General features: G+C 40.3%; 5 protein-coding genes, 1 long non-coding RNA gene and 1 pseudogene across 9 annotated transcripts in view; 1 reads left to right on the top strand and 6 right to left on the bottom strand.

The window, feature by feature from the left end:
* Positions 1-5,956: 5,956 nt before the first annotated feature.
* On the bottom strand, positions 5,957-70,822 carry LOC148048123 (cytochrome P450 2C20-like). The gene is made up of 9 exons (XM_087709808.1): positions 70,629-70,822; positions 29,480-29,642; positions 27,963-28,112; positions 26,479-26,639; positions 25,593-25,769; positions 11,578-11,719; positions 6,740-6,927; positions 6,327-6,468; positions 5,957-6,216 (listed from the first exon to the last, which is right to left on the bottom strand). Exons 1-9 carry the CDS (start codon positions 70,800-70,802, stop codon positions 6,017-6,019), a joined length of 1,497 nt encoding a protein of 498 aa, XP_087565934.1. The 5' UTR covers positions 70,803-70,822; the 3' UTR covers positions 5,957-6,016.
* A 12,178-nt stretch (positions 70,823-83,000) lies between these two features.
* On the bottom strand, positions 83,001-84,800 carry LOC148048122 (uncharacterized). Its single transcript, XR_015695990.1, has 3 exons — positions 84,556-84,800; positions 84,396-84,457; positions 83,001-84,288 (listed from the first exon to the last, which is right to left on the bottom strand). It is a non-coding gene; the product is annotated as an uncharacterized LOC148048122 (long non-coding RNA).
* Positions 84,801-86,749: 1,949 nt separating this feature from the next.
* Positions 86,750-88,452, bottom strand: LOC148048121 (E3 SUMO-protein ligase KIAA1586-like; annotated as a pseudogene).
* A 7,319-nt stretch (positions 88,453-95,771) lies between these two features.
* LOC148048119 (cytochrome P450 2C14-like) lies at positions 95,772-121,517 on the bottom strand. The gene is made up of 9 exons (XM_087709803.1): positions 120,862-121,517; positions 110,788-110,950; positions 104,074-104,223; positions 102,420-102,580; positions 101,534-101,710; positions 99,801-99,942; positions 97,101-97,288; positions 96,689-96,830; positions 95,772-96,561 (listed from the first exon to the last, which is right to left on the bottom strand). The coding sequence occupies exons 1-9, from the start codon at positions 121,033-121,035 to the stop codon at positions 96,362-96,364; spliced, it is 1,497 nt and encodes a 498-aa protein (XP_087565929.1). The 5' UTR covers positions 121,036-121,517; the 3' UTR covers positions 95,772-96,361.
* On the top strand, positions 111,952-114,855 carry LOC148048120 (mRNA decay activator protein ZFP36-like). Its single transcript, XM_087711155.1, is given in 4 exon segments — positions 111,952-112,224; positions 112,226-112,479; positions 112,481-112,766; positions 114,706-114,855. Coding segments are annotated over 4 exon segments (963 nt in total).
* Positions 121,518-136,470: 14,953 nt separating the features above from the next.
* Positions 136,471-168,868, bottom strand: LOC148048118 (cytochrome P450 2C20-like). The gene is made up of 9 exons (XM_087709797.1): positions 168,603-168,868; positions 155,219-155,381; positions 149,161-149,310; positions 147,675-147,835; positions 144,430-144,606; positions 140,278-140,419; positions 137,907-138,094; positions 137,495-137,636; positions 136,471-137,367 (listed from the first exon to the last, which is right to left on the bottom strand). The coding sequence occupies exons 1-9, from the start codon at positions 168,774-168,776 to the stop codon at positions 137,189-137,191; spliced, it is 1,476 nt and encodes a 491-aa protein (XP_087565923.1). The 5' UTR covers positions 168,777-168,868; the 3' UTR covers positions 136,471-137,188.
* Positions 168,869-216,120: 47,252 nt separating this feature from the next.
* Positions 216,121-243,793, bottom strand: part of LOC106540565 (cytochrome P450 2C5) — a 38,266-nt gene continuing 10,593 nt past the window's right edge. Inside the window, exons 1-12 of one of the 4 annotated variants that reach the window (XM_087709802.1) lie at positions 238,899-239,058; positions 238,621-238,708; positions 237,542-237,679; positions 235,277-235,484; positions 232,369-232,531; positions 231,167-231,316; positions 227,283-227,443; positions 224,818-224,994; positions 219,748-219,889; positions 218,229-218,416; positions 217,847-217,988; positions 216,121-217,712 (exon numbers count right to left, since the gene is read on the bottom strand). In XM_087709802.1, coding sequence (XP_087565928.1) covers positions 217,534-217,712; positions 217,847-217,988; positions 218,229-218,416; positions 219,748-219,889; positions 224,818-224,994; positions 227,283-227,443; positions 231,167-231,316; positions 232,369-232,531; positions 235,277-235,450 — 1,476 coding nt within the window. In that variant the 5' untranslated portion in view covers positions 235,451-235,484; positions 237,542-237,679; positions 238,621-238,708; positions 238,899-239,058 and the 3' untranslated portion in view covers positions 216,121-217,533. Of the gene's footprint in view, positions 217,989-218,228; positions 218,417-219,747; positions 219,890-224,817; positions 224,995-227,282; positions 227,444-231,166; positions 231,317-232,368; positions 232,532-235,276; positions 235,485-237,541; positions 237,680-238,620; positions 238,709-238,898; positions 239,059-239,142; positions 239,346-240,583; positions 240,766-243,793 lie in introns of those variants that run through there. The other 3 variants (XM_087709801.1, XM_087709800.1, XM_087709799.1) reach the window with 3 other exon arrangements.

Here is a 243,793-nt window from a genome sequence, read left to right as displayed (position 1 = left end):
AGCCAAATACTGATACTGGATAGAAAAGAGGGAGAAAAAGCTCAAAAGCTTCATTTGTGTACTTTTCCTTTTGCTTCTGAACAATATTGCAAAAACAAAAGAAAGAGGGGCACTCACTCCCTATCTAAGTTTTTCTTTATTTTGTGCACTTAAGTGTAGATGATTTGTCACATGACACACATACATTGCCACACCTACCCAGCCAGTCATTAGGGCACAGAACCGGTTGTTAAATTATTTGAATTTTACCACTGGAGCAGGGGGAGGAACCCCAAGATTCTGTTTTAGGCCCAGTACTCTTCAACATTTTCAAAAACAGTTAAATGCTTCTTCCCATTTGCTTTCTGCCTTGGCTGCTTTTCCTTGCTGAACCATTTTGACGGTTTCACCTTAAAATTATTTGTACTTTTTCTCTGACTTCTTATAAGTTATGGGTAAGACATGTCCGGGCATGTCCCACACATGTCTCTTGCGCATGCCTGGAATCACAGAGGAGTGGGGTGGGTGGGCGAGTGAGGCATGTCAGGGCATATCCCAGGCATGAATGAACAGGCATATCCACTGCATGCAACCTGGCGGGGTTGCCTATTGTGAACATTTTAATTCCTGTTAATATTCCTTGTCTTTTCCTGTTGGTGGGCTTCAATCTACCTAGAAATAAATACCTTTTAGAGAAAAAATGGTTAAATGCAGACCCCATGTCTCAACAAAAATTAAAACCAACATTGCCTAGAAATAAATTCCTTCTAGGGAAAAAAGTGGGTTTAAATGCAGCCCTTAGGAGATTGATTACAAATAAAAAAACATTTTTTTTATTTCACAACCCCACTCCCACCACCCTTGAATGTCCATAGAATTAATCTAGGGTTAAACTAATCATGTACACAGAGTCTTGGCATCTTTCTTGATGGGGTAAATTTCAACACGTCTTATCTGAAAAAATAGGGTTAGGATATTGCACAACAACTTATCTGTTAGGGTTACTCATCATAATAGACTTAGGCCATTACACATATCCGGCTAGGGTTATGATCTTGTGAAACCTGCACCACGTGGGGTCAATTATGCACACCCCAGCCGGGGAGGAGGGGTATGCACGTCACATCCGGAAGGTGGGGGCTGTGTACGTCACTTCCGCTTAGGGGGCATGATCTGGTGATGTAATCAGCACGTGGGTTTGTTTACTTTGATGACATCACTGATCAAAAGTACTGATAATTTTCATTTAAAAAAGGTATGAACTATATCTACTGCTGCTCACGTATTGCAAAGAAAGTATAAAAATAACATGCTGAAACCAATCATATTCACATACGCAAACACAGATTCACACATACACAATTCAAGTAGCAGAAGAGCAGCCTCAAAAAGTGACCAGTCCTTTCACGACAAAACCAGGTGTTGAGGGATTTCTGGAAAATAAGGAGGGATAGAGCTGAGCTGACTAAGCTGATGGAGGAGAATGTTCCATAAGGAGAAAGCCTGCTTCCTTGGGTCACCATGTGCAGTTCCTGAGAGATGGAAAACCTCCCCTGCACCTCCAGCACCCTTCTCTTGCCTGATCTGATGAATGAGCAGATCAGTGGTGGGATTCAATTTGTTTTTACTACTGGTTCTGTTAGCGTGGCTTAAGGGGTGTGGCATGGCTTGGCATGTCTTGGTGGGTGTGGCTGGAAGGATACTGTAAAATCTCCATTCTGTCCCCACTCCAGGAGAAGGTTACTGCAAAATCCCCATTTCCTCCCGATCAGCTGGGACTCGGGAGGCAGAGAATAGATGGGGGTGGGGCCAGTCAGAGGTGATACTTATTGGTTCTCCAAACTACTCAAAATTTCTGCTACTGGTTCTCCAGAACTTATCAGAACCTGCTGAATACCAACTCTAGTGAAGATGTAACTGGGAAGAGGCAGTCCTTCAGATAACCCAAATAACTTTTGAATTCTGTGAGTCTTAAGATTTTTCCTGTCATCAGCTTGTTAAGGTATTGAATTCAGTACTGTGAACCTTTTACCGGTGGGTAGGCCTGCTTTTATCTATTTTAGCAGGAGAAAAAAAAACCTCAGCCCAATTATCCACAGCACCTATAATTCAGCAAGAAGGATTTCCTTAGAATTTAAGATCTTAGCATCACATATGCATTTTTGGAAAAATATATCTAAAATAATTGCTTCATCTAATTCTTCAAATAATGTGCATACCTCCAGCTACTTTCTTGATTAGTCCATGTCCTGAATTCTAGACAATCTGCAAATTAAAATGTTTCTTGCATTTGCCTTGTTCTACTCTTTATGAAGATTGAATTGTGTTTCACTGTCACTAGTGGGGTCATCAGGAAAAGATAGTTCATGCAGGAAGAATTCCCCTGAAATGTGACTGGGTGGACTTTGGAAATCCCTTCAAGGTTAGTTAAATTTTAACGTTTATCAAACAGAAGAACCCAACATGAACTGAGTCTTTTACTTTGAAACATATTCTGTGCTGTCTCCATAATTTTTATATTTGTTTAACACCCATTTCAAAAACTGTATTTTCCTGGCTTTATGTAGCTTATTCTTAAGCTACTCTCTATTTAGTGCCTACTTTGGTCCAGCCAATTCAAATACTCCAATTCTCCATCATGGTCATTATGAGGAAGAAATTGACCTTCCTTTAGAAATCAGAGATGATCTTTCTGCTTGTTTTATGAATAATTTTCTCTTGTGGATGTTATGAGTCGTATGCCAAGAGTTACATAATTAGATCAGTAAAAGTATTTGGCCCTTAGGAAGATGCCTAATTGTATTAGGAGGAGGAATTGTACCTCCAATAGTCACATTCATTGTTTGGATATGGCCGGCTTTAGTGATGGTAAAAAAAGACTTGCTTATGCAATAACTCATTTAGCAGAACAGCACATTCCCTAATTTATTTCAGAAGGATCAGATCAACAAATGTAACAGGGCTTGGTAGTTTCAGTCAGTTCAAAATATTGAAAGAATATTCTGAAAGGTCTAAGACTTCAAAACTGGCTGATATTTATGGTACTTATTGAAATTTGATAGCAGACAAACTCAGCAGAAAATTTGCTGTTCAGTACTACAAGACACTCTGGATCAATGAAGTAAAGCTCTTTTCTTTGATTATTCTCATTTGTTGCACTGTAATCTGAATGCTTCCAGAGAAAATGAGGTAGAAATCAGGATAAGGAGACATGACATAATCTGATGTCTTTCTATTTTTCTCCAATTCTCACTTGTGGAGTGTTGTGCCATTTTCCTATTTGAATCGATTTCTCTCAGAATCTGGAATGATAGTTCTGCATTGCATTTCTTTTTCTACAAGAATTTTGGTTAGCAGCTCTGTTTTCCCTTCTAGATTTTTATTGAGTTTATTTAATCAATATCTTTTTCATTTTGGAATGATGATTCTTCAAGATTCCCAACAGAAACTTCTTTTTCCATTTCCTGGATATTGAATTTACTTCTGAAAAATGCAGATCAAATTTTTCACATATTTATAATCAGACATATTTTTAAAATCATCCTTCCAGATTTTGCTGTAGTTTTGCAAAATGTGAGAAGAACACCAGAAGATTAGGTTTAACAGATTAACAGAGTTGGAAGGGACCTAGTAGGTCATCTAATCCAACGACCCCCCCTCCCAAGCCCAAGCAGGAGACCCTACGCCATTTCTCACAAATGGCAGTCCAATCTCTTCTTGAAAGCCTCCAGTGATGAAGCTCCCACAACTTCCAAAGGCAAGCTGTTTCATTGGTTGATTGTTCTCATGGTCATTGTTCTATTCGCTCATCGTTTATGAAGATATTGAAGAGTACTGGTCATAAGACGGAATCTTATGCTACCCCACTACTTACTTCCCTCCGTGTAAACGTAGACCCATGAAGGACTACTAGTTGAGTACAGTTTGTCAGTCAGTTACGAATCCATCTGGTGGTGATGCTATCTATCCCACTTTTTTCTAGCTTACCAAGAAGTAGGTTGTGGTCTACTTTGTTGAATGCCTTGCTGAAGTCTATTATGTCCACAATATTTCACTGGGTCTACTAATTTAGTCACTATGTTGAATAATGAAATAAGATTGGTCTGGCATGATCTGTTTTGTTTTGTTGCAGTGCTATGAGCAGACAAAGCAACACAAATTATGTTTCTATGGTTCAATTTCAATTTTTCATTGGGACTTATATCTGCAGTGTTCAGCCTAATCATTTGATTTATCTAGAAAAAAGCCAGGCACATTGATCTTTTCTTATTTGCATTTCGCTGGATTTTTCCTGCCATGTAGAAAAAGACCTACATGTACACCATATGAATGTTAATTGCTAACAAAATGCATATATGTTGTAAAATGGATATTTGTTCAGGATGAACATGGCAAAAGATTCTGTTATGGAATATTCATCTTTTTTATCTATTTTTAAACATAAATTGGGATTTCTGTTAAATTGTTTTTAATTTATATTTTCTTATATTGATCACACACACACACACACCACAAAGGAATACTGGGAATCCAAATGCTGAATAAGGAACAGATCTGGAGTCAGATAGTTGTTTTCCAACAGAAGTTCAAAGACCGGGAAACAGCAGTTCAATACCCACTGATGCTGGGGTGGCTAAATTAGGGGCATTAGTTGCTTTTTCTTTTTGAGCAGGCATGCTGATCATCTTTGCTCTGTCCTGAGTCGCTGTTGGCATGGTTCTTGAGCTATGTGCCCACCATAATCTGCCCCCTCATGATCTGAGTTAGAACACACATATACAAACACACACACAAACACACCACATTGTTCTGCTCATTGTCATCTAGAAAAATCTCAAATGTTTAATTGCTGACCATCTCCTCAGATCAACAGGACATTTCATCTGCCTCTTCTGTTTCTGTCTCAGAGAATTTAGAGAGGATCACAACAGACCGGGGGGGGGGGGGTCATCGCTTAACAAGTGCCTACACCAAAGTAGATGTGAGATGGTACAGTGAGTAAACTGAGGCTTCTGGGAGAAGAACTGGAGACCCTCAAACATTTAATATATGGACTTGAGGCAGTTGGTCTCTGATTTGAGAACAACCTGGTTTAATTCAAATAATTTAAAATTTAAAAAAAGCTAGCAGAAAAGAATAAAAAAAGATCAAAAATTAATTTGATCAAGGCATCAAATTGAATTGGAAATATTTTTGAAGGGTATTTGTTTTATTTTGGTCAGGTTTTGACCATCATCAAATACTATAAACACAACAAGGATATCCTTGAGGGCATTCTGCATAATATATCTATTTAAGATTCATGTAATTGGGTTGCTGATTAATTCCATTTTGTAGGCAGAATCTCCTTGAGTCAATTTATTTGCTTTTTTACAGGATATTTTATCAGTAGTGGACAAAAAAAGAATACGAGCCCTTTGAGTTTAATCCAGTTAAAAATGAAACAAAATTTTCTTAGGAATGGCTTCCATTTTGAAATCCTAAAATGTATTTTTTGCATTTTGTACTTCTGGAACCATTGATTTTCTGAAATTATATGTTCTTTATTATCCACAATAATAAAGTTATTTATCAGAAATTACATAGAGTAAATATTATAGTTCAATCAGATACAATAGTCACTCTGTCAGTCTTTAAAAAAACCATTAACTGTCAACAGAAAATGACTCAATCTTGCATTTAGCCAAATTGTACTAATACAAGATCTTCCTTGTTACTTTCAAATATAGATTAGTCCACAACATCAATTTGTGATAATACTTCTAACTGAGACCCTTGCATAGTTAAATCTACAGTATAGATTAGATATTGAAAGCCTCGTGAATACCACTTGAGGGGGGGGGGAGAGCTATTAAGTATTTCCGAAGTATTGTTAATTGTGCTAAAATATGTCATCAGATAAGAGGTCAGAATAGCTACCTTTGCTATAAAAAGTATTACATTTGTATTCCACATCATTTTTAAGATTGCCTTTAAATGTAATAACCATCCCACATGCTTTATTTGAGTATCTATTAATGTGGGTGCTTTCTCCTAATTATTGACCACAAGTGCCCACTGAACGTTTAACAGCTCGTATAAGGGGATATTGATTATTTCTGAAGTCCATAAACAAAGACATTACATCCATATCTTTGGTGTCCCCAACCAGAGAGAAGGTGAAATTCTGGAGCAGAGTGCTGAAGAACAGGAAGAGCTCCATCCTAGCCAGGGCCTCCCCTGGACAGGCTCTCTTCCCTACAATAGCAATGAAGAAAACAGAGGTTATTTAGGAAGTACTTGCTGCAACTGTATCTGATAAAAGACTAAGGTGGATCAGGTAAGCATATGAATCCAGAGGCTTGTACCTGCTGAGAATGGCATGAAAGCATCCTTTTTCTTGAACTGCCCGTTTTCATCCAGAAAATGATTGGGATTAAATTTCTCTGGAGTCTCCCAATGAAGAGGGTCAAAATGTACAGAGGTGAAGACTGGCACAATAGCCGTGCACTATAAGGAGAGGAAGAAACAGATGCCATTAAATGATACTATTTCTTATGGAGAAGAAAGTGCCTTTGCTTTCCACTTGCCTAAAATAAAAACAGGCAGTGACTAGCTATCTTCTGAACCTTGAAGAATGAAGAGGGAAGGAATATATATTTCTTTCAGTACATATTTCTCTAAATTGCTATTTTATTCAAATTACCTCTCTTCTCAAATATCTTAGTCATTCTTTCCTTTCTTCCCTAGAGAACCTTCTTAAATACTTGTATCACCATACCTTGGGAATAGTGTAACCATGGAACTTTGTGTCACAAGTTGTTGCTCGTGGGAAGGTTTCAAGGGTCCCTTTCTGATTTCGCAGAACCTCATGAACAAAGGAATTTGTGAAAGGCATTTTCAGTCGGTCTTCCATGCTTGGAGTGCGATTTCTACCAACAACTTCATCAATCTCCTGTTGCACTTTAGCTGTGAGAAGAATAGATTGAGATGATATTGGCAGATTTTGTCATGTGAGCACATGCAGTCATTTGAATAGAAATATATGTTCCAAAGCACATTGAGGGAAAACGGTAGCCAGGACAATAGCTTCTCCTCAAAGTCATTTCTCAGTAGATACTATTTCAACTTTTCTAGTGCAAGATGAGATTCATATTATTTGAATCTCTCTGTTGTGGTTCTCTGGTAGCCTGCGGAGCTGGCAGCAGAGTTGGACAGTGAGGAAGTATGAGAGGAACATGGGTGAGTCTTGGAGTCTGGGGAAGGCTCAGATGAGGGCTCCTCGTTGGAGGCAGGGAAGGGGGCCAGGACCATCTGGTAGTTACGAGCTGCCTTCGGAGCCTGACATCAGCGAGTCAGAAGAACAGTGTGAGTCGTATAATTGGTTCAAGCTCTGATAAGTCCTGTTTGACTCTGTAATACGTTTGGTGTTGCAAAACTAATTGGCAATTAGATCTCTGGCAGTGTTTCAAGGGAGATAAAGGTGGGTGCTTATCAATTTATCCTGAAAGACTGCGGCAACTCGAGCAGACATCTGTCAGACTCTTTAGACTGTTTTTGAATCATTATGGGCTATGAATGACTATAATTCACAGCCATTTAAATAAAAGAGGGATTTGGGGACTAAGATTGTGATTTATGCTTTCTCAGGAAGCCTAGGTCAGAACACTCTGTGCCTTACTAGATATCTTGAGAGGCAGTAAACATAAAGCATTTCTGTGTGGGTTTTCTGAAGTTTAGAGTCTTCACCCAAAAAGAGGATAAATAGTAGTCAGGAGAAAAGATACAGTTCTTAAATTAATTTCCTAAACTGCTATTATATATACATTAATATTTACACCAGCAGCAAACATTCATTCCTCCAAAAACCATGAGCCCATTTTCAAAAAGCTAGTAGTTTCATCTATAATTAATCAAGCAATTTTGGGTGGTATCATGAATTAAGATTAATTATATTCTGTAACAATATTTATTATTTTTCATCTATGTCATATTTATACATTCCTGTTACCATTGTCTGAAACAGTGTATTTCAAAATGTTGGAGATGATGACCTTGATTTAAAAGGAATGTTCATTTATATTATTGCAAAAATGATCCTCAAGAAAACCTATATTAATTTCAGTCATGCATACTAAGATTTCATACAGCAAGTATTAAACTATTGCAATTGGTTGAATGGTCTATGGCAGTATGGCAGAAGTGGTATTCAGCCAGTTTCATTTCATTTTCATTTCATTTATTTGACATTTATAGGCCGCCCTTTTCCCTGAGGGGACTCAGGGCGGCTTACAATTTGTAGGAAGGGAGTGCAAGACAAAACACAAAAAGAAAATGTGGAATATAATGAAATAAAACAATAAAACACAACATTCATTCAACATTTGGGTGGGGCGAGATTAGGGTCTTATCCCCAGGCCTGACGGGATAGCCAGATCTTGAGGGCTGTGCGGAAGGTCTGGACGGTGGTGAAGGTATGAATCTCCACGGAGAGATCGTTCCAAAGCGTCGGAGCTGCTACTGAGAAGGCTCTCCTCCGCGTAGTCGCCAGTCGGCACTGACTGGCGGATGGAATTCGGAGGAGGCCTACTCTATGCAATCTGATGGGACGAAGGGAGGTAATCGGCAGAAGGCGGTCTCTCAAATAGTCAGATCCACTACCATGGAGGGCTTTATGAATGGTAAGTAGCACCTTGAAGTGCACCCGGAGATCAACAGGTAGCCAGCGCAGCTCACAGAGGATCGGTGTTATGTGGGCGAACCGAGGTGCGCCCACGATCACTCGCGCAGCCGCATTCTGGACTAGCTGAAGTCGCCGGATGCTCTTCAAGGGCAGCCCCATGTAGAGCATATTGCAGTATTCCAGCCTAGAGATCACAAGGGCTCGAGTGACTGTTGTGAGGGCCTCCCGATTCAGGTAGGGCCGCAACTGGCGTACAAGGCGAACCTGGGCAAATGCCCCCCTGGTCACAGCTGACAAATGATGGTCAAAAGTCAGCTGTGGGTCCAGGAGGACTCCCAAGTTGCGGACCCTATCTGAGGGGTGTAAATTTTGACCCCCCAGCCTGAGTGATGGAACGCTGGCCAAATTGTTCGGAGGGAAACACAACAGCCACTCGGTCTTGTCTGGGTTGAGTACCAGTTTGTTAGCTCTCATCCAGTTCTTAACGGCCTCAAGACCCCGGTTCATCACGTCCACCGCTTCATTGAGTTGGCACGGGGCGGACAGATACAACTGTGGATCGTCCGCGTATTGATGGTATTTTATCCCGTGCCTCCGAATGATCTCGCCCAGCGGTTTCATGTATATGTTAAATAGTAGGGGGGATAAGACCGAGCCCTGCGGCACCCCATAAGTGAGGGGCCTCGGGGACGATCTCTGCCCCCCCACCAACACCGACTGTGACCTGTCCGAGAGGTAGGAGGAGAACCACTGCAAAACAGTGCCTCCCACTCCCACCTCCCGCAGTCGTCGCAGAAGGATACCATGGTCGATGGTATCGAAAGCCGCTGAGAGGTCAAGGAGAACCAGGATGGACGCATGGCCTCCATCTCTGGCTCTCCAGAGATCATCGGTCAATGCGACCAAAGCGGTTTCTGTGCTGTAACCGGGCCTGAAGCTGGACTGGAAGGGGTCAAGGTAACTAGCTTCCTCCAAGGTACGCTGGAGCTGGAAGGCCACCACCTTCGCAACAACCTTCCCAACGAAGGGAAGGTTGGAGACTGGACGGTAGTTATTAAGAACGGCTGGATCCAAGGATGGTTTCTTCAGGAGGGGTCTCACCACCGCCGCTTTAAGTGCGGCGGGGAAGTGCCCCTCCCGAAGGGAGGCGGTAACGACCGCCTGGATCCAGCCTCGTGTCACCTCACTGCTGTTGGCAACCAGCCAGGAGGGACACGGGTCCAGTATACAGGTTGAGGCACTCACAGCTCGCATAGCCTTGTCCACATCCCCAGAGGCAACATCCTGAAACTCAACCCAGAGATGGTCTGCCAAGTTATCCCCCTGTGTCTCGGCTGGATCTGCAGGGGTGGAGTCCAAGTCCGACCGAAACCGAGCAACTTTGTCCGCCAAGAACTGGACGTACTCCTCAGCTTTACCCTGTAGGGGGTCCCCTGCCTCCCTCCTATTTAGGAGGGAGCGGGTTATCCTAAACAGGGCGGCTGGGCGGGACTCGGCGGATGCAACCAAGGTGGCAATATGTGTTCTTTTAGTTGTCCTTAATGCCCTGATATATTCCTTGGTGCATGCTGTCAAAAGTGCTCGGTTCGATTCGGACCTATCGGACCTCCACAAGTGCTCTAGGCGTCTCCTCTGGCGCTTCATCTCCCGGAGCTCTTCGGTGAACCAAGGAGGCCTCCGGGATCCGCCGACCCGGAGGGGCCGTAGTGGCGCAATCCGGTCAAGAGACTCTGATGCTGCCGAGTGCCAGGCAGCAACCAGAGTCTCCGCCGAACTGTGGGCGAGAGTATCAGGAATAACCCCAAGCTCCGTCTGGAACCTCAACGGGTCCATAAGTCGCTTGGGGCGGAACCACCTGGTCGGTTCTCTCCGGTTCGGGGGAACCGGTAGTGGCAGCAGCAGGAGGCTCTGCCCACCCACCCCAATGTAATATGCGAGAATTGCACATGTGCAGTGGGATTGCGCAGATGGGGCACATGCACTCACATTTGTGAGGGAAGGTAAGTGAATCCCACTGTTGCTGTATGGACGGAAAATTTTTGTTACAGCATTCAATCACTTGTCCTAAAGATGCTTTTTTCAGGAGGCAATTGGACTGTCTTGCTTTTTCTGTGAAAACATTTTTCTTCTCATTTAAGAAGCTTCTTCAGCTCTGGTGAGTAATGGAAGAATTTATTTTCCTTGCAGACAGCTAGTCATTTGTATCCTTTTGGAGAGTCATTGAGCTACTTGGAGATTGTCTGTGTCCTCAGGGTCACCTAAATCGTGCAAATGGTTCCTGTAGTTTGCATTTTTTTCTGGATGAATGGATTTTCAGAAAAACTGCAGATTACAGGAACCATTTGCACTAGTCAGGTGACCCTGAGAACACACAGATAAATCTCCAAGTGGCCTCAATGATTCTCTAAAAGAATGCAAATGACCAGCTGTCTGCAAGGAATATAAATCCTTCCATTCCCCACCATCCAGTCAGAGCTGAAGAAGCTTCTTGGATGAGTCTTGAATGAAAAAACAAGAAAGTCCAGTTGCCTCCTGAAAAAGCACTTTTGGGACAACCATGACCTGGATGACTTAGAATCTCCATAGACATTCAATCACTCCTGCCTCTTTTTGATCTAATCATTACCAATTGACTAGAATTGTTTTCATAAAATCTCAAGATTTGATGGGAAACCCATTTATTTCAATGGCATGTTAGCTAGATTGGGAAATCTTTGAAAAAATCTATAAGAAGACAGTGGAAAACACTGCCTAAATATTCCTAGGAAAATTCAGAAATCCAGCTGCAATGAGTTTACTTTACTCAACTCCATCTTTACTTTCTTTTTTCTTTAAAAATATGTTTTCTTTAAACACCATCATTTCTTTCTTAGCATTAATAGTGGCAACCCTAGGAGTACCAACACAATATTATATATTTGTGGGTATTTTTATACCTTGAAGATGTGGCAATTTAGCTATTGCTAGAAGGCTGCAAAGCAAAGTTTGGATTGTGGTTGTGGTCCCAGCCATAAAAAGTCCAAACACAACAAACACAAGATCTTCAAGAGTGTAGACACTCTCCGTTGAGTTCTGCTCCTAAAAAAAAAATGGAAAGAGAAACAGAAGAATAAAAAATTCTACTTGGAATTGAAAGGAGGTAAAGCTACAGGTGTGCTTCAACTCCACTGTTTGGAATATTTTTGAAGATACCACTGCAGACCTAGATCCTGTAACATTATATGTCTGTTTCTGTGAAGACCTATGTGTACCAACAAGGAACTTGCAAATATACAGTAACAATAAACCTTGGTTCAAAGCTAAACTCCTGGACCCACAGCTGACTTTCGAACACCATTTGTCAGCTGTGACCAGGGGAGCATTTGCCCAGGTTCGCCTGGTGCACCAGTTGCGCCCCTACCTGAACCGGGAGGCTCTCACAACAGTCACTCGTGCCCTTGTGACCTCTAGGCTGGAGTACTGCAATGTGCTCTACATGGGGCTGCCCTTGAAGAGCATTCGGTGACTTCAGCTAATCCAGAATGCAGCCGCGCGAGCGATTGTGGGTGCACCTCGCTTCACCCACATAACACCTATCCTCCGCGAGCTGCACTGGCTACCTGTCGATCTCCGGATACGCTTCAAGGTGCTACTTGCCACCTATAAAGCCCTTCATGGTAGTGGATCTGGGTACTTGAGAGACCGCCTACTGCCGATCACCTCCACACGACCCATTAGATCTCATCGTTTAGGCCTCCTCCGAGTTCCATCCGCTGGCCAATGCCGACTGGCCACCACGCGGAGGAGAGCCTTCTTGGTGGTAGCCCCGACCCAATGGAACGATCTCCGCGTGGAGCTTCGTACCCTCACCACCCTCCAGACCTTCCGCACAGCCCTTAGAATCTGGCTATCCCGTCAGGCCTGGGGCTAAAGATTGTAACCCGCCCGAATGGTACGAATGTTGCGTTTTAATCATGTACTGTCTTATATGTAAAAGTCTGTTTTCCCCCCCTTCCTTTGGATTGTGACCCGCCCTTAATCCCCCCAGGGAAAAGGGCGGCATACAAATAAACAATCTAATCTAAACTTAAGCAGCTACGTCATCGTTCCAAAGAAGAAACCTACAGAAAAAGTGATAGAATGCTGTAAATCAGACCAGAAACATATTAACAAGGGAGATCAAAGAAGTAAAAAGAAGCTACTTTGAAAACCTAAGGAATCAGTTCTCAACAAATGAACCAGCAAACATGTGGAAAACTTAAAAATATCACCGGTTGCGGCAAACCTCCTTCCAAGGCTGAAGAAAATCAACAACTGGCAGATGACCTGAGTGTATTTTACTGCAGATTTGAAAGGAAACTACAGTCACCTATCTCCACAACCACATCACAGAAAAACACCCAAACCTCCTACAACTGACCCCATCCCATTGGGTTCACAAGCCCTGGTGATCACAGAAAAGGAAGTGCAAGATCTATTTCACAGACAGAAGCCAGAAAAAGCACCAAGCCCAGACAAGATAACTCCCTCTTGCTTAAAAGTCTGTGCTGAACAATTGGCCCCCATCTTCAACCAAATCTTCAATAAATTACTAGAGATGTGCCTTGTTTCTTCTTGCTTCAAATGCTCCACTATCATTCCAGTGCCGAAGAAGCTTTCCATCAAGGAACTGAATGACTACAGACCAGTTGCTCTAACATCTGTAGTTATGAAAACCTTTGAAAGGCTATTGATGTCCCACTTGAAAACCATCATGGATTTGCTGTTAGACCCCCTGCAATTTGCATGCAGATTGACAGATGATGCTGTAAATATGGCTCTACATTTCATCCTATAATACGTTGAATCTCCAAAGACCTACACAAGGATCCTCTTTATAGACCTTAGTTCAACATTCAATACCATCATACCGGACATTCTTCTAACTAAACTAAATCAGCTAGCAGTACCTGAACACACTTGTAAGTGAATCACAAGCTTCCTAACAGATAGGAAGCAGCAGGTGAAGCTAGGCAAAATCACATCACATACCTGTATACTTAGCACAGGAGTCCCCCATGGCTGTGTGCTCTCTCTCCACTTCTCTATACCAATGTCTGCATCTCAAATGATCCATCCGTTAAACTACTGAGGTTTGCAGATAATACAACAGTGATTGGTCTCATTGGGTATGTTGAACAACTAGCCAGCTAGTGGTGTGACAGGAACAATCTGGAACTCAAAATTGTAGAAATACTAGGCTTCCGGTTTGAGGTTGCTTGCTGACGGGAGCTGATTGTTTTGGCTCCAGAATCCTGGTCACGTTTAACTGTCAGATGAGCCATCCATCAGCCATCTGACAGCTTGTTTACCTTATTCTTCAGGCCAAGGAGATAAGGTGAGCTTTGTGCCGGGCAACATGCCAACCAATTCTCGCAGATTGTCTCTGGGAGGGGGGGGGGAGGCCAGCCGACAGCAGAATTGTCTCCGTGCCAGGAATTCCTGCTGCATTAGCAGCACAAAGCAACACTCAAATCCTCAGAACAAAACTTGATTAGAGTCCAACACAAGCGGACCCTGTACATGTGGACTTTTAATTGTTTGTATTAATCTTTAGCTTCATTTTTTTGTTTTTACAAGAATTCCTTCTGATATCTTACTTGCTAAAGAGATATTCAAAATGGCGCCGAGCAGCTTTGTAACACTGTTTGAGCTTTCAATTTCTACAGAGTTTAAAACCTCAAAGGGAGGGAGTGATTTAATATTAAATTAATCAGGACTTCCGGGGGGAGGGGTCTGCCATCGCCGGTGGCTCAACGGAGCTGCCCTCAGAGTTCTGGTTCGTATATCTACAAGATCTATAGATATCTCTTCTTTCAGGCAAGAAAGAAGCAGGGAGGAACTCAGTCATTAGAATCCTCTTTGTAGTTCACAGCTTTTTTTTTTTTTTTGGCTGTGAACGGAGAAGAGGTTCAACAAAAGCTGAGTTTTTTTTTTTACTCCGGCCAGATCTTCTCAGCTGTTTTTTTTCAGCTCAAGGCAGGTCGCCCCCCCCCTCAGGACAAAACTAAGCTATTTAAAATCAATCCGAGCAGCGACCATTCCTGAGAACCCTTTTTTATTATTATTCAAAATACCAGTTTCAATTTTATAAAAAAACTCCTTTGTTTAACTGCTTTTCAAAATGGCGATTTTATAGCTTCCGCATTTGATATATGATATATTTAATCAGCCCTGTTTTCTTGAAGACTTCTCTTTACTAATTGCCAAAAGTTTATTGAAAGTATTTTATCTTAAATCAAGGTGAGCAGAGACTTTGTTTGTTTCCTTTTTATAATGGCTCCCAAATCAAAGCAGTCTAAATGTTTTTTTAACAATACATCCCAAGCAATTGCTATAAAGCCGCAGCTTTTGCCTTCTACGCCCTCTACTGGAGATTTGTTAACGAAAGAATTTCTTTTTGAAACTCTTAAAGAATTTAGGGAGGAAATGAAGCAACTTATTTTGGACTTATGTGACAAGCTTGATGCCAAGATTGCTCAAACAAAGGAGGATATGATCGGGGTCATAACTGTAATGACAGATTATATTGCAGGAATGGAAGATAAACTGGAGCTTTTGGAGGAAGCTAATTCTAATCTGACATCTAAAATTGAAATGTTGCAACAGGAAATTGAAAATGCAGAAAAACAACTTGTTATGACAAATTATAAAAAGACGGCGTTTGCAATAAGAGTTAGGGGATTGCGTGAAAATGAACAGGAGAATTTGAAACAGACCTTTTTTGAGGCTTTCAGTCGTTTGGTGGGAAGTCCGGGACTCAACTTTGATTGGCAGATCCAAAAAATTTACCGCCATAATTCGTGGGCAGCAAAACAGAGACAGCTTCCGAGAGATATAATTATATATTTTGCTACAAGAGAATCCAGAAATGCGATACTACAAGAGTTTTACAATAACAGGCTGCGAATTGATGGACAGGACTTGATTGTTTTCAAAGAAATACCACCCCAAATGTTAAGAGCCAGGAGAGACTATGCTTTTCTAACTAAAGAACTCAGAAATAATCAGATACAGTACAGATGGGAGGTGCCATTTGGTATTACAGTTACATTTGATGACCAAAAACATCGCCTCAACTCTGTTTGGGAAGCCCGAGACTTTTACTATAAGATCCTAAAGGCGGGACTTCCTGAATTACCCGGACTTGGAGAAAGACAAGGAGAAGTAGAAGAGAAACAACAAAACACACAACTACAAGGCGGGAGGTATCGCTTTCCCCCTCCGGAAGGGCAGAAGATCAAAGAACAAGGATTTAGTTATGCTTCTAAAACATTTGCTTAATTTTAATTTGAATAATACTTTGTGACTTCTGTCTTGTATAAAATGGTATAGTTGTATACCGATGAAGAGACATTAAGGCTGAAAGAAGTGATGCTGATTTCCTCGGAAAATATATTGTATGGGACTTAAAAAAGACTTGATGGATAACTCTGAACTTTTATATAAATTGTTTATGATTTATTTTTTAGGGTGAGGAGGGTGGAGATCGGGATGTTCCTGGATTGTGGTTTAGGTTGAATAGAGTTGGGACGCCTGGTGTAGACGGGAGGGTAGTGAAGGTTCAATTAGAGCTTATTTTGAGCCAGAAAGTAAGTTGATTTTTATATAAACTGTTATTGGAATATAATGTTTGGAAGGATATACCCAGGGAGTGTGCAGGAAGGCGGAGCAAATATGAGAGGAGTACGGATGAAAATAATATATATATATATGGACACGGGTGAGGTAGGATGAGAAGAGTTGGAAAAGGAAACCGAGAGAAGTATTTGAGATGTGTTTAAACTGCTTTTTAGAGAAGGAGGTAAAAGGGACAAATTAAAGGTTTGGAAATGGACAGATATTTAGACAAAGAGATAAGGCCCCTAGCTAGAGTAGAATTCCATCTGATTAACTTATTTGGTTTCAATATAGTTTGAAATCCTGCAAGTAATAAATTAATTAAGATTAGGAATGATGTACATTGTTTAAGTTTTAATAATGATGGGAAGCTGAGCTCAATGTAGAGAGTTTATTGACTTTTCCCTTTTTTTATTCCTTTCTTTTTTTCCTTTATCTTTTATCTTTTAATTTTTAATCTATTTGGTTTTAATATACTCCAGACTGTGTTTGATAAAAAGCTATGCCGGGTATGGGATCTGGGAAGTCGGAAGGGGGTTAGGGAGGGGGGATTACTGGGGGGAGGGGGGAGGGGGGAAATATAGTTTTAATTTTTAAAATAACAAGAATGCACCTGTATACTGTTGCTCTCTTTTCTTTTTTTTCTCTTTTCTTTTTATTTTCCTTTTTTTCCCTCTTTTCTTTCAATTTTAGTGTAAAATACAAATCGAATAGGTTAATGAATAGTAGAAATACACCGAAGTCAGGAGTAGAGGGAAAGAAGAGGGAGGAGTAGAGAGGGAGTGAGAGGGGAATGTAAGGAGGGTGAGATGGAGGGAAGGGGAGAAAGGAATGTCTGAGGGGGAGGGGAAGTAGAAGAGGGGAATGCTGGAGGGGAGAAATGAAAGTTGGAGGGGGAGAAGAAAGGGTGTATGGAGGATTGAAGTGTTATATTGGTTTTCCATGGTGGAATACAAGATGAGTTGTGTTTATTGTTTTTTTAATTGCACAGTATATAAGTGATTGTATAAAATGAAAATGAAATAAAACAGTTAATAATAGACAATATTAAATTAATCAGTAACAGCTGCACAATTGACCAGCACAGACTTATTAATTGGTTGAAGAAGGTTAAAACTCGGAATGACTTCTAAGCAAAATCCTATTCAAAAGCTCCCCCACCCCCCCGGCTTCAAAATTTCGCCTGCCCCTGGCACGAAACCACAGTCTTTACTTCCTCCCTCCACAGGGGAGCCACTGACTAAACAATTTTTTCAGAAGGAATTGGCTGAAGCATTTAAAAATCATGTAGCTATGATGGAAACAAAACTTAAGGAGGAGATATTCGTTGCGCATAAAGAACTGTCTGATAAACTTGAGACTCGGGTTCAGAAGATCAGGGATGATATGTTGGGGGTTGTTAATTTGTTAACAGAATATGTTTCAGAAATTGAAGACAGGTTAGAAGATCTTAATAATGCTAATACTAATTTGGTATCAAAAGTCGATGTGGTGCGACTTCCTGGGAGGAGCCTACTGGTGAAGGCAGCAAAAAATCAGCTGCCTCCGAATTCCTGGCTACGTACCTGTTTAGAGGATCTTCCATCTGACGTCTTATCAGGTTTTCTTATCCTTCAGGCAAGAGGGAAAGAAGAAACTGTTTTGCTGGCAAATGCTCTTCGATTTTTGCAGCTTTTGTGCTTGCAAGGAAAGGGGGGCGAGCCCAAGGCAGAACGGCTGTCCGTGCTGGGAATTTCAAACTGCCTTGTGCAGGACAAAGTAGGTCTCTCCCACTCTGCTCTAAGTTTTGTTTGATTTAATCTTATCACGAGCTGAATCCGTTTACTGCGAGGACAATAATTGCTTATCAACATTTTAGTTTCTTCTCTTTTTCTCCTCCGAAAAATTATTTACTCAGAGGCTTTTAAAATGGCGCCGAGCAGGCTGGTTTCTCCGGTAATAACGAACACTTTTTGCTAATCCTCAAAAGACTTCAAAAGAATTCAAAACAAAAGAGATAGCTTATCAAATGTTTTGGTTTCACAATAGAAGAATTTTACTCCTTCATTAACTTTGTTATTTGGAAGTTAAATGGTGATGAATCTGTTGAACGGTCTTGTTACAATGTTTACTCACTGAAAGTTTTGCCAAGCCTAAAACTTCAAAATAAAAGCCTCTTTACTTAAAGCTGCATATTTAGGCGATACAGCTTTATTAACTGCAGGCAGACAAATTTTGAAATGGCCTCAAAACCAAATATTAACTTGAAGTCTTCACCCTCTACTTCCAGGGGTACACCCTCAGTGCCTGGCACAAAGCTGCAGCCTCCGCTTCCTACGCCCCCTGCTGGGGATGTATTAACGAAAGAATTTTTTCTGAGTAATCTAAACGAGGCTCTTAATGCACAGACAATTAAAATGGAAGATAAATTTAGAGATAATAGAGAGGAGAGAAAAGAGGAAATAAAAGAAATGAAAGAAGAAATTAAAAGTGAAATTAAAAGTGAAATAAAAGGACTTAAACAGGAGTTGTATGAGAAATTTGAGGCTAAGGTTGATAAAATTAGAGACGACATGCTGAGTCTTGTAACTGTATTAACAGAACATATTTCTGGAGTGGAAGATACTCTAGAGGTTCTTAATGATGCCAATGCTAACTTGACATTGAAAACAGAGGTGGTGGAACAAAAAGTGGAAAATGCTGAAAAAGAAATTATTATGATACAGTACCGACAAATGGAGCTTGCATTAAGAGTAAGGGGGCTGCGTGAGGAGAAACAGGAGAACCTGAAACAGATCCTATCGGAAGCTTTTGACCGCCTGATGGGAAGACCAGGGACCAACCAAGGCTGGCAAATTGACAAAGCTTACCGCGTTAACTCCTGGCTGGCAAAGCAGAAGCAGCTTCCTCGAGACATCGTTATATATTTTACTACAAGAGAGTTCAGAAATATGGTACTGCAAGCGTCTTATAACACTAAGCTTCAAATTGGCGGTCAAGACCTGGCTGTTTTGAAAGAGATACCACCTCAAATGTTAAGAGCCAGAAGAGACTACGCTTTTTTGGTCGAAGAACTCAGAAACCGTCAGATACAGTATAGATGGGATGCACCATTCGGCATCATATTTACATTTGATAAGCAAAGGTACCGCCTCAACTCTGTATGGAAAGCCCGAGATTTTTATTATAATATATTGAAGGCTGGACACCCTGCACCATATGGACCTAGAGAAAGACCACAAGAAGGACAGGATAGACAGCAAACTACACAACCACCAGACAAGATGGAGCATCTCTCTTCTCTAGAAGTGCAAGGTGCTATGGAACCAAGACCTAGCCGCATGACTACTAGACGTATGGAGAAACAAGCTAAGAAGCAACAGTATCAACAATTATCGGCCATCGATCAAGGAACTACAACAACAAATCTGGAAGCAGTGGGAGGAGCTAAACCTAAGGTTAAACAGGCCGTGCAGGAAGCTCTAAAAATGCTTCAACCAACCAAAGATGACAACTAAGATTTTAACATGGAATGTCAACGGACTGAACTCTCCACAGAAGAGGAAGAAAATATTTCATTATCTTAAACAGTTTAAGAACGATGTAATTTGTTTGCAAGAAACTCATATCAAGTCAACTGATCAAAAATATCTGATCAACTCAAAACTTGGTCAACATTTTGCAGCTTCTGCTATGGAAAAGAAGAATGGTATAGTTGTATACTTAAGAAAAGATATGAAAGCTGAATTAATAGAAGCAGATCCCTTCGGAAGATATATTGCTTTAGACTTGATCTTAGAAGGGAAAAAGACATTACTTTTGGGAATTTATGCACCCAATCAACAGCAAGATAGATTCTATAGAAATCTTCATGCTAAATTAGTACAGTGGGACTATAGTTCCTGTATACTATTGGGTGACTGGAATGGAGTGATAGACACTAAGAGAGATAAGAAGATTTCCCGCCTAAATACCAAGATGCGAGCAAAGTTACCCAAATCCTTCTTTGACATTATGGATGATTTTGAATTGAGAGATATCTGGCGAGAAAGAAATGCAGAGGAATATGACTTCACTTTCTTCTCGGACAGGCATCAATCCCTTTCAAGGATTGATTTTATTCTAACTACTAATGATTTGCTTTCTAGGGTCAAGAAAACAAAGATTGCAGCTAGAGTCCTTTCGGACCATAACCCAGTTTGGATGGAGTTGGGAAGGGTAGTGCAGGCAAGAAGGTTTTGGAGACTGAATGAAAATTTATTTAGATATGAAAACTATATTAATGATTGTAAAAAATTACTATCTGAATATTTTGTTTTGAATATGAATAAGGGTACATCTATGGAATTTGTATGGGATGCAAGCAAAGCGTATATGAGAGGAGTTTTGATGAATATAAATAAAACACATAGAAATAAGCAAGGGTTAAAACGAACAGAACTGGAAGAGGAAATTAAGAGAAAAGAGCTGGAGTTAACAAGGAAACCAGACGATACAAAGGTTAAGGAAACTATTAACATATTAAAATCTCAATTTGACATGTTGATCTCTGACCAGGTAGCTACTAATTTATTATATGCAAAACACAATACTTTTTGTAATGCAAACAAACCTGGCAGATGGTTAGCTTATCAGATTAGGAAAAAAAGGAAAACTCGAAATATATCTAAAATGATTTACAGAGGGAAGGAGGTGTTCCAACAGGAAGAGATTCAAAAGGCTTTCTGGGAATTTTTTACAGAACTGTATAAAGGGGATAAAATTAATGGTTTAGACATAGACAAATATTTAGACAAGGAGAAAATACCTTCAGTTAGAGAAGAACACAGGCAAAAATTGAATCAACCAATAACCTCGGGGGAAATCCTGCAGGTAATTAAGCAATTAAAGCCAGGGAAAGCACCAGGTACAGATGGCTTGACAGCGGTTTACTATAAAAACTTACAGTTAGAAATGGTAGAACCTCTTAGAGAATTATTTAATATGATTCAAACGGAAGGTAAAGTCCCTCCATCTTGGAAGACAGCGTTTATATCTTTGATACCCAAAGAAGATCAAGATACTACTCAACCCAAAAATTATAGACCCATTTCATTACTGAATGTAGATTATAAAATTTTTACTAAAATATTAGCAAATAGGTTAATGTTGGTCATTCAACAATTGATACATACGGACCAAACAGGTTTTATACAAGGGAGACAGATGAAAAGTAATGTCAGATTAATTATTAATGCATTAGAATATTTGGGAAAGAACAACCAGATCCCTGCTGCGTTTATATTTTTGGATGCTGAGAAGGCCTTTGATCGAGTTAACTGGCAATTTCTGTTGAAGATATTGCAAAAAATGCAGATAGGAGATAATTTTTTACAGTCAATTAAAGCAATATACCAACAGCAAACAGCACAAATCATAGTCAATGGAAGTTTAACAGACTCTATTCAAATTGGAAAAGGTACAAGACAGGGTTGTCCTTTGTCCCCATTATTGTTTATTATAACTTTGGAAGTATTGTTGAATAAAATACGGGGCTTGGATGGTTTAAAAGGGATCAAGATTAGGCAGCAAGAATATAGAGTCCGCGCTTTTGCGGATGATTTGGTCATAATATTGGAACAACCGCAGGAATCCAGTAGGGTTTTAATGAATACGATTAATCAATATGGTCAAGTGTCTGGCTTTAAAATAAACTTAGGAAAAACCAAAACATTAGCTATAAATATGAATATTAAACAAAAGGAAGAATTAGGAGTGATGCTAGGATGTGAGGTAGTTAAAAAAGTCAAATATCTTGGAGTTAACATTTTAACTTCAAATGGGAAGTTATATAAGCATAATTATGAACCACTTTGGCATAGCATACAGACAGAGATGAAAAAATGGGAGAAATTGCACTTATCTTTGCTGGGCAGGATAGCGGCAGTGAAAATGAACATTTTACCAAAATTTTTATTTCTTTTCCAAATGTTACCTATACTTAAAAAAGATGCGAACCTTTTAGAATGGCAGAAGGGTATCAACAAATTTGTGTGGGCAGGAAAGAAGCCGAGGGTAAAGATGAAAATAATGCAAGATGTACGTGAGAGAGGAGGACTGAAACTACCTAATTTAAAACTATATTATGATGCAGTGGTATTATCTGTAATTAGTGATTGGATTCATTTAACCAATGATAGAATATTGAACATTGAGGGACACGATCTGGTATTTGGTTGGCACGCTTACCTGTTATTCAACAAAAAATTGGATAAGAACTTTAAAAGTCATATTTTAAGAAATGCTTTATTGCGGGTTTGGAAGAAATACCAATATAAATTAAATGACAAGATACCCATGTGGGCAATTCCTAGACATGCAATTGAAAATATGAATACAGCACAAAAACAGGACAGATTTACTTACAGACAGCTTCTTACCTCGGAAAGGGGGGTATTACAATTAAAATCTTTAGAGGTATTAAAAGAGGAGAAGGTAATTCAAACATGGTTCCAGTATGGGCAATTACAGGCTAGGTGGAAAATAGATCAAAAAATTGGTTTTATTCAAGTTGAGGATAATCTGTTTAAACAAATAAGAGATCAAAGCTTAATGCATATAAAGAGGATATATAATGTATTAATACAGATGGATTCGGAAACAGAATTAGTTAAAGATTGTATGATAAAATGGGCTCAAAATATTGAGGAACCAATAATGTTGGATACATGGGAAAGAATCTGGGTAAGAAATGTGAAATTTACACAAGCTCAAAATCTGAGAGAAAATTTTTACAAGATGTTCTATAGATGGCATTTAGATCCTAAAAAGTTGGCTTCTATGTATCCGAATGTACAGCCTAAATGTTGGAGATGTGGTTCTCTCGATGCTACATATTATCATATATGGTGGACCTGCCAAAAGGTTAAAGCATTTTGGATAAAAATATGGTGGGTCATGCAAAATGTTTTTAAAAGAAGGATAAAGTTTAGTCCTCAGTTATTTTTACTAGGTATATGTACTGACTTTACAGTGGTAGAGACCAATTTGACTCTGCACCTGATAACTGCAGCAAGACTGTTGGTGGCGCAATATTGGAAGAAGGAAGACTTGCCTACAATTCAAGAATGGACATTGAAAGTAACAAACTTAGCTGAAATGGCTAAAATATCGGCATATCTCAAAGATCATTCAAATGAGAGATATAAACGAGACTGGAAAAAATGGATTGACTATATACAAAATAAATACGGGACTAAGAAATTCCAGTTAGCCTATGCTTAAGATCAGAAATGATTTAAATTGTTTAAAGTTAGTTCAGTAAGAAGAAGCTAAGGTCAATCTAGAATGTTATTAATTTCTTTATTTCTTTTTTCTCAATAGATTTTAGACTGTGTTAGTTAAAATTCTATACCGTGTACGGGTTCTGGGAAGTCGGGGGGGGGGAAGGAGGAGGGGAGGTGGGGGGGTGGAGGGAGGGAGGGGTATACACACAAAAAAAAATTGTACTTCAATGTTTTAATGATTGACAAATGATGACATATTTGTGTTACACATAAAAAAAAAAAAAGTCGATGTGGTGCAACAAAAAGTTGGAAATGCTGAAAAAGAAATTATTATGTTACAGTATAGACAAATGGAGTTTGCACTAAGAATAAGAGGTTTGCGTGAAAACAATCAGGAGAACTTGAAACAGGTTCTTTTAGAAGCTTTCGATAGTCTGTTGGGAAGGCCAGGGGGGAATTTTGATTGGCAAATTGATAAAGTTTATCATGCTAATTCCTGGCTGGCGAAACAGAAGCAGCTCCCACGGGACATTGTGTTATACTTTACTACAAGAGACATGAGGAATATGATATTGCAAGAGTCCTATAGAACCAAGCTTCAAACTGGGGGTCAAGAAGTGACTGTTCTGAAAGAGATACCACCTCAAATGCTAAGATCCAGGAAAGACTATGCTTTTTTAGTCGAAGAGCTTAAAAATCGTCAGTTACAGTTCAGAAGGGAGGCACCAGTTGGGCTATCATTCATCTTTGAAGGGCAAAGATACTGTATTAAATCAGTATGGAAAGCTCAAGATTTTTACCATAATATCTTGAAGGCCGGACATCCTGCCCCACCTAGACCTAGAGAAAGAGATCAAGAAGGACAAGATAGTCAGCAAACTGCACAACTATCAACAAGAATGGATCACCCTTCTCCCTCAGAAGTACAAGGAGCCAAGGAACAAAGTCAAAACCGTGTGATTACCAGACAAATGGATCAACAATTAAAAAAACAACAATCAACTAATTACCAATGATTTGTCTTCTAGGGTGAAGAAGATAAAGATATGTGCCAGAGTTTTATCAAATCATAATCCAGTTTGGATGGAGTTGGAAGGGGTGACGCAAGCAAGAAGGTCTTGGAGATTGAATGTAAATTTATTTAGACATGAGAAATATACTAATGAATGTAAAAAAATTGTTAGCAGAATATTTTGTTTTTAATATGAATAAGGGTATATCTATGGAAATTGTATGGGATGCAAGTAAAGTGTATATGAGTGGAGCTTTGATAAACCTAAATAGATTACATAGGCGTAAACAAGGGGGAGAGTGAATAGAACTGGAAGATGAAATTAGGATTATAAAAAATGTTTTTTTTAAAAAAGGGGGGGATAAAGTTTACTCCTCAGTTATTTTTGTAAGGTATAATTACTGAATGTACAGCTGTAGAGATTAATTTGACTTTGCACTTAATAACTGTAGTTAGATTGTCGGTGGTGCAATACTGGAAGAAGGAAGACTTGCCTGTAATTCAAGAATGGACACTGAAAGTCACAAACTTAGCCGAGATGGCTAAAATACCTGCATATCTTAAGCACCACTTAAACGAGAGATATAAATGAGACTGGGCAAAATGGATTGATTATATACAAAATAAATATGGATAAACGAGATGGGGAAAAATGGATTGATTATATTCAAAATAAATACGGGACTAAGAAATTCCAGATAGCTTATGATCAAGATCAGGACTGATATAAATTGTTTAAAGTTAGTTTAGCAAGGAGGAGCTAAGCTCAATTCTGTTAATATGGCTCTACATTTTTTGAAGGAAAATTCTGCTCTCTTAAAGTTAACAGAGTTCATTTCTATTGTTTGACCTAACTTTCAGAATTGAATGGATACCTTTAGCAACAGTTATGCCTGGAGTAGTAATATGTGCCAACAAATGGCAATGAAAGGATTGTCCAAAAGCAAATAAAAAAGTGGAGGGGAGAATAAATATTTCCACACTTCATCATATAGGACGAATTAGTTCCATCTTAGATGCATTTAAACAATTATTCAGATATGGCGTCTATACATACCTTCTCCACTCTAAGAAGAAAGCAATCAATATAGTCACGCAGATTTTGGGGATCCAATGTCTTTTTGTGCAAATCCACATTCTCACGGACATAATCACAGAGCTTTTCAATGTTAGCAAAAATGCTTTGGTGTGGCCCAGGAAAGAATGTCACTGTTTTTGGAAATGTATTGAATACCTGTAATAGAGTTCACATGAAATACTATAACTTATTAGACCATTATGGTGGAGGATTAATGCCCCAAATATTCAGAGAGTAGCCTTTACTTTGATATTGCTAATTGTCAATTCTCAGATGGCCCCAAAGCCAAGAAAAGAAGAACCACAAGGATTTTAGTATGCTATCTTTAATTCTATTCTCAGATAAATGCAATGTCTTGGAAACTATAATGGGAATTAATATTTATAATAGATTAATTAAAGACGAGAGTCTTTGAAAGGCCTTCCCTCAGATCTCTCCTCACCTGGGCTGAGTTCCTGGTAGGAGGTACTTTGTCAAGGGATTCTCCCACTGCTCCCCTAGCCTCACCCATCTCTTCCACAAATGCTGAAAATGACCAAAGTCCTCCAAGAGGCAAAAACACAAACTGGCTGTGTGCATAAAGATAGGGGAGCTGTCTAAAAATTCCATGTTACATCTGTCCAGAATCTGACATGGCCCAAAGGAGTTATGGAAGAAGGAAATGTTTCCCTAGGAAATAAGACCAACCAGAAGAGATTTTTCTGAGAATCAATTTATACTTGGATGTCTAGATTTGCCTTCCCCCGCTTATTAGCTCATCAGATCTAATGTTTAGATTTCTGACTTGGATATTTATACTCACAAATATGCCTGCTAGTTAAAATAGGGGTTCATGACAAGAAGGGGATCAAGTAGATTAACATACCAGTCCTAAGATACTAATAGAGTATCTTAAATGAGTCTCCACAATCTTCTGGTTCTCTATGAAGGTTTTATCTTTGTAATCAAATCGATTGCCAAAAATAACAGCACATATCACATTAGAAACAGCACTTGCAATAACTCTCCTTAGATCGAATGGCTGCCCTGAAAAAAAAAAAAAAGAATAGAAGGACCACAAATGTTTATGAGTGGGACCAATGAATGTGGATCTTCCCTTTCTCAAATCTCATCTCAAAACTGCAATAAAAAGTGTTTGAGGCCAGAGAAATTGGAATTTTAATTCTTTCCCTCTTTTCTAAGAATAGAATATAAACACAATATTAAAATCCAATCACCACTTTAATCAAGATACAACATAGTGTTTTCATGTTCCACTTTGAAAATGACTAAACATATATTCAAGGATTGACCTTGTTACGGCTAGAGTTTCTTCACAAACTTATTGCTGTCTCCTTCAGTCAAGAAGTGTTTTCTCACTCCTTCCTCTGACTTTTTCTGTTGTATTTCCTACCTTGTCCCTTCCCTTCTTCATATCTTCAAAGGTTTTGCCTCTAAGCTCTCCTGTCTCTCCCTCCTTCCTCCTTCTAAACTCTTTCTTTTCCTCTTTTCTTTTTATGTTTCTTTAAATAATATCATTTATAAGTCATTCCATTATTTCTCCCTCCCCATTTCAGAGGTTTGTCCATTAAACATTATATTCAAAGGCGCCAAGGTCACTAAGGGAATACTATTTATGACTGCTTAATTCAGATCCACAGTGCCTTTCAGTTCTCCACCCTCATGCAAACTCTCCATAAATGCAAATCATTATCCATGGCTTCATTTCTCCCTCTAAATTATCTACTCCTTTTGTTGACTGGTGATTTTTCCTGCTGTTTAATATGGCATTATGTTTAAGTGATTTTTTAAAGAAACATTTTGCTACTTTTTCCAGTTGTAACCAAGCACTCTGTTATCTCCATCCTTCTCTCCTGCTAACCTACCCAATTTCTTTTTAATTAATCCAATACACTTTTTTCCTATTTATTTTTTATCTCCTTCCAGAAAAGATGTAGCCACAAGAATGGCTTTCAAAGCTGATTCAACTCCCTGAATATATTCTATTTGTGGCCCTTTAATCATATCCATGTTGCCTTATGGATCTCTGTCCTTCATGGAGCCTATTCTTATGTCTGTGTTCCTTACCTTCCTTAGTTTCCCTGTCTCCTTTATCCATAAAGTTTTTTGCTGGTTTCTGAATGTGCTTGATGTGTGTTACTGCATCCAGCCTAACATTTCACTAGTTTTCGGCAAAGTTGCAATTTTATAAAGCCATAATTGCTCCATTAAGTGACCTCCTAGACCTCCCCTGATCTTTTTCTTTATTTTGTGCAATTAAGTGCAGAGGATTAGAGATTTAGTGTATAATCCAGTTTTTTTGCAACTTCATATAATACAACAAATCCTTTCCAGATTCTTTTTTTAAACCTTTTGTGGTAGCCATTTCATCCACCAGACAAAGGGCTTCCTCCTGCACCCTCTCAGACATTCTTTTCTTCCCCATCCCAAAATCTCGAAAGGTGGACAGTGTGAACCGCCGCAGCTCCTTCCATTTCTTTTCATCAGAGGTGGTCAGACCTGAAACCAAGGACACAGGAAACAGATCGTGTGATATCAGTTCTCAAATTTTGCAAAATGGGAAAAAGTTATACATTACAATTTTCCCACCCCACTTTTATAGTAAAGAAGCCTTCGTGCTTGAATTACTAAGTAGATCAACTGCAGTTTTCATCTAGTCATTCTTGAGTGCTCTCACATTAGGAGAAGAATGAATGAGGTTGTGAAAATCATGTCACACCTTACTATAAATGTGAAATGGGTAGGGATCAGAGGTGGATTCTTACCGGTTCGTACCACTTCAGGCAAACCAGAAGTGGAAATTAGGCCTGGGTTGCTAAACCTTCTCCTGAAGCCACGGTGGTGATGGGGACAGGGCAGCTCAGGAAGCTTCGCAGCCATGTAACTATGAAGATTGCCGGGCCGGGTGGCCCCCTCCCCATCAGGACAAAGCTACCGCCATTGCAGCTGGAGAGCCACTCTCTTGGCAATCTGGAGGGTAGTGGGAGCAGGCTGCTGCCTCCTAGCTCAGGAACCACCTAGTGGCAACCCAGGCAGGGCCATTTCAATGGTGGAGTCTGGCGCTCGGGGAGGGCGAGGTTTGCATGTTCCCAGCCATGCCCTGCGGTGTCTCTGTCCCCTGGCTCAGGCCAGCAGGCTCAGCTGCAGCTCAGACGAGCTGAGGAACTGTGGGGAGCATCCCATGTATTGCACCTACTCCCACAATTTGGCCACACCTCTGTGTCATTTACAGGCACTCAGCTTGCCAGGCTGCCCCCATCCCCGCTGCAGCTGTAATGGCCACCTAGCCACACCCACCAAACCAGTAGCAAAAAAATTTGAAACCCACCACTGATAGGGACAGGTCTTTAGGCCAGTCATGGACAGATTTCTGTACTAAAATGCAATTTTCAGTAAATAGAAAAAATGGGAATTCAGTTATTTTTGTATAGTAATGGTTTTGTTCACAGAAAATAAGTACCTTCCAATTGCTCTCTTATTTGGTTGCTTCATTATGTACCACAATGTCACTGTAAATTATAAGCAACCACATAGATTTTGTCCATTACAACCTCGCTCCAACCTAGTTCTTGAGGACTTTGATATGCTTATCATTCCTACCTAATTCCATCAACTCTACTTCCTACCACACTTCCCACGATTACAACTCTCTCTAGAGAGCTAAGCCTTTGGACAATCTTTCTGAAATACGATCATTTGAGTCTAGTCATTTGTGCTTTGAGTGAAAATTCTGGAGAGATTTGTTCAATGACAAGACATTTCAAGTGAATCTTTCACAACTATCAATATTATTAATGGCATTCAGACAATTTTTACAGAAAATTAAAGAAAAACAGTAACTAATGAGGAAATGAAAAGGGATCAACCTTTATTTTGGAACAATTGCTTATGAGCAGGCGTTTCAGTTCTCCCACCAAATTCTTCTGAATGATCTACCAAAGCATCTTTTACCACGGCATACCCACAAAGAACAACCATTGGTGTTGATCCATGCCAGACAGTAAATATAGGTCCATATTTCTCAGCAAGCTAAGGACAAAATTAGATGAAAATTCAGTTAATTAGGTGACAAAGTATGGTTGGTGAAATTATTATCAAGTATTGTAGGAAGTTAAAAAACCCCAACAAAATAATGAAATATTTTAGGAAATATTAAAAGAGCAGAATATTTCCTTTAAAAGGGAGTCAGAAACTCAGCTTCCCCCCACCTTTGTCAATGGGCCATTAAGGCCTGAGCCAGTCTATTCTATATAACAAAGATCTACCCCCTTTAGGCATACCCATCTAGCAACCAGAAACTCACTACAAGGCACCCGGGAAAATTACATCAGCCAGCAATGCAAACAAGCTTGGTTCTCAGGACAGCCTACAAAGTTAGCTTAGACCCCACTCCTACCCCAACCCTTGACCACCAATCAGAATGCATTTCTTACACAGGAATGGGAAGCTTTGGGGTGGGACCCAGATAGGACATAAAACCAGGGCACTCTCAGCATCTCCTCCCTTTTCTGTTCAGGAGCTCAAGCCATGTGATCCTGTCCACCATTAAACCATCTTTCCAAGCAGCCTCCATGTTTTCCAGTGTCTTTTTCCCTACTTGGAACTGAACCCAGAAGGACATTTCTTCCAACAGTATTTTTGAAATACTTCTTAAATTTGCCAGAGCTTCAATAACTGTTAATACCTATAAAATACTTCAATATAATTATGATCCAGTACATGATATATATCTCCTACCGGGTAAGTGATAGGCCATGTTATGTTGGCCTTTGTGGGTATCTGTGGATTATAGAACCTAGCTTGCAGAGAATAGCTTTTGGCTGCTCCAAATAAAACTCTGCTTTGGTTATACTTCTAACATACTAGCACAAAAGGACCAAAATGCAGAAGTTTTATTTTTACCATTATCAAAAAAAGTTATCTGTTACAAAGGTAAAACTAAGCTTGAAAACTATTTTGGTGAGAGCTTCTTAAAGTTGGTCAAGTGATTATTTGTTGTGTTAAGGACAGGCCTTGGGACTTCTGGTGAAAATGACCAACTGACAACACACCCAGGGAGAGATCATTGGGGCTCCCTGAGAAGGATTTTTCTCTAGATTGTCGCTCAACTTACAAACAGAAGAAACCAGCATTACTTTAGTTTATATGACTCTCCTGGGTTAGGGAGAGTTCTAGAATCATCGATCCTCCATACAGCAACAGTCAGCAAGTTAGCTTCAGGAGATGAGCTTCAGAACATGGTAGGGGGAATACTAAAATCACTTTATTTGAAAAGCAGCAATTTTTGGAATTTATTTTTCAAATAGTTGTGTCTTTGATTTCTTAATCACTTTTAAGGATTATTCATCTTTATTAATCTAGAAAAGATTTTATTTAGCCATAGCCTGTTATTCCTTTGAAGATCTGTGCCATTTTGAGGAATTTTTTTTAAATTGTTAAACAAGTAAGAAAGATACTGAGATCGCTACACACTCTGCCAAGGACCATGTCATTGCCCAGGTGCTCAACTGGGTGTGGAGGGAGTGGCCAAAGGGGCCAATTAGCACAAAGTTCCTTCCCTTCCACATCCCAGCAACATGAGCTGTCCGCTCAATGGAGCTGCCTACTCTGGAGGAGTTGTGTGTTGGTACCCCAGAGGCAGCAGCAGCCAGTTTTGGAAGCTCTTCATATAGGCCACCTAAGAATGGCGTGGATGAAGGCGCTCACCCGCATTTATGTCTGGTGGCCCAACTGAGACAAGGCCATTGCTGATTGGATTTCATATATTGTCAGCCTTGCCAAGCGTCAAAACCAGCTACCCCATTCACTTCAGCAGACGAGTGAGAAGCACCCAAGACATCTTGAACGAGGATGCATAATAACTTTTCAGGACCTTTCCATGGACAGACTTTTATCGTGGTTGTGGATGCTTATTCAAAATGGCTTGAGGTGGTACTCATGACATCTATGATCTCAGACTCCATGATCAAGACCCTTAAAAGGCTGTTTGTGACCAATGGACTACTAGACGTCCTTGTTTTGGACAATGGACCATAGCTCATGTCAAGCAAGTTCAAGCTGTCATGGCATTCGTCATTTCCTGATTGCACTAGTGGTGGGTTCCAGGTGGTACAGCCCAGTATGGCCGTACTGCTAGTAGCTGGGAGCAGCAGCCATCATACCTGTATGGTGGCTCATTTGACCTACCCTATATATAGTGTTTATAACGTGACCAGCCAAATAAGCACACATGCACATCATGTGGAGCCTGAGCCTTCTCCGCCGAGCAGCTGGGTGTTGCAGAGTGGTGGCTTGCACATGCATGTGCAGCACATGTGGCGGACTAGGATGCCTGGTCCCATGTGCAGGGTACTGGTTGTGACAGGATCCAAAACCCACCACTGGATTGCACCATTGCTAGCAATGGGCAAGTTGAGCAGATGGTCTGATCAGCAAAGGAAGCACTGGCAAGGATGGGCCCAGGGGACTGGCAAACACAGATAGCTGAGTACCTCCTGGTCCAGCATGTTACACCAAGCTCCACCACCAACATTGCCTGTGCACCAACTTAAACTGGCTGCACCGAGACTACTCCTCCGAAGTCCCTGCAGACTCGATCAGCCAGGTCTAGTCATTCTCACTGGGTGACCTTGTCTATGCCCTCAACCACACTGGGAGCTCTTGCTGGATTCCTGCCTGGGTAGTGGACGTTACTGGGTTGGATTCTTACAAGGTGGCACTCAAAGATGGCAGGTCGTGGTGCTGCTACATCAACGGTTTGACCACCTCGGAACCTCTGTCTGCAACCAGCCAGAATGGACGCCAACAGAGACAACCCCAGCTAAAGACATTCCAGCTCAGCCACCACAAAGAACTGTATTAACAAAGGACTGTGGTGAGTCACAGATGCCTACATTGCCCAGACCTTTTTTTTGCAATAAATTTTTATTTTTATTAAACAATCAACACACACAAAAAATCATCATCTTACATTACATCTTGTAGAAAGTGTGTCAATTGGTTACAATTAGCTTTTGTGCATCTCTTCCATAGTCATTACTTATATTCATATCAAATGTCAAAGATTCTTAATGGGTCTAACTATCAACATAGCATAGTTCTCATTTAGGTTAGCTTAGGTTAGGTTTATTGGTTTTGTATGCCGCCCACTTCCGAAGGACTCCGGGAGGCTCACAATAAACAGGGGAGGGAATAAATAAGGCAATACAAACAATTTTAAAATCCACAACAGTCACAGTTAAAACGGGGCTGGGTGCTTTAACAGCCCCCAGCCTGCCAGAGCAGCCAGAACTTAGTAGCTTTACGGAAGACCAGGAGGGTAGTAAGGGTCCGGATCTCCACGGGGATCTCGTTCCTGAGTGCCGGAGCCCCCTAACCCTAACCCTAACCCTAGCCCTTGCCCTAACCCTAACCCTAACCCCAACCCCAACCCCAACCCTACCCCCAACCCTAACGCTAACCCTAACTCTAACCTCTATCAGTCCTTCCCACAGGCTGAGTGCACCATCAAATGGACATTGCCCAAGTATCTATACCTATCTATAAACCTATCTATACCTATCTATACCTATACCTATCTATACCTAACTATACCTAACTATCTAAGGGCAGTGGCGGGTAGCAGGCGGTCAGACGAGGACGGTTGTTACAGGCCAAAGCAGATGGTCGCAGGCCAAGGTGGTGGAGAGTCAGTGCTGGGTAGGGAGATGGTAAAGGCTCCAAGGCAACAAGGGGGGGAGCAGAAGGGGCAATGTACAGCATGCAGGCAGAATGAAAAGACAAGGCTGCGGTGGCAAGGAGGCAAGCAAGATGAAAAAAAAAGTGGGGGGCATCCAGGCCTCTCCCCTCTCCTATTCCCTGGGCTCCGAGACGCCAAACGTTGTAAATGCTGCTACCGGCAGCGGGGCGCTGCCATCTTCCTCTCTGCATTGAAGTTTAGTCCGGCCAGGCAAGTAAACATCAATACTGGGCAGGAAGAATGTTACACGCCCAGATCCGCAGAAGGTCGAGGAGGAGAGGCTGTGACCATAGGCAAAGCGAGCAGAATGGAGGGGTGGGGGGGGCATCCAAGGAAGGCTCCGGTGATGGCAAACACAGCCAGCCGCCTGATCCACCAATCTTGAAAAGTTCCCCGATAAACCCCCACGTTTCTGGGGCGATGATAAATAGTAGGGTTCCCAGGCTCACCGCTCAGTTAGAATCAAGTCAAAATAAGGTCAACAGACGCCAGAAGTTAAAATAGAGTGCTGCCATCAGCAGCGCAGCACCGCCATCTTCTCCGTGCAGTGTGGATAGTTTCAAGCTGCCAAGGTTCCGCTGCTTGAAAAACGACCGGAGGTGGCTGTTCTTTGAAATCCCAATCCTCTTACGCTTCCTGGATTCATGTCCTTCCAAGGGAACTTTATTGAAAAATTGTGGCAGACTCTGGAGGTTCTCCAAGATCTTTTTTCTTCCCGGCTTCTATCGAGCAAAAAGCCAGGCGACCATCCGCAGTTTCGCACATTCGCATGTATTTGACTGAAATTGTTTTAGTGTCCTTTTGTCTAAAATAATCCATAGTTAAAAACACAACCACCTGATGGCATTTCATTAATTATTACAAAATCATCCAATAACCATAAACCTGTATAACATATTCTAAATAAAGATTAGTTGACAAAGTTTCTAAACCTTCCCCCCCCCCAAGTCGCTGTTTACAATTGGTGTCCAGGTTCCTTTTGTTATGGTAGTGTGTGTGTGTGTGTGTGTGTGTGTGTGTAGCTGATGAGAGCTAAATAGCTTGAAATAGATCTATACTAGTCTCCCTTTATTTATTTATCAGCACAAATACAACAAATGTAACAAAAAGCCAACAGTAAAAATATTGGGTTTTTCCCTGGATGGTCTCTTGTGATGAGCCGAAGGACAGAGAATGGAAGTAGTGATCTTCCTCCCATATTTGGGCATACCGGGGGTTGTAAAAAAAAAACTTATATACGTATATACTCGAGTATAGGCCGACCCGAATATAAGCCGAGGCACCTAATTTTACCACAAAAAACTGGAAAAGTTATTGACTCGAGTATAAGCCTAGGGTGGGAAATGCAGCAGCTACCGGTAAATTTCAAAAATAAAAATAGATACCAATAATGCCATTGCCCATTGAATAACATATACAGCCTGCATGAGCCCATTAAATATACAGTAGCCATTGTAAAAATTTGCTCTGGATAACAAATTATTATCACACAATACCGGTGTATTCAATGAAATACTTCACTCACCTCATGATGCTGATGTCCCGCTGTAATGATGATGTCCCGTGCAGCCGCGGGAGCGATGTCTCGCCTCCTATGACACACGGCACAGTGATTCCTATCATTGGATCACTGTACCAGAGGAGGTGGGACATCGCTATGTGGCTGCTTGCCATAACAAGGAGGAGGTGGGACATCGTTGCAGAGCGGCAGGAGGGGGAGGAAGGGGAATCGTAACACAGCCCTGCATTACATTAGAACATGAGGAGGGGGGATGGTGTGGTGCGCGCTGCGTGGCAAACTGACACAGAGGGAGGGGAAACTCACAGGGGCGCCGGGCCATTCACGAGCATCACCCAGCGGCATGACCCCGCCCCTTTTCCCCCTCCATTTCGGGCAAATTTTTCACTGACTCGAGTATAAGCCGAGGCGCCTTTTTTCAGCACCAAAATATACATTCCATTATTAGTTGTTATAATTAATATTGGTTAACAAAAAATCCTTTACTGTTTATATCCATTTTTTTCTCATCAAACCAACACATACATCTACCTTTTTGCCCTTGTCAATTATTTATTTAACATAACAATCTTTTTTCCCAAATCACTTTTTGCGATTTATAGTACACACACACACACACACACACACACACACACACACACATTGTATTTGTGCTGATAATTAAATAAATAAAAATCTAATATATATATGTATACATACATAGATACATACATAGATACATACATAGATACATACATAGATACATACATAGATACATACATAGATACATAGATAGATAGATAGATAGATAGATACATACATACATACATACATACATACATACATACATACATACATATATATATATATATATATATATATATATATATATATATATATATAATAACTACATCTCTTATTATTTCATTATTATTTTGTCGTCAATATTTGTTAACAAAAACGTGGTTTCAGTATGGCCAATTACAGGCTAGGTGGAAAATAGATAAAAAAACTGGCTTTGTAAAAGCTGAGGATAATTTGTTTAAACAAATAAGAGACCAAAGCTTAATGCATATAAAGAGGATATATAATGTACTAATACAGATGGATTCTGAAACGGAACTGATTAAAGATTGTATGATGAAATGGGCTCAGAATATTGAGGAACCAATAATGCTGGACACATGGGAAAGAATATGGGTAAGAAATGTGAAATTTACACAAGCACAAAATCTGAGAGAAAATTTTTATAAGATGTTTTATAGATGGCATTTAGATCCCAAAAAGCTTGCTTCTATGTATCCGAATGTACAGCCTAAATGCTGGAGATGTGGTTCTCTTGACGCTACATATTATCATATATGGTGGACATGTCGTAAGGTTAAGGCATTTTGGATAAAAATATGGTGGATCCTGCAAAATATCTTCAAAAGAAGGATAAAATTCACCCCTCAGTTGTTTTTATTAGGTATATGTACTGACTTTACAGCGGTAGAGATTAACTTGGTTCTGTATTTAATAACGGCAGCAAGACTGTTAGTGGCGCAATACTGGAAGAAGGAAGACGTGCCTACAACTCAAGAATGGACTTTGAAAGTTATAAACTTAGCCAAAATGGCAAAAATTTCAGCATATCTTAAGGAACATTCAAACGAGAGATATAAACTGGAGACTGGAAAAAATGGATTGATTATACACAAAGCAAATATGGGACTAAGAAACTCCAGATAGCCTATGCTTAAGATTAGCAATAACTTAAACTGTTTAAAGTTTGGGTAACAGTAAGAAGCCAAGTTCAACATAGAGATCTTATCGATCTTTCTTTTTTTTTTTCTGCTTTGTTTTAAGACATTTTAGATTGTGTTTGCTAAAAAGTTATACTGTGTACGGGCTCTGGGAAGTTGGGGGAGGGAAGGGAGTTGGGGTTCTAGGGGGAGGGGGGAGGGAGGAAATATAATATGTGTTAGATCTTAAAGCATATGATTGCACTTGCATACTGTGGCTTTTCAATGTTAGTGTAAAAATAGGACAAGCTGAATATATTGGAAGACAATAGAGGTACACCGAAAGGAGGAGTAGAGTGAAAGAAGAAGGAGGGGTGAAGAGGTGGGAGAGAGGATTGGAGGTAGGAGGAGAAGGCAGGGAGGGAATGTATTGGGAAAGAGGAGTGATAGAGGGGGAGGGGAAGTAGGAAGTAGAGGGGTATGTTGGAAGGAAGAATGAAAGTTGGAGGGGGGTGAAAGAGGGTGTATGGTGGGTCAAGGTGGTATATTGGGTTTGTATTATGGGGAGTATTGTCTATAAAGGCGAGGGCTGTGTTTATTATTCAATGTTATATGCCCTGGTTATGCACAGTATACATGTGGATGTATGGAATGAAATGGAAATAAACGTATTTTCAACAATATTTGTTAACAAAAATCCTTTACGAAAATCCTTTACTGTTTATATCCACTTTCTTCTCATCAAGCCAACACATGTGTGTATCTTATTGTCATTATCAATTATTTATTTAACATAACAATCTAAAAGTTACTAAATTACTACTTACTAATTATAAGATTTAGTTAATTTTTTGTTATCGACTTTCATATACCCAATAACATTACACCTTTATAAGATATTCAGAATAAGAATTAATTAACAACATTTCTAAGCCTTTTTTTCCAAGTCACTCTTTATATCCAAATTCCTTATATTAAACCAGTACATATATATGTCGTTAAAAATATCTCTTATCATTTCATTATTATACATACACTATTATTATATTAGAAGAGCCAAGGTGGCGCAGTGGTTAAATGCAGCACTGCAGGCTACTGCTAGATCAGCAGGTCAGCGGTTCAAATCTCACCGGCTCAGGGTTGACTCAGCCTTCCATCCTTCCGAGGTGGGTAAAATGAGGACCCAGATTGTTGGGGGCAATATGCTGACTCTCTGTAAACCGCTTAGAGAGGCCTGAAAGGCCTATGAAGCGGTATATAAGTCTACTGCTATTGCTATTGCTATTTCATTATTATACAATTGTATCACAGCGGCCAGTTGTTTCGCCGGATTTGGCATTGGTTACTAGTCGGGCCCCCCAGGGGCCTAAGACGTCATAATGTATTTTTGTAATATCCGTGCAGATCAGGGGTGGGTTTCTCGCCCCGTTCCAACTGGTTCACTGGTTCGCATGTGTACTAGCATCTGTGCGATGCTCCAGCTGCTCCTGGATGATCGCGCAGGTGCTGTATGCGTCCTGCGCATGCATGGAAGCGCAGAACTCATCAAAACCGGGTAAGGACCGCGGGCGGGCATGCCCTTCGCCGTTCCCGGAAGTTACTTACTTCCGGGTTCGGCGACCAACCGGTTCGCAGGGACCGCCGCAAACTGGTTGAAACCACCCCTGGTGCAGATCCAAGCAGTGCGGCTTTTTGCATTTGACTGATGGTGATTTTGTCTTTTTTAAACTGTTTTAAATGTAATTCCAGTGCATTTGGAATAGAACCCAGTGTGCCAATTACCACTGGAATTATCACTGCTGGATTGTGCCATAGTCGTTGAATTTCGATTTTTAAGTCCTGGTATTTTGCAATTTTTTCATGTTCCTTCTTGGCGACCCTGCTATCACCTGGTATTGCGATGTCTATGATTGTGACCTTATTTTTCTCAACCAGTGTGATGTCTGGTGTATTATGCGCCAGTATTTTGTCCGTTTGTATATGGAAATCCCACAAGATCTTGGCCATCTGATTTTCGGTGACTTTTTCAGGCTGATGTTCCCACCAATATGTTGCTGTTTTAATATTATAATTTTTGCACAAATTCCAATGGATCATTTGTGCTACTGAATTGTGTCGCATTTATAATCAGTCTGCGTGATTTTTTTTACAGCAGCTGAGTATGTGATCAACAGTTTCATCAACTTCTTTGCAAAGTCTGCATTTGGCATCATCAGAGGATTTTTCGATTTTGGCCTTAATGGCATTTGTACGTATAGCTTGTTCTTGCGCAGCCAGGATTAGTGACTCTGTTTCTTTCTTTAATGTACCTGTTGTTAACCATAACCAAGTTTGTTCACTGTCCACTTTATCTTTTATTTTTTCCAGAAATTGGCCATGCAGTGCTTTGTTCTGCCAACTCTCCATTCTTGATTTTATCACATCTTTTCTGTATACTTGTTTCGTCTGTTGGGCCTTCAGTAGATTTTAGTTCTTTACTTCGAGTAATAGATGTTCTTGACTTTCTTTTAAATAATCAGCCAGGGCATGTTTTTCTTCTTCAACTGTTTGCTTCACTTGTAATAATCCTCTGCCACCTGATTTTCGGGGAAGGTATAATCTATCAGTATCACCATGTAAATGTAAACTGTAGGGCATTGTCATTAGTTTCCTGGGTTTTCGGTCCAAAATGTCCAAATCAGCTTGTGTTAACTATACCAGCTGTGTATCTTATAACTGGTATTGCCCAGGTATTTATGGCCTTGATTGTATTTCCACCATTCAATTTAGATTTCAAAATTTTCCTAACTCTGTTGGTGTACTCTCGCCTGACAATAGTTTTTACTTCTCTATGCTTGATGTTATCCAACTGCAGAATGCCTAAGTATTTGTAGGCTTCATTTTCATTGCATTTAATTAGTTGGCCATTGGGCATTTCAATTCCCTCACATGCAGTGATTTTGCCCCTTTTTATGGATACAGTGGCGCATTTTTCCATGCCAAACTGCATTGAAATATCGGTGCTGAATACTCGGACTGTGTTTGTCAATGATTGGATTTCTATTTCTGACTATCCATAGACTTTCAAATCATCCATATATAGTAAATGCGAAATTTTTTCAGCTTCTTTGGCTGTTTGGTAGCCTAATTTCATTTTTTTTAAGATTACTGATAGTGGGATCATTGCGATGATGAAGAGAAGAGGTGAAAGTGAGTCACCCTGGAAAATTCCTTGCTTGATATTAACCATTCCGTAGATCTCATTCCCTACTGCCAACTCAGTTCTCCATTGTTTCATCGCCTTTTCAGTAAAGGATGTAATATTATTGCTAATGCCAGTTGTTTGTAAGCATTTTATGATCCAACTATGTGGCAGTGAGTCAAATGCCTTTTTGTAATCAATCCAGACCATATTCAAGTTTGTTTTTGTGTTCTTACAATTTTTTAATATCATTTTATCAATTAGGAGCTGATCTTTTGTGCCCCTGCTCCTTCTTTTGTTGCCTTTTTGCTCTACTGGCAAGATGTTGTTTGTTTCCAAATAATCCATCATGTTATCTGCAATAATGCCTGTGAGTAATTTGAAGGTTGTTGGCAAGCATGTTATTGGTCTGTAGTTTTCAGGTGTTGTTCCTTTAGTTGCAGCTTTCTGAATCAAGTATGTTTTTCCAGTTGTCAACCATTTATCAATTTGGCCTTTTTGTAAAATTTCATCAGTTGCCTGGCCAATATTGCATGTAAACTGGTCAGATATTTGAACCAGAAACCATGTAATTGGTCCTTTCCAGGTGATGTCCAATTCTTTACCTTTTTTACTCGATTTTTGACCATCTCAGTTGTCATTTCTAATACTTGCATTTGTTTGTTGCCAATGCTTTTCTCAAAGTCATGTATCCACTTTGCTTCCTTATTGTAGTCCTTTGCATTTTCCCACAATTCTTTCCAGAATTCAACTGTGGCCTGTTTTTCTGGTTTTTCACTTTTGGTGTCACCATTCACATTAAGACTTTGATAAAAACGCCGTTGGTCTGTTCGAAATTGCTGATTTTGTTTATATTGGATGATTCGAGCCTCATATCTTTCAATTTTTCTAGCTGTTGCTGTTATCTGCTGTTTTACAATCTCTACAGCTTCATTGATGTTTCTTGTATCCAATCTATATCTTCTGATTAGCCGATCTATGATTTTGTTGTTTTTAAGCCATTGCTCATGCATGTTCTTTAAGTTACTAGCATCTGCCCTTAATTTTTTGACTTTTTGTTCTAATCGGATTTTCCACTTTGGCTTTGATGCTTTTTCTGTTGTGTGATGCCTAGTTCATTAGCGACTATTACAGCTGCACTGTACATTAACTGGTTCATTTCCAAGATGGATCCCGATTCAATTGTTGAAAACACTGCATTAACCATTTTAATGATAGGGGCCAAAATTTTCTTAGGCACAGTTTTTAGTGATGGTAAACGTTGCCTTTCCTCATTAAGCAGAAAATGCTCCATGATCTTATCCTTCAATTCTTTTTGCTTTTGAGTTAGTTCATCAGTTGGTTCAGTGATAACTGGTTCTAGTGGTGGTAGTGTTATTTCCTCTCCGAGAGCTTCTTCTGGGAGTTCTACTATGTCTTTAGTTGTGTCTATTTCCGCTTGTGATATTGTTTTTTTGGTTTTGCAATTTGCCTGAATTTCCTCATGTTCAACTTCACTAAACACTTTATTCCGTATAATAAATCGCCTTTGATCTGCTAGTCGTTGTTCACTAACATTTGAATCTGGATATTGTTGTTTCCATAATTCATACATTTGCTTTAAATAGCCTCTTTTTTCTGGCTCTGAGTTGTAGTAACAGGCCATTATGGCACGGTTTTCATCTGCACTATATTTTTGTCATTTTGTTGGCTGGTCCACTTGTAGCCCACTTGTCGACGGATGTCCAGGGACCCCAACATCCACCGTGGCCCTTGTTAACCCGCGCGACAACCGATGCGGTATGGATTTCTTATTCTTTTTTTCACCATATTGTATGGGTTGGCGGGTTTTTTTAATGGGACCAGATGCCAACCTGACCCCAACCCTCCTCCTTTCTCATCCGGGTTTGAGACCGGCAATGGCGGAGTTGTTGTTGTTGTTGTTGTTGTTGTTGTTGTTGTTGTTATTATTAGTTTTTTTAACTGAACATTTTTTAAAAATACAAACTTTTACAAATGTTTGGTTCCCACCCGCCACCCTCCCCCCAAACCTTCCCCCTCCCCCCAACTTCCCAGAACCAATACAAGGTATCAATCTTTAACAAAGAGAATCTAAGGTACAGTTAGGAAAAAAACCCAAAAAAGATAGCTAATAACATATTTCCATTGAACTCTAGCTCCTCCTTGCTGGACTAACTCTAGATAATTTATAATTCCTGATCTCTAATCCTAAGGTATCTGGAATTTCTTAGTCCCATATTTATTTTGAGTATAGTCAATCCACATTTTCCACTCCAGTTTATATCTCTCGTTTGAATGGTCCTTAAGATATGCAGATATTTTAGCCATCTCGGCTAGGTTTGTTACTTTCAATGTTCATTCTTGAATAGTAGGCAAATCTTCCTTCTTCCAGTATTGCGCCACCAATAATCTAGCTGCAGTTATTAAATGCAATATCAGATTAGTCTCTACAATTGTACAATCAGTAATTATGCCTAACAAAAATAACTGAGGGGTAAACTTTATCGTTTTTTTAGGAACATTTTGCATAATCCACCATATTTTTATCAACAATGCTTTAATCTTTTTGCAAGTCCACTATATATGAAAATATGCAGCGTCCACACAATCACATTTCCAGCATTTAGGTTGTAAGTTCAAATACATAGAAGCCATTTTTTTAGGATCTAAATGCCATCTATAAAACATCTTATAAAAGTTCTGTTTCCGAGTCAATTTCTATTAATACATTATATAATCTCTTTATATGCATTGGACTTTGATCTCTAATTTGTTTAAGTAAATTATCCTCGACTTGCATAAAGCCAATTTTTAAAATCTATTTTCCATCTAGCCTGTAACTGCCCGTATTGAAACCATGTTTGAATTACCTTTTCCTCTTTTAGTACATCCAAGGGTTTCAGTTGTAGTACACCTCTTTCTGCGATAAGAAGCTGTCTGTAAGTAGTTACATCCTGTTTTTGTACTATGTTCATATTTTCTATTGCATGTCTGGGAATAGCCCACATGGGTATCTTATCGTTTAGTTTGTATTGATATTTTTTCCAAACCCACAGTAGAGCGTACCTTAAAATATGTCTTTTGAAAATCTTATCCACCTTTTTGTTGTATAGCAGATAAGCATGCCAACCATATACCAAATCATGCCCTTCAATATTAAGTATTCTATCATCTGTTAAATTAATCCAGTCACTAATTACAGATAAGACTACTGCTTCATAATATAGTTTTAAATTGGGTAATTTCAAACCTCCTCTTTCACGCACATCTTGCATTATTTTTAGTTTTACTCTTGACTTCTTCCCTCCCCATACAAATTTATTAATACCCTTTTGCCATTCTAACAGGCTTGCATCTTTTTTAAGTATTGGTAACATTTGAAAAAGAAATAAAAATTTAGGTAGAATATTCATTTTCACTGCTGCTATTCTTCCCAGCAAAGATAACTGTAATTTCTCCCATTTTTTCATCTCTGTCTGTATGCTATGCCATTATACTTATACTTATATAACTTCCCGTTTGAGATTGAGATATAAACTCCTAAATATTTGACCTTTTTAACTATTTCACATCCTGTCATTCCTTCTAGTTCTTCCCTTTGTTTAGTATTCATATTTATAGCTAGTATCTTTGTTTTCCCTAAGTTTATTTTAAATCCTGACACTTGACCATATTCATTAATCATATTCATTAAAACCTTACTAGATTCCTGTGGTTGGGTTAATGTTATAACCAAATCACCCGCAAAAGCACGTACTCTATATTCTTGCTGCCTGATCCTGATTCCCTGTAAGTCCCCTGACCCCCGTATTTTATTCAACAATAGTTCCAAAGTTATAATAAACAATAATGGGGATAAGGGACAACCTTGCCTTGTACCTTTCTCAATTTTAAATGAATATGTTAGACTCCCATTAATTATAATTTGAGCTGTTTGTTCCTGATATATTGCTTTAATTGATTGTAAAAAGTGGTCTTCTATTTGCATTTTTTGCAATATTTTCAACATGTTAAATTGCTCTTTTAGTAATGTGATTGTTTCTTTCATTTTTTTGTCTCCTGGTTTTAAGAGTAGCTCCTGCTCTCTCTTCCTAATTTCATTTTCAAGTTCAATTCTCTTTTCCCCCTGTTTGTGTCTATGTAATCTATTCATATTTATCAGAATTCCTCTCATATACGCTTTACTTGCATCCCATACCATTTCCATAGATGTACCTTATTCATGTTAAAAACAAAATATTCTTTTAACAACTTTTTACATTTATTAATGTTTTTCTCATATCTAAATAAGTTTTCATTCAGTCTCCAAGACCTTCTTGCTGGAATCCCAACTCCCAACTCCATCCAAACTGGATTATGATCTGATAAGGCTGTGGAGCATATCTTCATCTTCTTTACCCTAGAAAGCAAATCATTGGTTGTTAATATGAAGTCAATCCTGGAAAGGGATTGATGTCTATCAGAAAAAAGGTAAAATCATATTCTTCTGCATTCCTTTCTTGCCAGATATCTCTCAATTCAAAATCCTCTATCATATCGAAGAAGGACTTAGGTAGTTTTTCTCGTGTTTGAGTATTTTGGCGGAGAGCCTTCTTATCTTTCTTGGTATCCATAACTCCATTCCAATCACCCAGTAATATGCAGGATCTATAGTCCCAATGTACTAACTTAGCGTGAAGCATTTTATAAAATTTGTCTTGTTGTTGATTGGGAACATATATTCCCAATAGCAGTGTCTTTTTCCCTTCTAATACCAAATCTATTGCAATATATCTTCCATGGGAATCTGCTTCAGTTAATTCAGCTTCCAAATCCTTCCTTAAGTAAATAACTATATCATTTTTCTTCTCTGTGGCAGAAGCTATAAAGTGTTGTCCAAGTCTTGTATTAATCAGGTATTTTTGATCAGTTGATCTAATATGAGTTTCTTGCAAGCAAATTATATCATTCTTGAATTGTTTAAGATAATGATTTATTTTCTTCCTTTTCTGTGGGGAATTTAAGCCATTGACGTTCCAAGTTAGGAACTTAGTTGCCATCTTCAGTTCCCTGAAGCTTTTTAAGAGCCATCTGAACATCTTGGAATTTAATCTTTGGCCTGGTTCCTCCCACTGCTTCTAGAGTAACACCTATAGGTACTTGAACGGTGGCATGTGTTTGTTGCTTTTTTAGTTCCTGTCCCATTCACCTGGTAATCATGTGGGTTTGTCTTTGTTCCTTAGCTTCTTGTACCTCTGAGAGGGGAAGTTGATCCACCCTTGTCGATGCTTGAGTGATTTGCTGCCTATCATGTCCTTCTTGTTCTCTTTCTCTGGGTCTAGGGGGGGAGGGGATGTCCAGCCTTCAATATGTTACTGTAGAAATCTTGGGCCTTCCATACTGAATTAAGACGGTATCTTTGTCCAAGGTAAGTGAGTGCAAGGCCAACTGCCGCGTCCCATCTAAACTGTATCTGGCAATTTTTAAGCTCTTCGACTAAAAATCATAGTCTTTCCTTGATCTCAACATTTTAGTTGTTATCTCCTTCAATACAGTCACCTCCTGACCCATAATTTGAAGCTTAGTTTTGTAAGACTCCTGTAGTATCATATTCCTCATATCTCTAGTAGCAAAATACACCACAATATCTCTTGGTAGTTGCTTTTGTCTCGCAAGCCAGGAGTTGACGCGATAAACCTTTTCAATTTGGACTTCCTGGGAGAGGCTTACTGATGGTAGCAGCTTAACATATCTGCTCCCGAATTCCTGGTCGCGTTATCTGTCAGACGATCATCTATCAGACGGTTGACAGGTTGTTTACCTTACTCTTCGGGCAAAGAAGGGAAGGAGAGGGGTTCTGTCGAGCAAGTCCCTTCTGATCTTTGCAGCTTGTCTGTCTGCGAGGAGAGGGGGGGCCAGCTAAGGGCAGAACTGTCTGTGCACCGTGGATCTCCAGCTGCTTTTGCAGCACAAAGTAAGCTGTCTCCTACTCAGAACAAGGCTTGATTTTTTTTATTTTAACATGAGCAGGATGCGAGAACTTTAATTGCTTATTCAAATCTTAGCTTCATTTTTACAAGATCTTCTTCCATTAATCTAACTACTTAAAGAGGCACTTAAAATGGCGATGAGCTTGCTGAATTGCTCCGTAACAGTGTTTACTTTCTGAATCTCCTCGTAAAGCTCTGTGGAGTTTCAAACTTCAAAGGAAGGGAGTGATTTATTACTTTGCCTCACAGCCAGCCAGCAGAGTTTTACTAATTAGCTTCATTTTTACAAGACTTTCTTCTGTTAACCTAGCTAATAAAGAGACACTTAAAATGGTGACGAGCACGCTGAACTGTCTCGTTACAATCTTTATCTTTTGAAATTTTTTGCAAAGCCCTACGGAGCCTTAAAAATTTCAAAAGAAAGGGGTGATTTATTGCCTCTTTCCACAGCTGTATAGCTGTATAGCTGGCCAGTAGATTTTTACTAATTGCTTGAAGATAAAACTCGGAATGGCCTCAAAACCAAATCTCAATTTGAAGATGCCCCCCCAGCCCCCAGAAGTCTTGGCACATCGCCAACACTTGGCACAACGCTGCAGCATCTGCTCTCTATGCCCCCTACTGGTGATCTAATAACGAAAGAATTCTTCCTGAAGGAATTGAATGAGGCTTTTAACAATCAGACAATTTAGGCGGAAGACAAACTTAAAGATTTTAAAGAGGAGATAAAAGAGGAGATAAAAGAACTTAAAGAGGAGTTGTATGATAAAATTGATACCAGGGTTGCTAAAATCAAAGATGATATGCTGGGACTTGTAAATGTACTGACAGAACATGTTTCTGGAATTGAAGATAGTCTAGAGGATCTTAATGAAGCCAATATTAATTGACATCGAAAACAGAGGTGGTGCAACAAAAAGTTGAAAATGCTGAAAAAGAAATTATTATGATACAGTACAGACAAATGGAGCTGGCATTAAGAGTAAGGGGGTGCGTGAAGATAAGCAGGAAAACCTGAAACAGATTTTTTCAGAAGCCTTTGATAGTCTGTTGGGAAGACCGGGGGCTAAGTTTGACTGGCAAATTGATAAAGTTTATCACGTTAATTCTTGGGTGGCAAAGCAGAAGCAGCTCCCTTGAGACATCATTATATATTTTACCACAAGAGAGCTCAGAAACACGATACTACAAGAGTCTTATAAAACTAAGAGCCAAGGTGGCGCAGTGGTTAAAAGCAGCACTGCAGGCTACTGCTAGATCAGCAGGTCAGCGGTTCAAATCTCACCGGCTCAGGGTTGACTCAGCCTTCCATCCTTCCGAGGTGGGTAAAATGAGGACCCGGATTGTTGGGGGCAATATGCTGACTCTCTGTAAACCGCTTAGAGAGGCCTGAAAGGCCTATGAAGCGGTATATAAGTCTACTGCTATTGCTATTGCTATTGCTAAGCTCCAAATTGGGGGTCAAGACCTGACTGTTTTGAAAGAGATACCACCTCAAATGTTAAGAGCCAGGAGAGATTATGCTTTCTTAGTTGAAGAGCTTAGAAATCATCAGATACAGTACAGATGGGACGCACCATTCGGCATTATACTCACATTTGATAGGCAAAGATACCGTCTCAACTCAGTATGGAAATCTCGAGATTTTTACCACAATATTTTGAAGGCTGGACATCCTGCACCATCTGGACCAGAGAAAGATCACAAGAAGGACAAGATAGACAGCAAATCACACAATTACCAGATAAGATGGATCATCGCTCTCTCCTAGAAGGGCAAGGTGTTATGGAACAAAGACCAAGCCGTATGATTACCAGACAAATGGAGCAACAAGCCAAAACGCAACAACTCCAACTGTTGTAATATAGTTCCTTGTGCAGTTGTGTATCCTCCATGGTCTAATTCATACTAGGGCTTGCAGAGTCACGCTGAATCACACAGGAGAAAACAAACTCCTAGAAAGCCATAACATCCTGATAGTGAATAACATAACATTCTGATATGTGCCCTACCATTGACGTCCAGGATTTGACCATATATAGAAAGAACTTTCCTGAAGCAGTAGATTAGAAATTGTACTTGTACCGGCTGTTTTTACTCACATGCTATTGCTCCACCTGCCTTTGTCCTATCTCAATAAAAGGGGCTCTCAGACCTCAATCTGGGTCGCTCCATCTCGAGAAAGTTCGTGTCCTGTCTTTTCTCAACATTGGCCTCATGGACGACCCAAGGGAACATCATATTTGGTAGCAGAGGATGGTTACGTTACATTTGGTGACCCCAACGTGATAGATGTGATGTGATAACCTGTGTCACCAGCCTTTCACTCACCCCCGACTGGACAAAGTCTCGCAACCAGGGCCAGCCGTCAGCGAACGGAGAACCCTCCCAAATCGTGAGTATGGGCTCGGGCTTCTCGAAGGCTCAGACTGCACACCTGCAGGAGCTTTGGGATATCCCCAAATTCTCCATTGCAATCTCAGAAGGAGCAGTTCGCTTGCTTCCCCTTCCCCCGAAAAAACATTTCCTCTCTCTATTGGCTTACATCTATAAGAATTGTCCCATTTACCCAGAGAGGGGCTCTCTTAAAGTCTCCTTATGGCTCCAATTGGGTATTTATTTCCATGAGGAACCTCGAGCCCCGCCGGAAGTTCTCACTACTTGGAGACTTCTTGTAAGATGCCTTCAAATTCATGAGGAAGATATGCAGGGGGCTGCTTTTAAGCCCTCGGCAACATCTCCCCCACGCTATGAGATCACCCCTCCTGCTAGCCAGGCGATGGCCCTCTCCGAGACCCCTCCACCTCCCCCGGCCCCTCCGGAAGAGAAGGTTTCCCCTCTCCCTTCCGCCCCTTCCCCCGCCCCGCAAGTGTGGCGTAGCGCTCTCCAAGACGCTCTGTGCGATGCTTACAATCAAGGGGACATGGAATTGGCACAGGATTGTCTCCCCATTTCCTTTCAAACCAACGCGGCTGGGGGGGTTGTGCCCACTCATAACTCAATCCCCTATAGATCCTAAGCAAGCAGTTTCCACCTATGGGGTGCAATCCCCATACTGCAAGGGACTGTTCCAAAACCTTTTGTCAGGCATGCTTCTTACCCCCTCTCAGTATGCCATTTGGGCCTCCGAATACCTTAAAGAGATTAACAAGGCAATTGCCAAGGGTCTGTCCAACAATGTTACCGCCCCTCAGCTAAGGGGAGGGGATGGGTTTGATACGGGGCCTCTGCAGGCCACGGCCCCCCTGGAAGCCCTTGGAATTCTTTTCACAGATGTTTCACAGAGCAATTGATTTATAGGATCTGAATTGGAATAGAGAAAAATGGTTTTGTGCATGTGTAAGTTTCTGTGTGCGTGTGTTTGAGTGAGCGTGGGATCCAGTAAGGGAACTGCGCCTATTTAGTAGGTAAATTATGGGGACAGGTTGGGCAGTAGAGAGTAAAGAGAAAGTGATGAAAGAGTTGGAGAGAGGAAGAAAGAAAAAGAGTGAAAGAGACAGAAAGACAAAGAGGAGAGAGAAGGGAGAAGGAGAAAGTGACAGAAGAATGGAAAAGAGGGAAAGAGAATGTGAAAAGAGGGAAGGAGAAAGTGAAAAGAGGGAAAAAGAGAGACAAAGAGAAAGAGGAAAGAGATATCCCACAGACCTTATAACACCCCTGTGTTTGTTATAGAAAAGAAATCTGGTAAATGGCATTTTTTGCATGATTTGTGGGCTGTTAATAAAATTCTCCAATCCATGGGAGCGCTGCAGTGCGGCCTCCCCAATCCAAATTTGATTCCCCAAGAATGTGATCTCATGACACTTGTCCACTATTTCTCAGAAACCCGCCCTTTTTGCAGCCCTAATTACAAAAGCCCTTCCACTCCAGTGGAAGCCTCCTTCAACAACTTTTTCCTATCAAAGACGCTATAACTGTCTTTGCCGATGGGAGCAAACATTGAGGAGCATGTGCCTGGCAGGAGGATGGTACATAGCACACCCAGCTCACAGAGCCACAAAAATCCTCTCAAACAAATGAATTGGCCGCTTCCATCTTGGCCTTTCAGTTATTTGACAAACAACCTTTAACTTAATTCTTGCTAGTCTTTATGTGACTCCGATTATAACCTCTTTGTATGAGTCTTATCTCTCTTCTTCTATTGATTCACAACTTTTGTCTCTGTTTCTCACTTTACAAGGTCTTGTCTCCTCTCGCTGTTATTTTTTCCATGTCTCCCATGTCAGCCTTTCCCTGGGCCTCTCCAGGAGGGCAATGATGTTGCTGACGCTGCGGCATCAGCCCCCCCACCCCATGTCAATGTTTGTTCTGCTATCACACCTTGGGATAGCCACTCTTACTTTCACCAGAATAAAAAAGCGCTCATAAAACAATTTGGCCTTACGTCGGCGGAGGCATCAGCAATCATTCAACAATGCCCCACCTGTAGCCAGCAGGCAAACCCTCTCCCTATGGGGGTAAACCCCAGGGGGACAGAGTGTTGCCAAATTTGGCAAATTGATGTGACTCAATATCCTCCATTTGCTCCTTGGAAATATTTACATGTTTCCATTGATACGTATTCAGGCTACATTATGGCATCCCCACAAAGGGGTGAAGCCACCAAACATGTTATTAATCATTGTATTCGGACCTTTGCATCGCTGGGACGCTCAAAAGAATTAAAAACAGACAATGGCCCCGCTTACACAGGTGCAGCCTTTGCTGCCTTTTGTAACCAATGGGGCATTGTGCATAAATTTGGCATTCCTTATAACAGCCAAGGTCAGGCGTTGGCTGAGCCCGCCAACCAGACATTAAACCATGCCCTGGACAGATATATTGGCAATAGGGGGAAATGCCCCCTGGCCTCCCAGCAGTGCAACACACCGGCAGCCCACCATCCTCGGCAGCGACTCGTCATTTTGCAGCTCCACCTACTGCAGACACCTCCTGTCCACCTGTCTACTATCGCTGCTTGCCTGACTTGACGTGGCGAGGACCTGCTGACCTGATTACCTGGGGAAAGGGCTATGCTGCAATCCAACTAAAGGACAAAGTTCTTTGGATTCCAGGATGGCACGTAAGACCATATTTGCCAAAACCACCTATACAACCACCTACACAAACACAGAAGCAGCCTGACCATGACCAACCAACAGGAACCACAGCTTGAGGCTGTCTCTGTCTCTGACCTGGAAAACAGAGCAGACCACCCTCCACCCTACACTCCCCCGACCGGCTGCCCCGTCTTTCGCCGCAGATCCCCCTACTATGTGTTTGGTTGAATGCTACCTGTTGTCATTATTTGAACCAGTTTGGAGAAATTGAAACCAGTGTGGACAAATTACATGATACCGTTCAAGCAGTTAGACAAACATATAAGGCCTCGGACTCCTGGTGGGATTAGATGACCTCTTGGTTACCTAATTTTAGCTGGTTGGGAAATACTGCCAAGACCGTTATAACCCTTGTTGCTTTGCTGATACTGTTGTGCTGCTGTATTCAATGTGTACCCTCTTTATTAACTATGTGTAAGAATATACTCTCTACCTTGGCTCCACAGAAGAATATTCACATTGTCAACCACATGGAGTTACATGAACAGTCAACCCCTTGCATGGGGAAAGCTCCCTTCTGCATGCCCAGTGATGAAGGAGATGCTGCCTTTTAAAAAACAAAAACATTCCAGGTGTGTGTGTGCAGGGCAGTTTCTGCTGTCTGAAACACACATACACAGGGATGCAAAAACATCGCACCAGAAACATCTTTCCAGCCTAAATGGCCAGGACTCACTATGCAGCCTCATGTAACATGAATTATGTGAGCCAGCTACTCCCACACATGCCCTTTCTCCCCCCTATGCAGCTTGTAACTTTCTATTCCCCCTTTGCCCACCCTTTGCCATGATGTGATTTTCTACTGGTTTATGTGTAGAATGCTGTGATCAGCCCTGGTAGATGAATAGGGAAAGTCTTTTTGACAAAAAGAAAATAAAAAAGTAGGAGATGTTGTAATATAGTTCCTTGTGCAGGTGTGTATCCTCCATGGCCTAGTTCATACTTGGGCTTGCAGAGTGACGCTGAATCACACAGGAGAAAACAAACTCCTAGAAAGCCATAACATCCTGATAGTGAATAACATAACATTCTGATATGTACCCTACCATTGACGTCCAGGATTTGACCATATATAGAAAGAACTTTCCTGAAGCAGTAGATTAGAAATTGTACTTGTACAGGCTGTTTTTACTCACATGCTATTGCTCCACCTGCCTTTGTCCTATCTCAATAAAAGGGGCTCTCAGACCCCAATCTTGGTCGCTCCATCTCGAGAAAGTTTGTGTCCTGTCTTTTCTCAACATTGGCCTCATGGACGACCCACGGGAACATCACATTTGGTAGCAGAGGATGGTAACGTTACATCCAACAATTGCCTGCCATCGGTCAAGAAGCTACAGCAACCAGTCCAGAAGTAGTGGGAGGAGCCAGGCCAAAGTTTAAACAGGCTATGCAGGTGGCTCTAAAAAAGCTTCACGTAACCAAAGATGACATTTAAGATTCTAACATGGAATGTCAATGGATTGAACTCTCCACAGAAGAGAAAGAAAATATTTCACTATCTTAAACAGTTCAAGAATGATATAATTTGTTTGCAAGAAACTCATATTAAATCAACCGATCAAAAATATTTGATTAACCCAAGATTTGGTCAACATTTTGTAGCTTCTGCTATGGAAAAGAAAAATGGTATAGTTATATACTTAAGAAAAGATATGAAAGCTGAATTAATTGAAGCAGACCCCTATGGAAGATACATCGCGTTAGATTTGATCCTAGAAGGGAAAAAGACATTGATTTTGGGAATTTATGCTCCTAATCAAAAAGATGGATTCTATAGAAATCTTCACGCTAAATTAGTACAGTGGGATTATAGATCTTGCATACTATTGGGTGACTGGAATGGTGTTATAGATACTAAGAGAGATAAGAAAGTTTCTCGCCCAAATACTCAGATGCGAGCAAAGTTACCTAAATCTTTTTTTGATATGATGGATGACTTTGAACTGAAAGATATCTGGCGAGAAAGAAATGCAGAAGAATATGACTTTACCTTCTTTTCTGATAGGCATCAATCCTTTTCTAGGATTGATTTTATATTAATCACTAATGATTTGCTTTCCAGGGTGAAGAAGACAAAGATTGCGGCTAGAGTTCTTTCGGATCATAATCCAGTTTGGATGGTGTTGGGAGGGGTGGTACAGGCAAGAAGGTCTTGGAGATTGAATGAAAACCTATTTAGATATGAAAAGTATATCAATGATTGTAAAATATTGCTAACAGAATACTTTGTTTTTAATATGAACAAGGGTACATCTATGGAATTCGTATGGGATGCAAGCAAAGCATATATGAGAGGAGTGTTGATAAATATAAATAAATCACATAGGGGTAAAACGAACAGAATTGGAAGAGGAAATTAGGAGGAAAGAGCTGGAGTTAACATTGAACCCAAGTGATAGAAAGGTTAAGGAAGCAATTACTATATTAAAGGTTCAATTTGATATGTTGATTTCTGATCAGGTAGCTACTAGTTTGTATACGCAAAACACAATACTTTCTGCAATGCAAATAAACCTGGCAGATGGTTAGCTTATCAGATTAGGAAAAAAAGGAACTCTCGAAACATATCTAAATTGATCTACAGAGGGAAGGAGGTGTTCCAACAAGATGAAATTCAAAAGGCATTCCGGGAATTTTTTACAGAGTTGTATAAGGGGGATAAAATTAATGGTCTAGATATAGAGAAATATTTAGATAAAGAGAAAATGCCCTTAATTAAAGAAGAGCACAGGCAAAAATTGAATCAACCAATAACCTCGGGGGAAATTTTACAGGTAATTAAGCAGTTAAAGTCAGGGAAGGGACCAGGCACAGATGGCTTGACAGCGGTTTACTATAAAAACTTACAGTAAGAAATGGTAGAACCTCTTAGAGAATTATTTAATAAGATTCAAATGGAAGATAAGGTGCCTCCATCTTGGAAGACAGCCTTTATATCTCTGATACCCAAAGAAGATCAAGATACTACTCAACCAAAAAACTATAGACCTATCTCATTTCTTAATGTAGATTATAAAATTTTTACTAAAATACTAGCAAACAGGTTAATGTTGGTTATTCAACAATTGATACACACTGACCAAACAGGTTTTATTCAAGGGAGACAAATGAAAAGTAATGTTAGCTTAATTATTAATGCATTAGAATACTTGGGAAAGAACAATCAAATTCCTGCTGCGTTTATATTTTTGGATGATGAGAAAGCCTTTGATCAGGTTAATTGGCAATTTTTGTTGAAGATATTGCAAAAAATGCAAATAGGAGATAGTTTTTTACAATCAATCAAATCAATATATCAACAGCAAACGGCTCAAATCATAGTCAATGGAAGTTTAACAGACTCTTTTCAAATTGGAAAAGGTACAAGACAGGGTTGTCCCTTGTCCCCACTATTGTTTATTATAACTTTGGAAGTATTGTTGAATAAAATACAGGGCTTGGATAGTCTAAAAGGAATTAAGATTAGGCAGCAAGAATACAGAGTGCGTGCTTTTGCGGATGATTTGGTTATAATATTGGAACAACCGCAGGAATCCAGTATGATCCTAATGAATACAATTAATCAATGTGGTCAAGGGTCTGGTTTTAAAATAAATTTAGGGAAAACATAAATATTACCCATAAATATGAACATTAAACAAAAGGAAGAACTAGGAGGAATGTTAGGATGTGAGATAGTCAAAAAGGTCAAATATCTCAGAGTTAATATTTCAATCTCAAATGGGAAATTATATAAGTATAATTATGAACCACTTTGGCATAGTATACAGATAGAGATGAAAAAATGGGATAAGTTGCACTTATCTTTCCTCATATATATATTTTTTATTATGTTTTCATTCTATACAATCACATATTCACTGTGTTTAATCAGGGCATATAAAATGCCCTCTACAATACAAACCCAGTATACCACCTTGGCCCGCCATACACCCTCTTTCAACCCCCTCCAACTTTCATTCTTCCTTCTCACACACCCCTCTACGCCTACTTCCCCTCCCCTTCTTTCTAACCTTAACCCTATCACTCCCTCTCCATTCCCTCCCTCCCTTCTCCTCCTCCTCTCTCTCACCCTCTCCACCCTCCTTCTTCTTTCACTCGACTCTTTCCTTCAGTATCTATTACCTTCCAGTATATTCGGTTTGTTCTATTTTCGCACTAACATTGATAAGCCACAGTATACAAATACAATCATGGAATTTAACACATATTGTATTTCCCCCCTCCCCCCTCCCCCTAAATCCCCACCTCCCTTCCCTCCCCCCGACTTCCCAAAGACCATACATGGTATAACTTTTGAACAATCACAGTCTAAAATATCTCTACATTGAACTCAGCTTCTTACTGTTACCCAAATTTTAAACAATTTAAATTATTACTGATACTAAGCATAAGCTATCTGGAGTTTCTTAGTCCCATATTTACTTTTTATGTAATCAATCCATTTTTTCCAGTCTCGTTTATATCTCTCGTTTGAATGTTCTTTGAGATATGCTGAGATTTTGGCCATTTCGGCTAAGTTCATAACTTTCAAAGTCCATTCTTGAATTGTAGGTAAATCTTTCTTCTTCCAATACTGCGCCACCAAGAGTCTTGCTGCCGTTATTAAATACAGAACCAAATTAGTCTCTGCTGCTGTAAAATCAATACATATACCCAGTAAAAACAACTGGGGGGTAAATTTTATCCTTCTTTTAAAGATGTTTTGCAGGATCCACCATATTTTTATCCAAAATGCCTTGACATTACGACATGTCCACCATATATGAAAATATGTAGCATCACAAGAACCACATCTCCAACATTTAGGTTGAACATTTGGATACATAGAGGCAAGCTTTTTAGGATCTAGGTGCCATCTATAAAACATCTTATAAAAATTTTCTCTCAAGTTTTGTGCTTGTGTAAATTTCACATTTCTTACCCAGATTCTTTCCCATGTTTCAAGCATTATTGGTTCCTCGATATTCTGAGCCCATTTTATCATACAATCCTTAATCAGTTCCGTTTCAGAATCCATCTGTACTGATACATTATATATCCTCTTTATATGCATTGAGCTTTGATCTCTTATTTGTTTAAACAAATTATCCTCAACTTTTACAAAGCCAATTTTTTGATCTGTTTTCCACCTAGCCTGTAGTTGACCATACTGAAACCACGTTTGAACTACCTTCTCTTCTTTAAGTACCTCTAAAGATTTTAGTTCCATCACCCCTCTTTCTGAGATAAGAAGTTGTCTATAGGTGGTTCTATCGTGTTTTTGTTCTACATTCATATTTTCAATTGCATGTCTAGGAATTGCCCACATGGGCACTTTATCATTTAATTTATGTTGATATTTTTTCCAAACCCGCAGTAAAGCATTTCTTAAGATGTGATTTTTAAATTTCTTATCCGTTTTTTTGTTAAATAACAAGTAAGCATGCCAACCATATAACAAGTCATATCCCTCGATATTCAAAATTCTGTCATTAGTTAGATGAATCCAATCACTAATTGCAGATAATGCCACTGCGTCATAGTATAATTTTAAGTTAGGTAATTTCAATCCTCCTCTTTCACGTGCATCTTGCATTATTTTCATCTTTACCCTCGGCTTCTTTCCTGCCCACACAAATTTGTTGATACCCTTCTGCCATTCTAAAAGATTCGCATCTCTTTTAAGTATTGGTAACATTTGAAAAAGAAATAAAAATTTTGGTAAAATGTTCATTTTTACTGCCGCTATTCTACCCAGCAAGGACAAATGCAGTTTTTCCCACCTTTTCAACTCCAACTGTATACTATGCCAAAGTGATTCATAATTATACTTGTATAATTTCCCATTTGAGATTAAAATATTAACTCCAAGATATTTAACTTTTTAACTACCTCACATCTTAGCATCGCCCCCAGTTCTTCCTTCTGTTTGATAGTCATATTTATAGCTATTATTTTGGTTTTTCCTAGATTTATTTTAAATCCCGAGACTTGACCATATTGATTGATCGTATTCAATAATACCCTACTAGTTTCCTGCGGTTGTTCCAATATTATAACCAGATCATCCGCAAATGCATGGACTCTATATTCTTGCTGTCTAATTTTAATCCCTTTTAGACCGCCTAGGCCCCGTATCTTATTCAACAGTATTTCCAAAGTTATAATAAACAATAATGGGGACAGAGGACAGCCCTGTCTTGTACCTTTTTCAATTTGAAAGGAGTCTGTCAAACTTCCATTGACAATGATCTGGGCTGTTTGCTGCTGATATATTGCACCAATTGACCGTAAAAAGCCATCTCCTATCTGCATTTTTTGCAATGTCTTCAGCAGGAATTGCCAATTAACTCGATCAAAGGCTTTCTCCGCATCCAAAAATATGAATGCGGCCGGGATTTGATTGTTCTTTCCCAGGTATTCTAAAGCGTTGATAATTAATCTAACGTTGTCCTTCATCTGTCTGCCCTGTATGAAACCAGTTTGATCGGTATGTATCAGTTGTTGAATTACCCCCATTAGCCTATTTGCTAATATTTTAGTAAAAATTTTATAATCTACATTGAGTAATGAAATAGGTCTGTAATTTTTTGGTTGGGTAAGGTCTTGGTCTTCTTTGGGTATCAACGATATGAACGCAGTCTTCCACGAAGGAGGCACTTTCCCTCCCGATTGAATTTTATTGAATAGTTCTCTGAGGGGTTCTACCATTTCTAACTGTAGATTTTTATAATAAACAGCTGTTAAACCATCTGTGCCTGGTGCTTTCCCTGACTTTAATTGTTTAATTGCCTGCAAAATTTCCCCAGAGGTTATAGGTTGATTCAGCTTATGCCTATGTTCTTCTCTAACTAGGGGGATTTTCTCTTTATCTAGGTATTTGTCTATATCTCCGTCCTTAATTTTATCCCCTTTATACAACTCTGTAAAAAATTCCCGAAATACCTTTTGAATCTCTTCCTGTTGAAACACTTCCTTCCCACTGTAACACAATTTGGATACATTTCGAGCTTTCCTTTTTTTTCTAATCTGATAAGCCAACCACCTACCGGGTTTATTTGCATTGCAGAAAGTATTATGTTTAGCATATAATAAACTAGTAGCTACCTGGTCAGAGATCCGCATATCAAACTGAGATTTTAATATAGCAATTGTTTCCCTAATCTTTGTATCTCCTGGATTCAATGTTAATTCTGACTCTTTCCCTTTAATTTCCTCTTCCAATTCTTTTCGTTTTTGCCCTTGTTTGTGTCTATGTATTTTATTTATATTCATTAATACTCCTCTCATATACGCTTTGCTTGCATCCCATACATATTCCAAAGATGTACCCTTGTTCATATTGAGAACAAAATATTCCGATAGCAATTTTTTACAATCATTAACATACTTTTCATATCTAAATAAATTTTCATTCAACCTCCAGGACCTTCTTGCCTGGGCTACCCTTCCCAATTCCATCCAGACTGGATTATGGTCTGAAAGAACTCTCGCCATAATCTTTGTCTTCTTCACCCTACAAAGTAAATCATTTGTAATTAGTATAAAATCAATCCTTGAAAGAGATTGATGTCTATTGGAAAAAAAGGTAAAGTCATATTCTTCTGCATGCCTCTCGCGCCAAGCGTCTCGCAATTCAAAATCGTCCAGCATGTCAAAAAAGGGTTTGGGTAACTTAGCTCGAAATTTGGTGTTCGGGCGAGCTGTCTTCTTATCTCTTTTGGTGTCGATCACGCCATTCCAGTCACCCAACAATATACAAGACTCAAAGTCCCACTGTACTAATTTAGCGTGAAGATTTCTATAAAATCCATCTTGTTGTTGATTAGGAGCATAAATTCCCAAAAGTAACGTCTTTTTCCCTTCTAAGATTAAATCTAATGCAATATATCTTCCAAAGGGATCTGCTTCAATTAGCTCAGCTTTAATGTCTTTTCTTAAATATACTACTATGCCATTTTTCTTTTCCATGGCTGAGGTCGCAAAATGTTGGCCCAGTTTGGGGTTAAACAAATATTTTTGATCGGTTGATTTGATATGAGTTTCTTGCAAGCAAATTATGTCATTCTTAAACTGTTTGAGATAATGAAATATTTTCTTTCTTTTCTGTGGAGAGTTCAGTCCGTTAACATTCCATGTCAAAATCTTAGTTGTCATTTTTGGTTGCCTGAAGCTTTTTTAGAGCCTCCCGCAAGGCCTGTCTCACCTTTGGTTTGGCTCCTCCCACAGCTTCTGAGCTTGTTGCAGTAGCTCCTTGATCAATGGCCAACGATTGTTGAGATTGTTGCATAGTAGCTTGTTTATCCGTTTGTCTGGTGGTCTTACGGTTGGATCTTTTTTCCTTGACTCCTTGCCCTTCCGGAAGAGGGAGATGATACATTTTATCTGATGGTTGTGTGGTTTGCTGTTTATCTTGTTCGTCTCGTGGTTTTTCACCATATCCCGAAGGTTCAGGGTATCCCATCTTCAGAATCCTATGATAGAAATCACGAGCTTTCCATACAGAGCTGAGACAATATCTTTGTTTGTCCATTGTAACTATAATACCGAATGGGGCATCCCATCTGTACTGTATCTGATGCTTTCTGAGCTCTTCCACCAGAAAAGCATAATCTCTTCTGGCTCTCAGCATCTGAGGTGGTATTTCTTTCAAAACAATCAGGTCCTGTCCACCAATTTGAAGCTTAGTATTGTAAGACTCTTGTAGTATTATATTTCTAGATTCTCTTGTAACAAAGTATATTACCACGTCTCGGGGAAGTTGCCTTTGTTTTGCCGCCCATGAGTTAACACAAAAAATCCTGTCAATCTGCCAATCAAAATTGGATCCCGGTTTTCCCACCAGACGGTCAAAAGCTTCAGAAAACATTTGCTTTAAGTTCTCCTGCTTTTCTTCACGCAGCCCCCTCACTCTTAATGCAAGCTCCATCTGCTTATACTGTATCATAATAATTTGTTTTTCAGCATTATCAATTTTTTGTTCCACCACTTCAGTTTTGGATATCAGGTTAGTTTTAGCTTCATTGAGAGTTTCTAAATTATCTTCCATTCCAGAAATATATTCTGTTATCACATTTACAATTCCCATCATATTATCATTCATTTTAGTGACCCTGGTATCGAATTTGTCATATAGAACTTCCATCTCATTCCTTATTTCAACTTTGAAATCTTTAAGCATTTCTAGATTCTGTTCTCTGAATTCTTTAAACATTTCTAAGTTCTGTTCTCTGGATTCTTTGAACATTTCCAGAAAAAATTCTTTTGTTAGTACATCTCCACTAGGGGGCATAGATGGTGGGGGCTGCAACTTTGTACCAGGTATGGGAGACGTTTTCGGAGGTAATTTGACAGAGGTTAATTTGGATGCCATTATATTTTGGTTTTAATTATTTATTCTAAATTACTAATCCACTGTGCTATGTGGAGAAAAAGAAATTCCTCCCCCCCCCTTTTTTTTCTTTTTCTTTTTTTTTTTTTTTCAAGGGGTTTTACGGAGGATTTCAAAAGAGAAAGTCCGTTTGGAATGTTTGGAATGTCTCTTTATCAACAACAAAGAGTCTTGAAAGCTTTAAGGGAGTAGCTCTAATTAAATTATAAGAAATTGTTTCTTTGATTCTGTAGCAGGAAGCCGGAGATAACAAATGCAGAAGCTGTAAACGCCATTTTGAAGACAATTAAACAAAAGAGGTTTTTATAACATTGAAGCTGGTATTTCAGATAGAGAAAGGTTTTAAAGTTCACAAGTTGGTCTTTGCTCGTATTGATTTTTAATAGTCTCTTTTCTAAAGATAGTCCTAAGGGGGAGGGGTCCTGTCTTGTGCTGTGAATAACAGCTGCGAAGTTCAGGTCGGAGTTGAATGACTCAGCTTTGGGTTGATCCTCCCCCTCCGTCCACAGCTCACAAAAAAACAAACTGTGAACTTCAAAGAAGATTCTTACCAGCTGAGATTCCTCACTGCTTTTTTCTTGTCTGAAAAAAGAGTTATCTTCTTGATATTGAGTAGATAACGAACCTGAATTCTGGGGGCAGCTCTGTTAAGCTGCCGACCGGCGACAGGCCACTCCCCGGAAGCCTCAAGTTGCACTTATCTTTGTTGGGGAGAATAGCGGCAGTGAAAATGAATATCTTACCAAAAATTTTATTTCTTTTCCAAATGTTACCTATACTTAAAAAAGATGTGAATCTTTTAAAATGGCAGAAGGGTATCGATAAATTTGTATGGGCAGGAAAGAAGCCGAGAGTAAAGCAATCTAAAACTATATTATGATGCAGTGGTATTATCTGTAATTAGCGATTGGATCCATTTAACCAATGATAGGATACTGAATATTGAGGGATATGATTTGGTATATGGTTGGCATGCTTACCTGTTATTTAACAAAAAAATGGACAAAAATTTTAAGTCATATTTTAAGAAATGCTTTACTGCGGGTCTGGAAAAAATATCAACATAAATTAAATGACAAGATACCCATGTGGGCAATTCCTAGACATGCAATTGAAAATATGAATATAGTACAAAAACAGGATAGAATTACTTACAGACAGCTTCTCATTTTGGAAAGGGGGGTACTACAACTAAAATCCTTAGAGGTATTAAAAGAGGAGAAGGCAGTTCAAACATGGTTCCAGTATGGGCAATTACAGGCCAGGTGGAAAATAGATCAAAAAATTGGTTTTATCCAAGTTGAGGATAATCTATTTAAACAAATAAGAGACCAAAGTTTAATGCATATAAAGAGAATATATAATGTATTAATACAGATGGATTCGGAAACAGAATTAGTTAAAGATTGCACGATAAAGTGGGCTCAAAATATTGAAGAACCAATAATGTTGGATACGTGGGAAAGAATTTGGGTAAGGAATGTGAAATTCATACAAGCCCAAAACCTGAGAGAAAATTTCTACAAGATGTTCTATAGATGGCATTTAGATCCCCAAAAATTGGCCTCGATGTACTCAAATTTACATCCCAAATGTTGGAGATGTGGTTCTCTTGATGCTACATATTTTCATATATGGTGGTCTTGCCAAAAGGTTAAGGCATTTTGGATAAAAATATGGTGGATTATACAAAATATTCTTTAAAAAAGGATAAAATTTACTCTTCTGTTATTTTTGTTAGGTATAATTACTGATTGTACAGTGGTAGAGGTTAATCTGATCTTGCATTTAATAATGGCAGCGAGACTGTTGGTTGCGCAATACTGGAAGAAGGAAGATGTGACTACAATCCAAGAATGGACACTGAAAGTCACAAATTTAGCCGAGATGGCGAAAATATCTGCATATCTTAAAGACCATTCAAATGAGAGATAGAAACGAGATTGGAAAAAATGGATCGATTATATACAAAATAAATATGGAACTAAGAAAGTCCAGATAGCCTATTCTTAAGATTAGGAATGATTTGTTTAAAGTTTAAATGACTGTTTAAAGTTAATTAGCAAGGAAGAGCTAAGTTCAATGTAAAGAGGTTATTAATTTCTTACTTTTATTTTTTATCAATATATCTTAGACTGTGGTTGTTAAATACCCATACCGTGTACGGGTTCTGGGAAGTCGGGGGGTAGATTTTGGGGGTTCAGGTGGGAGGGTGGGGGAGGGAATTATTCCAGGTTTGATTTTAAAGTAGTATGAATGCACATGTATATTGTCTTCTTTTATAACATGATATTGTCAATGTAATGATATACATGTGATTATATGTCATGGAAATGAAAATAAAATATTCTAACCCCGAAAAAACCTTTTCAATTTGCCATACATAATTCCCTCCTGGCCTTCCGATCAATAGGTCGAAGGCTTCAGAGAGAATCTGTTTCAAGTTTTCTTGAGTTTTCTCTAGTATCCCCCTTATCCTTAAAGCAAATTCCATTTGTCTATACTGTAACATTATAATTTCATTTTCTGCATTGCTAATCTTTTGTTGAACCACATCCATCTTCGTTGCCAAGTTGATATTAGAGTCAGGCTAGAGTCTAGCCTGTCTTCAATTCCCAATACATAGCCCGATAGGGAATTAAGAGCCATCAGGAAATCATCTCTAATCACTTGATTGTGTGCCATAAGCTCTTTGGACAGTTCTTTGTTAGCAGCAGATATCTCTTCCTTAATTTTAACTTCCATCGCATCTGTATGATTTTTTAAGACATCAATTAATTCTTTCTGCAAAATTTATCTGCTCAGAGGGTCCCCTGTAGAAGTAGGGGAAAGTAATGACTGTAATTTAGTAGTGGGAGCTGGGGAGCTCCCGAGACTTTTTGATGTGTGGGGGGGAATTTTGCTTAGATGCCATATCAAGTTTAATCTTCTTTAGTCAATTAATAAGTCCAGGCAAACCAATTGATAATAAATCACTTCTGGACTCTATAAGAATGCTATCAGAGTCTAACCCCTCCTACACAGCTGCTCGGCGCCATTTTCTATCTTTCAGCAAATAATTGTCAGAAGGAATTTTTTTACAAATGGAGCTAAGGATTTATACATACAATTAGAAGTTCACAAGTATTGGTTCAGCTCGTCTTAAAGTCAACGGTAAATCAGTCTTTGTACTGAGGATGAGCGAAGAACTTTGTTCTGCAGCAAAAGGCAGAATAAATCTTGACGCGGAGGTGCTATGCTGCCGGGTGCCCCCTCTTCCTCCCAGAGTTTTAGATCGGGAGGATTAGTTGGGGCGCTGCCCAAGCATAGTTTCTCTCCTCCTCTTTCTAAGCCCGAAGGAGAGGTAAACAAATTGCTAACAATTTGATGGATTGCTCTTTAGACAGTTTAACGCAGCCAAGATTCGGGAGCTATTAAAAACAACAACGATCTGTCAGGCCCTGCCCACCGGAAGTTCCTATCATTAATATTTGTTAATGAAATCATTTATTACTTATATCCAACTTCCTCACCTCTAGCCAACATAGAAATGAACCTTGTTACCACTATGAACTATTTATTTAACTAAGCAATCTAAAAATTACTAAATTCCTACTTACAAATCATCAAACCTAGCTATTTTTTTATTATCAATTTTCATATATCAACCTGTTTCCTTCCAGAAGGTATGTAGTCTTATTTCCTTTGCCATTTGTGGAGTTAATCTTCTGTTTATTTCCTTGGTAAAGTTTTTATGGACCTCTCCCCGCATCTTGTTGCTTGTTGCATCTCTCAGGTAATCTCGGCACCCTTCTGCTACTTTAATTAATTTATCTTTGATTATCAATCGTGCTTCTGATAAAAAATTTCTCTTTAAAACCATCATTTTTTCTCCTTTTTCTTCTTTTATGCCTTGAGATTTGGGGTATAACTCCGGTTCTTCAAGTTCTTTTTTCCATACTCCCATTTTTCACTTTCAATCACTTTCATTACAGAAATCAAATCATTAGTTTTGTATTCATTTTTCTCTTCAATTTTTGGGGCTCCATCTCCATCATTTTTTTCTAATATAAACTCTATCTTCTTCTCAATTCTCCCAGTTACCTCCAATAAATTTTGAACTGTGTCCCAAATATTTTGCATATATGTGTGTGTGTGTGTGTGCGTGTGTGTGTGTGTGTGTGTGTGTGTGTGTGTGTACACACAGAGAGACACACATATACATAACTTAAAGACAAAATCATTTGCAATCTTCACAAGAAAGAGATTCCGTTTTTTCCCCTCTCCCAGTGCTGATAAGGCTCTCAAAGGACAGCTGTGGTAAAACTTTGGGCCCTTGCCTCTTATCACTTTTAATTACGGAGCTTTGAAGTACTAAGACAGTGAAATCAAAAGAGAAACAGAAACAAATGTGTGTTTTCAAAAAACTCTAGTCTCCGAGCAGCAGAATTCCTCCTCAAAAATTTTCCTTTCACTCTCTTACATTGTCTCAGGTTTAGGAGGAACAAAGTTTTTAAATGAAGTTTAATAGCAAATAATAGAAGATTTTTGTTAGAGTACAGAGGGAAATTTTAATCCTTGTTAAAAAATAAAGCAAGAAAAAGTCAAAGAAAATCCGGTCTGTTCATTTTAAGAAGTGGAGAGAGAGAAAAAATTGTGAGCACTTCAATCCACAAAGTGTAATTTGGTTAATTACTAACCAAAACAATCTAATGGAGATCAATTCCACGGTTTACTTCTTCTGCTTAAGGATTTAATTTGGCATAAGAAAGAAGTTCTTTTGGGCAATCTTTTTCAAAAACAGAAAGGATTCACCAGAGGATCACACTTTCTCTTTCCATTTCCTTCTGTTCCTTAGCCATCCCAACTTCATCAGTCTAGGCTGCCTTTTGTCGCCAGCTTTAAGGACTTATGTGGGATCAATCAGAGACTTGCTAGGTCCCTGAGATCAGCAAGACGTGGTCTTCCCGTTCACCATCTCTTCAGTACAGTTTAGGCCCGATTGGAACACCCAGCAGCAAAAATATCAGCGGCAGTCTCAGAGCATCGAGACTGCATGTCCATACCATTGGGACGTTGGCTCCTCCTCCACATCGTCCAGAACATAACAGACAGGTTTGGGACTTTTTCTTCATTGATATTAACAAGATTGAGAAATCCTTGATAAAAAGAGTTTATAAGTACTTGGTTGACATTCCAGAGAAGAAGAAAAGTTATACTATGAAGATAAGCTGGAGGGAGTGATTTAAATTTAATGAGTCTACTAGAATCAGGATGGATTTTTATCTGTTTGATATTTGTAACTGAAAGAAAGTGTTAATATAACTCTGAAAATGTATTTTTTTCTTTTTATATAATGCTTAAGTTATTCCTCAAGATTGTAAAATATTACTGAAAGTGTACTGGAAAGTATCTATGTTAAGGGGCAATTAAATAAAAAGATGTATTATCTTAAAGAAAAGTTTTGAATCTATAAATGCATGTATACAAAAAGAAAAAAAAATTATTCTATGAGGATGAGTTATTTGGAATTAGTTGGACATTTATTGGTTTGATCTATGTAATTGAAAGAAAGCTCTAATGCAGCTTATGCTGTGTATATAAAATGAGTTTGGAAATTGTTTTTTCTTCTATATATAATTTTTGAGTAATATTTAAAGCTTGTGAAATATTACTGAAAACAAATTTGAAAGTATGCATGTTAAGAGGAAATTTTTAAAAAGATGTATTAGAACTTACTGATTTTAGAAATGTTTTTACAGAAAAGTTTAATGTTTTGAAATGGGTGGGGAAAAGTGCTTTTTACCCCTTTAAGGTTAAATAATTTGAAAGGATATAATGAATTTTGTTAATATGAATGGTGACAGTTTACAAAGATTATTAAGTGCAAACAGAAATATTACTAAACAGAATATCAGAGTTGGGAGAGATCTTGGAGGTCCTCTAGTCCAACCTCCTGCTCAAGCAGGAAATCCTGTACCACGGGGCCTGCAGGTCAGATGTGTCATGCGCTGGCAATGCCTACTCCTGGTTTAGCAAAGGGGGAAAAGTTGCAATACCTCACATGATGACAATGTGTTGTCACGAGTTTGACACCCTGGTTTCCTGCCTGCGCCCTATACTACTTCAGACAAATGATTGTTCAATCTCTTCTTAAAAATTTCCAGTGTTGGAGCATTCACAACTTTGGAGGTAAGTTATTCACTGATAAATTGTTCTAACTGTCAGGAAATTTCTCCTTAGTTCTTGGTTGCTACTCTCCTAGATTAGTTTCCATCCATTACTTCTTGTCCTGCCTTCAGGTGCATTAGAGAATAGCTTGATTCCCTCTACTAAAGGAGTGGGGTGACTACTATCTTGTCACCCCAGTCCTTTTCATTAAATTAAATATACCCAATCCCTGCAACCGTTCTTTTTATGTTTTAGCCTACATTCCCCTGATCATCTTTGTTGATCTTTTCTGCACTCTCCACTGCTTTTACAGCAAGGAAGAAAAAGCAGAGATGTTTAAATTGATTGCTTTGTTCAAAGAAGATAATATATTTAATTATGTTTTTTTTTTTTCATTTAGAAATAACTTCTGGATTTTATCCCAGTGATGAAAAAAAATGAAACTTTGCTTTTGCTTTTGCTGACTAAGTAGATTGTTGTTATAGAAATAAGTAGTGTGTACTAATGTGCAAAAGTAAAAAAGTTAAAGCGGCTGTAATGTTGTTCTTTTCTACAGTGCTAAAAAAAAGTCCGAAATCAATGCTTTTTTTTTCTTTCCCCCCTTTAATCTTGCATTTTATTTTTCCTTCCTCTAGTTTCCCATTATTTTTATTTTATGTTGTATTTTATATTTTGATAAACTAATAAAAAATTGAAACAGAAAAGGAATAGACCCAGGTCGAACTGACTTTTCAAAATGTAAGAATTATCTTTCTGTAATGCTCAAAAGTCTGCCATTGATATATTTTATTCATACATTAGGACAGGGATGGTGAATCTTTTTTGGCTCACGTGCCATGAGGGGGGGAATGCAGAGGGGGGGTCATGTATGGGTGTGCCTCACCCAGAACACAACACACAGTCCCCCAGTGCACATGTGCGCATGAGAGGCATGAAACACCCCCCCCCATTTTTCCATGCTCCAGAGGCTTTATAGGAGCCTGGGGAGGGCAAAAAATAGCCTCCCCTGCCCCCCCCCCGGAGGCCATCCAGAGACTTCAGGGACCTTCAGGAGCTTCCCTGAAGCCTCCGGAGGACTAAAAACCACCCTGCTTGTAGGATCGTTCCCGAAACTCCGGTTTGCTCATAGGACCATTTTTTTGCACTCCTGAGGGGCGGTGCAGGGGAGGCTCTTTCCACCCTACTCAGGCTCCTATAAAGCCTCTGAAGCCTGGGGAGGGTGAAAAATGGCTTTTAAAAAGGCTGAACTCAGCTGGCCAGCGCGTGGATGCGCGCTGGCCAACTGACAGGGCAATGCCTTCTGTGCCCTGTTAAATGGCTCTGCGTACCACCTGTGGCACGCGTGCCATTGGTTTGCCATCCTGGCATTAGGAGCTGCGGTGGCACATTGGTTAGAATGCAGTACTGCAGGCTATTTCTGCTGACTGCTGGCTGACTGCCAGCTGACTTCAATTTGGCAATCGAATCTCACCAGGCTCAAGGTTGACTCAGCCTTCCATTCTTCTGAGGTAGTAAAATGGGGACACAAATTGTTGTGGGCAATGTGCTGACTGTAAACCACTAGAAAGGGCTGTAAAGCACTGTGAAACGGTATATAATTATAAGTGCTATGGCTATAAATAAAGAAAGCACAGGCCATGACAAAATGGACCCAGAAGAAAAGGAAAAAAGTGAAAAATCTAAGCGTGAATGTAAAAATATTGCAAAAAGAAAAATTAACATATTTCATGAAAAATAATAACATATAGTGTTCATCAATTTCCCAACAGACTGAATGGAATGTGGATATAAGGAAAGAATATATAGGAGTGCTTCAAATTATGTACAAGAAATCATATTACAAAGGGCCACTGATGTAGAAGTATACTAATGGACAATTTTATTTTATTTTTAATTAAATGTAAAATGCACATGTAAAATACACACACAAAACCTAGACTTACACCACATTTACACAATACAATCTGAATAGGAGCTTCCTGTTCTTTCTAATAGCAATTATCAATCGATACCGCTCACCTTATATTATTTCCCCTTCTATTGTATTTCATTTGGATTTCACCATTCTTAACTCTCTTATTTTATTCATAACTATTTTTTTTAGTTTTGTTGTATTCCTTCATTGTTTTTTGTTTCTTTCCTCCATTCACCTATACCATTTATCCCATATCTGGTAGAATTCTGATTCTTCTTTTCCCTGGATTTCTTTAATTAGTTTGTCCATTTCAATACAATCCATAACCTTTCTTATTATTTCATCTTCGCTTAGAATTAATTTGTTTTTCCACTTCTAGTCAAAGGTAATCCTTGCTGCCGTAATTATATGTAGTATTAAATACTGGATTTCTTTTTTGTATTTTGCAGACATTATTCCTAATAAAAAAACTTCAGGTTTCCATTCTATTTTAACCCCGTTATTGCCTCCAGCCAATTTGTGATCCTTTTCCAAAAAATTTTAGACTCCTCACAGGTCCACCATAAATGGTAATATCTTCCGTGTATTGATTCACATTTCCAACATTTTGGAGAGGTATTTGTTAAGATTTTAGCTAACCTTGTTGGTGCCAGGTGCCATCCGTAAAACCTTGTATGGAACCCAAAATTTTCCCATTTGTCTAATTCAATATTATAGCCAAAGTTCTGCGCCCATTTTATCATTTGTTCTTTCACAATTTCCTCTTCCATTTTATACTTCAGGAGGAATTTATATATTCTCCCTATCATCTATCATCTTTCTATCTGAGCTTTGAATAATTTTATTCAATTTGTGTGGTTGTGTTTCGATGTCATATAATTTAGCATCTTCATTGTATTTAGTTTTGATTTGGAGGTAAGTTAGCCAGTCAACTTTCATGTTCTGATCTGCCAATTCTTCAATTGTTTTTAAATTTCCCTGTCTAGCAATTAAGACTCTGAATGTTAGCATTTTGTTCAAATCTATAAAATTTGGGTGAGTGTCCTTTTTGTCATTGATAGCCAATTTGGTATTTTCACATAGTGGCCTTTTTTGATTTTGAGCCATTTTTGCAATAACTTCTGATTAAATGATTTTGAAAGTATTTCTGGGTTTCATTTTTATCATCCCATAAGAATGTATGCCAGCCTGCTTGCAAATCATGGCCTTCTAAGGTCAAAATGCTTTTATTCTTAAGCTCTATCCAATCCTTCACCAATGTTATTGTTACTGCTCATTCGTATAAATCCCAATTCGGTAATGCTAAGCCTCCCCTCTCCTTTCTGTCTTGCATTGACTTTAGTTTAATCCTCACTTTTCGTCCCTGCCAAATGTACCTAGCGGTTTTTTTGTTAAATTCTTGAAAGAATTTTTTACCCGGATTAATAGGTGTGGCTTGCATCAGGAATAAGATTCTTGGTAAAATATTCATTTTAATTGTCGCTATACGTCCCATGTGTGATAACTGAATATTTTTCCAATTTTCTAAATCTTTCTTTATTTGTATCACTAATTTATTATAATTATTGTCTTTAATTGTGGAACATTTTGCCGACACCCAGATCCCCAAATATTTCGCTTTCTTAGTTATTTGCATTCTGGTTGCTACTTCCAGTTCCTCTTCTTGCTTTTTTGTCATGTTCTTGGTTACCATTTTTGTTTTGTTTTCATTGATCTTTAGTCCTGCCACTTCACCATATTCTTCTATTTTTTGAATTAATTTCAGGATGGATATTTTATTTTATTTTTACAAAAAAGGTTACAGATGGGAAAAAACTATGCATGGAAGAGAATAATTGATCCATTTGAAGGATGGAAGCAGGAACAAAATGCTACCATTCATGAAGACAAACTATCTCTGGTAACCTAAATGGGCTTCAAAGAACTGGATTTCCATAATATTATAGAAAAAACTTTGTGTTTCTGTATGTCTTTTATGGCATCTAGTTATCATCTGGATTTTTTTCAGCCCAGATGAACTTTATTAGGACAGAGGTTGTATCTGCATTTCAACAATCTGGAATCAAATGGAATTTTCAGTAAATTTGATGCTACCGGTAATTCATATGATAAGATTTTGAGGCTCATAGATTTATTTTTTCTAAAGTTTTTCTTGTTACTATATGTTTTAATGAACTTTGAAACCTCCATTGCTGGTTTATCAGATTGCTACAAGATGACTTCATATTACAATTCCCTTTGAAGAAATGAGCCACAAATAAAATTGTTCTTTATAAAATAAATCAAACTAATGCACTTAAAGAAGCTATAAATATCTTTCAAAGGTCAGAAACTTTGAAGAAGTACAAGAGTTAACTAGCCTTACCTTTTGAGAATGTTTATACAAAGGTAGTACATCTCGCTGAAAGAGATTCCCCAGAATAGGCCATGGAGCAGGTCCAGGGGGCAGCTGCCCTTTTCTCTTGTACATTTGGAAATATGAGAAAAGGGTGAAAAGTATACAGAGAAGAAGTAGAACTCCTGTCCATGTCAGCTCCATCCTCTTCTGAGTTATTTTCCTCTTCAAAACTCCCAGAAATGGTTTCAATCAGACAATATTGAAAGAAGAAGAATATTTTTCCTAAATCTGTTTTTTAATCCATGTGTTTTCTTACTGTTATCAATACAGGGTAATTATTTACTAACATCTCTACCTTTGGACTCTGGGTACAGATGAGTTCTTGTTTTTGTACATTTTGTGCAACAATATGGAGTACGTATAAATTGAATTGAAAACAGGGACATTTGCCTTTTATATAACTATCCAAGGTAAAAATCATTTCAGAAGAAAATAATAATAACAGAATAACAGAGTTGGAAGAAACCTTAGAGTTTTTCTAATCCAACCCACTGCACAAGCGGGATACCATATTCCATTTCAGACAATTGGTTGTCCAGTCACTTCTTAAAAGCCTCCAGTGATGGAGCATTCAGAACCTCTGAAGGCAAGATATTCCACTAGTTAATTGTTCTCACTGTTAGAAAATTTATCCTTAGTTCTAGGTTGCTTCTCCCTTATACTCTGGAAAAGTCAGGTCTATCAGCCCTTATGAAAGGCGAGGAGGGTTGAGGCTGACACAGGTGCAATGGCAGAGAAAGCTCTTCTCCTGAACACTGCCAGCCAGAATAATCAAGCCTGCAGCATGGCAGCACAGGTGGCAAATGAGTCCCTCAAGTAGTCTGCACTTATGCCATCAGCTGCTTTAAAGGTAATTACCAAGACCTTGAATTGCATCTGGAAGCAGACCAGCAGCCAATACAGCTCACAGATTAGTGATATTATATGGGGCATTTTTTGGACCCCAAGAACTATCTGAGCCACCGCACTCTGTACCAGCTGTAACTTCCAAATGCTCTTCAAAGGTAGGCTCAATAGAGCACATTACAATAGCCCAATTGTAAGAAATCTAGCTCCTGAACAAAAGAGCCCAGGGATTCCTGATACAGGAAATGCCACAATTGGTACACAACCCAAAGTTTCTCCTTAGCCACCACTGCCACCTGCTCTTTGGGTAGGAGTTGCAAGTCCAGGAGCCCCCCCACCCCCACCCCCAAAAATTCTGAGCCAGGGTAGTGCCACCTCATTCATATTCAAAGATGACAAAGTCTCATGTACCCAAAGCCATTTGGTCTTACCAGGATTCAATCAAAGGCCCATCCAGGCCCCACAGGGCCAAGAGCTGGATCTCTCAATCCCTATCAACAGTGATTGGAATCAGCTTTGAGAAAGGAGCTAAACTGTGCCACCCAGTTGTATTCCCCATAGCTGACCCAGAAGGATATCATGGTCAATGGTATTGAAAGCCATTGAGAGTTCATGGAGAGCAAGGATGGTTGCAATACCCCAATCCCACTCTCATCAAAGATAATCAAGTGTGACCATTTCCATTTCCATCCCATAACAAGGCCTGAATCCTGAATGAAAAGGATCCAGATAATTTGCTTCATCTAGGACCCCCTGAAGCTGTTATTTTCCACAACCTTCACCAAAAAGGAAATTGGATGAAAGTTGTCCTGACAGTGATGGTTTTTTAAGGAGGAGGCAAACCAAGGTCTCCTTAAAAGCCTCCAGAAATACCCTCCCTCTAATGACATATTAATCATAACCTGGATCCATCCTCTGGTCACTGTCTTGGAGGCTTTCAACATTCAGAGGGACAAGGATCTTACTGACAGGTGGTGGCACTGACAGGGTTGAGGCCCTGTCTACTTCATTCCTTAAAAGATGAACTTCCATGACCCCTCTCCTGCCTGAGGAAGTATCCTTCAAATAACGCAAATAGCTTTTGAACCCTTATAGGACTTAAGGTGTTTCTTTCCTCAGCTTCTGTCAGCTTGTTAGAGATGATCCTTAAGCCTTGAATTCAGTACTATGAGGGTAATGAAATACAAACTGCTTTAAACTTTGACTTCCAGAAGGGTTACACAGACTAGGTCTCTCATCCAGAACTACTAAACTCTTGATTCATCATACAATTATAATTTAAATAGTCAATATTTTCATTGAATAAATTACCAGGAAGCCTCTGAGGTAAATTAAACCAAATTTTCAATTCCCCAAAAGTTTTTTTTCTCAAATATTTATTTTATTTCTTTAAAAAACACACACAAATATTTCATCATTTGTCAATCATTAAGACATTGAAGTACAATTTTTTTTGTGTGCCCCTCCCTACCTCCACCCCCCCAACCCCCCTCCTTCTCCCCCCCCCCGACTTCCCAGAACCCGTACATGGTATGGATTTTTAACTAACACAGTCTAAAATCTATTGAGAAAAAAGAAATAAAGAAATTAATGACATTCTACATTGACCTTAACTTCTTACTGAACTAACTTTTAACAGTTTAAATCATTTCTGATCTTAAGCATAGGCTAACTGGAATTTCTTGGTCCCGTATTTATTTTGTATATAGTCAATCCATTTTTTCCAGTCTCGTTTATATCTCTCATTTGAGTGATCTTTAAGATATGCCGATATTTTAGCCATCTCGGCTAAGTTTGTCACTTTCAATGTCCATTCTTGGATTGTAGGCAAGTCTTCCTTCTTCCAATATTGCGCCACCAACAGTCTTGCTGCAGTTATTAGGTGCAGAATCAAATTAGTCTCTACCACTGTAAAGTCAGTACATATACCTAGTAAAAATAACTGAGGAATAAACTTTATCCTTCTTTTAAAAATATTTTGCATGACCCACCATATTTTTATCCAGAATGCCTTAACCTTTTGGCAGGTTCACCATATATGATAATATGTAGCATCGAGAGAACCACACCTCCAACATTTAGGCTGTACATTCGGATACATAGAAGCCAACTTTTTAGGATCTAAATGCCATCTATAGAACATCTTGTAAAAATTTTCTCTCAGATTTTGAGCTTGTGTAAATTTCACATTTCTTACCCAGATTCTTTCCCATGTATCCAACATTATTGGTTCCTCAATATTTTGAGCCCATTTTATCATACAATCTTTAACTAATTCTGTTTCCGAATCCATCTGTATTAATACATTGTATATCCTCTTTATATGCATTAAGCTTTGATCTCTTATTTGTTTAAACAGATTATCCTCAACTTGGATAAAACCAATTTTTTGATCTATTTTCCACCTAGCCTGTAATTGCCCATACTGGAACCATGTTTGAACTACCCTCTCCTCTTTTAATACCTCTAAAGATTTTAATTGTAATACCCCCCTTTCCGAGGTAAGAAGCTGTCTGTAAGTAATTCTGTCCTGTTTTTGCGCTGTATTCATATTTTCAATTGCGTGTCTAGGAATTGCCCACATGGGTATCTTGTCATTTAATTTATATTGGTATTTCTTCCAAACACACAATAAAGCATTTCTTAAAATATGACTTTTAAAATTCTTATCCAATTTTTTGTTGAATAACAGGTAAGCATGCCAGCCAAATACCAGATCGTGTCCCTCAATATTCAATATTCTATCATTGGTTAAATGAGTCCAATCACTAATTACGGATAATGCCACTGCATCATAATATAGTTTTAAATTAGGTAGTTTCAATCCTCCTCTCTCACGTACATCTTGCATTATTTTCATCTTTACCCTCGGCTTCTTTCCTGCCCACACAAATTTGTTGATACCCTTCTGCCATTCTAAAAGGTTCGCATCTTTTTTAAGTATAGGTAACATTTGGAAAAGAAATAAAAATTTTGGTAAAATGTTCATTTTCACTGCCGCTATCCTACCCAGCAAAGATAAGTGCAATTTCTCCCATTTTTTCATCTCTGTCTGTATGCTATGCCAAAGTGGTTCATAATTATGCTTATATAATTTCCCATTTGAAGTTAAAATGTTAACTCCAAGATATTTGACTCTTTTAACTACCTCACATCCTAGCATCACTCCTAATTCTTCCTTTTGTTTAATATTCATATTTATAGCTAATATTTTGGTTTTTCCTAAATTTATTTTAAAGCCAGACACTTGACCATATTGATTAACCATATTCATTAAAACCATACTGGATTCCTGCGGTTGTTCCAATATTATGACCAAATCATCCGCAAAAGCTCGGACTCTATATTCTTGCTGCCTAATCTTGATCCCTTTTAAACCATCCAAGCCCCGCATTTTATTCAACAATACTTCCAAAGTTAAAATAAACAATAATGGGGACAAAGGACAGCCCTGTCTTGTACCTTTTCCAATTTGAAAAGAGTCTGTTAAACTTCCATTGACTATGATTTGTGCTGTTTGCTGTTGGTATATTGCTTTAATTGACTGTAAAAAATTATCTCCTATCTGCATCTTTTGCAATATCTTCAGCAGAAATTGCCAGTTAACTCGATCAAAGGCCTTCTCAGCATCCAAAAATATAAACGCAGCAGGGATCTGGTTGTTCTTTCCCAAATATTCTAATGCATTAATAATTAATCTGACATTACTTTTCATCTGTCTCCCTTGTATAAAACCTGTTTGGTCCGTATCAGGGGTGGGTTTCAACCGGATCGCACCAGTCCCTGCGATCCGGTTGGTCGCCGAACCCGGAAGTAAGTAACTTCCAGGAACGGCGAAGCCCCCCCGCGCGCCCGTGCGCACCTGCACACCCGCGCCCGCTCCTTACCCGGTTTTTACGAATTCTGCGCTTCCACGCATGCGCAGAACACATACAGCGCCTGCGCAATCCTCCAGGAGCAGCTGGAGCATCGCGCAGATGCTAGTACGCATGCGCATGCCGTGCACGTGCACGTGCGCGCCACGTGCGCGCGGGGACACTGCGTGCGTGCGCGAGGACACCGCCGGCCTCGTTCCAACCGAACCGGTTGGAACGGGGCGAGAAACCCACCACTGGTCCGTATGTATCAATTATTGAATAACCAACATTAACCTATTTGCTAATATTTTAGTAAAAAATTTATAATCTACATTCAGTAATGAAATAGGTCTATAAGTGGGTTGAGTAGTATCTTGATCTTCTTTGGGTATCAAAGATATAAACGCTGTCTTCCAAGATGGAGGGACTTTACCTTCCGTTTGAATCATATTAAATAATTCTCTAAGAGGTTCTACCATTTCTAACTGTAAGTTTTTATAGTAAACCGCTGTCAAGCCATCTGTACCTGGTGCTTTCCCTGACTTTAATTGCTTAATTACCTGCAGGATTTCCCCCGAGGTTATTGGTTGATTCAATTTTTGCCTGTGCTCTTCTCTAACTGAAGGTATTTTCTCTTTGTCTAAATATTTGTCTATGTCTAAACCATTAATTTTATCCCCTTTATACAGTTCTGTAAAAAATTCCCAGAAAGCCTTTTGAATCTCTTCCTGTTGAAACACCTCCTTCCCTCTTTAAATCAGTTTAGATATATTTCGAGTTTTCCTTTTTTTCCTAATCTGATAAGCTAACCATCTGCCAGATTTGTTTGCATTACAAAAAGTATTGTGTTTTGCATATAATAAATTAGTAGCTACCTGGTCAGAGATCAACATGTCAAATTGAGATTTTAATATGTTAATAGCTTTCTTAACCTTTGTATCGTCTGGGTTCCTTGTTAACTCCAGCTCTTTTCTCTTAATTTCCTCTTCCAGTTCTGTTCGTTTTAACCCTTGCTTATTTCTATGTGTTTTATTTATATTCATCAAGACTCCTCTCATATACGCTTTGCTTGCATCCCATACAAATTCCATAGATGTACCCTTATTCATATTCAAAACAAAATATTCAGATAGTAATTTTTTTACAATCATTAATATACTTTTCATATCTAAATAAGTTTTCATTCAATCTCCAAGACCTTCTTGCCTGCACTACCCTTTCCAACTCCATCCAAACTGGGTTATGGTCCGAAAGGACCCTAGCCGCAATCTTTGTTTTCTTGACCCTAGAAAGCAAATCATTAGTGGTTAGAATAAAATCAATCCTTGAAAGGGATTGATGCCTGTCCGAGAAGAAAGTGAAGTCATATTCCTCTGCATTTCTTTCTCGCCAAATATCTCTCAATTCAAAATCATCCATAATGTCAAAGAAAGGTTTGGGTAACTTTGCTCACATCGAGATATTTAGGCGGGAAATCTTCTTATCTCTCTTAGTGTCTATCACTCCATTCCAGTCACCCAATAGTATATAGGAACTATAGTCCCACTGTACTAATTTAGCATGAAGATTTCTATAGAATCTATCTTGCTGTTGATTGGGAGCATAAATTCTCAAAAGTAATGTCTTTTTCCCTTCTAAGATTAAGTCTAAAGCAATATATCTTCCGAAGGGATCTGCTTCTATTAATTCAGCTTTCATATCTTTTCTTAAATATACAACTATACCATTCTTCTTTTCCATAGCAGAAGCTGCAAAATGTTGACCAAGTTTTGAGTTGATCAAATATTTTTGATCAGTTGACTTGATATGAGTTTCTTGCAAACAAATTACATTGTTCTTAAACTGTTTGAGATAATGAAATATTTTCTTCCTCTTCTGTGGAGAATTCAGTCCGTTGACATTCCATGTTAAAATCTTAGTTGTCATCTTTGGTTGGTTGAAGCATTTTTAGAGCTTCCTGCATGGCCTGTTTAACCTTAGGTCTAGCTCCTCCCACTGCTTCCAGATTTGTTATTGTAGTTCCTTGATCGATGGCCGATGATTGTTGATGCTGTTGCTTTTTAGCTTGTTTCTCCATACGTCTAGTAGTCATGCGGCTAGGTCTTTGTTCCATAGCACCTTGCACTTCTAAAGAAGAGAGATGCTCCATCTTGTCTGGTGGTTGTGTAGTTTGCTGTCTATCCTGTCCTTCTTGTGGTCTTTCTCTAGGTCCAGATGGTGCAGGGTATCCGGCCTTCAATATATTATAATAAAAATCTCGGGCTTTCCATACAGAGTTGAGGCGGTACCTTTGCTTATCAAATGTAAATATGATGCCAAATGGTGCATCCCATCTATACTGTATATGACGAGTTCTTCGACCAAAAAAGCGTAGTCTCTCCTGGCTCTTAACATTTGAGGTGGTATCTCTTTCAAAACAGCCAGGTCTTGACCGCCAATTTGAAGCTTAGTGTTATAAGACGCTTGCAGTACCATATTTCTAAGCTCTCTTGTGGTAAAATATATAACGATGTCTCGAGGAAGCTGCTTCTGCTTTGCCAGCCAGGAGTTAATGCAGTAAGCTTTGTCAATTTGCCAGTCTAGGTTGGTCCCTGGTCTTCCCATCAGGCGGTCAAAAGCTTCCGATAGGATCTGTCTCAGGTTCTCCTGTTTCTCCTCACACAGCCCCCTTACTCTTAATGCGAACTCCATTTGTCGGTACTGTATCATAATAAATTCTTTTTCAGCATTTTCCACTTTTTGTTCCACCACCTCTGATTTCAATGTCAAGTTATCATTGGCATCATTAAGAACCTCCCCAGCAGGGGGCGTAGGAAGCGGAGGCTGCAGCTTTGTGCCAGGCACTGAGGATGTGCCCCTGGAAGTAGAGGGTGATGACTTCAAGTTAATATTTGGTTTTAAAGCCATTTCAAAATTTATCTGCCTGCAGTTAATAAAACTCTATTGCCTGAATATGCAGCTTTAAGTAAAGAGGCTGAGTTCCCCTTTTATTTTGAAGTTTAAGGCTTGGCTAAACTTTCAGTGAGTAAACATTGTAACAAGACCGTTCAGCAGATTCATCACCATTTAACTTCCAGATAAGCAAGATTAATGAAGGAGTAAAATTCTTGTAGAAATGAAACTAATTAAAAAGCTTCTGCTGGCCTATTGTGAAACCAAAACAAATGATAAGCAATCTCTTTTGTTTTGAATTCTTGTGAGAGTTAACAAAAAGTGTTCGTTATTACCGGAGAAACCAGCCTGCTCAGCGCCATTTTAAAAGCCTCTAAGTAAATAATTTTTCGGAGGAGAAAAAGAAAAGAAGCTAAAATGTTGATAAACAATTATTGTCCACCCAAACGGATTCAGCTCGTGATAAGATTAAATCAAACAAAACTTTGAACTGAGTGGGGGAGACCTACTTTGTCCCGCACAAGGCAGTTTGAAGTTCCCAGCATGGACAGCCATTCTGCCTTGGGCTAGCCCCCCTTTCCCTGCAAGCACAAAAGCTGCAAAAATCGAAGAGCATTTGCCAGCAAAACAATTTCTTCTTTCCTTCTTGCCTGAAGGATAAGAAAACCTGATAAGACGTCAGATGGAAGATCCTCTAAACAGGTACGTAGCCAGGAATTCGGAGGCAGCTGATTTTTTGCTGCCACCACCAGCAGGCTCCTCCCAGGAAGTCCAATTCCCCCAAAGTTTTATAAACTTTCAAAATCAATATCAAATTGTTTGTGAGGTATTCTCTGTCCAACAGGTAATGGAAAGAAATATTTTTATCAGTTCATTTATATCCAAGTCTAGTAATGAAAAACTGATCAGTGGAAAAACTGACATCAAAGAACACAATGTCTGGACACAAGCCATAGCACAGAATAACTCAAATAACTAGGTCAAGATCAGAAGACGTGGAAAGACCTGGACCATATTATCACTAAGACTTGAACACCACTGAATGGATAACTTCATCACCACCATCATCATCTGGGATGAACGACTTTCATCTTAGGTGCATATTGGAGATATTTATACAGTTATCCAGATATGGTATCCACATGCCTACCTTCTGTATTCTGAGAAGGAAGCAATCAATATAATCACGTGGGTTCTGGGGATCTAATGTCTTCTTGTTCAAATCCACCTTCTCACAGATATAATCACAGAATTTTTCAACCTCAGCAAAAGACTTGATGTGTCACCCAAAAAAGTATTCCATTGTTTTTGGAAAAGTATTGTACACCTGCCACGGAGTACAAATTAAATAGTATGCCTGTTTGGTCATTATTGTGGAGGCTTAATACCCCAACTGTTCAGAGAGTAGCTTTTACTTTGATATTACTAATTCTCAACCCTCAGATAGGTCCAAGACCAGAAGACAAGAATCACAAGAATCTCAGTATGTTGTCTTTAATTGTAGTCACGAGAAAAATACAGCATCTAGAAATTATAATGGGAATGTATCATTGCAATAAATTAATTGTCTCTTGGAAAGTTCCCCCTAGATCTCTCCTCACCTGGGCTGATTTCCATGCAGCAGATAGTTTGCAAGGGACTCACCTGCTCCTTTCCTAGCCTCCCCCCCCCCCATCTCTCCTACAAAGGGATAATGGTGAAAAAGGCTAAAGTCCTTGAACACTGGAAGAAAGAAGTGTGCGTATAAACATATGGGAGTTGTCTGAAAAGCCATGACAAGGAGAGATGCATCTGCCTACCATCTGACTGTCAGCGTTCCAAGTATCATGTAGAATTAAATCAGAGTCCAAGGCAAAACGATCCTTAAAGTTCCAATTTAATAAAACAGACATTTTAGCACATCTGTGTAATCCCAATTTTGGAAATGACATCAGAATCCCACCAAGTTAAAAGTTCATGATCTTGTCCCCACACCCACAATCCATCACATGGTCCAATTGTCTTCTTCCATGCTGGCATGCCTACCCAGCTACTTCCGATCAGGTGCCACAGTGCAGAGACAAAGGATGACCTTGGTCTTCTAGAAAAGAATGCCAACAATACATTCCACAATCCTACTCTTTTCTATTCCCCCCCTACCAACTACTACAGTAATGAAAAAGCATAATGAAATAAGAGAAAGTGTGGCAGGCCAAAATTCTAAAAGGAATATAATTGCAGGCCTAACACTGACATGATAATTAGCACTGCTAATATGATTCATAGCTGTATGTATACATTGCACTTTTAAAAAAAATTATAATAGTTTGATTGTAAAATATAATAATTAGTTTGATTGTAATATTGACATTGTCCTTATATCATTAATTTATAAGAAATCAGTGATTCTAGAACAAGCAGATCAGGAACCAAAGGAGTTACGAAAGAAGGAAATGATCTCCTAGGAAATAAACCTAGCCAGGAAAGGTTTGCTGAGAATTAATTTATGTTTGAATAGCTCAATCCCACTAGATGTCTAGATTTGATAGCTCATGCTTAGTAGCTCATTGCATTTAATCTTTGCAATTCTGATTTGGACATTTGCACACACAGAGAGACCTAGTAGGAAAAATGGGGTATCAGGAGGAGCATCAGAGAGGAAAAACATACAATTCCTAGGAAACTATAAAGAAATCTTATTTGAGACTCCACAATCTCCTGGTTCTATATGAAGATGTGATCTTTGTAATCAAATCGATTGCCAAAGATTACTGCACAGATCACATTAGAAACAGGCTGGGACAACTGGTTCTGGAGTGAAATAGGTGGTCTGTGCTGAAACTGGGGGAGAGGATTTTCTTTTTGCTTTAAATTTAACCCCAAGGAGCAACTTAGAACTATTAGCTCAGATCTTGTGTTAAAACAGCAGCTAGGCATTTTGAGCAAATAGCAGACTGCAAATGACAGACGCAGGAGATAAAAATAACAAATTTTCAAATGTACTGGAAATTGAACTCTTAAATTGGGAAAAAGAGGTAAATGCTGGAATTACTTACCCATGAAATTTATTCTGCTTTTATAACTGTTCTATAAACCAAAGGACATTGGAGTAAATATTCAAATGTAAGTGGGGAGTGCCACCTGCTGATGAAAGGGAAAACTACATCAATATGAAAGTGAAAATATATATTGGATTATTTTTAGCTACCCTATGATTATTGGAGACTCAAATATAAAAATGAGGAAACTATTCAGCTAAAGGGATATTTGAATGTTATGCTAGAAGATTGAACCTGCAAAAGAGATGTAAAGAGGCTTTTGGCAACTTCTGTGACTATTTAAATGGAACTGAGTGTTCATATATGGGTTTTAAAGAATTGGGACAAGTACACTCCCTGAAGGGTAATTTAAGGATTGAACAAATAGTTTCTGCACTGTTGGATAAAAGTTTATCTTTAACTTTAATAAGAGAAGAGGGAATATTCTTTCGTAAGTAGATTACTAACCACAATCTGCTACAACATATATACATACACACACACACACACACACACACACACACACACACACACACAGTATGTATGTATATTTGTATGTGTATATATATCCATAAATTCACGAAGTTTTCTTTTCTACCCTTAGATCACCTACCTCATTCATCCATACGGTCCTTTGCTGGCTGCTGATTTTTCCTGGTGTGTGATTTGGCTCTATGTTCAAATTATTTTTAAGCTTTTTCTCTTTTTTTGCTTTTCCTTCCAGTTTTAACTGAGCACTCTGTTCCCTCCATCTCTCTCTCCTTCTAATCTATCTAACATTTTTTTTTAAAAAAAATTATCCCATACACTTTTTTCTATTTCTTTTCCTATTTTCTTCCGCAAGAGTCTTGTCCAATGAAGACAGTTTTACAAAGAGCTTTAACTTCCTGAATAAATTCTATTTATACCCATTTAATTCAATCTCGGCTTCAGTTCTCTATATCTCATGCAGCCTATTTTTATCTGTGTTTTCCTTATATCCTTTAGTTTATCTGCCCCAAATATCCATAAAGTGTTTTACTGGTTGATGAACTTGCTTGATGTGTGATATAACATCCAGCATAACAGTTCACTACTTTTGAGCAAACTTGTAATTTTATGAATTTATAACTGCCCCAATAATGCTTCCTAGAGTTTTGTATCTCTTAGTTCATACAACTACATTAAAATTTTAGTACTTCTGAGCAAGCTTGTAATTTTATGAAGCCAAATACTGATACTGGATAGAAAAGAGAGAGAAAAAGCTCAAAAGCTTCCTTTGTGTACTTTTCCTTTTGCTTCTGAAAAATATTGCAAAAACATAGGAAAGAGGGGCACTCACTCCCTATCCAAGTTTTTCTTTATTTTCTGCACTTAAGTGTAGAGGATTTGAGATTCAGTGTAGAATCCAGTTTTCCTGTAACTTCACATAATACAAAAATCTTTTCCAGATTCTTTTTTTAACCTTTTGTGGTAGCCATTTCCTCCACCAGACAAAGGGCTTCCTCCTGTACCCTCTCAGATATTCTTATCTTCCCCATTCCAAAATCTCGCAAGGTGGACCGTGTGAACTGTCGCCTCGCCTTCCATTTCTTTTTATCAGTATCGACCATAACTGAAACCAAAGAAACAGGAAACTGATGTGATATCAGTTCTCAAATTTTGCAGAATGGAAAAAAAAACAAACCTGCTTTCCCAAAAATGATGCCACCCCAGATTATCTGACCCCCCAGATAATAAGCCCAATTGGGCTTTTGAGCGCATGCACTAAAATAAGCCCTCCCCTGGAAATAAGCCCTCCCCCAAAATATTGCAACACAGCAGCAGCCATGAAGTGACCACGCTCACTATCTCCTGCACCTCAAACATAATAAGATATCCCGGAAAAGAAGCCACGCGTTTATTTTGGGAGTCACAACAAAATAAGACCTTGTCTCATTTTCAGGGATACACGGTATGCAATGCCCTTTTTTTCTCTCCACTTTTAAAGTACATAATCCTTCATGCTTGAATTACTGGTTAGTTGAACTGCACAATTTTGATCTTTCCATTCCTGATTTTTGCTATATTAAAAGAACAGCAAGTGAAGTTGTGGAAGTAATGTCACAGGTTTCTATAAGCGCGGTATGGTATAGGAAAAAATCCCTACATCAGACATGGAGAGAATTGTGAGATTCAATTTTCAGTGAGCCCAAAAAAAATTGAAGTTGCTTCAGTTCAGGTATTTTTGTGCAGTAGAGTTGTCCCCAATAAAAAGAACACGATTTCAAACTTTGACTGCTAGGATATGAACCAACAAGTCACTGCCAAATATTAGCAGCCTCATTGATCTTTTCCACAGCAATCTGGCCCCAACCTAGTATTTGCCACCATTGTAACTGAGTCCATCGTCTTCTTCCTTTCATCTTTCCCACCATTACAACCCTCGCTAGAATTACTTCTAGTTCCCTTGTGTCAACCACATGGCCCCTTGAGGCTCAGCTCACTTGCCTGCCTTTGCCCCAGCCCATCATACAACCCAGCTCCCTGCCAAGTCTTCCTTCATGATTCTTCCCTTCCTCCCACCCAGACCAGCTACCTGCCTGCTTGATGAGCCTTCCTTCGCCTCTCACTTGGCTTGAGAAGGTAAGACCGATAGTGGGGGAGGGAGACAAGTAGCTCTGAACCTGCTGCACTTGGCCAAAGGGCTGCCTGGGGTGGGGGAAACATTGAGGATTGGCCATACTTTGGGCCCAGCTCTCCCAACCTGATCAGGTAGGCGGGTGGACAAGGGAAAGCTGGCAAAGAGGTGATGCGAGTGGTGCCACTGACTACTCCCATCTGCTGGCAGCCACACACACCATCTTATCACTTTGCTCCAACAACCTGCACAAAGGAGAGACACAGAAAGCAAGACTTTAATTGCTTGCACTTCACTATCTCAAGGATGAACACAGCACAGAGCACAGCCAGCAATAAAGACAGCTACTTATAGAGGAAGGATCTCACTGGCTTGCTGGTCTTCTGCACACCACCTTATCACTTCGCTCCAATAACCTGCACAAAAGACAGACACAGAAAGCAAGACTTTAATTGTTTGCACTTCACTATCTCAAGGACGAACATAGCACAGAGCACAGCCAACAATAAAGACAGCTACTTACAGAGGACGAATCACTGGCTTGCTGGTCTTCTGCACACCACCTTATCACTTTGCTCCAACAACCTGCACAAAGGAGAGACACAGAAAGCAAGACTTTAATTACTTGCACTTACACCTTACATAAGAATAACATAATGAAAGAGATACACTCAATTACTTACTTGTGTTATTGCTTTCCTGGTTGTTAATATTTCCATACTGTTCTTAGGCTTCCAGATTCCTCTGTTGCAGCTTTCCTGGTCTTTACTCGTGGATCATCGGCCATGTGGTGGTGCGCTCTGAGCCAATCTTTCACTGCAGGAATTGGGTCCCATCTCTCAACAGGTATGCCAACAATACTTATCACCTTATGATTACTTATGTTTGGAACAATTAGGTGTGTTCTTTGCTCTGGACATATGAGGTTCCTTTTCCACCTCTGCTGAACTAACAGCAATTGTCCTGACAATATCTCTAGCTTTTCTGATACTGTCAGGAATTTTGTACTTATCTGGATTTTTCAGCACATTTTCCAAAAAATCTCTGTAGTCTTTCAAATTAATTTCATAATTAAAAATACTGCCAAATGCAACAATGCTTCCTCTGCCTCAGCCCATGGAACGACTACATCTTCTATGTTCCAGTAATCTGGCTCCAAATATGTGATAAAGTGTAACTTGTGTGCAGCTGGCAATAGGCTACCTGTTCTTAGATGGTCGCAATCCATCAGCCTTTTCTTCAAATTGGTGATGATGCTTGACAGACGCTTATCACGAGGAAGGGCAACAAATTGTTGATTTGGAACTAAATTGATGTTTTTGAAGGCTTGCGTTTTTAGCACTTTCACAAGTTTGTATTTGTATTTGTATTTGTATTTTATTAAATTTATATGCCGCCCTTTTCCCTGGGGGGACTCAGGGCGGCTTACAACTTAAAAAGGGACGGGGGAGAAACAAACTTTAGACATATAGAACAATACAATTTTAAGAACACAACATTCATACCATTTGGGCGGGTTACAATCTTAGTCCCAGGCCTGACCGGATAGCGAGGTTTTAAGTGCTATGCGGAAGGTCTGGAGGGTGGTGAGGGTATGAATCTCCACGGGGAGATCGTTCCATAGGGTCGGAGCTGCTACCGAGAAGGCTCTCCTCCGCGTGGTCGCCAGTCGGCACTGGCCAGCAGATGGAACTCGGAGGAGGCCTAATCGGTGAGATCTGATAGGTCGCGTGGAGGTAATCAGCAGTAGGCGGTCTCTCAAGTACCCAGATCCACTACCATGGAGGGCTTTATGGGTGGCAAGTAGCACCTTGAAGCTTATCCGGAGATCGACAGGTAGCCAGTGCAGCTCGCGGAGGATAGGTGTTATGTGGGTGAACCGAGGTGCACCCACAATCGCTCGCGCGGCCGCATTCTGGACTAGCTGAAGTCGCCGAACACTCTTCAAGGGCAGCCCCATATAGAGCACATTGCAGTACTCCAGCCTAGAGGTCACAAGGGCACGAGTGACTGTTGTGAGAGCCTCCCGGCTCAGGTAGGGTCGCAACTGGTGCACCAGGCGAACCTGGGCAAATGCCCCCCTGGTCACAGCTGACAAATGGTGTTCGAAAGTCAGCTGTGGATCCAGGAGGACTCCCAAGTTGCAGACCCTGTCTGAGGGGTGTAGTGTTTGACCCCCCAGCCTGAGAGATGGAATATTTGCCGAATTGGAGGAAGGGAAACACAACAGCCACTTGGTCTTATCTGGGTTGAGCACAAGTTTGTTAGCCCTCATCCAGTCCCTAACAGCTTCAAGTCCCTGGTTCATCACATCCACCGCTTCATTGAGTTGGCACAGGGCGGACAGATACAACTGGGTATCGTCCGCATACTGGTGGTATTTTATCCCGTGCCACCGAATGATCTAGCCCAGCGGTTTCATGTAGATGTTAAAAAGCAGGGGGGACCGAACCCTGCGGCACCCCATATGTTAGGGGCCTAGGGGTCGATCTCTGCCCTCCAACTAACACCGACTGCGACCTGTCCGAGAGGTAGGAGGAGAACCACTGCAAAACAGTGCCTCCAACCCCCACCTCCCACAGTCGTCGCAGAAGGATACCATGGTCGATGGTATCGAAAGCCGCCGAGAGGTCAAGGAGAACTAGGATAGAGGCATAGCCTCTATCCCTAGCTCTCCAGAGGTCATCGGTCAATGCGACCAAAGCGGTTTCTGTGCTGTAACCAGGCCTGAAGCCAGACTGGAAGGGGTCAAGATAGCTAGCTTCCTCCAAGGACCGCTGGAGCTGAAAGGCCACCACCTTCTCAACAACCTTCCCCAGAAAGTTCTGTTTCATATCTGCCCTTTCTCTGTCTAAGCACTTCAATAGCAATGATTGTTCACAATACTAACTTTTTGGCCATGATGATATTTGTCTCTCTCCCTTGTAGGGCATTCGACAGAAGAGAAATCTCATTTAGGATATCGATCATGAGGGCCAAATCCTTCAAAAAATTTAGATTTTCAAAAAGGGGAAGCCGTGCCTGGGAATCTTTTATTACCCTGAAAAAACGGATGTAGCACACTGGATAAGCACGCCACAAAGCTATGGTTGCCCTTAAACTACAGGCAGCCCATCTTGGTTCCAAAACTCTGCCAATCTTCAGAATTTCTATGCCCAATTGTTCGGAGATTTGGAAAAGGTCATGCTGGCTGTTGCAGGATTTATGGAAGGTGGTGTGTATTTTTTGAAGGAAGATCTTGAAGTGGTTATTTGCTTCACTTCCCTTATTGCATCATCCAGCACAAGTTGCAGGTGGTGGTTCAAACAGTGCCAGATGACGATGTTTGGGAAGTCTTGAGCTATTCTGGCACTGACTCCAGATTTTCTTCCAAGCATAATGTTGGCACCATCGAAGCAGAAAGTGATTAAATTCTTCCATAGATATTCGGTGGTAAACGCAACTTTATGCAAGCTTCCCCTCAATGTGGAATATATGATTTCTGCATCTTGTTTCTATAATTCCAGAAGCTCAACGAAGACGGTTGCTGGGCATTCTGGATCCTCAACTCTAACAAAAACTATCAGCACTGCTTTCATTGAAAGTGTTGATGCTTCATCGATTATTAGGCACACCTTTTGATTATTTGCAATAATCCTGGAAAACACGGTGGTCTTGATTTGGTTCGCAATGAATCCAACTATTTTCACTGCAGATCGCCTTGAATGCAAGCCAACTCCCACATCCACTCCAACTGTATTTAGCAAATTTACCTGCACTTTGATGTCTGAGAATGGATTACATCTTTGCGCCAGATCATAAACAATAGAAAATATTGGATAAATATTTCTCAGTTGACTTATCCAGGGATTTGGTTAAAGCTTCCTGCTCCCGTTGCTTCCTGCTCTCCACACAAATAAGGTGTGCTTTTGATTGAAAATGTTCCCTTAATTTTTTTCTGAGTGATGCTTGTTGTGTATCCTTGGTTTTCCCTGATGGCACAACCTGGAAATGTTTCCACTCTCTAGAAACATGAATACCTTTCTCTAACGAGAACATGGGTTTTGCACAGTATTCACAACCCACCTTCTTGTCAAATACTGCCAGTCCATCATACTTGTCCTTGAAGTGTCTGTATTGCTGCAAATTCCAGCAGTCAGGAAGTTGTGGAACTTCAGTGGAGTCGATGGACTTGCTGCTTTCTCCAACCTCAAGTGATGGTAGTGGTCATGCTGGTGGTGCTTGTGGTACTGGTGCTTGTGGTGCTGGTGATGCTGGTGGTGCTGGTGGTGCTGGCAGTGCTGGTGCTGGTGCTGGTGCTGGTGCTGGTGACTGTTGTGGATCAGCTGATTCCTCAACTCTTGGTTTTTTGGAGAAGAAAGTGGTCATACTCTGTTGCCTCTTCTTAAGCTTAGTAATATTAACTGCCTGCCAAAGAAATAAAACAATATTGGACTCAATTGTGGTTGTAAGCCAAGGACTACAGGTAACAGAAGGGACCTCTGCTTTCAACCAACAATGTACAGTCTTTTCAGGAAGGATGAGAAACAGGAAAGATATAAACAAACAGGAAAGATAAAGTCTTTCCTCCAAGAAGATAGTTCAAGAATGAATGTCATATTCCCAGAGCAATACAGATTTCCTTTTTCTGAAATGTAGTTCTCAGTTCCAAAAAACAGGAATATATGAATTAGGTTCAGTACTTAGGTCGGTCCAAGTAACTATTCAGAAGTTAGTGGTTAGAAGCAATAGTAAAGCAAGATCTGGAATTAAAACCAGAAATATTTTGTTGGCTATTTGCAAGGGAGTACAATATATATTTAATTTTACACATGTTAGCAGCTGCTGGAATTGTGTTTGCACAACAGTGGAAAAACAGAGATATGAAAATGAATAAATATTACAATGTGCAGGAATAAATAAATTGACAATTAAAATCAAGAAGGCTTTGAATAGTTTTTCATATAGGATTTGTTTTAGCAATTGCTAACGGAAACAGAAATTAGAAATCCAAAAGTATGAAAGAAAGCACCAATTATGTAAGGAAAGGATCCTAAAATGTATAAGGAAATATTACTAGTTCATTATTAATGTGTATATAACTGTGGGAGATTACACACCCACACAAACTATGACAGTGCCAGGAAAAAACCAAAAAATAAGAATCCCTCCCCCCCAAAAAAGACTGCAAATGAAAGCAGTTTTTTCTCCTAACCCTAAGGACAGGAAAGACAAAAGCCACTGGAATAAAAACCATCAAGACATTGTGGGAAATTATAAAGGACAGTGCCAGGAAGCTCACAGAACCAGCAACCACCTCAGAATTACCTAAACAATGAGGGTGAAACACACTAAATCTGGCAAAGTTGCCTTGCACCAATCTGGCCTGCCCATAGAAAAGCAGTCACTGTGAGACACATAAACCTGGTCTAAACACTTAGAAGCAACATATTGCATCACAAAGAAAACATTTGTAAAAAGGAATAACATTTCTTGTAGTAAATATATTTTAATAAAAAATAAAAATTCCCTAAAAATAATTTAAAAAGATATTCTATAAATAAAAAAATCCTTAAAAACCATTGTTAAGTATTCCACCAGCAATAATTTATACTGCAACTATTTTAAGGTATTCTACCAGCCATAGTATACTGTAACCATTATTTCACCAGCAATAATTTATACAGTAACTATTTTAAGGTATTGTACCAGCAATAGTATACTGTAAACATTATTCCACCAGCAATAATTTATACTGTAACTGTTTCAAACTATTCCACACACAATAATTTAAAATGAAACCATTAAAAATATTCCTTAAACAATAAATTACAATAAAATGATTTAAAACAATTCTATGCACAATACATTTTAAAGTATTGAGTATAGAATTTTTAAAAATGGTTTATTTTAATTTATTTTGGATAGAATCTTTTTTTAAATAGTCTAAGACAATTTAAAAAAGAATCACAAACAATAAATTGAAGTAAACCATTTTAAAATATTCTATACTCTATGCTTTTAAGTAAAACTATTTTAAAAAATTCTATGCACAATAAATAAAATACTATTTCAAAATACATTAAAAAAAATAAAAGAAACAAAACCGAGTCACTTACCAGCAGGCAGAATTAGCATTTCTCCTATGCGATTGATCCAATGTGATGGATGGATGCAACAGGAAGCAGGCAAGCAGCGATGCAGCAGGACATGTAAGGCTGGATTAGATGGACAAGGATTGTCGCTAAGTACGCCTCCTGGCAGGCTTAGCCAGCTAGGCGAGGCTGGAGAGGGGAGCAGGGGGCTTTCATCTGTGTGGCCTACGCCAGCCCTCCGCATTCGCAAAAGCCACGAAAGCTAGACTGTCACCGCCGCCTCCACTGCCGCCCACCTGCTTTCGGCCACACGGCAAATGCCAGCCCGCCGCTTTCATGAAAGCCACGAAAGCTAGGCTGTTGCCATCATTGCCCACCCACTTTTAGCCACCTACAGAAGATGTATGTGCGGGACCCGGATGGCTGCCTGGCTTCTCGTTCCATAGAAGCCGGTGCTAAATACTAAAGATTTCCAGAGCCTCCGGAGTCCACCAACAATATCAGCAAAGCCCCCTGGAAGGGCTTGGTCCCAGGAATCCTGTAAGGGCCAGCATTCCGTCGGCAGCTGCCTGTGGCTGTCCCTTGGAGCAGCAGAACCACGGCGGCTCGGATCAGCGATTTACGGCGTGAGAGAGAAGATGGCGGCGCCACGCTGCCGATCTCAGCGTTTTGCAACTTTGTAACTTCTCGGCGCTCCCTCTCTCTCTCTGCCGGCTGTGACGGACTTGGAGTGGTGCGGTGAGCTCGGGGGGCTCAGTTCTTTGTCATCTGAACAGCGGGGGTTATTAGAACTTGCCGGAAATCATTTGGGAGTTGTGGGTTGGGCGGCTGGCTGTATTTGCCACCGCTGTAGCCAGCTTCAGACTTTGGCCCATTGGACTATGGACCTTATATAATTTCAGGAAAGAGACTGTCTTCTACGTGGACTGCTGACCTCCTCTGGGACCTTAAGAGGGACAAGACTGGACAGACCCTGCTTACAAACATCAGGCATTTTTGCCTTGCCCCCCCCACATGCGACTGCCCTGTATATCATCAATCTCTGGCCTTCCAGCTGTGGACTTTCCTTTGGGACATAGAAGAGGGAGAAGAACGGAGCAGCTCCCTCCTCATTTGTTACATCACCGCCTGATAGCGCACTGTTGCAGTGCTCCGTAATTTTTAATTTTTAATTTTTTAAGCTTAATTTTTTATTGGTATGGTGAGTGCATGGGATTGCTAGTGATAGAATGAATGATCCCACTTTTATTATTCCATATTGCTGTATTTTTGTGTTTTAATTACCACGTGGGGACTGACTGAGTGAATATATGAGTGTGACTGATTCGGAGGGCCTGCTGGGGAATGCGGGAGCCATAGGGGTGGCTGAGGGAACCACGCCCACGGGAGTGGGTCGGGGCATTACGGTCATAACAGGGAGGGGCAGATATGGCGGGGACTTTAGGGCTGGCCATTACCGGGGAAGGAGGGTTCGCTACGTCACAGCGATCCCTCCTTCCGGCCCTATGAGTCCCACTCCGAGGCCAGATGGCGCGGGTAGTCAGGACCCTGGCCTCAGGCTGTTGTCGCTAAATGCCAGGTCTGTTGTTCACAAGGCTCCTCTCGTCCGGGACTTAATTTTAGACGAGAGGGCAGACCTGGCATGTATTACTGAAACCTGGCTGGGCACAGAAGGAGGAGTCCCCCTTGTAGAGATGTGCCTAGAAGGATTTCAGGTGCTTCATCAGCCGAGAGCCCAGGGAAGGGGTGGCGATGTGGCTGTTGTTATCCGGGAGTCTCTAGTACCTCGTAGGGTCCCTGCTCCGGAGCTTGTCGGGTGTGAGACTCTGCTGGTGAAGTTGGACCTCAAGGGTCAAGTGGGTCTGCTGCTAACGTACCTGCCTCCCAACTACGTTGCAGCAGCCCTCCCCTCGCTCCTCGAGTCAGTAGCCGAGCTGGCAATTGAGTTCCCCAGGCTTATGGTTCTGGGGGACTTTAATTTGCCATCGCTCGGTGAACACTCTGATGGGGCGCAGGAGTTCATGGCTTCCATGACAGCCATGGGCTTGACCCAGGTAATTCGGGGCCCAACCCACTCAGCGGGTCACATGCTCGACCTCGTATTTCTCTCGGAGCAGTGGATGTGTGATCTTGGTCTGAGGGGTAGTGAGACCATACCCCTGTCGTGGTCAGACCACTGCCTACTGAGGCTCGACTTCCGGAGGCCAAACCCCCACCGTAGGGAGGAGGAACCGACCAGGTGGTTCCGCCCCAGGCGACTGATGGACCCTATGAGGTTCCAGACGGAGCTTGGGGTTATTCCTGATACCCTCGCCCACAGTTCGGCGGAGACTCTGGCTGCTGCCTGGCACTCGGCGGCATCGGAGTCTCTCGACCGGATTGCGCCACTACGGCCCCTCCGGGTCAGCGGATCCCGGAGACCCCCTTGGTTCACCGAGGAACTCCGGGAGATGAAGCACCGGAGGAGATGCCTAGAGCACCGATGGAGGTCCGATAAGTCCGAATCGAACCGAGCAATGGTAACCACCTGCACCAAGGAATACACCAGGGCACTTAGGGCAGCGAAAAGATCTCATATAGCCACCTTGGTTGCGTCCGCTGAGTCCCGCCCAGCCGCCCTGTTTAAGATAACCCGCTCCCTATTAAATAAAAGGGAAGCGGGGGAACCCTTGCAGGGCAGAGCTGAGGATTATGCCCAATTCTTAGCGGACAAAATTGCTCGGTTTCGGTCGGACTTGGACTCCATCCCCGCAGTTCCAGCCGAGGCACAAGAGGATCAGGTGGAACATCTCTGGGTTGAGTTTCAGGATGTTACCCCCGGGGATGTGGACAAGGCCATGAGGGCTGTAAGTGCCTCCACCTGCGTACTGGATCCGTGTCCCTCATGGCTAGTTACTAACAGTAGTGAGGTGACACGAGGCTGGATCCAGGCGGTTGTGACCGCCTCTCTTCGGGAGGGGAACTTCCCCGCCACACTGAAAGCGGCGGTGGTGAGACCCCTCCTAAAGAAGCCATCTTTGGATCCAGCTGTTCTTAATAACTATCGCCCAGTCTCCAACCTTCCCTTCCTTGGGAAGGTTGTTGAGAAGGGTTTTTTTTTTTTTTTTTTTTAGATTTTATTTAACATTTATAGGCCGCCCTTTTCCCTGAGGGGACTCAAGGCGGCTTACAATAGTAAGGGAAGGGGAGTGAAAGACAAAATACAGAAAAAAAAATGTGAGATAACAAAAAATACTAAAACACAACATTCACTCAGCATTCGGGAGGGGCAAAAAAATTTATCCCCAGGCCTGACGGGCTAGCCAGATCTTAAGGGCTGTGCGGAAGGCCTGGACTGTGGTCAGGGTACGAATCTCCACGGGGAGATTGTTCCATAGCGTCGGAGCAGCAACTGAGAGGTGGTGGCCTTTCAGCTCCAACGGTCCTTGGAGGAAGCAAACTATCTTGACCCCTTCCAGTCAGGCTTCAGACCCGGTTACAGCACAGAAACCGCTTTGGTCGCATTGACCGATGATCTCTGGAGAGCCAGAGATGGAGGACATTCCTCCATCCTGGTCCTCCTTGACCTCTCAGCGGCTTTCGATACGATCGACCATGGTATCCTTTTGCAACGACTGCGGGAGGTGGGAGTGGGAGGCTCCGTGTTGCGGTGGTTCTCTTCCTACCTCTCGGACAGGTCGCAGTCGATGTTAGTGGGGGGGCAGAGATCGTCCCCTAGGCCCCTAACTTATGGGGTGCCTCAGGGCTCGGTCTTATCCCCCCTACTATTCAACATCTACATGAAACCGCTGGGAGAGATCATCCGTAGGCACGGGATCAGATACCATCAATATGCGGACGATACCCAGCTGTATCTGTCCGCCCCGTGCCAACTCAATGAAGCGGCAGACCTGATGAACCGAGGTCTTGAGGCCGTTATGGACTGGATGAGGGTTAACAAGCTTGTGCTCAACCCAGAAAAGACCGAGTGGCTGTTGTGTTTCCCTCCCAAAGATTCGACCAATATTCCATCACTCAGGCTACCAATTAGATCACACAGATTGGGTCAAATTTTATGCCCCTCAGAGAGGGTTCGCAACTTGGGAGTCCTCCTGGATCCACAGCTATCGTTTGACCACCATCTCTCAGCTGTGACCAGGGGGGCATTTGCCCAGGTTCGCCTGGTGCGCCAGTTGCGGCCCTACCTGAATCGGGAGGCACTCACAACAGTCACTCGGGCCCTTGTGATCTCTAGGCTGGAATACTGCAATGTGCTCTACATGGGGCTGCCCTTGAAGAGCATCCGGCGACTTCAGCTGGTACAGAACGCGGCCACGCGAGTGATTGTGGGTGCACCGCGGTTCACCCACATAACACCTATCCTCCGCGAGCTGCGCTGGCTACCTGTCGATCTCCGGGTGCGCTTCAAGGTGCTATTAGTCACTCATAAAGCCCTGCATGGTAGTGGATCTGGATACTTGAGAGACCGCCTCCTGCCAATCACCTCCCTGCTACCAATTAGATCACACAGATTGGGCCTCCTCCGTATTCCATCGGCCAGCCAGTGCCGGCTGGCAACTACAAGGAGGAGGGCCTTCTCAGTAGTAGCCCCGACCCTTTGGAACGAACTCCCCGTGGAGATTCGTACCCTCACCACCGTCCTGGCCTTCCGCACAGCCCTTAAGAACTGGCTAGCCCGTCAGGCCTGGGGACAAGGATAGTTACCCCTCCCGAATGATGAATGTATGTTGCTTATTACTTTTATTATATGTGTCTATGTCATTGTTTGTACTTCCCCTCCCTGATTTTATGTGAGCCGCCCTGAGTCCCCTCAGGGAAAAGGGCGGCCTACAAATGTTAATAAAATCAAATCAAAAATCAAATCAAAATCACGTGGCATATACCAGCCTGCGGCTTTCACTAGGGAAGGCATGAAGACATTCCCTCGCAAAAGCTAGGCCACCACTGCCGCCTCCACTGACGCCCAAATGCTTTTGGCCACGTGGTGTACGCCAGCCTGTGTCTTCCGCTAAAGCCATGAAAGCTAGGCCGCCACCACTCACCCGCTTTCGACTGCATTACCTCTGCCAGACCATGGCTTTTACTAGGGAAGAACTGGAGGCCTTACCTCGTGAAAGCTAGGCCGCTGCTGCCACCACCGCCCACCTGCTTTCGGCCATGCAGTGTATGGCTTTCGTGAAAGCTGCAAAATGTACGCCGCTGCCAACACTGCCCACCCGCTTTCGGCCATGTGGCGTACGCTAACACCCCTGCCACTGCTGCCGCCCACACATTTTCGGCCACGTGGCATATGCCAGCCCATGGCTTTCGCTAGGGAAGGCCTGAAGTCCTTCCCTTGCAAAAGAAAGGCCGCCACCACTGCCATCGCCGCCGACCACCCGCTTTCAGCCACATGGTGTACACCAGCCTGCAGCTTTCAAAAGAGAGTGGGGGGCGGTGGCCATGCTGCCACCGCCCCCCACTCTCTTTCAGCCATGCAGCATATACCAGCTCGCAGCTTTCACAATCTGGTGTAAGCTAGCCTTCTGAGTCCCGCCGCCCCCCCTCATGCTTAGTTGCTTACCTGAGGGAAGCAGCAAGTTTCTGGAAGTCGAAGGGAAACAAAATGAAATGGAGGACCTGGTCAGCAAGCGCGATGCAACAGCTGCTCGGGAACAAAAGACTCTTTTCAAAAGTAAAGTCTCCAAAATAGAAAGACTCTTTTCAAAAGAGGAATGTTGGCCATTGGCGCCACACTTTTAAACGGGTCAATGGAGTGGCAGGGATGGTGCAGGCATTCCGGAAGTTACTTCCGGATCCACCAATTGAACCTCCTCTCACCGGCTCACTGAATTTCATGAACCAGTTCACCCGAACCGGTGCGAACCGGCAGAAACCCATCACTGATCTGGAACCATTGATTTTCTGAAATTGTATGTTCTAATTCTTTATTATCCACAATAATAAAGTTATTTATCAGAGATTAGATATAGAAAATATTATAGTTCAATCAGATACAATATTCATTCTGTCAGTCTTTAAAACAACCATTAGATGTCAACAGAAAATGACTCAATCTTGCATTTAGCCAAAGTGTACTAATACAAGATCTTCCTTGTTACTTTCATATATAGATTAGTCCACAACATCAATTTGTGATAATACTTCTAACTGAGACCCTTGCATAGTTAAATCTACAGTATAGAGTATATATTGAATGTTTGGTGAATACAGCTTGGGGGGCAAGCTATTAAGTATTTCAGAAGTATTATTAATTGTGCCAAAATAATAAAATCATCAGATAAGAGGTCAGAATACCATTACTATAAAAATTATTACATTTGTATTCTACATCATTTTTAAGATTGCCTTTAAATGTAATAACCATCCCACATGCTTTTTTTGAGTATCTATTAATGTAGGGACTTTCTCCTAATTATTGACCATAAGTGTCCATGGAACGTTTAACAGCTCGTATAAGGGGATATTGATTATTACTGAAGTCCATAAACAAAGACATTACATCCACATCTTTGGTGTCCCCAACCAGAGAGAAGGTGAAATTCTGGAGCAGAGCACTGAAGAACAGGAAGATCTCCATCTTAGCCAGGGCCTCCCCTGGACAGGCTCTCTTCCCTACAATAGCAATGAAGAAAACAGAGGTTATTTAGGAAGTACTTACTGGAATTGTATCTGATAAAAGACTAAGGTGGATCAGGTAAGCATATGAATTTGCAATACAATCTGTTCCAGAGGCTTGTACCTGCTGAGAATGGCATGAAAGCATCCTTTTTCTTGAATTGCCCGTTTTCATCCAGAAAATGTTTGGGATTGAATTTCTCTGGAGTCTCCCAATGAAGAGGGTCAAAATGTACAGAGGTGAAGACTGGCACAATAGCCGTGCACTAGAAGGAGAGGAAGAAACAGATGCCATTAAATGATACTATTTCTTATGGAGAAGAAAGTGCCTTTGCTTTCTACTTGCCTAAAATAAAAACAAGCAGTGACTAGCTATCTGCTGAACCTTGAAGAATGAAGAGGGAAGGAATATATATTTCTTTCAATACATATTTCTCAAAATGCTCTTTTATTCAAATTGCCTCTCTTCTCAAAGAGCTAAGTCATTCTTTCCTTTCTTCCCTAGAGAACCTTCTTAAATACTTGTATCACCATACCTTCGGAATAGTGTAACCATGGAACTTTGTGTCACAAGTTGTTGCCCGTGGGAAGGTTTCAAGGGTCGCTTTCTGATATCGCTGAACCTCATGAACAACGGCATTTGTGAAAGGCATTTTCAACCGGTCTTCGATGCTTGGAGTACGATTTGTACCCACCACCTCATGAATCTCCTGTTGCACTTTAGCTGTGAGTAGAATAGATTGAGATGATATTGGCAGATTTTGTCATGTGAGCACATGACAAAATATATAGAAATATATGTTCCAAAGCACATTGAGGGAAAACGATTCTAGCCAGGACAATGGCTCCTCCTCCTCATTTCTCAGTAGATACCATTTCAACTTTTCTAGTGCAAGATGAGATTCATATTATTTGAATCTCTCTGTTGTGGTTCTCTGGTAGCCTGCGGAGCTGGCAGCAGAGTTGGACAGTGAGGAAGTATAAGAGGAACATGGGTCAGTCTTGGAGTTGGTTGGAAGCAGGGAAGGGGGCCAGGACCATCTGGTAGTTACGAGCTGCCTCCGGAGCCTGACATCAGCGAGACAGAAGAACAGTGTGAGTCGTATAATCGGTTCAAGCTCTGAGAAGTCCTGTTTGACTCTGTGATACGTTTGGCGTTGCAAAACTAATTGGCAATTAGATCTCTGGCAGTGTTTCAAGGGAGATAAAGGTGGGTGCTTATCAATTTATCCTGAAAGTCTGTGGCAATTCGAGTAGACATCTGTCAGATTCTTTAGACTGTTTTTGAATCGTTATGGGCTATGAATGACTATAATTCATAGCCATTTAAATAAAAGAGGGATTTGGGGACTAAGATTGTGATTCATGCTTTCTCAGGAAGCCTAGGTCAGAACACTCTGTGCCTTACTAAATATCTTGAGAGGCAGTAAGCATAAAGCATTTCTCTGTGTGTTTTCTGAAGTTTAGAGTCTTCACCCAAAAAGAGGATAAATAGTAGTCAGGAGAAAAGATAAAGTTCTTAAATTAATTTCCTAAACTGTTAATATATATGTGTATGCATATACACATTAATATTTACACCAGCAGCAAACAAGCATTCATTTCTCCATAAACCATGAGGCCCATTTTCAAAAAGCTAGTGGTTCAATCTATAATTAATCAGGCAATTTTGGGTGGTATTATGAATTAAAATTAATTACATTCTGTAACAATATTTATTATTTTTCATCTATGTCATAATTATACATTCCTGTGGAAAAGAATGTTACCATTGTCTGAAGCAGTGTATTTCAAAATGTTGGAGATGATGACCTTGAGTTAAAAGGAATGTTCATTTATATTATTGCAAAAATGATCCTCAAGAAAACCTATACTATACTAATTTCAGTCATTCATACTATAATTTCATAAAGCAAGTATTAAATTATTGCAATTGTTTGAGTGGTCTATGATTGTATGGCAAAAGTGGTATTCAGACGGTTCTCTCTGGTTCAGTGCGTATGCGCCGATGGGGCACATGCACCCACATTTGTGAGGGAAGGTAAGATTTCATACAGCAAGTATTAAATTATTGCAGTTGGTTGAGTGGTCTATGGCAGTATGGCAGAAGTGGTATTCAGCCGGTTCTCTCTGGTTCAGGCGAACTGGTTGCGGCAGCTGCAGGAGGCTCTGCCCACCCATTCCAATGTAATATGCGAGAATTGCACATGTGCAGTGCGTATGCACATATGGAGCACATGCTCCCACATTTGTGAGGGAAGGTAAGTGAATCCCACTGCTGCTGGATGGGGGCGAAATTGTTGTTACAGCATTCAATCACTTGTCCCAAAGATGCTTTCTTCAGGAGGCAAAACATCGAGCAGACATCTGTCAGACTCTTTAGACTGTCTTGCTTTTTCTTTGAAGACATTTTTCTTCTCATCCAAGAAGCTTCTTCAGCTCTGACTGAATGGTGGGGAATGGAAGAATTTATTTTCCTTGCAGACAGCTAGTCATTTGAAACCTTTTAGAGAGTCATTGAGCTGCTTGGAGATTGTCTGTGTCCTCAGGGTCACCTAAATCGTGCAAATGGTTCCTGTAGTTTGCATTTTTTTTTCTGGATGAATGGATTTCCAGAAAAAGTGCAGATTACAGGAACCATTTGCACTAGTCAGGTGACCCTGATAACACACAGATAAATCTCCAAGTGGCCTCAAAGATTCTCTAAAAGAATGCAAATGACCAGCTGTCTGCAAGGAATATAAATCCTTCCATTCCCCACCATCCAGTCAGAGCTGAAGAAGCTTCTTGGATGAGTCTTGAAAGAAAAAACAAGAAAGTCCAGTTGCCTCCTGAAAAAGCACTTTTGGGACAACCGTAACCCAGATGTCTGAGAATTTCCATAGACATTCAATCACTCTTGCCTCTTTTTGATTGAATCAACACCAATTGAATAGAATTGTCTTCATAAAATCTCAAGATGTGATGGGAAACCCATTTGTTTCAAGGGGATGTTAGCTAGATTGGGAAATCTTTGAAAAAATCTATAAGAAGACAGTGGAAAACACTGCCCAAATATTCCTAGGAAAAATTCAGAAATCCGCCTGCAGTGAGTTTACTTTACTCAACTCCATCTTTACTTACTTTTTTCTTTAAAAATGTATTTTATTTAAACACCATCATTTCTTTTTTAGTGTTAATAGTGGCAACCCTAGGAGTAGCAACACAATATTATATATTTGTGGGTATTTTTATACCTTGAATATGTGGCAATTTAGCTATCGCTAGAAGGCTGCAAAGCAAAGCTTGGCTTGTGGTTGTGGTGCCAGCCATAAGGAGTCCAAATACAAGAAACACAAGATCTTCAAGAGTGTAGACACCCTCAGTTGAGTTCTGCTCCTAAAGAGAAAATGAAAGAGAAACAGAAGAATAAAGTTTCTACTTGGAATTGAAAGGAGGCAAAGTAAAAGCTATAGGCTTGCTTCGACTCTGCTCTTTGGAATACTTTTGAAAATACCACTACGGACTTGCATGAACTCACTGTAACATTATATGTCAGTTTCTGTGAAGACCTATGTGTACCAACCAGGAACTTGCAAATATACAATAACAATAAACCTTGGTTCACAGCTAAACTTAAGCAGCTACGTCATCATTCCAGAGAGGAAGCCTAAAGAAAAGGTGATAGAATGATGTAAATCAGACCAGAAACATATTAACAAGGAAGATCAGAGAAGCAAAAAGAAGCTACTTTGAAAAGCTAAGAAATCAGGCAAACCTCCTTCCAAGGCTGAAGAAAATCAACAACTGGCAGATGACCTGAACGTATTTTACTGCAGATTTGAAAGGAAACTACAGTCATCTATCTCCACAACCCCCATCTCAGACACACCAACAGCACCCAAACCTCCTACAACTGACCCCATCCCATTCAGTTCACAACCCCTGGTGATCACAGAAAAGGAAGTGCAAGATCTATTTCACAGACAGAAGCCAGGAAAAGCACCAGGCTCAAACAAGATAACTCCCTCTTGCTTAAAAGTCTGTGCTGAACAATTGGCCCTTATCTTCACTCAAATCTTCAATAAATCACTAGAGATGTGCCTTGTGCCTTCTTGCTTCAAATTCTCCACTATCATTCCAGTGGCGAAGAAGCCTTCCATCGAGGAACTTAATGACTACAGACCAGTTGCTCTAACATCTGTAGTTATGAAAACCTTTGAAAGGCTAGTAATGTCCCACTTCAAAACCATCACGGATCTGCTGTTAGACCCCCTGCAATTTGCATACAGATTGACAGATGATGCTGTTAATATGGCTCTGCATTTCATCCTACAAGATGTTGAATCTCCAAAGACCTATGCAAGGGTCCTTTTGTAGACTTCAATACCATCATACCGGACATTCTTCTAACTAAACTAAATCAGCTAGCAGTACCTGAACACACTTGTAAGTGGATCACAAGCTTCCTAACAGATAGGAAGCAGCAGGTGAAGTAGGCAAAATCACATCAGATACCTGTACACTTAGCACAGGAGTCCCCCAGGGCTGTGTGCTCTCTCTCCACTTCTCTTCTCTCTATATACGAATGTCTGCATCTCAAATGATCCATCTGTTAAACTACTGGTGTTTGCAGATGATACAACAGTGATTGGTCTCATTGGGTATGTTGAACAACTAGCCACATAGTGGTATGACAGGAACAATCTGGAACTGAACACACTCAAAACTGTAGAAATACTACCACCTCTTATGATACTAGACAACATAGTATCAACTGTAGAGACCTTCAAATTTCTAGGTTCTATCATGCTTGAAGATCTAAAATGGATCCCTAACATCAAAAACATCATAAAAAAGCACTATAAATAACGTTCTTTCTGCGCCAACTCAGGAAGCTCAAATTGGCCAAGGAGCTGCTGATACAGTTCTACAGAGATGCATAATAGAGATATTTAAACAATTATTTAGATATGACATCTATACCTACCTTTTCCACTCTAAAAAGGAAGCAATCAATATAGTCACGCAGATTTTGGGGATCCAATGTCTTTTGGTGCAAATCCACATTCTCACGGATATAATCACAGAGCTTTTCAATGTTAGCAAAAATGCTTTGGTGTGGCCCAGGAATGAATGTCACTGTTTTTGGAAATGTATTGTATACCTGTAACAGAGTTCACATGAAATACTATAGCTTATTAGACCATTATGGTGGAGGATTAATGCCCCAGATATTCAGAGAGTAGCTTTTACTTTGATATTGCTAATTGTCAATTCTCAGATGACCCCAAAACCAAGAAGACAAGAACCACAAGGATTTCAGTATGCTATCTTTAATTCTATTCTCAGATAAATGCAATATCTTGGAAACTATAATGGGAATTAATATTTATAATAGATTAATTAAAGAGTAGAGTCTTTGAAAGGCTTTCCCCCAGATCTCTCCTCATCTGGGTTGAGTTCCTGGTAGGAGATACTTTCTCAAGGGATTCTCCCACTGCTCCCCTAGCCTCACCCATCTCTTCCACAAATGCTGAAAATGACCAAAGTCCTCCAAGAGGCAAAGACACAAACTGGCTGTGTGCATAAAGATAGGGGAGCTGTCTAAAAATTCCATGTTACATCTGTCCAGAATCTGACATGGCCCAAAGGAGTTATGGAAGAAGGAAATGGTTCCCTCGGAACCATTTCCTTCCAGAAGAGATTTTGCTGAGAATCAATTTATGCTTGGATGTCTAGATTTGCCTTCCCCTGCTTATTAGCTCATCAGATCTAATGTTTAGATTTCTGACTTGGATATTTATACTCAAAAACACACCTGCTACTTAAAATAGGGGTTCATGACAAGAAGAGGATCAAGTAGATTAACATACCAATCCTAAGATACTAACAGAGTATCTTAAATGAGTCTCGAGAATCTTCTGGTTCTCTATGAAGGTTTTTTCTTTGTAATCAAATCGATTGCCAAAAACAACAGCACATATCACATTAGAAACAGCACTTGCAATAACTCTCCTTGGGTCAAAAGGCTGCCCTGAAAAAAAAGAAAAGAAAAGAAGGACCACAAATGTTTATGAATGGGATCAATGAATGTGGATCTTCCCTTTCTCAAATCTCATCTCAAAACTGCAATAAAAAGTGTTTGAGGCCAGAGAAATTGGAATTTTAATTCTTTCCCTCTTTTCTAAGAATGGAATATAAACACAATATTAAAATCCTATAACCACTTTAATCAATGGGCAACATAGCGTTTCCATGTTCCACTTTGAAATTGACCAAATATATATTCAAAGATTGACCTTGTTACGGCTAGAGTTTCTTCACAAACTTATTGCTGTCTCCTTCAGTCAAGAAGTGTTTTCTCACTCCTTCTTCTGCCGTTTTCTCCTGCATTTCCCACCTTGTCCCTTCCCTTCTTCATATCTTCAAAGGTTTTGCCTCTAAGCTCTCCTGTCTCTCCCTCCTTCCTCCTTCTAAACTCTTTCTTTTCCTCTTTTCTTTTTATGTTTCTTTAAATAATATCATTTATAAGTCATTCCATTATTTCTCCCTCCCCATTTCAGAGGTTTGTCCATTAAACATTATATTCAAAGGCGCCAAAGTCACTAAGGGAATACTATTTATGACTGCTTAATTCAGATCCACAGTGCCTTTCAGTTCTCCACCCTCATGCAAACTCCCCATAAATGCAAATCATTATCCATGGTTTCATTGCTCCCTGTAAATTATCTATCTTGCCCTTTTGTTGGCTGCTGATTTTTCCTGCTGTTCAATATGGCATTATGTTTAAGTGATTATTTTAAAGAAATATTTTTTCCAGTTGTAACCAAGCACTCTGTTATCTCCATCCTTCTCTCCTGCTAACCTACCCAATTTCTTTTTAAATAATCCAATACACCTTTTTCCTATTTATTTTTTATCTCCTTCCAGAAGAGATGTAGCCACAAGAATGGCTTTCAAAGCTGATTCAACTCCCTGAATAAATTCTATTTGTGGCCCTTTAATTCATATCCATGTTGCCTTACGGATCTCTGTCCTTCATGGAGCCTATTCTTATGTCTGTGTTCCTTACCTTCCTCAGTTTCCCTGTCTCCTTTATCCATAAAGTTTTTTGCTGGTTTCTCAATTTGCTTGATGTGTGTTACTGCATCCAGCCTAACATTTCACTAGTTTTCAGCAAAGTTGCAATTTTATAAAGCCATAATTGCTCCATTTAATGACTTCCTTGGATTTCTGATCTCACAGCGTTGCAGCCACAGTAAGTTTTCAGTATTTCTCAGCAAGCTTGTAATTTTATCAAGCCAAAAGCTAACACTGGATAAAAAGAGGGAGAAACAGCTCTATTACTTTTTCCTTTGCTTCTGAACAATACTGTGAAAATAAAAGGGAGGGGGACATTCACTGCCTATCTAAGTTTTTCTTTATTTTGTGCAATTAAGTGCAGAGAATTAGAGATTTAGTGTAGAATCCAGTTTTCTTGCAACTTCATATAATACAACAAATTCTTTCCAGATTCTTTTTTTAAACCTTTTGTGGTAGCCATTTCCTCCACCAGACAAAGGGCTTCCTCCTGCACCCTCTCAGACATTCTTTTCTTCCCCATCCCAAAATCTCGCAAGGTGGACAGTGTGAACCGCCGCAGCTCCCTCCATTTCTTCTCAATAGCGGTGGTCAGACCTGAAACCAAGGACACAGGAAACAAATCACAAAGTGATATCAGTTCTCAAATTTTGCAAAAGGGGAAAAAGTTATACATTACAATTTCCCCCCACCCCACTTTTACAGTAAAAAAGTCTTCGTGCTTGAATTACTAAACAGATCAACTGCAGTTTTTATCTATTCATTCTTGAGTGCTCTCATGTTAGGAGAAGAATGAATGAGGTTGTGCAAATCATGTCACACCTTACTATAAATCTGAAATGGATAGGGATCAGAGGTGGGTTCTTACCGGTTCATACCACTTCAGGCAAACCAGTAGTGGAAATGAGGCCTGGGTAGCTGAACCGATAGAGACTACAAGCTGGCCATGCCCCCAAACTGGTTTGGAAACTTGCTCTGCCTCACCTTCGCCATGTGCATCCACAGAACTACCTCCTCCTGCCTACACGCAGGTAAGCATTCACAGTAGGCTACCTCCCCCTCCCCACCGGCCAATGTCTCCCGAAGCCATGGTGGGATGGGGACAGGGCAGCCCAGCAAGTTTCACAGCCATGTGACTATGAAGCTTGCCGGGCTGGGTGGCTCCCTCCCCATCAGGACAAAGCCACGCCATTGCAGCTCCTGGAGAGCCACTCTCATATTGGCAATCTGGAAGGTAGAGGGAGCAGACCATTACCTCCTAGCTCAGGAGCCAACTGGTGGCAATGCAGGCAGGGCCATTGCAATGGTGGAGTCTGGCGTTCGGGTGTCTGTGGTATCTCTGTCCACTGGCTCAAGCCAGCAGGCTCAGCTGCAGCTCAGATGAGCTGAGGAACTGTGGGGAGCATCCCATGTGTTGCACCTGCTCCCACAATTTGGCCACACCTCCGTGCCATTTACAGGGACCCAGCTTGCCAGGCTGCCCTCATCCCCGCTGCAGCTGTAATGGCCACCTAGCCACACTCACCAAATCAGTAGCGAAAATTTTGAAACCCACCACTGATAGGGACAGGTCTTTAGGTCAGTCATGGACAGATTTCTGTACTAAGATGCAATTTTAGTAGGCCGACACTGTTTGAAGTCACCGCGGCTCAGCTGGTCGAGAGATCTTACCGGAGCTTCTATCTGCGCTCCGTGACTGTTGAGACCAGCTGAGAGCACCGCAGTTGCTAGAACGGCGTTTGAAAACGCCGCTGCCCCGCTGCTGGGAGGGGTCCTCTGACTGCTGCAATCATCGGGGCCACCCAGGAATGCCATGGCCGTTTGGGAACGTCGCAGCCCAGCCGGTTGAAGACGCCTATGGATGCTGGGGCTGTTTGTGAATGACGCCGAGGCTGTTTGTGAATGGCATGGCTTGGGAGCGCCGTGGCCCAGCTGCCCTAGGGGAGTTTTGACCCTGGGAGGGGCCCTGACTTTGATGACTTGACCCTGGGAGGGGCCCTGACTTTGATGACTTTGCTGGAGCTCCCATATGACTTCCGTGGCCATTGAGGCCGATTGAGAACACTACGGCCTGAGACTGCCCTGGCTCTGCTTTTAGACTCTTTTAGAGGATACTGCGGCTCAGCGGTTTTGGTGGGGCTTTGCTGCCTGCTGGCTAAGGGTTTCTGAGGAAGCCCTGATCCCACTGTGATTGCCGTTAAGCGCTGCGAATACCCAGAGAGGATGCTGTGGAGTTTTTTGGGGTCATCACTCAAGTAGCTAGGCGAATTGAACTAACCATCTTGTGAACTTTGTGGTGCCGCCTGTGGCGAGGGCCGGGTGGGGACTTCCCAACTGTCGGGGCCGAGGATACCTGCTGGAGCCTGGAAGAGCAGGTTGACACCATCTTGGCTGCCGTGGAAGCGGCTGTCGGTGACTATTTGGGGGGACCCGAACCCCCGCAGGTTGTCTGACGCCTCCTTCTGCTGTTGTGCTGCTGTAGGGTCAGGCTAGGGACAGGGTAGGGCTAGATTAGAATGGGGTGGGGTTAGTTTAAGTTAGGTTAAGTTTAAGGTTAGGGTTAGGGTGAGGGTGGGAGTGGGGTTGCTAGCCTGATGGCCTACCAACGGGCTGCCTCCACCGGGAGTGTCATGGTACAGCTGGGAGTGGGGCTTCCCCCGCTTTATCGTGGGGTTTCTCTGGCTCCAGGGTGTTCTCTGCTTCCGACAAGGAGGGGCATTGCTGGCCGCCGTTGCCTGTGGCTGGCCCTACAACTTTCACCATCATTCATCGCCTGTGGCCTACTTGCCTCTCAGACTTTCCTGGCTTCTCTCTGGACTACTGCTGGGTTACCATCATATGCCCCCGCTATTATTTCTTGGACTTCAGACACTTGTATGGGAGGCTTGGATACTACTCCCTCTTTGGCCTCTTCGGACTATATAAATGGCGATTGCACAGATTTATAATTTTTTATATATTTGTAATTTTTACAATTTTATTATTTTTAAATGTATGGGGAGTGTGTGGTATGATTGTGATTGACTGAATGTTCCCACTTTTATCATGATATTGCTGTTTTTCTGTTTTTAATTTGTATTGTGGGCATTGATTGATTGATTGTATGTATGGGTATGTTTGGTGGGCCGGGAGTTTAGCTGAGTTTACCTCCTGCACTGAGTGCTTTGGCAGAAGTGTCAGGGGGACCCAGGCCTGGTTCCGGCCCTTGGATGTGTGTGTCGAAGGGCCTGCCGGTGAATTCGGCTGCTGGGGGAGAGGGTGGAGGGACCACAGATGCGGGAGTGGGCCGGAATATTGGGGTCATATTGGGGAGGGGCAGATATGGCAGGAACTTCAGGGTGAGCCATTACCGGGGAAGGAGGGTTCCCTATGTCAGAGGGATCCCTCCTTCCGGCCCTGTGAGTTCCACTCCAAGGCCAGATGGCGTGAGTAGTCAGGACCCTGGTCCCAGGTTGCTATTGCTAAATGCCAGGTCTGTGGTTCACAAGGCTCCCCTCGTCCAGGGCCTAATTGTAGATGAGGGGGCAGACCTGGCATGTATTACTGAAACCTGGCTGGGCCCAGAGGGAGGAGTCCCCCTCACCGAAATGTGCCCAGAAGGTTTTCAGGTGCTTCATCAACCACGACCCCAGAGAAAAGGGGCGGGGAGTGGCCATTGTTATTCGACAGTCCTTAGCTCCTCGTAGGATCCCTGCTCCGGAGCTTATCCTTGCTGGTGAAGATGGACCTTGTGGGTCAAGTGGGCTTGTTGTTAACATACCTGCCTCCGAACAGCGTGACAACAGCCCTCCCCTTGCTCCTCGAGTCAGTAGCTGAGCTGGCAGTTGAGTTCCCCAGACTTATGATACTGGGGGACTTCAATCTGCCTTCGCTCGGCGAACACTCTGATGGAGCACAGGAGTTCATGGCTTCCATGACAGCCATGGGCTTGACCCAAGTAATCCAGGGTCCGACTCACTCAGCGGGGCACACACTTGACCTCGTATTCCTCTCGGAGCAGTGGAGTTGTGATCATGGTCTGACAGGTAGTGAGATCTTGCCCCTGTCATGATCGGACCACTTCCTACTGAGGCTTGACTTTCGGAGACCAATCCCCCGCTGTAGGGAAGAGGAACAGATTAGGTGGTTCCACCCCAGACATCTTATGGATCCCCAGGGTTTCCAGACGGCGCTTGGTGTTATGCCTGATACTCTCGCCCGCAGCCCAGTGGAGACCTTAGTTGCTACTTGGAACTCGGTGGTGTCTGAGGCTCTCCACCGGATTGCGCCTTTATGGCCGATCTGTGGCAGTGGATCCAGGAGGGCCCCTTGGTTTACTGAGGACCTCCAGGAGATGAAGCGCCAAAAGAGACGCCTAGAGCGCCGCTGGAGGTCCAGTAAATCCGAGTCAGACCGAGCACTATTAAAAGCTTGCATCGGAGCATACCTCTCGGCAATATGGACAACCAAGAACAACTATATTGCCGCTCTGATAGCGTCTGCTGAGTCTCGCCCTGCCGCCTTGTTTAGGGTGACCTGCTCCCTCCTAAATGCGAGGGTAGAGCAGAGGAATATGTCCGGTTCCTCATGGACAAAGTTGCTCGGCTTCGGATGGACCTGGACTCCAATTGCGCAGAGCCAGCCGGGGTACCGGGGGAAGGTCTTGAACGACATCTCTGGACTGACTTTCAACCTGTTGCTCCTGATGAAGTGGACAAGCCCATTGGAGCTGTGAGTGCTGCCATGTGTATACTGGACCCGTGCCCCTCCTGGCTGGTCGCAAACAGCAAGGAGGTGACGCAGAGCTGGATCCAGGCGATGGTGAATGCCTCTCTTCAGGAGGGCTTCTTCCCAACGGCATTGAAGATAGCGGTGGTGAGACCCCTCCTGAAGAAGCCATCGCTGGATCCAGCCATTTTGAATAACTACCGTCCAGTCTCCAACCTCCCCTTTATTGGGAAGGTTGTTGAGAAAGTGGTAGCCTCTCAACTCCGACGGTCCTTGGATGAAGCCGATTATCTGGACTCCTTTCAGTCTGCATTCAGGCCTGGCTACAGCACGGAAACTGCTTTGGTCGCATTGACCAATGATCTCTGGAGAGCCAGGGATGGAAGCCATCCCTCCATCCTAGTGCTTCTCGACCTCTCAGCAGCCTTCGATACCATCGACCATGGTATCCTTCTGCGACGGTTACGAGAGGTGGGGGTGGGAGGCACTGTTCTTCGATGGTTCTCTTCCTACCTCTTGGACAGGTCGCAGTCGGTGTTGGTCGGGAGGGCAGAGGTCGACCCCTAGGCCCCTGAAATATGGGGTTCCTCAAGGTTCGGTCCTATCCCCCCTCCTGTTTAACATCTACATGAAGCCCCTGGGTGAGATCATTCGACGGCTCAGGAGAAAATACCATCAATACGCGGACGATACCCAGCTGTATCTGTCTGCCCCATGCCAACTCAGTGAAGCGGTCGACGTGATGTGCCAGTGCCTGGAGGCTGTCAGGGTCTGGATGGGGGCTAACAAGCTTGTGCTCAATCCAGACAAGACCGAGTGACTGTTGTGTTTCCGTCCCAAAAATTTGGTTAGCATTCCATCACTCAGGCTGGGGGGTGAAATTTTACACCCCTCAGACAGGGCTCGCAACTTGGGAGTCCTCCTGGACCCACAGCTGACTTTAGAACACCATCTGTCGGCTGTAACCAGGGGGGGCATTTGCCCAGGTTCGCCTGGTGCACCTGTTGCATCCCTACCTGAACCGGGAGGCACTCGCAACAGTCACTCATGCCCTCGTGACCTCAAGACTGGACTACTGCAATGCGCTCTACATGGGGCAGCCCTTGAAGAGCATTTGGAAACTTCAACTCGTCCAGAATGCAGCCGCGCGAGGGATTGTGGGTGCACCTCGGTACACCCACATTACACCTATCCTCCGCGAGCTGCACTGGCTGCTGATCGGTCTCTGGATACGCTTCAAGGTGCTAGTTGTCACTTATAAAGCCCTTCATGGTATTGGACCTGGGTACTTGAGAGACCGCCTGCTGCCAATTACCTCCCAAAGACCCATTAGATCGCACAGGGTTGGCCTCCTCCGGGTTCCGTCTACCAGCCAATGCCATATGGCTACGACCCGGGGGAGGGCCTTCTCTGTGGCAGCTCCGGCCCTGTGGAACGAACTCCCCGCAGAGATTCAGACCCTCACCTCTCTCCAGGCCTTCCGAAAAGCCGTTAAAACCTGGCTGTGTTGGCAGGCCTGGGGTTGATGCTTGTCTTGTACTTTTGTGTTCCCTTTCCCCTTTTGAGTTGTTCGCCGCCCTGAGTCCCTCCAGGAATAGGGCAGTATATGAATAAAACAAATCTCAATCTCTCTTTTCAGTAAGTAGAAAAAATGGGAATTCAGTTATTTTTGTATAGTAGAGGTTTTGTTCACAGAAAATAAGTACCTTCCACTTGCTCTCTTATTTGGTTGCTTCATTATGTTCCATAATGTCACTGTAAATTATAAGCAACCACATAGATTTTGTCCATTACAACCTCTCTCCAACCCAGTTCTTGAGGACTTTGATATGCTTATCATTCCTACCTAATTCCATTAACTCTCCTTCCTACCACACTTCCCATGATTACAACTCTCTCTAGAGAGCTAAGCCTTTACACGATCTTTCTGAAATATGATCATTTAAGTCTAGTCGTTTGTGCTTTGAGTGAAAATTCTGGAGAGATTTGTTCAATGATTTTTTTTTTCCTGGGCATCCATAATATTCTCAAGAGTTTTCTCTGGAATCTTCTCCAACATCAAAGCTTAAAAGGCATCAATATTTTCTCAATCCTGCTTCTTCAAAATCCAAATTATTTTGAAGGCACATGAAATTGATATTCAACATTAATTTGGATAACATAAGCCAAAAAGTGTCTTTGTTGGTAAACCACTTTGTATGTCTTCCCAAACGAACAATTTAGAGGTCAAATTATTGTTATTGTTTGTTGTGGTTGTAATTTTGCATGTGAGCAACAATCTGAGCAGACTTGAGAAGCGACCAGTTTTTTCAAGAAACATGACCAAATCTACATCTTTACAAGACATTTCAAGTGAATCTTTCATAACTATCAATATTATTAATGGCATTCAGACAATGTTTACAGAAAATTAAAGAAAAACAGTAACTAATGAAGAAATGAAAAGGGACCAACCTATCCCTTGGAACAGTTGCTTATGAGCAGGCATTTCAGTTCGCCCACCAAATTCTTCTGAATGATCTACCAAAGCATCTTTTACCATGGCGTACCCACAAAGAGCAACCATCGGTTTTGATCCATTCCAGACAGTAAATATAGGTCCATATTTCTCAGCAAGCTAAGGACAAAATTAGATGAAAATTCAGTTAATTAGGTGGCAAACCATTTTTGGTGAAATTATTATAAAGTATTGTAGGAAGTTAAAACCCCTCTATAAAATAATGAAATATTTTAGGAAATATTAAAAGAGCAGAAAAATTTCTTTAAAAGGGAGTCAGAAACTCAGCTTCCATCCACCTTTCTCAATGGGCCATTAAGGCCTGAGCCAGTCTATTCTATATAATAAGGATCTACCCCCTTCAGGCATATCCATCTAGCAACCAGAAACTCACTACAAGGCACCCGGGAAAATTATATCAGCCAGCAATTCAAAGAAGCTTGGTTCTCAGGATAGCCTACAAAGTTAGCTAAGACCCTTCCCACCGCCACCCCTGGAAGTCTGACCACCAATCAGAATGCATTTCTTACACAGGAATGGGAAGCTCTGGGGTGGGACCCAGATAGGCCATAAAACCAGGGCACTCTCAGCATCTCCTCCCTTTTCTGTTCAGGAGCTCAAGCCATATGATCCTGTCCACCATTAAACCACCTCTCCAAGCAGCCTCCATGTTTTCCAGTGTCTTTTCCCCACTTGGAACTGAACCGAGAAGGACATTTCTTCCAACAGTATTTTTGAAATACTTCTTAAATTTGCCAGAACTTCAATAACTGTTAAAACCTATAAAATGCTTCAATATAATTATGATCCAGTACATGATATATATCTCCTACCAGGTAAGTGATAGACCATGATATGTTAGCCTTTGTGGGTATTTGTGGATCAGTGACATGCAGTGAGGTTTATGGCTGGTTAGGCAGTCTTCTGCCCCAACATCCCACTGTCTAAAGCACTTTCTTTCTTTTGCCTGCCTGAGTTCTGACAAGCAGACAAAAGAAAACGCCAGCCCGCCTCTGGCTTTCTTATGGCCACTGCTATGTCCGACATAGAGGCGGGCAAAAGAAAGCCAGCGACGGGCTGGCACTTTCTTTCTTTTGCCTAGAGATGGCAATAATGGCACAATGAGCTCCATTCTGGATGTCCGGAACCTATACCAGAACCTGATCAACCTCTCGCTGAGCAAAGAGCTGGACGCTCCCACCTCTGCCTTTTCCTGCGGCCGCTCGGACTGCTCCTCTAAGGCGACGCTGCCAGGCAGCAGGGACTCAGCAGTGTGGTCGCTGCGCAGCCCCTGGAGCCCCAAGGGCGAGCAGCCGTGGGGCCTGCTGCGCCTGGACCGCTCGGTCAGCCTGACCGAAGTCAAGGCGGCACAGCCGCAGCCGCCCCTGCCATCGGGGCTTCCCGCCGCTCAAGCTGCCCAGCGCACCTGCCCCATCGTCCCACTACAAGACTGAGCTCTGCCACACCTTCAGTGAGAGCTGCCGCTGCAAGTATGGCGCCAACTGCCAGTTCGCCCACGGCTCGTCCGAGATGCGCTCCGTCAACTGCCACCTCGAGTACAAGACGGAGCTGTGCCACAAGTTCTACTTGCACAGTGAGTGTTCCTACAGCTCCCGCTGCCACTTCCCTGAGGAGACGCCGGTCTTTGGCAGCCTCCCCACACCTCCTGCACCAGAGCTTCCACTTCTCTAGTGCCCGCCATGCCTCCCCATTGCTTGGCCTGCCCGACCTGGCCTCCTTCGCTCGGGCGCCCTGCATCTCATCCCCGCCCGCCTCCACCGAGCTCCTCTCGCCCGCTTTCGAGCACCTCAACCTGGAACTGCTCGCCCTGATGGCCTCCTTCAGGGACTCGCTGGTGCTGACCCCCACCAGGACCTGCTGCTCCTGTCGCTGCGGGAGGCGGCCAGAGCTCCTGGGATTACTTCTCAGAAAGAAAGTGGCCGCCTGCCTCTGGCTTTCTTTTGCCCGCCTCTATGTCGGACATAGTTGCAGGCAAAAGAAAGCCAGCAGCGGGCAATCGCTTTCTTTCTTTTGCTCAGAGGCTGCAGCCCGCCTGAGCTGCCAGCCTCTGGGCAAAAGAAAGAAAGCAGCAGCCCGTCCGCAGTGTTGGGTAAAAGACTGACCTCTGCTGGTGGGCTGCCCTCCCTGCCTTTCCTACCCCCTTCCCTCTGAGTGAAGAAACAAACACACGCACAAACACACACACATACACAAATTACTTACAAATTACATTAATTTTGAATTCCTCCCCCTCCCTCCGACCCACATACTTTTTCCAGCTGTTTCACAATCACAGAGGAGTTCAACTCTGCTCTTGCCTGCCATCATAAAAATGTAAAAATATAAAAGGAAAAAGGCAAGAGCTGCTGAGGTCAGGCTGGGTTAGCTGCTGCCAGAGTCCTCAATGGATTCCTCTCCTTAACTGTTTAAAAAAAGCCTCTAAAAAAATGCCCTCTATGGGAGGAGCCAAGAGAACCACGTGCCTCATCTACATAAGGAATTTTTTGCCTTTTAACCCTTGCTTAACTCTGCTCGAGTGATCATAAAGTCAGACTAAATGAGGCACTTGGTTCTCTTGCCTCCTACTGTAGAGGGCACTTTTTTAGAGGCTTTTTTAAACGGTTAATCACTAAGCAGAGTCATCCACTGTGACTCTGGCAGCAACTACCTTTTAATTTTTTTTTTCTTTTCGTGATGACAGTGGTGAGGCTCTGCCTCCTCTGCCTACCCTGACTGCAGATCAACTGTTGTGGATTATAGAACCTAGCTTGAAGAGAACAGCTTTGAGCTCCTCGAAATAAAACTCTGCTTTGGTTATACTTCTGACATACTACCACAAAAGAACCAAAATGCAGAAGTTTTATTTTTATCATTAACAAAACAAAGTTATATGTTACAAAGGTAAAACTAAGCTTGAAAAAATATTTTGGTGAGAGCTTCTTAAAGTTGGTCAAGTGATTATTTGCTGTGTCAAGGACAGGCCTTGGGACTTCTGGTGAAGATGACCAACTGACAACACACCCACGGAGAGATCATAGGAGCTCCCTGAGAAGGATTTCTTTCCCTAGACTGTCACTTTTTCTTCTAAACAGAAGAAACCAACATTCCTTTAGTTTATATGACTCTCCTGGGTTAGGGAGAGTTCTAGAATCATCCATCTTCCATACAGCAACAGTCTGCAAGTTAGCTTCAGGAGATGAGCTTCAGAACATGGTAAGTTAAGAGCTGAAGGGGGAATGCTGAAATCACTTTATTTGAAAAGCACACTTTTTGGAATTTATTTTTCAAATGTTGTGTCTTTGATTTCTTAATCACTTTTAAGGACTATTAATCTTTATTAAGCTAGAAAAGATTTTATTTAGCCACAGCCTGTTATTCCTTTGAAGATCTGTGCCATTTTGAGGATTTTTTTCTTATTGTTCAACAAGTAAGAAAGATACTGAGATTGCTACACACTCTGCCAAGGACCATGTCATTGCCCAGGTGCTCAACTGGGTGTGGAGGAGGTGGCCGAAGAGGCCAATTAACACAAAGTTCCTTCCCTTCCACATCCCAGCAACATGAGCTCTCCGTTCAATGGAGCTGCCTACTCTGGAGGAGTTGTGTGCTGGTACGTCAGAGGCTGCAGCAGCCAGTTTTGGAAGCTCTTCATGTAGGCCACCTAGGCACTGTGCGGATGAAAGCGCTCAACCACGTTTATGTCTGGTGGCCCAACTGAGACAAGGCCATTGCTGATTGGGTTTCATATATTGTCAGCCTTGCCAAGAGTCAAGACCAGCCCCCCCCCCCCCTTCACTCCAGCATGCGAGTGAGAAGCACCCAAGACATCTTGGGCGAGGATGCATATTAACTTTTCAGGGCCTTTCCATGGACAGACTTTTGTCGTGGTTGTGGATGCTTACTCAAAATGGCTTGAGGTGGTACTCATGAAATCGATCATCTCAGACTCCATGATCAAGACCCTTAAAAGGCTGTTTTTGACCCATGGACTACCAGACATCCTCGTTTTGGACAACAGGCCATAGCTCATATCAAGCAAGTTCGAGCTGTCATGGTATTCGTCATGCCCTGATTGCACCAGTGGTGGGATCTGGGCGATACAGCTCAGTATGGCCGTACCGCTAGTATCTGGGAGCAGCAGCCATCAAATTAGTATGGCGGCTCATTTGGGCCACCCTATATATAGTGTTTATAACGTGACCAGCCTATTGAGAACACGTGCACAGCATATGGCGCCTGAGCCTCCTCTGCCGAGCAGCTGGGTGTTGCAGAGTGGTGGCTTGCACATGCATGCGCAGCACATGTGCCGGACTAGGATGCAGGTTCCATGTGCAGCATACCGGTTGTGACAGGATCCACAACCCACCACTGGATTGCACCATTGCTAGCAATGGGCAAGCTGAGCAGATGGTCTGATCAGCAAAAGAAGCACTGGCAAGGATGGGCCCAGGGGACTGGCAAACACAGATAGGTGAGTACCTCCTGGTCCAGCATGTTACACCAAGCTCCACCACCAACAGGAGTCCAGCCAAACTACTAATGGGTCATGGCCCGTGGACCAACTTAAACCGGCTGCACCGAGACAACTCCTCCAAGGTCCCTGCAGACTCGATCAGCCAGGTCTAGTCATTCAAACTGGGTGACCTTGTCTATGCCCACAACCACGCTGGGAGCTCTTGCTGGATTCCTGCCTGGGTAGTGGACGTTACTGGGTTGCATTCCTACAAGGTAGCACTCAAAGATAGCAGGTCGTGGTGCTGCTACATCAACCGTGTGACCATCTCGGAACCTCTGTCTGCAACCAGCCTGAATGGACTCCAACAGAGACAACCCCAGCTAAAGACATTCCAGCTCAGCCACCACAAAGAACTGTATCAACAAAGGACTGTGGTGAGTCACAGATACGTACATCACCCGGAACTTAACAGGCAAGTTTGGGACTTTTTCTTCATTGATATTAACAATATTGAAAAATCCTAGATAAAAAGAGTTTATAACTACTTGATTGACATTCTAGAGAAGAAGAAAAGTTATACTATGAAGATAAGCTGGAGGGAGTGATTTAAATTTAATGAGTCTATTGGAATCAGGATGGATTTTTATCTGTTTGATATTTGTAACTGAAAGGAAGTGTTTATATAACACTTTGAAAATGTATTTTTTTTATATAATGCTTAAGTTATTCCTCAAGATTGTAAAATATTACTGAAAGTGTACTGGAAAGTATTTATGTTAAGGAGCATTTAAATAAAAAAGATGTATTATCTTAAAGAAAAGTTTTGAGTCTATAAATGCATGTATACCAAAAGAAAAAAAAATTCTACGAGGTTAACTTGGAGGGACTGATTTAAATTTAATGAGTTAATTGGAATTAGTTGGATGTTTATTGGTTTGATCTATGAAATTGAAGGAAAGCTCTAATGCAGCTCGTGCTGTGTTTATAAAATGAGTTTGGACATTGTTTTTTCTTCTATATATAATTTTTGAGTAATATTTAAAGCTTGTGAAATATTACTGAAAGCAAATTTGAAAGTATGTATGTTAAGAGGAAATTTTTAAAAAGATGTATTAGAACTTACTGATTTTAGAAATGTTTTTACAGAAAAATTTAATGTTTTGAAATGGATGGGGAAAAGTGCTTTTTTTCCTTTTAAGGTTAAATAATTTGAAAGGATATAATGAATTTTGTTAAAATAAATGGTGACAATTTACAAAAATTATTAAGTGGAAACAGAAATATTAGTAAACAGAATAACAGAGTTGGGAGAGATCTTGGAGGTTCTCTACTCCAACCCCCTGCTCAGGCAGGAAATACTATACCATGGGGCCTGCGGATAAGATGTGTCTTGCGCTGGAAATGCCTACCCCTGGTTTAACAAAGGGGAAAAAGTTGCAATACATCACGATGACAATGTCTTGTCACGAGTTTGACACCCTGGTTCCTGCCTGAGCCCTATATTACTTCAGACAAATGATTGTTCAAGATATTTTAAAAAATTTCCAGTGTTGGACCATTCACAACTTTGGAGGAAAGTTTTTCACTGATTAATTCTTCTGTCAGAAAATTTCTCCTTAGTTCTTGGTTGCTACTCTCCTTTATCAGTTTCCATCCATTGCTTCTTGTCCTGCCTTCAGGTGCATTAGAGAATAGCTTGACTCCCTCTTCCTTGTGGCAGCCCCTGAGGTATTGGAACACTACTATGGTGTTACCCCAGTCCTTTTCATTAAATTAGACATACACAATCCCAGTAACCATTCTTTATATGTTTTAACCTACAGTCCCCTGATCATCTTTGTTGATCTTCTCTGCACTCTGCACTGCTTCAACAGCAAGGAAGAAAAAGCAGAGATGTTTAAATTGATTGTTCAAAGAAGATAATATAATTAATTATGGTTTTTTTTTCATTTAGAAATAACTTCTGGATTTTATCCCTGTGATGAAAAAAAATGAAACTTTAATTTTGGTTTTGCTGACTAAGTAGATTGTTGTTATAGAAATAAGTAGTGTGTTCTAATGTGCAAAAAGAAAAAGTTAAAGCGGCTGTAATGTTATCTTCTACTGTGCTAAAAAGTCAGAAGTTAATACTTTTTTTTCTTTTCCCCCTTTAACTTTCATTTTCTTTTTCCTTCCTCTAGTTGCCCATTATTTTTATTTTGTATTGTATATTTTGATAAACTAATAAAAATTTGAAACAGAAAAGGAATAGGCCCAGGTTGAACTGACTTTTCAAAATGTAAGAATTATCTTTCTGTAATGCTCAAAAGTCTGCCATTGATATATTTGATTCATACATTAATTAGGACAGTGATTAGGAGCTTTCCCGAAGCCTTCGGAGGACTAAAAACTACCCTCCTTGTAGGATCGTTCCCGAACTTCCGGTTTGCCCATAGAACTGTTTTTTGCGCTCTGGGGGCGGGGCGGGGGGAGGCTCTTTTCACCCTCCCCAGGCACCTATAAAGCCTCTGGAGCCTGGGGTGGGCGAAAAATGGTTTTAAAAAAAGCTGAAGTCAGCTGACACGGCAACACCTTCCGTGCCCTGTTAAATGGCTCTGCGTGGCACCTGTGGCACTCATGCCATGTTCACCATTCTGGCATTAGGAGCTGCAGTGGCACATTGGTTAGAATGCAGTACTGCAGGCTATTTCTGCTGACTGCTAGCTGACTGCAATTTGGCAGATCGAATCTCACCAGGCTCCAGGTTGACTCAGCCTTCCATCCTTCTGAGGTAGTAAAATGGGGACCCAAATTGTGGGGGCAATGTGCTGACTCTGTAAACCACTAGAGAGGGCTGTAAAGCATAGTGAAACAGTATATAATTATAAGTGCTATTGCTATAAATAAAGAAAGCACAGGCCATGACAAAATGGACTCAGAAGAAAAGGAAAGAAGTGAAAAATCTAAGCATGAATGTAAAAGTATTGCAAAAATAAAAATTAACATATTTCATGAAAAATAACAACATATAGTGTACATCAATTTCCCAACAGACTGAATGGAATGTGGATATAAGGAAAGAATATATAGGAGTGCTTCAAACAATGTACAAGGAATCATATTGCAAAGGGCCACTGACGTAGAAGTATACTAATGGACTATTTTATTTTATTTTTTATTAAGAAACATGTAAAACACACACACACAAAACCTAGATGTACACCACATTTACACAATACAATATGAACAGGAGCTTCCTGTTCGTTCTAATAACAATTATCAATCGATACCACTCACCTTATATTATTTCTCCTATTGTATTTCATTTGGATTTCACCATTCTTAACCCTTTTATTTTACTGATACTATTATTTTTTGAGTTTTGTTATATTCCTTCATTGATTCTTGTTTCTTTCCTCCATCCACCTATACCATTTATCCCTTATCTGGTAGAATTCTGATTCTTCTTTTCCCTGGATTTCTTTAGTTAGTTTGTCCATTTCAGCATAATCCATAACCTTTCTTATTATTTCATCTTCGCTTGGAATTAATTTGTTTTTCCATTTCTCGGCAAAGGCAATCATTGCTGCCGTAATTATATGTAGTATTAAATACTGGATTTCTTTTTTGTATTTCGCAGACATTATTCCTAATAAAAATACTTCAGATTTCCATTCTATTTTAACCCGTTATTGCCTCCAGCCAATTTTTGATCCTTTTCCAAAAAAATTTAGCCTCCTCACAGGTCCACCATAAATGGTAATATGTTCAGTGTATTAATTCACATCTCCAACATTTTGGGGAGGTATTTGTTAAGATTTTAGCTAACCTTGTTGGTGCCAGGTGCCATCTGTAAAACATTTTGTACTGGTTTTCCTTGTATGCAACTGATAGTGTCATTTTTAAGTTTGTTCCCCAAAATTTTTCCCATTTGTCTAATTCAATATTATAGCCAAAGTTCTGTGCCCATTTTATCATTTGTTCTTTCATAATTTCCTCTTCCATTTTATACTTCAGGAGGAATTTATATATTCTCCCTATCATCTTTCTATCTGAGCTTTGAATAATTTTATCCAATTTGTGTGGTTCTGTTTTGATGTCATATAATTTAGTATCTTTATTGTATTTAGTTTCGATTTGGAGGTAAGTTAGCCAGTCAACTTTCATGTTCTGATCTGCCAATTCTTCAATTGTTTTTAAATGTCCCTATCTATCAATTAAGACTCTGAATCTTAGCATTTTGTTCAAATCTATAAAATTTGGGTGAGTCATCCTTTTTGTTGGTGATAACCAATTTGGGATTTTCACATAGTGGATTTTTCTTATTTTGAGCCATTTTTGCAATAACGCTCTTCTGATTAAATGATTTTGAAAGTATTTCTGCATTTCATTTTTGTCATCCCATAGGAATGTATGTCAGCCTGTTTGCAAATCATGGCCTTCTAAGGTCAAAATTCTTTTATTCTTTAGCTCTACCCAATCCTTCACCAATGTTATTGTTACTGCTGATGCGTATAAATCCCAATTTGGTAATGCTAAGCTGCCCCTCTCCTTCCTGTCTTGCATTGACTTTAGTTTAATCCTCGCTTTTCGTCCCTGCCAAATGAACCTAGCGGTTATTTTAATTTTTGAAAGAATTTTTTTGAAAGAATTTTTAATAGGTGCAGCTTGAATCAGGAATAAAAAAGATTATTGGCAAAATATTCATTATAATTGTCGCTATACATCCCATGAGTGATAACGGAATATTTTTCCAATTTTCTAAATCTTTCTTTATTTGTATCACCAATTTATTATAATTATTGTCTTTAATTGTGGAATATTTTGCCAACACCCAGATCCCCAAGTATTTCACTTTCTTAGTAATTTGCATTCTGGTTGCTACTTCCAGTTCCTTCTTGCTTTTTTGTCATGTTTTTGGTTATCATTTTTGTTTTGTCTTCATTGATCTTTAGTCCTGCCACTTCGCCATATTCTTCGAATTTTTGAATTAATTTCAGGCTGGATATTTTATTTTATTTTTACAAAAAAAGGTTACAGATGGGAAAAAATGTGGAAGAGAATAATTGATTCATTTGAAGGATGGAAGCAGGAACAAAATGCTACCATTCATGAAGACAAACTATCTCTGGTTACCTAAATTGGCTTCAAGGAACTGGATTTCCATAATATTATAGGAAAGACTTTGTGTTTCTGTATGTCTTTGATGGCATCTAGTTATCATCTAGATTTTTTTCAGCCCAGATGAACTTTATTAGGACAGAGGTTGTATCTGCATTTCAACAATCTGGAATCAAATGGAATTTTCAGTGAATTTGATGCTACCGGTAATCCAAACGATACAATTTTGAGGATCATAGATTTATTTTTTCTAAAGTTTTTCTTGTTACTATATGTTTTAATGAACTTTGAAACCTCCATTGCTGGTTTATCAGATTGCTACAAGGTGACTTTATATTACAATTCCCTTTGAAGAAATGAGCCACAAATAAAATTGTTCTTTAAAAAATAAATCAAGCTAATGCAATTAAAGAAGCTATAAATATCTTTCAAAGGTCAGAAACTTTGAAGAAGTACAAGAGTTAACTAGCCTTACCTTTTGAGAATGTTTATACAAAGGTAGTACATCTCGCTGAAAGAGGTTCCCCAGAATAGGCCATGGAGCAGGTCCAGGGGGCAGCTGTCCTTTTCTCTTGTACATTTGGAAATATGAGACAAGAGTGAAAAGTATACAGAGAAGAAGCAAAACTCCTGTCCATGTCAGCTCCATCCTCTTCTGAGTTATTTTCCTCTTCAAAACTCCCAGAAACGGTTTCAATGAGACAATATTGAAAGAAGAAGGCAACTGGAGCCCCAATCACATTTAAATAACATATTTTCCATGATCCTTTAAAATAAAATCCATTTGTTCTTTTACTGTTATCAATACAGGGTAATTATTTACCAACATCTCTACCTTTGGACTCTGGGTTCAGATGAGTTCTTGTTTTTGTAAATTTTGTGCAACAATATGGAGAACGTATAAGTTGGATTGAAAACATGGACATTTGCCTTTTATATAACTATCCAAGGTAAAAATCATTTCAGAAGAAAATAATAATAACAGAATAACAGAGTTGGAATAGACCTTAGAGTTCGTCTAGTCCAACCCACTGCACAAGCAGGATACCATATTCCATTTCAGACAATTAGTTGTCCAGTCCCTTCTTAAAAGTCTCCAGTGATGGAGCATTCAGAACTTCTGAAGGCAAGATGTTCACTGTTAGAAAATGTGTCCTTAGTTCTAGGTTGCTTCTCCCTTATACTCTGGGAAAGTCAGGTCTACTGGCCCTTATGAAAGGTGAGGAGGGTTGAGGCTGACACAGGTGCAATGGCAAAGAAAGCACTTCTCCTGGACACTGCCAGCCAGAATAATCAAGCCTGCAGCATGCCAGCACAGATGGGATGGGCCAAGCCAATTGAGTCCCTCAAGTAGTCTGCTCTTATGCCATCAGCTGCTTTAAAGATGATTACCAACACCTTGAATTGCACCTGGAGGCAGACTGGCAGCCGATACAGCTCACAGATTAGTGATGTTATATGGGGCATTCTTTGGATCCCAAGAACTGTCTGAGCCACTGCACTCTGTACCAGCTGTAACTTCCAAATGCCCTTCAAAGGTAGGCTCAACAGAGCACATTACAATAGCCCAATTGTAAGAAATCTAGCTCCTGAACAAAAGAGCCCAGGCATTCCTGATCCAGGAAATGCCACAATTGGTACACAACCCAAAGTTTCTCCTTAGCCACGACTGCCACCTGCTCTTTGGGCAGGAGTTGCAAGTCCAGGAGCCCCCCCACCCCCACCCCCAAAAATTCTGAACCAGGGTAGTGCCATCTCATTCATATTGAAAGATGACAACGCCTCCTGTACCCAAAGCCATTTGGTCTTACCAGGATTCAATCAAAGGCCCTTGCAACCCCACAGCCTCCAGGCACCACAAGAGGGAAACCAGAGTATCATTTGGGTCACCAGGAGTAGCAATATATATTTAGATATTGTCAAAAGTCTGCAGACACCTGAACCCATGGTGACAGATGATCTCACCCATATGGATTCATATGGATAATGGAAAGGAATAGAGACGAGTGGCAAGCCCTGCAGAATGCCACATGATAATGACCAAGAGCTCGATCTCTCAATCCCTATTAACAGTGATTGGAATCAGCTTTGAGAATGGAGCTGAACTAGCACTAAACTGTGCCACCCAGCTGTATTCCCCATTGCTGACCCAGAAGGATATCATGATCAATGGTATTGAAAGCCACTGAGAGTTCATGGAGAGCAAGGATGGTTGCAATATCCCAATCCCACTCTCACCAAAGATCAACAAGTGTGACCAATGCCATTTCCATCCCATAACTAGGCCCGAATCCTGACTGAAAGGGATCCAGATAATTTGCTTCATCTAGGACCCTCTGAAGCTGTCAGGTCCCCAGATTTTCCATAACATTCACCAAAAAGGAAATTGGATGAAAGTTGTCCTGGCAGTGATGGTTTTTTAAGGAGGAGGCAAACCAAGGTCTCCTTAAAAGCCTCCAGAAATACCCTCCCTCCAATGACATATGAATAAGGTGACCAGATTTTCAGATTGGTAAAGAGGGACACCTTTGACCGGGGGGGGGGGGGGGGTGATTAAAATTTTTATACGGAGTAACAAAATTTTTCATATAACGCAAAAATAGTATTGTAATGTTTTTTTTTATTTCAACATAACTACAATTTACAAATATAAATTGTAACTGTTGCCAAACATCCAAATTTTGATCACGTGACCATGAGGATGCTGCAACGGTCACTAAGTGTGAAAATGGTCGCTAAGTGTGAAAAATGGTCATCAGTCACTTTTTTCAATCCCATTGTAACTTTGGTCACTATATCACCTTTCTTGAGACAGCTCTTAAGTGAATAAATGCAGCTGATATGTTAGTAACATAAGTGAATCTGGTTTCCCCATTTGACTTTGTCAAAAGGTGATTATATGACCCCAGGACACTGAAACCATCATAAATACGAATCTGTTGCCAAACATCAAAATTTTGATCCCGTGACCATGAGGATGCTGCAACGGTCGCTAAGTATGAAAATGGACGCTAAGTGTGAAAAATGGTCATCAGTCACTTTTTTTCAATGCCATTGTAACTTTGGTCATTATACCACCTTTCCTCCCACAGTTCTTAAGTGAATCCTAAGTGAAGATGTTATATCTTAAGTGAATCTTAAGTCTTAAGTGAAGATGTTATACAGTAGAACCTCTGGTCACGAACGCTTCTGACCAAAATATTCATATTCTCCCCCCTCCCCCCCGCTGCTGATTTCCCCTTCTGCACCATTTTTTTTGTCAGCGCCAAATTTCCAAAATTAGGTTTGATTCCTGACCAAATCAGTTTGCGACCAATGTTATGGAATGAATTATGGTTGTGACCAGAGGTTCTACTGTATTCATGCCTTTACATACTCTATATCACCTCAAAATGTTGCACAGCCTTCATAAGTTTCTAATACAGATAAAATTAAATACAACATCAAAACCATAAAAAAGTAAAATTAACCTGGCTGGAAAATCCTATGCCTGTCTTGCTATTATTACTGACACACTTGCTGCAATATTTGATGGCTAAAAGAAAAAAAAATATTGTTAAAGTGTGTATTATGTTCACTCCCATGTCTTGTCTGCTGCGTTGATTTTGAATTCATTAAAAGAGCTTATTTTACATCAAATCCCTCTCATATTATTCTCCTATGTTCAATAAACCCTAAGAGACAGCATACTATACATGAAATTCCTGTAACTGTATATTTAGTAAATTGTGGAGCTGAGTTTATCCAATTAACTCAGTTTTTGGACTTGAATAATCATATACAATAAAGGAAATAAAACTATTTAGAATGAAGTGTAGTTGGTTATTTGCGATTAAGGGTGTCATGCAGAAACAATTATAGTTTTGATCAGGAAAATACCCTAAAAAAACCCTTTTGTTCTTTCAGGGTTTTTTTTTTAATGATTTTTCCATGGCACATCACATACTGTTTTGAATAAAAAAACAGCAGCTGCACATTTTTAAAAACCTACATTATTTTAAAATGCATTAAAAAATAAAAGAAAAAAACCCAGCACACTTACCAGCAGGCAGAAACTCCAAGTTTCAAAGAAACTTTCCCACCATTTTAGAGTCCTCCAACCTCCATGCCCCTCCCCTCCGGAAAATCCAGGAAGTAACACTGGCGACCTCTCTAGCCATTTCCTACAGCTCTATGGTACTAGATCATTTTTTTCTTATAAAATGAGGTGAACGCGACCGGCACGCGGGGGGGGAGGTCCGTTTTGTTGCTTTAATGTTTTAATATCTTCAATGAAAGTACTGAGAGAGAGAGGGGGGGGATTAGAAGGGTGTCTTTTGTCTTGCCCTGGTTAGGATTTCTTAAGCAAATCCACTGGGCTTTCAACATGAAGCCAGAAAATTGGGACTTTTTTAAAAGCGGAGGGACGCGGAAAAAATTGTTATAAAGCGTGCTTGTCACGCTGAAATCGGTACGTCTGGTCACCCTACATATTAATCATAACCTGGATCCACCCTCTGGTCACTGTCCTGGAGGCTTTCAACATTCAGAGGGACAAGGATCTTACTGACAGGTGGTGGCGCTCACAGGGTTGAGGGCCTTGTCTACTTCATTCCTTAAAAGGTGAACTTCCATGACCCCTCTCCTGCCTGAGGAAGTATCCTTCAAATAACGCAAATAGCTTTTGAACTCTTGTAGGATTTAAGGTGTTTCTTTCCTCAGCTTTTGTCAGCTTGTTAGAGATGATCCTTCCGCCTTGAATTCAGTACTATGAGGGTAATGAAATACAAACTGCTTTAAACTGTGACTTCCAAGAGGGTTACGCAAACTTGGACTCTCATCCAGAACTACTAAACTCCTGATTCATCATACAATTATATTTTAAATAGTCAATATTTTCATTGAATAAATTACCAGGAAGCCTCTGAGGTAAATTAAGCCCAATTTTCAATTCCCCCAAAGTTTTATAAACTTTCAAAATCAGTATCAAATTGTTTGTGAGGTACTCTCTGTCCATCAGGTAGTGGAAAGGAATATTTTTATCAATTCATTTATATCCAAGTCTAGTAATGAAAATTTGACCGGTGGAAAAAGTGACATCAAAGAACACAATGTCTGGACACAAGCCATAGCACAGAATAACTCAGATAACTAGGTCAAGATCAGAAGATGTGGAAAGGCCTGGACCATATTATCACTAAGACTTGAACACCACTGAATGGATAACTTCATCACCACCATCATCATCTGGGATGAACGACTTTCATCTTAGGTGCATATTGGAGATATTTATACAGTTATCCAGATATGGTATCTACATGCCTACCTTCTGTATTCTGAGAAGGAAGCAATCAATATAATCACATGGGTTCTGGGGATCTAATGTCTTCTTGTTCAAATCCACCTTCTCATGGATATAATCGCGGAATTTTTCAACCTCAGCAAAAGACTTGATGTGTCACCCAAAAAAGTATTCCATTGTTTTTGGAAAAGTATTGTACACCTGCCAGAGAGTACAAATTAAATAGTATGCCTTTTTGGTCATTATTGTGGAGGCTTAATACCCCAACTGTTCAGAGAGTAGCTTTTACTTTGATATTACTAATTGTCAACCCTCAGATAGGTCCAAGACCAGAAGACAAGAATCACAAGAATCTCGGTATGTTGTCTTTAATTGTAGTCACGAGTAAATACAGCATCTAGAAATTAAAATGGGAATGTATCATTGTAATAAGTTAATTGAAGAGGTGTCTCTTGGAAAGTTCCCGTAGATCTCTCCTCACCTGGGCTGATTTCCATGCAGGAGATACTTTGCAAGGGAGTCACCTGCTCCTTTCCTAGACACCCCCCACCAATCTCTCCTACAAAGGGATAATGGTGAAAAAGGCCAAAGTCCTTGAAGACTGGAAGAAAGAAGTGTGCGCATAAACCTATGGGAGTTGTCTGAAAAGCCATGACAAGGAGAGATGCACCTGTCTACCATCTGACATGATAATTAGCACTGCTAATTAGCACTGCTAATATGATTCATAGCTGTATGTATACCATTGCACTTTAAAAAATGTTATAATACTTTGTAAAATATAATAATTACCGTATTTTCACGACCATAAGCCGCACCGGGTTATAAGCCGCAGTATCAGTTAACGTTAATTTTTCAAACTTTTTTCATATATAAAGCGCACCGGGTTATAAGCCGCACGTGTTTTTTTTGCAACATTCACACTAAAGTGCCGGCATGATTTTGAAGGGCTGGCTTGCCACGTTTCCTCGGAGCGCTCGGGCTCCTTCTCTGGGCAGAGTTGGAACCTTTCCTCCTCCTCCTCCCAACGGAGGGGCGCACTAAAAAAAAAAAAGAAAGGAGCCAAGCCATTCCAGAGATGTGAAGGGAAGCTCCGGGCGAGAAAGCAGCTTTCAAAGCTCCATCGAGCCTCGCGTGTGGATTTATTTATTATTTGCTTGGGGATCCGGATCCGGGCCACCTGTTCCTCCGGGGGCAGCCCAAGCCTTTGAGCGGGGAGCGGAGCTTTCTCCCGAAATGGCGCTTCTGCTCCCCTTTGGCACTTAGCTCTGGGAGAAAAATGGAGCGTGACGGACTTTCCAGCGCGTATCAGAAGCTGATCCGGGAGAGCTGGCAGAAAGTGAGCAACAGCCCCCTGGAGCACAGCGTCGTCCGCGCGGAAGGCAATCCAGTCTTTATAAAGGAGCTGATCTCTTCTCTTCTCTCTCTCTCTTTCTTTCTCTCTCGAATTGCAGGGGGGGCGTCCCGAGAGACGCATTCGCACGACGCCTCTAACCCGGATTGGATGGGGTGGGGGGAGAAAACGGGGCAAGGGTCTGTCTGGTGGGTGGGCTCCGCTGGCAAATAAAACCCGGGGGGGAAATGGGTCGGTTGAACGACGCGTCAATGCAGGGGTGGAGGGAAAGCCTGGGCTGGGGCTAATGGGGCTTGTATTCCTCTACCCCAACTGGCCGGGGGCTGCTGCTGGGGCTGGTAGTCCGGCCAGCCAGCCAGCCAGCCAGCTGCAGGCTTGGCTTTCGATCTGGACTTCCTACCAAGCGGGGGGGGGGCTCGGAAACGGGCGCTCAGCCCAGCCGTCCTCGTGCTTCAAGTTTGAGCGTCAAATCGGGAGGGAGAGATTTTCGATCTTTTTCCATATATAAAGCGCACCGGGTTATAAGCCGCACTGCCGTTTTTTTATCAAATTTTAGGATTTTCAGTGCGGCTTATAGTCGTGAAAATACGGTAGTTTGATTGTAATATTGACATTGTCCTTATATCATTAATTTATAAGAAATCAGTGATTCTAGAATAAGCAGATCAGGAACCAAAGGAGTTGGAAGAAGGAAATGGTCTCCTAGGAAATAAACCTAGCCAGGAAAGGTTTGCTGAGAATCAATTTATGTTTGAATAGCTCAATCCCACTAGATGTCTAGATTTAATAGCTCATGCTTAGTAGCTCATTGCATTTAATCTCTGCAATTCTGATTTGGACATTTGCACACACAGAGAGACCTAGTAGGAAAAATGGGGTATCAGGAGAAGCATCAGAGAGGAAATACATACCATTCCTAGGAAACTATAAAGAAAACTTATTTGAGACTCCACAATCTCCTGGTTCTATATGAAGGTGTGATCTTTGTAATCAAATCGATTGCCAAAGATTACTGCACAGATCACATTAGAAACAACCCTACACCAGACATCGAGAGAATTGTGAGATTCAATTTTCAGTGAACCAAAAAAAAAAAAATGGAGTTGCTTCAGTTCAGGTATTTTTGTGCAGTAGAGTTGCACCCAATAAAAAGAACATGGTTTCAAGCTTTGACTGCTAGGGTATGAACCAACAAGTCACTGCCAAATATTAGCAGCCTCATAGATCTTTTCCACAGCAATCTGGCCCCAACATAGTATTTGCCACCATTCTAACTGAGTCCAACGTCTTCTTCCTTTCATCTTTCCCAACCCTCGCTAGAGAGTTAGGCCTTTGCACAAACTGTCTGAAATATGAGAAATTGGTCATTTGCTCTTCAAAGTGTCTTTTTTGAAAAGTGTTTTGTGAGGACCAGTTTAAGGGGAGATTATATTTTCTTGCAAGTAAACAACAACCTGGGACGACTTCAGGAGTGGAAGAAAAATGGTGGAAAAACCATTATCAAAATCAACATATTTACAAAACCTGAGGCTTGCTAGGCCTCGCCATGCTCTATTTTGGGCCTAGCAGGCCTGCCTGAAGCCTGCTGGAGCCAAACTGAGGCTCGTGGGGATCCTAGAAAGGGTGGGAAAGTCTCAGGTGGGGCTAGTGAGAGTTACCTGTAGGCCGCGGAGAAGGCAGCTCAGTTGGACCACAGGGAATGTACCACATGGCAGATTAGGCAGGGAAGCCACCCAGAGGGTGAGGAGTGACTGGGCGGGGCAGGGGGCAGGGCATCTGCACTTAAAATGGTCTGTGCATGTGCACAACATTAAAAGGGGGGGGAATTACATTTTTTCAATGAAGATTGTTCTGCGCATGTGCAGAACAGAAAATTAAGATGGCGCCACAGAGGATAGAACCGGTATGGTCACATGTCTGCCAGAATTACTACCTTTTCAGCCAAACCGGACCAAATAAGTAGGAACTCATCTCTGTATTAGCCTCAAAGTAATAAAATGCACCAGTTCTGTTTTTACCAGTTACATGAAATGTTCTATTTTACAAAGTTAAAACTAACCCTGATAATCCAATCTAGTCCTTCTTTAGCTTACTAAAAATCTTTGTGAAATCTAAGAAACATACGCAAAAGACATAAATGACTCAAATGCCTATATACTAATTCTCAAAGTTTATGGAAGAAATAGGATGAACTTGAAATATTAGATAGATATGATATAGTTGCCATCACTGAAATTTGGTGGGATGAAACTCATGACTGGAATGCTCTGATAGAAGGATGCAAACTGCTCAAAAGAAACAGACCTAACAAAAGAAGTATAGCTGCATTATATATCAAAGATCCCTACATCTCTACAGAAATACACAAAACCAAGGATGAAAACCTCCTAGAATCCATATGGGTTAATGTAAAAAAAAAAAAAAATGACATTGCTATAGACGTACCCTACAGGCCAACCAACCACTTTGTTAATCAATTAACAAATGTTAGCAGACCACAGTAGGAATTGGAGACTTTAACTAACTTGATATCAACTGACAGAAAAACTCTGCAGCAAGTTGGAGATTGAACAGATTCCTAACCAAAGTTAGCTGACAACTTTGATATCCAAAAGGTAGAGGAGGGACCTAGAGGAAAAATAAAATGTGGACCTAGATTGTTTTGGCCAATATACTGACTGATTCAGCCCGTTCGGACCGGTTCAGGTGAACCGGTTGTTAATTTTTGTGCAGTTTGGAGAAATAGCTAATCATACCACTGGCTACCACCCCTCAGCCCACCTGCCCCATCCTGCTCCTCCCAGGCACTCCTTATCTTGCCTCATCCACCTTGGTTGCAGCATAGAACTCATGCTCTCTTTCTCCCTTACTTCTAGCTCCAGTGCGTCAACCACATGGCCCCTTGAGGCTCAGCTCACTTGCCTGCCTTTGCCCCAGCCCACCATACAACCCAGCTCCCTGCCAAGCCTTCCTTCATGATTCTTCCCTTCCTCCCACCCAGACCAGCTACCTGCCTGCCTCATGAGCCTTCCTTCACCTCTCACTTGGCCTGAGAAGGTAAGGCCAATTGCAGGGAAGGGAGACAGGTAGCTCCGAGCCTGCTGCACTTGGCCAAAGTGCTGCCTGGGGTGGGGGAAACATTGAGGATTGGCCATACTTTGGGCCCAGCTCTTCCAACCTGATCAGGCAGGTGTGTGGGCAAAGGCAATCTGGTAAAGAGGTGATGTGAGTGGTGCCACTGACCACTCCCATCTGCTGGCAGCCACAGCAGGCGAGCCCCAGCAGCATGGAGAGTCTGGGTGGAGGCGAGATGCATGGTGGGGAAGGAGGACAAGTGGTGGTGGCTCAGTCTGGCTCACTTTTCTCTATGCCACCAAATATGGAAGTAAGGGCAGGACAGGCGAGGATCAAAGTTGAGGACATCTGGGAAAGCCGAACCGCTGCCCAGCCCAGAGCTGCTAGGCAGGTTGGGAGAGACAGTGGCTGGGGGCATGCGTGGCCAGCCTCTCTTTGTGACATGGGCCAGGGACAGTAATTTCTTCAAGGGGGACTGGCCAGGAGCATCCGGTGAGCTCGACCTAGGCTGGCTGGCTTGCACAGTGCTCCTCCTGCCTTCCTCTCTGCAATGAAGCCCTGGTGAGAAGAAGTGGCTCAACACATGCCTTCCTTCCCTCCTCCGAAGCTGAGCACCAGGGCCTTTCCATTGCTGGCCTGCTGAGTTGGTGGTTTCCTGCTCCTGCTCCTGCTCCCAGAGCCACTCTGCAGCTCCAGGAGGTCACCATGATACTGCTTCAACTGCCGGGAGAGTGGAGCCCACAACCTCAGCAAGCCAGCAGCAGAAAGGGTCTGGCACCTTAGTGATGACCTATCTAGACATCCACAGTGTGGTTATTGAAGTATTCCCTGAAGGAATGAGGCAGGAGACTTTAGCCAATCAGGCACGACCTGGCTGTTGCTGGCTGTCAGTCGTAGCGATGAGGACTAAACAGTTATGACCGCCAAGTGAGCGAGCATTTGCATCTTCTTGGTGGGTGGGAGGGCCTCGAGTTCAAGGCTCGGAAGGAGGGAGTGTCTTCTCGGGGAAACCCGGTGGCCCTCTGCCTTCCCTGTCTTCTCTGCCATCCTTCTCTTGGATGTTATGGCCTTTGCTCTTTGAACATGCCTTTCTTTGCCGTTTCCCAGGCAAAGATTGGAGATGCATATAACCAGGCGCCTCTTCTCTTTGGGATCCTTACAGAGGACTCCAGTTTAGTGATTTAATGAGAAATATTTTTATTTCTAAGTTGGAGGTCATTGTATAATATGTGAGCATCTGCTTCTCCAAATAGCTTTATTTGTTATGTATCATAATGTATGTTTAAATGTGGTAATAATGTTAGGGCATGTACATGGAGCAGGTCCAGGGGGAAGCTGCCCCTTTCTCTTGTACAATTGAAAAGATACAAAAAGGGGGAAAATTATAGAGAGAAGAAGCAGAACTCCTGCCCATGTCAGATCCATCTTCTTCTGAGTTTTTTTTTCCTCTTCAAAAATCCCAGAAGCTGTTTAAATGAGACACGGTTGAAAGAAGAAGGCCAACTGAAGCCACTATCTAATCTAAATTCCATACTTCCTCTAACTTTTTTTAAACAATGTTTTCTTTTATTTCTATCACTACAGGGCAATTATTTATCAACATTCCTAACTTTAGACTGTAAAGACAAATAAATTACAGATCCTATACATTTTGGGGGGGAAGCATGGTGTGCATAAAAGTGGAGTTCACAAAACAGACATTTGCCTTTTATGTAACTATCCAAGGTGAGGATCTGAAGATAATTGTTGGCCACTGGCAGTGTAAAAAAAATTTTCAGGAAGACTTTGAACTCAAAAGTTAAACAATGATGTTATGCCATTTAGGATTTAAAGCTCATTCAAAACTTACTTTAAATCTCTTATTGGGAGGCAGATTACTGATTTCAGAATGGTTGGAAATGGGGAATTCACTCATTGAAGCCATAAATGTGCATAAAGTATTTGTATGTATGTGGAGGTGAGACTTAACTTGTGAACTTCAAAGAGTTGATGACCCATACAGCCCCACAAATTACAGGATATGAAAGAGCAATTCATTAACATTTATTTATTGATTTTCTTATCAAATTTATGTGACTGCTTATCTCACAAGAAGTGATTCTAGGTTGTGTATAGCAGGGGTCCTCAACCCCCAGTCCATGGACCAACACAGGGCTGCGGCATGCCAGAAACCAGGCCACACAAACAGGCAAAGCCACATCCGCAGAGTTTAGGCAGCACACAAAACCACACTCCCTCCGATCCATGGAGAAACCACTCTCTACAGAACCAGTCCCTGATGCCCAAAGGTTGGGGGCTGCTCACGTATTGCAAAGAAAGTATAAAAATAACATGCTGAAACCAATCATATTCGCATACGCAAACACAGATTCACACATGCACAATTCAATTAGCAGAAGAGCAGCCTCAAAAAGTGACCAGTCCTTTCACGACAAAACCAGGTGTTGAGGGATTTCTGGAAAATAAGGAGGGATAGAGCTGAGCTGACTGAGCTGATGGAGGAGAATGTTCCATAAGGAGAAAGCCTGCTTCCTTGGATCACCATGTGCAGTTCCTGAGAGATGGAAAACCTCCCCCCCCCACCTCCAGCACCCTTCTCTTGCCTGATCTGATGAATGAGCAGATCAGTGGTGGGATTCAATTTGTTTTTACTACTGGTTCTGTTAGCGTGGCTTAAGGGGTGTGGCACAGCTTGGCATGTCTTGGTGGGTGTGGCTGGAAGGATACTGTAAAATCTCCATTCTGTCCCCACTCCAGGAGAAGGTTACTGCAAAATCCCCATTTCCTCCCAATCAGCTGGGACTCGGGAGGCAGAGAATAGATGGGGGTGGGGCCAGTCAGAGGTGATATTTATTGGTTCTCCGAACTACTCAAAATTTCCGCTACTGGTTCTCCAGAACTTATCAGAACCTGCTGAATACCAACTCTAGTGAAGATGTAACTGGGAAGAGGCAGTCCTTCAGATAACCCAAATAACTTTTGAATTCTGTGAGTCTTAAGATTTTTCCTGTCACCAGCTTGTTAAGGTATTGAATTCAGTACTGTGAACCTTTTACCGGTGGGTAGGCCTGCTTTTATCTATTTTAGCAGGAGGAAAAAAAACCTCAGCCCAATTATCCACAGCACCTATAATTCAGCAAGAAGGATTTCCTTAGAATTTAAGATCTTATATTAGGATCACATATGCATTTTTGGAAAAATATATCTAAAATAATTGCTTCATTTAATTCTTCAAATAATGTGCATACCTCCAGCTACTTTCTTGATTAGTCCATGTCCTGAATTCTAGACAATCTGCAAATTAAAATGTTTCTTGCGTTTGCCTTGTTCTACTCTTTATGAAGAGTGAATTGTGTTTCACTGTCACTAGTGGGGTCATCAGGAACAGATAGTTCATGCAGGAAGAATTCCCCTGAAATGTGACTGGGTAGACTTTGGAAATCTCTTCAAGGTTGGTTAAGTTTTAATGTTTATAAAACAGAAGAACCCAACATGAACTGAATCTTTTACTTTGAAACATATTCTGTCCTGTCTCCATAATTTATATTTGTTTAACACCCATTTCAAAAACTGTATTTTCCTGGCTTTATGTAGCTTATTCTTAAGCTACTCTCTATTTAGTGCCTACTTTGGTCCAGCCAATTCAAATACTCCAATTCTCCATCATGGTCATTATGAGGAAGAAATTGACCTTCTTTTACAAATCAGAGATTATCTTTCTGCTTGTTTTATTAATAATTTTCTCTTGTGGATGTTATGAGTCGTATGCCAAGAGTTACATAATTAGATCAGTAAAAGTATTTGGCCCTTAGGAAGATGCCTAATTGTATTAGGAGGAGGAATTGTACCTCCAATAGTCACATTCATTGTTTGGATATGGCCAGCTTTAGTGATGGTAAAAAAAGACTTGCTTATGCAATAACTCATTTAGCAGAACAGCACATTCCCTAATTTATTTCAGAAGGATCAGATCAACAAATGTAATAGTGCTTGGCAGTTTCAGTCAGTTCAAAATATTGAAAGAATATTCTGAAAGGTCTAAGACTTCAAAATTAGCTGATATTTATGGTACTTATTGAAATTTGATAGCAGACAAACTCAGCAGAAAATTTGCTGTTCAGTACTACAAGACACTCTGGATCAATGAAGTAAAGCTCTTTTCTTTGATTATTCTCATTTGTTGCACTGTAATCTGAATGTTTCCAGAGAAAATGAGGTAGAAATCAGGATAAGGAGACATGACATAATCTGATGTCTTTCTATTTTTCTCCAATTCTCACTTGTGGAGTGTTGTGCCATTTTCCCATTTGAATCGCTTTCTCTCAGAATCTGGAATGATAGTTCTGCATTGCATTTCTTTTTCTACAAGAATTTTGGTTAGCAGCTTTGTTTTCCCTTCTAGATTTTTATTGAGTTTATTTAATCAATATCTTTTTCATTTTGGAATGATGATTCTTCAAGATTCCCAACAGAAACGTCTTTTTCCATTGCCTGGATATTGAATTTACTTCTAAAAAATGCAGATCAAATTTTTCACATATTTATAACCAGACATATTTTTAAAATCATCCTTCCAGATTTTGCTGTATTTTTGCAAAATGTGAGAAGAACACCAGAAGATTAGGTTTAACAGATTAACAGAGTTGGAAGGGACCTAGTAGGTCATCTAATCCAATGCCCCCCCTCCCAAACCCAAGCAGGAGACCCTATGCCATTTCTCACAAATGGCAGTCCAATCTTTTCTTGAAAGCCTCCAGTGATGAAGCTCCCACAACTTCCAAAGGCAAGCTGTTCCATTGGTTGATTGTTCTCATTGTCATTGTTCTATTTGCTCATTGTTTATGAAGATATTGAAGAGTACTGGTCATAAGACGGAATCTTATGCTACCCCACTACTTACTTCCCTCCATGTAAATGTAGACCCATGAAGGACTACTAGTTGAGTACAGTTTGTCAGTCAGTTACGAATCCATCTGGTGGTGATGCTATCTATCCCACTTTTTTCTAGCTTACCAAGAAGTAGGTTGTGGTCTACTTTGTTGAATGCCTTGCTGAAGTCTAAGTATATTATGTCCACAATATTTCGCTGGTCTACGAATTTAGTCACTATGTTGAATAATGAAATAAGATTGGTCTGGCATGATCCGTTTTGTTTTGTTGCAGTGCTATGAGCAGCCAAAACAACTCAAATTATGTTTCTATGGTTCAATTTCAATTTTTCATTGGGACTTACATCTGCAGTGTTCAGCCTAGTCATTTGATTTAGCTAGAAAAAAGCCAGGCACATTGATCTTTTGTTATTTGCATTTCGCTGGATTTTTCCTGCCATGTAGAAAAAGACCTACTTGTACACCATATTAATGTTAATTGCTAACAAAATGCATATATGTTGTAAAATGGATATTTGTTCAGGATGAACATGGCAAAAGATTCTCTGTTATGGAATATTCATCTTTTTTATCTATTTTTAAACATAAATTGGGATTTCTGTTAAATTGTTTTTAATTTATATTTTCTTATATTGATCACACACACACACACCACAAAGGAATACTGGGAATCCAAATGCTGAATAAGGAACAGATCTGGAGTCAGATAGTTGTTTTCCAACAGAAGTTCAAAGACCAGGAAACAGCAGTTCGATACCCACTGATTCTGAGGTGGCTAAATTAGGGGCATTAGTTGCTTTTTCTTTTTGAGCAGGCATGCTGATCATCTTTGCTCTACCTTGAGTCACTGTTGGCATGGTTCTTGAGCTATGTGCCAACCATAATCTGCCCCCTCATGATGTGAGTTAGATCTCTCTTTCTCTCTCTCTCTCTCTCTCTCACACACACACACACACACCACATTGTTCTGCTCATTGTCTTCTAGAACAATCTCAAATGTTTAATGGCTGACCAGCTCCTCAGATCAACAGCACATTTCATCTGCCTCTTCTGCTTCTGTCCCAGAGAATTTAGACCGGGGGGGGGGGGTTATCACTTAACAAGTGCCTACACCAAAGTAGATGTGAGATGGTACAGTGAGTAAACTGAGGCTTCTGGGAGAAGAACTGGAGACCCTCAAACATTTAATATATGGACTTGAGGCAGTTGGTCTCTGATTTGAGAACAACCTGGTTTAATTCAAATAATTTAAAATTTAAAAAAAGCTAGCAGAAAAGAATAAAAAAAGATCAAAAATTAATTTGATCAAGGCATCAAATTGAATCGGAAATATTTTTGAAGGGAATTTGTTTTATTTTGGTCAGGTTTTGACCATCATCAAATATTATAATCACAACAAGGATATCCTTGAGGGCATTCTGCATAATATATCTATTTAAGAGTCATGTAATTGGGTTGTTGATTAATTCCATTTTGTAGGCAGAATCTCCTTGAGTCAATTTATTTGCTTTTTGACAGGATATTTTATCAGTAGTGGACAAAAAAAGAATACGAGCCCTTTGAGTTTAATCCAGTTAAAAATGAAACAAAATTTTCTTAGGAATGGCTTCCATTTTGAAATCCTAAAATGTATTTTTTGCATTTTGTACTTCTGGAACCATTGATTTTCTGAAATTATATGTTCTAATTCTTTATTATCCACAATAATAAAGTTATTTATCAGAAATTAGATATAGTAAATATTATAGTTCAATCAGATACAATATTCACTCTGTCAGTCTTTAAAACAACCATTAACTGTCAACAGAAAATGACTCAATCTTGCATTTAGCCAAATTGTACTAATACTAGATCTTCCTTGTTACTTTCAAATATAGATTAGTCCACAACATCAATTTGTGATAATACTTCTAACTGAGACCCTTGCATAGTTAAATCTACAGTATAGATTAGATATTGAAAGCCTCGTGAATACCACTTGGGGGGGGGAGAGCTATTAAGTATTTCAGAAGTATTGTTAATTGTGCTAAAATATGTCATCAGATAAGAGATCAGAATAGCTACCTTTGCTATAAAAAGTATTACATTTGTATTCCACATCATTTTTAAGATTGCCTTTAAATGTAATAACCATCCCACATGCTTTATTTGAGTATCTATTAATGTGGGTGCTTTCTCCTAATTATTGATCACAAGTGTCCACTCAACGTTTAACAGCTCGTATAAGGGGATATTGATTATTTCTGAAGTCCATAAACAAAGACATTACATCCGTATCTTTGGTGTCCCCAACCAGAGAGAAGGTGAAATTCTGGAGCAGAGCGCTGAAGAACAGGAAGAGCTCCATCCTAGCCAGGGCCTCCCCTGGACAGGCCCTCTTCCCTACAATAGCAATGAAGAAAACAGAAGTTATTTAGGAAGTACTTGCTGCAACTGTATCTGATAAAAGACTAAGGTGGATCAGTTAGGAATAGGAATTTGCAATACAATCTGTTCCAGAGGCTTGTACCTGCTGAGAATGGCATGAAAGCATCCTTTTTCTTGAATTGCCCGTTTTCGTCCAGAAAATGATTGGGATTAAATTTCGCTGGAGTCTCCCAATGAAGAGGGTCAAAATGTACAGAGGTGAAGACTGGCACAATAGCCGTGCACTAGAAGGAGAGGAAGAAACAGATGCCATTAAATGATACTATTTCATATGGAGAAGAAAGTGCCTTTGCTTTCCACTTGCCTAAAATAAAAACAGGCAGTGACTAGCCATCTGCTGAACCTTCAACAATGAAGAGGGAATGAATATATATTTGTTTCAATACATATTTCTCAAAATGCTCTTTTATTCAAATTGCCTCTCTTCTCAAGGATCTAAGTCATTCTTTCCTTTCTCCCCTAGAGAACCTTCTTAAATACTTGTATCACCATACCTTGGGAATAGTGTAACCATGGAACTTTGTGTCACAAGTTGTTGCCCGTGGGAAGGTTTCAAGGGTCCCTTTCTGATATCGCTGAACCTCATGAACAAAGGAATTTGTGAAAGGCATTTTCAATCGGTCTTCCATGCTTGGAGTGCGATTTCTACCAACAACTTCATCAATCTCCTGTTGCACTTTAGCTGTGAGAAGAATAGATTGAGATGATATTGGCAGATTTTGTCATGTGAGCACATGCAGTCATTTGAATAGAAATATATGTTCCAAAGCACATTGAGGGGAAACGATTCTAGCCAGGACAATGGTTCCTCCTCCTCATTTCTCAGTAGATACCATTTAAACTTTTTTAGTGCAAGATGAGATTCATATTATTTGAATCTCTCTGTTGTGGTTCTCTGGTAGCCTGCGGAGCTGGCAGCAGAGTTGGACAGTGAGGAAGTATAAGAGGAACATGGGCGAGTCTTGGAGACTGAGGAAAGCTCAGATGAGGGCTCCTCATTGGAGGCAGGGAAGGGGGCCAGGACCATCTGGTAGTTACGAGCTGCCTCCGGAGCCTGACATCAGCGAGTCAGAAGACCACTGTGAGTCGTATAATCGGTTCAAGCTCTGAGAAGTCCTGTTTGACTCTGTGATACGTTTGATGTTGCAAAACTAATTGGCAATTAGATCTCTGGCAGTGTTTCAAAGGAGATAAAGGTGGGTGCTTATCAATTTATCCTGAAAGTCTGTGCCTTACTAGATATCTTGAGAGGAAGTAAGCATAAAGCATTTCTGTGTGAGTTTTCTGAAGTTTAGAGTCTTCACCGAAAAAGAGGATAAATAGTAGTCAGGAAAAAAGATACAGTTCTTAAATTAATTTCCTAAACTGTTAATATATATACATTAACATTTACACCAGCAGCAAACATGCATTCCTACAAAAACCATGAGCCCATTTTCAAAAAGCTAGTGGTTTAATCTATAATTAATCAAGCAATTTTGGGTGGTATCATGAATTAACATTAATTATATTCTGTAACAATATTTATTATTTTTCATCTATGTCATAATTATACATTCCTGTGGAAAAGAATGTTACCATTGTCTGAAACAGTGTATTTCAAAATGTTGGAGATGATGACCTTGAATTAAAAGGAATGTTCATTTATATTATTGCAAAAATGATCCTCAAGAAAACCTATACTAATTTCAGTCATGCATACTAAGATTTCATACAGTAAGTATTAAATTATTGCAATTGGTTGAATGGTCTATGGCAGTATGGCAGAAGTGGTATTCAGCCAGTTCTCTCCGGTTTGGGGGAACCGGTAGCGGCAGGAACAGGAGGCTCTGCCCACCCACCCCAATGTAATATGCAAAAATTGCACATGTGCAGTGCGTATGCGCACATGGGGCACATGCACTCACATTTGTGAGGGAAGGTAAGTGAATCCCACTGCTGCTGTATGGACGGAAAATTTTTGTTACAGCATTCACTCACTTGTCCCAAAGATGCTTTTTTCAGGAGGCAATTGGACTGTCTTGCTTTTTCTGTGAAGACATTTTTCTTCTCATCCAAGTAGCTTCTTCAGCTCTGACTGAATGGTGGGTAATGGAAGAATTTATGTTCCTTGCAGACAGCTAGTTATTTGCATCCTTTTAGAGAGTCATTGAGCTACTTGGAGATTGTCTGTGTCCTCAGGGTCACCTAAATAGTGCAAATGGTTCCTGTAGTCTGCATTTTTTCTGGATGAATGGATATCCAGAAAAATTGCAGATTACAGGAACCATTTGCACTAGTCAGGTGACCCTGAGAACACACAGATAAATCTCCAAGTGGCCTCAATGATTCTCTAAAAGAATGCAAATGACCAGCTGTCTGCAAGGAATATAAATCCTTCCATTCCCCACCATCCAGTCAGAGCTGAAGAAGCTTCTTGGATGAGTCTTGAACGAAAAAACAAGAAAGTCCAGTTGCCTCCTGAAAAAGCACCTTTGGGACAACCATGTCCTGGATGACTTAGAATCTCCATAGACATTCAATCACTCTTGCCTCTTTTTGATCTAATCAATACCAATTGACTAGAATTGTTTTCATAAAATCTCAAGATTTGATGGGAAACCCATTTATTTCAAGGGGATGTTAGCTAGATTGGGAAATCTTTGAAAAAATCTATAAGAAGACAGTGGAAAACACTGCCTAAATATTCCTAGGAAAAATGCAGAAATCCAGCTGCAATGAGTTTACTTTACTCAACTCCATCTTTACTTTCTTTTTTCTTTAAAAATATGTTTTCTTTACACACCATCATTTCTTTCTTAGCATTAATAGTGGCAACCCTAGGAGTACCAACACAATATTATACATTTGTGGGTATTTTTATACCTTGAAGATGTGGCAATTTAGCTATTGCTAGAAGGCTGCAAAGCAAAGCTTGGCTTGTGGTTATGGTCCCAGCTATAAAGAGTCCAAACACAAGAAACACAAGATCTTCAAGAGTGTAGACACCCTCAGTTGAGTTCTGTTCCTAAAAAGAAAATGGAAAGAGAAACAGAAGAATAAAAAAAATTCTACTTGGAATTGAAAGGAGGTAAAGCTACAGGTGTGCTTCAACTCCACTGTTTGGAATATTTTTGAAGATACCACTGTGGACCTAGATGCTGTAATATTATATGTTTGTTTCTGTGAAGACCTATGAGTACCAACAAGGAACTTGCAAATATACAGTAATAATAAACGTTGATTCACAGCTAAACTTAAGCAGCTACGTCATCGTTCCAAAGAAGAAACCTACAGAAAAAGTAATAGAATGCTGTAAATCAGGCCAGAAACATATTAACAAGGGAGATCAAAGAAGTAAAAAAAAAGCGACTTTGAAAAGCTAAGGAATCAGTTCTCAACAAATGAACCAGCAAACATGTGGAAAACTTAAAAATATCACCGGTTGCGGCAAACCTCCTTCCAAGGCTGAAGAAAATCAACAACTGGCAGATGACCTGAACGTATTTTACTGCAGATTTGAAAGGAAACTACAGTCACCTATTTCCACAACCCCATCACAGCAACAACACCCAAACCTCTTACAACTGACCCCATCCCATTGGGTTCACAAGCCCTGGTGATCACAGAAAAGGAAGTGCAAGATTTATTTCACAGACAGAAGCCAGAAAAAGCACCAGGCCCAGACAAGATAACTCCCTCTTGCTTAAAAGTCTGTGCTGAACAATTGGCCCCCATCTTCAACCAAATCTTCAATAAATTACTAGAGATGTGCCTTGTTTCTTCTTGCTTCAAATGCTCCACTATCATTCCAGTGCCGAAGAAGCCTTCCATCAAGGAACTGAATGACTACAGACCAGTTGCTCTAACATCTGTAGTTATGAAAACCTTTGAAAGGCTATTGATGTCCCACTTGAAAACCATCACGGATTTGCTGTTAGACCCCCTGCAATTTGCATACAGATTGACAGATGACGCTGTCAATATGGCTCTACATTTCATCCTACAATATGTTGAATCTCCAAAGACCTACACAAGGATCCTCTTTATAGACTTTAGTTCAACATTCAATACCATCATACCGGACATTCTTCTAACTAAACTAAATCAGCTAGCAGTACCTGAACACACTTGTAAGTGAATCACAAGCTTCCTAACAGATAGGAAGCAGCAGGTGAAGTTAGGCAAAATCACATCACATACCTGTATACTTAGCACAGGAGTCCCCCAGGGCTGTGTGCTCTCTCTCCACTTCTCTATACCAATGTCTGCATCTCAAATGATCCATCCATTAAACTACGGAGGTTTGCAGATAATACAACAGTGATTGGTCTCATTGGGTATGTTGAACAACTAGCCAGCTAGTGGTGTGACAGAAACAATCTGGAACTCAAAATTGTAGAAATACTAGGCTTCCGGTTTGAGGTTGCTTGCTGATGGGAGCTGATTGTTTCGGCTCCAGAATCCTGGTCACGTTTAACTGTCAGATGAGCCATCCATCAGCCATCTGACAGCTTGTTTACCTTATTCTTCAGGCCAAGGAGATAAGGTGAGCTAGGTGCCGGGCAACATGCCAACCAATTCTCGCAGATTGTCTCTGGGAGGGGGGGGGAGGCCAGCTGACAGCAGAATTGTCTCCGTGCCAGGAATTCCTGCTGCATTAGCAGCACAAAGCAACACTCAAATCCTCAGAACAAAACTTGATTATTGAGTCCAACACAAGCGGACCCTGTACATGTGGACTTTTAATTGTTTGTATTAATCTTTAGCTTCATTTTTTTGTGTTTACAAGAATTCCTTCTGATATCTTACTTGCTAAAGAGATATTCAAAATGGCGCCGAGCAGCTTTGCAACACTGTTTGAGCTTTGAATTTCTACAGAGTTTAAAACCTCAAAGGGAGGGAGTGATTTAATATTAAATTAATCAGTAACAGCTGCACAATTGACCAGCATGGACTTATTAATTGGTTGAAGAAGGTTAAAACTCGGAATGGCTTCTAAGCAAAACCCTATTCAAAAGCTCCCCCACCCCCCGGCTTCAAAATTTTGCCTGCCCCTGGCACGAAACCACAGTCTTTACTTCCTCCCTCCACAGGGGAGCCACCAACTAAACAATTTTTTCAGAAGGAATTGGCTGAAGCATTTAAAAATCATGTAGCTATGATGGAAACAAAACTTAAGGAGGAGATATTCGTTGCGCATAAAGAACTGTCTGATAAACTTGAGACTCGGGTTCAGAAGATCAGGGATGATATGTTGGGGGTTGTTAATTTGTTAACAGAATATGTTTCGGAAATTGAAGACAGGTTAGAAGATCTTAATAATGCTAATACTAATTTGGTATCAAAAGTCGATGTGGTGCAACAAAAAGTTGGAAATGCTGAAAAAGAAATTATTATGTTACAGTATCGACAAATGGAGTTTGCACTAAGAATAAGAGGTTTGCGTGAAAACAATCAGGAGAACTTGAAACAGATTCTTTTAGAAGCTTTCGATAGTCTGTTGGGAAGGCCAGGGGGGAATTTTGATTGGCAAATTGATAAAGTTTATCATGCTAATTCCTGGCTGGCGAAACAGAAGCAGCTCCCACGGGACGTTGTGTTATACTTTACTACAAGAGACATGAGGAATATGATATTGCAAGAGTCCTATAGAACCAAGCTTCAAACTGGGGGTCAGGAAGTGACTGTTCTGAAAGAGATACCACCTCAAAGATACTACCTTAAGATACTGTCTTAAATCAGTATGGAAAGCTCGAGATTTTTACCATAATATCTTGAAGGCCGGACATCCTGCCCCACCTAGACCTAGAGAAAGAGATCAAGAAGGACAAGATAGACAGCAAACTACACAACTATCAATAAGAATGGATCACCCTTCTCCCTCAGAAGTACAAGGAGCCAAGGAACAAAGACAAAACCATGTGATTACCAGACAAATGGATCAACAATTAAAAAAACAACAATCAACTAATTACCAATGATTTGTCTTCTAGGGTGAAGAAGATAAAGATATGTGCCAGAGTTTTATCAAATCATAATCCAGTTTGGATGGAGTTGGAAGGGGTGATGCAAGCAAGAAGGTCTTGGAGATTGAATGCAAATTTATTTAGACATGAGAAATATACTAATGAATGTAAAAAATTGTTAGCAGAATACTTTGTTTTTAATATGAATAAGGATACATCTATGGAAATTGTATGGGATGCAAGTAAAGCGTATATAAGTGGAGCTTTGATAAATCTAAATAGATTACATAGGCGTAAAGAAGGGGGAGAGTGAATAGAACTGGAAGATGAAATTAGGATTATAAAAAATGGTTTTTTAAAAAAAAGGGGGGGGGATAAAGTTTACTCCTCAGTTATTTTTGTAAGGTATAATTACTGAATGTACAGCTGTAGAGCTTAATTTGACTTTGCACTTAATAACTGTAGTTAGATTGTCGGTGGTGCAATACTGGAAGAAGGAAGACTTGCCTGTAATTCAAGAATGGACACTGAAAGTCACAAACTTAGCCGAGATGGCTAAAATACCTGCATATCTTAAGCACCACTTAAACGAGAGATATAAATGAGACTGGGCAAAATGGATTGATTATATACAAAATAAATATGGATAAACGAGATGGGGAAAATGGATTGATTATATTCAAAATAAATACAGGACTAAGAAATTCCAGATAGCTTATGATCAAGATCAGGACTGATATAAATTGTTTAAAGTTAGTTTAGCAAGGAGGAGCTAAGCTCAATTCTGCTAATATGGCTCTACATTTTTTTAAGGAAAATTCTGCTCTCTTAAAGTTAACAGAGTTCATTTCTATTGTTTGACCTAACTTTCAGAATTGAATGGATACCTTTAGCAACAGTTATACCTGGAGTAGTAATATGTGCCAACAAATGGCAATGAAGGGATTGTCCAAAAGTAAATAAAAAAGTGGAGGGGAGAATAAATATTTCCACACTTCATCATATAGGATAAATTAGTTCCATCTTAGATGCATTTAAACAATTATTCAGATATGGCATCTATACATACCTTCTCCACTCTAAGAAGAAAGCAATCAATATAGTCACGCAGATTTTGGGGATCCAAGGTCTTTTTGTGCAAATCCACATTCTCACGGACATAATCACAGAGCTTTTCAATGTTAGCAAAAATGCTTTGGTGTGGCCCAGGAAAGAATGTCACTGTTTTTGGAAATGTATTGTATACCTGTAATAGAGTTCACATGTAATACTATAGCTTATTAGACCATTATGGTGGAGGATTAATGCCCCAAATATTCAGAGAGTAGCCTTTACTTTGATATTGCTAATTGTCAATTCTCAGATGGCCCCAAAGCCAAGAAAAGAAGAACCACAAGGATTTTAGTATGCTATCTTTAATTCTATTCTCAGATAAATGCAATGTCTTGGAAACTATAATGGGAATTAATATTTATAATAGATTAATTAAAGAGGAGAGTCTTTGAAAGGCCTTCCCTCAGATCTCTCCTCACCTGGGCTGAGTTCCTGGTAGGAGATACTTTGTCAAGGGATTCTCCCACTGCTCCCCTAGCCTCACCCATTTCTTCTACAAATGCTGAAAATGACCAAAGTCCTCCAAGAGGCAAAGACAGAAACTGGCTGTGTGCATAAAGAATTGTCTAACAATTCCATGTTACATTTTTCCAGAATCTGACATGGCCAAAAGGAGTTATGGGAGAAGGAAATGGTTCCCTAGGAAATAAGACCAACCAGAAGAGATTTTTCTGAGAACCAATTTATACTTGGATATCTAGATTTGCCTTCCCCCGCTTATTAGCTCATCAGATCTAATGTTTATTATTTATTTATTTTATTTCATTTATTTCCCTTTATTTGTATGCCGCCCTTTTCCCTGGGGGGACTCAGGGCGGCTCACAGTTTAAAAAAAGGGGGGGGGAGGACAAACAATGTTCCAACATGAAGACAATACAACATATTAAAAAGAAAACACAACAGTCACACAATTCAAGTGGGGTTAGAATCTTAACCCCAGGCCAGCCAGGACAGCCAGATCTTTAAAGCGGCATGGAAGGATTGGAGGGTGGTGAGGGTCCGAATCTCCACGGGGAGTTCGTTCCAGAGGGTCGGAGTAGCCACCGAGAAGGCTCTCCTCCGGGTAGTTGCCAGTCTACACTGGCTGGATGATGGAATTCGGAGGAGGCCTAATCTATGCGATCGTATCAGTCTAGTGGAGGTAATCGGCAGTAGGCGGTCTCTCAAGTACCCAGGTCCAATACCATGAAGGGCTTTGTAGGTGATAAGTAGCACCTTGAAGCGCACTCGGAGATCAACAGGCAGCCAGTGCAGCTCACGGAGGATAGGTGTTACGTGGGTGAAGCGAGGTGCACCCACGATCGCTCGCGCGGCCGCATTCTGGACTAGCTGAAGTCGCCGAATGCTCTTGAAGGGCAGCCCCATGTAGAGCACATTGCAGTATTCCAGCCTAGATGTCACAAGGGCACGAGTGACTGTTGTGAGGGCCTCCCGGTTCAGATAGGGACGCAACTGGTGCACCAGGCGAACCTGGGCAAATGCCCCCCTGGTCACAGCTGACAAATGATATTCAAAGGTCAGCTGTGGGTCCAGGTGGACTCCCAAGTTGCGAACCCTGTCTGAGGGGCATACAATTTGACCCCCAAGCCTGAGAGATGGAACACTTGGCCAATTCGTGGGAGGGAAACACAGCAGCCACTCAGTCTTTTCTGGATTGAGCACAAGTCTGTTGACCCCCATCCAGTCTTTAACAGCCTCAAGACCCTGGCTCATCACATCCATCGCTTCGTTGAGTTGGGAAGGGGCAGACAGATACAACTGAGTATCGTCCGCATACTGGTGGTATTTTATCCCGTGCCGTCGAATGATCTCACCCAGCGGTTTCATGTAGATGTTGAAAAGAAGGGGGGACAGGACCGAACCCTGCGGCACCCCATACGTTAGGGGCCTAGGGGTCGATCTCTGCCCCCCAACTAACACCGACTGCGACCTGTCCGAGAGGTAAGAGGAGAACCACTGTAAAACAGTGCCTCCCACCCCCACCTCCCGCAGTCATCGCAGAAGGATACCATGGTTGATGGTATCGAAAGCTGCCGAGAGGTCAAGGAGCACCAGAATGGAGGCGTGGCCTCCATCCCGGGCTCTCCAGAGATCATCGGTCAACGCGACCAAAGCGGTTTCTGTGCTGCAGCCAGGTCTGAAGCCTGACTGGAACGGATCGAGATAACTGGCTTCCTCCAAGGACTGCTGGAGCTGAAAGGCCACCACCTTCTCAACAACCTTCCCCACAAAGGGGAGGTTGGAGACCGGACGATAGTTATTTAAAACAGCTGGATCCAAGGATGGTTTCTTCAGGAGGGGTCTCACCACCGCCACCTTTAAAGTGGGGGGAAAGACCCCCTCCCGTAGAGAGGCGGTAACAACCACCTGGATCCAGCCTCGTGTCACCTCTCTGCTGTTTACAACCAGCCAGGAGGGACACCGGTCCAGCACACATGTGGAGGCTCCTACAGCTCTCATCGCCTTATCCACATCCTCAGGGGTAACAGCTTGAAACTCAACCCAGCGATGGCTTACCAGATCATCCCTTAGTGCCTCGGCTGGTTCTGCAGAATTGGAGTCCAGGTCCGCCCGGAACCGAGCAACCTTGACTGCGAGGTATTGGACGTAATCCTCAGCCCTGCCCTGCAGCGGATCGCCCGTATCCCTCCTATTTAGGAGGGAACGGGTTATCCTAAACAGGGCGGCTGGGCGCGACTCAGCAGACGCAACCAGAGAGGCAATATGTGTTCTCTTAGCCGTCCTAATTGCTCGAATGTACTCTCTGGTGCAGGTTGTTAAACGTGCTCAGTTCGATTCGGATTTACTGGACCTCCATAAGTGCTCTAGGCGTCTCCTTTGGCGCTTCCTCTCCCGGAGTTCCTCAGTAAACCAAGGAGCCCTCCGGGATCCACTGCCTCGGAGCGGCCGTAAAGGCGCAATCCGCTTAAGAGACTTCATCGCTGCCAAGTTCCAGGCAGCAACCAGAGTCTCCGCCGGACTGCGGGCGAGAGTATCCGGAATAACCCCAAGCTCCGTCTGGAACCCCAAAGGGTCCATAAGTCGCCTGGGGCGGAACCACCTGCTCGGCTCCTCCTCCCTACAGTGGGGGTTTGGTCTCCGAAAGTTTAGATTTCTGACTTGGATATTTATACTCACAAACACACCTGCTAGTTAAAATAGGGGTTCATGACAAGAAGAGGATCAAGTAGATTAACATACCAGTCCTAAGATACTAATAGAGTATCTTAAATGAGTCTCCACAATATTCTGGTTCTCTATGAAGGTTTTATCTTTGTAATCAAATCGATTGCCAAAAACAATAGCACATATCACATTAGAAACAGCACTTGTAATAACTCTCCTTGGGTCGAATGGCTGCCCTGAAAAAATAAGAAAAGAAAAGAAAGACCACAAATGTTTATGAGTGGGATCAATGAATGTGGATCTTCCCTTTCTCAAATCTCATCTCAAAACTGCAATAAAAAGTGTTTGAGGCCAGAGAAATTGGAATTTTAATTCTTTCCCTCTTTTCTAAGAATGGAATATAAACACAATATTAAAATCCTATAACCATTTTAATCAAGATACAACATAGTGTTTCCATCTTCCACTTTGAAATTGACCAAATATATATTAAAGATTGACCTTGTTACGGCTACAGTTTCTTCACAAACTTATTGCTGTCTCCTTCAGTCAAGAAGTGTTTTCTCACTCCTTCCTCTGACTTTTTCTGTTGTATTTCCCACCTTGTCCCTTCCCTTCTTCATATCTTCAAAGGTTTTGCCTCTAAGCTCTCCTGTCTCTCCCTCCTTCCTCCTTCTAAACTCTTTCTTTTCCTCTTTTCTTTTTATGTTTCTTTAAATAATATCATTTATAAGTCATTCCATTATTTCTCCCTCCCCATTTCAGAGGTTTGTCCATTAAACATTATATTCAAAGGCGCCAAAGTCACTAAGGGAATACTATTTATGACTGCTTAATTCAGATCCACAGAGCCTTGCAGTTCTCCACCCTCATGCAAATTCCCCATACACGCAAATCATTATCCATGGCTTCATTTCTCCCTGTAAATTATCTATCTTCTCCTTTTGTTGACTGGTGATTTTTCCTGCTGTTTAATATGGCATTATGTTTAAGTGATTTTTTAAAGAAACATTTTGCTACTTTTTCCAGTTGTAACCAAGCACTCTGTTATCTCCATCCTTCTCTCCTGCTAACCTACCCAATTTCTTTTTAATTAATCCAATACACCTTTTTCCTATTTATTTTTTATCTCCTTCCAGAAAAGATGTAGCCACAAGAATGGCTTTCAAAGCTGATTCAACTCCCTGAATATATTCTATTTGTGGCCCTTTAATCATATCCATGTTGCCTTATGGATCTCTGTCCTTCATGGAGCCTATTCTTATGTCTGTGTTCCTTAACTTCCTTAGTTTCCCTGTCTCCTTTATCCATAAAGTTTTTTGCTGGTTTCTGAATGTGCTTGATGTGTGTTACTGCATCCAGCCTAACATTTCACTAGTTTTTGGCAAAGTTGCAATTTTATAAAGCCATAATTGCTCCATTAAGTGACCTCCTAGGATTCCTGATCTTTTTCTTTATTTTGTGCAATTAAGTGCAGAGGATTTGAGATTTAGTGTAGAATCCAGTTTTTTTGCAAGTTCATATAATACAACAAATCCTTTCCAGATTCTTTTTTTTAAACCTTTTGTGGTAGCCATTTCATCCACCAGACAAAGGGCTTCCTCCTGCACCCTCTCAGACATTCTTTTCTTCCCCATCCCAAAATCTCGCAAGGTGGACAGTGTGAACCGCCGCAGCTCCTTCCATTTCGTTTCATCAGTGGTGGTCAGACCTGAAACCAAGGACACAGGAAACAGATCATGTGAAATCAGTTCTCAAATTTTGCAAAATGGGAAAAAGTTATACATTACAATTTCCCCCCACCCCACTTTTACAGTAAAGAAGCCTTCGTGCTTGAATTACTAAGTAGATCAACTGCAGTTTTCATCTAGTCATTCTTGAGTGCTCTCATATTAGGAGAAGAATGAATGAGGTTGTGAAAATCATGTCACACCTTACTATAAATGTGAAATGGATAGGGATCAGAGGTGGGTTCTTACCGGTTCATACCACTTCAGGCAAACCAGTAGTGGAAATTAGGCCTGGGTTGCTAAACCATCTCCTGAAGCCACGGTGGTGATGGGGACAGGGCAGCCCAGGAAGCTTCGCAGCCATGTAACTATGAAGATTGCCGGGCTGGGTGGCCCCCTCCCCATCAGGACAAAGCTACCGCCATTGCAGCTGGAGAGCCACTCTCTTGGCAATCTGGAGGGTAGTGGGAGCGTAAGGTGACCAAACGTCCCGCTTTTGGCGGGACACCCCCGCTTTTTAATGCATTTTCCCGCGTCCCGCACGCTTTTTTAAAAAGCACGCTTTTTTTGGCGCTTGCAGCTCCCGCCCATCAGCTGCTAGCTTGCTGGGCTGGCTCATCGTTCTGTTCTCTATCCTACCTACCTACAAATTTAAGCCAGCCCAGCCTGCCGCTCACTGATTGGATTGGCCTGGACTCCAGCCAATCAGTGAGCTGGCTGGGATGGGAAATTTTCAGCACGCCACGTGCTGAAAATTTTCCATCCCAACCAGCTCACTGATTGGCTGGACTCCGCTTAGCTGAGCACGCCTGCGCGAGTCTCCATTTCCTTTCATCTTTTGGGGTTGCAGCTGCGCTTACTCACTGGTGAGTAATCTAATCTATTCTATCTAATAATCAGAGAATTTTCCGCTCGCCACAGCAGGAGGAGAGGGTGGGGGCAGCGGCAGCCGCCCGCAGAGAAGTTCCTCTCGCTTCCGGGGCTCCCGCTGCCCGGCAGAAGCCCCTGAACCGCGTGGAAGGCCGGGCGGCTGCCGCTGCCCCCCCACCCTTCCGTGGAGTTCGTTCGTGTTTGGGATCGCCGCCTCCGAGAGGGTGGGGGCAGCTGCAGCCACCCACAGAGAAGTTCCTCTCGCTTCCAGGGCTCCCGCTGCCCGGCAGAAGCCCCTGAACCGCGTGGAAGGCCGGGCGGCTGCCGCTGCCCCCCCACCCTTCCGCGGAGTTCGTTCGTGTTTGGGATCGCCGCCTCCGAGAGGGTGGGGGCAGCTGCAGCCACCCACAGAGAAGTTCCTCTCACTTCCGGGGCTCCCGCCACCCGGCAGAAGCCCCTGAACTGCATGGAGGTTCTCTGCGGGCGGCTGCCGCTGCCCCCCACCCTCTCCTCCTGCCGCGGAGTCCGTTCGTGATCGTGCGCCTCTGCTCTGCAGCGAAAATGCCACCGCCACCCCCTCCGGCTCTTCCCACCCAGACACCTGCCGCCCAGGAGCTGCCCGAAAACCTTCCTGCCCACCACCGGCTGCACCGCAGCTGACTCGCCCTGAGTGGGCTGGAAGGCTTTGGGCATCCAAAGAAGAGGCGCGAGTGGATGGCAGTGGGGTCGCCGCCCGGGAGCCGCCAGAAGCCTTCCCTTCCTGCCCAACACGCTTGTTTTGATGAGCACGGGGCGACTGACGAATCAGCTGAGTGATCTATTTCCCGGCTGCTTGGTTTGCTCTCTTTCTTGAGGCGGTGAGAAGCGGGGGGGGGGGAGGAATCTCCGGATGAGGTGAAGATGTGTTTTCTCTTTAAAATTATTTTTTGAATAATTCTGTAAGATTTCTTTTTCTACTTGGAAGTTGGGAGGGCGGGATGTGTGTGTGTGTGTGAGAGAGAGATAGAACATGGAACATACATAGAATAACCAGAGCTGGAAGGGGTCTTGTCCTTGGAAGTCTTCTACTCCAATCCTCCGCTCCCTGCTCAGGCAGGAAACGCTTATACCATTTTTGATCAATGGCTGTTCAGTTTATTCTTTAAAACTTCCAGTATCGGAGCACTCACAACTTCCGAAGAAAAGCTGTTGCTCTGGTTAATTGTTGTCGCTGTGGGAAGTTTCTTCTTACTTTTAAATTGGATCCAGTTTGACTGCATCTGAATACTTTCAAAGAATGCAAAGAATTTCCTTTAACAAGGAGCTGGCTGTGTGTGTGTGTGGTGTGTGTGTGTGTGTGTTTTGAATGGAGACCTCATGGTTTCGATTGCCAAGTTTCGATTGCTGTGAGCGGATGGCAGTGGGGTCGCCGCCCGAAGCCTTCCCTTCCTGCCCAACACGCTTGTTGCTTCGGGAGAGGTTGGAATGTTTGCTCTGTTTCTCGAGGCGGTGAGAAGCGGGGGGGGAGGAGAAGGAATCTCCGGATGAGGTGAAGACGTGTTTTCTCTTTAAAATTATTTTTTGAATAATTCTGTAAGATTTCTTTTTCTACTTGGAAGTTGGGAGGGCGGGATGTGTGTGTGTGTGTGTGAGATAGAACATGGAACATAGAATATGCATATAATTCATAGTACTCCATGGATTATTTTAATTATGATTCTAAATTAGTGGAATTTGCTGCTCTCCATTTCAATATCTGTAGGTATCAGCTGTACTCTCTTTTTTTAAAATGGCTCTCACTTGAGATTCACATTGTAAACTGGTTTCCTTTAATAAATAAAATCCATTTTCTTGTACATTATTTCTGCTGTCCTGGAACTTTTTCAGTTTCATTTAAATAGGGATGTACTTGTAACAATAGGGTAGAAAACAGTACTGATTTCTGAAGGAAAATTAGATAGAACTGAGGATGCAAAAAATCTGATCAATCTTCATTTTTGGTCTGAAAATATACAAGTGGTTTTATGTGCTTCTGTTCTAACTAAAGGATGCACTCACAGTTGTGATTCTGTGAACTAGTTGCAGCTTGTTTCTGTACCATTCTGTGCCATGTGCTTTCCAAGTTTCAAAGCCTTGGATTTTTGCATTTAATCACTTTCTGATTCAGATTCCTAGGCTTTCGCTTGCATTAAAACATTAATGTTGATTTATAAGATCAGTAAACTGGATATTCTACTTTACAGTTATTGTAAATGCCATTTATTAGACATACAAGCCACAACAACTTCTAACACTCATAATTATGAACCAGTTGCCAAGCATCTGAATTTTGATCACATAATCATGGGGATGCTACAAAGGTCATAAGTGTGAAAAATAGTCATAAGTCATTTTCAGTGCCATTGTAACTTTGAACAGTCACTAAATGAACTATTGTAAGTTAAGGACCACTTGTAATCTCTTTACACTCATGTAATTTAAATATTGCCATAGCTAAGATTATGCCAGGATATTCTACACAGCAAGACATTCTTTAAAGCTTGCAGTCATTTTATGGGCATTTTAACTTGCTGTGGTATAATTTTAGAATACATCTGAATGTAGGTAGTAAGCAATCTTTTCCCAAACAATGGAAGGGACAGAACTGGCCATCCTGCATTGGAAAACAAAACTTGCTGCTAGAAACAGTTGATATTGGCAATCCACTTGGAACATATCTTATTTGGCAAGTAAACTTTTACTTGTTAAAATTTGTTGCTTAGTTGTTTGATTGATTTCTCCTGGAAACGGTATTATATAAAAGAGGCATTTGCTCTTTTCTTTGCCATTATAAACCTTGTTTTGGGAATGGGAGATTATCATAGCCCTCACTCCTATGATTGAAAAAGAAGTAATTATGAAAATAAAGTATACATACTCAGTACTTCATTGAAGATGGTCACATGACCTTTTTTAATTTGCAATATTTGGCACATAGACTTCTTTCCTGGAAAATGTATTCCTCAAATTGAGGTAGTACTCTTTGGGCCCTGCTTCAAGTTTTTCTTCCTCCTTTTCTAAACTGCTGAAACACAGGGTGATTTAATTTTGAAAATATTGTTCAGATACTCGGCACAAATGGTAGTGATGGTATTAATCATAATAGCCATGGACAAGGAGAATATAGTACAAAAAGATGAAATATAGTACAAAAAAGACCACCTCCATAGTTTAATATTCCAATCAAACCACCTCATATCTTTACGTAATAAGGGAAAAGACAGTAACTTGCTTCTTGAAAAGAAAATTATATCAGCTGTTCTCCAAGCTTTGTTAAACACAATTGCAGTTATCATTTGGTTTAAGCCAAGAAGCATGTTGCTTGGAATTATATCAATCCAGAACCAGTGAAATTAAATCAGTGTTAAATTAAAAATGTATTTACGGGTAATTAATTATAGAAAGATACAAATGTTGCAAACTCATCCACTTACATGGATCGCCTCATATCCATTATATCATATATCTTTTGTTATTGTCTTTCCTGTTTTTCAGTGGCATTCCATAAGAAAAAGTTTCCCCACCATGATTTGTGACATCTATACCATACTATATTCCACATCGATGTATTAATTTAAGGAGGAGGGGATTGATATGCTAACAAACACATATTGTCTCCACATGGTTTCACATCTTATTTATAGATTGATGTGTTTATTGTAGTTTTGAAAGAGTGTGTATTTTTTACTCAATCAGAACCTGCTGGACATAGGATCAAAATGTATTGCTATTACCTAATTTTTGGGTATGATTCAGCAGTTAGAATAGTTTGCAAAGCTACAAGAAGTTCTGTATGTCATCCTCACACATGCAAGTTACACAGCAGTTATTCACTTAAGAACTGTGGCAAGAAAGGTGGTATAGTGACCAAAGTTACAATGGCATTGAAAAAAGTGACTGATGACCATTTTTCACACTTAGCGACCGTTGCGACCATTTTTCACACTTAGCGACCGTTGCAGCATCCTCATGGTCACGTGATCAAAATTTTGTTTGGCAACAGATTCGTATTTATACTGGTTTCAGTGTCCTGGGGTGACCTTTTGACAAAAAAAATTTTTTTTAATCAAGCCCCCCCCCCGGTCAAGGGCGTCCCTCTTTTCCAATCTGAAAATCTGGTCACCTTATGGGAGCAGGCTGCTGCCTCCTAGCTCAGGAACCACCTAGTGGCAACGCAGGCAGGGCCATTGCAATGGTGGAGTCTGGCGCTCGGGGAGGGCGAGGTTTGCATGTTCCCAGCCATGCCCTGCGGTGTCTCTGTCCCCTGGCTCAAGCCAGCAGGCTCAGCTGCAGCTCAGACGAGCTGAGGAACTGTGGGGAGCATCCCATGTGTTGCACCTGCTCCCACAATTTGGCCACACCTCCGTGCCATTTATAGGCACCCAGCTTGCCAGGCTGCCCCCATCCCCGCTGCAGCTGTAATGGCCACCTAGCCACACCCACCAAATCAGTAGCGAACATTTTTGAAACCCACCACTGGTCTTTAGGCCAGTCATGGACAGATTTCTGTAGTAAGATGCAATTTTCAGTAAGTAGAAAAAATGGGAATTCAGTTATTTTTGTATAGTAGAGGTTTTGTTCACAGAAAATAAGTACCTTCCACTTGCTCTCTTATTTGGTTGCTTCTTTATGTTCCATAATGTCACTGTAAATTATAAGCAACCACATAGATTTTGTCCATTACAACCTCTCTCCAACCTAGTTCTTGAGGACTTTGATATGCTTATCATTCCTACCTAATTCCATCAACTCTCCTTCCTACCACACTTCCCACAATTACAACTCTCTCTAGAGAGCTAAGCCTTTGGACAATCTTTCTGAAATATGATCATTTGAGTCTAGTCATTTGTGCTTTGAGTGAAAATTCTGGAGAGATTTGTTCAATGACAAGACATTTCAAGTGAATCTTTCACAACTATCAATATTATTAATGGCATTCAGACAATTTTTACAGAAAATTAAAGAAAACAGTAACTAATGAGGAAATGAAAAGGGATCAACCTTTATTTTGGAACAATTGCTTATGAGCAGGCATTTTAGTTCTCCCACCAAATTCTTCTGAATGATCTACCAAAGCATCTTTTACCACGGCGTACCCACAAAGAACAACCATTGGTGTTGATCCATGCCAGACAGTAAATATAGGTCCATATTTCTCAGCAAGCTAAGGACAGAATTAGATGAAAATTCAGTTAATTAGGTGACAAAGCATGTTTGGTGAAATTATTATAAAGTATTGTAGGAAGTTAAAACCCCCCAACAAAATAATGAAATATTTTAGGAAATATTAAAAGAGCAGAATATTTCCTTTAAAAGGGAGTCAGAAACTCAGCTTCCCCACACCTTTGTCAATGGGCCATTAAGGCCTGAGCCAGTCTATTCTATATAACAAAGATCCACCCCCTTCAGGCATACCCATCTAGCAACCAGAAACTCACTACAAAGCACCTGGGAAAATTACATCAGCCAGCAATGCAAACAAGCTTGGTTCTCAGGACAGCCTACAAAGTTAGCTTAGACCCCACCCCTACCCCAACCCTTGGGAGTGTGACCACCAATCAGAATGCATTTCTTACACAGGAATGGGAAGCTCTGGGGTGGGACCCAGATAGGACATAAGACCAAGGCACTCTCAGCATCTCCTCCCTTTTCTGTTCAGGAGCTCAAGCCATGTGATCCTGTCCACCATTAAACCATCTTTCCAAGCAGCCTCCATGTTTTCCAGTGTCTTTTTCCCTACTTGGAACTGAACCCAGAAGGGCATTTCTTCCAACAGTATTTTTGAAATACTTCTTAAATTTGCCAGAGCTTCAATAACTGTTAATACCTATAAAATACTTCAATATAATTATGATCCAGTACATGATATATATCTCCTACCAGGTAAGTGATAGGCCATGTTATGTTGGCCTTTGTGGGTATCTGTGGATTATAGAACCACAGTGACCAGGGGGGCATTTGCCCAGGTTCGCCTGGTACGCCAGTTGCGACCCTACCTGAACCGGGAGGCTCTCACAACAGTCACTCGGGCCCTTGTGACCTCTAGGCTGGAATACTGCAATGTGCTCTACATGGGGCTGCCCTTGAAGAGCATCCGGCGACTTCAGCTAGTCCAGAATGCGGCCGTGCGAGTGATTGTGGGCGCACCTCGGTTCGCCCACATAACACTTATCTTCCGCGAGCTGCACTGGCTACCTGTTGATCTCCAGGTGCGCTTCAAGGTGCTACTCACCACCTATAAAGCCCTCCATGGTAGTGGATCTGCGTACTTGAGAGACCGCCTCCTGCCAATTACCTCCCTACGACCTATAAGATCACATAGATTGGGCCTCCTCCGAATACCATCCGCCAGTCAGTGTCGACTGGCAACTACACGGAGGAGGGCCTTTTCAGTAGCAGCTCCGACCCTTTGGAACGATCTCCCTGTGGAGATTCGTACCCTCACCACAGTCCAGACCTTCCGCACAGCCCTCAAGACCTGGCTATCCCGTCAGGCCTGGGGATAAGATCACAATCTGTCCCCACCCGAATGAAGAATGAATGTTGTGTACTATTTTACTCTTATGTATTGTTTTATGTTTATTGTTTACACCCCCCCTCCCTATTTTATGTAAGCCGCCCTGAGTCCCCGCGGGGAAAAGGGCGGCCTATAAATATTAATAAAATACAAATACAAATACAAACCTAGCTTGCAGAGAATAGCTTTCGGCTGCTCCAAATAAAACTCTGCTTTGGTTATACTTCTAACATACTAGCACAAAAGGACCAAAATGCAGAAGTTTTATTTTTACCATTATCAAAAAAAGTTATCTGTTACAAAGGTAAAACTAAGCTTGAAAACTATTTTGGTGAGAGCTTCTTAAAGTTGGTCAAGTGATTATTTGTTGTGTTAAGGACAGGCCTTGGGACTTCTGGTGAAGATGACCAACCGACAACACACCCAGGGAGAGATCATTGGGGCTCCCTGAGAAGGATTTTTCTCTAGATTGTCGCTCAACTTACAAACAGAAGAAACCAGCATTACTGGAGAAGGCGGGGCTTAGCAGTGAGAAGACAGACTTTCAGGCAGTTCCTGAGAGACTATCTATACCGGGGTTATTTTTGGACGATTCGTTTGAATCTAAGCTGTCCCGTAGAGACAGTGACGTGGTGGGAACTCCAGTGGTCCCAGAGATGTTCGCAAAATCTCTGGGAACCTAAGGAAAGCCCTCCTAATCCAGTGATTTCCGGATCAGCCGATGCTGACTACAACTGCAAAAGCCCAGAGACAGAGTGAATTTAAGCATGTCGTTTGGTGTGAGTTTTAAATCTTTTTTTCTTGTTGGAAAGAGAACATCCTAAATTTGGAAACTTAGTTTAAAATAAGGCTGATTAGTGAGAAAAGCGGCGAGGATAAATGTTGCCATTTTGAAGTTTATTTTTCTGTTCGTTTTTTCTTATCTTTGGAAGCCGGGCTGGACTTTCTTGTAATTTAAATCAGCCTCTTCTGTTCCTCTTTTTTGTTGTTGATATTTTTAACTTTGAACCTAATGGGGACATTGAATTTTAAACTTAAAGTGCTCTGAAGATCTGTGGCTTTTTCCCCCCGTTTTCTTTTAGCCTTCTTGATGTATTTTAACAATTAGTAATTAACAAACGCCACGGAACAGGCTAAAGCAAGCTATAAACTACAAATTACAAGCTAACACTGCCATCTTGTGGACTTGAACTTTGTTATCAAAATCCCCCCTGTAATGCATTTGATTTACGTATTTACGCAGCTGGAAACTTGCTAGACAAAACAGCAGAGCTGATAATGACCTTGGAAAGACTTTTATCTTAGGGGGGGAAAAAAGAGTCCGGAAAAAATTATCTGTTTTAGCTTGTTGGCATTCTTTCATCTCTCAACACCATTTTCACACCATCTGCTGTGGAGACATCGACACTGATTTTTTTCTTTTTTGATCATCACTATTGACTTTTTGATCTTTTACTTTTTTCCCCCTGTTTTGATCATTCTTTTTAACCTTTGTATCATTCTTTTTGACCCCTTGACTATTTACATTTTTTTTTTGCTTTTTCTTTTTCCCACTTGTAGCTGAAGCACCTCTCCTTCCCTTTTTGGAAGGGGGGGGGTCTCCTTTTTTTTTTTTTTTACTATTTTACATTTTCTTATTTATATATAGGACAGTAGGCTCCTGGAAACACAAAACCTGAAGTAGTCTGAAGCCGCCTGAAGATGACGAATGAGACTTCGTCGAAACATCGCCAAGACATCTCCAATTCTACACGGGAGAAAACCCAAACAACTATATATATATATATATATATATATATATATATATATATATATATATATATATATATATATATATATATATATATATATATATATATATATATATATATATATATATATATATATATTTATGCTGATAAATAAATAAAGGGAGACTAGTATAGATCTATTTCAAGCTATTTAGCTCTCATCAGCTAGCCATACCCAAGTTTTTGGGAATCGAACCTGTATATATATATATATATATATATATATATATATATATATATATATATATATATATATATATATATATATATATATATATATATATATATATATATATATATATATATATATATATATATATATATATATATATATATATATATATATATATATATATATATATATATATATATATATATATATCTTCTTTTGTATTCTTACTTCATTTCTTTCCTCTCTGAAGAAATTGGACATCAACAGATGATCCAATTTAAATTTCGAACAAAATAGTTGGAAAAGTTCCTTTTTCTTTCTTTCCCTTTCCCTCCCTTCTCCCTTTTCTTTTCCTTTCTTTTTTTCTCCCCTTTTCTTATCTTTTCCTCCTCTCCTCTGTGTACTTTACGTACTTCATCCACCATACTTATAATCCTCCACCCTCTAATACTAATTGGCTATGAGTAGAAAAGCAGCTGCTTTTGGCTCTACATCAACCTCTGCCTCCTCACCTGCGGGAGGCCAGAGGACAACACAGATGATGTCCCAGCAGGAAAAAGAGAAGGAAGCCAATTTTGAAACACTTATACAAATGATGCAGAAAATGCAAGCAGGAATCGACAGTAAAGATAGCAAGCTAGACACTCTTGTAAAAAAAATGGAGGTAATGGAACAACAAAATCAAAGCATAGTGCAAAAAGTCGATAATATGGAAGGAAAAGTAGAAAGTATACACAACTGGATGCTGAAATACGAAGACAGAATTCAAAAAATTGAAAATAAAATTCAAGAAGGAGAAAAGAAAACCGAGAAGCTAGAGATTAGACTAAGTGATGTAGAAAGAGAGAGCAGTGGAATATTAAGATGGGAGATGGACAGGTCTGAATTTTTCTTAAGATTTCAAAACATAGAAGAAGAAAAATGAGAGGACTTAGCTCAGATAATTTCAAATATTTTGATAGATGTTCTGGAGATGTCCCAGGACAAAATAATAGAAATTATTGATGAGAGCTTTAGAGTATACACAAGATATGCAATGAGAAATGCTCTCCCAAGGGAAGTGCATGTAAGATTTACTAAGAAAACAATTAAATCACAAATCTTACAGAAATTGAGAGATAGAAAATTAGAATATAAAGGTAAGGAGATTGTAGTACTCAAACAAATTCCAAGAGAGGTGAGAGAGAGGAGAAGAGAATACCAATTTCTGACTAAAGTATTGATTAAAAAAGGTGTTAACTACAGATGGCTCATACCGGAAGGTTTACTATGTACTTGGCAAGGACAAAGACACAGGATAGATACAACTGAGAAGGCAGAAGCTTTCTACGAAGAATACTTTAGAGAAATGTCTGAGAAAGCTGGGAAAGACGATTCAGCGGTACAAATACTGGAATCACCTGTAACCGCGACCGAAAAAATAGAAGGAGCAGTAGGTGGAAGTGAGAAAGAAGGGGCGACAGGGAATGGAAGCCGCAAAGAAAAACGAGAACCTAGATCTTCTAGAACGATAAATCCCGTATATAAAGTATAAACATGGAAGAAAGAAAAATGATTACAATTAACATTAATGGACTTAATTCGGCAACTAAAAGGAAGAAAGTATTCCATAAATTAGAGAAATTACAACTTGACATAATTTGTCTGCAAGAAGTACATATTCAAAAGAATTATGAACATTTATTAACCCAACCAAAGCTTGGGAAAATGTTTTCATCATTGGCAAACTGTAAGAAAAGAGGAGTGGTCTTTTATATTAAAGGCAACATCCCAGCAAAAGTAGTCTATGCAGAGGAAGAGGGAAGAATTTTGATGGTGGAAATTATGGATACCAAAAAGACACTCCTAATTGGAATCTATGCCCCCAATGAAAAACAAGATGAATTTTACAAAAAACTACACAAAAAAGTTCTGGAATTAGACTATGCTGATATTTGTATGATGGGAGACTTTAATGGCATTGTGAATCAAAATATGGACTATAAAACACATAAAACAAAAAAATTAAATAGGAAGCCTCTGCCGAAATCTTTCTTTAGGATGACAGATGAACTAAATCTAAAATATATATGGAGAGAAAGAAATGCTAAAAAAGAACAATATACTTTCTACTCAAATAGACATTCTTCATTCTCTAGAATAGATATGATATGGGTCTCAGCGGAGTTGAGCTCCAACATAAAAGAAATTGAGATTGAAGCAAGTACCTGGGCGGACCACAATCCAATTTTAATTAAATGGAAAGGCCAAAGGGCAAGATCTAGATGGACACTAAATAACACTATATTGAAAGAAAAAGAGTTTGTACAAAAAATGGAAAAAGAGCTAGTCCTTTTCCTTAAAGAAAATAGGAAAGAAGATACGTCGTTGCAGAATCTCTGGGATACAATGAAGGCTGTTATCAGAGGTTTGACAATAGACTACACAAGGAAGAGAAACTCAAAGAAAAGACAAATGCATAAAGCTCTAGACAATGACTATAAAATACTTGAAAGAGAACTACAGAGAGCACCACAAAAAAAAGATGTTAAAATAAAAATGGACATAACTAAACACAAAATGGACCTATTAGAAAAGGAAGAACTGCCACAAAAAATTAGAGGTGCCAAACAGAATTATTTTGAAAATGCGAACAAGCCAGGCAGGTGGTTGGCATATAAGATCAGAAAAGAGAGAGAAACAAAGAAAATACTTCAACTAAGAGATAAACAAGGAGAAATTCAGTATGGAAACACTGAAAAAAAAAAATTATACAAGACTATTATGTTAAACTCTATGAACAAGAGAAGGTGGAGGAGGGACGAGTTAAAAAGTACCTACAAGATGCCAATCTCCCCCAGGTACCAGATGAAACTAGAACAATGTTAGAAAGTAAAATGACAATGATGGAGCTAACAGAGGCACTTAAAAAACAAAACAATGGGAAAGCTCCAGGACCAGATGGACTACCTGTGGAATTCTACAGAACATTTGAAGAAATATTGACCCTCCCACTCCTACAAGTCATGAATGAAGTGATGTCTGAGAGCCAAATACCGAAGTCATGGTCAGAAGCGTATATCACACTACTACCCAAGGAAGAGACTGATTTAACACAAATCAAGAATTATAGACCAATTTCTTTATTAAATTCAGACTACAAGCTATTTGCATCTATACTAGCTGAGAGACTTAAAAAATATTTAAATGGCTTCATCCATTAAGATCAAAATGGCTTTTTACCTAAAAGACAAATTAAAGACAATATAAGAATGATTTTGAATACCTTGGAATACTATGAGGCCCATCCTGAAAAACAATTGGCACTGATGTTCCTCGATGCGCAGAAGGCCTTTGACAATGTGAATTGGCAATTTATGTTTTTGCAACTGGAGCAGATGAACTTTGGCAAGAAATTCATCCAAACTATACGAATGATATACCAGAAACTAGTAGCAAAGATAATGGTAAAGGGAGAACTAACAGATCCTATTGAAATAAAGAGAGGTACAAGACAAGGCTGCCCACTATCACCGCTACTCTTTGTCCTAACACTAGAGGTCTTAAATAGAAAGATCAGAGAAGAAGAAGAAATAAGAGGAATGAAAATAAAGAGAGAAGAGTATAAATTGCAAGCTTTCGCAGACGATTTAGTCTTTATTCTTGAAGATCCATTAGAAACCGCACCCAAATTGCTAGAAAGAATAGAGGAATATGGAGAAGTAGCAGGCTTGAAAATAAACAAAGATAAAACAAAGATCATGACAAAGAATATCCCAACAACACAAAAGGAAGAGTTGTCAGAAATGTTGCAGATTCAAAACACAAGTAAGGTCAAATATTTGGGGATATATCTATCACCTAGATGTAGCACTCTTAAAGAGGATAACTATACCAGATTAAAACGACAAATAGCAATCGACTTGGAGAAATGGGAAAACTTACATTTATCAATGATGGGAAGAATCTCTACAATTAAAATGAACATTTTACCTAGAATTCTATATCTGTTTCAGACAATCCCAATCAGATTGGGTAAGGATTTTTTTCAAGATTTAAATAAAATAGTTTTGAAATTTATTTGGCAAGGGAAAAAAGCTAGAATAAAACTTAAATTACTACAAGATGTTAGATCAAGAGGAGGTTTCGGGTTACCAGATTGGGAGCTATACTATCAGGCAGCAAACTTGATGTGGATTAAGGAGTGGATATCATTAAAAAACTCTAGACTATTGAATGTAGAAGGTCACGATTTGCTGTTGGGATGGCATGCTTTCTTATGGTATAAGGGAACTAAATCACATGGTTATTTTAGAAGACATTACATAAAGGAGGCGTTGTTGTTAAACTGGGAAAAGGTTAAAAGATTACATTATTTAAAAATTCCAGTCTGGATATCAACAATTGAAGCATTTTCGTATCCGATAATATATAAAAAGGAACAAACAGTTAGATATACAGAATAATTGAATATAGAGGGTGAGCTCAAATCTAGTCAAGAGTTGAAGCAAGAAGGGATGGAAATGAACTGGTATTCATATGTACAGATACAATCTAGATATAATGAAGATAGAAAAACTAAAGGTCTTTATAACAAAATGACTGAGTTAGACAAAATTCTAACAGGTACTGATGAAAAAGTAATTAAAAAACTATATGGATATTTATTGGAGTTTAAATTGCATGAAGAACAAGTTAAAGAAACCATGATAGCCTGGAGAAAAAACTTTAGGAATGGGATTGACTTAGAGAACTGGCAGAAATTGTGGTCTCAAAATTATAAAATGACAATGTCTACTGCATATAGAGAAAATTTGTATAAGATGTTTTACAGGTGGCACCTACCCCCGACCAGAATCGCAAGAATGTTCAAGAATAAATCAGAAAAGTGTTGGAAATGTCACCAGATACCTGGCTCATACTACCACATGTGGTGGACTTGTACTGAAGCTAAAAGATACTGGACTAAAATCCACATGTGGTTGGAGAAAATGACACACAAACAAATAGACTTTAAACCAGAGATCTTTTTATTGGGAATCATACCAGAAACCTACAACAAAGACTTAAAATATCTGATTGTAAATGTATTAACAGCAGCCAGAATTGTATTTGCAAAAAACTGGAAAAACGAAACAATACCAAAAGAGGAAGAAGTTATCCGAAAAATAATGGACTGTGCCGAAATGAGTAAATTGCCATTTGAAATTAGAGAACAAGAGGATGAACAATTTTATAAGATGTGGGACTTGTTTTATCGGTGGCTAAGGGGGAAAAAAAATTTTGGAAATGAAAAATGATATACTTATGCTTTAAGTGAAAAAAGTAAATGATGATATAATTATGCTGTGAAATAATCTAACAATGATACAATGAAGAATTAATATAAGGTCTGGTGATATAATGTATAAGGTTAGGAACTTACTATAATGATACTTTGCTGCTGATGAAACAATTTTAATAGGGGAACAAATGAAAACTGGTATATACAGGCAGCGATGCCTTGTTGAAAAATGAAGGAATAAGATCTTTGTTTGAAGGTGTGAAATGCAAGGTTAACAATGAATAGAAGTATACTTTCTGGGGGGAAATAATGCCAATGTTAACTGAATATATATTGTAGAATGAAAATGAGGCCTTTAGTTATATTAGATGGAATATCTGAGACGGTAAATATTATTTGAAGATGCAGATGTTAAAACAACTGTAACCAAACGACATGCTGCATGTGATGATGGTTTTTTTTTCCTTTTTTTCCCTCCCCCTTCTTTTTTGGACCTTTTTGTCTTTTTTGTCTTTTTTGTCCTTTTTGACTTCCCCCTCCTTCCCCCCCCCTTTTTTTTAAACCCTAGCTTATTGTGGTGTTTATTAAATATACAACAGAGAGATATGGGACGTATAAAATTAGTAGGGATGCACCTCTGATCAAATGACATATTGTATATGATGATGGGGTTTTTCCCCCCCTTTTTTTTCTTCTTCTCTTTTTCCCATTGTTGTCTATGTAATAAAAAAATAAAAGAATTGTCAAAAAAAAAAAGAAAAAAGAAACCAGCATTACTTTAGTTTATATGACTCTCCTGGGTTAGGGAGAGTTCTAGAATCATCGATCCTCCATACAGCAACAGTCAGCAAGTTAGCTTCAGGAGATGAGCTTCAGAACATGGTAAATTAGCAGCTGAAGGGGGAATGCTGAAATCACTTTATTTGAAAAGCAGCAATTTTTGGAATTTATTTTTCAAATAGTTGTGTCTTTGATTTCTTAATCACTTTTAAGGATTATTAATCTTTATTAATCTAGAAAAGATTTTATTTAGCCATAGCCTGTTAATCCTTTGAAGATCTGTGCCATTTTGAGGATTTTTAAAAAATTGTTAAACAAGTAAGAAAGATACTGAGATCGCTACACACTCTGCCAAGGATCATGTCATTGCCCAGGTGCTCAACTGGGTGTGGAGGGAGTGGCCAAATGGGCCAATTAGCACAAAGTTCCTTCCCTTCCACATCCCAGCAACATGAGCTGTCCGCTCAATGGGGCTGCCTACTCTGGAGGAGTTGTGTGCTGGTACCCCAGAGGCAGCAGCCAGTTTTGGAAGCTCTTCATATAGGCCACCTAGGAATGGCGTGGATGAAGGCACTCACCCGCATTTATGTCTGGTGGCCCAACTGAGACAAGGCCATTTCTGATTGGATTTCATATATTGTCAGCCTTGCCAAGAGTCAAAACCAGCCCCCCCATTCACTCCAGCACACGAGTGAGAAGCACCGAAGACATCTTGGGTGAGGATGCATATTAACTTTTCAGGGCCTTTCCATGGACAGACTTTTATCGTGGTGGGGATGCTTATTCAAAATGGCTTGAGGTGGTACTCATGACATCGATCATCTCAAACTCCATGATCAAGACTCTTAAAAGGCTGTTTGTGACCCATGGACTACTAGACGTCCTCGTTTTGGACAACGAACCATAGCTCATATCAAGCAAGTTCAAGCTGTCATGGCATTCGTCATGTCCTGATTGCACTAGTGATGGGTTCCAGGAGGTACAGGCCAGTATGGCTGTACCGCTAGTAGCTGGGAGCAGCAGCCACCATACCGGTATGGTGGCTCATTTGACCCACCCTATATATAGTGTTTATAACGTGACCAGGCAAATGAGCACACATGCACATCATGTGGAGCCTGAGCCTCCTCCGCCGAGCAGCTGGGTGTTGCAGGGTGGTGGCTTGCACATGCGTGTGCTACCCATGTGCAGTGTACCTGTTTTGACATGATCCACAACCCACCACTGGATTGCACCATTGCTAGCAATGGGCAAGCTGAGCAGATGGTCTGATCAGCAAAAGAAGCACTGGCAAGGATGGACCCAGGGGACTGGCAAACACTGATAGCTGAGTACCTCCTGGTCCAGCATGTTACACCAAGCTCCACCACCAACAGGAGTCCAGCCAAACTACTAATGGGTCATGGCCCATGGACCAACTTAAACCGGCTGCACTGAGATTACTCCTCCAAGGTCCCTGCAGACTCGATCAGCCAGGTCTAGTCATTCTCACTGGGTGACCTTGTCTATGCCCACAACCACGCTGGGAGCTCTTGCTGGATTCCTGCCTGGGTAGTGGACGTTACTGGGTTGCATTACTACAATGTGGCACTCAAAGATGGCAGGTTGTGGCGCTGCTACATCAACCGTGTGACCATCTCGGAACCTCTGTCTGCAACCAGCCGGAATGGACGCAACAGAGACAACCCCAGCTAAAGACATTCCAGCTCAGCCACCACAAAGAACTGTATCAACAAAGGACTGTGGTGAGTCACAGATACGTACATCACCCAGAACTTAGCAGACAGGTTTGGGACATTTTCTTCATTGTTATTAACAAGATTGAAAAATCCTAGATAAAAAGAGTTTATAACTACTTGATTGACATTCTAGAGAAGAAGAAAAGTTATACTATGAAGATAAGCTGGAGGGAGTGATTTAAATTTAATGAGTCTATTGGAATCAGGATGGATATTTATCTGTTTGATATTTGTAACTGAAAGAGAGTGTTAATATAACACTTTGAAAATGTAGTTTTTTTTTCTTTTTATATAATGCTTAAGTTATTCTTAAGGATGGTAAAATAGTACTGCAAGTGTATGCCACCCGGAGTCCTTCGGGAGTGGGCAGCATACAAAACTAATAAACAACAACAATAACAAGTATTTATGTTAAGGGGCAATTAAATAAAAAGATGTATTATCTTAAAGAAAAGTTTTGAGTCTATAAATGCATGTATACAAAAAGAAAAAAATTATTCTACGAGGATAATTTGGAGGACTGATTTAAATTTAATGAGTTAATTGGAATTAGTTGGATTTTTATTGGTTTGATCTATGTAATTGAAAGAAAGCTCTAATGTAGCTTGTGCTGTGTTTATAAAATGAGTTTGGAAATTGTTTTTTCCTCTATATATAATTTTGAGTAATATTTAAAGCTTGTGAAATATTATTGAAAACAAAATTTAAAGTATGTATGTTAAGAGGAATATTGTAAAAGGATGTATTAGAACTTACTGATTTTAGAAATGTTTTTACAGAAAAGTTTAATTATTTGAAATGGGTGGGGAAAAGTGCTTTTTTCCCTTTAAGATTAAATAATTTGAAAGGATATAATGCATTTTGTTAATATAAATGGTGACAGTTTACAAAGATTATTAAGTGCAAACAGAAATATTAAGTGCAATACAGAATATCAGAGTTGGGAGAGATCTTGGAGGTTCTCTAGTCCAACCCCCTGCTCAGGCAGGAAATCATATACCACGGGGCCTGCGGGTCAGATGTGTCATGCGCTGGCAATGCCTACTCCTGGTTTAGCAAAGGGGGGAAAGTTGCAATACCTCACATGATGACAATGTGTTATCACGAGTTTGACACCCTGGTTTCCTCCCTGAGCCCTATACTACTATACTAGTAAAATGGAGACCCAAATTATTGGGGGCAACGTGCTGACTGTAAACCACTAGAGAGGGCTGTAAAGCACTGTGAAACAGTATATAATTGTAAGTGCTATTGCTATAAATAAAGAAAGCACAGGCCATGACAAAATGGATTAAGATGAAACGGAAAGAAGTGAAAAATCTCAGCATGAATGTAAAAGTATTGCAAAAAGTATATGCAAAATTAACATATTTCATGAAAAATAATAACATATAGTGTACATCAATTTCCCAACAGACTGAATGGAATGTAGATATAAGGAAAGAATATATAGGAGTGCTTCCAACTATGTACAAGGAATCATATTACAGAGGGCCACTGAAGTAGAAGTATACTAATGGACTATTTGATTTGATTTGATTTTTACAAAAAAAGGTTACAGATGGGGAAAAAAACTGTGCATGGAAGAGAATAATTGATCCATTTGAAGGATGGAAGCAGGAACAAAATGCCACCATTCATGAAGACAAACCATCTCTGGTTACCTAAATGGGCTTCAAGGAACTGGATTTCCATAATATTATAGGAAAGACTTTGTGTTTCTGTTATGTCTTTGATGGCATCTAGTTATCATCTGGATTTTTTCAGCCCAGATGAACTTTATTAGGACAGTGGTTGTATCTGCATTTCAACAATCTGGAATCAAACGGAAGCTTCAGTGAATTTGATGCTACCGGTAATTCAAATGATACAATTTTGAGGCTCATAGATTTATTTTTTCTAAAGTTTTTCTTGTTACTATATATTTTAATGAACTTTGAAACCTCCATTGCTGGTTTATTAGATTGCTACAAGGTGACTTTATATTATAATTCCCTTTTAAGAAATGAGCCACAAATCAAATTGTTCTTTATAAAATAAATCAAACTAATACAATTAAAAAAGCTATAAGTATGTTTCAAATGTCAGAAACTTTGAAGAAGTACAATAGTTAACTAGCCTTACCTTTTGAGAATGTTTATACAAAGGTAGTACATCTCGCTGAAAGAGGTTCCCCAGAATAGGCCATGGAGCAGGTCCAGGGGGCAGCTGCCCTTTTCTCTTGTACATTTGGAAATATGAGAAAAGGGTGAAAAGTATACAGAGAAGAAGCAGAACTCCTGTCCATGTCAGCTCCATCCTCTTCTGAGTTATTTTCCTCTTCAAAACTCCCAGAAACGGTTTCAATGAGACAAGACTGAAATAAGAAGGCAACTGGAGCCCCAATCACATTTAAATAACATATTTTCCATGATCCTTTTTTTAAATCAATGTGTTCTTTTGCTGTTATCAATGCAGGGTAATTATTTACCAACATCTCTACCTTTGGATTCTAGGTTCAAATGAGTTCTTGTTTTTGTACATTGACCAAAAAAGAAATTGGATGAAAGTTGTCCTGGCAGTGATGGCTTTTTAAGGAGGAGGGAAACCCAGGTCTCCTGAAAAGCCTCCAGAAATACCTCTCCTCTAGTGACATATTAATCATTGCCTGGATCCACCCTCTAGTCACTGTCCTGGAGGCTTTCGCCATCCAGAGGGACAAGGATCTTACTGACAGGTGGTGGGGCTGACAGGGTTGAGGGCCTTGTCTACTTCTTTCCTTAAAAGATGGACTCCCATGACCCCTCTAATGCCTGATCTGATGGACAAGCAGATTTAATCAGGAGGAGGCATCCTTCAAATAATGCAAATAGTTTTTGAACCCTAATAGGACTTAAGGTGTTTCTTTCATCACCTTTTGTCAGCTTGTTAGAGATGATCCTTCAGCCTTGAATTCAGTACTATGAGGGTAATGAAATACAAACTGCTTTAAACTGTGACTTCCAGAAGGGTTAAGCAGACTAGATCTCTCGTCCAGAATTACTAAACTCCTGATTCATCATACAATTATAATTTAAATAGTCAATATTTTCATTGAATAAATTACCAGGAAGCCTCTGAATTAAATTAATTTTCAATTCCCCCAAAGTTTTATAAACTTTCCAAATCAGTATCAAATTGTTTGTGAGGTTCTCTCTGTTCTCCAGGTAATGGAAAGGAATATTTTTATCAATTCATTTATATCCAAGTCTAGTCATGAAAAACTGCCCGGTGGAATTTCGAAACCATCTCAAGGTAGGTTAAATTTTACTGTTTGCAGAATACCAGAACTGAACACAAACAGAGACTACTTTACTTTGAAACAGACACTCTCCTGCTTCACTAATTTCATATTTGCTTAACATTTCCCCCCCTATGGCAAGCTCATTGGTGAAGCTACTCTCTATTTAATGCTCGGTTTGGTTCAGCCAATCCAAATATTCCAATTATCCATCACCTGAGTATCATTTGCATGTTCCCTTAAGAGAAAGAACTGGGCCTTTTCTTACAAGCCAGAGATGATTCTTCAATTTTGTCTATGGAGAGTCTTCTCTCATGGGATATTATGAATCATATGCCAAGAGTTACATTGTTAGATCAGTAAAAGTGTTGGTGAGGAAGAGGTCAAATTGTATCTTCGGTATTCACATTCACTGTTTGGATGTGCCGAAAAAATCCTCTTTTTTATTACTATGTAATTGAGGAGTGTGCCGGAAATGGAGCTCAGGAGGACAAGGGTTTGGCACTCTCCTTGGTCTCCCCTTCCTCCCCTGGAGACACCTGGGCCACCAAAGGCACCCCCGACACGAGTGACGTTGAGCTGGCCATGCCCACCCGGCCACATCCCCCCCATCCATGCTTACCCAGGCCCCCCAAGATCAAACACAACTCTGATGTGGCCCTCAATGAAATTGAGTTTGATACCCCTGATGTAACCCCTGAATCCAGGGTTAGAGTTGGGGCAGATGGATGGAGATGCATGTTTACTGACCAGGTGCCCTTCTTGATGGCACATGGAGTTTGCAGAAGGTATTTTTACATGCTTTATTTATAGACTTTTAATATAACATATAAGATGTATAATTTTTAAAAAACTGAAATATTTTAGGAAGAAAATGATAATAAAAAGGTAGAATAATGTAGTATACACACAAACGTATGATACACTCCAAACTTGGCTGCAGAAAATACAACTTCGGTAATAGAGTGGTCACCGTTTTTCACAGTTACGACCTTTGCAGCATCCCTTCGATCATGTGATCAAAATGCATTACCTAACACCTAAGATGGTTTCTTCCCCAAACCATCAAAACTTTAACCTTAGACTGTCTATTGTCAACCTCTCCCCATTCCTAAGAGGTTTTTAAGGGGCGTGCATAAGCCCACCAGCTGTGCCGACCATCCCTGTCCTAATATCTCCTTATATTCGTATTCATTTCATGATTCATAATCATATTATATCTGTTTTCTAATTAATGCTTGATTAAAATAAAATAAAATGAAATAATGAAATGAAATAATAAAATAAAATAAAAAATAAAATAAAATAATAAAAAATAAAATAATAAAATAAAATAAAACATTGCCTTATAAGTAAGGATGTGGCTGTATTCAGAATCAACCAATCACATTCAAACTGAAGGTAATCAGGACACATATCGGCCCAAAGTTTAGAAATGCAGGTAGTCCTCAATTTACAACCATTCATTTAGTGACCATTCAAAGTTACAATGGGACTAAAAATGTGACTTACGACCGTTTTTCACAGTTACAACCTTTGCAGCATCCCTTCGAGCATGTGATCAAAATTCAGGTGCTTGGCAACTGATTGATGTGATCACATTCTGCGACCTTCTGACAAGCAAAGTCAGTGGGGAAGCTTAACAACTAGGTTACTAACTTATCAACTGCAGTGATTTATTTAACAACTGTGGCAAGAAAGGTTGCAAAATTGGGCAAAGGTCACTTAACAAATGTCTCACTTAACAACAGAAATGCTGGGCTCAATTGTGGTCGGAGGCTGAGGACTACCTGTATAGGTGTCTTCCAAAATACAACATGCTGTACAATAAAGTATCAACGCCCCCAGGCATTAATATTGTCTGTAAATGAGTATTGGGTTGTTTGTTTAGGGAACAAGGTCCCATCTTTCCTAATGGGCATTGTGAAACAAGACCGCACAGAATAGGGCCTGGGGTCAAGTCTAACATGATTAGATGCCAAGTTTTATTCATTTCTGCAGTTCTCAACTTATGAAATGTGGCCCTCACTTTGCTGTCTCTTATGCAATGGAAGCTTACATTTTCTATGTCATTTCTACTAACACAGCTGAGTTGGAATTTATGTTCATTCATTAGCAGTCTGAATCAAACCGCACTGCTGGGGTTTTTCACAAGTTGTCACTGATTTATAGTTTTAAGTGCAAAAGATTGAATGGATGGGTAATTATTTAACTTATTTTAAGGCAATTAAATCACACTCAGCTTTACCTACTACCAAGCTGGCTTTTCTAAGGCCTGACAAGATACAAATGTGATCTATGGTGCCTCCTTCAGTGCTGAAAAGGACATTACAAAACAGATCCACACCACCATTCCTTAAAGAGTGCATTTATCTGTCTATAATGGCCATTACTCATATAGCATTTGTGGCAGAGTTGGGAAACATCAGGTCTTTTGCTTTCTGCTCTTTTAATAGTACAACTTGCTCACTGCCATGGGCATCTCAAGAAAATGGGACACAAGGGCATAACTGAAACCCTGCCTGTTTTGCGTTTGAACTATCCTTGCAAATAAAATACCATTGCAACATACCTTTTCTAATTTAAGAAGGAAGCAATCAATAAAGTCTCTAGGATTGTCTGGATCCAGGGTCTTCTTGTGAGCATCCACTTTATTCCTAATGAAGTCATAGACCTTGTTACAGTCAGAGAAAACTTTCTTATGAGGTCCAGGAAAGAATTTCAATATATTTGGCAAAATGCTGTACACCTGAAACATGGTAATAGTAAAAGTTAACCATTGCCAGTTCATCTCTTATGCTCTGCTTTAAGAACTATACAGAAAAAACCCATTTCTTTATTAAGTGCCCTTTTATTTCTATTTGTTGAAAATAAACATCATGCAAGATCAGTTATTGATTTTGCATTCTGACCAAATGAATATAAAATATGTATGCTATGGACACTAAGTTTATGTAGTACTGTTTTTTCCCTCTTTGTTTATATATCCTCAGTTGCTATGACAAATACTAGAATGAAAGTGGGGTACTTTTGGAAGACTTAAAAAGCAATTATTTATGAATGCCACTCTGAAATGGGTAGTAGAATAGTTGGCTCAGAAAAAGCAAGTCTGAAGCATTATTACAATAGTACTTGGACTTATATATTGCTTCACAGTGCTTTACAGTCCTCTCAGCATATTGTCCCCCAAAATCTGGGTCCTTGTTTTACCAACCTTGAAAGGATAGAAGGCTGAGTCAACCTTGAGCTGATGACAATCAAACTCTGACTGCAGAATTAGCCTGCAGTACTGCATTCTAACCACTGTGCCATCATTACTCAATGGATTTAGTAACTGGCAAGAATCACTGATAAGAAAAAATCTCTGCTTGCAGAAGCACATAAAGTCAGCATACCACTCCTGGAGGAATCCCAAAGAATCCTGTGAATGCCTGCAAGATTTGCAATACTTCAGAGAAAATTTTGCTTTCACAAGACAGTCAATTTCCAAAGACAACAGAGAACATAACATTAGAAACAGCAGATGTGATGGGTGGGACCAGTGGTGGGCTGCAACTGGTTTAACAACTGGTTAACAACAACAGGTAATAAGTGGCCAGTTGCTAAGTGACTTTTCAGTGTTACAACCTATCTGGAAAACGGGAGTTATAACATCATTCTGAAGGTCTGACAATCTCCCACACACTGCCGAATCATATCACAGGGGTTTGGTGGGATGGAATCTAAATGAAGCCTCTGAATTGTTTCTGATTAGAAAATTAGGCCAAAGCCTACCCTGCCTTGCAGCTTTGCTATCCCTCAGCAGTGCAGACCCCACACGGATCTCCAAATGCGGCAGCAATGTCTTGGCCCATTTTGTCTGATGTCTCCAAACCACACCCACAGAATCGGTAGTAAAAAAATTGAATCCCACCACTGACACATATATACACACAGTGGTGGGCTTCAAGTAATTTAACAACTGGTTCACCTAGTGACTGGTTGAGTGGGCGAGGCTTGGTGGTGTCATGTGACTGAGTGAGCATGGCAGGACTTCCTCCCTTCTCTTTTTTGGGGATATTCTGAAACAAAGGGCTGGGACCTTCAAGTAAGGTGCAACCTGCCACCTTGCACACCCCGGCTGGCAATTCTGGGCTGGGCTGGTTCAGCTTTCCCACTGGCTGTGAATGTAACCTTAACTTCCTCCCATAACTGGTGGCAGAGGGGAAGGCAAGGCAAGGCTGAGCCGTCACTGTTCAGCTCCCCATTCCCCAGCCTGCATCTCACCGTCCACCTGAATTTTTCACAGCTGCTGAGTCTCATCTGTCTGTGGGTGGAGCGAAACCACCACACCCATCTACCTGCTACCTTGGCCTCTCACTCATCAACCTGAGCGCTTTGGACGAGCACCAGCCACCGATGTGAGAATGGTGCAAGCCTCATGGACTGGAAAGTAAGGCTGATCGTGGGGAATAAAGATCCAGTCCAGTGGTGGTGTGGGGACACAATGAGGCTTGGCAGCTATTTGGGCCCAGCTCTGGGCTGCCATCTGCTTGCCGTCCCTTCCACCTCAGATTCTGCATCCAGTGTGCAACAATGGGTCACACATGCCGCTTCCAGGCCAGTCCGGCATCATAGGCGAGTGGGTGGCCCTCGGGGGGAAATTTTCTAGTAGCCTTCCCACCTGGGCCCTGCAGAAGCCAAAGCTGGGCCTGAAAGGCTACCAAGCCTCACTGTGTTCCACCACCACCACTGATCTTCTTTCCCTGCCATCAACCTTATCTTCCAGCCCATTCTCACAGTGGTGGCCTGTGCTCATCCAAAGTGCACGGCAGGTGAGGGAGGAGCAGAGGCAGCTGGCAAAGGGGCGATATGGGTCACATAGCCTCATGCTCGCCCCCCACCTGCAGGCAGGCAAGGTCCAGCAGCTGCAGAGAATCTGGGCAGAGGATGAGATGTGGGCTGCAGGGTAGCCAACCAGTGATGGCTCAGCCCTGACAGGCCTTCCCCTCTGCTACCAGCCATGGAGGAAGGTAAGGTCACAGGATAAAGAAAGAGGCAGTCATGGGGGGGGGGGGAAGCTGAGAGATCACAGGGTCTCTGTGGGAGGGGAAGCAGCTACAGTTGATTCGGTGGGGCAGTGGCAGGGGGGCTGTGTCAGGAACTGGCATGTCCCCTGACCTGAGGCGAAGGGCAAGTGGGTGGGAAGCCTCTGCCGATAGGTCCCAGCAGAGGCCAGAGGCAGGAACTGGCACCTTACCTTCGCGGGCAGCCATGGTGAGCAGAGTGGTTGAGGTGTGGAGGTCAGCTTGGCCACATGGGCAGAGTGATAGGCCATGGTGAATGCAAGCAAGCGGGTGAGGCACGGAGATCTGGGCAAGCAAAAGAATGAAGGAGCCAGAGTGTAGCTGGGTGCAGGCATGACTCTAATACAGGCCAAGATGGGCAATAAGGCCTGGGAGGGGTGGGTGAGCCCTTGGTGGGATTTGCTGGTTCACCAAACTGTAACAACCGATATGCCCACACCAGTCCAAACCAGCTGCAGCCCACTTGTGTGTGTGTGTGTGTGTGTGTGTGTGTGTGTGTGTGTGTGTGTGTGTGCGTGCGTACATATGTACATACATACATACCAGGGACGTGCAGTCACTAGAGGCAAGGGAGATGGGGCCTTACCAGTCTCCTCAGGGAAAGGAAAGAATTTTAAATATTTTTTTTTAAATAATTAAAGCCAGAGTAGTTGCTACCAGATTTCAAGTCACAGTGGCTTGGTGTCTGCTCTCAGTATTAACTAGGAGGAGGCCAGAGAACTCGGGGTCTCCTTTGCATAAGGAATTTTTCGCCTTTTAAAAGTTTGGGCATTTCTTAAAATATGACTTTTAAAATTCTTATCCAGTTTTTTTTAAATAACAGATAAGCATGCCAACCATATACCAGATCGTGTCCCTCGATATTCAGTATTCTATCATTAGTTAAATGAGTCCAATCACTAATTACAGATAGCGCCACTGCGTCATAATATAGTTTTAGGTTAGGTAATTTCAAGCCTCCTCTCTCACGTACATCTTGCATTATTTTCATCTTTACCCTCAGCTTCTTTCTGCCCATACAAATTTGTTGATACCTTTCTGCCATTCTAAAAGATTCGCATCTTTTTTAAGTATAGGTAACATTTGGAAAAGAAATAAATTTTTTGGTAAGATGTTCATTTTCACTGCCGCTATCCTACCCAACAAAGATAAGTGCAATTTCTCCCATTTTTTCATCTCTATCTGTATACTACGCCAATGTGGTTCATAATTATGCTTATATAATTTCCCATTTGAGGTTAAAATATTAACCCCAAGATATTTCACTTTTTTGACTACCTCATATCCTAGCATCCCTCCTAGTTCTTCCTTTTGTTTAGTATTCATATTTATAGCTAATATTTTTGTTTTTCCTAAATTTATTTTAAAACCAGACACTTGACCATTGTTCTGCTCTGGGCAATGAGGGTTCTGCTTGGGCAGCCAGTTAACTCCACACTTGGGAATATTTTTCAGATCAAGTTTATTGTCAGGAATCCTTAATAACAAAACTTACAGTTCAGTAATGAGGTTCTTCTGACTTTCCCTGATCTTTCCCTTCACGTAGTGTAAAAAGACATTAATTCCTCTAACCCATGCTGCTGGTACAAAACTGCTTCTGCTAGTGCTGACAGGGATTCAGTGAGTGCACAGTAATAAAACAATTTCCCGAGCAAAATACCTCACAGCCCAATCAGGGAGAACAGATGTGGTCATATGTTATGGGACTACATTTCCCACAAGGTAGTTGCATTTCCCTTGAGATAGTTGCTTAAAGGAGACAGCTTCTAATTTTTAAATTGGCTATATACTGTTGGGACAGCACAACCATATTGATTAATCGTATTCATTAAAACCCTACTGGATTCCTGCGGTTGTTCCAATATTATGACCAAATCATCCACAAAAGCGCGGACTCTGTATTCTTGCTGCCTAATCTTGATCCCTTTTAGACCATCCAAGCCCCGTATTTTATTCAGCAATACTTCCAATGTTATAATAAACAATAGTGGGGACAAAGGACAGCCCTGTCTTGTACCTTTTCCAATTTGAAAAGAGTCTGTTAAACTTCAATTGACTATGATTTGTGCTGTTTGCTGTTGGTATATTGCTTTAATTGACTGTAAAAAGCTATCTCCTATCTGCATTTTTTGCAATATCTTCAACAGAAATTGCCAATTAACTCGATCAAAGGCCTTCTCAGCATCCAAAAATATGAACGTAGCAGGAATTTGGTTGTTCTTCCCCAAATATTCTAATGCATTAATAATTAATCTAACATTACTTTTCATCTGTCTCCCCTGTATAAAACCTGTTTGGTCAGTGTGTATCAATTGTTGAGTAACCAGCATTAACCTATTTGTTAGTATTTTAGTAAAAATTTTATAATCTACATTAAGTAATGAGATAGGTCTATAATATTTTGGTTGGGTTGTATCTTGATCTTCTTTGCGTATCAAAGATATAAACGCTGTCTTCCAAGATGGAGGCACCTTACCTTCCGTTTGAATCTTATTAAATAATTCTCTAAGAGGTTCTACCATTTCTAACTGTAAGTTTTTTTTATAATTTTATTTTTTATTACATAGACAACATAATCACATAACAATAGGGAAAAAAAGGCAAAGGGAAAAGGAAAAAAGAGGGGGAAACCCCATCATCCCATCATTTGATCACAGGTGCATCCCTACTACGTTTCCCCCATACACACATCCTGTATCTTTGTTTAGCTGATGAGAGCTAAATAGCTTGAAATAGATCTATACTAGTCTCCCTTTATTTATTTATCAGCATAAATATAACAAATATAACAAAAAAGGCAACAGGAAAAAATATTGGGTTTCTGTCTGGATGGTCTCTTGTGACGAGCCTAATGACAGAGAGTGGAAGTGTGACCTTCCTCCCATACTTGGGCATACCAGGGGTTGTGACTTTAAGTATATACCTCCCACCCTGGCTGGCTGATAAGGAGTCGTTCTCTGTAGCTCAAATGGTTAACTCCCTGCCTGGGAGGCAATGGAGCACAGGTTCGATTCCCAAACTTGGGTATGGCTAGCTGATGAGAGCTAAATAGCTTGAAATAGATCTATACTAGTCTCCCTTTATTTATTTATCAGCATAAATATAACAAATATAACAAAAAAGGCAACAGGAAAAAATATTGGGTTTCTGTCTGGATGGTCTCTTGTGACGAGCCTAATGACAGAGAGTGGAAATGTGACCTTCCTCCCATACTTGGGCATACCAGGGGTTGTGACTTTAAGTATATATATATATATATATATATATATATATATATATATATATATATATATATATATATATATGTGTATGTGTATGTGTATGTGTATGTGTATGTGTATGTGTATGTGTATGTGTATGTGTATGTGTATGTGTATGTGTATGTGTATGTGTATGTGTATGTGTATGTGTATGTGTATGTGTATGTGTATGTGTATGTGTATGTGTATGTGTATGTGTATGTGTATGTGTATGTGTATGTGTATGTGTATGTGTATGTGTATGTGTATGTGTATGTGTATGTGTATGTGTATGTGTATGTGTATGTGTATGTGTATGTGTATGTGTATGTGTATGTGTATGTGTATGTGTATGTGTATGTGTATGTGTATGTGTATGTGTATGTGTATGTGTATGTGTATGTGTATGTGTATGTGTATGTGTATGTGTATGTATATGTATATGTGTGTGTATGTATGTATGTATGTATGTATGTATGTATGTATGTATGTGTATATGGTGTATATTTCTTTGGCAAGAAATTCATCCATATATATATATATATATCTTCTGTATTCTCACTGTATTTCTTTCTTTTCTGAAGAAATTGGAAGAGCCGAGGTGGCACAGTGGTTAGAGTGCAGTACTGCAGCCACTTCAGCTGACTGTTAGCTGCAGTTCGGCAGTTCAAATCTCACCGGCTCAAGGTTGACTCAGCCTTCCATCCTTCCGAGGTGGGTAAAATGAGGACCCAGACTGTGGGGGCGATATGCTATGCTCTGTAAACCGCTTAGAGAGGGCTGAAAGCCCTATGAAGCGGTATATAAGTCTAACTGCTATTGCTATATCAACAGATGATTTAATTTAAATTTTGAACAAAATAGTTGGAAGAGTTCCTTTTTTCCTTTCCTTTTTTCTCCCTTCTTTTTTTTCCTTTCTTTCTCCCCCCCTTTTCCTCATCTCTCCCTCCTCTCCCCTGTGTACCTTACGTACTTCATCCATTGTACTTATAACCTTCCACCCTCTAATACTAATTGGCTATGAGTAGAAAAACAGTTGCTTTTGGCTCTACATCAACCTCCGCCTCCTCACCTGCGGGAGGCCAGAGGACAACGCAGACAATGCCCCAGCATGAAAAAGAGAAGGAAGCAAATTTTGAAACACTTATGCAAATGATGCAGAAAATGCAAGCAGGAATTGACAGTAAAGATAGCAAGTTAGACACCCTTGTAAAGAAGGTTGAGAGTATGGGGAAAAAATGGAGGTAATGGAACAACAAAATCAAAGCATAGTGCAAAAAGTTGATAAAATGGAAGGGAAAGTTGAAAGCATGCACAACTGGATGCTGAAATACGAAGACAGGATTCAAAAAATTGAAAACAAAATCCAAGAAGGAGAGAAGAAAACCGAGACCAGACTAAGTGATGTAGAAAGAGAGAGCAGTGGAATATTAAGATGGGAGATGGATAGGTCTGAATTCTTCTTAAGATTTCAAAACATAGAAGAAGAAAAAGGAGAGGACTTAGTTCAGATAATTTCAAATATTTTGATAGATGTTCTGGAGATGTCCCAGGACAAAATAATAGAAAATATAGAGGAGAGTTTTAGAGTATACACAAGATATGCAATGAGAAATGCTCTCCCAAGGGAAGTGCATATAAGATTTACTAAGAAAACAATTAAATCACAAATCTTACAGAAATTGAGAGATAGAAAATTAGAATATAAAGGTAAGGAGATTGTAGCTTTCCCATTTTTATGTGCCTCTGTTAGCTCCATCATTGTTATTTTACTTTCTAACATTGTTCTAGTTTCGTCTGGTACCTGGGGAAGATTGGCATCTTGTAAGTACTTTTTAACTCGTCCCTCCTCCACCTTCTCTTGTTCATAGAGTTTAGCATAATAGTCTTGTATAATATATTTTTTCTCAGTATTTCCATACTGAATTTCTCCTTGTTTATCTCTTAGTTGAAGTATTTTCTTTGTTTCTCTCTCTTTTTTCATCTTATATGCCAACCACCTGCCTGGCTTATTCGCATTTTCAAAATAATTCTGTTTGGCACCTCTAATTTTTTGTGCCAGTTCTTCCTTTTCTAATAGGTCCATTTTGTGTTTAATTATGTCCATTTTTATTTATTATGCGCTTCAAGGTCCTACTTATCACCCATAAAGCCCTTCATGGCAGTGGATCTGCGTACTTGAGAGACCGCCTCCTGCCAATTACCTCCCTGTGACCTATTCGATTGCACAGATTAGGCCTCCTCCGAGTTCCATCTGCCAGTCAGTGCTGACTGGCAACTACGCGGAGGAGAGCCTTTTCAGTAGTAGCTCCGACCCTCTGGAACGATCTCCCCGTGGAGATTCATACCCTCAACACCCTCCAGACCTTCCGCACAGCCCTCAAGACCTGGCTATCCCGTCAGGCCTGGGGATAAAGATCGTAACCTGCCCCCACCCGAATGATGGACTACCTGTGGAATTCTACAGAACATTTGAAAAAACATTGACCCTCCCACTCCTACAAGTCATGAATGAAGTGATGTCTGAGAGCAAAATACCGAAGTCATGGTCAGAAGCGTATATCACACTACTACCCAAGGAAGAGACTGATCTAACACAAATCAAGAATTATAGACCAATCTCTTTATTAAATTCAGACTACAAGCTATTTGCATCTATACTAGCTGAGACACTTAAAAAATATTTAAATGGCTTCATCCACTCAGATCAAAATGGCTTTTTACCTAAAAGACAAATTAAAGACAATATGAGAATGATTTTGAATACCTTGGAATACTATGAGGCCCATCCTGAAAAACAAATGGCACTGATGTTCTTCGATGCGCAGAAGGCCTTTGACAATGTGAATTGGCAATTTATATTTTTGCAACTGGAGCAGATGAACTTTGGCAAGAAATTCATCCAAACTATACGAATGATATACCAGAAACAAGCAGCAAAGATAATGTTAAATTGAGAATTAACAGATCCGATTGAAATAAAGAGAGGTACGAGACAAGGCTGCCCACTATCACCACTACTCTTTGTCCTAACACTAGAGGTCTTAAACAGAAAGATCAGAGAAGAAGAAGAAGAAATAAGAGGAATGAAAATTAAGAGAGACGAGTATAAATTACAAGCGTTTGCAGACGCTTAGTTTGTTTGTTTGTTAATAAAAACTTAGTTAGTTTTTATTCTTGAAGATCCATTAGAAACAGCATCCAAATTACTGTAACTCCTTGATCGATGGCTGGTGATTGTTGAGGTTGTTGCCTTTTAGCTTGTTTTCCCATTCGTCTGGTAGTCATACGGCTGGATCTTTGTTCCATAACACCTTGCCCTTCTGGGGAGGGGAGATGGTACACCTTGTCTGGTAGTTGTGTGGTTTGCTGTCTGTCTTGTCCTTCTTGTGGTCTTTCTCCAGCTGCAGATGGTGCAGGGTGTCCCGCCTTCAAAATATTGTGATAAAAATCTCGAGCTTTCCATATGGAGTTGAAACGGTATCTTTGCCTGTTGAATGTAAGTATAATACCAAATGGCGCGTCCCATCTGTACTGTATCTGAAGATTTCTGAGTTCTTCCACTAAAAAAGCATAGTCTCTCCTGGCTCTTAGCATTTGAGGTGGTATTTCTTTCAAAACAGTCAGATCCTGGCCCGCAATTTGGAGCCTAGTGTTATAAGACTCTTGTAGTATCATGTTTCTGAACTCTCTTGTAGTGAAATATATAACTATGTCTCGGGGGAGTTGCTTCTGTTTTGCCACCCAAGAATTAACGCGATAAATTTTATCGATATGCCAGTCAAAGTTAGACCCCGGTCTTCCCACCAGACAATCAAAAGCTTCTGAAAGAATCTGTTTCAAGTTCTCCTGTTTATCCTCAGGCAGCTCCCTTACTCTTAATGTCAGCTCCATCTGTCTGTACTGTATCATAATAATTTCTTTTTCAGCGTTTTCAACTTTTTGTTGCACCACCTCATTTTGGATGTCAAATTGGTATTAGCTTTGTTAAGATCCTCTAGACTATCTTCAATTCCAGAAACATGTTCTGTCAGTACAGTTACAAGTCCCAGCATATCAACTTTCATTTTAGCAACCCTGGTATCAATTTTTTCATACAGGTCAGCCTTAAGTTCTTTTATCGCCTCTTTTATCTCCCCTTTTATTTCCTCTTTGAACTCTTTCAGTTTGCTTTCCACTTTGTTTGTCAGTTTGTTTGTCAGCATGTTATGAGCTTCACTCAGTTCTCTCAGAAAGAGTTCTGTCGTTAGTAACTCTCCAGTAGGGGGATAGAGGGCGGTGGCTGTGACTTTGTACCAAGTATTGGCGATGTACTTCTGGGGGCTGAGGAAGAGGGCGGTTTCACATTAGGATTTGGTTTTGATGCCATTCCAAATTTTATCTTCAAGCAATTAGGAAAACTGTACTGGCCCGCTATACAGTTGTGAAATGAGGTACTTTTTTTTCCAGTAAACTTCGTAGGACTTTGCAGAAGGTTTCAAAAAATAAGCATTGTAACAAAACAGTTCAGCATATTCACCACTGTTTGAATGTCTCTATATTAGCAAAGAGTCTTTTAAAACTTTGAAAGTGAAACTAATTAATAAAGATCTGTTGGCCGGCTGTGAGGCAAAATAATTCACTCCCTTTCTTTGAAGTTTTGAAACTCCGTATAACTAGATAAACATTGTTACTCAGCAATTCAACTGGCTCGTCGCCATTTTAGATGCCTCTTTAAATAGATAAAATAACGGAAGAGGATCTTGTAAAAAAGAAGCTAGGATTTAATTAAGTAATTAATGCTCTCGCATACGAATTCTGCTCATTTTGAAATCAAGTAATTCAATCTTTGAACTGAGTGGGAGGGAAGCTTACTTTGAGCTGCAAGGCAGCCAGTGAATTCCAGCACGGAGCAGTTCTGCCTTCACCTGCCCCCCCCTTCTCTTCACAGACACCGAAGCTGCAAAGATCAAAAAGGCAATTGCTTGACAAAACTTCTCTCCTTTCCCTTCTTTTCCCAAAGAGCAAGGTGTCTGTCAAATGTCTGATAGATGGTCATCTTAACAGATAACGTGACTGGTAATACAGGAGCAGCTATGTTTAGCTGCTTCCATCAGTAAGTCCCGCCCAGGAAGCCTATGTGTGTTTCTTTCTTCACAGCGGTCCGGTGGGGTCGGAGGAGGTGGGGGGGCGAGGCGGCGGAGTGCGGAGATGGCAGGGATGTTCTCGCTGCTGTGTCCCAACAGGCCAGGCATCTCGTGTTTATGTATGGATACAGTGGGGGGGGGGAGGAATGGGCTGGGTGGGCTGGCTGGCTGGGAAGGGGGGATCCCTTTAAAGCCCTGCTGCCGCGTCTTCCCAGAAAGACTTCCTTTTGGTTCGCGGTTACCCTTGCCTGCTAAATGGCGGTCAAGCCCAAGCCTTTAAGTGTCGACTTGCCTTCCGGGTGTCCTGGCTCCATCTGAGATGCTTCTCGCCGCCGTCGCACTCCACCGCCTTGCCCCCCACTGCCTCCTCTGACAAACAATCCTGCTGCCCCAGCCTGCAACCTGCCCAGTACCGAGCAGGGAGGAGGAGGAGGAGGAGGAGGAGGAGGAGGAGGAGGAGGAGGAGGAGGAAGAGAGTACTTGTGCAGGCCGGCCAGCCAGGCAGGGAGCAGGTCGGGCGGGGTGGGTGGGCTGGCTGCAGGCCGGGGCAGCAGGATTGTTCGTCGGAGGAGGCGGGGAGGCAAGGCAGTGGAGCGTGACGACGGCAAGAAGCATCTCAGATGGAGCCGGGACACCCAGAAGGCAAGCCGGCACTTAAAGGCATGCCGAGAGATACTTCTCGCCACCGTCGCACTCCACCGCCTTGCCCCCCCACCTCCTCTGACGAACAATCCTGCTGCCCCGGCCTGCAGCCAGCCCACCCATCCCACACCCAATTTGCTCCCTGCCTGGCTGGCTGGCCAGCACAAAGACTCTTCTCCTCCTCCTCCCCTTCCTCGTCCTCCCCGCTCGGTGCTGGGCTGGCTGCAGGCCGGGGCATCAGGATTGTTCATCGGAGGAGGCAGGGGGGGCAAGGCGGTGGAGCACGATGGCAGTGAGAAGCAACACCCCCGCTGCTGTGTCTGACAGGTGTCTCGTGTTTATGTCCGCCATAAACGCAAGACACCTGTCGGACACAGCGGCGGGGATGTTGCTTCTCGCCACTGCTGCAGTCTTGCCTTACCAACGGTAACTCTCACCACACGTCACCTCTTTACCAATCTGAATATCTGGTCACCTTACTCAAAGACCGCCCTCGGTGTCAGTGCTGGTGAGTTGAGCTGTTTTTTAGCTCAGCTGAGGCATGGCAATCTGCTCTGTCGTGCAAATCAGCTAAGCTAAAAAACAATGGAATATAGGACAGGGAATGGCGTGGGAGGAAGGGTGGGGCCAGGCAGAGATGTTATTTGCTGGTTCTGTGAACTACTCAAAATTTCTGCTATTAGTATGTCACAACCGGTCTGAACTGGCTGAAAACCATCTCTGGTTAAAATCCTCTCATACCACTGAAAGGTCAAGAGCAAACTTTAGCCATGAAAACCTTCTGCATTCCAGATTCAGACTCTCTGGATGAAATCAAAATTCAAACATCAGTAGTAGCAGTAGTAATGGTAGTGGTGTTGATAGTCATAGTAGAACAGACATTGATTATATATATTTCAGTTTTTTACTTTACATCACTCACGGAATTCTGAGTTCAAAATGTGGACATTTCTCTTTTATATAACTCTTCAGAAGAAAATTGGTGGCCATCAGTAGCAAATAAACTTTCTGGAAGATTGTTATACCCCTGAGTTCAATACTAAATGAGAAGTATTAAAAACCACAACTTCTAGAAGGATTGCAGAACAGAATACATAATTACAAAATTGGAAGGGACTTTGGAGATCTTCTAGTATAACTAAGGTGACCAGATTTTCAGATTGGTAAAGAGGGACACCTTTGACCGGGGAGGGGGGTGATTAAAAATTTTATACGGAGCAACAAAAATTTTCATACAACACAAAAATAGTATTGTAATGTTTTTTTATTTCAACATAACTACAATTTACAAATATAAATTGTAACTGTTGCCAAACATCCGAATTTTGATCACATGACCATGAGGATGCTGCAACGGTCACTAAGTGTGAAAATGGTCACTAAGTGTGAAAAATGGTCATCAGTCACTTTTTTCAATCCCATTGTAACTTTGGTCAATATATCACCTTTCTTGCCACAGTTCTTAAGTGAATAAATGCAGCTGATAAATTAGTAACATAAGTGAATCTGGTTTCCCCATTTGACTTTGTCAAAAGGTGATTATATGACCTCAGGACACTGAAACCATCATAAATACGAATCTGTTGCCAAACATCCAAATTTTGATCACATGACCATGAGGATGCTGCAATGGTCGCTAAGTGTGAAAATGGTCGCTAAGTGTGAAAAATGGTAATCAGTCACTTTTTTCAATGCCATTGTAACTTTGGTCACTATACCACCTTTCTTGCCACAGTTCTTAAGCAATAGCAATAGCAGTAGACTTATATACCGCTTCATAGGCCTTTCAGGCCTCTCTAAGCGGTTTACAGAGAGTCAGCATATTGCCCCCAACAATCTGGGTCCTCATTTTACCCACCTCGGAAGGATGGAAGGCTGAGTCAACACTGAGCCGGTGAGATTTGAACCGCTGACCTGCTGATCTAGCAGTAGCCTGCAGTGCTGCATTTAACCACTGCGCCACCTTGGCTCTTAAGTGAATCTTAAGTGAAGATGTTATATCTTAAGTGAATCTTAAGTCTTAAGTGAAGATGTTATACAGTAGAACCTCTGGTCACGAACGCTTCTGACCAAAATATTCACATTCTCCCTGCTGCTGATTTCCCCTTCTGCACCATTTTTTTTTGTAAGCACCAAATTTTCAAAATTAGGTTTGATTCATGACCAATCAGTTTGCGACCAAAGTTATGGAATGAATTATGGTTGTGACCAGAGGTTCTACTGTATTCATGCCTTTACATACTCTATATCACCTCAAAATGTTGCACAGCCTTCATAAGTTTCTAATACAGGTAAAATTAAATACAACATCAAAACCATAAAAAAGTAAAATTAACCTGGCTGGAAAATCCTATGCCTGTGTTGCTATTATTACTGACACACTTGCTGCAATATTCGATGACTAAAAGAAAAAAAAATATTGTTAAAGTGTGTATTATGTTCACTCCCATGTCTTGTCTGCTGCGTTGATTTTGAATTCATTAAAAGAGCTTATTTTACATCAAATCCCTCTCATATTATTCTCCTATGTTCAATAAACCCTAAGAGACAGCATACTATACATGAAATTCCTGTAACTATATATTTAGTAAATTGTGGAGCTGAGTTTTTCCAATTAACTCAGTTTTTGGACTTGAGTAATCACATACAATAAAGGAAATAAAACTATTTAGAATGAAGTGTAGTTGGCTATTAAGGGTGATTAAGGGTGTCATGCAGAAACAATTATAGTTTTGGTCAGGAAAATACCCTAAAAAAACCTTTTGTTCTTTCAGGGTTTTTTTTAATGATTTTTCCATGGCACATCACATATTGTTTTGAATAAAAAGACAGTAGCTGCACATTTTTAAAAACCTACATTATTTTAAAATGCATTAAAAAATAAAAGAAAAAAACCCAGCACACTTACCAGAAAGTTTCTTTTCCCACCATTTTGAGCAGTCCTCCAACCTCCGTGCCCCTCCCCTCTGGAAAATCCAGGAAGTAACACTGGTGACCCCTCTAGCCATTTCCTGCAGCTCTATGGTACTAGGATCATTTTTTTTCCTTATAAAATGAGGTAAACGCGAACGGCGTGGGGGGAGGGGAGAGGTCCGTTTTGTTGCTTTAACGTTTTAATATCTTCAGTGAAAGTACTGAGACAGAGAGAGAGGTTAGACAGGGTGTCTTTTGTCTTGCCCCGGTTAGGATTTCTTAAGCAAATCCATTGGGCTTTCAACATGAAGCCAGGAAAAAAAATCGGGACTTTTTTAAAAGGCGGAGGGACGCGGGAAAAATTGTTAAAAATCGGGACTGTCCCGCTGAAATCGGGTCATCTGGTCATCCTACTCATGGGAAAAGATCTCCAACTTGTTCATATATTTTATGCAACAACTACAGCCAACCAATAGATGGCAGTGTTTATGCATTTGCACCTATACTCCAAGTCATTTTGTTCTGAGTAGAATTTCCAGTTTCCTGCCACAGTTAAGCAGAAAAGCCCATGTGCGCTGTACACTTTGTTTGTTCTGTAGGGCTACGTAAACAGAATTTCTAACAGGTTAAATGACAATATTTATATCTATTTATCTATGGTTATACTCTGTCCTTTTGTTCTGAGTAGAGTGTCCTGTTTCCTGCCAGAGCTAAGCAGAAAGGCCCATGTGAACTGTACACTTTGTTCTATAGGGCTATATAAACACAATTTCCAACAATTGGGAATAAAAGTTGAACAAAATGCTAATTTTCTTACTAAGCATCTTCAGTCAGTAATGCAAATGAAAAAGAATTAACTTAGCTAAGAACCGTAATAGATATCAACAGGATGGGAGATATGTGAGATCATTGGTGATATTTGTAAACAAATAAAGCACTCTATGAAATCCAATAGCCTAAAATTCAAACAATGTTCACAAAATATAAGCAACAATTATTGGAAAAGGTTATCATACTGCAATTATAGATAAATATCTACATGCAAGGTGGATCATAATTGAAACTTTTTTTCCTTTTCTACTTGTGTGCAACATATCCTTGTAATCAGAGGTGGTATTCATAAGGTGACCAGATTTTCAGATTGGTAAAGAGGGACACCTTTGACCGGGGGGGGGGGGTTGATTAAATATTTTATATGGAGCAACAAAAATTTTCATACAACACAAAAATAGTATTGTAATGTTTTATTTTATTTTAACATAACTACAATTTACAAATATAAATTGTAACTGTTGCCAAACATCCGAATTTTGATCACATGACCATGAGGATGCTGCAACGGTCACTAAGTGTGAAAATGGTCGCTAAGTGTGAAAAATGGTAATCAGTCACTTTTTTCAATGCCATTGTAACTTTGGTCACTATACCACCTTTCTTGCCACAGTTCTTAAGTGAATCTTAAGTGAAGATGTTATATCTTAAGTGAATCTTAAGTCTTAAGTGAAGATGTTATACAGTAGAACCTCTGGTCACGAACGCTTCTGACCAAAATATTCACATTCTCCCCGCTGCTGATTTCCCCTTCTGCACCATTTTTTTTTTGTAAGCACCAAATTTCCAAAATTAGGTTTGATTCATGACCAAATCAGTTTGCGACCAAAGTTATGGAACGAATTATGGTTGTGACCAGAGGTTCTACTGTATTCATGCCTCTACATACTCTATATCACCTCAAAATGTTGCACAGCCTTCATAAGTTTCTAATACAGATAAAATTAAATACAACATCAAAACCATAAAAAAGTAAAATTAACCTGGCTGGAAAATCCTATGCCTGTCTTGCTATTATTACTGACACACTTGCTGCAATATTCGATGACTAAAAGAAAAAAAATATTGTTAAAGTGTGTATTATGTTAGACTTCCGGGGAGTGGCCTGTCGCCGTCGGCAGCTTAACAGAGCTGCCCCGAGAATTCAGGTTCGTTATCTACTCAATATCAAGAAGATAACTCTTTTTTCAGACAAGAAAAAAGCAGTGAGGAATCTCAGCTGGTAAGAATCTTCTTTGAAGTTCACAGTTTGTTTCTTTGTGAGCTGTGGACAGAGGGGGAGGATCAACCCAAAGCTGAGTCATTCAACTCCGACCTGAACTTCGCAGCTGTTATTCACAGCACTAGACAGGACCCCTCCCCCTTAGGACAATCTTTAGAAAAGAGACTATTAAAAATCAATACGAGCAAAGACCAAACTTGTGAACTTTAAAACCTTTCTCTATCTGAAATACCAGCTTCAATGTTATAAAAACCTCTTTTGTTTAATTGTCTTCAAAATGGCATTTACAGCTTCTGCATTTGTTATCTCCGGCTTCCTGCTACAGAATCAAAGAAACAATTTCTTATAATTTAATTAGAGCTACTCCCTTAAAGCTTTCAAGACTCTTTGTTGTTGATAAAGAGACATTCCAAACATTCCAAACGGACTTTCTCTTTTGAAATCCTCCGTAAAACCCCTTGAAAAAAAAAAAAAAGAAGGAAAAAAAGGGGGGGGGAGGAATTTCTTTTTCTCCACATAGCACAGTGGATTAGTAATTTAGAATAAATAATCAAAACCAAAATATAATGGCATCCAAATTAACCTCTGTCAAATTACCTCCGAAAACGTCTCCCATACCTGGTACAAAGTTGCAGCCCCCACCATCTATGCCCCCTAGTGGAGATGTACTAACAAAAGAATTTTTTCTGGAAATGTTCAAAGAATCCAGAGAACAGAACTTAGAAATGTTTAAAGAATTCAGAGAACAGAATCTAGAAATGCTTAAAGATTTCAAAGATGAAATAAGGAATGAGATGGAAGTTCTATATGACAAATTCGATACCAGGGTCACTAAAATGAATGATAATATGATGGGAATTGTAAATGTGATAACAGAATATATTTCTGGAATGGAAGATAATTTAGAAACTCTCAATGAAGCTAAAACTAACCTGATATCCAAAACTGAAGTGGTGGAACAAAAAATTGATAATGCTGAAAAACAAATTATTATGATACAGTATAAGCAGATGGAGCTTGCATTAAGAGTGAGGGGGCTGCGTGAAGAAAAGCAGGAGAACTTAAAGCAAATGTTTTCTGAAGCTTTTGACCGTCTGGTGGGAAAACCGGGATCCAATTTTGATTGGCAGATTGACAGGATTTTTCGTGTTAACTCATGGGCGGCAAAACAAAGGCAACTTCCCCGAGACGTGGTAATATACTTTGTTATAAGAGAATCTAGAAATATAATACTACAAGAGTCTTACAATACTAAGCTTCAAATTGGTGGACAGGACCTGATTGTTTTGAAAGAAATACCACCTCAGATGCTAAGAGCCAGAAGAGATTATGCTTTTCTGGTGGAAGAGCTCAGAAAGCGTCAGATACAGTACAGATGGGATGCCCCATTCGGTATTATAGTTACAATGGACAAACAAAGATATCGTCTCAGCTCTGTATGGAAAGCTCGTGATTTCTATCATAGGATTCTGAAGATGGGATACCCTGAACCTTCGGGATATGGTGAAAAACCACGAGACGAACAAGATAAACAGCAAACCACACAACCATCAGATAAAATGTATCATCTCCCTCTTCCGGAAGGGCAAGGAGTCAAGGAAAAAAGATCCAACTGTAAGACCACCAGACAAACGGATAAACAAGCTACTATGCAACAATCTCAACAATCGTTGGCCATTGATCAAGGAGCTACTGCAACAAGCTCAGAAGCTGTGGGAGGAGCCAAACCAAAGGTGAGACAGGCCTTGCGGGAGGCTCTAAAAAAGCTTCAGGCAACCAAAAATGACAACTAAGATTTTGACATGGAATGTTAACGGACTGAACTCTCCACAGAAAAGAAAGAAAATATTTCATTATCTCAAACAGTTTAAGAATGACATAATTTGCTTGCAAGAAACTCATATCAAATCAACCGATCAAAAATATTTGTTTAACCCCAAACTGGGCCAACATTTTGCAACCTCAGCCATGGAAAAGAAAAATGGCATAGTAGTATATTTAAGAAAAGACATTAAAGCTGAGCTAATTGAAGCAGATCCCTTTGGAAGATATATTGCATTAGATTTAATCCTAGAAGGGAAAAAGACGTTACTTTTGGGAATTTATGCTCCTAATCAACAACAAGATGGATTTTATAGAAATCTTCATGCTAAATTAGTACAGTGGGACTTTGAGTCTTGTATATTATTGGGTGACTGGAATGGCGTGATCGACACCAAAAGAGATAAGAAGACAGCTCATCCGAACACCAAATTTCGAGCTAAGTTACCCAAACCCTTTTTTGACATGCTGGACGATTTTGAATTGCGAGACGCTTGGCGCGAGAGGCATGCAGAAGAATATGACTTTACCTTTTTTTCCAATAGACATCAATCTCTTTCAAGGATTGATTTTATACTAATTACAAATGATTTACTTTGTAGGGTGAAGAAGACAAAGATTATGGCGAGAGTTCTTTCAGACCATAATCCAGTCTGGATGGAATTGGGAAGGGTAGCCCAGGCAAGAAGGTCCTGGAGGATGAATGAAAACTTATTTAGATATGAAAAGTATGTTAATGATTGTAAAAAATTGCTATCGGAATATTTTGTTCTCAATATGAACAAGGGTACATCTTTGGAATATGTATGGGATGCAAGCAAAGCGTATATGAGAGGAGTATTAATGAATATAAACAAAATACATAGACACAAACAAGGGCAAAAACGAAAAGAATTGGAAGAGGAAATTAAAGGGAAAGAGTCAGAATTAACATTGAATCCAGGAGATACAAAGATTAGGGAAACAATTGCTATATTAAAATCTCAGTTTGATATGCTGATCTCTGACCAGGTAGCTACTAGTTTATTATATGCTAAACATAATACTTTCTGCAATGCAAATAAACCCGGTAGGTGGTTGGCTTATCAGATTAGAAAAAAAAGGAAAGCTCGAAATGTATCCAAATTGTGTTACAGAGGGAAGGAAGTGTTTCAACAAGAAGAGATTCAAAAGGTATTTCGGGAATTTTTTACAGAGTTGTATAAAGGGGATAAAATTAAGGACGGAGATATAGACAAATACCTAGATAAAGAGAAAATCCCCCTAGTTAGAGAAGAACATAGGCATAAGCTGAATCAACCTATAACCTCTGGGGAAATTTTGCAGGCAATTAAACAATTAAAGTTAGGGAAAGCACCAGGCACAGATGGTTTAACAGCTGTTTATTATAAAAATCTACAGTTAGAAATGGTAGAACCCCTCAGAGAACTATTCAATAAAATTCAATCGGGAGGGAAAGTGCCTCCTTCGTGGAAGACTGCGTTCATATCGTTGATACCCAAAGAAGACCAAGACCTTACCCAACCAAAAAATTACAGACCTATTTCATTACTCAATGTAGATTATAAAATTTTTACTAAAATATTAGCAAATAGGCTAATGGGGGTAATTCAACAACTGATACATACCGATCAAACTGGTTTTATACAGGGCAGACAGATGAAGGACAACGTTAGATTAATTATCAACGCTTTAGAATACCTGGGAAAGAACAATCAAATCCCGGCCGCATTCATATTTTTGGATGCGGAGAAAGCCTTTGATCGAGTTAATTGGCAATTCCTGCTGAAGACATTGCAAAAAATGCAGATAGGAGATGGTTTTTTACGGTCAATTGGTGCAATATATCAGCAGCAAACAGCCCAGATCATTGTTAATGGAAGTCTGACAGACTCCTTTCAAATTGAAAAAGGTACAAGACAGGGCTGTCCTCTGTCCCCATTATTGTTTATTATAACTTTGGAAATACTGTTGAATAAGATACGGGGCCTGGGCGGTCTAAAAGGGATTAAAATTAGACAGCAAGAATATAGAGTCCGTGCATTTGCGGATGATCTGGTTATAATATTGGAACAACCGCAGGAAACTAGTAGGGTATTATTGAATACGATCAATCAATATGGTCAAGTCTCGGGATTTAAAATAAATCTAGGAAAAACCAAAATAATAGCTATAAATATGACTATCAAACAGAAGGAAGAACTGGGGGCGATGCTAAGATGTGAGGTAGTTAAAAAAGTTAAATATCTTGGAGTTAATATTTTAATCTCAAATGGGAAATTATACAAGTATAATTATGAATCACTTTGGCATAGTATACAGTTGGAGTTGAAAAGGTGGGAAAAACTGCATTTGTCCTTGCTGGGTAGAATAGCGGCAGTAAAAATGAACATTTTACCAAAATTTTTATTTCTTTTTCAAATGTTACCAATACTTAAAAGAGATTCGAATCTTTTAGAATGGCAGAAGGGTATCAACAAATTTGTGTGGGCAGGAAAGAAGCCGAGGGTAAAGATGAAAATAATGCAAGATGCACGTGAAAGAGGAGGATTGAAATTACCTAACTTAAAATTATACTATGACGCAGTGGCATTATCTGCAATTAGTGATTGGATTCATCTAACTAATGACAGAATTTTGAATATCGAGGGATATGACTTGTTATATGGTTGGCATGCTTACCTGTTATTTAACAAAAAAACGGATAAGAAATTTAAAAATCACATCTTAAGAAATGCTTTATTGCGGGTTTGGAAAAAATATCAACATAAATTAAATGATAAAGTGCCCATGTGGGCAATTCCTAGACATGCAATTGAAAATATGAATGTAGAACAAAAACACGATAGAACCACCTATAGACAACTTCTTATCTCAGAAAGAGGGGTGATGGAACTAAAATCTTTAGAGGTACTTAAAGAAGAGAAGGTAGTTCAAACGTGGTTTCAGTATGGTCAATTACAGGCTAGGTGGAAAACAGATCAAAAAATTGGCTTTGTAAAAGTTGAGGATAATTTGTTTAAACAAATAAGAGATCAAAGCTCAATGCATATAAAGAGGATATATAATGTATTAGTACAGATGGATTCTGAAACGGAACTGATTAAGGATTGTATGATAAAATGGGCTCAGAATATCGAGGAACCAATAATGCTTGAAACATGGGAAAGAGTCTGCGTAAGAAATGTGAAATTTACACAAGCACAAAACTTGAGAGAAAATTTTTATAAGATGTTTTATAGATGGCACCTAGATCCTAAAAAGCTTGCCTCTATGTATCCAAATGTTCAACCTAAATGTTGGAGATGTGGTTCTTCTGATGCTACATATTTTCATATATGGTGGACATGTCGTAATGTCAAGGCATTTTGGATAAAAATATGGTGGATCCTGCAAAACATCTTTAAAAGAAGGATAAAATTTACCCCCCAGTTGTTTTTACTGGGTATATGTATTGATTTTACAGCAGCAGAGACTAATTTGGTTCTGTATTTAATAACGGCAGCAAGACTCTTGGTGGCACAGTATTGGAAGAAGAAAGATTTACCTACAATTCAAGAATGGACTTTGAAAGTTATGAACTTAGCTGAAATGGCCAAAATCTCAGCATATCTCAGAGAACATTCAAACGAGAGATATAAACGAGACTGGAAAAAATGGATTGATTACATAAAAAGTAAATATGGGACTAAGAAACTCCAGATAGCTTATGCTTAGTATCAGTAATAATTTAAATTGTTTAAAATTTGGGTAACAGTAAGAAGCTGAGTTCAATGTAGAGATATTTTAGACTGTGATTGTTCAAAAGTTATACCACGTATGGTCTTTGGGAAGTCGGGGGGAGGGAAGGGAGGTGGGGATTTAGGGGGAGGGGGGAGGGGGGAAATACAATATGTGTTAAATTCCATGATTGTATTTGTATACTGTGGCTTTTCAATGTTAGTGCGAAAATAGAACAAACCGAATATACTGGAAGGTAATAGATACCGAAGGAAAGAGTCGAGTGAAAGAAGAAGGAGGGTGGAGAGGGTGAGAGAGAGGAGGAGGAGAAGGGAGGGAGGGAATGGAGAGGGAGTGATAGGGTTAAGGTTCGAAAGAAGGGGAGGGGAAGTAGGCGTAGAGGGGTGTGTGAGAAGGAAGAATGAAAGTTGGAGGGGGTTGAAAGAGGGTGTATGGCAGGCCAAGGTGGTATACTGGGTTTGTATTGTAGAGGGCATTTTCTATATAAGTGAGGGCCGTGTTTATTATTCAATGTTATATGCCCTGATTAAGCACAGTGAATATGTGATTGTATAGAATGAAAACATAATAAAATATATATATATATATATATATAAAAAGTGTGTATTATGTTCACTCCCATGTCTTGTCTGCTGCGTTGATTTTGAATTCATTAAAAGAGCTTATTTTACATCAAATCCCTCTCATATTATTCTCCTATGTTCAATAAACCCTAAGAGACAGCATACTATACATGAAATTCCTGTAACTGTATATTTAGTAAATTGTGGAGCTGAGTTTATCCAATTAACTCAGTTTTTGGACTTGAGTAATCACATACAATAAAGGAAATAAAACTATTTAGAATGAAGTGTAGTTGGCTATTAAGGGTGATTAAGGGTGTCATGCAGAAACAATTATAGTTTTGGTCAGGAAAATACCCTAAAAAAACCCTTTTGTTCTTTCAGGTTTTTTTTTTAAATGATTTTTCAATGGCACATCACATATTGCTTTGAATAAAAAAACAGTAGCTGCACATTTTTAAAAACCTACATTATTTTAAAATGCATTAAAAAATAAAAGAAAAAAACCCAGCACACTTACCAGAAAGTTTCTTTTCCCACCATTTTGAGCAGTGCTCCAACCTCCGTGCCCCTCCCCTCTGGAAAATCCAGGAAGTAACACTGGCAACCCCTCTAGCCATTTCCTGCAGCTCTATGGTACTAGGATCATTTTTTTTCTTATAAAATGAGGTAAACGCAATCGGCGTGGGGGGAGGGGAGAGGTCCGTTTTGTTGCTTTAACGTTTTAATATCTTCAGTGAAAGTACTGAGACAGAGAGAGAGGTTAGACAGGGTGTCTTTTGTCTTGCCCCGGTTAGGATTTCTTAAGCAAATCCATTGGGCTTTCAACATGAAGCCAGAAAAAAAAATCGGGACTTTTTTAAAAGGCGGAGGGACGCGGGAAAAATTGTTAAAAATCGGGACTGTCCCGCTGAAATCGGGTCATCTGGTCACCCTACTCATGGGAAAAGATCTCCAACTTGTTCATATATTTTATGCAACAACTACAGCCAACCAATAGATGGCAGTGTTTATGCATTTGCACCTATACTCCAAGTCATTTTGTTCTGAGTAGAATTTCCAGTTTCCTGCCACAGTTAAGCAGAAAAGTCCATGTGCGCTGTACACTTTGTTTGTTCTGTAGGGCTACGTAAACAGAATTTATAACAGGTTAGATGACAATATTTATATCTATTTATCTATGGTTATACTCTGTCCTTTTGTTCTGAGTAGAGTGTCCTGTTTCCTGCCAGAGCTAAGCAGAAAGGCCCATGTGAACTGTACACTTTGTTCTATAGGGCTATATAAACACAATTTCCAACAATTGGGAATAAAAGTTGAACAAAATGCTAATTTTCTTACTAAGCATCTTCAGTCAGTAATGCAAATGAAAAAGAATTAACTTAGCTAAGAACCGTAATAGATATCAACAGGATGGGAGATATGTGAGATCATTGGTGATATTTGTAAACAAATAAAGCACTCTATGAAATCCAATAGCCTAAAATTCAAACAATGTTCACAAAATATAAGCAACAATTATTGGAAAAGGTTATCATACTGCAATTATAGATAAATATCTACATGCAAGGTGGATCATAATTGAAACTTTTTTTCCTTTTCTACTTGTGTGCAACATATCCTTGTAATCAGAGGTGGTATTCAGCAGGTTCTGACCGGTAGTGGAAACTTTGAGTAGTTGAGAATGGGTAAATACCACCTATGACTAGTCCTGCCCCCATTTCTATTCACTGCCTCTCGAGTCCCAGCTGATCTGGAGGAAATGGGGATTTTGTAGTAACCTTCCCGTAGAGTGGGGAGGGAATGGAGATTTTACAGTATCCTTCCTTGCCACACCCACCAAGCCACGCCCACAGAACCAGCAGTAAAAATGTTAAATCCCACCACTGCTTGTAATGTACCTTTTTTAATTTAATAAGGAAGCAATCAATAAAGTCTCTAGGATTGCCTGAATCCAGGATCTTCTTGTGAGTGTCCACTTCATTTCTAATGAAGTCACAAACCTTGTTACAGTCAGAGAAGACTTTCTTATGAGGGCCAGGAAGAAAATTCATGATATTTGGCAAAGAGCTGTACACCTGAAACATGTTGAAAGTAAAAGTTAGGCCACTGCAAGTTCATTTCTTGGGCTCTGTCTCAGGAACTGCACAAAAAAAATGATTTCCTTATAAAGGCACACTTTTATTTTTATCCTTTAAAGAATGCCATGCAAGACCAAATACAGATATATTCACTTTATTCTGCACTGCCTCCTTACCAAAGAAATATAAAATACACTACTAAAACAGGTTCCCTCAATCTGTAACTTTGTAAAAGGGTGATCTATAAGGTAATATGTTTTGAACTAAGATACCTCAGGTGGATTAATTTGCAGAATGCATCCAAACTCTGGATCCATGACATAAATAAACACTGTCAGAGTATAGGACATAACACAAAATGTCATAAAATATTCTCTATGCATATATTTGACTGTGCTTTTCAGTTCAGTGTGGGCAGTATTTAAGGCAGATACATCTGTGGATATCTCCCTGAATTTTTAATAATTTTTCAAGTGAAGTCAGTACATTAGAAACTCTTGAAGACATTGAGGAATCTGGTTAGGAAATTATTGTTCTTCTAGCAAATTTCCATAGGTTAGCTGAGGAGGAGGAGTTTTAACCAGAGTTCTCTTTAAAAGCATGGGGGGGGGAAGAGCACTATATTATATGTGGTCAAGGATTGCATAGTATAAAATATAAATTCATGGACCCCAAGATGATTTAGTTATGATTCTTTGGTTAGCAGTTCTCAGTTGCCACTATGAGAAATTCTTTATAAATGGCTCTGTGAAATGGGCAGTAGAATAGTTTATAATAAAGCTTAGAACAGTTAGCTGAAAAGTAGGGCTGAAGCTATATGCATCTTCAACAACTCTGGAAATAATCACTGCTAAGTAGCAACATGTGAAATAATCAGGAGCATGAGGAACAATCACATGAACAAGAGATGAAGTGTGATACTCACAAGCACACCTTTTATAAGGCCACTTTAAAAATCCTCCCATTTTTGTAGGTTGAAGGGAACTAATTGAAGGCCCCTTGCTCTTAAACAAAGTGATAACTCTCCTTGTAAAATCAACATACCACTCCAGGAATGCTCAGGAAAAAACCATTAAATGTCTTAAAGATTTCCAATAGTTGAATGAAGTTTTTGTTTTCATAAGAGAATCGATTCCCAAAGACAATAGAACACATCACATTAGAAATAGAAGCTGTGATGGCTGGGACTATATCAAAGGGCTGGCCTGAAACAGCAAACAGAAAGGAGAAAAGGGATTGTGTGACCACATTTTACATCCCCAAATCCTTTGCCCCTGATCATTTTGTTTCTTTGTTTTACATTCTATTTGGGAGAATGTCTGTCTGGAAGTTGGGATTCAACACACAGCCTGCACCATTCAGTAATGCTTCTACTTACTTTTTAATTGTTGATGAGCTGCCGAGTGGAATAGAATAGAATAGAATAGAATAGAATAGAATAGAATAGAATAGAATAGAATAGAATAGAATAGAATAGAATAGAATAGAATAGAATATCTCCCTATCCCAGATCTTTGAAAGGACTCAAAAGGTAGATATGCTTTACTCAGAACAGCTTACATCCTGCAGCACTACCTTTAACACCATAAAACATCAACATCCGCCTAAGTCAAGCCTTTGTGAAAGATTTGATAGAGAAAAATGTCAATTCAAGTCTGAATATCTGACTGAGTGTGCAATGAAAACATAATAATATTCGAAGTGTGGAATCAGTAGAAGGGGGAAATAAGAGATAATAAAAGGATAAATAATACTACAGCCACATTTTATGGGTTATTATATGTTATTATAACCATAAGGCCAGAGTACTGATTCAACAAAGTCCAAATATTTGTTTCTGAACTGATAAATAAACAAACTACTGCCTTACAGTATTGTTGTTGAGAAGTAAATAAAGGCAGGAACATTATGGAGACTGCCTTGTGTTGCAGGTGTAAAGGTAGGATATCAATAAATAAAATCTCCTACAATGGGAGATCACCTTCAAAGGTTGATATCTTCTCCACTAAAAAGTGAACCTCTTCCAATATCCGCTCAGCCATTGACCTCTTTCCCATTCCAAAGTTACGTAGTGTGGTGAGAGCAAAACGATGCAGAACCTTCCATCTTTTGTGTTCACTAATAAGCCGTATAAGGAAAGAGGTTGCAGTAACCGACAACAGACAGTGCAACATTTTTTTAAAGAATAAAAAAGAAAATTGACCAGTAGTCTCCCTCATTCTCAAAACATCTAGAGAAGGGGATGTTTTCCTTATCCAGTTGTATCCACCTCTAGGAGATGGGGTTCATCTCTGCTTCTTAGCCAAGAGAGCCAGCATTGTTTGAAGACATTTCTGCAGTGGTTGGATTCAGCCGTTTCTCATCGATTTGCCAGAACCATTAGTTAATTGATTAGTTGTGCAGTTTGGAGAACTAGCTGAAAATAAAGTGCAAGCAAGAGTTTTCTTCCCTTCTCTCTCCCTTCAGTTAATAGCTCCGGGCAGACAGCCAAGAACCACTCAACAGTTGCATCTGGAATGCAGCCAACATAAGCTTTGAATAAAGTTAATAAACAACAGAAACTGACAGGATTAGGGGAGGTAAATCCATCAATCACCCATCTAGAGATGGAGGTGCAACTAGAACTGGAAACTACATCTCAAATCAAAGTAAAAATAATCTGTGCACTCATCATAGCCCTTGGTTATTTGAGCAAAGAGAGCTATAGGTGGCCATCCACTAAATTCTTCCTTATGAGTTACCAAGGCATCTCTCACTCCTTCATATCCACAAATCACAACCATCGGCTTTGCTCCTAACCAGACAGTAAAAACTGGACCATACTTCTTAGTGAACTGAGGACAAAATCCATCAAAGTCATCAGTCAATACGATTTGATATCTCATTGTTGGATTCAATATTCCACAAAATCTCTTAATAACTTTAAAAAGTAGGAATGCAGGAATTACGCAGACTTCTTTCCAATCTAACATAAATGATTTTATAATACTATGTTAATTTTTATGGCTACAAGTGCCAGAACTGGGTTGATGATCTTTACTATGGGGAATGGTCCCATAAACTTCGGCCCCAGTTTCTTGCTAGGCAGCTTTAATCTCAGATATTTTGTGGAGAAGTAAACATTCTCTCCCACACAGAAGGCCACTGTAGAGCCTGGTTTTTATCTGCCTGTTTCTTATAGGTTTGTGCCGCTTTAGCCAGTGCCCTTTTGACATTTTCCCAGGTTGCTTTCAGCATCGACATCCAATCAGTCAAGCTGATTGAGGAGGGGGGATCCCTTGGATACTCAGGCACTGGGACAGAGTCCATACCACTCACTATTTTGAGCAGTGGGAGTCCCATGCTACTGTGAACAGCATTATTGTATGCGACTCAGCAAAAGAGAAAAGGTCTGCCCAATTGGACTGCTGATAGTTCACGTAGCACCTCAGGTACTGCTCTATCATGGCGTTCAGTCTCTCTGCTGCCCCATTAGTGCTCGGATGAAAAGCTGAACTAAGACCCTGAGATGACCCAATGGACTACAGGAACTGCCTCCAGAACTTAGCCGTGAACTGGAAACCTCTGTCTGAGAAAATTCTTCGAGGTACTCCATGCGGTCGGTAGATATGCTTCACGAACTGTTTAGCCAGCCTGTGAGCCGAGAGTAGTCCACTACATGGTATGAAGTGTGCCTGTTTAGAGAACAGATATATTACAGTCCAAATCACCATGTTTCCCCCACTTTTTGGTCATTCTACTATAAAGTCCATTGTGATCTCCTCCCACGGCCTTGTTGGCTCTGCTACTGTTTGGGGGGGGGGGGGTTTCCCCGGTTGTCTCTTCATTGTGGCGCAGATAGTGCAACTTTTCACGTAATATCCACATCTTTCATTATTGCCAGGCCACCAGAGCTGCCTCGGGGCTAAGTGCAAAGTCTTTAGGAATCCAAAGTGGCCTGCCGGTTTGGCTTTGTGACTCCTCTGAAGAACTAGGGCACATAGGGATTCTGGGACGTAGAGTTTCATCCCCTTCCATGCAAGGTCATCTCTTTTTGTCAAGATGTGTTGGTTGTTTTGGAATCAGGGGTCTACTAGCAGTTCGGTTTTGAGTCTGGTGGTTAGGTCGCTTGCAGGTTGGTCTTGCCAGTCATGGCATTGCCATTTGGTGGTTACTTGGGCAGATGTTTGAGTAGAGGGAATGATGGCATCTACTACGTGCTCCCGTTTGCATTTGTACTGAGGCACATGGGAGAGGGCATCAGCTAGAAAGTTCCTCCCACCTGGAATGTGCTTTAAGACAAAATCAAAATGGTTGAAGTATTGAGCCCATTGGACTTGTTTGGGTGATAGTTTCTGTGGGGTCCTGAGAGCCTACAGATTTTTGTGGTCAATCCAGAATGGTTTCTGGCTCCCTTCCAACAGGTGTCTCCAGGTTAACAGTGCCCATCTCACTGCGAAAGCCTACTTTTCCCATGCGGCCCATCGTCTCTCTGTGTCTGTGAGCTTGCAGGAGGTGTAGGCGCAGGGTTGTAAGTTTCCTTGGTTGTTTCTTTGGAGTAGCACTGCTCCCACTGCCATGTCACTGACATCTGCCTGGATCACTAAGGGTTGTTTGGGCTCAGGATGCTTCAGCACCTGCTCCTTTGCAAACATTTCTTTTAGTGTTTTGAATGCCTCTTGGCAGGTTAGGTCCCACTTTAGGGGTTGTCCCAGACGAGGTTTCATTCCTGGGCTCCCTGTCTTCAGAAGGTCTGTCAGGGATTTGGCAAAGGAGGGGATGAATTGCTTGTAGAAGTTTGCCAACCCTAGGAAGCTTTGTAGCTGTCTGGGGCTGCGAGAGGGTTGCCAGATTAGGATAGCTTGCACTTTGGCTGGGTCCATCTCTATTCCCTCATTTGACACTCAGTAACACAGGTAGTCTAACCGTGCATCGTGGAATTTGCATTTTGATACCTTGATATACAGGTTGGTTGCCAGAAGTTTTTCCAGTACTTGGCAGACCAGGGGTACGTGGTCGTCCATGGTCTTAGTGTAGATAAGGATGTCATCTAGGTAGAGGAGGACCCCCTTGTAGAGGTGCTTGTGCAGCATCTCGTTTAATAACTGCATGAATACTGCTGGGGGGCCCTGCAGTCCGAAAGGCATCACTTTGAATTGAAAGCTCCCTAGGGGGCAACTGAACGCTGTTTTCCATTCATCCCCCTCTCTGATACGTACTCAATAGTATGCTTCTCTGAGGTCTAGTTTGGGGAAGACTTTTCCCTTGGCCAGATGAGATAGCATGTCCTTCATGACAGGAAGGGGGTATAGGTTGTGTACGCACACCCCATTTATCCCTTGAAACTCCACACACAACCCCATAGTTCCATCTTCTTTTCTTTGAAGAGGACTGGTGCCGCGAAATGTGGCTTGGCTAGCTCAATGACCCCCCTCGCTAGGTTTTTGTCTATGTATTTGCGCATCTCTTGCATTTCCCAGGGTGTCATGGCTTACAATTTGGCCTTGGGTAATTTTGCCCCAGGAATGATTTCAATGGCACAGTCTGTCTCCTGGTAGGGAGGCAGAACATTGTACTTGGCCTTGCTGAATACTTCTGCGAGATACTGATATTCCATTGGAATCAATTCGGCCTCTGGGTTTTGTCATATGTGGTTGCCAGTTGTTCTAGTGGGCTCTGTTGTGGGGTTTCCAGCGTGGGTGATGTTTCTGCTTGCTGGTGTCAAGCCTGTAGTTATGTTCCTTTTAGGATCTTTGGCCTGCCACACTTTCTATTATTTCACTATGCTGTTTCATTAGTGTAGCAATTGGGAGGGAGAATAGAAAGGAGTAGAATTGTGGAATGTGTTGTTGTCATTCCTTTCTAGAAGCCCAATGTCATCTTTTGTCTCTGCACTTCTGCACCTGACCGGAACCAGCTGGGTGGAGATGCCAGTGTGGCTCAAGAAGATTGGACCATGTGATGGATTTATGGGTGTGGAGATAAGATCATGAACTTTCAACTGGGTGGAATCCCAGGAAGTTTTCAGATTTGGGATTTCCACAGTTTGTTGCCAACATGTCTGTCTTATTAAATTTGAACTTTAAGGATAGCTCTGCCTTGAACTCTGATTTAATTCTGCATGATATTTGGAACTCTGACATTATCCCAGATGTGCTTTTAAAATAAATAACCAGCACCTCAGAAAGGGGCTGGGGAGAGGGGTGCTGATTTCCCAACACTAACCGAATCAGTGTAAAATATCAGTGAACAATTAAGAGAAAAGAAGCTAATGATGAATTGCTTCTCTGAAGTTCTTCCGAAGTGCAAAATAATTTGTGTGGGAGGAATTTTTCATCTTTGTAGCATCTGGGAAGATGCATGCACAGCTGGATGTAGATGGCTGGAGGGGGCTCCCAGACCAACTTCTTCAACCAAATGTGAGTCAATCTCCCCCCACTTTCACTAATGAAAGTTGCAATGGACTGGAATATTGGAGTGGAGATAATTATTCCTTCCAAACAGTGATAAATGAAATGACCCATTACCCTGCAACTGAGTTGAAGACAGATTCCCTATCAAAATGGGAAGTTCAACCCAGCCAGCAAGAAGGGATTTGGCCAGCATCTTTCCCTTGTCAGCCACCAGAAATTGGGCTGCAGCTTATGAATGAAGCACCACCAAATTGGGCTTTCTTCCCAGCACATGGATGGCAGAGGTGCCACTGGGCAACATGGGAAAAGCCTCCAAGCCAGCAGAGGGCCCTTGGCCCGTAACTCCCCTGCCAGCCATTAATGGTTGAATTGCAACCTATAAATCAAGCAATCCCAGGTCATGGATGGGAGAGGTGCCAATGGGCAGATGGCACCATGGCAGATAACTGTAAAATTTGTTTTGACTAGGGCAGATTAGCTGGAATACACTAAACAACACCTGCAAACTGATTACTCCTGGTGTTTGGAGACAGACTGTAAAAACATGCAACTCTTAAAACCTTTGTAAAGGAGGATTATAAATATGCTGCACAGTGTGAGAGTGAGAAACAGCTTGGATTCATTTTGAAATTAAGTGGAGGTTGCTAAGGGACTATTAAATGGAGTGATTGTGTGAACTGCTCTAATATTGGCTATCTTGGTGTGATGAATAACTGTGACATTGGGACTTTGATAGATTACTGTTGTAATATAGTTCCTTGTGTAGGTATGGGTCACCCATGGCCCAGTTCATATTAGGGCTTGCAGAGTCACGCTGAATCACACAGGAGAAAACAAACTCCTAGAACGCCATAACATCCTGATAGCGCATAACATAACATTCTGAGATGTGCCCTACCATTGACGTCCAGGATTTAACCATATATAGACTGAGCAGTAGATTAGAAATTGTACTTTTACAGGCTGTTTTTACTCACATGCTATTGCTCCTCCTGCCTTTGTCCTATCTCAATAAAAGGGGCTCTCAGACCCCCAATCTGGGTCGCTCCATCCCGAGAAAGGTTGTCTCCTGTCTTTTCTCAACATTGGCCTCATGGGCGACCCACGGGAACATCACATTTGGTAGCAGAGGATGGTTACTTCACATTTGGTGACCCTGACATGATGTGATTTCCTGTGTTGCCAGCCTTTCACTCACCCCCGACTGGGCAAAGTCTCGCAACCAGGGCCGGCCGTCAGCGAACGGAGGACCCTCCCAAATCGTGAGTATGGGCTCAGGCTTCTCGAAGGCTCAGACTGCACACCTGCAGGAGCTTCGGGATCTCCCCAAATTCTCCATTGCAATCTCTCAAGCGGCAGGTCGCCCGCTTCCCACTTCCCCCGAAAAAACATTTCCTCTCTCTATTGGCTTACATCTATAATAATTGTCCCATTTACCCTGAGAAGGGCTCTCTTAAAGTCTCCTTATGGCTCCAATTGGGTATTAACTTCCATAAGGAACCTCAAGCCCCGCCGGAAGTTCTCATTACTTGGAGACTTCTTGTAAAATGCCTTCAAATTCATGAGGAAGATATGCAGGGGGCTGCTTTTAAGCCCTCGGCAACATCTTCCCCGCGCTACGAGGAGATCGCCCCTCCTGCTAGCCAGGCGATGGCCCTCTCCGAAACTCCTCCACCTCCCCTGGACCCTCCGGAAGAGAAGGTTTCCCCTCTCCCTTCCGCCCCTTCCCCCGCCCCGCAAGTGTGGCGTAGCGCTCTCCAAGACGCTCTGCCGATGCTTACAATCAAGGGGACATGGAATTGGCGCAGGATTGTTTCCCCGTTTCCTTTCAAACCAATGCGGCTGGGGGGGTTGTGCCCACTCATAACTCAATCCCCTATAGGGTTGTTAAGGATCTTAAGCAGTTTCCACCTATGGGGTGCAATCCCCATACTGCAAGGGACTGTTCCAAACCCTTTTGTCAGGCATGCTTCTTACCCCCTCTCAGTTTGCCATTTGGACCTCCGAATACCTTAGAGAGATTAACAAGGCAATTGCCAAGGGTCTGTCCAACAATGTTACTGCCCCTCAGCTAAGGGGAGGGGATGGGTTTGATAGGGGGCCTCTGCAGGCCACAGCCCCCTGGGAAGCCCTTGGAATTCTTTTCACAGATGTTTCACAGAGCAATTGATTTATAGGATCCGAATTGGAATGGAGAAAAATGGTTTTGTCCATGTGTAAGTTTGTGTGTGTGTGTGTTTGAGTGAGCGAGGGATCCAGTAAGGGAACTGCGCCTATTTAGGAAAGTAGGTAAATTATGGGGACAGGTTGGGCAGTAGAGACTACAGAGAAAGTGATGAAAGAGTGGGAGAGAGGAAGAAAGAAAAAGAGTGAAAGAGACAGAAAGAGACAAAGAGGAGAGAGAAGGGAGAAGGGAGAAGGAGAAAGTGACAGAAGAATGGAAAAGAGGGAAAGAGAATGTGAAGAGAGGGACAGAGAGAGAAGAGAAGAAGGGGAAAGAGATATCCCACAGCCCTTATAACACCCCTGTGTTTGTTATAAAAAAGAAATCTGGTAAATGGCGTTTTTTGCATGATTTGCGGGCTGTTAATAAAATTCTCCAACCCATGGGAGCGCTGCAGTGCAGCCTCCCCAATCCAAATTTGATTCCCCAAGAATGTGATCTCATGACACTTGTCCACTATTTCTCAGACACCCACCCTTTTTGCAGCCCTAATTACAAAGCCCTTCCGCTCCAGTGGAAGCCTCCTTCAGCAGCTTTTTCCTATCAAAGACGCTATAACTGTCTGCTGATAGGAGCAAACATCGAGGAGCATGTGCCTGGCAGGAGGATGGTACATGGCACACCCAGCTCACAGAGCCACAAAAATCTGCTCAAAGAGATGAATTGGCCGCTTCCATCTTGGCCTTTCAGTTATTTGACAAACGACCGTTTAACTTAATTCTTGATAGTCTTTATGTGACTCAGATTATAACCTCTTTGTATGAGTCTTATCTCTCTCCTTCTATTGAGTCACAACTTTTGTCTCTGTTTCTCACTTTACAAGGTCTTGTCTCCTCTCGCTGTTATTTTTTCTATGTCTCCCATATCTGAAGTCATCAGCCTTTCCCTGGGCCTCTCCAGGAGAACAATGATGTTGCTAACGCTGCTGCATCAGCCCCCCCACCCCATGTCAATGTTTGTTCTGCTATCACACCTTGGGATAGCCACTCTTACTTTCACCAGAATAAAAAAGCGCTCATAAAACAATTTGGCCTTACGTCGGCGGAGGCATCAGCAATCATTCAACAATGCCCCACCTGTAACCAGCAGGCAAACCCTCTCCCTATGGGGGTAAACCCCAGGGGGACAGAGTGTTGCCAAATTTGGCAAATGCATGTTACCCAATATCCTCCATTTGCCCCTTGGAAATATTTACGTGTTTCCATTGATACGTATTCAGGCTACATTATGGCATCCCCCCAAAGGGGTGAAGCCACCAAACATGTTATTAATCATTGTATTCGGACCTTTGCATCGCTGGGACGCCCAAAAGAATTAAAAACAGACAATGGCCCCGCTTACACAGGTGCAGCCTTTGCTGCCTTTTGTAACCAATGGGGCATTGTGCATAAATTTGGCATTCCTTATAACAGCCAGGGTCAGGCGTTGGCTGAGCGCGCCAACCAGACATTAAAACATGCCCTGGGCAGATATATTGGCAATAGGGGAAAATGCCCCCTGGCCTCCCAGCAGTGCAACACACCGGCAGCCCACCATCCTCAGCAGCGACTCGTCATTTTGCAGCTCCACCTACTGCAGACACCTCCCGTCCACCTGTCTGCTATCACTGCTTGCCTGACTTGAACCTGCTGACCTGATTACCTGGGGAGGGGGCTACGCTGCAATCCAACTAAAAGACAAAGTTCTTTGGATTCCAGGACGGCACGTAAGACCATATTTGCCAAAACCACCTATACAACCAACTACACAAACACAGAAGCAGCCTGACCATGACCAACCAACAGGAACCACAGCTTGAGGCTGTCTCTGTCTCTGACCTGGAAAACAGAGCAGAGCACCCTTCACCCTACACTCCCCCGACCGACTACCCCATCTTTCGCCGCAGATCCCCCTACTATGTGTTTGGTTGAATGCTACCTGTTGTCATTATTTGAACCAGTCTGGAGAAATTGAAACCAGTGTGGACAAATTACATGATACCGTTCAAGCAGTTAGACAAACATATAAGGCCTCGGACTCCTGATGGGATTGGATGACCTCTTGGTTACCTAATTTTAGCTGGTTGGGAAATGTTTCCAAGACCGTTATAACCCTTGTTGCTTTGCTGATACTGTTGTGCTGCTGTATTCAATGTGTACCCTCTTTATTAACTATGTGTAAGAATGTACCCTCTAGCTTGGCTCCACAGAAGAATATTCACATTGTCAACCACATGGAGTTACATGAACAGTCAACCCCTTCATGGGGAAAGATCCCTTCTGCATGCCCAGCAACGAAGAAGGAGACGCTGCCTTTTAAAAAACAAAAACATTCCGTGTGTGTGTGTGCAGGACAGTTTCTGCTGTCTGAAACACACATACACAGGGATGCAAAAACATCGCACCAGAAACATCTTTCCGGCCTAAACGGCCAGGACTCACTATGCAGCCTCATGTAACATGAACTATGTGAGCCAGCTACTCCCACACCTGCCCCTTCTCCCCCCTATGCTGTGCTGTAACCTTCTGTTCCCCCTTTGCCCACCCTTTGCCATGATGTGATTTTCTATTGGTTTATGTGTAGAGCACTGTTGATCAGCCCTGTCAGATGAAGAGGAAAAGTCTTTCTGACAAACAGAAAATAAAAAAGTAGGAGATGTTGTAATATAGTTCCTTGTGTAGGTATGGGTCACCCATGGCCCAGTTCATATTAGGGCTTGCAGAGTCACGCTGAATCACACAGGAGAAAACAAACTCCTAGAACGCCATAACATCCTGATAGCGCATAACATAACATTCTGAGATGTGCCCTACCCTTGACGTCCAGGATTTAACCATATATAGACTGAGCAGTAGATTAGAAATTGTACTTTTACAGGCTGTTTTTACTCACATGCTATTGCTCCTCCTGCCTTTGTCCTATCTCAATAAAAGGGGCTCTCAGACCCCCAATCTGGGTCGCTCCATCCCGAGAAAGGTTGTCTCCTGTCTTTTCTCAACATTGGCCTCATGGGCGACCCATGGGAACATCACATTTGGTAGCAGAGGATGGTTACTTCACAGATTACTGAGTAATTTCTTAATTAATTAAAATAAGGCAAAATGGTACAAGAGGGGAAATAAGTGTATTGTTAAAAGAAATTAAAAGACGCTCCAAAGTACACAGGAAATGATGACAAAGAACCATAGGGAGATAAAGAAATTGATGCATGATGTAGTTGTGAGACCAGAAAACTATGAACAAATGAGACTGAATAATGAACATGATATCCAGGAAGTAGAGGAGAAAATAGAAAGAACAGAGGAAAGGAAGGGGAAGGAAAAATAACAAATGATAAAAAAGATTAAAAAAAGAGATAGCAAAAGCTGAGGAAATAGAAAAGGTAAATTATACTTTAAGAGATGAAAAAAACAGAAGGAGATCCACAGAAAAACAACCCTGAAGTGAACAAAGGGTCATTGAAAGGTGTACTAAAGACTCAACAGAGTGAAGAAGAAGCAGACATAGATGAGATAAGAAGATACAAGACCCCAAGATAACTGTATGGGAGATATGCCAAGAAGTCAATAAGAGTTGAGATACAAAAACGGGCAAGAGATGAGGGATAGATGCAGAATACTGTTTAATGCAGTTGTTCTATTAAGAATTAGAACAAAGATAGAAACTACAAATGGGGAAAATATTACTTTATTAACTTGGGAACTATTTGATTAAGGGTTAGAAAATAAAAGCAGAAGTTAGATATTCAAAATTAAGGAGGATACATAAACAAAGATGAAGTAATTGTGTAACTGAATAATGAATATTGAATAATTAAAATAAGCAAACATTATGATTAAGAGACTTGGGGGGATAATGGTTATAAATGTGTTTATATGTTTATAATGTTTGACAAAACTGAACAGAGGGTTTACTTAAACAATGGAAAATGTTTAATAAGGATAAGTGAAGACATGGTGAATAGGTTTTGAGAATAATACTTATAATTATTGTTTGTATAAGAATTATTATTTGTATTTAAAAGAGATTGCACCAAACAGTACACTGCTATTGTATTTATACAAATATATATATATATATATATATATATATATATATATATATATATATATATATATATATATATATATATATATATATATATATATATATATATAACTTTATATATAACTTTATATATAACTTTATATATAACAAATAAAATTGCATAATAAAAGATAACAATTAACAGATAACAGATTAAATAGATGGAAAACCAAAGCTTTGCAAGGACAGCACTTGAAAAACATTGAAGGAAAATATGATGACAATTTGACATGGACATGGCTTAAGATGGGAACCATCAAGAAAGAAACTGAAGATTTAATATTCGCTTCTCAAGAACAAGCACTACAAACTAAGGCCATGAAAGCCTGCTTTGTGGGAGTGGCTTGCTGGCCATGTGACTGGGTGGGAGTGGCCAACTTGTAAAATGTGGTGAAACTCACTTAACGTTCTTGCTTAGCAATCAAAATGTTGGCTCAGAAACTCTGGCATTTGAAGCACGCAAGTCTTAAAGCTGTCAAGTTACAAGACCCTTGCACCCCTAACCCTTAGGATATAAAACCCCAGGGGTGTTCAAACTTGACAGCTTTAAGACTTGTGGACTTCAACTCCCAGAATTCCTCCTCTCGCTCTTATTTTTTTTATTTTAAAAAAATCATCATCTTGATGATGTCCGGACAGGTGGGGGGGGGGAGCTGGAACCGGTTCTAAACGGCACTGTAAATTTGTGGAACCTCTTCTTTTTTTTTTTAAATAAATGTTTTTTAATTTTAATTGAAACAAGTACAGCATCTTTCTTTACATCTGTAGAAAATGTATCAGTCGATTACAGATCCTCCACGGTCAACAAACATAACTCATATTAACTTAAGCATTATTATATATCCATTTTCATTTGACTGTAATTATTATTTAAAAGTATTAATACAAGTAATAATCTTGAACAATACCTGCCCATATTCTTAATCCAGTTGCCATTCGTTGAATAAATTTACCAAATGTTTTTATAAGCAAGTCCAAACAAAAGTATCTTCGCACCTTTTGGCTCTGAATGTCAGTGATGAAATAATAATGTTGTCCCGGGCTTGTAAAATTTTTCAGATTGACTTTAATTCTCAAGGGTGGAGTTTCCATTTCTCCTGCACTCTGTCTCTTTAAATGAATCTTCTTTATGGCTCCCCCCCTTCCTTTCTTCCTCTGAGATAGACCAGACGCCATTTCTCACATTTTCCATTTGTATTTCAGGAACATTCAAACATTCAACAATCTCAGTTTTTCCTTCATATTTTAAAATCATATGATCCAATTTTCTTTCCAAATTCTGAAAAGAGTCAAAAAGCTCTTGACATGCGGAAAAAAGAATCTGAAATGAGGCTTCAGACGCCATGATGTGTCGCAATTAGAAATTCCAAATATAAACACGCTGAAAACTGTGCAATCTTATCTGATGGTAAACACAGCCAGGTAGTAAAGATGTCAGATCGTAACAGGCTAATTAGTAGAAAGTTGACTTTACGATCCACTTAAAAAGAGTCAGTGAGAGGGGTTGCCGATGCATTCCTTGAAGCATTTAAGAAATAAGGTAGCCACCAGCCATAAATCCATTAAAAAAAGACCAATTCGCCGCTAGATTCTTCTATTTTATGGTTTCAATTAGTTTAGGCTTTTAGCGCAGACAGTCTCTCTTGAATAATAAAATCAGCTTACCAGATGACATCACTTCAGCCATTCTTAGGGGCAACCTGCAGTTTCAGTTAGCACACAGCTAATCCAGAAAGGAATTGGCACGAGGAGTTAATACCCCCCCCCCAGAGACTTTGCGGGTGTCTCTGAGGTCCTGGGTCTCTCCTCACCTTCACTGTCGTCTCCGGGACAGCTAGAGTTCAAAGAACCCGTCCAAAAATCCTTCGGAATAGAGGAATTTCAGGAATAGCCTGAAACTCCGTCTTCTCACTGCTAAGCCCCGCCTTCTTCCTGTGGAACCTCTTCTATAGAAGAGGTTAGAACTGGCAGGAAGACACCCCTGCCACACCCACAATGCAATGAGCCCTGCCCCCTGTGCATGTGTGCATGATCCACCCCGGTGATCCCCCCACGCATGCAAGCAACCCCCTATGCTCCATTTTGGGCCTAGCAGGCTGATGCTTCCATCAAAAACTGGTCATGGGGAGGCAATCAAAAACTGGTCATGGGGAGGCACTGCACCCCTCATGCCCATTTTTGGGCGTGGCAGGCTTTTCTGCAGCCTCCTGGAACCAAAAATGGGACACAAGGGGATGCTGCACCCCCATGCCCCATTTTGAGCCCCGTTTTGGGCCTAACAGATCTCAATGAAGCCTGTTGAAAACCCACACACACTCCCTCCACCTCCCACACATGTGTGCATGACTCCCCTGCCCCTGCACTTGCGTGCACATCTCCATACAACAGGGACCCAAAAATCATCTGGCTGGCAGGAGGCATGCATGCACAGAGGAGCTGAGCTGGCTGACAGCGCGCATGCCTGCAAAGAGGGCTCCGTGTGCAATTTGGGGCTCATATGCCATAGGTTTGCCATCACAGCCCAAGAAGGATAGACTGAGTGGGAGTGGCTTGCCAGCCATATGTCCAGGTGGGAGTGGCTTGCCAGTCATGTGACTGGGTGGGAGTGGCTTGCCAGTCATATGACTGGATGGGATGTCACTGAATTCTTTGTCCCAATGGATGATCTACAAAAAGAAGATATAAAAAAGGAAATTTATTATTTTGTGCACTTACTACTTAAATAAGATTAAAATAAGTACACAAAACAATAAAAGAGCTACTTACAGAAGATAAGTAGCTTACTACTTACTACTTACTACTTGTATTTCAAAGGGAATACAATACATATTTAATTTTATACATGTTAACCGCTGCTGGAATTGTGTTTGCACAAGAGTGGAAAAACAAAGATATGAAAATGAATAAATATTAGAACGTGCAGGAATGAATAAATTGACAATTAAAATCAAGAAGGCTTCGAATACTTTTTCACATGGAATTTGTTTTATCAATTGCTAACTAACAGAAACAGCAATTAGAAATCTAAAAGTATGAAAGAAAACACCAATTATATAAAGAAAAGTTACTAAAATGTATAAGGAAATATTATTAGTACTTGATCATTATTAATGTGTAGATAACTGGGGGACATTATACACCACACACACAAACTATGTCAATGCCAGGAAAAAACCAAAAAATAACAATTTTCCACCAAAAGACTGCAGATGAAACCAGTTTTTTTCCCTAACCCTAAAAACAGGAAAGACAAAGCCACTGGAATAAAAACCATCAAGGCATTGTGGGAAATTATAAAGGACAGTGCCAGGAAGCTCACAGAACCGGCAACCACCTCACAATTACCTAAACAACCAGATATCACACAAAAACACACAAAATCTAGCAAAGCTGCCTTGCACAAACCTGGCCTGCTCATAGACAAGCAGCCACCTTGAATCACATAAACCATGCACCAACCTGCACACTTAAAAGCAATATATTACATAACAAATAAAACATTTGCAAAAAGGAGTAACATTTCTTGTAATAAACATATTGTATAAACAATAAATAAATAAAAATTTCCTAAAAATAAATTTAAAAAAGATGTTCTACATGTATTCATAATCATGTCTATTCTTATATTTGTTTTCTAATTCGTGCTTGATTAAAATAATAAAATAAAATAATAAAATAAAATAAATAATAATGAAATAATGAAATAATGAAATAATGAAATAATGAAATAATGAAATAATGAAATAATGAAATAATGAAATAATGAAATAATGAAATAATGAAATAATGAAATAATGAAATAATGAAATAATGAAATAATGAAATAATGAAATAATGAAATAATGAAATAAAATAAAATAAAATAAAATAAAATAAAACACTCATAAGTAAGGGTGTGGCTGTATTCAGTATTAACCAATCACATTCAAACTGAAGGTAACTAGTAATCAGGATACACATTGGCCCAAAGTTTAGAAAGGCAGGTAGTCCTCGAATTACAACAGTTCATTTAGTGACCATGCAAAGTTACAATGAGACTAAAAATGTGACTTATGACCATTTTTCACAGTTACAACCTTTGCAGCATCCCTTCGATTATGTGATCAAAATTCAGGTGCTTGGCAACTGGTTGATGTGATCACATTCGGTGACCTTCTGACAAGCAAAGTCAATGGGGAAACTTAACAACTGGATTACTAACTTATCAACTGCAGTGATTTATTTAACAACTGTGGCAAGAAAGGTTGTAAAATGGGGCAAAGCTCACTTAACAAATGTCTCACCTAACAACAGAAATGTTGGGCTCAATTGTGGTCGGAGGTTGAGGACTACCTGTATAGGTGTCTTCCAAAATACAACATGCTGTACAATAAAGTATCAACCCCCCCAGGCATTAACATTGTCTGTAAATGAGTATTGGGTTGTTTGTTTAGGGAACAAGGTCCTGTCTTTCCTAATGGGCATTGCGAAACAAGACCGCACAGAATAGGGCCTGGGGTCAAGTCTAACATGATTAGATGCCAAGTTTTATTCATTTCTGCAGTTCTCAACTTATGAAATGTGGCCCTCACTTTGCTGTCTCTTATGCAATGGAAGGTTACATTTTCTATGTCATTTCTACTAATACAACTGAATTGGAATTTCAGTTCATTAATTAGCAGGCTGAATCAAACCTCACTGCTGATTCATAATGTATTTGGGGTCAATTTTTTTTTCCCTGATTCTTTAGGGAAGGATTCAGCCATTCAATGGTGTGCAGATGGATGCAAAGCTGACCTTGGAGCTGTTGGCTAAAAATAAAAAAAACTTTTGGGAAAGGTGGATTATGAAATCCACATTTTGGGGGTCAGCCTCTTTCTATTTAATCCATATCTCTCATCTCTACCTACAAGCATATATTTCTTCCTCCGATCTTTAAATGTATTTACTATATATTGAATCGCAATGAGATTTATTGCATCCATAAAGAATGTCAACAACCTGATAACAACCCTGGCATTGATTTTTAGCTGAGTTAAAACTGGTTGGCACTAAGATAAGAGTATTACAAAGAATCCACTACTCTAAAATTTATGTCACAGCAAGAATTATTAAAGATTATATACGTAATACAGTTCAAACCTTCTTAGCAAATGTCCTCTTACTTGATTGTTGTTTTCTTTCTTTCTTTTTCATCTTGTTAAAGTAGTACAAGATATAGGTCAACATAAAAGTTATTTTAAAAAGAAAGCAAGTATTTTATATTACTAGTATTTAAAGGAATCGTTTTCTACATTAAGGAATGATAACTGAAGAAATTTTGTGAGTCTTCTTGAGATATTAGATATTAGCCAGTCCTTAGAAATAAACCGACTCCTTCTCAGATTTTAGTGGAACTACTATTAATTAGTAAAATTCAGGGTGCTACAGGAGCCCCCTCTAAGAAATATATGGACCAGAGAGGTCTCCTCCACATCACAGACAAGTATAATAATGTTGTTATACTTTTCATCAAAAATTGCAGGTGGGAGGACATTAAAGAGGGCTAAGAAAAAAAAACATGATATAGATTTGAATTTGTGAAGTATAATTTTATGTACAGCAATTATATTTTTTACAAACCCCAGAAAAATATTTAATGTTGAGGATGGAAATAGTGAGTACTCTTTCTTAATTCTGGTAAAGCAAAATTATTTGTTTCACTGTAGATAGAAGTCACTATATCCCAGTGCTAACTGCCTATTGGGAAGGAAAAGTTGATTTTTTTAAAAAAAGGGCCAATTCCTGCTCAGGAGACAAAAAAAACCCAAAATCTCTTTGGCTTTGGCTGAAAATATCAAGAATTCTAATACCATCAATACCAAGTTGGTTTGAATGTCAAGGCTAGAATTTAAATGCTGGATAAGGAGCAAACGCAGAAGGATTAAAGCAATCCCTAAAAATAAACTTATCCAAGTGTTCTTGTTTAGCTCAATAATTCCAGTAAAACATCTTGTTTGCTATTCGAAGGTTGGATTATTGCACAGCATCATTTTCTTAAGTGATTCAGGATCAAAATGTAATTTCTTAGGTATCAATACCTAAATGTGTTTGTCAGTTTTGAAGTCTGAAAACCAAGAAACCAGTTTAATATACCCTAAAATGTGTCCAGATTTCAGATCCAAAGTGGGGAGTATTCATAAAAAATCTACTTTCAAACAAAAGTTGAAAATCTGGTAGGTTGAAACCATCCTCAATGTACTGTAGCTTCAGTTTGGCTAAGAATTTCAAAAGGATTTCGCCCGCCATAAAAAAAATTATCATTAATACAGTGTATTTGAGTGCGTCTTGAACTGCACCCTAATCTGGATTCATTTTGATCTTATTCCAAAGACTTGATGGGATTTCACAAATATTGATTTTCCTAATTAGGAATTGCAATAGGGCCTGTTCATGAGTGCATAATTTGATTCACTGAGGCAGAAATAAGGCTCAAAAATCCAATGTAATCAGTCAAATTTATTACAGAGATTGACCAGCAATTAACAAAACATATTTTTAATACAAAATAAAACATAAAGAAATCGGAAAAGACTAAATATATACATAAAATAAAAGATACCCATGCAAACCTTAAAATTTTAAAATAAGGGTAAACTAAAATAAGATATCAATGTTAAAATTGCATTTACTTAAAACATTCCAAATCAAATTATGAATATAATAAAATATTAATATGTTAAGGAAAAAATATATAAACTAACAATCTACCAACAAATTTTAATAACGGCAACTGAACTGCCACAGGATCAATAAGACTTGTTTGGTTAATTAAAAAAACCCAATTATTATAAGCCTAAATTGAGAAGCCTGACCTCAGATAGTGAGACAGTTGATCAATAATTATGATAATGATTGAAACAAAATGACTTTCAGTGTGAATGCATATGCCTCATACTTGTAATTATCTGTCATTTTTTTATGTGCTTTAATTGCTGTAGTGAAAAAAAAACCTGGCAACATTTACAGGATTACAAATGATGAAGAAATGTTCATTTGTACTTCTAAAATCAGTCAGTAGAAGGAGAATAAAAGTTTGCTGACTAGTAGAGGAAATATAAAAGCATGGGAAAGATAGTCTCCATGTCACCTGTGCCACAAGGACAAGCTTTTTCACACATGGGGATTCAGTAAATCTCACTTTGAGTCACTGTGGACTCCAATAAGGAGACTCATCAATATCTCCTAATACATTATGTGGAAACAAAGAGACCTATTGGATTCCCTTGAGTTATATACACAAACACACAGAATACATATTTAAAACTGAAATAGAGTTAAAACTCTATTTCATTTGGAAGTGCATATTTTCATAGAAAATGTATTAAAAGCATCAATTGTTCTCCTATTTTTCACATTTATAGATAGAAGGCCCAGTTCATTTTAGAAAAAAAGTCATAGCTTCTTTAAGGTGCTACAGAGGGATGCTAGTCCCAAAGTCCTTTGTCCCCTGCAGCTTCTTGCTGGGGATTCAATCTCATAGCCGTAATGTCAATTTGTATGCAATATCATACATTATAGGCATGACATTTTCGTGTTAACTTATTCCTAGTTGTAACAATTCTTTTCTCTTGAGCTAAATGAAGCCTCTGGAGTATCTCTTTTCTTAAAACCTCTTAAGTTCCTCTTAAATCCAGCATGCTGTCATAAATTCTCATGAATGCCAGAATAATATGTTCTATAGTAGTGAATATGCCTCTACTAAGTAAGAAAATTTAAAAGAAAAAGTATATTAGTTTAGTTTCACTCAAAATCCTTCAATATCCCGAAATTCTTCTTTAAAAATTGCATCTGAGATTCCCCCCACCCCCGCAAAAACCCCCTCAATTTCCTTCCTTCTCTTGATTAGCATTCAACGTTTAATGGCTCGTAAAGGGGGGGATTTATTATTTTTAAAGTCCATAATCAAAGATATTACATCCATGTCTTTGGTATCCTCATCCAGAAAGAAGGTGAACTTCTGGAGCAGAACGCTGAAGAACAAGAAGAGCTCCATCCGAGCCAGGGCCTCCCCTGGGCAGGATCTCTTCCCTGCATTATCAAAGAAGAAAACAAAACTTATTTAGGAAGTACACCTGCTGGAATTATGTCTGTTAAAAAAAATAACATGGATCAATTAAACATATGAATTTGTAAGATATCCAATCTGCTCCAGAGGCATATACCTGCTGAGAATGCCATGAAAGCATCTCTTTTCCTGAACTGGCCCTTTTCGTCCAAAAAATGATTTGGATTGAACTTCTCTGGAGTTTCCCACTGGAGAGGGTCAAAATGTACAGAAGGGAGGACTGCCACAACAGCCATGTACTAAAGGAAGAGGAAGAAACAGATGACATTAATTGGCACTATTTTATCCAGAGAAGACTCTTCAGTTCTCACTTGCCTTAAAAAAAAGGTCAGTGGAGAGCCTTCTGTAAAGATGGAGGTAAATGAGAGACATTTGATTTAATATTCAAAATGCCTTGAATATGAAGGATCTCTGGATACATAACAGTCATCTTTTTTGTCTTCCTTAGAATATCTTGACCAATAATTATATCACCACACCTTGGGAATGCTATAACCATGGAATGTTATGTCACAAGTTGTTGCCCGTGGAAAGGTCTCAAGGCTGTCTATCCAACACCGTTGAACCTCATGGATCACAGCATTTGTGAAAGGCATCCTCAAACGGTCTTCCATGCTTGGGATATGACTTGTACCCACCACCTCAGCAATCTCCTGTTGCACTTTAGCTGTGAGAAAAAAAAATATTGAGACAAGATTGACAGCCATTTACTATTGGATGCTGAGCACCTGCAGTCAGTTACCACTTGGATAGAAGCATGTTTTTCACAGCACATACAGACAAGACACTTCTAAACAGGAAAATGACCTGCCTTCTCCTCCTCTTCCTCCTCCACCTTGCCCCCCCCAAAGAGATCATTTCAATTCTTCTAATTTAAAAAGATATGTTAATGATGTTATTTATAGTATATGTGCCTATGTGCCTTCCAAATATGGCTAGAACCAGTAAACATAAAGCATTCCATATGGCTTTCTGAATATTAGAGTTTCCACCTTCATAAACGCAGCTGATAAATTTTAATTAATTTAAACTAATTAAGAGGAGGGGGAGGAGGGATGTTGTTAAACGATGCAATCCAGGGGTGGGTTCTGGCTGCCACTATCGCTAGTTTTCTCAGGGATGCGCCACATGCACGCGCATATGCAGTGCAACAAAAATTGCACTGCGCATGCACAAAAGGCAAAAACAAGAACCAGTTGTTCTATGCCACCGCCGGGAGAACCAATTCGGGGACATGGCAGTCCTGGGTTGCCGCCAGTTCCAGCGACCCAGGCCAAATTATTACTGGTTTGGTCGAACCAGGCCGAACTGTAGGAACCCACCTCTGATGCAATCTCTTCTCCCTCTTCATAATAATAGCACTTAGACTTATATACCACTTCACAGTGCTTTACAGTCCTCTCTAAGCAGTTTACAGAGTCAGCATATTGTCCCCAATAATCTGGGTCCTCATTTTACCAACCTTGGAAGGATTGAGCCAGTGTGATTCGAACTGTCAAACTTTTGGCAGCTAGTGGTTAGCAGAAGTAGCTTGCAGTACTTTATTCTAACCATTGTGCCACCGTGACTCTTGCTCCAAAGATTATAAATTCTCTAGAATTATCTATTAGCAGTTGCCAAATCTCATTTTCTGGATTTTGGTGTAGGATTCATTGGTTCCTAGGGTATACAAGCTAGGCTCTTGCTAGTAAGGCACACAAACACAGATAGTATAATCCCATAAAGTTAGTATTAAATTAATGCAGTTGGCAGTTTTGCTGTATCTCTATTCAGGAGAAGAGAAAGGGGGAAACATGTTAGTTAGACTGGGTAATTTAAAACAACAACAATAAAAACATTAAGAAAAAAGACAATGGCAAATCATTTCCATAATGGTTTCAAGCTATTTGCATAAAAGCAACTGTAACACATGGAACTTTACTCAACAATATTTTGAGGATTGATCATGAATGCAATAGGAGGCTTGAAATCTTTCTAATTTTGTATTCATTTCTGTACCTTGAATGTGTGGCAATTTGGCCACAACCAATAGGCTGGAGACCAAAACATTGCTTGTGCTTACTGTCCCAGCAAAAAACATTTCAAGCACAAAACGTACAAGCTTTTCCGGAGTGTAGATAATCGTGGATGAGTTCTGCTCCTGAAGAAAAAAAGGGGGGAAGGGAATAGGGAAAAATAAAGAATTTTACTTGGAACTGAAGTGTAGTACTTCATACAGACATATATTCATGACGATCAATTTGGTTTCTGCTAATGTAAGGACTATTCTGAACATTATTGAATATTTACAATATCGTAATGAGAAACAGGCAGCTTTAATATTTTTATATGCAGAGAAGGTCTTTGACAATTTAAATTGGGCTTTTATGTTTAAGTTTTGGAAGATATGGACTTTTGGGAGAATTTTATTCAAGGGGTTAAAGCAGTTTATGTCACAGCAGGGAAATATTATTATTAATGATGATCTAACCAATTCACGTGAAATTCAAAAGGGTACTTCCTTGTTTATTTTGGTATTGAATTTTGGATAGATATATTAAGCAAGATGACAGGTATAAATATCAAGAAGAAAATTTATAAATTGAGGGCATTTGCTGATGATTTGGTTATATTTTTGCAAGTCCCAAAAATAATATACAATATTTGATAAGGAAATTAAATGAGTTTTAGTAAACAAACAAACAGAAAACAATGGGTGATGATATATTGACTAAAATGTCTGGTTTTAGGGTTGAGAAGAAATTGAAATATTTGGAGATTATATTGACAAACACAAATGCAAAACTGTTTCAAAATAACTATGTGCCTCTCTGGAATGATATCAAAAAGGACTTATTAAGATGGAATAAATTGCATTTATCTTAATTGGATATAATTTCCATAATTAAGACAAATGTTTTACCAAAGATGCTGTTTTTATTTCAGATGTTACCAATACTTGCAATTGATACTCCATTTAAACCAAAGCAGATGGATATTTTTAAGTTTATATGGCAAGGAAAAAACCTAGAATTAGATATAAACTATTTTAAGATGCTAAGGAAAGAGGGAGTTTGGGTTTACCAGATTTGAAATTGTATTTCGGTGTTTGTTGTTTGGTCTGGCTAAAATATTGGGTGAACCTCCAGAATAAGAGGCTACTTGATCTAGAAGATCATGAATTAAGATTTTGATGGCATGGTTATTTATAGTATGACAAGGTTAAAGAAAATGTTGATTTTAATAATTACTTTGTTAGGCATGCCATTCTATGAGTTTTTCTATGAAAATGCTTCTTTGCAATGGTGAAATTCAATTTCTTTTACTACATGTTCTCTGGGCATGGCTTGGTGGGGGTGGCAAAATCTCCATTCCTACCCCACTCTAGTGGGTTTCAAAAAAAATTGGAACCTCTTCTGTAGGTGTGGCCTGCTTTCCGGGTCCACTGGTGGAACCTCTTCTAACCGGTTCAGTAGATTTGACGAACCGGTTCTACCGAATAGGTGCGGACTGGTAGGAACCCACCTCTGAAGGATACTGCAAAATCTTCATTCCCCACTCTGGGGCCAGCCAGTGGTGATATTTGCTGGTTCTCCGAACTATTCAAAATTTCCGCTACTGGGACTCCAGAACCTGTCAGAACCTGCTGAATTTCACCTCTGCTTCTTTGGCTGTCCCGCCAGGGAAGATTTTTTTAGAAAAGAAATGATGGCAAAGTCAGACTGGTGGCCTTATAATAACTAAGTTTTGGTGTCCTATCCTCACATCTAAGGAAGAATTAGAATCAGAAGGACATGTCTGCCATTGGTTTACTTACTTATAATTGAAAGAAAGGTTTAAATCAGATAAAAAGAGTTATGGGTTTGACTTTGTCAGAAATGAATTGGAAAGCCTATTGTGTGGTAGTGCTGAGCATATTATTGCTAAAGTCTATAGTTATTGAATTTGAATTTGGAAAATGAGTATGTAAATCATTGTATGAGTCAGTGGGCAAGAAATTTTGGATATGATGTAGTGCTTGGACAATGGGAGAATATGTGGACAAAGGTTTAAAATTTACACAAAATTATAATTAAAAAAAAATCTGTAAGATGTGTTGCTGGTATTAACACCAGACAAGCTGTCAAGCATATATAAAGGTATAGCGAATGTTGGAAATGCAAATGTAAAGATACTTTTTATTATTTGTGGACATGTGACAAGATGGAATAGGATTCACTTCCTAAGACAGAAGATTCTCAAAGTGAATATAAAGATAAAACCAAAAACTTTTCTTTTGGGTTTAATGGAAAAAGAGTTGGAAAAACATTGGATCTTTGATGTTATATACTGTATGTTGATGGCAGCAAGACTACCGTGTGCAAAAAAATAAAATGATACTTTGATTCCCAAAATGGACAAATGGCTGCAAAAGTTAATGGAGTTAACAGAAATGACTAAACTAACTGCTTTGATTGAAGAAAATATGCAATTACTTTTGTTTCTACTTGAAAACCACTTCTGGACTTTGTGCTTGAGGTGGAAGAAAAGGAAACTTTGATTTGGGGCTTTACCAATTAGATATGTTTGCTAGTAAAGAAACTGCTAGTTTATACTATTATGTAAAAATAAAAAGTTGAGGTTTGACTTACTCTCTTATTCTACTGCATCAAAGGGAATCGGAAGTCATGGCCTTTTCTGTCTTTCCCCCCTCTTTTCTACATCTTTCCCTTCCCTATTTTTCCTATTATTTTCTTTTGTATTTTTGTATTTTATATTATAAATTAATAAAATTGAAAAAAAAGAGGTATAGTAGCTACTGAAGTTTAATCTAATGTATCTTCCTATTAAAGGAAATTTTATTAATTCAAAATGTTTTTAGAGTGTAGTAGACAACTTGGGCCCCGTGAGTCACTATTCAATGATTTAAAAAAGCAGTAGGAACAATAGTGACTTTGTTGTGACTCAGCAGATGTCTGCTGTGAGTCTTTTCAGGATACAAGATTCATTATGCAGCTGGGGCTGGTTAGAAGCAAGTTTGGAGATAAAAGGACGGATGCTGCCACGCCCTAGTCGCTGGAGTCAACATTACTTCATGGGTTTCTTGGTTCGTACAACATTGCTTGTTACACTTGGATAAGTGCTTTCTGTTTCTTGTAACCCTGATTCAAGGCTACACTGGAGAAGTGCATTGTTTAATGTAAGATTCACTTGGATAAGTGCTCTGTATGTCTGTAACCCTGATTCATAGAGACTTTGGGAAGAAGTGTTTTGCTTTCGTTTTCTTCAAATTGAGTTGCTGTAAGAAAGATTTGTTTTCATTACATTAATTGGTCAAAGACTTGTACTTATGTTATTTTTGGGGCTCGAAGCCAGTTTGAACTGTGAACTGATAAAGAAAAGTCCTTTTAAGTTTGTCTGCCTGCATTTGTTAAGAGCCGTGAAGGAGGGGACAGAACAGACTTCCAACTTTCCCAGTGAAAAATTGTGGAAAATTGGCAGGGAGCATCAAAGTCTTTGTGCATAACAGGTACCATCCAGATTAGGGAAGATATGAGCTTGGGGAGTATGTTTTGGGAAGACACATGAGGTGCACGAGAGACACCATGCAGGTCAATTAAGGGGCATTTTGAGATTGAAAGGGTGCGTGGAAGTCATGTGAGAAGTGTCATGCAAGTTGAGGAGGGCATCCAGGAAGGGTGGCACAGGTTGTGAAGGGTGCCCAGGGTTGCTTGGGAAAGAACAAAAGATGCCATGTGGGTCGGTGATAATGCAGAGGGGGGGCACAATGGGGTTGAAAATATACATGAGAGTCAGGAAGAGGTGCACAAGGAGGTGAGGTGATTCGAAAAAAGTGCCTGAAAATGTTTAGGGAGTGTGCAAGCGGTACCATCTGGTTCAGGGAAGGTGTGCAGGGGGCAGCAGGAGACAGGGAGGATGCATGAGACTGTGTCTGTCTGGGTCAAGGAAGCTACATGGGAAGGCAATGTGGGTCCAAAAACATCTTGTCCATATAATGTGGTGGCCCTTCAACTAAATATTTACTCTAAAGCATGGCCAGATTATAACAATGCATATTCTGTTTTTGACTGAGGTTATAATGTATAATTAAGCCAAAGAATTTCTGAGGTGTACTCTTGGAAAACAGAATTAAATCTGATCATAGAAGCTTGGCTGTTTCATTTGAGAAACTAATCAAACTTGCTTATAAAGTATAGGAAATTGTGCTTGATCACCTTCATATGATCTATTATGAATCTAAAGAAATGTCATGTAAAGAATGAATTAGAATGGAAAACAACATTCCATATACGTTCATGTTTTTTAAACCTTATTTTTAAGGAAGTGTCCTGTTACTTTGATTTAAGAGAAAGAATAACAAATATAGATTTCTCATACTCAGCTTATCGGAAGAATAATATATTTATTTTTAGCAACAACTACTATGGGCAGAAGAAAGAAAAATATATGCCAAGAGCTAGTGATGTGGGAGTTGTTGAAGAGCAAAGAGAATCGAGAATACATAATTTTATGCTAGTTCATATTAGATAAACTAGTTTCATGTTAGATGCATATCAGGGAATACTCATATCTATGCAGAAATACACACACACACACACACACACACACACACACACACACACATTGTTAAGTTACGAAGGGTTAATGAAACCAGCCAAACACAGAAACGGTTTGAAATGCAGTTTGTATTCTTCCTTGACCAACAAAGCACTAAGACAATGAATAAATCTTGCACTATATAGTGCTGTTCTCCATCTACAGTAACCGGGGCTGGCTGGTTTCATTAACTCTTCAGAACCTGACAGTTTGTCAGAGCTGCCACCCTGTGATTCCTACCACCTTTTATAGCTGCATTGGTAATTAGGATAGTTCACACCCCACACATGCACACACCCATCACCTTGTGACCCAGAGCAAAACCACCCGGCAATTAATCATGGATTGTTAGCATGAATTTCTTCAGTTTGTATAGGTGGGACCGGTGAGTTTTGGCAGCTGGCCCAGTCTTCTCCCCTGAATGGCAACTCCAGGCCTTTGAGCTGGCCGGAGCTGACACACATATGTATATACACACAGAGACATACATACCTTCTCTAATTTGATAAGGAAACAATCAATAAAGTCACGGGGCTCCTGAATATTCAGTGTTTTCTGGTGAAGTACCACTTCTTTATGGATAAAGTCACAGAGTTTTTCAATATCAGCAAAAGTCTTTGTGTGTTGCCCAGGAACATATTCCATTATTTTTGGAAAACTATTGTATACCTGTAGCAAAGTTCAGAAATAAATAGCATATATTTTTAGATGATTATGGTGGCATCTTAATGCTGCAAACATTCAGAGATTAATTTTTACAATGAAATTGCTAATTGTCAAGGCTCTCATAGGTCAATAAGGCAGAAACTGGATTTTACAAAAATATCTGTAATGGTACTCTCAAACAGAGAATCTGCGAAACTGTAATAGGAATTTATAGTTACAACTAGCTGATAATACGGCGTTGCCAGGTATTTACAGACGTCGAAGCATTTGTCTGACAGGGAGCCATTGAGAGGGGCCTTTATTCCCTCTACTCCTATGCCCATCATCCCTGCCCCCTCCCTTCTCCCTCCCATGTGCCCCTCTTTCCCACCATGTGTATGATTCTGGCACTTTGCCCCAAATTCATCAGGCGCTTCCCCATTGGTCCACTGGAGGGCAAATGTCACGGCTGTCTTTTCAGAGGAAGTTGCAAAGGAACTGACATCACAAACAGTTGTTGCTCTAGGATGCCATACTTGCTCTCCTTAGAGGCCTAGGCTCTCCCTTCTCCCTCCCATGAAATCACAAACATTTGCTGCTCTAGGATGCCATACTTGCTCTTCTTAGTGGGCCAGACATTCCAGAGCTATGCTGGAATACACACACAGGCACACACAAACACACACACCCCAGAAGTGTCTCCCCTCCCCATTATTTGTTTTCAGAGGGTAAGTCATCTGTGTATGAAATTTGGTTGAAATTGGCCAAGTCTGGAACATACATACACACACACACACACACACACACACACACAGAGAGAGAGAGAGAGAGAGAGAGAGAGAGAGAGAGAGAGAGAGAGAGAGAGAGAGAGAAGAAAATATAAAATAATACGTTAATTTAAGTATAATTTCATTGAAAAGGTTTCCCCCATATCTCTCCTCACTTGGCCTGAGTTCCATTTGTGAGATAACCTGTCGATTGATTTACCCACTATTTTCTACCCTATCCACAATCTCTCACATTAATGGATAATAGTGTAACTGCTCATAATCTTTGAAATTGAGACAAGAGTGTGTGTTTATTAACACAAAGATAACAGCTGGAAAGAAATGGGGGGGGGGGAGAGACAGATCAATAATTTAATAAAATAATTACTGTTGGCAACATTATTTGGTATGTGTCATGCCCCTGTCGGAGTCTGAATCTGCAGGGGAAGATGAGCTGGAACAAGAGCCAACAGAGGTTGAGAGGAAAGCTCCGTTGGCCTTGGAGAAAACTGGGGAAGGGCAGAATCAAAAGCAAGGCTTTTCAGGATTAGAAAGGCAGACAGGGAGAGTAGGAGAGACAGAGTTCAGGTGAAGAGCAAGGACCAGCTCCTCCTGATCCTAGAGCATGGAGAGAAGAGAGAAAGCAAGACCAACGCAGACTGAGCTGGCTACAAGAGGGGAGAGTGTCCAGCCTCCCTTCACAAGGCACATCTGGGGACTGAGATGTAAGGAGGTGCCAGGGGGAGGAGCATTTGTTGAGAACAAGCATTGAATCTGTGGAGCCTTGTGTGTACTTGCTGACGCCTGGAGATTACTGTACTCTAACTTGTGGAGCTTGCCCAGTTTGCCTGCAAACTTCTTGCTTTGGTTACTTTTTGGCTAACCTGGTTTATTGGACTTCTTGCTCTGGTTACTGTTTGGATAACCTGGCTTACTGGACTACTTGCAGCCAGAGGCTACTGAAGGTGCATGTGAGAGCTTTGCTCCAGGACTTGTAGTAAAAATTGAGACGTTTGTGGGCAAAGTTGGAGCAATAAAAGGGAGTTAGACTTGTTCTCTGGCTGTGTGGCTTTTGTGCCACATCCTGTGTCATCACAGGTATCTATGTATTATGTATTTTTTACATAAATTAATATTGCTTGTATGGAATACTGCTATGTATCACAAAGATAGAATGAAGAGAATAGCAGTGAAACGTTAGAGGGCATCAATCACTCCAGTGAAATTTCATGTTTGGATTCCCTGGCAAGTTAATAAATAAGTAACTACTAGGGAAAAAAGCAGGCTAGAACCCAATGGAGCTATGGCTGTAATGATCAGGGAAGAAAATGATCCATAGGAAATAAGTCTAGCTATGAGAGGTGAACCGGGAATCAACTGATATTTTGATATCTCAGACTTTCTGGATGTCTAGATCTATATTTAGCTTTTCCAGATCTGCAATTCATCACATCTAGTTTTTATATTTTTGACTTCAGCATTTACATCCCTGCTAATAAAAATTAGACTCCAAGACAGGAAGTGCAAAGTAGATGAATAACATACCATTCCTGTGAAATTACTGCATAATTTTAAGAGAGATTCCACAGTCTTTTGGTTCTCCACAAACGTTTGATCTTTGTAATCAAATCGATTGCCGAAGACGACTGCGCAGATTACATTAGAAACAGCACTTGTACATTTTCTTTTTGGTTCAAAAGGCTGCCCTGCAAGAAAGGTCATAAGTATTTATGAGTGGGATCAGAAAATGTATCACTTTCTCTCCACAAATCTCATTACAAACCTAGAATTTAAAAAAAATCACATTATCTAAATCCTCCATGATCTTTCTAGAATGATGTGGTCCAGATAGGAAAATACTCTGTAATCAATTAAACATATGTTAAAATATATGAAAATCTATATAATCCTAAAACTCTTGTGTCTGTAACTTCAGCAGGATGAAATGGTGTATCATAGGCAAATTGCTTTCATCTGAGATACCTTAAGTGGGCTAATCTAGAATGGCAGGACCCATTACTCCTGTGGCAATAAAATTAGGAAAGTTCTTGCCATTTCAGCAATGCTGTACTGCCACCACCTCTGTGCTGCTACGATCACGTGATCCTCATTTACAACATTTCCTGATACTTTCTCTCAGGTCAACGGGGAAGCCTGGGAAGTTTGCAGGCAGAAAATTAAGGGTGCTGCTTTGAAACTCATCAAATTTGGTACTCAACATATTTTGATGTGGAAATTTTGTCCTGGTACTCATCATTTGTTTGGTACTCAACACACAAGCTACAATTTGTCAGTATCAGTTTGCCTTGTGACTCACTACCAATGTTCCCTCTAACTTTTTTTCCAGTGTGTACGGAAAAGTATAGTGTTTGAGAGGCACATTTTCATGCCTGAGCATCTGAAATTTTTTCACAGATGTCACCCAAGACAACAACAAAATCAGTGTTATTTGAAAATCAATTCTACCATGTAAATATCCATTAAGGAATCTCCCTATACAGGTAGTCCTCAATCTACGACCAGAATTGAGCTAAAAGTTCCTATTGCTAAGTGAGACATTTGTTAAGTGAGTTTTGCTCCATTTTACCACCTTTCTTGCTACATACAGTTAAGTGAATCAGTAACCTGGTTGTTAAGTCAATCTGACTCTCCTACCGACTTTGCTTGGCAGAAAGTTGCAAAAGGTGACCCCAGGACACTGCAACCATCATAAATATGAGACAGTTGCCAAAGATCCAAATTTTGATCATGTGGCCATGGGAATGTTGCAATGATCATAAGTGTGAAGAACAGCTGCAAGTCACTTTTTTCAGTGCTGATGTAACTTCAATCATTAAGTGAACTGTTGTAAGTTGAGAACTACTTGTATTCAAGTTCATAGATGACTCTCTATGGGAAAAGGATCAAAACTTCCCTCTAGCCACATTTTCCATACTATGAATTACTTTATATGCTTTATACTTTCCCTCTTACTATCCAATAGTCTGCAGTGATATTAGCAAGTTATGAATAAATTACCAATTGATGTAGATTAGCAATCTACATCAATAGATGACTCTCTATGGGGAAAGGATCAAAACTTCCCTCTAGCCACATTTTCCATACTATGAATTACTTTATATGCTTTATACTTTCCCCCTTACTATCCAATAGTCTGCAGTGATATTAGCAAGTTATGAATAAATTACCAATTGATGTAGATTAGCAATTGGGGCACATAAAGAAACAAACAAAGAGGGAAGAGGAGGGAGGGGGAGGAAGGAAGGGAGAGGGAGAGAGAGCGGGAAGAGAGACAGGGACACAGAAAAAAGAAAGAGAAAGGAAAGAAAGAAGGAAAGAAAAAGAAAGAAAGAAAGAAAGAAAGAAAGAAAAAAGGAAGAAAGAGAAGAGAGAAGAGAAGGAATAGAGGCCAAAAAAGCAAACAAGGAAAAGTAGGAAAAAAACTTTCACTAGAAAGCACTATTTTTCCATCAGCGCAAAACTTTCCTAAACAAGGTTAATTTTCCGGATTTTGACTTTCCAGTCCAGGCGGATGAAGAAGCCTCTATTTTCTTTTTCTTTTCGAGCAATGAAATCAAATAAAAACCGTGGAGCACCAGGTTGACTCCCCCTTCCTGCAAAAAAAAAAAAACCTCGAGCACCAATGCTCCGAACTCAGAGGCTGGATTCAGACAACATGTGCACATGCGGCATGGGTTTCCACTTGCTTATGTTGTCAAGCTCCTCCTGCACACCCACACCTTGGAAGCAAAGCCAATGGCTGGGAGCCCAGTCGTGGAGGCTTAGCCAACATACTACGATGGAAACATTCTCTGTACATTGGCTGTTGCCACTGCTGCTGCTGCCGCCGTTGTCCCCCTCAATACCTTTGATCCAGGAGGGAACGTCCTCCCTGTCAATCAGTCACATGCTGGTGGATGGAGCCCAATTGTAACCCTACACGGCCATGTTTCTGTTGGCCAAAGGCCTACCCTCCTCTGGGTATGTCCAGGTGCTATAATATCCCGGCGCAGCTGACAGAAGCCTCCTAGCTGCCTGCAGACTAAAGTCCATCATGCTAAACATCACTGTGCAGCAGTTGAAAACTGCTGCACTGTGTTTTGTTGCCACCTACGCAGCCGCACAACTGCGCAGCTTAGAGGGAACATTGCTAACTACATTATTCCTTATGGGAAACATTGCTCATTTTTGGTACTTATCACGCCTCCTGGAATTAATTAACAATGAATACCAATGTACCACTGTATTTATTAAATATATGAAAGTCTGCATTACATTTCCACCATCTTATTGCTGAATACTGCTATCTATATTTTTTCCTCATCGCCTGGGGGTCCTCACTCTGCATTTTTCTGCTCATAACTGGTTTCTTTTGATTTACTTTGTTCCTTTTCTGTGACCAATTCAATTCTTCATTACCTCTTTGAATTTTCTGCCTCTATTTCCAATTTTAACTGAGCTTTTCTTCTTTCCATACCTCTCTCCTTATAATCTAGCCAGCACTTTTTAAAAAACAGTCCCACACTCTTTGTTTCTATTTCTTTTCCTACCTCCTTCCTTATAGTCCACTGAAGATGGTTTTCAAAGATAATAGAATTCCCTGGGTGAATTTTATTTGTGGTATTTTTAATTTTAAGTCTATGTTGCCTAACAATCATTCCTCATTCCCTCATGCAGCATATTCTTATCCATGTTTTCCTTATCTATCTCATTTGGCCATAAAGTGTTTTGTTGGTTGTTGAATTTACCTGATAGGTAATTTAGCATGATATTAAAACCTGATTAAAACAAATCCATGGTTAAAAATCTGTAAGTACCCCATGAAATGACTTCCTAGTGTTTCTGATCTCTCAGTTGCTGCAGCCACACTAAAATTTCACTATTCTTCGGTATCCTTGTAATTTTATGAAGCCAAAACCTGACAGTGGGTAGAAAACTATGGGAAACAGCTTGAAGATTTTATATATTTCTCATGTGTATTTTTGTCTGTGCTCTTGAATACCAGTGTGAAAGCAACACCATAGGAGCTTGTTGCTACCTATCTTTCTTTTTCTTTATTTTGTGCAGTTAAATGTAAAAGTGTGGCGGCATAGTGGTTAGAATGCAGTACTTCAGGCTACTTCTGCTGACTGCCAGTTGCCAGCAGTTCAAGTCTCCCCAGCTCAAGGTTGAGTCAGCTTCTATCCTTCTGAGGTTGATAAAATGAGGACCCATTTTATCAGATTGTTGGGGGGAATATGTTGACACTGTAAAACACTTGGAGAGGGCTGTAAAGCACTGGGAAGTGGCATATAAATCTAAGTGCTATTGCTATTGCTATTTGAGTTTCAACTCAGAATTTTCCTGTAACCTTGCACAATACAAAACCCCCTCTCGGCTTCTTTTTACAAATGAAAGTATTCTTCTTGAGGACAACTGCTTTGGAAGACCTTGCATGCTGCCCAGTTCTTCCACTAGACAAAGGGCTTCCTCCTGCACTCTTTCAGACATCTGTTTCTTCCCCATCCCAAAATTTCTCAAGGTAGATAGCATGAAATGTCTCATCTCCTTCCAGATTTTCTCATCAGCAGTGGCCAGACCTAAAACCAAAGGCATAGGGAAAACAGCATGATTGTCAGTTTTCAGCTTTTGAGAAGTAGCACATTTCAATATAAACAATGGTTACAAGCCCTTTCCTCCTTCAGATCCTTGTCTCGCCAATAGCTGTGATAGGTAGTCGTAGTTTATTCAATTTGTATGCCGCCCTATTCCCGAGAGACTCAGTCACTCAGGTCACTGCATTGCAATAAATATAGATCACAAAATCTTCTCTCCCTACTTTCAATAAAGCACAATTGGCAGGTTGAAATACTAACTAGTGAATGCAGCTCTTCCACTAATTTATTTATTTATCCATTTTAAATTTATTTAGCTACCCGTCTCAAAAACTTATTCTGGACAATCTTAAAGATAAAGATAACACAATTGCAACAACAATTACAAAATTTAAAAATATATAGTAGAAGAGAAAAGTACATTTTCTTAGCCATTATCAAAACCATGACACAAGTTCTGCAATGGTGATATAGACAAAAAGACCTGTATATTGAACATAGAGACTGGTCTTTACTGTCCCTGCAATTTTCAGGAAGCAGAAGAAGAAATAGACACATTTCGACATGTGACTGTTTTTGTGCAGTTCTAGACATTCATTGGCTAAGAGAAGATATTTTCTTTGAAGGTATATTAATTTTCAACAATAGCTCAGACAGCATCAGCTAAAAAACTCTTATTTGAAAAAGTATGTATGGGTCTTATTTTCTTTTGACCCTCAAAAAAAGCACTTGACCTTATTTTCAGGGAGGTCTTATTATTTTTGAGGTGCAGGAGGTGGCGAGTGTGGTCACCTCATGGCTGCTCCTGTGCTGCAATATTTTTTGGGATGCTTATTTTCAGGGGAGGGCTTATTTTAGCACATGCGCTCAAAAGCCCAACTGGGTTTATTATCCAGCAGGTCTTATTTTCAGGGGAAAGGGTTTAAAAAAATCATTTTTCAAGTAAAACTTTTTAGACCTTAATAGCATAATTTAAAATGTGCACAGTAGCTTTCAAAGAAAAAGAAGAGCAAATAAGGAAGTGCAAGAGTACCAACCATGGTTATGGAATATTCGCTCAATGGTGGGCACAACATTACGTCCACTAAATTCTTCTGCATGATTTATCAAAGCATCTTTTATTATCTTATGTCCACAGAGCACAACCAAAGGTTTTGATCCAACCCAGATGGTAAAGATAGGACCATACCGTCCAATAAGCTAAAGGTAGAATTAAATGAAAACCTAGTTAATCAGCTGATGACCCATGTTGGAGTGAAATTATTTCCAAGCATATTTGAAATACATTTTAAATTATTGCAGAGAAACCTTCAAAATGTTCAAGAAGAATTCCAAAAATTCTTAACATCCACAAATATGGTTAGATTCTAGAACATTGCAGGTATCTATTAGCTTGTGGGATATGGCTACTAGTATGGGTTTTTATATAAAATGTAATTGTTTTTAAAATAATAACAGAAAAAGCAAAAGAAACAAAGCATAAAATTACATATATTATCAAGAATACATAACAAGTGCTTTAAAACTAAGTGAAAAAACAGCATGACTTTTATGTTCAGTGATGCATTAAATATCCTAGTTCACATAGAATAGCATGTGCTGTACATGATAAAACAGAGATTTGGTTGCATTTGTGATATATAAGAAAAAAGTACCAAAACTCCCTAGTATTATTTTTATCAACATCAAGGAATTTTACAAGTAGCATAAGTATAATAGTCCAATCTATTCTTTCTTCAATTTATTATATAGATCTATGTGAAATCTACAACTAACCAACACCATAAAGGGTGCTCGACATCAATAATTATGGGCCCAACCACAAGGAAAATGGAAGATTCAACGTGGAATGTATGAAAAATAAAAGCTCAAGAGCATGAGTTAAAGAATGGAATGAAAGACTCACACACATACATACTGTGTGTTTGTGAGGAAGACCAAGACTAAGATGAATGGAACCCATTAGAATTAAGATGGTCTGATCTTATAGAGTTGAGAATAAAAGTTCAGACTTATGTTTAAATGAAATGGCAGTACCAAACATTAGAAAGTATAAATTGGTGTTAGATTACATCAGCGGTGATAATCAGCCATTTGCACCAGTTCGCTAGAACTGGTTAACTGTTGGCTCAGTTTGCCAAACTGGCTGAAGCCTTGCCCCATTCAGACCTCCCCCAGACTGTTACAGGCCAACATGGAGTTTCTGTGGGCCCGGTCCAGTTTTTTGAGGCCCTCTTTGGACCTCCAGAGGCTTCCCCTGGCCTATTACAGGTCAAAATGGAGCGCCCATGGGCCAGATTCACTTATTCCTCCCCACCCCATTTCCCATGGCTTTAGTGTACTTACTTATCAAACAGCTGTAGAAGAGGCTGACCCACATGGCTGAGAAACCAAAGTCTTTTATTCAGAAGCTGGAGATCTTCAAAAAGTAAGTAATCGATGGAAAATGGGATGGGGAGGAGTAAGTAGAATCTGGGATGCCAGCAAAGTAGGCCCAGTCTGTGGAGATCCAGTGAGGCAGGATAGGGAGGAAGCAATTGCAGGGACCCCAAGGGGAGCATGAGGTATCTCAGTGGATTGAGAGAGGCCTTGGATGGCCTCTACTAGGCTCCACATGCTGTTCCCCAGCCTGAGATACCTCATGTGTATTTAATGATCTGTGCAATCAATTAACAAATGCATTGAGGAAAGCACAGAGTGATCATGTTCATTTAATGTGATTCAATTCAATTTGCAGGCTCTATTACATTTGTAACTGGAGGATTACCTGCATAATGAGAGTGAGGAGGGTCTCAAGGAAGTCCTGCGTTAGCACCACACTAATCCTGTGTCACGCCCACCCCGGCCATGGCCACCCAGTCACATGGCCAGCCAGCCACACCTACCCAGCTGGTCATTAGGGCAGAGAACCGGTTAAATTATTTGAATCCCATCACTGGATTAGATGATATACATAGGAGATAGGATGTAGGAGACACAGATAGAGATGATAGAGACAGAGAGATAGATAGAAAGATACAGGCAGAGAGCCATTAAAGCATGGATCTTGGGAAAAATGAGTCTGGAAGAAACAGAAAGAAGTGAAAGTAAAACAATTGTTGTTTATTTCTTATATAAAATTCTGAAATGAAACAAAAGCAAAAATGCTTTGTTTCAGTTTCTGGTATCATTAGCCTTCTTTCACTCTTCAAGTTAGGAAGCTGAATTAAACTTTCCAAGTGACCAAACTTTGCCTGTTACAGCTTTCTATTTCAATCAAATTTCAGTAACCTCAAAGAAAACCATGAACTATCCATTGTCTTAACAATATATCACCTTTCAACTTTAAATAAGTATTATGCTTTGCTATTTTGTAGCTCCCCATATTTATATTCATTGGTTCCACCTTAAATTGTATTTTATCAAATTTCATTTTAAATTGCTTTTGTCAAATTTTAGTAATAATTTGTTTCTGGAACTTTGCACTTTGATATGGCCCAAGGGCTAATCAATAAAGACTCGATGTCAATGTATATTCATTGGTGGTCTTCAAGAAACTGGATTATCACTAGATTGCAGCAAAGAATTTCTGCATGTTTTTGTTGCCATCTAATGATTATCCAGATTTGTATAACCCATATAAAGTAGTCTTAGTGTTTTGTTAGCTAGGACAGAAGGTATGTTTGCATTTCAATAAACTGGGATTAAGCAGGATGGCTAGAGGAGGAAGACAGGTCATTGAGTTAGATGCTAATTCAAATGAAACACATTTGAAACATTTAATTTTCTAAAACTCTTATTACTTTTACTTGTTATCCCTTTTATCAAACATTATGCTTTTATCAGGTTGCTACAAAGTAATTTCTATGCTAAACTACCTGGTGAAAATATATATATGACACTCAACAACAACACCTCCAAACTAGAGAAAGGAAGTAATATAGATAGACTTCAAAGCAATCATACCTTTTTATATGACTTATACAGAGGTAGTACATCTTGCTGAAAGAGGTTCCCCAGAATAGGCCATGGAGCAGGTCCGGGGGGCAGCTGCCCTTTTTTCTTATACATTTGGAAAGATGAGAAAAGGATGAAGAGTACACAGAGAAGAAGCAGAACTCCGGTCCATGTCAGCTCCATCCTTATCTGAGTTCCTCTTGAAAAATCCAAGAAGCTGTTTAAATGAGACAAGGTTGAAAGGAGGAGCCTCCTGAACTCCCAATCATATCTAAAGTCCATATTCTCTCTAACCTTTCACACACCTCCTTGTTTATTTTCTGCTTAATTTGTTCTTTTACCTCAAGGAGAGTTACTTATCAACATTCTTAACGTTTCCCTGTAGGCAGAAATAAGTTCTTGTTTCTGTGTTTTGCTGGGGGAAGGAGGTATGGTTTGGGTTGAAAACTGAAACATCTGCCTTTTATGTAGGTGAGGAGTCTTTCAGAAAAAAAATGGAAACCGCCTGTGTATAGGAAAAATTTTAATTAAAAAAAACATATATAGTTGTTTTGATTGTGCCATTTAGAAATAGAAGTTCAGTCACAAGTCAATTTAAACCCCGTTATTATTGAGAGGGGAAATGCCTAAGAAATTGGTAGTGGGTAATTCAAACATCTCTGATAAAACAAGTGGCAATACCAGTATTTAGATTCATAGGCTCTGTTATATTGAATTGGAAATTCAAATTTTGAGGGTAGGGAACATGGGCCACATAGTTTTAGTATTTCCAAGGCATAAAACCTAATTACATGAATAGGGCAGTGAAACTCACTTGTCAACTTGTGACTATCCCAGCAATGTCCCACTCATGGTTACCAAAGTTCTCTTTCCAAGTGGAAGGGTAAGGCGTTTCAACAAAATCTACTTCTTTGTCTTCTTATTTAAGTGTATCTGTGATCTTGGAATGGCCCAAATCAATGAAAATTCCTTTACATTAGTTCATTCTAAACAATCCCCCTTCTTTGAGTAGTATCTATAGTTTCTAGAAGACATAAAGCGTCTGGTAACAGCCTCTTCAGGACCAAGGGAAGGATAAACAGGAAAACTGGGTCAATAAATGAGAAAGCAGCAGCCTTCCACGGCTACACCCAGTGGTGTATTAAGCATTAAGCAGACTAAGCACATACTTAGAGCACCAGGCCCAAGGGGGCACCACAAAGTTGAGAAAGAAAAAAAACCAATAAAGATTTGTACAGTATGTACATGGAGGGGAAACCAAGATTTGTCAGTGCTTAGGACATCAATGAGCCTTAATCCACCACTGACTACACTCTTTGGAAGAGCCCAAAGTCACATCTACCTCATTCACATTCACTGTTTGGGAGTTCTCCAGGTTTGAGTGTTTGTTTTTGCAACCAAGGAACCCAGTATCTCTGGAAATAACCAATTTCGCCACAGTAGCACAATCTTTAAATTCATCTGAAGCACCGCAATAGCACAATTAAGGCAGGGCTGTTTTTAAAAAATGCTTTGAAACTTCAGTTGATTTCACAATAATAGAAGAACTTTCCAGGAATTCTCAAACTGCTCTGTTAGTGAAACTGGTGAGCAAAAAGAAATTCAGCACAAAATTTGCTGTTCAGCAGCACAAGAGATTCTGAATCAATGAGGTCTTTTCATTAATTACTTTCATTCTTTCCATTTATATGAACACTTCGAGAAAGAATAAGATAAAAATAAGAAGAAATATATTTCAGCATTTATACGTTGTTATTATTATGGTTCTTTAATAAGTATTTCCTTTTGGGTTGGGGTTTTGAGCATGAGTTTTTGATAAATTCAGAAACTGCTTCTCTTTCTATCACCTTCATGCAGTATTCCAACAAATTTTGGAAACCCATTCAAACTTTACACATGCTTGCAACTGGACAGGCTTTAGAAATGACCCTGGATAGGTTTTGCAAGTGGTAGCAATGTGGCAGATTAGAAAATTCAAGAGGGAATTAGGTTACAACTGCGGTAGTAACAACAACAACAACAACAACAACAACAACAACAGCAATAACAAAAATAGGGATTCATTTGTTCTAACCCAATAAATCTTTTGGACTCAACAGCATCCATATCTACCATTTGGGTTATCTAGAAATTACCCAGTTACATTGCCCAAGTAAGAACAGTAGGTTACTAACAAGCTTGAATACTCCATGATAAAAGACCCCTGGCAAGAGAAAAGGAAGGGGAAAATGTTGACAGAAAGCTTCCAGTCAGAGAGAACAGCACCCAACTCACCTCGCGAAGGAGTTGTGATAAAGCCTGTGCGCAATATTTACTCTGGAGAACGCCCTTTGGAGTGTAGCAGGATTTAACTTCTGAGCAAGCGTGTCTTGAAATTGTCACTTTGAGACCGAAGTCTTGCTCAAGGATACCCTTTAAAGGATGATATGATTATTTAGACCGATATGCATCAAACCAGAACTAAATCTCCATGAGATTTAACCTGAGCATTTTAACCTCCTGCTTTACTAATGCAAATTAGGTTTTCTTATCCAGAGATGGCACATCCCACCAAATAGGATGGATACAAAGTATAGTGGAACCTAATATTACAAGTGTGACTCACATTCAGTAAGTATAACGTTACATTGAAGCTTTCCATATAGCTTCAGCATGTTTACTGAAAATTTCTTTGACAAATCCAGGATGTATTTCAAACTTTCACACACACAAAAAAAGCCCTTCAGAAACTAATTAACTAATTAACCAGGTTTTTATTTTATTTTTTCAGCTTACTGGGAAGCTTGGGTTGATCTTTAACATCTGGGTTAGATCAAAACTACTAGTTTTTAGTATGACTTTTCCTTCAATCCTTGAGACCTGGGAAAAATGAAGGATTGGACTGTATCTTACAAGTGGTCTAGCATAACCAATGGGAAGGGAGGCAAGGTGACTAAAAAAAATCTAGGGATGATGAGTATCTTAAAAACATTTTTGAAACAAAAATCATTTGGCTCTTACTCATTATTTATTTAAATTTATTATAGCTACCCATTTTCATTGACCCTGGGGGGGGAGGGGCTTGCAAACAATATAAACAGTTGAAAGCATACCACCCCTCAGGCAGCCTAAACCAAAATAAACAAACCACAACAAATCACACCAAACTAGAAGCCCCACAAACACAACAACCCCAATCTGAAACCAAGGGGAGGGATAAAATGGCAGCTTCCCAGGTCCCATAAAACGACAATATTTAATAGAAAGGACCTGGAGCATGCTCATTCTGCCAGAATGTATTTGTCGGGGAAGAAACAGCCTGTAAATATTGTTTAGGTTATAAAAATATTGAACAGATTGACATTGTGTCATACCTCCAGCCACCCAGGAGATTAGCATCCGAATCTTTTACCATGTTTGTTAAATATTCAGGCATTCCAGAGCTGCATCAGGTTTTGCCTGCTAGGATTGCAAAACCTTTGTTAATGGGATGCTATCAGATTTCAGCAGCAATTAAAAGTGTTCTTAAAAAAAAAACCCCAAAAGAATTTATTTATACATTTTTCTTTAACATATATAAATATTTAATAGACAGTGTATTGTCTGGGTCATTTTACATATACATAATAATAGTAGTAATAATATTCTTTACTTGTACATAATAGTATTCTTCCAACTTCTAATTTCCAAAAAGTGTTCTTAATAAGACTGGAACAGAGACCAAAAGCAGAATCGTTAAGGACAGCAAATCCGAAATGTGCTTTCAACTCAGCCAGCCAAGCATAATAGCAAATATCTGGAGGAAAACCACCAATTCCTGCTCTCCTTTGAAAACCACGTGCCCTGGAATCACAATTTTAAAAAAAATAAAATAAGGAGGAGGGATTTTACTTAACAGTGGTTGCTGACAGATTGTTGCCATTTCAGTTTTAGGTTTGAGGAAATTATGGAAGTTTGCTATTGCCACCTGCTGGACCTCTCTATATTACCACAGAATCAATCTTCGCATCAAGGCAGGCAATCAAGGGGTTTCCAATCCCTCACAACATCTGGGGTTAACCAGGAGTAGGTCAAAGGTCATAGGGTTTCCAAATGCTGGCTGAAAAAACAGGGTTTCAATTTTATTTTTTGTTTTAGTTTTATGTGGCATTTTTTAATGATAACTATTAGTTGTATTTATTGATGCTTTTAATGTTAATTTCTTTCTTTGCCATTACTGGAAATTTAAATAAATATCATTTGGCCATATACGATGGTTTGTGAAGAGAAGGGAGAAAACCAAGTAAGCCTCTACAAAGCTTTTTGGAGGGAGAGTGGGGTTAAGAGAAAAGAGAAAAATAATTCTTAGACTCAATTCTAATATAATCAACTTCATTTTTAAATCTAGTTTTGATCAGATCTTAACAGATTTGTAACATCCATATCTCTTCATTTCCTATCATGTGACTTTCACTATTGGAAATCCTTCTATTGAATCACAAGCAAATTTTTGTCCATCTCCCGGAAACATTTACTAGCCACTTTTATTCCAGCTGAAATTAATTGCTCTTTTTGAGGAGAGAAAGAACATTTCCTAATTTTTATTATTGCCACACAAGTGTGCATTCCAGGGAGAGAAGAAGCCCAAATCACAAAAGTACTGTTTTACAGTTTATGATGTTGATGCTCTCCCAGAACTTTGATGGAGGCCTTTTCTCCATTTGTGGGACCTCTCATCTAATTTTCCCTAAAGCCAGAAGTCTCTCAAATAGATTCTTCCTGCATCCCTTCTAGCAAACCTCATGTTAAATTTTCTAGTCAGGTTCATAATCCCGATAAAATCTTTCTCCATATTCCATTTTCCTAGTTATATAAGCAGCCTCTTACTTCAACAGCCTCCCAGCCTCTGAGTTCATGCAATCCATTACTTTCTCCTTTGCAACACAAACATGTATACACACACACACACACACACACACACACAGACATGTAATGTTGCAACCTACAACTATAGTTGCCCCTCTTGGCAAAAACTCCTGACAGATAGATAAAATTTATTTTTCTTCTATGTGGAGCAGAAGACTGCAGGGGCGATGACAACAATATTATGAACAACACTTTCTGTGTATTCCTCTTGAGTGTCTGGAGAGAACGTGGAATGGTTACAGTGATAACAATCTGTTCCCAGTATTTTAAGGTTGTCAGTATAGTCCAGATCAATACTTTGGAGGACAGATTACCCAAAGAGATATGAAGTGGAAACAGACAGGCATTCATCATTACTAGATAAACCACAAAAAGCAAGAGGTTTAGCTACCTAGGCTATGGTTTAGAGGAGATGGTTGAGATTTGACATACCCAAAGTCAAGTGAGTAGCCGGCATGGACAGCAATCTAATTATCATCTTCATTTTAGTATAACGTGCTAGCAAGGCCTGCTTGGTACTTCCTCACTCTTCTATGCTCATAGCAACAGAGTGTATGCCAGCCCGACAGAAATCTCTTCATACAATCCTTGCCTTTTCTTTTCAAATATTTGATAGGGGAAGGAGAATTGAAGCAAAGATTATAGTCCATTCACAGGGGCATTGTATCCCTGCCTTATTCATCCCTTCGCAGTCCTGTTTCCTTCTCTAATCTTCAGCTCTAATCTTCAGCATGGTTGCAGCCATGATAAACAGTATAAAGTTACTGAGTAACTGTGCAAATGTTGAAAGTAAACAGAGAGGAAACAAAGTCCAGTTTGTTGGCCTGCTTAAATTATCCTTCTACGTTTCTTTTAATTGAAAACGGTTAATCCGTTCTATGAAATAGTTAATACTGAACTTATTTGTAGTGACTATTCACCCGCTAACCCGTGACTATGTTGTCACTTTAAACCTAAGCAGCTAAACTGATTCCAGCATTAAGTGTGTCAAAATTCAAGCGGGGGAGGGCTGAAAACATGCCAAATTTGAAGAATTTCACAAGGGTTCTTTTTCTTGACCAATTTTATTTAATCATTATCTTACTTTTACAAAATAGATGGATGATAGGCAGCAGACAGATAGAAACTTGCTATTCTGAAGTGCAAAGCATTCAAAAATAGCATTTATTTACTTTATTCACTGTTGCTGTTGACGGTCCTTAAACTTTTTCCCAGTCACCATAACTAGTGTTGAAGCATGGTCTCAATTGTTCTTGTTGTTTACTGTAGTTTTTAGTGTTGCTTATATTCCATATATATTCCATTTCTAGCCTAAAGTAGCTTGTGCTACTTCATCAGGGAAGAAGTGTCTCCTGATTTTACTCTTATCATAGCCATCCTGGGTGGGGAGAGAGTGACTGGTCAAAGACATCCATTCAGTGAGTTCTGTGGATTTGAACCTGGGGCTTTCTGGTCCAAGCCTAAAACATTCACTCCTACAATTTACTGATAGTCTACAATATCTGGAAGATCATATGTGTAGCATGGTGGGATTCAATATTTTTACTACTGGTTCTGTGGGGATGGCTTGGTGGGCGTGGCAGGGAAAGGATACTGTAAAATCTCCATTCCCTCCCCACTTCAGGGGAAGGTTACTACAAAATCCCCATTCCCTCCCGATCAGCTGGGACTCGGGAGGCAGAGAATAGATGGGGACGGGGACAGTCAGAGGTGGCATTTATTCTCCGAACTACTAAAATTTTCCACTACCAGTTCTCCAGAACTGGTCAAAATCTGCTGAATACTACCTCTGATGTGTAGGTATGTAGGTATGTAGGTATGTAGGAAGGAAGGTAGGTAGGTAGGTAGGTAGGTAGGAAGGAAGGAAGGAAGGAAGGAAGGCAGGCAGGCAGGCAGGCAGGCAGGCAGGCAGGCAGGCAGGCAGGCAGGCAGGCTGAACAATCTATAAGGGGGTGTAAAGAACTGGCAGTATGGTTTCTTCAGTCTGTACTGTAATTGAAAAACACCTGAGCCTTCCTTACTTTGAAGAAAGATTTTGGCTTCCTAGAATGAAAAAACAAAAAACAGAAAATGACCCAAAGGTGCTTTTTCAAGAGGCAACTGAACTTCCTTGTTTTTCTTTGAAGACATTTTGCTTCTCATCCAAGAGGCTTCTTCAGCTCAAAGAAAAAGCAGAAAGTCCTCTTGAAAAAGCACCTTTGAGACAACTATGAGCCAGATAACTGAGTCATAAACATACAGAAAATGACTTTTTTCTGTTTTTTTTCTGCCACCTACTGGTTCCTGGTGGAATAAAAATTGAGTTGCATATCATATGAGCTACACCCTATGTTTGAGGGACGGAGTTATACCAAGGAAGTTGTTTGGTGAAAAAAATAAACTAAGCAACAGAAAAAAAACAGAAATGCATGATAAATGGGAATAGAAGACAAAAAAGAGACTAGATAGATAAAAGAATAATATTAGAACTCAGTATCTGCAGGCAAGGGAGGCAAGTGATGTAAGAAGTTTCCCATCTCATGAAATATATGTGACAATTAAGCAAATGCTGAGACTCACAGTATATTCTCACCTCAGACACTGATACAGATATAATCTCAGAATTTGCATGATGGTATCATTTTGGCTAGTTGCAAGTGCCAAGGGACTTAGATGAGGGGAACTCAAGATGAAAACTTTACTTAAGCACAGAGATCACTGGGTGATTATGTGCACATGATTCTCTCTCAATCCTTTTTATTTCAAAGGATTGCTATTGTGGGAATATTAGATAATTCCTTATGTGCTATCCCCTTGAGCTCCCCAAATTCCTTAAATCTACAATAATCCTAGTCTCCGCCAGTGGCAAGCAGAACTGGCAGCAGATTTAGACAGTGAGGAGATTGGGGAGGAAAATGGGTCAGTCCTGCAACCTGGGGAAGGCTCTGATGAGGGCTGTGAGGTAGAGAAGGGGCCAGAATGCCAGTTATCAACTGCCTTCAGAGATAGACATGAACTTGGGAGTAAGGCCACAGGTGGACGATGAATGGCCCCTCCCAGAGGAAGTAAAAGAGGAGTGAAGAGGGAGTGGAGTTGCAGGAGACAATTAGTTTGCTTAATTGGCTTGTGATTCTCCGAGACTCCTTGCCAAGTTTTGCAGATATTGGCCTGGCAGCTCTCTACACCAGATAAGGTCTGTGACTGTTAATCCTCCCTTGAAATACTTTGCTGTCCATGAATGAGCAGAATTCACAGTAAATTAATAAAAGGGGTTTTTGTCAGGACCAGGAGTTTGCTTCATGCTCTTGGGAAGCCTAGGTCAGAATACTGATCTGCTCAACTAGACATGGTCTTAAAGACATTATAAATAATAAAAAAGATCTGGGCAGGAAGTCAAGAAGCTGGAGAAATAGATGCTGTTTTTTTTACTCCTCTGTCAAAGAACAAATAGATCAGAAGGAAGAGAAGAATCTTGTAAGGTAATAAACTAGCTAGTCGGACGGTGCCAATGAGTAGCGTGTTTCTTGAACCATGGGGTCAATTTCTATGTTGAAGGACTTCTGGCAAGAGATGGACAATGACTTACAAGGGCTGAGAACAATGAGAGGCATTTTGAAAAAGCCAAATCCTTGGCAGGGGAGAAAAAGGAGCCCAGAAATAGTG

Source organism: Thamnophis sirtalis, unplaced genomic scaffold (assembly GCF_051295495.1).
Source record: "Thamnophis sirtalis isolate CommonGarterSnake01/CBP01778 unplaced genomic scaffold, rThaSir2_p1.2 scaffold_3, whole genome shotgun sequence".
Lineage (NCBI taxonomy): Eukaryota > Metazoa > Chordata > Lepidosauria > Squamata > Natricidae > Thamnophis > Thamnophis sirtalis.
This window is presented reverse-complemented; position numbering and strand designations above follow the sequence as displayed.

What these genes read in the sequence shown, in the direction of transcription:
- LOC148048119 (XM_087709803.1), bottom strand. Translation starts at nt 121,035, where the DNA reads ATGGAGCTGACATGGACAGGAGTTTTGCTTCTTCTCTGTATACTTTTC. An exon ending in CTGTTAGTATCTTAGGATTG is followed by an intron (nt 101,711 to 102,419) that starts GTATGTTAATCT and finishes ACTCTGTTACAG; the next exon opens with GTATACAATACATTTCCAAA. An exon ending in TCCTTTTTAGAGTGGAAAAG is followed by an intron (nt 99,943 to 101,533) that starts GTAGGTATAGAT and finishes TTTTCTCTTTAG; the next exon opens with GAGCAGAACTCAACTGAGGG.
- LOC148048123 (XM_087709808.1), bottom strand. Translation starts at nt 70,802, where the DNA reads ATGGAGCTGACATGGACAGGAGTTCTACTTCTTCTCTGTATACTTTTC. An exon ending in TGAAATGGCTACCACAAAAG is followed by an intron (nt 26,640 to 27,962) that starts GTTTAAAAAAAG and finishes TTTTTTTTTCAG; the next exon opens with GGCAGCCATTCGATCTAAGG. An exon ending in TTTCATGCCATTCTCAGCAG is followed by an intron (nt 6,217 to 6,326) that starts GTACAAGCCTCT and finishes TTGCTATTGTAG; the next exon opens with GGAAGAGAGCCTGTCCAGGG.
- LOC148048118 (XM_087709797.1), bottom strand. Translation starts at nt 168,776, where the DNA reads ATGGAGCTGACATGGACAGGAGTTCTGCTTCTTCTCTGTATACTTTTC. An exon ending in GCAATTGTTCCAAAATAAAG is followed by an intron (nt 149,311 to 155,218) that starts GTTGATCCCTTT and finishes CCTTGGTTTCAG; the next exon opens with GTCTGACCACCACTGATGAA. An exon ending in ATGGTTACACTATTCCCAAG is followed by an intron (nt 137,637 to 137,906) that starts GTATGGTGATAC and finishes CTCTCCTTCTAG; the next exon opens with TGCACGGCTATTGTGCCAGT.